The sequence below is a fragment of the Ictalurus furcatus genome, chromosome 16, assembly GCF_023375685.1.
Source record: "Ictalurus furcatus strain D&B chromosome 16, Billie_1.0, whole genome shotgun sequence".
Lineage (NCBI taxonomy): Eukaryota > Metazoa > Chordata > Actinopteri > Siluriformes > Ictaluridae > Ictalurus > Ictalurus furcatus.
In genome coordinates, this window is record NC_071270.1 from 17501 (window position 1) to 222500 (window position 205000).

At 40.4% G+C, this 205000-nt stretch overlaps 14 protein-coding genes across 26 annotated transcripts in view; 6 read left to right on the forward strand and 8 right to left on the reverse strand.

The window, feature by feature from the left end:
• Window positions 1-7505: 7505 nt before the first annotated feature.
• Window positions 7506-17770, reverse strand: LOC128620587 (poly(ADP-ribose) glycohydrolase). 3 transcript variants are annotated; one of them, XM_053645763.1, is made up of 17 exons: window positions 17210-17769; window positions 16857-16965; window positions 15433-15714; window positions 15164-15250; window positions 14977-15066; window positions 14824-14895; window positions 13407-13493; window positions 13124-13284; window positions 11977-12056; window positions 11705-11777; window positions 11551-11626; window positions 11222-11369; window positions 9063-9141; window positions 8674-8782; window positions 8484-8589; window positions 8263-8391; window positions 7506-8099 (listed from the first exon to the last, which is right to left on the reverse strand). In XM_053645763.1, exons 3-17 carry the CDS (start codon window positions 15712-15714, stop codon window positions 7972-7974), a joined length of 1707 nt encoding a protein of 568 aa, XP_053501738.1. In that variant the 5' UTR covers window positions 16857-16965; window positions 17210-17769; the 3' UTR covers window positions 7506-7971. The 3 variants fall into 3 exon arrangements, with proteins under 3 accessions (XP_053501738.1, XP_053501735.1, XP_053501737.1); XM_053645760.1 differs by lacking the exon at window positions 16857-16965 and having other exon boundaries at window positions 17210-17770; XM_053645762.1 differs by lacking the exons at window positions 16857-16965; window positions 17210-17769 and adding an exon at window positions 17020-17172.
• Window positions 17771-28366: 10596 nt separating this feature from the next.
• On the forward strand, window positions 28367-69979 carry zmiz2 (zinc finger, MIZ-type containing 2). 2 transcript variants are annotated; one of them, XM_053644842.1, is made up of 20 exons: window positions 28367-29338; window positions 33466-33510; window positions 53350-53455; window positions 55482-55596; window positions 56648-56841; window positions 57326-57509; window positions 58154-58378; window positions 58893-59087; window positions 59599-59700; window positions 60085-60253; window positions 61285-61426; window positions 62427-62637; window positions 63082-63187; window positions 63290-63447; window positions 63782-63849; window positions 65597-65665; window positions 65758-66002; window positions 66522-66691; window positions 67164-67403; window positions 67507-69979. In XM_053644842.1, exons 3-20 carry the CDS (start codon window positions 53406-53408, stop codon window positions 67612-67614), a joined length of 2751 nt encoding a protein of 916 aa, XP_053500817.1. In that variant the 5' UTR covers window positions 28367-29338; window positions 33466-33510; window positions 53350-53405; the 3' UTR covers window positions 67615-69979. The 2 variants fall into 2 exon arrangements, with proteins under 2 accessions (XP_053500817.1, XP_053500816.1); XM_053644841.1 differs by lacking the exon at window positions 33466-33510 and having other exon boundaries at window positions 28603-29338.
• A 2781-nt stretch (window positions 69980-72760) lies between these two features.
• Window positions 72761-76709, forward strand: ppiab (peptidylprolyl isomerase Ab (cyclophilin A)). Its single transcript, XM_053645545.1, has 5 exons — window positions 72761-72920; window positions 74996-75026; window positions 75126-75214; window positions 75325-75497; window positions 76046-76709. Exons 1-5 carry the CDS (start codon window positions 72852-72854, stop codon window positions 76176-76178), a joined length of 495 nt encoding a protein of 164 aa, XP_053501520.1. The 5' UTR covers window positions 72761-72851; the 3' UTR covers window positions 76179-76709.
• Window positions 76710-76781: 72 nt separating this feature from the next.
• LOC128620494 (RING finger protein 122-like) lies at window positions 76782-82830 on the reverse strand. Its single transcript, XM_053645546.1, has 6 exons — window positions 82520-82830; window positions 81494-81644; window positions 78902-78947; window positions 78772-78813; window positions 78582-78664; window positions 76782-77098 (listed from the first exon to the last, which is right to left on the reverse strand). The coding sequence occupies exons 2-6, from the start codon at window positions 81622-81624 to the stop codon at window positions 76990-76992; spliced, it is 411 nt and encodes a 136-aa protein (XP_053501521.1). The 5' UTR covers window positions 81625-81644; window positions 82520-82830; the 3' UTR covers window positions 76782-76989.
• Window positions 82831-83834: 1004 nt separating this feature from the next.
• Window positions 83835-100977, reverse strand: ccar2 (cell cycle and apoptosis regulator 2). Of its 3 annotated transcripts, XM_053645116.1 has the most exons (20): window positions 100889-100977; window positions 93419-93538; window positions 93130-93251; window positions 92507-92592; window positions 92308-92422; window positions 92077-92212; window positions 91852-91963; window positions 91110-91256; window positions 90813-91029; window positions 89888-89998; window positions 88631-88791; window positions 88341-88467; window positions 88110-88232; window positions 87294-87440; window positions 86972-87190; window positions 85912-86034; window positions 85692-85800; window positions 85403-85600; window positions 84682-84839; window positions 83835-84597 (listed from the first exon to the last, which is right to left on the reverse strand). In XM_053645116.1, the coding sequence occupies exons 4-20, from the start codon at window positions 92590-92592 to the stop codon at window positions 84556-84558; spliced, it is 2331 nt and encodes a 776-aa protein (XP_053501091.1). In that variant the 5' UTR covers window positions 93130-93251; window positions 93419-93538; window positions 100889-100977; the 3' UTR covers window positions 83835-84555. The 3 variants fall into 3 exon arrangements, with proteins under 3 accessions (XP_053501091.1, XP_053501093.1, XP_053501090.1); XM_053645118.1 differs by lacking the exon at window positions 100889-100977 and having other exon boundaries at window positions 93419-93614; XM_053645115.1 differs by lacking the exons at window positions 93130-93251; window positions 93419-93538; window positions 100889-100977 and having other exon boundaries at window positions 92507-92604.
• On the forward strand, window positions 94963-109539 carry ddx56 (DEAD (Asp-Glu-Ala-Asp) box helicase 56). The gene is made up of 14 exons (XM_053645119.1): window positions 94963-95071; window positions 97595-97756; window positions 98776-98930; window positions 102210-102377; window positions 102517-102607; window positions 103551-103792; window positions 104989-105138; window positions 105776-105889; window positions 105978-106072; window positions 107705-107778; window positions 107905-107994; window positions 108073-108178; window positions 108299-108399; window positions 109403-109539. The coding sequence occupies exons 1-14, from the start codon at window positions 95015-95017 to the stop codon at window positions 109478-109480; spliced, it is 1683 nt and encodes a 560-aa protein (XP_053501094.1). The 5' UTR covers window positions 94963-95014; the 3' UTR covers window positions 109481-109539.
• A 604-nt stretch (window positions 109540-110143) lies between these two features.
• Window positions 110144-118801, reverse strand: ykt6 (YKT6 v-SNARE homolog (S. cerevisiae)). Of its 3 annotated transcripts, none has more exons than XM_053645120.1 (8): window positions 118478-118801; window positions 117659-117775; window positions 116378-116460; window positions 115289-115389; window positions 114480-114584; window positions 113441-113506; window positions 112833-112934; window positions 110144-111918 (listed from the first exon to the last, which is right to left on the reverse strand). In XM_053645120.1, exons 2-8 carry the CDS (start codon window positions 117760-117762, stop codon window positions 111883-111885), a joined length of 597 nt encoding a protein of 198 aa, XP_053501095.1. In that variant the 5' UTR covers window positions 117763-117775; window positions 118478-118801; the 3' UTR covers window positions 110144-111882. The 3 variants fall into 3 exon arrangements, with proteins under 3 accessions (XP_053501095.1, XP_053501097.1, XP_053501096.1); XM_053645122.1 differs by having other exon boundaries at window positions 118725-118798; XM_053645121.1 differs by lacking the exon at window positions 118478-118801 and adding an exon at window positions 117999-118410.
• Window positions 118802-119938: 1137 nt separating this feature from the next.
• On the reverse strand, window positions 119939-132875 carry aebp1a (AE binding protein 1a). The gene is made up of 19 exons (XM_053645921.1): window positions 131892-132875; window positions 129854-130168; window positions 128889-128975; window positions 128697-128783; window positions 128369-128428; window positions 128173-128232; window positions 127820-127897; window positions 127086-127195; window positions 125575-125714; window positions 124276-124360; window positions 123989-124133; window positions 123829-123908; window positions 123540-123663; window positions 122814-123010; window positions 122550-122723; window positions 121334-121700; window positions 121048-121187; window positions 120846-120945; window positions 119939-120652 (listed from the first exon to the last, which is right to left on the reverse strand). Exons 1-19 carry the CDS (start codon window positions 132154-132156, stop codon window positions 120066-120068), a joined length of 3201 nt encoding a protein of 1066 aa, XP_053501896.1. The 5' UTR covers window positions 132157-132875; the 3' UTR covers window positions 119939-120065.
• Window positions 132876-135040: 2165 nt separating this feature from the next.
• pnx (posterior neuron-specific homeobox) lies at window positions 135041-140372 on the reverse strand. The gene is made up of 2 exons (XM_053646266.1): window positions 139756-140372; window positions 135041-136872 (listed from the first exon to the last, which is right to left on the reverse strand). Exons 1-2 carry the CDS (start codon window positions 139892-139894, stop codon window positions 136427-136429), a joined length of 585 nt encoding a protein of 194 aa, XP_053502241.1. The 5' UTR covers window positions 139895-140372; the 3' UTR covers window positions 135041-136426.
• Window positions 140373-147560: 7188 nt separating this feature from the next.
• ash2l (ash2 like, histone lysine methyltransferase complex subunit) lies at window positions 147561-158098 on the forward strand. 2 transcript variants are annotated; one of them, XM_053645483.1, is made up of 17 exons: window positions 147561-147624; window positions 148055-148121; window positions 148365-148504; window positions 150252-150340; window positions 150443-150537; window positions 150775-150870; window positions 150994-151089; window positions 151766-151841; window positions 152026-152043; window positions 153568-153670; window positions 153759-153976; window positions 154167-154334; window positions 154988-155181; window positions 155303-155395; window positions 155485-155583; window positions 156672-156731; window positions 156839-158098. In XM_053645483.1, exons 1-17 carry the CDS (start codon window positions 147566-147568, stop codon window positions 156944-156946), a joined length of 1779 nt encoding a protein of 592 aa, XP_053501458.1. In that variant the 5' UTR covers window positions 147561-147565; the 3' UTR covers window positions 156947-158098. The 2 variants fall into 2 exon arrangements, with proteins under 2 accessions (XP_053501458.1, XP_053501459.1); XM_053645484.1 differs by lacking the exon at window positions 152026-152043.
• An 82-nt stretch (window positions 158099-158180) lies between these two features.
• On the reverse strand, window positions 158181-173428 carry grk5 (G protein-coupled receptor kinase 5). Of its 2 annotated transcripts, none has more exons than XM_053645482.1 (16): window positions 173158-173428; window positions 169752-169847; window positions 169529-169641; window positions 168334-168411; window positions 166834-166916; window positions 166645-166737; window positions 166457-166520; window positions 166151-166291; window positions 165869-166059; window positions 165742-165779; window positions 164591-164680; window positions 163214-163422; window positions 160486-160623; window positions 160046-160183; window positions 159774-159950; window positions 158181-158531 (listed from the first exon to the last, which is right to left on the reverse strand). In XM_053645482.1, exons 1-16 carry the CDS (start codon window positions 173207-173209, stop codon window positions 158433-158435), a joined length of 1800 nt encoding a protein of 599 aa, XP_053501457.1. In that variant the 5' UTR covers window positions 173210-173428; the 3' UTR covers window positions 158181-158432. The 2 variants fall into 2 exon arrangements, with proteins under 2 accessions (XP_053501457.1, XP_053501456.1); XM_053645481.1 differs by having other exon boundaries at window positions 166834-166934.
• Window positions 173429-175719: 2291 nt separating this feature from the next.
• On the forward strand, window positions 175720-188585 carry mier3a (mesoderm induction early response 1, family member 3 a). 2 transcript variants are annotated; one of them, XM_053645358.1, is made up of 13 exons: window positions 175720-176164; window positions 178734-178758; window positions 179475-179620; window positions 179708-179842; window positions 180596-180716; window positions 183166-183239; window positions 183589-183658; window positions 183899-184041; window positions 184217-184298; window positions 184381-184475; window positions 185631-185758; window positions 186512-186657; window positions 187289-188585. In XM_053645358.1, exons 3-13 carry the CDS (start codon window positions 179522-179524, stop codon window positions 187684-187686), a joined length of 1491 nt encoding a protein of 496 aa, XP_053501333.1. In that variant the 5' UTR covers window positions 175720-176164; window positions 178734-178758; window positions 179475-179521; the 3' UTR covers window positions 187687-188585. The 2 variants fall into 2 exon arrangements, with proteins under 2 accessions (XP_053501333.1, XP_053501332.1); XM_053645357.1 differs by lacking the exon at window positions 175720-176164 and adding an exon at window positions 177780-177802.
• A 2926-nt stretch (window positions 188586-191511) lies between these two features.
• On the reverse strand, window positions 191512-195199 carry setd9 (SET domain containing 9). 3 transcript variants are annotated; one of them, XM_053645360.1, is made up of 6 exons: window positions 194836-195197; window positions 194345-194679; window positions 194019-194142; window positions 193771-193886; window positions 192809-192914; window positions 191512-192694 (listed from the first exon to the last, which is right to left on the reverse strand). In XM_053645360.1, the coding sequence occupies exons 1-6, from the start codon at window positions 194931-194933 to the stop codon at window positions 192601-192603; spliced, it is 873 nt and encodes a 290-aa protein (XP_053501335.1). In that variant the 5' UTR covers window positions 194934-195197; the 3' UTR covers window positions 191512-192600. The 3 variants fall into 3 exon arrangements, with proteins under 3 accessions (XP_053501335.1, XP_053501336.1, XP_053501337.1); XM_053645361.1 differs by having other exon boundaries at window positions 192550-192694; window positions 192790-192914; window positions 194836-195199; XM_053645362.1 differs by having other exon boundaries at window positions 192550-192694; window positions 192852-192914; window positions 194836-195198.
• A 1819-nt stretch (window positions 195200-197018) lies between these two features.
• Window positions 197019-205000, forward strand: part of pdxp (pyridoxal (pyridoxine, vitamin B6) phosphatase) — an 8647-nt gene continuing 665 nt past the window's right edge. The window contains exons 1-2 of the mRNA XM_053645359.1: window positions 197019-197940; window positions 200554-205000. The exon at window positions 200554-205000 is cut by the window's right edge and continues 665 nt beyond it. Coding sequence (XP_053501334.1) covers window positions 197340-197940; window positions 200554-200879 — 927 coding nt within the window. The 5' untranslated portion in view covers window positions 197019-197339 and the 3' untranslated portion in view covers window positions 200880-205000. The remainder of the gene's footprint in view (window positions 197941-200553) is intronic.

Genomic DNA, 205000 nt, shown 5'->3' on the forward strand with positions numbered 1-205000 from the left:
AGCACAAGCCTTTCAGCGTATCACCTCCAATGTCTGTGTACACTTTGAAGCCAGTGCACATTCTACCACACAAGTAGATCACTTCACTAACTTACAAGCACCACAGACAGGAATGCAAACACAACTCTCAGACCTTGCTTTATCAGCTCTCGCAAATGAACGATATAATGGACTCTCTAATGTCGAAGGTCAAAATTAGCTACATTCTCTCAAACACTCATGTCATTCTTAAAGTATCATTCACAAGGAAAGCATATGCATTTCGACAGTTGTGCAAGAGAAACTAACATACCAACCATCACACACAAGTAGCAAAACAAAATCAGCCTTCTCACAGTCAAGACACTTCGCATTGTCTAATCACTGGCCTTCTTGTTTCCGATTTCCATTTTCACCATCTGTGTTAGTCAATGTACGCACTGTGTTTTAACCAAAATGTCATGCATCAGCCAAAACTGCACCTCCAGAATGATAGCTGAGCTAAAGGATTGGCAAAACATGTTGTAGCATTTGCACTCATAAACTAAACTATGAGCAATTAAGTAGTGCCAATGAGATAGTTACAGCGATGTGTAATGTCCAATAAGCTCAAAAAGAGTCGGATTCCTCACACACTTTATTGCACTTGGCCAATCAAACACAATTATGAACTGGGATTCTGATAGTTGTGCACCTTTAACTCATTATGTAGAAAAATGAGGTCAGTTATATAGACAACACCTTTCATTACGTGTTTAATTACTTCGAATTGAAGTCATTATTAGTATTATTATTAGTAGTAGTAGTATTAGTAGTAGTAAAAAACCTACAACCCAGCTTTTGATTTAGGCGGCGTTGTGTGTTGTGCTGCATGGAACATGACTGCCCTCGTGTGGCCAAACTCGGGAACGGCAATTTCCCAGAAGCTGTATTCTGTTATTAAACTTTTAAGGGCAATGTTTAGAACTCTGTATTTGTAGTAGTTAGCCAAGAGTGGGGTAAGAACTATTGCTATGAAAATTCGTCTCTCTCTCTCTCTGTCTCACATCTCTCAACCCATATAGACTTATATGTGACCTCTTTAATTCAGCTGCTAAACTAATAATTATGCACAGATGTAAAGTCTGCAAAAAATGCTAAACACATTCTCTATTTGTGTGTGTATTTGTACTGTATATGTATTTCATATAGAAAGAGACGGTGTACGTCTCATTACATTAACATTCTATCTTGAACATAGCAGTATATTCATCAACATAATCAAGTACACACATTCTTTTCTAATATAATATTAACATTGTAATCTTCACTATTTCTGGATATTCTCGACTGAAATAGATGAGGCCACCTACGGAACGCATTAAGTAACATAGGAGCAGCAATGAGAATATAAATGTATTTCTAATGTTATTTGAAATTTCAAAGATAAAGGTAATGTACCAGACGTTATTACATTACAACAATAATTATCATGAACGGGTTAAAAAAGGAGAGGGAGATTAATAGTAATATGTCATATTTCTTACCCACAATACTGCTACTGGGAAATTGCCGTTCCCAAGGGTGGACACATGAGGGCAGTCAAGCTCCATCCAGCACAACACCGCCTGAAACAGAAGGTACACTGTAAAAAAAAAAAAATCCCGTAAAATTTTCGGTACAAAAATGGCAGCTGTGGTTGCCAGAAAAAAAGTACTTCTGTCAAATAAATTTTGTAAATATAACAAGAACACCCAGAACTGGTATGAAAAGCAAATGCACTTTTTATTTAAATTCCACAAACATAGTAAATATATACTTTGGACAACCATATTCATCTCCTTAAAACAGCAGTACAAGAATGTACTCCATGTTGGCTTCAACTTCAACAAATATTTTGAATAATTACAATCTTTACCAGAAAGCAACACATTCAATAACCTGAACAAGACAGCACACCATTCTATTAACAGAATGGATTACTCATCAACCAAATGCTTGGAAAGCATAAACATACAGCTTTTTACAATATCAGATGCTCAAAACAAAACTTCCTTGCTATTGCATGCTTGCTCTGTTGTTTATGTCTTTGTGTTCAGAGTAGTATGTTGCTTTCAGAGGTTGCTACCTGGCTCTCTTTAGTCTCATTGAGCAGGTAATAATGCTTTGGCTTTAGATTCACTTCTGGAAAGGCTGTTTTTCTAGACTCCAAGTATTCTTGGATAAGAACATCCAAATAAGCAACCTGTGACACTGAAATTTTCTGAGCACAAATCAGTTCAACGATGTCCTTTAGCAGGAGAGTTAATTGCCAAACCTCATCTGCAGGATCCAGCACTCTATCACCAATTATAACAGGTAGAAACCGTAAAAATTCCAATTCTGAATGGTCTGACCTGCCAGCTTAGGTCCACGTGTATGTGAACTGACCTCACAAGGTTTACTGAAGGCATCAGCGCCATTATATTTGAACTGCCTGATTCGACGGTTAAAAATTGGGTAAGTGAACCACTTCTTCTTAACAAAGTACTTGATGTAAAGAGCAACATCACAACACAACACACCTTCAAAAATATCGTGACCAAGGCAAGGTGGCAAGCCAGTCAAAGTTATTGCATTTTTATTATTTTTATCTTTTGCAAAATAAAAAATCATAAAAATTTAGTTTTTTTTAACTAAAATTTAGTTGTGTAACTCCTATAAGCAATGTTATTGCATTTTAATTATTTTTTTCTTTTTTAAACAAAAAACCCTTGATTATTTTCAAAATAGAGTCGTCATTGATAAGAAGAATGGAGTATAATATAGTGTGAATGATAATTTAATTTCTATTTCTATTTATTTACAGAAATTCTTTAAGCAATAAAAACAGCATTTTGCTGTAGATGCTAAGACTAACCCTGGGTTTTATGGCACAATACGTTTGTGTGTGTAATAAAAAATGTATATCATTAATAATATATATGCTATATAAAAAAAAAGCAAATACTTTATCCATACTGTATCCTAACACTGCAATAAGTTAGATATCCTGTGAAGTAGACGACTATACACTTAGTAGAATCTTATACAGATGCCCAGGTCATGCACTTTTTAGACGGTCCCTTACTGACTCTATTACCATAAAGCGCTGATGACCTGCGTTTCCCAAAGATTGGCTTCCGCGGGCTTTAACGGGAGAAAATTAAAAAATATATTCAGTTGTATTGGTTCTATGTCCACTCAATACACATTATTAAGACTATACACGTTATGTCCTTTTTGTGTGTTTATTTCTTGAGAAATAGAAGAGAGAAACTTGAATGTGCAGCGAATGTCCATTATAAACCCAATTTTAACGCGGTGCGCGCAGTTTACAAAACTGGGGGCACTGATTACGAATCTGAGAGCACGGATTACACACATGGCTGTTCTTTTTTTCTTTCTTTCTTACCTGACACTAGGGGGACTCCGTTTAGGGCTGTTATGGCGCAGATATAAATGGCTCTTAAATGCTGCGTATTTGGAAAAATACTGTTTGCAATCAACTGCAACACATTTGAAAATGGTTCGTTGCGATGCAGTCTGCAGTACAGCACATGTTCCCTCAGACTTTGCACTGTTAAACTACAAAAGCAGCAAGTGTACATTTTAATGCATATTCAAAACTTTACTCACACTGAACGCAACCAATAACCAATACGAGATAACGTTTAAACAAGAAGTTCTCCTCGCCTCGCTACATCACGACACACTGCTAAACTGTAGCCTTACAAACGTTTAAAAAAAAAAATTTAAAAAAAAAGTCAAAGCGAATTCGTTAATTTCCAATGCGTAAGGTTATTTATTAAAAGGATAAAACGTTTTCTCTAGACAGCCAACAGGATGTAATGTGAGTTACTATGATATTAACATAAATGTTATACTATGAAAATAAAAATAAATGGTTTACAACACAAAACCTGTATTCAAATAAGTAAAACAATTAGTGAACTTTAACTTTACAGAATGTGTTTATTTGTGCTCACCAGACAGATTTCGTGTGAAATGTTGTTGTTTTTTTTACTCAGCTCGGCGTGGTCTGTGCATTGTTTGTTTGTTTGTTTGTTCCAGAAAAGTTGCCAGATCAAGCGTAATGCGCCAGCTGCACGTGAGGCAACGTCTTGAGCGCTGATTGGACAACACAAAAGGCAATAACTTTAAAACATAAAATGCTCGTTAAAAATATGCTTTCTTTATATTATGCAGCATCGTGGCACATATTGGACAACTGAAAAGCCATTAAAAAATAAAATAAACACTGAGCATCAAAACATAAATTTATGCTTTTTAACATATTATTTTATTAATATGATGCAATGCCATTTACATGCAACACGATGCATATGGCCAATAAAATAAAGACTGGACTTTAAAACATGTCACACATTGCATTTTATATCAATTTAATAATAATTCCATAACACTGCATTAGTTTTTATTTGTAAAGACATTGGAGTCATCACTTATAATAACAAATCATTACTTATAATCATGAACACTCTTCAAGTTAAGTCCTCTCTGACTCTAAAGGAATCATTGAAATCCAAATGATCATGTAATTAATAGGAGAGACCAGGGCAGGCCTAAAATGGTTTATTTTCATAGAGGTACACACGTATTCTTGTTGACCATATCATTGTGATTTATTGTTTAAAAAACACAAGGAGAAAATAACAGTTCAAAGAGCATGCATCTGTAGTAAACACAGTGATTTACTGTTTAGTGTACTTTACTGTTGTTTTAAGGGTTTTTATGGTAAAATAATGCAGTTTTTACAAAGAAATAATGCAAAAAGTATCAAATTTTCTTGTATTTACATTAACAGTATTTAACTGATAAATAAATGGTAATTTCATATTTTTTAATTTACAGTTTTTACCTTCGCTATTTTACAGTCTTTCAGTGTTAAAACTACAGACATTTTTACAGTGTAATTCTTAAAGAACATACCCTCATCTCATGACATGGGATGAACTTTTTTAAGTTTACATTGAAATAATATATCCAGATATCTGTACAGCTGCTTTGTGACAATGTCCATTCTTAGACACGATAGATAAACAAACAAAATGAAAAGGTTGGATACACCACTGATTAAATTCAACTCTGTTCAAATGAATACAGAGGCATGCTCAGAAACAGCAACATTTAAAAACTTGAGATTTGCGGCATCATCCAGGGAACAACCATCAATCATATCATCAGGATAGTTCTAGAACTCTGAACCCCTAACCCTGCTTTCATCTCTTCTTCTTTTCCCGACACTGACCTCATCACTGACCTCGTCACAAAAATCGTCCGAAACACTCCGAAACCCTAAAAAACTTTTTTTTAAAAACCCAAACCCTCCGAAAATCTCCGAAACACTCCAAAACCCATCCAAAACCCTAAAAAAAAACCTCAGAAACTCTCCCAAACACTCCAAAAACCATCCGAAACCTTCTGAAACCCTAAAAAAACCCTCCGAAACTCAACGAAACACTCCAAAAACCCTCTGAAACCCTAAAAAACTCTAAAACCCTCCGAAAATCTCAGAAACCCTCCAAAAACCATCGGAACCCTCCGAAACCTTAAAAAACTCTTAAAAACTCAAAAACCCTCTGAAAATCTCCAAAACACTCCAAAAATCCTCTGAAACCTTCCGAAACCATAAAAAACACTTTTAAAAACCCTCAAAAACCCTAAAACCCTCTGAAAATCTCAGAAACACTCCAAAAAACAACTGAAACCCTAAAAAACTATTTAAAAAAAAAACAAACTCCAAAGCCCTCCAAAAATCTTCAAAACACTCCAAAAACCATCCAAAACCCTCTGAAACCTTAAAAAACTCTTTAAAAAAAACCTTTTTTAAAATAAATAAATAAATAAATAAATAAAACCTCAAAAACCCTCGAAACTTTTCTTGCACAGAACAACCTCCTGGACACCAAGCAGTCTGGCTTCAAGAGCAATCACTCCATGGAGACTGCTCTGCTTTCCATCACTGAAGCCTTACAACTAGCAAGAGCAACCTCTAGATCATCCCTCCTCATCCTACTCGACCTCTCTGCTGCTTTCGACACTGTGAACCATCAGATCCTCCTGTCAACTCTTCCCAATCTAGACATCACCGGAAAGGTTCTGCGCTCTGGAATCCTATCTCTCAGACAGATCCTTCAAGTTATCGTGGAGGGGAGGTATTTCTGAAACTCAGCAACTCACAACTGGCGTTCCGCAGGGGTCAGTTCTGGTCCACTGCTCTTTTCTATCTACACTACATCTCTGGGGCAGGTGATTGAGTCTCATGGCTTCTCATACCACTGCTATGCTGATGACACCCAGCTCTATTTGTCCTTCCAGCCTGATGATCCATCCGTCTCTGCACAAATCTCTGCTTGCCTGTCTGACATCTCCGACTGGATGAGGGAACACTACCTTAAGCTCAACCTGGCAAAATCTGAGCTTCTCGTAATCCCAGCCTGTCCCTCAATCAACCACAACCTCACTGGACACCTTGGCTCAACCACACTGAAGCCAACCAGGACAGCCAGAAACTTTGGGGTGATTCTCGATGACAGCTTGACTTTTACAGACCACATCTCAACAACTGCACGGCCCTGTAGTTTCATCCTGTACAACATCAAGAAAATCCGACCCTACCTCACCGAACAGGCTACACAGATACTAGTCCAGGCTCTCGTTATTTCAAAACTGGACTACTGCAACTCACTACTCTCGGGCCTCCCAGCCAGCTCCATCAAACCCCTTCAGATGATTCAGAATGCAGCAGCACGCCTCATCTTAAACCTCATTGATGCTCACCTACAAGACTTGTCTGGAAGAGCACCCTCCTACCTCAACTCTCTCCTGAAGGCTTACGTTCCCTCACGCAATCTGCGATCAATCAACAACGACACTTAGTAGTACCTACTCAGCGTGGCTCAAGGTCCCTTTCAAGAACCTTCAAACTAACTGTTGCTCAGTGGTGAAATGAACTTCCAACCTCAATCCGGACCACAAAACCTATCACCATCTTCAAGAAACAGCTAAAGATCCACCTCTTCCGTGAACACCTAACCAACCCCTCAAAAAACAACAACAAACAAACAAACAAACAAACAAAAAAAAACACCTTACTCTGGCACTTACACCTCTACTCTTCACACTTTGCTTCTTCTGGAACTCAATTAATGGATCTTGTACAGTAGCACTACTTGTATTGTTCTCTGCTTGATATCGCTTTGCTTGTATTTCTCATTTGTAAGTCGCTTTGGATAAAAGCGTCTGCTAAATGAATAAATGCAAATGTAAGTAAAATTGGATTGATAAAATTGATGGTTTGTTCAGGTCATGGTCTGTGAAATAACATCTGTTGTTATAAACTCGGAACTTCATTCATTCTCTTAAACCACTTTCACCTCTGCTCTCAGGGAAAGCAGAGTATATACCTCTTCTGTTATTTATTTATCCTTCTCAATCCTTCTCTTTGTTATTTATATCCTTCTTAAGCATTTTCTTCTCTGGGGTAAAACATAACACTCAGGGAGAAAAATGAAATATCCTTTTTATTGTCAAACAATAAAAACAAGTGAAAGTGAATTTTATTTATTTTCTTAATATTGGATATTATTTTGGTCTCTTGACATACCTTGTTCAATAAAAGCATCTTGGTTTCAGTGAGATTTTTCTTTCGTTCTTTTCTTAAACTACAACATTGCAATTAAAAGGATTTTCATTTCAATTTCCAAAAAACAAAAACAAAAAACACTGACACTTATTAATTACTTATTAAAAGAAATACCTACCCTGCATTTTTATTTTTTTTGGTAATGAAAAGCCCATTGAAACTTTTCTAAAGTGCGTCACACCAAAGACACCATTTTCATTTACTGTAAGTGTTCTGCTGCGATTAAATATAAACCCTGAAACCAAAATTGAACACAATTTACAGTTTCTTCACGAAGAGAATTATAATATTGATTTATTGTATTGCTTCAAATGAACAGCAGGTTTTCACAGCTGACTGGAGCGAATAGCCAGCTTCTCCCTGATGTAGTCAAACACATTCTTCACTTGATGAGGATGATGATGATGATGACTGTAATGCTTACAGTAGTCCTGCACCAGATTGTATAACTTGCCTGTGGAAGGACAGAGACTTTTATTAAGACTTTTATGGGATTACTGTAATAAAATACTGAACACCATTAACACTATGTTATAACAGTATGTTAATGTGGGATAAATGTCCTATAGTCCTGTTTGACTATAGTGCTACTCATGTGCTCCTCATGTGTTACTCACCCACAGTCATGTTGTGACTCTTGAGTAACTTGTGCATTTTCTGCAGGTGCTCTGCCTGATGCTCATTGTCAAAGGTGAAGTAGGCCAAGTCTCGCTGAGCCACAGCTGCAGCCATCATCTGAATAAGAGCTTTTACAGACCAGTGAAAGATTAGGTTTTGAAATATTCTAACATACAGCATACAGCATAGCAGGACGTGTGAAGCAGGTGCTGCTGATTACCTTTGAGCATTGGATCACCTTTAAAAGCTCCGCATCCCCAGTTGCCAGTAGCAATAGCAGAAGTGTATTCAGTAGGAACGTTATCCCTCTTGAAGCCGACGTACGCCTTTTAAAAACAAGGACAGAGAATAAAATTCAGCCCTCTCAATATAAGGTACAAAGTTGTTCATATTTCAGAGAGACTTCGGACCTTGAGTAGCTCTCGTTTGATGCTTTTCTCAGTGAACTGCTGTCTTGGGTCGTCAAATCTCAAAGCGTCGATGGCAACAATCTGACAGTAAAGCCGTTTCCATTCATCCCTATAACAAAGCCACTGGGTTAAAACCTACTCTTACTTGCTTCATTACTGAAACTGCTAAAACTTTTAGCGCACAGTAACTAAGGCATAAAAGACAGCTGAGCTGGATAATATATCAGCTGCTAATTATATAATTATTACAGTATCAAACTAAATGTATTTACAAATAAAGTATTCATCTGCAACGTTAATCATGTAAAATGTAAAATTGAATGTTCACTTCCCAAATCTCCAGTTTACTCGAGATGAGCTCATTTACATTTTCTTGTTTAGGTCTTTACCTTTTGGTTTGGTCTGTATGGGGGCTGTGCCACTCAAAGGTATCGCTGTAGCCACGGGTATTGCTGTACATCTGGACGCCTGAAGAAACAGTGGTCATTATTTTTTTTTAAAAAGACTTTTAAGTTTTAGTGCATTTCTATTACATAGTTTTTCTTAGCACTGGGAACAAATTTAAAAGTTGTGGAATTTCTTTTGTCAACTTTTTTGTCTAATTATCTCTCTCTCTCTCATATATATATATATGAGAAACAAACACACATTGTACATAATGTCCATCATGACAATGTCCTTAACATGCTGTGTTGCCTTAAACTTTCGAAGTGAGAGTAATTAATTTATTCTGACAGCATGTGAGGGCTCGGATTTGGGTTCGAGAGTCGCAGTTTTTGGAAAACTCTCGTATTGGGTTATCCTTGTACACTTCTTTCACTACCAACTAATAAACTAGTGCTTCCTCTGATGCATTTTCTATATTTTTTACTTTTATTTTTACACGTTCAGCACACTGCTGTGTGAAGTGTGCTACTCTAAACCCTTGTGTTGCTGCAAACATTAAGACTACCTCTATCTTTGAGTTCCTCATACTCCTCGAGTTATACATTCTTCACTTGATTCAGGCTAGGGATGTCACGAGAGCTGATACTTCGGTACCAAGTTGGTACCAACATTCTTAAAATGTGACGGTGCTTGTTTTTCTGCAGTAGCGCAAGTACACTTGGTAATGAAAGTACCGGGTTGCAATTCTTCCGGAACTGAAGGGGGCAGCAAATACGTGTTAGTGTTTTAGTCGGTCCACAAGTGGTAAAGAAGAAGAAGAATGCCTACAAGCACATGGGAAAAACTACAGAAGATGGTGACAAGTTTAGCTCCGCCCTGACTCGTTAAGAGGAAATGTGGTAGGAGTTAAATATGGAAATACTTCGCATTCGAGGCGGATGACAAAATATAATTGATGCTGTGAAACCGGTGTGCAACCGATGCTATCGTTCATTTCAGACAAAGCGAGGAAACACCTGGAATTTGGCAAAGCCCCTGAAAGACGGTCCCTATATTATGTTTGTTTGAGGCAGCTGCATTGTAGCCGTGAAACCAGCTAACGTTATGCTCCATGTAATGTTAGCGATAGCCAGTTATTTGTTAAAGACGCTAACACATTGCAGTGTTATAAACTACCTCCTAATGGGCCACCATGCATCGCCATTCAGCCCGTGTCCTGTCAGCTAAATGTAGCATAATGTCACTAATAATTATTCAAATGTTCATGCTTCTAATAAATCTTTTTGACCTGCTACCATATCAGTGAATTTAAACTAATGCTTGCATTCAGAGTATAAGGGGTGTGTGTGTGTGTGTGTGTGCGCGTGCATAGGAGTACACCTTAGCATTTGTAGCCTCCATTGTTTTATTAGTCATTGTCAGACAGTGTTTGATAACTAAAATATCTCTCTCTCTCTCTCTCTCTCTCTCTCTCTCTCTTTGCCAGTATCAGCCAGAGGAGGATGTCCTCCAGGAGAGTTTTAAATTTTATTTTTATACCAAACCGTGGTATCAACTTTGCTATGCAGTATCGTGTAATTTTGGTGGTATTGGTACCGACTACTAGATTTTTGATATCGTGACATCCCTAATTTAGGCTCAGCTTACTGTTTTTAACTGAAACATGTTATTTGCGTTTTGGTTAAACAGAATTCCTTTTGTTTGTCTAAATATTCCTATATGGCATTTGCTTGCTTGCCAGGTGATGTATGTAATAAATCCAATTAGAATTCATAATAAAATGTTATGCAGATGAGCATAATTATTTCTGTGCTTAATGCTATTTTTCCCTAAGTACACGTGTGTTGTGGGAACTAACAATGTCATCTGCTAAAACACACGCACACGTTACTTTACTTCCTGAACAAGTGCGGACCCGAGTACAAGTTGCATTCACATTCACAGGAATCGTGGGTCAGTTCCAGTGCAATCGAACTCAGACCACCTCCTACAGGTAGTCTCAGGTTCGGGTCACCGTGGTGCACTTCCTGGTCTGCACGACAGCTTTCACATTAACAATTTTTCATGCTCAGTTTCTGATTAAACCGCCAGTGTGAAAGCCCTTTAAGATGTCCAAACCATCTCGGAAAACCTCCACTAGCTTACTAGACTTGGTCCCTACCTGTGATCTTCAGACATTCGTTGTCAGCCAGTTTTTCTGTGAAGAGCCTGGCCACAATCAGTTCAGGGCACTGAATGAAGCGAATCTCTTCCTGCACCAGTCCTCGCCCGAGCACTCCTCCACCTACCATCTTGGCAGCAAAATCCACCTTTCCAGAGTGAGGGAGAAAAGGATTGTGGTGATGTTTCGCTGGTTACTATGGTAACTGGTTAAATTCAAATGAACGCATCTCAGTCCACTTACTGTACTTCTTCATTATAATATAATTATCCCTAAAATAGCCAGTAACCAGGAAAATCTAACTTGGGAGTTGAGTTTGAAAGACTAACCTGCAGCATGCCTTTACCTTCCATCTCGATGCAGCCTTTCGAGTACACCTGGAGGTTGGTCAAATTTTCCTTCTGCCTAGAAGTCGAACTGAATTAGTCAGAACTCACTCTGTATGATTGCATTTACTTCACAAACAGACTGAAGGTAACTTACTTATTCCATTGAGGGCACTCAGATGGTTTAATGCTAATTCTTTCAAAAGTGACCAGTCCATCAGGTTTGGAGTCTATTCCACAAAACAGAACAACATAAATGCACGGTAAGCATTACAATTTCATGTGACATGAAAGACGTGTTCGAATGAAGTGAGGAGCTCCAGTGAATGACAGTGAGTGCGAGTCTTAAAGCTACTCATCTGTTCATGACTCTAGACAGTTAAAGCAACTTACTATTTTAATAACAATATGCTGATATGCCTTCATTACCTTCTTTGGTTACAGTGTTGAAGTAGTGAAAAAGGGCTCTCAGCTTCTGAAACTTCCGTGGAGACCTTTCAGCGAACAGGCTGTGCAAAGAACAAAAGTAGAATGCATGATTTAGGTTTATAGAAGTGAACATATGACACTCAAGATCAAACCGGGGACCATGGATTTGTGAGGCAGCAACACTGTCCACTGTGTCACTATGCAGCCAATAAGAACTTGTATATTTCACTGACTAGTGGCTATTTGAGTCATTGCCGTGGTCTGGGTTTGATTCCCGGTGAGGTAACCTACCCCAGACACTGGAGGGGTGCACGAGCCAGTGCACTCTGAGTGCTGGTCCCAAGCCCGGAAATGAGGAGGGTTGCATCTGGCGTAAAACTTAAGTTTGTGACAGATTCAAAATGGGTGATCTGCTGTGGCAACCCCAAACGTGGGCAGTCGAAATAGGGAAATATGAGTAGATATTTATCAAAGTAGTTGTACAAGCTAGGAGTCTGGTGAAACTTAAGAATAATCTAATTAAACATTGTTTATAACTATTAGTAGTAAAAGAGGGAGACTTTTATTTATTTTTATTCTATTTATTGAGTTAGGGAAGTTTATACGAGTTAGTTAGTTATGTCAGTTTGTTCCATAAAAGGCAGCATGGTGGCCCAGTGGGTGGCATTACTGCCTCCCAGGTCCAACAAGTTCTTGTTCTCCTCAAGTCAATGTGAAAGGGATGGCATAACTCTCTCTCCCCTCTCAATTACAGTGACACTAGCCAATCATGGGCATCTGTGAGCTCAGGTATGTGGAACAGGGCAGATCGCACTGCAGTTTGAAAAAATTTGGTTGGCTTTACATGTATCAGAGGAAGTACATACTAGTCTTCACCCTCCCTGGTTAGTCATGTAATAGCTAGCAAGTGGGTGGGAACTGGCAATTGACCAAAATGAGAGGGGGTGGGGGACACCAATAAAAAGAAAAGTTGCAGTGCACTTCAGCATCAAATCTATAGTTTGTAAAAAAAAAAAGTTCTGAAAGAGAGAGAGAGGGGGGGGGGAGAGAGAGAGTACTTTATTGAGAAGCACCTTTGCAAATAAAGTGCTTCTACACAAAAAAACACATACTATATAAGGAAGTGAAGTAGAATGAACTGTGACACCTGCTGAAGTTGATGGTGGGGAAATTGCCGTATTCACTGTTGGGATGAGTTGCATTTCTGTGGGGAAAGGTGCAGAAGAACGCATTGGCCAGCAGGCAGGAGATCTGCTCCTGGGACATCGTTATGGCATGGTTGCAGTTCTGCCTCAGCAAAGGGATGGGCTACGCACATGCACAACATACAAATAAACTAACAGCCGAAAATAATGAAATGACAAAAATGTATTTGCCAGGAAAATGAGTAATCTTTACATTAGTGAATAGAATTCAAAAGAGGTACTTACATGTTGGATGAGCTCAGGCAACTTCAGTGCAAGTTTGGCCATTTTTGAGATCACATTGGGAAAATTGTTCTCCAGCTTTGGCACTTCCTGGTGAATGAATTCATAAATAATGAATCACTGTTCTTTATAATACATCAGTTGGTTGCTTTGTAGGTATAGTGTAGCCCAACTGGTGCTTTTCACAATTGGTCAGTCCCTCTCTATTCCATTTATCAACAGCCAGGGACCACTGCAGGACCACAGCTGAGCAGGTGATACCTGGCTAGTGGACCATTTTCATACAGCAGTGACACTGATACGGTAGTGTGAATCAGGCAGAGCGGTATTACTGGGGTGCTCATTTATTGGTCACTGGATTAGACAAGGCTACCTTGTTGTTCCTTCTTGTAGGTGTACAGTAGACCAGGCTTATACTTGGTGTGAATATGGCACCTAGATTCGTCCCATTGTTCACAAACTTGTCTGCATACTTTTCGTACCTTTGGACTTTTTTGGAATTTTAGCCAGCACTGGGATACCTTCTTTGACCACTTCCACTGCACAGCTACACAGTAAAGAATGCTGGAGTTGATGAGGTTATTATAACATGTATCTCAAGTATGGAAATACACCCTGGATGTAGATAGTACAGTAAAGGGTACAATTAAACCAATCTTGTTGTGACAACGGAGTCTATTTCTTTCATTATAATGATGCCACAGTGTTCAGTGCATTGCTTCACTGTCCTGCCTTCACCATTTACATTGCTATTCCACTACATGTGCATGTTACGTTAATTTTTTTTTTTTGGCTGTGCACAACCGCTGTGTGCACTGGCGGTGCAGCATGCAGTGTTGCCACCTCACAGCTCCATGGTCCTTGGCTCAATCCTGAGTTTCACAAGATTTCGTTATGTCCATGTGGGTTTCCTCCCACCTCCAAAGTAGGTCAACTGGCTACTCTAAATTACCCCAGGTGTGAATCAGTGTATGTATGATAGATACCCTGCAATGAACTGGCGTTCCATCCAGGGTGTATGCCCACTTCGTGTTGCTGGGATAAACTCCAGGTCAACGGTGACCTTGGCGACGATAAAGCGGCTACTAAAGGATGAATGAACGAACAATCAATGTGCCAAATGAACACAGGATACACACCATTAACATCAAGTATAAACCAGCCTTAGAAACTAAAGGTTATCTTTAACCATGCATTGTGCTGGTCTCTAGCCTTCATTGGTGTCCGTTTCTGAAAACAGGACTGCTGTTGGCTGGTTAGTTTTGATTTGTAGATCACTAGGAACTCAAATGGGACAATCCAACACCCAAATCATATCTGGTCGGCTGTGGCCCTCTGCTCATCTTTGTCCATTGAGGGGGCTGTCAAATTGTCCACAGCAACCATTGGGCTACAACTAGTAGCTTATCAAGTCACTGACCGCAACATATGAGGAAAGGGCATCGAAATTCCAGTCCCTCTTATGGGAGTGATTGTAAGTTTTAATGGCCCTCTGAAATAACAGAACACACTTAGGTGTTAACACTGCACTATAAATCTTTTGTATATTTATGTTGTACATACATTACAATACCTCTACATCTCCTACTGAAACACCCTTATCTGTAAGGTTTTTCAGAGCTTTCTCTATGGCTGCCCAGCGAGACCCCATGGTATTCAGTGGCTATAAAAAAAAAAAAAACACATCATTAATATATTTTCAGTGATGGAAACTCCCTTTACATATTTAGTCCTAAAAGTGTTTGAAACAATACACTTACATAACATTGGGGTAATTTCACATGGAGGTGGTCCCAACGATGCTTTCCCTTATATGGAACTATTCTGCCAGCATTAAATTCGTTTATCTGTTGAGACAAAATGACTTGCATGAACATTGTTATATTTTTGTCCCTGTCGCTTTATCAAGTCGCTAAACTACTACTGTCCTGTATAAAAATGAAAAACCACAAGTTACTATTCTAATGCTTAACAAATACAGCTTGGTCTGTGGCTTTTTATGATTTGATATTAATGTTAAGGCTCTTACATCTATAAGCACTGTGTGATTCCTGTCTGCAGACAGTTTGTCAAGCTGCATGTGGCACTCAGGTTCTTTCTTCAGCTTTCCCTCACACTGTGTATCTCCGGCCTGTGCCTCAGTGCCTGGTTTTTGCCTTGGGTCGGTGACTTCAGTACTGAAAGACTCTCTGTGCTTTCGTTTCGATGAAGAGCCATCCGTTGTGTCTTGGCTCGATCCTGGTTTGCTTTCCCCGGCCATGACGGAGTGTGTGAGGCATTCCTTCACTTGAGAACTGTTGTTATTAGCCATCTGATGGGAAAGAGAGTGCGAGTGGATTTATTTCTGAAGAAGTAAATATTTAGAAAATAACTCTGTAACTATTAATCCTGATAAGAATATCAAACGAAAGTACAAATGTATGGAATTTATGGTGCAAATGCTTCAAGTGTTCCAGGGTTCCAGGGGTATGCTCCAAAACCACAGAGAATCTGAAGATGAATGAATGAATTTGTGCTGAATAAGTACAAAACATTTTCAGGTTGTAATGGCATTCACACCATGTACATGCATCAAGTTCAAACATATACACACAAATACACACAAATACACACACACACACACATGTATATATATTATATATTTTATATATATATATATATATATATATATATATATATATATATATATATATATATATATATATATATATTTTGTGCAACTGCAAATGGTATTAAGATTTTAAGACCTGGCATCCCATAAAAGTCTTACAGCAGTGAGTTTTGGTGTCATTTAAAAGATAGTATTTACTATTAGGCAATAGTTGGTTGACTTTTCTAGCATCAAGATACACCAGGTGACCTGCGTCTTCTGTGTGAGCATACATGTGTTTGTGTCATTTCTTGTAAATATTTTCAATATCATAAGAAATAAATACGGCAACAGAATAGCCCAAAAGCCTAAAATATAAGACCATGCAATTTCATATTTTCCCTACATTTTTCTCCCCAACTTGGTCACAGGCATGTTCCCACCCACCAGCTAGCTCACTCTATCATACAACAGCTACCATCCAGCTAATCCTCTTAATCTAATCATCTTTTCAAACTGCGGCGCATGTTGCATCACAGGGCAGTGTAAGTACTTGCATGCATCAAGTTCAAAATAAACATTTGTCTTAAAAAAACCCAACTATGCAGTTGATTAGGTAAAACATGAAATACCTTGTCTAAGTACATTTACAAACCACCCCTCTTTGTTTTTATGAGCAATATCCATACTGTCACAACTTTTTCAGAATTGGGGCTGTAGATAGATAGATAGATAGATAGATAGATAGATAGATTTATGCGTGGTTGACTCTTTTCAATGCTTTGGCAAATAAATTAAATGTACTAAACCTCACTGTCTGTGTGTGTGTGTGTGTGTGTGTGTGTGTGTGTGTCATGCAGTACCAATGTGTCAACGTTGAGCTTTCGATTACGTTGAAACTGTTTTAACTGGTTTTACTTCGACTTCAGATAACTTATAACTGGTGTGTTAGGATCACTGCAAACATTAAATCTGTTGAGAATCACATGTATAAAGTGAACATTGCTCTGTAGGTTATTTACTCACGGTTTGTTGGTCAGCTCTGTATACACGTATACGTACGTACGTACACACACACACACAGCTGCTGAGAAACCGAATGTGAAAGTGTAGACTACAGAGTTACAGTTTTTACTCTCTCTCTCTCTCTCTCTCTCTCTCTCTCTCACACACACACACACACACACACACACACACACACACACACAGGGTTTACCTTAGAGTGACATCTTGCTTGACCGTGATTGGTACAAAAAGCTACAAATCCCATGATAAATTTCTTCATGTTAGTCTTCTAAACTTCTCGACAGGAAATACAAGACTCTTTTTTTTTTTTTTTTTTACCTCCTATTGGACCTCACGCTACCGAAGACTGTCGTTTTACACACCATTTACTTTTTCAATTCTTTTGAAATTCTTTTGTACAACGTGAAAACTAAGCGATATTCAATTTTAAAATACAATAAAAAAAATGTCAGAGGAACATTAAGGAATTACCAACGCAAAACAAAAGACTCTTATCCTAGCTTGGTCACGCGACAAGAAGCGTCCAAATACAAATACCGTAAATCATTTCAGTTCAGAATGTTCTTGTTGGAACAAACGTAAACAAATGTGCTAAGTTTTGCATCATCAAACAGCGCGACTCCACCAACGGCAGCTCGGTGTATCAGTGCAACATACCAAGGAAATGTTGCCGTGAAAAACATTGCCGGAAGAACAACATTGCATTGTAGACGCGGTAGATAGAATTATGTGTGCGCGTGTATACCGGGTTTTACGGTTAAAAAAAACACCAACAATGAAATTGTGCTGCTTTGTCTGTTTGCTAAACTTTACATGTACACTTTATTACTAATCACTCTCGCGACATCTTTTATTTACTTTTCCTAAAATAGAAACTTTTTGCATAAACGTTTTGTTTAGTTTTTTTTTGTGGTTTGTTTTTAACAATTTATTTTTAATGTACATATACAAAATCTCAGTTCTGTAATTCACAATCATTAGATCAATCAGTCTAATTATAATTGCAAAAAGCTCTTGTTGTATTGTATCTATTTAATATGAAGCTTATTGTGAGTTTACCTCCAGAAGTGATTTTTCAAACGAAAGCAGGCATCTGTGGCTGGCAGAAGAAATGCTTTTCAGAACATTTCCTAAACTGAAATTCAGGTGGCTTTGGCCATGAGAGTACAATGATCCAACTCTTTTTTTCAAGAATGCCTTTATAGGTATGTTGAAACTTCCGCCTTGACTCTTATCAGTGGGCGTGGCCCTCAAATAACACTGGCTGTGTTTAAAATTTCACACTGTGTAATATTCTTACACTGTAGTCCATCTGTTCCCATACAGTTTATCAGATCTCTCTACCCTGTCCATCAGTGTTGCTCTGCTATAAGTGTATCAGATGCAGGGTTTGAACACTGTATATTCTCTTACTGGACACTTTATCTGACAAACATATGCTTGTTGGTCACTTTGCAATTGTACAAGCACTTTATCATTGCCCAGTTTCAGTTTCTACTATAACCTGCGTAGCAGTATTGAGGCTGCACTTGATACACTTGTGGCTGAGAAACATTTATATGTTATTAAAGAAAGTAACCTATTAACGGTTAAAAAAAACCAACAAAAACTAATGGAGTCTGTCTTGTATTGCACAAATAGAAGGAAATGACAGTGAACATCTCTATAAGAAATAAAGCAGGTTCTTCGAAATGGTTGCACAACATACCATCCAAAAAAGCATGACTGTATCTGAGAGATCTGATGCAACTAATACAATATTTAAAGCATCCCAAATATTAATGTGGTTTAATGTTTTATACAGCTGAGGTCATAAGCTTGTATACGCCTTGCAGAATCAGCAAAATGTAAATAATTGTTTTTAAATAAAAAAGAGGGATGATAAAAATGTTATTTTGGGTTTTGTTTATTCAGTACTGCCCTGAAGAAGCTATTTCACATAACAGATGTTTACATATAGTCCACAAGACACGATAATAACTGAATTTACACAAATGAACCAGTTCAAAAGTTTACATACGCTCGATTATTAATACTGTGTGTCTGGAGAGCAGTTTGTTCAGTGACCTCCTACTGACTCAAACCTCTCCAGGTTTTGTCCAATGATAGTTTTGGCCTTGCAAATGAGTTTATTTATTCTGCTGGCATCTCTGACACTGATGCTGCTCCCCGTAACCCCACAGTATAACAGATGGCGCTCCCGACCACAGACTGGTAGTAGATCTCCAGCATCTTGGTGCATACATTGAAAGATCTGAGCTTCCTCAGATTCTTTGGTTTTCCAGCATCTTCTACATATTTCAGCCCTTTCCAACAGCGGCTATATGATTTCGAGGTCCATCTTTTCATACTGAGGACAACTGAGGGACTCATACACAACTTTTAGAAAAGGTGCAAACATTCACTGATGCTCAAGAAGGTAACACGATACATTAAGATCCAGGGGGGTGTAACATTTTGAACAGGATGATTGGTGTAAATTTTGTCTTCAGGCAAACATGTAAATATCTTCTGCAGCTTCTGAAGTCTCAGTAGGATCTGAAATTGGACACGTTCATAAATACTAAGATTTAAGGATTTCATGGAACACTTACAATTTTTTTTTAAAGAATTCTTTAAAGAATTAAAGAAATCTATATGTTCAAACCTTTCGAGTGGCATGTATTGCAACCATAATAAAGTCTAAATATTAATACTTAATAAACCAAAACCCTTTTTATTCATGCACACAGTTACAGATTTGTTGTGTCAAATGTAGACATAAAAAATAATTACTGAAGACTTTTTTTTAAACTCGAGTAATACCCATATGTGCTTACTGAACATCCCGTTCCAGATTTAGTTCCCTTTTGTTGTTATAATAAACTCCACTCTTCTGGAAAAGCCTTCCACTAGATTTTAGAGGGTGGCTGTGGAAATTTTGGTGCGATGAACAAGTTTGCACAAAAGTTTGGCTATATATTGTAGCTAGCAAGATCTTCTGATGTTTTACAGTATGAAAGGTAACATGTTATTTTGAAGTTTGGTAGCAAGTGCCAGTTGTGTTAAATATATCTAAGTGCTGCTACAGCCTATAGGCAACACTGGGTTTTCCATCATTGCTAGATAGATACCTATGTAGCTTGAAACATAGTACAATTAACATGAGCTGTTTAGCTAGCTTTGTATTGCTCAACTGTTTCACCATCTCTTAGGGCACAAAAAAGGCATGCATCAAGACTCTACTCTGTTCTGACACCTAGGTGGTGGAATGAACTTCCCCAAATGTCTGAATAGCTGAGTCACCGGGAGAATTCAAACTATGACTAAAGACATATATTGTCTTGAAGTACTTAAATTAGCACTTTATTTTAAAAAAATAAAGAAATCTTGTGTTGTCTGTGCACTTTTCTTACTATATTACCTCCGCAACAGAGTTTTTTTTAGACTGATGGTATTCAAAGCGCTTCTGTAAGTCCCTCTAGATAAGGGTGTCTGCAAAATGCCATAACTGTAAATGTAGAAGTAATTTTAAAACTAAAGTAATTACTTATGAATTACTTAATGATTAATTACTTATTCAGTACTTTATAATGTACTTACCAGTAGTTTTAGACTTTACTTGAGTCCTTCTTTGGTCACTGTTTTTTACTTTTACTCAAGTGAATTATTACTTCGGTGTGTTGTGTACTGTTTCCACCATCGATGGTTAGTGTCAGAGTTTGTCATTAAGTTTCAAAGTTTAATTGCACTAAATGACATCACACTACTTTCAGAACTGTCTTCAGTTTATCTGGGTGTAAATCAGGCTAATTTGATCGATTATATGTCAGTCAGGCTAGTTTGATAGATCCTACAACCTCCTTATAGTGTTGGCTGACCATTTCTAAACACCTTCCCATAATGCAGTACAAAGTGTAAAAAAAAAAATTTAAAAAAAGGAAGGAGAGAGAGACAGAGAGAGAGAGAGAGAGAGAGAGAGAGAGAGAGAGAGCGATCAAACCTGGAAATGGTTTTAGAACAAGGAAAAGGCTAAGGTGTACAGGGCAGGGGGTACAACAGAACCATCTGCTTTAAGTGTGATTCTACCAACAGATGGCGCTACCACTCGAGTCAATACTAAAAAAATACTGCTGCACGCTCAGTTTCAAACGTTGTGTAACTATTAACTATTAGTTAAAAACAGTGACATCTCTGTTTTTAACCAAAAAAACCCCCAAACAACCTCAGCTAATCATGACCACAACTAATAATATGCTTCAGGTACCAACAGTACCTGATAGCCAATGGTTAATCTCTGCGGCACTGCATGTTTTTTTTTTTTAAGTTTGATTTTATAATCTTTTTTCCCCTTTTAGGTACAGTCCAACATTGCCAATGTTATAAACTCTCACTGACAATGCAGATCTGTCCTCGCTGACTCATCGACCGAAGTCCTCTGACCCCCTCTGCAGGACACCATTCATAGAGAATCACCTCTGGCAACCAGAACAACAGACCACTTTAAATGTGAAAAGCTCTCCCTGTTTGATTCAGATGCTTCTACCCTGAGGGTATGTGTGGTTTTTTGTCTTCTCCCCCCTCACTTTCTTCTACACTATCACATGATTGGACTCTTATCTTAAGCCTGTGTCTTATCCATGCTGCTCGAGCCAAAAGTAATGATTAAATTAGACTACAGATCACCTCTGTTTACTGTTTTATTATAGTTCCTGTTGTTATTAATTTAGGTTTCTGTTACTCTTAAGTGTCTGAGTCGGTGTTGCCTGTTAACAGTGAACATCTTTCACCCCGACAGTGTTTACTACACCAGCACGCGGCCAACAGGAATCACAACACTTCCTATTTCAATGAGAGAGGTGACATACTTTCTCTGGAGCCTTGGCTCTTTTCATCCTAATTAGGAGTGCCATGGTGTGATTGAGTGGGACAGAATGCCTGCTTCAGTCGCTGTTACTCCGAATGATGTGGCTGTTAACGTCCTTCTGAGTTACGCCACTGTTATCCGCAGGCTTGCACAACAAGCTCTTCCCACCCCTGCTAGGTGACTTCTTATACGTCTAGTATGAACACAGCTGTCTGAAATGATGAACCAGGCTCATATGTGCACTGCTAGGCTTTGAAAGGAGATCATTTGTCATATAAATTGTTTTTGTCTACATGATTTTGTGCATTTTATTGCACAAGCCCTGTTTTCAGTGCTACAGTGTTGTTGTGGCACTGGCTCAGAGAAGGTGGGAGAGAACAACTCTCTCTTCCTGATCCAGCCATCCAAAGCCCACCTTCCGGCCCCAACGCCACCCCTCCCCTTTTTTTTCATTGCTGTTAGCCACTTCCCGGGAATGTTCCTCTCCAGGCCAGGGAGAAGTCACTACAATGGAATGCAGAGCACGGCCCCTCCAAAAAGCACTGTTGACTCTAAAAGGCCAGAAAATGAAATCAAATACTCCAGTTCCTGTTCTTCATGAGCTTGCTCCATGTGTTCTAAGAACCATGCTTCATTTTTGGGCATCAGGTTGAGAAATGTGGTCTAAACAGCAGATAAATCTCCTCCATTAGAAAATAAAAATACAGCTGCACTATCAACAAATTCATCCATCACTCCGGTGCAGATCATGCATGTGTATTTGACAGCTGTACACTGCTGGAATAGGAAAAAAGGCAGGAATGTGCTTCTTTTCTCTCATATTCGTCTTTGTCTATATCCTTTCGCTTTAACCTACTAGAATGGCCTGGGCCAGGGGTGAGAGCAGTGGATGCAGCAGTGGATGAAATCCCCCAGCACTTTTTGCAAGCAATAGCTGGATGCTGCTTGACCCTGATATGGCGGGCTTTCCATTCGGGGGGGGATTGGTGGCGGGGGTGGGGGGGGGTTGTTCTGTCCTGTGACATTGTTAAATGACTGCAGTAGATGGGAATGGGGAAGGAGAAGGGGGGGATGCGGCAGGTCGTGGGGGAAGGGAGGCTGTGGGAGGTGGCACTGACATCGATAGCGAGGAGAAAAAGATGGGGAAAAAAGGCAAAGAATCTCAGCACCTGTTTCCAGGGCAACAGGGAGCTGCTGAGCATAAGTCTGACTTATTCCCCCCCATCCCTCCTGCCTTTGCTGCACTGGCCTCACACAGTCATGCAGGCACTTTTAAGTGACTGATCTTACACACAAAGCATAATACAATGGTAATGTTTTCAATGGTTGCTTTTTATTCTGTAGCTCTCAGTCTCCCTTGTCTCGCTGACCTGTGGAACATGCATCAAACTCGATTTGTTTCCCTTAATGTTAGGTGAGGTCTAGTCTAATAATCTAATTAACTAATTGAATGGATGAAAAATCGATATTGCTTGTGAGGATGTTATGATTTGACGGGCTCTAATTTGTTCTCTCATTACTTGGCCAGCTGACTCCTTTTGTTCCCTGCACCTCTGACAAAGAGCTCACTCCCTACAGCACTTGTCTGGTTCCAAACCTCTAGAGTCGCATTCAGTCACGCTGATCAAGACTGCAGATCTATTGTTCTTTTCTCAGCAGCTTCAGTCTAGCCTCTCTCTCTATTCCTCTCTCTCTCTCTCTCTCCCTCCCTCTCTTTCTCCCTCTATCTCTCCCTCCCTCCCTCCTGCTGTCTCTCACTGCTGGATAATTCCCATGATATGTTCTTGCCACCGGCATGGAGCATACCATTCCCAAACAGGGGGACGACAAAAGGAAACAACAACATTCTAGCTCATTCCTTCTATAACCACAGCTCCTTTCTGCCTCATATGCACCCCATCATTTAAAACAAAATCGCTCAAATGTAATACGTATGTTGCTATAAATTATTCCGTATTATCCAGATTATCCATCCATCTTACACCTCTCCTCCCAGCTCTGAGATGCAGTGGTGTAATCCATTCCCTCTTGGCATGGTAAAGTGTCTGTTTTATTGACTCAGTGTCTTAAGGGCAGTTCTTTTCCTCTTTTTCTGCAGATATGGCATTGCCCTGTGAGATCTTAACAAGATAGAACAAGGAAGGAATATCAATTACACTTCAGCAAAAGAGTGAGGGATTGACAAACAAAGGAACATGAAGACATAATTGACTTAAAGAGGTGTGCCTGATGTTGTTTAACGGCTGAATAAGTATTTTTAGAAGATCAGGGGCGTATAACATGCATAAACATATACTGAGAGGCGAATTCAAGCAATGGGCTCATTTGAAATACTCTAAAATGAGAAATAAAATAAACTAAAATGAGCCATGAAGAGATAGAAATGAGTTAAGAATTGTAATGAATTAAAAACTGCCCCACTCCTAGCTCTAATTAGCCACATGACAAAATGATTGGCAGTAATTCATATCCTACAATACTATGTGGGATATATAAATATGCTGAGGACCTCAACTTTCAACCAAGATAGCAAGAGGAAAAGATCTAAGTGACTTTGAAAAAGAGTTCATTATTTGGGGGAGATAGCAAGAGCTTCAGTCACAAAGATGGCTGTGTTTCAATAAGAACAGTGACTAACGTGACATTGGCTTAAATGTATATGGGAAAGGCATGTTTTGGGAGGTAGGACGAAACTGGAGAATCCGGAGGAAACCTACACAGACACAGGGAAAACGTTCGTAAGCGAGCTCAAGATCAAACCAGGGACCCTGAAGCTTGTTTCACAGATCCATACCCTTAACAATTTCTTAAGGTTTCATTGACTAGCATAATTACTGCATTTGTAAACAATAACAAGCCATTAACTTCAGCATTAATAAACGAGAAGGAATGTTAGCATACAAAGTTCCATGTATTAACTGACCTGAATTGACTACTGTTTAATCAATTTGTGATTAAATACAAATTCACATAAATTAGCAAAAATTAAATTAGAGCATGTTCCTAAATATGGAGGAACAGCTTGTAGCTGAACCTGAGCTCAGGTTACTGTCTATGCACTGTTTCACATGTTGTTCTCTGGTTTTCCTCTGGGTTCTCAGGTTTCCTCCCACTTCCTCCCAAAAACTATTGTGTGAATTATTGTGTGAAAGTTTGTGCACGGTACCATGCAATATATAAATATTCCAGCCAAGATGTATTCTCACCTCACACCCAGTGTATGTTCCCAGGATAGACTCCAGATCCAACAATGAATGCTTCTAAATGCTCCTAACGTCATGAACTCTGATATAATTATTGGTTTTCACCGTCAGTTCTAAATTATTAATGGTATAAACATTGGTTAATGAAGATGGTGACTATATGGCAGCATATTTGCCTTGCACCTCCAGGGTTAGCGGTTCGAATCCTGCCTCCGCTCTGTGTGTGTGGACTTTGCATGTTCTCCCCGTGCTTGGAGAGTTTCCTCGGGGTATTCCACTTTCCTCCCCCAGTCCAAAGACATGCGTTGTAGGCTGATTGGCATTTCCAAATTGTCTGCAGTGTGTGAGTGTGTGCGCGATTGTGCCCTGAGATGGTTGGCACCCCATCCAGGATGCAACAAGTTCCCTGGGATAGGCTGCAGGCTCCCCCACGACCCTGTGTAGGATAATCTGTATGGAAAATGGATGGATGGATGGACTATTTGGCTGTTTTAGCTTATCATTAAAAAAAAAAAGAAGAAGTAACAATTAATACAAGTGTAAGTTGCTTTGTCAATATTACTTAGAGTGTATTAATGAATTACATGGTTTGTTCACGTCAGTTAATGTGTTATATGTGTTAACATTACTTTTTAATGGGATCTGCTATGTAAAGCTTTACCATTAATACTAGTACCGAGGAGTCCTTTATTTATAGACTAATAAATCACTCATTTAGAGACCTATTAGATCTGAGAATGGCCAGTAATTAAGACTCCAAATACACGTAGGTCTTTTCTATATTTCATTGACATGTCTTTTTTATTTTGTCTAAGGACAAAAAGCTTTACGCTTTAATAGAACATATTTCAAAACATCTGACTGACAGTATCTGTGTATTTTATAATATCAGATTTTTTGGACTAGCATCTGTGATGTCCTCATAAGCAAAATTTTAATGTCTCCCAAAAATACTTCTTTTAGTCTTTTAACTTGACGCTGCCAGTAGCAGACAGTGCTGCTGGCTACTCCTAAACTGAGCAACATCTGTTCACACAGTTTCCAAGAGCTCCCAAACTCCTTTCTGTTTATCTAGAAAGAACACATTCGTGAGAACTAATGAACTCTTGTTTCATTATGCAGACACTTTAAATTAAAGCTAGATCAACTCCAGAAGACTCATAGCCATGTCATTAAGTACATACTATATAACACAATATGGTAAGATGATGTAATAACATCAATAATAAAATAGGGTTGTAAATAATTTATATGGACAGATACAGCAATTCATTTTAATTAATGCAATGACCTATGTATTCTTATAAATAATGACTAATATTAAAGAGCAAATTCATGTGCATACATGGGAACCTAAAAAAAACACCAGGGGTTTTTGTTATACAGTGTAAACCTTAGGTTGTAATTAATCAGGTTGGTTCATGTAGGCAAGTAATTAATGTAAATTCCATTACAAGGAATTTAACCTAATCCTTATATTGTTTGGAAGAGCTGACCTTTGACCTCTGCATTTGTGGATTGCATGGCCCAGACCACTTCTATCTCTTGCCAAATTCAAATTAGAATCCATTGATTTGCTTCATACAAAATTTCCATCTAGGCTATGACCTATAGAGTTTGATGTAATTATTGAAATGAATGGATTATTGTCCTCCCCATCACAATAATGTTACTTGGATAACACCACTTTAGTAAGGTCAATCAATTACACAGATTATTATAGGTACTAACTATCAGTTGTATATTAATTATACAAATTGAATTATAACTCAGTTGCCAGTTGAATTGCACAACTATTGACTGAAGTTATTATGTTGCTTGTAGCCCCACCACTAACACATTTATCATAGGAAATGACTGCCATAAGACCACCACTGACCAGATATTATGTGACTGTGGATTATTCGTAGCACAGTAGTAACAAGTATATTTTTAGCCACATTCTATCTTAATCATCCTCTAACCCCTTGTTTCTGACCACAGCATCACTGCTGGCATTATAGCTGTTTTTTTGTTTTGTTTTGTTTTGTTTGTGGCTGATTTCTTCCTAGCAGTGATTCTGCTGCACCTAATGCACTTATATTGCTTGTCTGAAAACCTGGACATGTTACTGTCTCCATAATGAAGCTACCTATTAAAACTGTCCAAAGAGCATATATATAAAATCAACTGGCAGTGGGTGAATTTTGTACTTGATCTATGTTGTGTAAACATACAATTTTTTGGTATTTTGCTCTGCAAAAAAATGGACCATTTGCTAGATGCAGATTGGGACGGCAGCTCAAATCATACCATGTTACTCTAAAGAGTATATTTAGGCTAACTCTAAAAGCACATTTTATTGTACTAATGTAAATTGCATAGTATCTTACTAAATACAATGTCAAAATAATATGCCACATACACTCATGGGCCACTTTATCAGGTTCACCTAACATATAGATGCACTTTGTAGCCGTACAAAAATGTCATAAAACATTATATAAATCATGTTAAATAAAAAACAGGTACCTTATACCTAATTATCATAATATAAAATTATCCATTTTGTGCAACAACAATGGCCATTTTTAACCTAAACTTGTTAGGTTCCATAAAATATACTGTACATACAGTACCACCTGTGGTCTAATTCTATAATGTTGATTATAGTGCACGCAAAAAGGAAAGAATCAAGCGTCATTAAAAAATTCTGCAAAAAATAATAAAAAATGCCAGGCTAAAAAATTATTTTATAAAATAAAACATTTGAATAGTGTTCATATAAATTTGACATTTTAGAGCAGAGCATGTCTAGAGACTGTAGTTTATTTGTTTCACCACTGTATATTTGTAAAGCTTGAAAATATTGATGTGGATTTCTATTTACTAGGGGAATCCCAGAATTATTGGATCTCTTAACAAACTGCAGATATTTCCATTAATAACAAACAACAACAACAACAACAATAATTATTATTGTTGTTGTTTTTTGTTATTAATGGAAATATCTGCAATTTGTTAAGAGATCCAATAAAAATAATTATTACATAATATAATAATAATTATTATTATCAACAACAACAACAATAATAATCAACAACAATAATAATAATATTAGTAGTATAAATAGTAGTTTCATATTTAAATATGTGCTGTATTGCCTAAAATCCCATAAACATTTTGATTTAAATTAAAATTTTAACTTTTTCACTGAATTATTATGAAATTGTTTAAATAATATTCAAATGTACTAAATGTTTACATATATTCAGTTTTATTTCTCCAAAGATGTGCCATATGGAGTTATTACATATAAATTACTGGTGATATGTAAATAAAAACAAACAAACAAAAGCAAAAGAAGAAGAAAAACAAAAAAGCACGCATACCACTGTACTAAACACTTAGGCCACATGTCAAATTGCGTTTACGGTATTTAATAGTATACGGGTTACATCCAAAACCGCATACTACTGAAATAAATAGTGCACTTAATCTTAGGTACCAACATGTGCTCGCTTACTAAACAGTCAGTGTTGGTTGCGCGTCTTTGACAGACTCTTTAGTGTCTTAGCGCGCGGTTTGGGACGGAGCCCACGTCACCGAGCGATAGTCAAACTGCGCGATTGTCACTCGCTCGATGTGCTGATCTGTTAATCTGGCCTGAAGAGCAGCGTAGGGGAAGTTCAGCCCGGGGAGGGCGGTGATGAAGATGATGAGGGGGTGAGTGACAAAAAAAACTGCTTCTCTTTTCTTCTGACAGAGAGAGAGAAAAACCTCCATCCCCATGAGCTCATGAATAAATTATAGCGGCTCATTGTGCAATAGAGGGAGGAATGCGGTTGAGCCTGGCAAAATACGGACGAGTGTGTAACGTTACGGACTATACACAGTCTCTCTCTCTCTCTCTCTCTCTCTCACACACACACACACACACCGCTCCGGAGCTCAAGTGCTCGCCTGCTTCAGTACAGCCGCCGCTGGTTATGCTGCGGTCTCACCGCTGGACTCCGGGGAGCTCCACAGCCGGGGGGTCTTCACTGCTAACCCCAGATCTTAGCTCTTAGCCTCGTTTCCCCGCTTGTAGATGGATTACAGGCAGAAGTAGGACGACAAGTCACGGTGTCGCGTCTTAACTCCGAGTTAAGTCGATTCAGGAAAAAAGTGGACATCTTTAAAAATCTAGCGCCTTGTATGTAGCAGGCGGAGGAGCGGTTAGGTTTCAGTGTCTTTCCGAGTCCTACACGGTTCAACAAGCCGAGCAACCACGGGCAGCTGGAGTCTCAAGGTAAGAGCCAATAATGCTACAGCTAATTAGCTAAGGCTATCCAATACTGCTATATTTTATTATGATTATGATTATTATTATTATTATTATTAAACATTTAACAAAGCTAAATAATTTCCAAGCATTGCCCACGTTGTCTTTGCCGACTGCTCTGTCCCTTTAACAGTGCTTTTAAGGTATTTTTAAATTCATGCTAACAGCTGGTTAGCTAGCTCAGCTATGCTAATGCATTAGCATTGCTACTACGTATGAGCAGTACGGTTAGCAAGACTGCTAAGTCGAATTAGCTTTTCAAGCTAAGGTACGATGTACGAACCGGGATCTCGTGTGTCTTAAAGCCTTTAAAAATATCAAGGCAAGCGAAACGGGTGTGACAAATGATTTGTAGCACGTGGGGAATTTATTTATTTATTTGTCACAATATTTTATACAGTAATTAGAAGTACAGTAACTTGAATGCAGCAAGTGGAATAGAGGTTTATTTGAATCCTAAACTGACTTTAGTCTGAGACTTGATGATGACTGAGATGCCAGATTTGGTCCACAGTTTGATCCACAGTTTCACTTTGTCTTCAGCATCACTAACATGTTATCGCAGAGATGCTCACCTGAAATGCAGTAAGCGAGGTTTTATGTGTTTTTTTATATTTACTACTTTTTTTTTTCTTTTTTTTTTTTTACACATTTCCATTCAAAACACTCCGATTTGAGACAAAGCTTTAATTTCTCAGCCATTTACATGTTTTTATACCATTATTTACCTTTACGTACCCTTATTTACTGCTACACCACGGAACAGTGTCCATGTCTTTTTTATTTACTGTGTCTTGTATATTTATTGTCTTGCACTCGTCTCATACTGTACGTAGTCTTGTGTACTGTTATGTGTTGCACCGTGATCTTAGAGAAATGACATTTCATTCATACATTATACACGCTATACAGAGGAACGACACTCAAAACCCACTTGACTTAAATTCATTCATCTGGCAGGCGCTGTTATCCAATACCACGGATCCGGATATGAACTCACGACCCTCCTGTCCAGAACCTTAACCGCTGAGCCCAGCGCTGCTCTTACTGTTTTGACACAGCGTCAGCTGTAGTACAGTTTCTTACTGTCTTTTACACTCGATTCGTGCTGCAGGGTTGCCTTGTGCAGGTGTGATGAAACCCCAGTGTAATTGTGTTTCCTGCTTCACCTTCCTTCACATTAGGGGAACGTCTGAGAGAGCTAGATAAGTGTAGGTCGTTTGAGCCATTAGTAATGGGTCTGAGAAAAGGACGCCAGGATCCCGTGTTTTGCCTTTTTTTGGTAGTTTTTCGGAAATATCGGGATGTAGGCTTCCGATTGATTTAGATTTTCAAGTGTAGAAAATTTCGAGCTGGATTTTCTACACTTCTGCGAATTCTATCCAGAGCAGTTTGCAGTTGAAGGCTGACGTACTTTGTCAGATTGTCCTATCTGATTATGGATATTTTATGGATTTATATTAATTGTGTGTTACACAATTAATATAAATCCATGAAATATCTTTTGACGGTTTGCATAGGTTGTCGAGAGTAGGCTCGGTTACCGTGGCGATGTTGGTCGATACGGAGAGATCCGATGGCACTGTTGGATCACAAAGGGAAAAGTGTGATCGGCGCATCTCTACAGAAACACAGAGTTTCAAATGTTCTTAGTCTGAGCTACGAACACGTGAACATCGACATCATAATGCCTTTGTACTGGATATCTCCGCTCATGTGTTTTACGTCATAGCAGGTTATGATGATGTGCAACATTCAAGTGTTTAACGTGCTGCTTCTTGCTCGTGGTTGTCTGCTTTCTGTGCATGCAGACTGTGGCCCAGGTCAGAAAAGATGTTGATGGGGACAGATGGTGAGGTACTTGTGATGAGCCAGGATCCATGATACAGGCTTTGTGTTTGTGCGTCAGAGAACAGGTAGGCTACAGATGCCTTTTCCAAGGGTCAAGTCATGGCCACCTGGCTCCTTTTTATCAGACGTCTTTAACATTGATTTAACATCCCACCGCTCTTTGTAGCACCACGACCCGACAAACGTCTTCTAAAATAAATGCTGGCGATGCACTTTTTCTCTGTGGTGTAATAACACAGTTATAGGTGCAATACAATAACCTGGATATGTAGAACATGATGATAAAAAAACAGCAACAGCAATGGATTAAGCTGTGGTCTTTGCAAAAGTGTATAAAGTCGCTGAGAAAGCTCATTTGGAAAACTGACTTTTCGGTCCAGAGCTCTTGTTTGTGTTCAGATGCTGTCAGTCAAACACTCTACAGGCCACCGAAGATCCTGGGGCGGAGCTTCGTGAAACATGGGCGGGAATCGTTCAAATGCCGTACCCACCAAAATGTTACAGACTTAATATTGAAAGGAAAAAGAAGACGTATCTTAAGAAAGTGCACATATGAAATATGTTTTATAAGCAGTATGTGAGGTTACTTATGTAATGATCAGCGTTTTTTTAAAAATTATTTTCTAATGCAATAGAGTCCGGACTCCTGAAAAACTTTTCCACTATGCCGCAAAGTTGCACAAAGGGAGGGAAAAAAAATAGTAGAAGCAATTGTGGCATTTTCTTAAAATGCCATAATGTCATGGAAATTCCTGGATCTTATTATCTAAAATAGTCAGTTTGTAGTATAAGTGACTTCCTTCAACATCCCAGCTGCTTCGCTTTGCCTAAAACAGTTCTGGTAATAAACTCCCTGGCATACTTTCTCTCTTTAGATGAGGTTTCAGTAATTCTCTAATTACCCAAGATCGATCGATCTATCTATCTATCTATCTATCTATCTATCTATCTATCTATTTATTTCAATTAAAATTCCTTACACTTCCACAGAAAATGTTGGTTGCATACGCACATCGGCCATTTTAATAGGAACAGATGTACACTACTACGTTGTAGTGCAATTTTCCAATCAGCTAGTTTAGGTGAGTCTGTGCCCGTATCCATTGTTGCCTGAGATTCCCGTTCTTAGCTGACAGGAGTGAAATCCCATGTGATCACCTGCTGTTGTAGCCCATCTGCCTCAGTGTTTTGTGTCTTGAGATGGTTTTCCGCTTGCCACCGTTGTAAAGAGTCATTATCTGAGTTACCGGAGTGTTCCTGTCAGTTCGACTCACCTTGGTCATACTCCTCTCCTCATCAACAAGGTGATTACCTGCAGAACTGCTGCTCACTGGATTCCCCATTCAAGAGACTGTTGTGCATGAAAATGGCTGATCTCCTATGATTTAAAATTATTTATTTAAAATCATAGGCGATCAGCCTGAAAGTACGCAAACCACCCCATCCAGGCCATGGTCACAGCTTCTGACTTCCCCCATGTGAACATTAACTTAAGAATCTTGACCTGTTGCATACATTGCACTGCTGCTGCAACGTGATTGGCTGACTAGATAGTTTCATGAATGAGTAGGTGTACCGGTGTTCCTAATAAAGTGGACAGCGCATGTACTTTTATTTCAGACAGGCCTCAGGTAATGTTTACACGAAGCAGTTCTTGTCGTACGGGTTTAGTAAATTACTGATAAGTGGACGGCTTCTGGCTTTAAGTCAGATCGCTGTGTTCTGAAAGCGAGCGCTGTACCTTAACACTCTGCTCACTCATGCGAGAAGGAGTCATCCACGCTGTTTTTATACGTACTAGTGAGCTTCATGTGATATTAGTCAGAGCATCCCACTCATTTCCGTTCACTTCTTTTCTCCTGACGCAAGGAGGTGGGTCATTAATAAACGGCTCATTTAGATGTTTTGATTCACGCTTCCATAAAAGAGCCTCTTTTTTTTGGCATCTCCGTTCACCACCGTATAATCATACACACACACCCCCCTACACACGCATACGCAGTGCGAAGAGGAGAAGCTTTATAATCTCTTAATCATATTTTAATTGAGTCCACTACCTTCTGTTCGAACATATTAATAAGCCCCATCAATTAACATGTCCTGGGCATGAGCCAGGTTTAAAATAGTGCCAGTACACCCTTAAATTTATCATGATGATGTTTTTTTAACCTTGGGTTGTGAAAACACGCTGAGATTGGGCCAGAGCTTCAATGTGAAGACAGCTTCTTCTTTTTTCTGTTCAGGACGTGTCAACAGGAGCTCCAGAGGCGAAACAAAAGAACAAGCAGGTAATTTAATTTAGATCTTGCTCACAGAGACAATGGATGATTTAGGAGGATTGGCTCCCTCACACCTCAAGTCATGCCTTGAAAACAAATGGTTGACATACTTATTGAATAAACGGTTTAATTGGTATTTACTGTGTGCTCGTGAATAATTTGTCATTTGGACAGTAAGGATTAATAGGGAAAGGGGGTCTGTTTTGTTTAAAAAATATAATATTATCTAATCTTTATAATTAACATGTGCTCTTTAGTGGGGTCCCAGATTTTTAGTGTTTGAATCTGAACTTCTTTCCTTGACATGTTGCGTTGACCATTTCCTACACAATCCCATTCAACTTCCTGCTGATAATGGTGCGGCGGGATTCGGCCCTTGCTTCGTGTCTACCCAAAGACAGCGATGCAGCGGCGCTTTAGTCCTTTATTCTGTCCATCCTCATCTTTACACTCTGCTCAAACAAATCTGCTTCCAAAACTTCAACTTTCATGCTAATACCACAATCACACTCATCACCTTGAAGATCACTAACTCTAGGTTTTTTGTTTTTGTTTGTTTGTTCGTTTTATTTGTGCCCTCGGAAGAGGTAGGTCGTCCATCATCAGTTGAGGTCGGCTGTTCAGACAGTCAGCGAACGTTTATTCCACCACTTGGATACCAGGACAGTGAACCTCTTGATGCAGACATTGACATCATCATGTCTTCAGTTTTTGATACACTGACCCTGATTCTTTTTTAGGCTGCTTTCCTCATAGTTGTGGTTAAGGATTACAGACTTGTAAAGCACCATAATACATGAAGCGATGAGTAAACGGCTCAAAGGAAATGACCTTGACTGAGGATTTAGGTTCATTATGAATAAGCAGCAGTTACTACTCGAAAACTGTGAGGAATTTCTGAAACAGCCACACCTCCTGTATTTTTAAGCAGTTATAAATATTCTTTTGGGTTGTGTAAGCTTTGTCACCATTTGACATTGACAGTGAACATTTCTATGTTGCTCGCTATCTCAGTCCTTGTCCTCCATTCTCTTGTCTGCCTGTCTGCTGTCGCCCAGTGTTAAACAAGCTGGCTTTTTACAACCACATACTGAGCCGTGCCAGCCGTGTTGAAATAATCAGCGCTGCCTGCTCGGATCGACTCATTGTGGCTGCGCTGAAGGATCGCTCTGAGGCTCACATTATGTCAGGTTCCGCTCTACAGTTCTGGTTTGCGGTCATCGTAGTTAATAGAATAGGATTGAGTTTCCAAGGAATGCCCCTCTCGTTAACACAGAAATGGGCCGCCCTGAGACGGGACCCCCTGCTCAGGGGAGAGATGTGCTTTAAACAGGTTTAATCGGATCACATAACAAGGCGGGGTGGGCTTGTCCACCATTAAATATTAAGATGTTGAAAATCAATCTGGTCAATAATGGAGATGGAAGTGTGACCAGAACGAGATGCAACCCTTTCATCTATGCTGAATATTATATACCGGGAGGTGTTCTGCTGGTTGCATATCTGATCTTGACTCCTTGGTTAAAAATGTCTAAGCCTTAATGTCTGTACAGTCATCACTCCCAGGCTGCTGCTCATTCGGATGATTGGTTCGGCATTGAGTAATTTACTGCGACACACTAGGTTACATGCACATTAACACCTCAGGTTGCCACTTGCAAGCAAAGCCTTAAATCATCAAATGGATCTATTTCAAAACAGCATAGTTACTTAAATAAGATCCTGCATGTTGTAAAGCTTGAACAATATTGACACGTGACATCCTATACACTGCATCGCGTAGATCTTCTCTCCAGTGTTAAATATTCTTAAGTGCATGAGGTTGCGCTCCAAATACGTGATTTGGTTGCATACAAAATCAGAAACCATGCAAATGGGGATCTGTTATCAAGTAGGGGTGTTTACAATTAGCAGTTTAGTTTACTTAATTAAAAAATATCAAGGTTACTCTGTATTAATGAACTATTTAAAAATCACACATGCTGGTGGGGAATATTTATTACGATTATTTAGTACAAACAGCTCTTTGCGCATCCTTGCGTGTGCCTAAATATAGGATAAGATTTCAAGACGTACATCTGTTAGTAATATTGCTGGTTCACGTCTTTTCTGATTGATTAGTGATTATTGTGTAAATCACAGAGATGGGAGTGTTGGCCATGTTGTGTATTGTGCTTGGTTATTAGTAGGTCACATGACAACAACATGTAGTTATACCAGGAACGTTATACGTTACCGAAAGTCCCACAGAAGCGTTGCTTCTCTGACAAGTCCTTTTAAACATACCCTATATTTTATTGTTCTGTGTTTTAAAGGGTACTCACCCGATACTTGGTTTCATTTTGTTTTCATCGGGGAGTATAGAAAAGACCTCCTGGAGTGTCTGTATTTGAAGAAAAAGCACGGAAACTTTTTTCTTCTTTTTTTTTTTTTCCTTTTCTTTTCGGATGTGACAGAATTTATACCGAAAGATTTTTCTGATAATTAAATTTCTATAAAATCCCTTCAATTGTCAGTATTTATCATTTTGTCCTCATAAGATGAAAGAAAGTGTTGCTGCGAGGAGAAGTGGCACAAAAAAGATATCCTTCTAAGCTAACCATCCAGTCGGACACTGTGACTTACCGTAAACCCAAGACACCGTAACAACCCTGTCATCAAGCCTTGTTAGCTTAAACACAATCAACAATCCCATGTTCATTATTAGCATAAGCCCAGGATGTTCATCTAGCGGTAATCCTGCGCAGCGCAGTCCCTAGCATCAGAGAGCAGATCATGCACACAGATGTTACTCAGACCGCAACACGAGTGTTAACAGAAGGTTGACAGTACGACTGAACAGCCTGGAGATCATCAGATAGCTCTGCCTGTGTAATCTGTCTATGCCCTGCTTGCCTCCCCCGCCCCTCCACTCTAGCAGTGCATTTTCAGACAGATGGAGAAAGAGATGGCTGACCTCCTATTGACTGGCTTAGCGCACAGTAAAGATCTTTAGTAGCTGACTGCTTCATTACGCACCCTCCGCACACATCTCCCTAATCAACAGCAGAGGCCGGCGGTCATCAACTTGGATCATAAATGGCCAATCATGACCATCATAATCATGGCCAAACAGCACTGCTGCATGGAACAAGGTGGTGTTGTTTTTTCTCATTGAAGACAAGACTGCATGTTCTGCATAGTCTCTCCTGAAACCATTAAGCCAGAATTTAGGCTGCCATTTTTTTTGTTAGTTAAGCCACAGGCGAAGGGCTTGCCAAAGTGTTGAGACGTGCTCAAGCTGATTGTGGCCATCTCCGCGTGATTCCAAACTCTGGCCTGGCTCGCTAACGAATTCTCCTGTGCCCAGTCTAACCTGGAAAACCCAGACTCGACTGTACGTGCCCGAGACCGCATCACAAATACTTTATTGCAGGCAAGACCGAGACTCTGGAGTGTCCTCTCACCTTCTTGTGAGATCTTCTAAATTTCAGTCTAACAGGAAAGAAAATGAATTGATGTCGCTGTCCTTAATGTTGAACACATGGCCTTGTTAGATCTTTTTGTTATGGTGGTGTAATGGCTGTTAAAATGACTAAAGGCTACACTCTTGGGATTGGGGGAAGGGTTGGTCTGTGCAGCGCGGTGGGGGCAGGTACCTCTCCCTTTTCAGAACAGCTGCCGTTTGCTGTGAAAACTGATGTTCCTTCGCTCCCCCCAGTGTGTTTGGCTACACAGGAACAGCTTTGATCTCTGTAGGACACGAGGCTTTTTTGGACCACTCGCTCAAATTGCTCCTGTAGGCACCGTGGCCAGGGGACTGTTGATTCTTCTGAAAGATGAGGAGAAAAAAGACACTTTGTCTTGGATATAAATGTGCAACGGTCACTGAGGTCAGTCCAGAGTACCTTTTTACCAGATGCTGGGAATCTTGAGAATGTGAGTGTGTTCAGATGAATGACTAGCTACTAATTGATTCCTCTTTTATTCTGCTCTTTACAAAATATGCTAAGTTATGCTTGAGAATGTGTCAGGCTTTTATTTCGTCTATGTGCCCTACTGTAGTGTTGTTATATACGCGTATATATTACAATACTAATTGATTTTTAAGAGCAGTCGACGCTCTGAAGTGGCATAGTGAGATGTTTGAACCGCAGACTAATAATAGTTGAGAAGAAGCTGTTGAGAACTTTACAACCTTCTGATTCTGTAGTCCAGAGGCTTAACCTCAGTTTCTCGTGATACTGTTTTGGTACATAGCCTCTTGAGAAACTCTGTAGACACTGCGATGGTTCAAGTGCTTTGCCTCAGCGCCCTTAAGGCAGGTTTATGCTCTCGAAGATTGGAAAATTCATTTAAAGTGGAGCAGCAAGGCAGTTGAGAAGCATAAACCTCTGAACATGAACAGCGTGTGACGTATGAAGGGGTGGAAATTGATGGGAACTTTGATTACTCGATCTGAAGTCGTGTTGTTGTGAAGAATCGTCACTACAAGTAATGGAGTGATTAGTTGGTGGTGTTCATTTTTAAGTCAAGTAAGGAATACCACCCCCCCAGGAAGGATACATTTCCAATATCCCCCCTCCCCCCACCCGGCTACCAAGTTTTAATTATTTTTTTAATTAAAGAATGAGTATACTTTTTGATCCATCTATAGTCACATTTAATGTTGTGGAACGTATGGGGAAATAACTTACCACTTGTGATCTAGCAAATATAAATAGTTGTTCCTTCCCCAGCCTCTTTTTTCCCATCTCTCTTTTGATGTAATAACTCAAAAGAAGAATTTCTTGTGGTGGAAAACGTTACTTCTGACTGTTACAAAGTGCTGACACTGGAGACTCCTTCCAAATACTAAATGACCGTGTCCTTACTGACTTTACAACTTCACCATATCAGCAGTTATACATGTTTTTTTAATTAATACTGCCACACAAGCCCCAGTGAAGTAGTTGTTACTATAGAAACAATGTATTAGAATGAGCACATTTATATAAACCTGTGCTTTCTCTTACAGGCAGAACTACTGTCAGAGCTTTAAAAAAATATATTTTTCAGACTGCTAGAAAAGTCAAACTGAAACTAAACTTACTCATAATTGCACATCCAGTATCCAAATGCACTGAAAAAGCCGCGGTAAATCCATCACGAATGAGCGTGTTCTGTTCGTAGGGTAAGCTGCATGAAAAATTGTACTCCCTCGATTTAAATTCCGTTGGGTCGAATGTGCAGTGAACAGTGTTGGGTAAGTTACTCAGAACAAGTAATCCACTACAGATTACTAGTTACTACTTTAAAACTGTAATCTGATTACTGCATGTAAAAAGGAATCAGATTACTCATTGCTTTACTTTCAAGTTACTTTTAAAACCTCTCAAACCTACAAAAATACACTACAAAGTGAAACTCAGTTCTTTCAGTAATTGTAGGAATAGCAGACTGATAAAATATAAAACTTCTCTGACTAGGCTAGTTTGGAGTCGCTAAGCAAGAGGGGGAACAGCTAAGCCGCAGTTCCGGCCTGTATGGGTTTAGCTGCTACAGAGTCATGTGGAGTTCATTATCTTTCCTTCCGCTCGTATCGTGTTCACGTAAACTAGAACTCATACAGACATTTACACGCCTAGTTTTCCTGCTCAGCATCAGAGGATGTTAGCGTAATCTCTTTACTGGTTTAAATAAAATAAAACCGGCGTATATCCATTTTTCCTCACACTGACTGTAAGTTAGCATTTATCAGAATGGAGAGACCGTCAGCCAATAAGACGCGAGTATTTCCCTGTAACCCCTGTCTGATTGGTCTCACCTCCGTTCACTGAAGATATAAAATTACATCACTGCCGTCTTCTTTTACTGACGTTCAGTTACGTCGTGACGAACCACTCCGAGTGGAGAATTATTCCAGCTAAAGAAAAAAATCTTCAGCAAAAACCTGATTTATTTTAAAAATGAATTTGACTTCATATTGTTTTCGTAACAGTAAATTTGTAACGCAAGTAACGTCATTTTATTGACATCAGTAACTGTAATCAAATTACATCCATTTAAAATGTAACGCGTTACATTACTGTGTTATCAGAAAAAGTAATTAGATTACACCCAACTCTGGCAGCGAACATTTAATATGAAACCAATATTGCCGCTGTTAATAGGATGTGATTATTTTCTGAAACTTTTGGATCATTTTTAAACTATTCATGCATAATCTTGATGAACTGTCTCATTATTAAAACCCAGTGAATGGTGAAATTGTGTCTGGAAAACGGCGTGCGCAAATTTAGTACATGCGCTTCTGACGTATGGGTTTGCGCACTTATTCAGCTTATAATGACAACGTGATCAATCCTGACAGCGTAATAGATTCATGGAAAAATCATTCTCAAAAATGAAGAAAAAGTAGTGGGTTTCAGCTTTTTTTTTTTTTTTTTTGGTTTGTTTCATAGCAGGAATCGTAGCTAAAACCCTCCTTTAAATTTTCACCACAGGCTTGTGTGTTTTGAAATGGTTGCTCAATACTGTGATACCACCAATGAGACTCTGTGACATGTTCAGACCATAGCGTGAAAAAAAAAATATATATATATATATATATATATATATATATATAGCGTGAAAGTTTCAAACCGTGAACACCCTTAGTTGCGAATTTTTCCAGTGTTTTATCTGTCCATCTAAAGATTTGTTCACACGGATTTTTTGATGCAATTGAAGAATATTGTCGGTAAAACCGCTACAAAGTTCTGCATTTGTTTCAATAAATATTTTCTAGTCTGTAAATCTGGATAGACACGTGGCATCTCTTGAAAACAAGCACAAAGCCACCATTAAACAAATATCCTGTTTTAAATACGAGGCTAGACAAATGGCGAGAGACAATGCCATTATATTGTCCTGCTTCATACACTGGATGATGATGTACCATTCGGTTGGAGTGACTCCTTTCCTGTGGTTTTCATCCGTGAAGTTGGCCTCTGTCTAATCTTCCCATCAGCGCTGTGTCTGGCTCTGATGCAGTTTTGCCGCCACTCTGCCCTGCCACGTGGCTACTCCCTAAATAAGCCTGTTTCCCTTTAATCTGGCCACCAGAGGAAAACAGCACCATGTCATCGCTTACACTCTCCATATGGTGTGCCTTCCTATGTGAGTAAGTACAGGTACAGTACAATTTTATCATTATATGGACAAAAGGACGGCGAAGAAGTGAGGGGCTCCGAGCTGTGTGTACTGTGTGATGAAACTTTTACTCATTTGCTTGCATTAGGGTAACATTTGAACATTTAGTTCAGAACATGACCTGCTTTGCATTGGAAGAATTGCCGACTGTGTTAGTTTGTTTAAAACAGCATTAGGCCTGCCCTGTACAAATAATTACATTTGTTAGTTCAGCATAAATCCTACTATTAGCATCACAGTGAGGCATTTCTATACTCATCAAAGAGCTTTCAGATTAATAAGTGGAAGAGTCTGCTACTATAAAGACTGAAAGGCTGTGAGAGCTTTGTGTGAGGAGAAGCATTTGCTTATTGTTCCACGAGTTTGATTTGGATTGGAAATGAAATTCAAATCACTATTAAGTACTCCATATGAAATGCCCAGCACAAGTCGACTCTCGATTCCTTTTTCCGTTTATGTCCTCCATCCTCCTCCAGAAGAGACGTGAGTTGATCTGGTGTACAGAGCCGCAGCTGGCTGGCTTGAAGAGGTTCTTTCTCAGGTTCTTCCTCAGGCAGAGCTGAGCGGCAGCCATGCGAGGTCACTCGGGTTAATGGATTCTATGTACTCCGTGACGAGGACATCGTGGACCCTGACTGATGCCTCATTAGCGTCACATCACGCCACGATCCTACGGACGCCCTAAGCGGCTTGTTTTCTCATGATCACAACTCAAATGTTCTGTGTACTCGGCATCCATCATTCCGAAATCAATGGGTTTTTTGAATGGACTTTGAGTTAAATACCTGAGATAAGGTCTGTGGTGAATACAATCTCAGGATATGTTCACGTTTTATGCTACGACATACAGAGTGTCTCAGTAATACCCCACTCGTGATTTTGTTTAGCTTTTACGTGTCTTGAAATAGATGGTTGCTAACAAGTGACTAAATGGGACTATAGAGGTTGTCATGGATGTTAAACGTCATCAGAAATTTCTGCTAGTAAGAACAATCTGATGGCTGTTAAGAAAAATAGCACATTATTACTAACAATGCAAAAGGCTGAATCTTTGGGATATCTTGAGATGATGAGTCACGTAGCAAAAAAAACTTTACTGTAGTGGGTCTTTTTAAATAGCTTTTGATTACTAAGCGTGATCCAATCAGTCTAGGGACCAATGTCTGATTTGAGCAGCATACCCTTTAATGATTACTGAGGTTTAAACACAAGCAGAAAGTTCACCAAACAGAGACTGGATGTCCTGGGCTTTTCTCTCAGAATCTACTGTGTGTAGAGATATGAGGTGCCATAAAATAGTTGATCTAGACACGTCTGCTATAGCACTAAGAAGCCATCGGGACAATAACGCTGTTCTTATCTTGAACCTTTCCTACCTCACACGGTGTGGTGGAGGAGGCGGAGTGGTCACTAAATGACACCAAGAAGAACCTCGCATGCTTGGACCGCGCTACAAGATTTATAATCCTAAATGATCCCGAAAATGTGTCGTCCTGGATTATCCTTCAGTTATCAAACCCCCCCATGCTAACAGGATGGCCCGGAATTAAACGGCACACACTTTCAGATTATTCCAGAGGCTTAGCCATAGCATTCCCTTATTTTTTTCTTTTTTTCTTTCTTCATCGAATGGGAAAGGAGATGGGAACGTATAAGGCGCTTATTTGTTTATGGTATTGGTGGCTACTTTCGCTTTGCACAGAGAGGTGACATTCTACCAGTGAACTTGCGAAACTTGGATTTGAGAACCAACAGAAAATGAGATGGCAGGCCTCTTGGGTCCGTAAAAACGCAGGGTCGAATGTGCCGTATCTAGCATGGAACTGTTGTGTTCACTGACACGAATTACTCATGAACGACCATGACTTCAGATCAACACATACATAGACCGTTCACCTAACCTGTCACTGGTTACCACTAGGCATGAGATTTCACAGTGCTGTGAAAAATTTGCCCCCTTCATGATTTCTTCTGTTTTTGTGTCTATCTCATATTAACTTGTTCCAGAAATTAAAACCAAAGGCAACCTGAGTAAACACAAAATACAGTTTTTAAATAATAATAATAATAATAAGTTATTTATTGAAGCAAAGAAGTTATCCAATACCAACTGGGCCTGTGTGAAAATGTATTTGCCCCCATAGTTACTAATTCCTAAAATCTGTGAAACTGCATTGATAATGGGGTTCAGCTGGACGAGACACAACCAGGCCTGATTACTGCAAACCCTGTTCAATCACATCGACACTTAAATAGAACTTTCTCAACAGCATGAAGTCGGTTAAAAGATCTTACCCAGTAACACACTGTGCCAAACTGAAAGAAATTCCAGAAATGATGATGAAGAAGGTGATTGAAGTACATCAGTCTGGGAAGGGTTACAAAGCTATTTCAAAGGCTCTGGGACTCCAGAGAACCACAGCGAGAGCCGTTATCTCCAAATGGAAAAACTCTGCACCGTAGTGAACCTTCCTAGAGGTGTCCGACCTTCCAAAATTCCTCCAAGAGCACAGCGACGACTCATCCAGGAAGTCACAAAAGAGCCAAGGACAACATCGAAGGACCTACAGGCCTCTCTTACATCAATAAAGGTCACTGTTCATGACTCCACTATCAGAAACACACTGGGAAAAAATGGCTCCATGGAAGAGTTGTGAGGTGAAAACCACTGCTTACCCAGAAGAACATTAAGACTCGTCTGAATTTTGCCAAAACACACCTTGATGATCCTCAGACCTTTTGGGAGAATGTTCTGTGGACTGATGAGTTGAAAGGGTCCCGTTACATCTGGCATAAACCAAACACTGAATTCCACAAAAAGAACATCATACCTATGGTCAGGCATGGTGGAGGAGGTATGATGATGTGGGGATGCTTTGCTGGGCAACTTACAGTAATTGAGGGAAACATGAATTCTGCTCTCTACCAAAAAATCCTAAAGGAGAATGTCCTGTCTTCAGTCTGTCAGGTGAAACTCGAGCCCATCTGGATTATGCAGCAAAGCAACGATCCAAAGCGTATGAGTAAATCCTAGTCCTGGAAGTAAGTGAAAGACTGATCTCCAGTTATCGGAAGCATTTGGTTGCAGTTATTGCTGCTAAAGGTGGCACAACTACATTTTAAGTGTAAGGGGGCAAATAGTTTTTCACATGGGTGATGGGTGTTGGATCACTTTTTTTGCTTCAGTAAAATAAATAAAAACTGTACTGTGTTTTTACTCAGGTTGACCTTTTGTTTTATCTTGTAATTTGTTTGAAGATCTAAAACTATTATTATGAGATATATTTATATATATATATACACACACACACACACACACACACACACACACACACACTCATGGAAGAAATTAATTTTTTACAGCACTGTATGCCATGATACGAGACATATCCTGACACAAGCTTTATGAGACAATATTGACATAAATAAAATATCAGATTTTACTAAATTTCTGTTGTCATAAATGTGTTTCATGGCAAAATTGTTAATATGAAAAGATGAATACATTTTAAAGCTTGTTTGACGGTAGAATATGGCTAAAATGATTAGGCTGAATAATAAATTTGTGTCATCTGCTGTGTGGCATCCATCTTAAATGCCTGAGCACATCACCAATTTACCAATCGTATTGTACAGATGAGGAAAAACAGTCCAGATTTTATTTTGTATTTTTCCTCATCCCAACCAAATTCATTTTTGTCTATGTCACTTCCAGAACAACACACAACATGCTTCTGAGTCGTTTGTAGATGTGAGTGTGACTTACATCAAACGCAGCACAAAAGATTTGATTTCAACCGTGCCATTTCAAACCACGGCCATGCCAGCCACGATAGAAACCCGAGTGCTAGTATATGTGGCGGTTTGCAGTAACTTTCTTCAGATGGCTATGCTACGGATTGGCTGTGAATTCTGGATCCTGTGAAAATGTTGAGTGGTAGTGTATTATGGGCTGTTTCGATATGATTTTTTTTGCCAGTTCATGTGGACCAAATGAAAAGAGGCTGGGGGGCTTTGTGTTTGACACGTGCCATAATGCTTTCTTTCGATTGGCTTAACATTTTGGACTATTAAGAAAACCTGCTTCGGGACAGTTAGGCTGTGCTCTGTATCCTACTACATCTGCTGCTGCCACCTGTGTAAGATGATTTAAAGCTCATAATGAACATTGAACAGACATATAACAATACACACCAGAAAAGCAAAATTTGTCTTGCCGGTATTTTGTATCTCGTTATTCGAGACAAGGAAATTCCATCTCGTGCCTTGTCAGGACTGGATTGTCAGTAGATCTAAAGTATTAAGATTTGTATTTTATCTGGGAAGGCAAGCATTTAAGAACTGTCTAAAATCTAGACGTTTAGAGGCCATCCTGTAGTGTGGCTCAGACATGAGGGGATAGTGGAGGACCAACAACAGTGCTAACTCTGTATTTCTGAATTGGGAGGGACTATAAAAGGCACGTTTTAAAAGGAAACACTGGGCAAAATGAAAAAAGAATTTGTAGATGTTCCTGCTCATCTCTTACAGTGGTGACATAGTAGTGTATAGAGGAATATTCTCTGATTTAAACACAGAGGAAAACCCCTTTCTGTTTTCTCCTCTTGAAGGTGGAAGTAAATTTTAAGGATTTGATATTGCTTTGCGACGTTCATATCACCTTTTATAATTGAGAGCACGAGTTCCTCCGGTGACTGATACACTGACTTCAGGAGTTTCGCATTTGACGCAACTGGCCAATGAGAAGAACAAGAGGACGCAAGGAGAGCTGACAGTTCAAACCATCAAGCATCATAAGGTGCAGGGCCATTTTATGCAGTTCAAAAATAAACTGAAGAAATAAACAGAGCTAAATAAAATGTTCCATGAGACCATTATTGCTTTATATTCTGGATAGGTTACTCATTTCAGTATTGGCCTCTACTTTTTTAGTTTTGGAGAAAAAAAAGGGTAGTTATTAGCCAGTGCAGCAGTCAGGACCAGTTGATCACAGTAGAGATTCCTAATGGTTCTATGACACATTTGCGTAATGCCTGATGCATAAAAGTGAGTTCATCAGTTACCCAAAATTGCAAAAAGGCTAAAATAGACACTGTTGAGAATCAGAATGCTACATATTAAAAGCTGGGTCAGAAGAAACCGTCTGCCTAGTGTAGAAATAATTTTTCTTTTGACTCTGATTCTCTGCATGCCTTCTATCTGTGAAAAGGCTCCAGGGCTCTGGCTTCTGCTCTCTAATCTAGCAGCTTCTAACGCCATGTTTGTTAAGGACTTGCAAATATGCCTGGTACTAGATCAATGTACATTTGCATGGTTGTGTGTGAGTGTAAGCTAGGAAGCGCTTGCAGTGTGTGTGTGTGTGTGTGTGTGTCGGCTTGGAATGAGTCAGCGTGGGGTGCAGGGGGTGGAACTCCCATGTCTGACGGATGCTGTGACACTGCGTAGCGCCCCCGCAACTGTGACACGGTCGGGCCGAGCTTTCTGACATCTCCACACCAAACGCCTCGTCACTGTCTTGTTTTGCTCTTTCCGAGGCTTACGTAGCAGCTCTGACCACAGCCTACGCCCACTCACTGGAAACGCAGCCGTTGTTCTGTCAGTCCACATCGTTGATTTGGAGCATGCTCGCATTGTGTGTGTGTGTGTGTGTGTGTGTGTGTGTGAGGTTTTATTTCCTGAAAAGCCAGCTGCATTTCTTGAACGTCTTCAGATCTTTTAGTAGTTCTTACTCAGTAATCAGGTTAACCCGAATTAACCATGTGCAAAGGCCACATGTGTGCAGCTGGTCACATTTCTTCTTGCTCTTATCCGTAGCTACTGTTTATTCACCACAACAGCCTATATAAATCTGAGATGAGACCTCAAGTGTCGGCATGGGACAGAACGGCGATTCTTGGCTGCTCATTCACGTGCAGTTTTGAAGCGGATTTAATGCCCTGTACGGATTGTGGTCCGCCGCGTTCCACCAGCGCTTCTCTCACCATCTGCAAGCTGTGCACTAGCGATGGATCCTCATGGCTCTATTTTAAGCCTGAAGGCCACGCATGTGAATGGTGTCCCGAGCTCACCTCGAGAGCTCACTAGATAAATAACAGAGTAGAAATGTCCTGCGTAAACATTTCCCTCGTGAAATGTTTAGTCTGATCTCCATCTTGAACGGTGACACGCACCATCGCTTTGAGGCGCTCACAGTGAGACTGGTTTAAGGCTCTGAATATCAACTAGGTGTAAAATCTCATTCTGAAGAGGAGTTTACCCTAACAGGCTGAGCTGGGCCTATTAGCCTGAGGGCAGTGTTCATTATTCAAAGCTCACTGGTTAACTCGGTGCAGAGTATGGACAAGGGGAACCAAAGAGGTTTTGAAAAGGTGTGAGTATTAAGAATAAAAGTGACACAGAAAAGTAGAATTCTAAATAAATCTTTATTATTCTAAAACTGTACGTGTGTTGAAAGGACGTTCAGTGCGATTGTGTTGTGGACGAGTCCTGGAATGAGCACAGCATCGGTTCTTGGGAAGATGAACGCTGAGGATAATTTTGCACCCGGATAACCGAGCGAGGCTCTCTCGCTGCCCTGCAGTAGCTCCTCGGCATGCCTTTCTTGCCCAATATCAGAAGAATAATGTGGCTTTTGTCGGTGAGGCAGGGCAGCATCAAGCTGTCTGTGCACTAGTCTCCATCGGGTGCTTGTGTCACCATTAATCAGGTGAACCATCAGTCAGTCAACCTGTTTTCTCCCCTCTACACCACCGAAAGAGAGAAAGCCATCACTGTGTGCAGAGTGAGTCGGGGGGGGACTGAGTGTTGAAGTCAGACAAGTTTATCAAGCAGAGGCCCTTGAACGAACCAGCCGACGCTGCTTTTATAAAGGACAGTCAGCGGCGTAACAAAGTCGTTAAAGAGGAATCAATACAATATGGCTCCATTTGCATTCGCGGCTGCTCGATTCAAAGCGGCTCATGCAGGGAAAATGAGTTTTGTCGCGCCGGGAGTTCCTGCTCTACACCACGAGCAGTATTCTGTAAAGGAAATCTGAGAAATGTTAGGGTTGTGAATGAGTTTTTAATCTGCTTCTGTACGTGCAGAACATTTTGGTAGCCTAATGCAAGTATTTTCATTGTAAATATTATTACCACTTTAATCCTAACTACTGTTTATACAGTATCGCAGGTAGATGAACTGCACATGAGCTCATAGTTTTATTGTCAAGATTAGAGGTAGACGTTTTTTAGTTGTGTTGTGCGACAAACTACCAGCAAGACAAGATCTTGGCTCTTAATCAGTTTTGATTGGTTGACCCTTTTTTGGTACATCAGTGTTGGTAAATTATGCTTGATTTTACTCATCATTCTAAACAGTATTTGATCCTATTTGGTATTGCTAATCACCCGAGCTTCATTAACCCTGTTTACTTTCTTTTCCTGTCTAAACAAGATAAGCCATTATTTGCTAAATACTAAAGCGTTTTACAGCAAGGTGAACTTTTTTCTCCCCCCCCACCCCCCATTTTAAATTAGTGTTGGGCAAGCCTAGTCCACTCCCACGCGAGTGAGAGAAAGCAAAGGCATGCGGGATATTCTGAATGTTTACTGGCCTCAGTCTTGTCTTTAAGGTGACGAGGGTGGAGCCTGAGTATTCCTCGGAAACTTTGGACTTGTGAATCGCGAAAGAGAACACGACGAAAAAGGGTGGAACACTTGACCTAGAGAAAACTCTCACTGCACCATTAATCGTGCTGAGTAGAGATAGTCTTGTTCCACTCTGCTGCTGCTGCAGCTACTCAGCCTTGGCTCGCTGCCTCTCGGCTAGACACAAACAAACTTACAAACCACGTACAGATGTCTCATGAAACATGGATGCTTGGGACGTGCCATGCTGGGAGAGTCATATCTGAATGGTTTGCTTTGACGTTAAGGCAAGCTACTTGAAGACGGGCGGCTCGTCACATCGTCACATCTTGATTTGAGGTATTATAATGGCAGCATGCCAGCCTGGGTTTTAAACCTTGTCCAGTGCTACCGGGTGACGTCTGATCAGTTTATTCAATGGGTTAATGCTGCATGAGGGCACAAGGCCTGTAGGTATGACAGAGGCAAACGGGCTTCACGCACAGGACTAACTACAATGCAAACACAGCTGACCTGGGAGACGATACTTCTGTAGTCGCCCCCCGTTGTTGCACACACGCACAGAGGAAAGGATCTAACGCGTGCTCAGAAAAGTTGCTAGAGGTCACCAGATGGAGAAGTCACCAACACAGACTAATTTGCATATTCTTTGAATCATTGTTAGATGAAAACGGAAGATTTTGATCAGAATAGAAAGTAATAGATAATAAGCTTGTGTGTGTGTGTGTGTAATATCATCCTGCCATGCCTTCTAATTATTGTACTTTGACAATAGTTTTGGAGGTGTGTGTGGTTGGTCTTTGGGAACAACAGTGATCAGTGGTTGGTTGATCGACTCACGCAAGCGAAACTCAGTCTGGTTTTCACACCACTGGTGGGTCGAGTGAACCTGCTCACTCTGAACTTGTATAACCAGCCCAGGTGATGTGAGCTGGAAATCCGTATCAAGTACAGGACGGTCGCTAATGTCTGCTTGACCAAAGAAAAGTGTCTGTCTCAGAAGCTCCGCCTGTAAACTCTTATGGATGGCTGCAAAAATCTCACTCTCAGTTGCTTCCTGCACATTTGTTATTTGTTCACCTGTTTTCATCACTCTCTTAGGGCAACAAAAACTTGTGCACTGTGACAACACGTGGACCGTGCTATATAGATAAGTTTGAGGTTCATGCCATCTATGTTTTTTTAAAGCCTGTTTACTCGCTAAATTTGGATTTTCATTTCACTCATTCCCAGTTCCCCAACCTATAATATGCGAATCCAACCAGCACATTTTTTTACAAACCGCTGCCTTCTCTCACCCAGAGCGCACAACCAGACACTGACGGCTAGGACGTTGTCAGGATTCCAATTCACAATCATCTCCTTTCAAAAGCTCAAATACACGGCACACGGTTCCTCGCCGTGCTCCGAGGAACAAAAGCTACCAGACCCTAGCAATAGCAAGAAGCTTGCAGGTTTTCGCTGGTAAACAATGAGGAAGGAAATCCGTTTCTGTTGGTCCTTATTGACGCTCAGGCGTTCATGTCCTCCAGGCAAACGCGTTGTTGGTAGCTGTCTGCTTAAAATGGACCCAGCACTCAGGTGTGAATTGCTAACATTTTGAAGAGTAATCGTCGTGATAAACGAGGCGCTTCAAGACCCCTGCGCTGGTGGTATTCCGCTTTTGCAATTAAAAATACTTTTGAGTGTTAAAATTCCTCCGATTCTCTCAGTGTAGGACTGATCTCGGGAGATGGCATCCATCGCAAATTGTTTGGTTTGCTTATTTTCTCTTATTATCAATTTGTGTGTGTGCAGGAATGTGTTATCAGACCCAGTCTTCCTGTGGCTCCTAATCCCCTTCCCCCTGGCTACCCTCCCCCATGTGTCTCTGCTCTTAAGTGTGCGTGCGTGTGTGTGTGCGTGTGCATGTGTGTGTGCGTGTGTGTGTGTGTGTGCATGTGTGCGCGTGTGTGTGTGTGTGTGTGTGTTGGAGGCCTCTAAACTTCACTTCTCCAGCCTGGGGCCACAAAGGGGGAGGGGCTGCTTCTTGATCACATGACTAGAGTTGCTCTCGGGCTTGGCATGCGAACAAATGGCAGATTTTGGATGGCAGTCTCAAGTGGGTCATTTTGTCTTTAGTGACGCTCCATTTTGCATTATTGACTTGTGATTGAGTAGACATTACAAAAAAATATCCATTTGATGAAGTAGAGACAGACTTCTGTTGTTTTAGCTTGATCCTATTAAACAGTAGCCCTACAGGTCAAACATGGAGATCCACCCTGGACTTGCTTTTCACCAGCAGTGGTGTTGTTGTTTTAAATCCCTGTTTACTGGTATAGGATCTTCAGTCCAATTCAGTTTTATGTGTATAGTGCTTTTACCAGGGGACATTGTCCCAAAGCAGCGTTACAGACATGTATAAATTCAGGATATAGATTTTAAACGTATTAATTTAAAATGGCAAAGAACAACTCCCTGAGACGCTACGAGGAAGAAACCTTGAGAGGACCCAGACTCAAAAGGGAACCCGTCCTCATCTGGATCTCTCCTCTCTTTCCTACCGGGTCTCTGTTCTGCTCCGCTACGTGGTTGTGCACTTGAAACACTCCGTCCCCTCAGAGAGCTGAATCTGCACTTCGGGTTTTACACACACAGCCGTTTCTACGGTCTATCAGAAATAAAAAGGCCTGCAGGCTTCCAGCTCGAAAAGAGGAGGCATTTTAGTAAATGCTCAGTGCACATGCTTGTTTAATTGAACTGTGCTGTAATAGATGACATATTAGACTTTTATACTGATTTATTTTTTATTGTCTACATTGCTGGCTCGAGTGTCTCTGCTCAAATCTTCCTGTTGTGCGAGCGGAGGACACGACCTGCGACACTAACAGAAAAAAACCAGAGTGGAAGGGCAGCGTAAGGAGGGTGGACACTGAGGTTTCACAAGAAGGAGGGGATGGTTGTAAGCATGTGTGCTCTGGTGATGGAAGGAAAGGGGGGTGTGTTACACAGCAGCAGGATCTGGGCACTGCGGGCAGGGGGAGGAATGAGAGATGGATAAAATCCACCTTGGAAAGAGTGAAAGAAAGAACAGCGTGTTCTGTTCCTCGCGGAGTAAAGAACAGTTTGTGCCGTTATCCATCACACAAACATAGAAAGAGAACGAGGAGAGACTGAGATCAGGATGCTGAAGTGTGTGTTACCTAGGCGCTCGTGAATAAGATCAAGTGGTTTGAGTGTGCGCGTGCGCGCATGCGTGCTGTCTGCATGGTGCCGAGCTCTGTGTGTGTGTGTGGTTGCCGCCATGACACATAGCTTATGCTTTCTGCACTTCAGACTGCTCATTCAGAAGGCAGTGTGCATGGTTTATGAGGGATTGAGAGAGAGAGCGAGCGAGAGAACGCTGCAGTGTCGCGAGTTTAGCCACGCCAGCAGATGCGTTACTGTAATCTGTAGTACCAGCTTGGATGGCTGCTCTTTCGCTGAAGGGGCTCTCGAATGCACTGCGCTAATAATCACAGAGGTTGGCTTTTCAAGTGCAGGCCTAATTAAGCACAGACCGTTCAGTCCATCAGCCGCTTGGCGGACATTAATTAAATGGAGACGTTATAAAGCACGGTGAGGGCGTTCAGGCATCGTTAGGAGGCACACAAATGCACAAAAGCATCCACGCACTTGTGAAGTGTTGGAAGAGTGTGGGAAGACAAAGCTTGAACAAACCGTGTGTTGGCACGGGGCTGAAAAAGAGGCCAGTGCGAGCATGTTAATATTATTATTATTATTATTATTATTATTATTATTATTAAGCCTGCTTCAATCAAGTGGTTATCAAAACATGACTTTGGAGGAGCTCATCCATGTAACCTCCCCACTCCTCTCTTTCTGTTACTAATCACGCACTCGTATATATGCACACATCATGTCTCTCCCTCTCTTCTTCTCCTCATTATCCCTGTAGGTGACCCTCTCGCGGATAAACTCCGTCTCTCCCCTCCTCCCCGCTCAGCCTCTTCTTCATCCCTCTTTTTCAAGCTGTAGGGCGTCTGACCTAAATCTGTACGGAAAGAAGGGGGTGGAGGAGGAGAAGGGGGGGGTGGCAGGCACTGATGTTGGCAGCAAATTAGCATGTCTGTTAATGGTGCTTACCCTCTAGATAGGAGAAAGACACGGAAGATTTGAACAAGAGAAAGGGATAGGATAATGCTCTGATGAAAGGATGTGTGCATGTGTGTGTGTGTGTGTGTTTGGAGGTGGGGGTGTTGTCATTACTTAACGACTGCAATCCTCACACACGTACGTCCAAATAAAGCCCAACAAGAACCAGCAAAGCCACCTCTTCTTCAAACGAGCTCCCCCGGTCACTCTGAATTATTGATGGGGGGTTGAAGGCATTATCTTCAAGGAGGGCTCGAATCGCACACAGACCGCCACGAGATCCTGAGCTGCTTTTTCCACACTGCATTTTTCTCTTCCTTTTGAAATCAAAGCGCTATAAATAGCTCCATCGTCTCCCTCCCTCCCTCCTGCTCTCTCTCTCTCTCTCTCTCTCTCTCCCTCTCTCGCGATGGAGAGGAGGAATCTACAGCCAGCCAGTGGTGTTTGGAGCAGGGCGTACTCGCTTGTCCACAAATGCAGCTAAAATCTATCGGCCCGATCCCTCTAGTAACACACACACACGCGCACAATCACAGTCTTTTGTTTCTTCTTTTGTCTTCTTGAGCTTTCCAGCCTGAAACGAGTCCTCTCTCATCCCCGGCACTGAGGGGAATCTGAGAGTGATTGTGGTGATGTGTGCTTTCTGGGAAAGCGGATTCTTTGTGTCCTTTCATTTTAGTGCTGCGATCGGCGAAGCAGTCGAGCAATGCATGCGAAATGTGTGTTATTGAAACGTGGGGGTGAGTGGAGATGGGTCCCAGTGCGCTGTGCTTGGTGATTAACCCGTTCTGCCAAAGGGGCTGAACTGCAGCTATCGAAGTGAAGCTGCACAACGCAACTGCATTCACATGCCCTCAGTGACTCATAACGAGAAAAAAAACAACCACCTTTTGTTTCAGTCAATCTGACATTTTGTCTTTCTCTCTATCAGACTGCCTGCCAGGTTGAGGTGATTCGGGGTTCTCAGCTGACCCCCACGTTCCTCCGATGAACCCCATCAACTCCATGAAACCTGCCCTGCCTCCAACGCCACACAGGTGCGTGCAATGTGTGTGTGTGTGTGTGTGCATGAACAAACTGTCTGCTCTGCTTTTTTCATGTATCAGTTCATTTTGTGTGTGTATACATATATATATATGTATGTGTGTATGTGTGTGTGTGTGTGTGTGTGTGTGTTTGTTTCTCTCGCTCTCTCTTCCACACGTCACCCACACACACTTCCTCCTTTAAGATGGCGTACTTGAGCCCCTGAATTTCTTGATCTGTCACTTGTTTCCTCGCATTCCCAGAACACTCAAAAGCCACATGCTCGAGATGTGAAGCCCTTCTGGCTACTTCTCGGTATCGCTGATGTAGCACACAGACGTACATTTAGTATTTACGATGTAGTAATTAATATCTGAGATTTATTTATATTAACTGTAGCGTAGAGTTCTGTCAATAGATCTGATTCCTGTACAAGTGCTCTTTGTGCCCAGGATTTAGTACGTAAGTGAGGGAACATAATTAAGCAAATACGAAAAGTGAATATTGGCTGTAGAAAAGAACCGCAGTGGCGACGGCTTCACTACTCCTCAACAGCATTCCGAATACTCGCCTGTCATTCGCCCAGCCTCAGATGTGCCTCACCGTCGATTTGAATTCTGATTGGCTGTGCTGTCAGCTTTGTGTTGATTGGGCGCCTTTGGGTTTGGCTCCGGAACAGCGGTTTCCTGTTTCATTGCGGGTGGGTTGATGTGAGGCTGTTGGGAGGGGAGGGGAGGGGGGAGGTATGATAGAAGAGCATCTGGTGGTTTTTTGGGGGGTTTTTTTTTCTTTCTTTCTTTTCAGAAAAAAAAAAATCATCAGTCTCCCATGGAATGCTTTGTGCCACTGATGGCAAACTGGTCTGCTCATTCGACTCCACTAATCCAGCGACGACCACCAACCGCTGGAGGCCATCACTCAGAGCCACTGTACAGCCCCAATATCCTGTGGGTCGCAGGCCAGCGATAAATGACCGCTGGTTGAGCTGGAAAAACGTTCATCAGGGCTCTGGGGCTTCCACTGCGGTGCTGTTAATATCGAGTGTGAAAGGGTGCTCAAGGTTAACCGTTAAGATAAATAAATTAAAAAAACACTTTTATTGTCAACTCAGTTCTTTCAGAAAGTATGCTCGAGTATGATTTCAGCTACATAGTCCTTCAGCTCCTGATATTCTCTGTGCCATTTTTGCTATTATGACAAATAATCTCAATATCAAGCACAAGTATTTTTCTGATGAAGACCCTGGTGCAAGTAAAAGCACTAAGCTCTGTGGTGTACACAGGAAATCTTTTGGTCTTTGTCTTTAGGATGCTTACACGCTAACAGAATTAATCATTCAGTTTCATTTCAAAGCAAAAATGAGATGTGTGTATTCACACTCTGATATTTTCTACCAGCTGTATTTTTTCCACTTTCCATCTGCTGCACCGCCTAATGTAGTTTGGCTAATTTTGGAAAGATTAAATGAGAGCAATCTGGTTTGATCCAGTTATACAGAAAACAGTAGGTACTCTAACACACATACACACATCCGTGAACGTTAACACACACACTCTCTCTTTCTCTCTCTCTCTCTCTCTCTCTCTCTCTCTCTCTCTCACATACACATACACACACACCCCTCCCTTGGCATCGCTACTCTTTCCTGTCTCTAAGTGACTGTAGTCGCCATGGAAACATTGCGCCGAGCACCTCTAGAGCATGTGGCTGTAGCACATTCAAGTCACACAAAGACTTCCAGACTCACACGTACACACATGCTTTCTCTCTCGATCTCCTTCACACACTGACTCTGTTAACACCATATATGTCAGTATCGCATGAAGACATGAGCGTAAAACTCCATTATGCCATTTCAACCCTGTCGATTCGGCAATCAGATCAGCCTACAGTAGGTAAATCAAACATTCACCACCTGCCCAGTCACATGGTCAAAAGGGAGCAGCGTGAACACAAAGAAGGAAAAAGAGGGAAAGGCTAGCATTTCTGTCTCTTCCGCTAATCCTTACCTTGGCGTCATTGCCTGCCCTCCCACAGTGACGGCTCGTACCCCTATGACCCAGCGTCCTGGCAGCAAGGCACCAACCAGCCCCCCGGCTCCCTGTCTGTGGTAACCACAGTGTGGGGGGTTACCAGTCCTTCACCCAGCCAGGTAAGCCTGGCCTCATCAGCATCTAGAGAGATTTCATTTCAAATAGATTTGTACCACAGCGTTGTTGAATTGGCCAGAAGTTGATTAAATTTCTGTAACAGCAGTAATTCTGACTGTAATTCATATTACAGGTTTATATTAATGTTCTTTTCAAATACATTATAGTTTCCATAGTAACAGCTCATTTGCATGTGGGGTGCATGATCTAAATAATCCAATGTTAATTAAAAAAATTAAAAAACAGATTAAAAATTGTTGGTAAGAAAAATGTCTTCTGTAAGGAGACTTTTATTTAACATTTATGAAAGGAGTCTCCAGTGCCAGTAATGTAACGTCCACGAGACAGCGCTTTCTAACAGACAGGAAGTGTTCCTCCACGGGAAAGCGGGTATTCAGAAGATGACTTTGCTCTTCTCCGTAACGTGACAAGCTGCATTTTTTTTGTCTCATAACTTTAAGAGAGAAAAAAAAGAGACTGATGAGGGAACGACAGAATGACACAAACTGTCTCATGGACGTTACATTAAACGTAACTATAAACAGTTAAAAATGCGTAGTGTGTCATTTATGAATAGTTACAAATTTTAATCGTTGGCAAAGTGTCGCGTTGTACGAGGAATAAAACACTTTGGATAGGATGCACTTTTATTAGAAAATAACTCTTGTGTGTCAGGCCGCATCACGCCACTCTGTTTGTTGATTAGTTTCCTATAACCGCACACCCCGAAGTACTTCCAGTGCAATGGAAAATGCCATTGTTGTAGGTGCAGGATTTTTTCAGTTGGTCTGTAATATTCAGTTGAACTCTATAAAGGTTTTCTGTTCTCCTGGTCATTTTGAATCGTTGTGGATATCGGGCTTTGGGGTACGACCAACAATAAAACTGCTAAAGCTTTTCATGACGATGTATTCTGGATGGTATTTCTGGTCCAGTCACCTTGGTGTAATAGTGTTCTACTTTTCATTTTTTTTAACTGTCGAGTTTAGTCTAGAAATTGCTAATCGCAGAGAAGCAAATAAATGAACAATGTACTCTTTCTCTCTTTATTAGGTATTTGGTGCTCCTATGGGACCGGGTGGCAATTCAGCTGGTGGTCACATGATGCCTGGCAATAGCCCTGGCATGAACTCTCCCCAGTTCATGGGGCAGCAGGGCTACCCGGAGCCCAACAAGGGCTATATGCAGCAGGGGATGTATGGCCGGCCTAGCGGGGGCTACCCGACCGGACCTGCGTATGGCGGCAGGTAAGAGGAGCCCACGGTTCTGGTGTTAATTCACACTCACAGAGGCTATGATTAGGCCTTGAGTGGTGAGGGAGTAGGACGACATCAGTGTTTTGCTTCAGCGTCACTACTGCGGGGGCTGAGCATGCCCTCGCCTTGGTGTGTGTCAGAGAGGAGTCCCGCCCCTGCACTGACTCACCTACCCAGTCACACACACACTCTCACACATTGTTTTGGGTTTTTTTTCCCCTCCCGATAGTGTTTTGCATAGCAATATATCTTTGGGCTCTGATCATTTGCTTTTGCTCTACGGAACACTTCAACGATGAGGCTTTCTACTTTGCATAGCAACACGCATAATCAGCTACGCTCACACACCACGTTCCAAAATATGAAACATCTGTTTTTCAACACGACCAGTAATGGTCTCCTGTTGTGTTGAATGGGAGATGATGTGAGCCATCATGAATGACAGCTTGTTTGTGTTTGCGCCCTGTGTTTTTAGTTACCCCAATAATGGTGGAGGCTCCCTCGGGATGCCTCCTCACGGCGTTCGCCCTCCCACCGACTTCACCCAGGCCGCCGCCGCTGCTGCCGTCGCCGCTGCCGCTGCCACAGCAACCGCCACCGCCACGGCGACTGTTGCTGCAATACAGGAAAAGCAGAACCAGGAGATGAACTACGGGCCTGTAAGGAGCATCTCCTGTTTGTCTTTGTATGCTTAGCTGCTATCAGGTTGCCTTGCTCACATTTGACCACAGCGGATGTTTTATTGCAGAAAAAGGAATGTCACTTGACCAAAGCCAGATGACTTTTATTTTGACACTTGCTTCATTTTAGAAAACAGGAAGGAGAACAAAGAGCATATCATCTGTTATGTGCTTGTTGATGGAGGTGTACATATTTCAGCTCAAATGTCTTTTTCACATTGAGCACTTTGTGTTCGAAACCTCGCATGCCATTGTGTGGTACACGCTTATGGTTGCACTCAATATGCCCCCTGCTGGTGGAGCATCAGATCACACTATCAATCCAAGAATATGGCTTTAATTAGTCTAAAAGGAGACGTTTCCCCTGCCCCCTTCTCATTATAAAAACAGACTTTACAAACTGGCAGGCCAGCAGTAGACATCACATCATAACCGCGGTGTTGAGTGTGGATTTGATTGACCATGATGGTGACCTAGTTGCTGTTTTCCTATCTGTGCCCAGTGCATGTCAGTGGCAGGCAAATCTCCAGCCATTGTTTCAAGCCTGCTAGGTCTGATGGGCGTAGGGGCTTTTTTGTTGTTTTACTCCTTTTTTTTCTTTTTCTTTTTTTTTGGCCTTGCAGATGGGTGGTGCTTCCTCTTACAACACTCAGTTCATGCCCCACCCTGGACCCCGTGGCCCGCCAGGCATGGCCTCCTCTGGGATGGTGGGATCCAGACCCCCCTCTATGGGAGGCATGTACAGTTCGCAGGGACAGCGTATGCCCCAACACTCCGGTTACCCCGGAGGGCAGCAGGGACCTCCGCCACGACACCAGCAGGGGCTGAAGCGCCCTTACAACTCTGAGGTTAGTGAGAGGAGGTACTTCTTTTGCCTCAGTTCCAATTTAGCTGTTGGCTGCAATTTAGTATGGCCGCAGTCTTTGGAATTGAGTGAAAAGTTTTGAGCGTAATAAAATACTATAAGCGTACTCTTCTCGTATTTATAATAAACCCATACAGGTTTGTTTCTACAATGATTGTGTTTTGTGCAAGATCTTCCATCACATTCTCATTCTAGGATGATCCTCCTAGTCATCAAAACTATTTGGTAACTTCTCAGTAATACCTTAAGGAAAGGTTCCTCTCAATCAAAGATATTGTTAACGCTTGTAACACTGACCAAGTCTACTGTTTTATTATATTTATTATATGTATATATGTATATGTATATATGTATATGTATATATGTATGTATGTATGTATATATCTCAGTAAAAGCCGCTTTTTCACAGCATTGTTATTTCCACTCTGGTCTCTCTGTCTTCAAGTAGCATGATCTATTTCATCTATTCTCAGTCATGGGACTGTTTCCTCTCACAGGGATTCCCAGGGCAGCAGTATGGCTCCGGGATGGGAGCAGCGGGTCCTTATCCCAGCCAGGCCATGCAGTACCATGGCCCCGGCCCACAGCGATCAGCACCTTCGCCTTCCTACACGGGCCACAGGATGCCGATTCAGCAGTCCAACATGGGCCAGTATCCTGCAGGACCAGGAAACCCAGGACAATATTACAAGGTAAAACAGCCATGGATTACTTGCGATCACAGCCGAAGACATTTTGAAAGATTTTGGTAACTCTTGCGTTGTCTCTTTGCAAGCAGCTTGTGTCACTCTGTAGCAAGCTAGCAGTATCAGATTTCGTGGCGAGGCGGTTCCTGCTTCTGTATTTTGTGGTAGACAAACTGCTGCTTTGTGAGCGTGAAAACGCCGGAATCTGATATGTGCTACTGCCTGAGTGAACATGAAAAGATTTTGTAAATGTCGCACACAGCAAAAGACCATTCGGCTCTGTGGTTTACAGGATCCACAAATACGAATGTTGCCTTAAAACCAGTGTTTTTTGGTTGGTAAATACACTTTAATAATAGTTTCAGTATTATTTGTAAACACTAATATTGAACGTGTGTTTCTGTAATAGCAAAAGGGCGATCAGGTGAGCTGATCAAGCAGTACTGAATACAATACATGCTGACATAACTTATTATGTTTTGATCTACTGACATTAAGAGAATTATTTGTTTCTCAGGCAGATCAGTTCAACGGGCAAGCTAACAACCATGGGAGTCTGGCCACAGGAGTGGGTGGAGGTGGAGGGTACAACACGTTTAACCAAGGGGCTGTGAACGGGGTCAGTGACCCTTCTCTCTCTCTCTCTCTCTCTCTCTCTCTCTCCTCACTTTCCTTTTGTATTTCTGTCTATGTTGATACATTCTTGTAAATAGGTATGCAGGTCACATCCGGTTAATATTTAACAATTTCAGAACCACCCTGATTGGACTTTGTCACTGGATGCTCTGGCTCAAAGGAGCACTTCCTCCAAAAATGCTAATGTGCTCACTGAAGCAATGGATTCACATAACGTAATTTGCAAATGACTAATCTAGCTTTTATTAGCAATGTTATTAGAATATTTTTTTGTGTGAAGTTAACAGTTCATTGTTGGTAGTTGTACTATTTGAGTTTTGTGTATGTGTGTAATCAAAAATGTTTAGGTTTTTTTTCTTCTCCCCAGCCTGGGCGGGCAATGCCTGGCTACCCCAGCTCACCCCTGCCTGGAAACCCTACTCCTCCCATGACTCCTGGCAGCTCAATGCCACCCTATATGTCGCCTGGCCAGGATGTGAAGTCTCCCTTCCTCCCTGACGTCAAGCCCAATATCAACACAATGCAGCCCCCTACAGGTACCAGAGCTAATACCTTCTCAATATATTCTTTCACAATACTGCCTTACATGTCAATTACAGCACTCATTACAGCAGTTCGCAACATGCAGATATATTACTAAACATAATTACACTGACTAGAAAACAGCACCGTACACAGTTTTTACTAAATTTTAAACATTTACCAGATCACTATATTTGACTTGGGTTGCCATCAGCTGCTTCTTTTTCTTGGAAATGTGAAACATCTGCTACTTTGACAACTGAGTGCATTTATAATAAAGTGATTGCTTTAAAACAATCCTTATTGGCATAACGAGGACTAAAATCACAGTTGCCATATTAACTCTTGAGAAAGCTGTTCTTGTGCAGTTTTTTTTAAAAACATATCAGTTATTTTATACTTTCCCCAAAGGTTTTGTTGTATCTCTGACTGATCACACCTATATATCCATACAAGTTCTCCGCTCTGTCAGGTAGTCCTACCTCTGAAAGGATGAATTATACAGATTTTTACAGATTTTATGATTAACTGAGAAATGTATGAAAACGTTCTGTAGGAATACATCAGCAGCTGCCTTTAGATTTCCTTTATAAGAAATTGTAGTAATCAGATTTTTTTTCTCTTTTCTCTCTCTGTCCGTGGTAACTGTATATGTGCTACAAATACAGGTTTAAAAAAAAAAGGCTGGAGTAATTTTTCATGCACCTACATTGGGTGAAATAAGTGTTGAATACGTCAACATTTTTTTCAGTAAATATATTTCCAGTCATCACAAACAAAGGCTTCTCCACTAAGTATTATATCAATTTCAGTTATCTTCTTCAATACTTCTTTCCTGTGCCATTCCACTTTATTACACATAACTTTATTTATGGACTTTAATTTTGTGAATTCTTTATATTTCTGGATTTCTTGAGTTAATACCAAAGTCTGGTGAAAATTTCATGTGGATAACCTCATTGGAAATATATTTACTGAAAAAAATGTTTATGCGTATATCCCCCGCTGTATAGTGCTCGGTCTAACTCTGTCCTCTGTCTACAAGGGAACCCAAGCGATGACCTGCGCCTGACTTTCCCTGTTCGGGACGGGGTGGTGCTGGAACCCTTCCGGCTGGAGCACAACCTGGCTGTCAGCAACCACGTCTTCCAGCTGCGCGACTCCGTCTACAAGACACTTATGATGAGGTCAGACACACTGTTCACACTAACTACACACCGGGGTCTAAGCCCATGATCTAATCCCAAGCTTCTGGGACTTTCTCACTCTGTCCTTGCAATTTTGAGCGATGGTTTGTCTCTTAAGTATTCTCCATGAGCAAGTACTGTACAAATTTGCTCTTTCTGTACATCTATCATATATTTGGTACTTGGAATACTTGTAACATTTGGTGTCTTGCATCTTTGCATAAATATATCTCCCAATTCTGACAGTCTGGCTTAAACTCACGTTCGTGTACATTTATTGCTTCTAGTCATTTAAACGCATAGTGATTACTGTGTTTAAATCCTACATACAAGTATATATTAGGGATGGTAAGTGGGAAAACTTTGATCTAGGTTGAAGGTAGCACTAGCTAACAGTGGCCTTTAAAATGCACAGTAATGTGGAAACAGTGTCATATAACTACACTACTGATATAACACATCATCTCCTAACATTTAAACATATCAAAGAGAAACAAAGTCATCAGGTGCCGACATCACAGTTTAGCTATAGCATTGACAGTTTTCAACTCCTTGCTGAGGCGATATAAAGGAGACACCTGATAACTAACTACTATTTTCTGCCTTTTGAGCAACGATCAGACCAAATGAGAATACAGTTCTCAGAAGGGGAAAGGACACAGGATGTGAGACACGTTTGTTTTGGGTAGGGGGTTAGTTTTGATTCGCACCAACTTTATCTAGAACTCTGGCCTATGATTTCACAGGCCTTGGTCTTGTGAGCCAGTAGAGAACAAGTGGTCAGGACTGTCGTGTCTGGTCGTTAAAACGGAGGAGTTGCTTATTATTAATAGTGCTCAGGTTTTGCCTTGCTGTTTACTTCCACGTTTGAAAAATATAGCTGTCTTCCCCTCCAACAGATGCTTGCTTTTTTGTGTCAAAAATTGTTTGTATACAGACACATACTTATACATTCGTATACATACGCTGTATGTACTGACGAGTCTTTCTTTTCACTTAGGCCGGACCTGGAGTTGCAGTTTAAATGCTACCATCATGAGGACCGGCAGATGAACACCAACTGGCCGGCCTCGGTGCAGGTGAGCGTGAATGCCACGCCCCTCACCATCGAGCGAGGCGACAACAAAACCTCCCACAAGCCCCTCTACCTGAAACAAGTGTGCCAGCCAGGTCGGAACACCATCCAGATTACCGTCACCGCCTGCTGCTGTGTAAGTGTTTGTGTTTATGTGCTTTTTGACACCTCTTCAGTTTGTGTTTACAGTGAAATTGAAAGCCAAGATTATAATCAAACTGTTACATCCCTGCTAAGATAGGGCTCTGGCCTAGAGTTCGAAATATGAGCTTGGATATAGGAGCTATAAAGTTGGGTAGGTGAAGAAAGAAGAGAAATGAAAACTGTTAGTTTTGTTTTTTTATTAAGAAACACCTTCAAAACTATACATAGAGTAAACCTTGTATTTTAACGCGAGTTGAACAGAACGAAATGAAGCAATACGGTCTTAAGAAAAGAAGAATGTAATCTTCTGGATCCTGATGTATTGGGAAACTGGACATTTGCCTTTATTATATCGTAGCTTACTATACTGCCTGTGATAACTATGATAGAAAGTATACTATGTTAAGTTTGAAATATATTTTCTCCTCCTCTCCAGTCTCATCTGTTCGTGCTGCAGCTGGTCCACCGGCCCTCAGTGCGCTCTGTGCTGCAGGGTCTTATGAAGAAGAGGCTCCTGCCTGCCGAGCACTGTGTCACCAAAAGTATGCCGCAGTCGTGCCAGTTCGCTCTCTGTTTATATTGTGTAAAAAGCATGACATTTTTCATTTTTCCCCCGTCATTCATCTTCACTTTTCTGCTTCCAGTCAAGAGGAACTTCAGCAGCGGAACCATACCGGGAACTCCTGGGCTAAACGGCGAGGATGGCGTGGAGCAGACAGCCATCAAGGTCTCCCTCAAGTGTCCGATCACTTTCCGACGCATCCAGCTTCCAGCTCGGGGCCACGACTGCAGGCACATACAGGTGAGAGGATGAGGGGATTGACTCCCGATTTCTATGTTTGTGCACTGAATACCATTTGAAATTGAGAGTTATCGCAAACCTTATAGTCCAGTTCAGCCATTGTTTGGTTGGGATTAGGACCAAGCTGAAAAAGGTATGTTAAGCATGTTTTTTGAACTTCAAAATATTTTTTTGGATATTTGCTCCTCAGAGCTCTGCCTATAATTTTTTTTTTTTTTAAGGCGAGTAAACTAGTAACCTGCTCACTAGTTGCTCTAATTACTGGTGTTTTTACCTCTAGCATGATGTCATGCTGTATAGGTTTGTAAAAGTGCCTGTGTTTTCCCCCCCACAGTGTTTTGACCTGGAGTCGTACCTGCAGCTTAACTGTGAGAGAGGGACTTGGCGCTGTCCTGTGTGCAAGTACGAGTTCTTTTCTGTTGGGTCGGGACATTTTTAGGTGCACCACATTTAACCTCGTGAACAGAATTAGAGGACGTACGACCTCGCAAAAAAAATTTAATAGTTAATTCACTCCCTTAGGTACATTTGGTCATAAAAGCATGGATTGCGCATTTGATAAGTGAGCTTATAAAGCAGAAATGACACAGTTAACACCCTGTATAACCTTTTAATGTGCACAACCACTTGATCCAGATGGACAGTTTAATGCAAATGTTGGCCTTACTGTGAAAAAGTAAATCTCACACACAGGGGGTGGAATAAAATCCACTTTTAAATTACATTGTGTTATATTAGAATAGTTGTTGGAGGAAGATAACAATCATAAAACTTTAACTTGACTAGCAAACTAGCTGGTCACATGTTATTACATTACATTAGCTGCTACTACAGTTTCCAGCCAACCAAAAACATGGGACTGGGCAGCATCATATTTGAGTTGTACTTGCCAGTGGGTGAGCTAATGAATTAATCCACAAACATTTAAATATAAAGATTTGAATAATGCTTGTGCACAAATTGTCACTCAATCTGCAGTGTACAGTATGCTCCTACAACCATGCAGCTGTAATCTCTAGTCTGTGAATGACTTTTTCAGACAAGTCATCAATAACACAAATATTGTAGTGTTACATCAATAACAATACATTTTGTGTAATGCATATAATATTCCAAAGTGGATGTTTTTTAAACTAGACATTCTCTACTCATTCAAGTCTATTTACTATTATTTACACTACGTTTTTATTTTATTTTAGAATAATAATAATAAAGTCATCAAAACTCTAGAGTAACAAAAATGGAATTATGAGAATGATGTTGTGATAAAAAATCCAAAATAAATCAAAATAATTTAATATTTTAGCATCTTCAAAGTAGACACGCTTTTTACCTAGAATTTCCAGAAATATATCCTTGGCGTTTTTTCACCCGGAATTTCCCTGAGATGCTTTTTAAACAGTATTAAAGGAGTTCCCACCGACGCTGGACACTTATCTCCTGCTTTTCAGAATTTTCCCCTCAGAGTCGTCCGTTTAAATAAATATTGTTTTGTAAATAAAATGTTACTTTTCTAATAAAAGAAATTAATATGTTGGCGCAATTATATTTTTGTCTACAACACCGATTTCAAACATTTAATCACACACCTTCAGATCAAAAGATTTTTAAGATCATGAGAAACGTTTCAGTCGCATGTCCACAAACTTTTGACTGGTGGTCTATGCATAATGCTTTCTGCAAAAATCCGGTGTTTGCTGAAAGTGTGTAGGGTCCTGAAGAATACCTGCATCACCACTGAAAGGTCACAGAACAAAATATGCAAAGCGTCTCACTGATACTAAACTTGTGTAGGAAGTGAAACACGCTGCGATTAGAACTAGGTTCAAATGTCAAATGAGTAACATGGAAATTGTCCAGATTAACTATTAGCTAAGCAATTCAACAGTGGAATAGTTTGACTTAGCTCTCCAGCCTTTCATGTATTATTCTCTTCACTTTCTTATTTATTAATCCCTGGAAGCAAAACACATGGTTTCCCTTTCAAAACAAGGGAAAAGTGATTTAATAAAATGTGCCAGCAGCCACTTTAATTCCAACCCTACTGTTAAAACCAGAACTACCATCACAAGTTATGAAAAAGGACTGGTTTCAATGAACTCCTGTAGAAATGCTCAAATGCTCAAGTTTCTCACGCTGGTCTTTGCAGTAAGACAGCTCTTCTGGAGGGACTAGAAGTGGATCAGTATATGCTGGGCATTCTCATCTATATTCAGAAGTAAGTCACTGTACACCATTGTGGCTTTAGTTCAATAAAATGTAAATTAATTTCAAGTGCCCTTTAACCTGAATCTGAATGTGTTTTTATAGTTCGGACTATGAGGAGATCACTATCGATCCAGTGTGTAGTTGGAAGCCAGTCCCTGTGAAGCCTGACCTGCATATTAAAGAGGATCCGGATGGTCCAGCGCTGAAACGATGTCGCACCCTCAGCCCCAGTCACATGATCCTGCCCAGTGTTATGGAGATGATCGCTGCGTTGGGCCCGGCCTCGTCACCCTACCAATCCTTACCACAAGGCGGCAGCAGTAGCACGCCCGATTACCCCAGCCAAGGTTATTAATTTTATAATATTTATATTTAAATATAATATTTTGCTACATTTGTCTTGTCCAGTAATGTTTAGAAGCACTGTGAGTGGCTCAACTGTCTAAGGAGCTCATGAGTTCAAATCCCAGAGAGTATAACAGACCCCGGACAGCACAGTAGGGTCTGTTAGGGAATCCACACTGACAAATTTCGGATATGCATCATTGCAATCATGCATATTGAAGACGCGTTAGAGCTCTCCTCCGTGCTCATTGATCTGCCCCATGGTACTGGTGGCTGTCTTCATGCGTTTTAGAGGAAGAACTCCTTCGATCAAATCAGATCGATAGCTGGCGTGAGATAGAAGAGAACTAGCAAGTGGGTGGGAAAATATTAAATAGAATATTAATAGATATAGCTGTATAGACAGATGAGCAATACCTGACTATCTTGAAGTTCAGGATTTTAAGTTGAAGTTTTTAGCCTGAGAACTGACTCTCTCTGAGTATGCTGATAGTATACCTTTAATTTCCCTTGTCTCTTAGCTGGTTCGGGATATTCCAATCAGCCAGGCTTCTCAGACTTTCCCAACGCCCCCAGCACTCCAACCTTGGGCGAGTTTTCCTCGGGGCCTCCGCCCCTCTCCTACCAGGCTGACCTTCCCAGTGGCCTACTGACCCCTGAGAAACCCGTGGGGCACCCCATGTCCAGCCAGGTAGCACATCTACACCATTTACGCCTAAAACAAGTATTTTTGCATGATATTTGTAGGTTGTTGGGGGTTTTTTTTTTCAGGATTTCACAAAAAAAAAACATTTTAATATCCACACATGCAACTCTGGGCTTAAGTAACTTGATTTGAACCCTAAGTTACCGGGACATGCCTCATACCATTAACATGCATTAGTTGCATTAATAGCATCCAGTGAAAGAAGATGATGGCTTTACGGTCCTGTGTTCTGCATGTGAGAGTAAGAGCTCCTTGACTGGTTCTGGAGGCGACAGCATGACCTGCTGCACCCTCAGCCATGTCACTGACAGCTGCTCCTCTAAACCACAGATTTCACACATGTAAAGCTTTTGCTTTTCGGCACACGTTCCGTTTCTCTGTATGCACTTACAGTTTCATAATAATCACTTATATCGTTCTTTGATCTTCCCTTTTCTTTGTTTTGTTTTTTTTGTAGATTCCCCATTCTAGTCGCATGGACCCATCCCATAACCCCCTTCAGCAGCAGCAGCAACAGCCCCAGCCGCAGCAGCAGCAGCAACAGCAGCATCAACCTCTCCATGGTAATTCCAATCTGGGTGGCCCAGGAGGACCCATGCATTCACGCAACTCCAACCAGAATCCCCGGCTGCACACAGATAGCTTTGGCCTTGGCGGCCCCGGGGGGCCAGGCGACGTAACGGAGCCTGGTCTTGATGTGAGTCAGCATTGAGTCGTTTTGTTTACCACAATTCCTAATGACAGAAAATTGTGTCAGATCACCAAAACCTAATACTGTCTTTCCTCTTCTGCTTCTCTAGCTGCTCCCAGAGCTAACAAACCCAGACGAGCTGCTGACCTACCTGGGGCCTCCTGACCTCCCTAACAACAGCAACGATGACCTGCTCTCGCTATTTGAGAGCAACTGAGTTCACACACAGCTTGTACACCCCCACCTCCAGCTTAGCCACACCATCCTTAAAAAAAAACCCCATCTCCCAGCAGTACATACTCTTAGCACGCTACGAGGAGGTTTGGGGGATCAAGGCGTGGAATCCTCGCAAACATTTGAGTCTAACTATTGGCCTGCCCTGTTCCTTTGAGACTGGAATGCAGAAATGCTCGTAGCAAGGAAGGTGCAGAAGATTTAATCCGACTTTGACGTTCCTGTTAGTCTGCCTCTGAAAAATGTCATGGTTTTATTGTTATTTTTTGTTTGTTTTTTTTCTGATTTGAAGAGTCCCTTTTATATTTCCAGCTCCTGCAAAATCCATTTGTAGAAACGCACCCCATCTGATGTCTAACTTGTGCTTGGTGTAAATTACATCGCATTTGCAGTTCATGGGATTTGCCCATTGTCATTTATTCTTGATCATGTTTTAATCAAGTGTGAAGTACTGACATTCTTTAAAATCCAGAATTTGTCGATAACAAGAAGAACCGAATTTTGATAATGCTACGGGCTCTTTAAGAATGACATCAGAAACAACGCCAAAATATGTCTGGCCTCTGTTGTAACCTGAATGCATGTGTAAAAGCTGGGAATGCCAATGGACCCTGCAAACACAAGACACAGACATGCCTTACCTCAACAGGTTTTAAAAAAATAATAATAAATAAAAAAATAAATAAAAAATCTCCACCAGTAAGCTAGCATGCCATTATATATTGCCCACACCATTAATTGATCTCACGAATTTGTACTTGAAGACCAGGAGTTAGCTTATACTTTGTGTTAGGAGCCTCTTTACAGCCTGCATGCCCTTGTCCTTCGCCTTGTTTAGAGATGCAATCACAAAGCATATCTCACCGTAGCATCAAAGAAACGTACTGTACTCATTTGCCGAACTTAAAAGAAAAATAAAAATGTAAAAATTTAAATCAGGCTGTTTCTGGAGGGGGAGAGGGTTTGAATCCTACGCTATCAGGAAGCCACTGTAGATATGAGAAAAACATTCAATCCGTGGGAGTGTGTTTACGCAAGATGAAATACAAGAAGCACACGTTAACGCACAGACATACCACAAACTATACCAAGTGTGTTTATGGCACACATTCCTCTACTCGCAGTTTTTTTGCCTCCTTGCTCTTTTTTTTTCTTCTCCCCCCTCCTTCTACTTAAACAATAGTGTCTTCCTGCGCTGTTGGCACAAAGTCCTGTGCTGATTGTGAATCTGTCCTACACAAGAGAAGGAACAAAGTCGCAACCCTGATCATTCTCTATTCACGCAGCCTTTACCTTCTAGGCATCGTGTTATTTTAGTTGCCTTTAGATATGCAATGTCCCATCGTTCAGCAGGACTCGGCGGAAAGAAGAGGTCTCGCAGAGCACAAACAACCCAATCACATACGTCAGACAGGGTATATCTCTCACAAATGCACACTCAAGCTCACAAAATGCAACTCTTAAAATAAGAGTGCGTTCAGGTCCTAAATTTTCCACAATTTCACATTTTGTCTCTGACATCCGGGTGTTTCATTTTTGCAGTATGATGGCCACTTGATAGTCTGGTCTAATGGCAGTACCCATTACTTGTTACTGATGAGGAACAATTAGAGAGCTGTGTTGAAAATATGTACAGATATAGGATTATTATTGTTACAGATGTATACATTCTCTGTACCCCATGATAAAACTCACATACACTTTAAACACTATGACAAACATTCATTTTTGTCCAAAAAGCTCTTGTTCTTTTTCAGTTTGATTGCAAGAGAGACTCGATGGAGAGAGGAGGACAGTCTGCTTCCCTGTATCCTGTCTTGTCTTACTTTTATTATTTATGATTGCTCTCTGGACACTGTCGGCTATGTGCAGTTTGTATCCTAAACAATACAGGGAGGGTCAGGAGTTCTTGGATGTGCAATTGTTTTTTGGAGACATTTGTGTATCATACAATTTTATCTTTTGATTATATAATTATTGTTATTATAATAATTATAAAGATAATTGGTGGACCTGTATGCATCTCTCTTATGTGTGTTATCTAGCAAAGTTTATGAATTTGTTCAAAAAGAGGAATTTTTTTTCATTTACACCATCATGAAAGGTGTGAACATGAAGGGTTTCAATAAGAGAGCGAAGAAGCGTCTTTGAGACCAGCAGCAAGTCACACTTACTGTTTGTCCAACTGTTAAGAAAAAAGAAAAAAAAAAAGTTTGACCGTCATGTGTAGGTGAATCTTTCACGTTTTAACGATTTAATTAAACTTGTAAAATCTTAATCATTTTTTTTGTTTTTCTAAAGATGTGAAATATTTCCATTATGTTTTTTAAGTAAAGACTTAATCCCCATCTTGTTGCATTTGAGTTATTTGTGATCGTGTGACAAGACCATCCCTGCTGCGGGGGCGGACGGGGACTTCCTAATGGGAAGTGGACTAACTACCTACATCCAGGATGTGACAGTTTTTCTAAGATTTACATTGATCAGCCATAACCATAACAAAACCACCTGCCTAGTATTGTGTAGTTCCCCTTGTACCACCAGAACAGCTCTGGCCTGTCAAGATATGGACTCCACAAGACCTGAAGGTGGTGTGCATTGTAGCTACTTTCGGCTGTGGACAGGGGTCCGCATGGGTACTCTGATTGTTCTGGGGCTACACAGCCCCATACGCAGCAAGCTGTGATGCATTGTGTGTTCTAACACCTTTCTATCAGAGCCAGCATTAACTTTTCAGCAATTTATGCTATAGTAGCTCTTCTGTGGGATCGGACCAGACGGGCTATTCTTCGCTCCCCACGTGCACCAATGAGCCTTGGGTGCCCATGACCCTGTCGCAGGTTCACCGGTTGTCCTTCCTTGGATCACTTTTGGTAGGTACTAACCACTGCATACCAGGAACACCCTACAACACCTGCTGGTTTGGAGATGCTCTGACCCAGACGTCCAGACATCACAATCCGGCCCTAGTCAAAGTCTCTCAGATCCTTACACTTGCCAAACTTTGAGAACTGACTGTTCAATTACTGCCTACTATATCCCACCTACTGACAGGTGCCACTGTAACAAGATAATCAATGTTATTCACTTCACCTGTCAGTGGTTTTATTGTTATGGCTGATGGGTGTATATTGTCGGTTAGAAATCCAGATTATATTTAGTGTGTAATTTATTGAATTGATGATTAAACCATCTAATGACTATACATACTCAATAAGAAACATAGCTTTGATAATCTTGGGTTCCACCACTGTAACAAAATTTGATTATCACCATGTACTCCTGGCTGTGCTACACATACAGGCACATTTCTAAAAATTAGAATATCGTAAGAAAAGTTTGGGGTTTTTTTTCGTAATTTCATTCAAAAAGCAGAACTTTCATATATTTCTAGATTCATTACACAAAGTGAAATATTCCAAGCCTTTTTTTTGTTTTGTTTTATTCTTGATGATTACAGCTTACAGCTCATGGAAATCAAAAATCCAGTATCTCAAAATATTAGAATAAAGAATTTATAATACAGAAATGTCGACCTGAGAAGACTCTAATCCGCTAATTAACTCAAAACACCTGCAAAGGTTTCCTGAGGCTTTAATCTCTCAGTCTGGTTCAGTACACAACCACAATCACGGGGAAGATGAAAGTAAATTTTGCATTTCATTTGTAAATCAAGGTCCCAGAGTCTGGAGGAAGAGTGGAGAGGAACAGAATCCAAGCTGCTTGAATTCCAGTGTGAAGTTTCCACAGTCAGTGATGATTTGGGTTGCCATGTCATCTGCTGGTGTTGGTCCAGTGTGTTTTCTCAAGTGGAGTGTCGAGAACTTCATGCTTCCATCTGCTGACGAGCTTTATGGAGATGCTGGTTTCCTTTTCCAGCAGGACTCGGCACCTGCCCACAGTGCCAAAACTACTAGTAACTGGTTTGCTGACCATGGTATTACTGTGCTTGATTGGCCAGCTGACCCAAACCCCATAGAGAATCTACGAGAGACGACAGACCCAACAATACAGACGAGCTGAAGACCGCTATCAAAGCAACCTGGGCTTCCAGAACACCTCAGCAGTGCCACAGGCTGATTGTCTCCATGACACGCAGCATCAATGCAGTAATTCATGTAAAAGGATTAAAGCCCTGACCGAGTATCAGCGCATAAATTATCATGTTTCATCAGGTCGACATTTCTGTATTATAAATTCTTTATTCTGATATTTTGAGATACTGGATTTTTTATTTCCGTGAGCCATAATTATGGAGATTCAAAAAAAAAAATGGCTTGAAATATTTCACTTTATGTGTAATGAATCTAGAATATATGAAAGTTCTACTTTTTGAATTAAATTATGGGGAAAAAGTCAACTTTTCCATGATATTTTTGAGATGCACCTGTGTCTGTATCTCACAAACCTGTACTCCTGACACTTAACCTCAAATGCAGATAATTACACACTACAGTGAATATCACAGAAGTCCTTTAGTTCCATTAATTTTCCATTATAACACTATGTTTGCACGCAATATTAATAACCAGACGCCTGTAGGACCATCGGGTCCCTTTACACTGTAAATATCAAAACCATGAAAAGTACAAAATACCATCACTAAGCATTACACAACCTCCAGGGAATAAAAACCTCTAATGGTTTCCATGTGTTTTTTTTTTTTTCTCCAAGCAGGAAATACTTCCCTGTTCTTACTTTAATCTGCACTCTGTATTTATACTGATACAATAAAGAAGTGAATCAGAGACACTTCAGTTAAAACTTTTCATGGGTTATGAACACCCTCGCCTCTTCATACTAGCTTCTTACAACATACATCTGCTGCCATAATGGCGAATTTAATCCCCGGCCGACGCCCTCGCGCCATGACATACATCACTAACCGCGCGAATATGGACACACACTTACACCGTTTTCTCAATGCGTATTGGATACAATTCAGTGTCGTCATTGATGCTAAGCGTAATGGCCCAATCAGAAGAAGGCTCGTGATAACAGGAACTGTGCGGTAATACTATGCGGCAGCTCAGCCTCTGATTGGCTGGCTTTCCTGTCAATCAACGGTATCCCGTCTACATATGTTCCAATAGGAAACGGTTTCCGTGCTGCTTCTATATATTCAAGTTTTCGCTAACATTCGGTCCGCTGCCACATCCTGTTCACGGTTCGCCTGAGTCTACTTTTGATGTTAGTGAGTAGAGCACGTCTGTAGCCGACATGAGCAATCCTAAAGTGTTTTTTGACATCGCCATCGATGGGCGAAGTGCAGGAAGGATTGTGATTGAGGTGAGAAGATGAAAATGAACTGTAGCGGAATTGCTTGATTTGCTTAAATATGACTAACTGGAGCAGAGGAGTGGCTGTAGTTCCAGATACAAGCGTAGCGACTCTTGGTTACTCCTAGTGTTCCTAGTACTGAGGCAAAAATGAAAAATTAACTTAATTTCAAACTATTTAGGAAGCATTTAACTGTATAAGTGTATATGTAAGTGGCTGGTGCAGCATTAGGCTGTAATAATGCTGGTAATGTAGGCGACCTCGTGTCGTTTTTAGTCTTTTGCCCGGTTTCGGTTGCATTCGCAGTTTTTCTGAAAGCTTCATTTTTCGGTTAAGTGTTTTCTGAGGAGAAAACAAACGGTGCTATTTTCTAGTTGCCACCCAGCATCGAAACAGTCACGTGTTCCGTTTTAGACCAAGTTGAAAGACGAGTAAAGTATCCTCACAAACCTCTCTGCTACACGTTTTTAAGAAATTACCGACGCCATCTTCATTTCTATCGGAGCGTAAAGCTGCCATTTTGAATCGCCATTAAGCTACATATATGGGCATATTTGGCTAAAAGTGATGTTATGTTTGCTTTATCGCTGTCTTTGTGACGTTAAACTGTGTAAACGTCTTCATTGATTAATTAAAAAAGCACCTCCCCCTTTATCTTTATTTTTTTGAACGCTCAATTTATCTGCGCGTGTAACTCTCATGACGCATGCGCGCACGACTTTTTGTCTTCATTAAATCTGTTAATAATATAATGGTTAAAATGGCGGTCAAGCTGTCAAGTCACTTTTGATTTAAGTATAAAAAGCTTCTAATGTCTATTTGGGGGGGCTTATTCAGCAGTAGTAGAGACTAAATTAGCGGGATTTCTTCTTAACTCAATATTCATGTCCTCACGTGCCCGAAAACGAGGCTTCAAAAGAGTCGAATGGAGACTGATTCAGCTTTGTTGGCAGCAAACGCACCCGTACAAAAACTGTTCATTCGATTGATTTGTCTAGCAGTAGATATGTTCTCTTCAAAAACGTGTCATTAAAATATATAATTTTTAAAGCTCAAATGGTACTAAAGTCCGTGTACTGAATACTGAAGTGTCGTTCACGCACGAGTCGACTCTTTCCGGTGAGCCATCTGGGACTCTCAGGATAGAGCTCGTGCGTATCTAGGCTCACATTTTAATGCCACTTGGAAATGAATCTAGTAAGACTTGAATGAATCATTCTAATAATATAGAGATCTAGTCAGTCTCGCGCTCTGTCATTTAATGGAAGCTAAACACGGATACAGCAGGCACATGAACGCAAGTGTTCCTATAACAAATGTAAGGAAAGAGTCGTTTGGGAGGTTAAAGTGTCGGTTCTTATCGGTAAGTGGTAAGAGATCCGTCTCTCTGAGAACAGAACATTACTCCTGTGGCCGACAGAGGGCGCGCTACTGCAGCCGCCGCTCTAGGGAGAAATCGGTGTCTCCCGCGCACTTGATTTTGCCCAAATTGTGTGATTACACAACAGGAAAGCACCCTCACGTTTACCCATGAAACTCTAGACTGGAAATGTAAATAAGTTGCTCTTACAGGGCCATAATATTTCCCAAGTTAAGAGGGAGCTTACTGTGTGGACCTTGACATAAACCAATATAATTATATTCGTAATGTATTGAAACTGTTCTGTTATGATTGTTGTCCTACAGGTTCTCTGGCTTTTATTGGCAAAACGTTTTGTGACTTGGACCCATCACTGATGTCTGTGTGTGTAAATAATTGGGTTGAAGTGTGGCTTTGCCTGTGCCACTCATCTGTTTCACTGCAATACTGAATGGTGGTACAGAGGGCCTGCTCTTGGACTGGTTTGTTAACAATTATGTTCAGGTCGCTGTGGTTTTAATGTGTGGTGTAGTCACAGTGGGTGGGTCCAGTCACAGAATATTATACAAAGCTTGGAGAAATATTAAAGAACCCAAGTTACTATGACGTGTTTAAAATATCTAATATAATTCTTTTTTCCCCACTTAATTTGTGCACTAATGGTATTGAATTAGTTCACAGACCCAGTGGATCCTGTTAATTCTTCCTTTTTGTTTCTCCTCAGTTGAGAGCTGATGTGGTCCCCAAGACTGCTGGTGAGTTTAATTTTCTTTCTGGGGTTTATTTCTCCTGTGAAGTAACTTAAACATTGCTTTTAACAACAAATGTTTCTTGCTCTGACATCTTCTATGCAGAGAACTTCAGAGTCCTGTGCACCGGAGACAAGGGTTTTGGCTACAAGGGTTCTGGCTTCCACCGTGTCATCCCAGGTTTCATGTGCCAGGTCAGTCCTGTTCCTTCTGCAACTCAAGCTTATCTGGATTGTTTTTAATACCGGTGCATTAAACCATTCAGTTTGTTTATTAGAGCTGAATCGCTGTTGTGACTCTCTAGGGTGGCGATTTCACGAATCACAACGGAACCGGTGGAAAGTCCATCTACGGCAACAAGTTTGCAGATGAGAACTTCACTCTGAAGCACACGGGACCTGGCATTATGTCTATGGCTAATGCAGGACCCAACACCAATGGCTCACAGTTCTTCATCTGCACTGAGAAAACCAGCTGGTGAGGCCTCCTTCAATATTATTACTCGCATGTCGCATGCAATGTGACTTCTTACAAATGCTGTTAATATGCAGTGTTTGGTGTGTTTTTGTACTACAGCCATTTGTGAACTCCCCCCCTGCCCCCCCCCCCCCCCCCTTAAGGAACATGTATTTTAAGCTTCCACCACTAGGTGTTTTCAGTTGTCCTGTGTACCTGTATGTCTGAGGCTTTTGTTGGTGCAATGTCTCAAGAACAAGTGGGTTAATGTTTGTAGGCTTTATATTGAATTATGACTGCAGCCAGCAGATGAACTGGTTTGATTTTGGGATTGGAGCCAATGATTCAAGGTCACTTGATGATGATGATTGAAGCATCCCCATCCACACTGCTGGCATTGAGTTGCACTTGTTTCCCATTTATAGTTGTAGTAAAAACACCTTGATCTGTGTTGGGATGATTGAATAATCGAACGAATATGTGTTCCCAACTGAGTGGATGGTCAGTTTATGTAAGAAAAGAGAACCCAGTTTATTCCAGTTTTTGTGCTCCCTCTTCTGTGTGAACAGGCTGGATGGCAAGCATGTCGTGTTCGGGAGTGTCGTTGAAGGCATGGGCGTCGTCAGGGAAGTCGAAAAAAAAGGAAGCAGCAGCGGCAAGTGCTCTGCCAAGATAGTCATCGCTGACTGCGGCCAACTTTAAATACCGCTTCCACTCAACACCTAGCCTCAGTCTTGTGCATTCCTATCCCTTCATTGAATTTCCTTATTCTTATTGAAACACTTGTTACACAAAACATGGCAATGCTAGATGAATCATAAATAGAACATTTTGTTTAACAAAATATTAAAGGTGGAACAAAGAACCCTTTTGATCTGTTTGTTTTATGATTGCCTCTGACATGGAGGCTCGTTTGTTTGTTTGGTTGGTTGGTTTGTTTATCAAGTATCAAGCTCTTCAAACCACAGTATCATTCTTTAGAAATTTCTAGGACCAAAGTGGTTATTAAATTGTATTTGATTTTGGAAATGGTGCTCCAACAGGCAGTGTAACAGCACTAGAATTAAAAAAAAAAATCATCCATATTTGTAGTGGGAAGTTTTAAACAAAACTACATTTTGGAAGCTTAGAGTTAGGGGTTGAAGGAACTAAAAGCTGTAATTAAGGGAAAAGGAAATCAAAGTATGTTCACTGTATTCCCTTTGAGAGGAAAATAAAAAAAACTATTCAGAATGTTTGTTTCCATGGAGAGACTTTTTTTTTTTTTTTTCCCTAATTTAAACACACTTTTAGTGCCATAATCAGTAACTGAAAGTAATGAGGTTTTCTTTCTTTCTTTGCTTAACTAGAATAAAAATTAACACTTGTCTCAACTGGGAAATGTTTTAATACTACCATTGCCAGGCTCATACTTGCATTTTTTTTTACTTTCTGGTTGTGTACAAATCTAGACGTTCTGTTGTAGAATGGGTTCTGGAGTGTTTGTGTGGGAGCACTTGCTTGTGCCAGTTATTTACACCAGTTCATCCAGTATGCTGCTGCTGATGTGCTTGTTAGGAGCACCGATAGGTTTGTTACACATGGGACACACACAGCGCACCTCCAGCCACTTTAACAGACACCTGCAGCAGAGGCACAAAACATCTCCATCAGAAGTGCTATGTTCTGGTAGGAATATACTCAAAACAATGACTAAAAATGAGTTACTGTAACTGAGCTGACAACTTGGTTAAGCCGCTACACATGTGACGACAACAGTATTGAGGCTTTAATGATTGTCTTCCTATAATCTGATGCCTCATATCATGATAGTTTTAGGTACAGGGGTCAGCATGGGTATTCTGACTGGTCTGCAGCTACGCAGCTCCATACACAGCAAGCTCTGATGCACTATGTGTCCTGAGACCTTTTTATCATAACCAGCATTAACTTTTTCAGCAATTGGTGTTACAGTAGCTCTTCTGTGGGATTGAAACAAAAGGGTTAGCCTTTATTCCCCACATGCATGAAGGAGCCTTGGGTGCCCATGACCCTGTCGCAGGTTCACCGGTTGTCCTTCCTTGGACCACTTTGGTAGGTACTAACCACTGTATACTGGGAACACCCCACAACACCTGCTGTTTTGGAGATGCTCTGACCCAGTCGTCTAACCATCACAGTTTGGCCCTTGTCAAAGTCGCTCAGATCTGTACACTTGCCCATTTTACCTCCTTCCAACATGTCAACTTTGAGAACTGAATGTTCACTTGCTGCCAAATATATCCCACCTCTTGACAGGTACCATTGTAACAAGATGTTCAATGTTCTACATGTCACCTGTATTACAGCTGATCGGTGTACAAGACTGCCTTCACTGAGAAGCATATGCAGAATTCTGAATATTTGTCCAAAATGAGGGAAAGCCATCTTTATGTTGCTTTAATTTATGAGTGTAAACAATGTTAAGCTTACCTAGGCACTCTCCCGCTAGGTGAACACAGACAAACAGAATTCCTCCTTCACCACCAAGTGGCAGAGGCATACAGGAGGCTGGTGAGGGGAACGACTGTTTATAGCTGCTATAATACAAATGATAACAGGAACCAATGTGTTTCTTTAATAAATAATACACCTCCAAGAAGCCTAGTACTTCTTGTTACTAAATTGTATCTTCAATCAAGAAGGAAGCTATTGAGGAAAAACTATTTCAGAGATCTCGGACAGATGCACAGACAAGCCGAAAACGTAATGCTGCTACCACCTAGTGGCAGAGGCATGAAATTTGTTAGTCTTGGCAAATTACTGTGCAGTAACCTATACTTTGGTGAGGTAACAGCAACTCCAATTCGTGCCGGGCTCAATCACTCTGTCAACTCTTCATTCATCATTTTTTCGATAACAGCACGCCCCATCTTGTTTCATTGTTGCATGCCTAGTGGCCTTGGATGAGTGACAAAATATTTTCAGGATTAAATCTGATGCTGTCAGTTTTAGGAAAGCAGACCCAGAAGAATCACCTGTGACTTTTTTAGGACTTATGCCAGCGGGCTTCTATGTATTTTCCATCTATAATAATCCCAACATAATGAAGACCCTCTGCACCTCTTCAGCATCACTGCAGGTTACCTTTTGTGAAAGCCGTGTTGGCATGGCAACATCGCAAGTTCGTCTTTTACTCTGAAGTCCTCTAAGCACACAGCGCACGTTTGCTAATGGACAGAAGAATACCAGGCAGCCTGGTTACTAAGCACATCTAAACTTCAGTTTATTCATTAATTATTTTTTTATATTAATTTTTTTTTTTTTAAACACTTACCCCGTGAATATTCAAGTGCTTTGTTTCATCTCTCAGTACAACCTGCAACAAATAACAAAGGCACTTAAGCATGTTCATGCAGATCTTTATCCAGCAGGTTGTTCTGTTTTGTCTGCTCATTCATATTTACCAGCTTGTAAGCCAATCTCTCAGACTGGGCTTGATGTCGCAATTTACTGGAAAGACACAGGAGCACAATGAGTCAGAAAGACAGGAATGGAGAGAATGGGTTTATAATTAGACGAATGCTGGGCAATTTCAGCCATGCCACAGAACTGTGTTTTGATTAACTAACATATGCTGTGGCTCCTTTCTCCTGTAGACCAGCTGGAATAGACTTTTTTGTATACATATACATACCTGGTATTCCTTAGCAATTATGAAGTCTTTAGGATTATTACAAATTCCCTTTTTTGTGTCAGAAAAGAATGCATTCTCTTCAGAAATGCATGTGCATGCATAAAATACATAATTTGGAAGTGTAATTCTCTTAAGAGTATCTGGCTATATAAAAGAGACTCCGTGCCAGTTTATTAAGAACATCTCCTGTGTAGGTCAGTATGTGGCCATTTTATCAGTTACACCTACTAGTTGTTGGTATATAATTAAGGTAGTGTGGAGATTATTTAATTGTTGTGTGCTGTCTAATCAAATGAGTACTCAGTGGATTTAATATACTTGTTTACCTTTGGCAATGCCATTTAATGGTTTAATAATGCTTTCTTTCCAGCAACTTGCAAGTTAGATTTTATGATATTGTCAATACAATATTCTGACAGTTGCAACAGCATCATTTATCACATAGGCTACTTATCATGGACATGTGCTGACCTACAGGTCTGTTTGTGACTTTACTGTACTGCAAAATTTGTTCCTGCAGTGGAAATTAGCCTAAAAGCTACTAAACTGGCAGTAGATCCCACTGTGGTTGTCTGTCTGTCAGTCAGTCAATCAGTGAGTGAGTGAACCATTCAGACATTCAATCAATCAGTGAGTGAGTCAGTGACTACGTTTACATGGACAGCAGTAATCTAATTATTGACCTTACTCTGAGTAAGATAATAATGTGATTAAGGTGTTTACATGAGTCGCTTTTAGAATACTCGTGTCATGTTCCCGTTTTACATGTTATAGAACATAATTAGATTAACAGCCCGCGTCATTACGTCACCGCGCCACGCCGTCCGACGTCCCTCCAGAATTTCACGTATCAACATACAGTTCGTCTTCGTTATGGTACCGTATACAGTTTTGGGTGTTTTTATTAAATTTTTTTACGAACGCTTTAAGTGCAGTTAATTATTTGTAATGCTATACGTGCTAATAGACAACTGCTTGAAGCCGTGGGCTGCATCTCAAACCGCGTACTTACCGTCTATATAGTAGCCGAGATACATGTATTTTTCCCCACTACACAGCCGAACTCTCTTGTTCGTCGTAAAACTGCCGTGTGTGATCATGTCCTGTCGCAAAATGCGGTGAAAACTCTCACACGACGTTCATAATGTGATTAAGGTGTTTACATGTCTGTAATACTCGTCCATAATGCGACTAAAACAGGAATACTCCACCTGTCTTAATTCGATTAGAGCTTAATTCAAGTATGACCTTAATTAGATTAAGGTAAGTAAAAATTGCTGTTTACATGGTAGTTTCTTAATCAAAGTATAGTCTTAATCGGGTTAAGAGTGGATTATTGTTGTCCGTGAAACGCAGCTAGTGAGTGAGTGAGGCATTCCGTCAGTGAGTAGGTGAGTCAGTGAGTGAGCAAGTCAATGAGTGAGGCAGTCAATCACTTAGTTAGTCCATGAGACAGTGAGTGAGGCAGTCAGTCAGTTGGATGAGTTTCTGAGTGAGTGGAGGAGTGAGGGAGTCAGTCGGTCAGTGGATAAGAATCTGAATGAATGAGTGGAGTCAGTGAGTTCCTGGGTGTGTATGAGTGACTGAGTGATTCAGTCAGTCAGTCAACCAGCACCACAAACACTACCACCACTGTGAGTGCTGTGACAAGAATACCCTATCATCCAAATAATATCTGGCCAGTGGCATTGCTGTTTTGCTCTCTTTCCATCTACATAGTGCACCTACAGTGTATAATAGGTTTGCCTTACATTAAATGAGTGTAGCTAGGTGTCACAGTTCACTTTCCTATTTGTAATTATTCCACTTGTGAACAAACAAACAAAAAAACTGTGAGTTGAGTACAGAACAACTTCATACATGGACTATTACATTGCTAACCTATACACCTTTTCCTTCACGTGGATTTGTTAAACAATGGTAAGAAGGCTGAGTGCCAAAAATAGCAACAGGAAAAAAAGATAGGATGATATCTGCTGCTGAATTGTTTGAGCCAGGAAGTATCTTAGGCTGGAGGAGGTCCCTTGGAGCTGTTGTCTATCATATACATTAGTAAAAATGACAGTATTCTAATAAGAGTGTGCACAAATGCAGTCTAGTGTTTCACAAACTCTAAATGTTTTTATTTCCAATCCCAGCACCCAGCCCACTTGTACCAGGTCAGCAGCTACATCCCAAACCACATACTACCATAATAAATATTGTGTCCAAAACAAAAAAGCACTTGGCTCAGGGATTTAGAGAGCAGGAACATAGGAAAAGCACTGAGCAGATCCAGGGCATATCATGTTGTTCAACAGCTGATGACCAAGAGCTTACTGCTGGCTGTGTACAAATGACAGGCAACCATTTGGACATTTACCTTATAAAGCAGCAGCAAAATATCAGGCTCAAGATGAAGACGAATATCCCAGTGCCAAAGATGACTATGTAAATATTCAATACTAGGTCTTGAAAGGCAACAGCAGGCATAGTGCTCTCGAAGTGGATCATCCCCTGTAATCTGAGGTGCCCTAAGAGAGACAAGGTAAAGGTACAAGACTGATGCTTGTAGGTATAAAACGATTGCAGTCATGGTGCTGATACAAAAACGGCAAACCTGTGAATGTTAGTCGTGATACGTGTTACTCATGCTTCTACACTGAAATCTGAAAATACACTGGGTAATGTCCAAAGGTCAGAGACCACCATTTTGTTTCCAATCAAATAGCCACTTACTTCTGTACTTGCTGTCAATTATTTGGTGGCAAACAATAATGATGGGAAAATGTACAGTACATTAATTCTCAGTCCATTTTCAGTCAAACAGTACTATTTATGCAAATAAAATACAAATAAACCATATTTACAGATTGCATACTGATTCTACAGCTGAGTGATGTTCATTACTGTCACTGTTCATGAATCACACAAAATGTCTTTAAGCAGTATTATATCTGTAAATATTGTTTATCTTTTTGTATTTCATTTGCATAAATAAGTACTGTATGGCTGTTAGTCTGAAAACAGAATGAATGTACTGTACATTTTCCCATCATTACTGTTTGCCACCAAATAATTAACAATAAATACTGAATGGTCTTTTGGTTGAAAACAAAATGGTGGACTCTGATTTCTGAGTGAAATGTAAATTACTTCATACATATATGAGGTAAAATCATGTAGCTAATAAAACTTAACAGTGACCCAGTCTACTCTATTCACATCATATTTCTAAAGGTCTTAACTTTTAGTTTTTAAAGAAATGACAGACTATGAAAAGCTACAACATAAATATACTTAAGAAATCATGTAATGTAACATTTTGTTTTGGGGTTTGTGTGTGTGTGTGTGTGTGTGTAATACTAGCATTTTTGCGCGCGCGTTGCTAACGGTCTTTAAAGCTCACCATTCTGAAAGGTTCCGTCGAAGATTTGGATGAAGATGGTGTCTCTATTTTCAAATATTTCAGTCGGTATCTTTGAAAACGAGGCATTCTCTAAGCGAAAAGACTCCAGTGTTTGTTAGCCAGGCTCCATGTGTAATAACAGAGGGGCGGAGAACGCTGGTCACGACACAGCTAGTGATGCTACTGTTTATGTTGCTGCCATGATGGCGGTGTGTTCATGCAGGAGAAAGGGAAGGTTACACTTGGGTTATTATGCAATAGACTCAAATAAACCCTTACAGAATAATCACATTCCCTTCACGTCTGATCATAAGGGTAGCTTTTTACACGTGATTATGTGACTCATATGTGATCACATGTGGAAAACACGTGAAAGTGCAGCCCTGAGACCTCAAGTAAACACATACGTGACATGTGAAACAGTATGTGATCATATGTGTGTTATACATGTGAGAAAATCACATCTGACCACATGAACCCACACGTGATAAATAAATCAACCATGTTATAAAGATGAAGTGAAAAAAAAAACAACCCACACACACATGCACTACATGTGAAAGGTCCAGTACATCTCCAGGTCCAGAAAACAATATATGAAACGTCAGAAAAACACGTGTAAATTTCATAGGTGAAGTCCCACGTGAGCTTTCTGTAAGGGTAAAGCATGTCAAGATTTGTTGGGTTATCTAAAATAGTTTCTGAGAGACTTCAATGTTTCATAAATCTATATAAGCATACAACCAAGTGTCAACTAGATTCTGGGGGGGGGGGGGGGGGCTGTAAATGAAAATATAATATAAATGAAGAATACATAAATGAATAAATACATTAGGGTAGCACAGTGGCACCTTGGGTAGTGTTGCCACATCACTGCTCTAGGATCCCTGTTCAATCCTGAGCTCTGGTTACTGCCTGTTCTCCCTGTGGCTGCCCGGTTTCCTCCAACCTCCCAAAAACATACAGCAGAATGTGTGTGCATGGTATCCTGCAATGCACTGGTGTTCCACCCACGATATTCCTGCCTCACAGCCAGCATTCCCAGGATACACTCCAGATCCATGACCAGAATAAAGTGATTACTGAAGATAACTACTACTACTACTACTACTACTACTACTACTAATAATAATAATATTTTCATATGCAATATTTTGTTTGTGGCACTTGTGATTTTGTTTCTTACACTTCCCTGAGTGCACCTTTCTCTATATGACGGATTTAAATGCCGTGGCACTTTAACATTTATATTTTCTAACCAGGTGTACGAGTCGACTCTTTGTATAGTGAAATAATAGAGCGCATTCATTTGAAACAGGTTTTTAATCATGATGGCATTTTTTATTGTTGGATCATAGGAGTGCAAACAAGAACTGAAAACGTGACAGACAATAGTTGAATTGAGTGACTCATAAATTAAGGGGAAAAAAAAGTCAAGCCACGTTATAGCCACCCCAGGCAAGTGGCAAATCAGGGTCAGGATTATTACTTTTTCTTTAGATTTCTGTTATTGCAGCAGTCTGAGCAATTCCTGACAACAACAGTGATCCCTTATTGGGAGCATTAGTTTAAACTGTCTGAAAACAGAGAACAAAAAAATTTAATAAATCTGCAACAAGGGACCCTTACACTGATTGGCAAATATACATACAGCAATTCAGTGGACCAGAACTTGAAAAAAAAAAAAACCAAAAGTCAACATTTTTAATATAATTCTCCTACTTATGGGATTAGACAAAATAAAGCAAACAATAATACAGTAAATATAAAGGCATTAACTTTGCCAGATTAATGCATCTGTGCAGGCTCTAAGATGCTACTCAAACATGATTTCAGTTTGTTTTTCTTTTTAAAACAAAATCAGACTTTTGCCACGTGTGCCACTTTAATGCCAAGCTGAGCATTTTGAGGTTTTGAAAATAAAAATGTACAACTCAGTTCATATCCCAAACGAGGTTTAAAAGAGGTGAAAAATAAATTGGTTTCGAGGTTTTTAAAATGCCCCTGTTGACTTTGCCATTTGTAGAAACTTACTCTTAGTCTCCTTTCACGTCCTTTGTCCTTGTAAGGCTTGTCGTCTGGAAAAAGCAAAAACCTGAAGTAAGGATCTCCGTTTCAAAAATGTGACACGAATGGAAGGAAGCTAAATTTCCGGTCTTTACCTGATCCACCATTTTCTGCATCTTCTCGATGACGGTGAGCATGTGGCCGGCGTTCTCTTTTAGATTCTTCTCGTAGGTTTTGTTGAGTGCTTCGACTTTCTCTAACCTGCTCTTCATCTGCTCCTGTTCATCGGAGACCGGCTTCGCCTTGGCTGCCTCTGAAATACACAAACATGCACAAACTGAAATCCATGATTCCTTACCACTTAATTCATCTAAACATGGAAATCCTACAAACCTTTTTTTGCTTTTCTCTTCTGTCGTATTACAACAAAAGGTGTTGTACTATTAGCAAATAATTCATTTAAAAACATGGACAAAAACAATTGTGCAGAATGATAAACATTTGTTATTAGTTATTAACTCTGATGAAAGTTTAAAATGTGGCATTTGGCTACACAGTAGGGGTGTAAATATTGTAAAACAACAAAAAAAAGCAAATGTATGGCACACACTAGGTGGTGGTATACGCACACAACGCTTAGACCAGGAATCCATCAGGAAGTTTAGTAAGGAACTTAGTTTCCATGTTTTTCCTCACCGGTATTCCCTACTGCACTGGCGGATTGTTTAAAATGAGTTTTCACAATTTTCACTTTTACAAATATATTGAGAAATGAAGTGCTAAGGGTTTCCCCCCCCCCCCCCCTCACATACACCACCGCATCAACTCTAGCACTGAACCGTGTGGAGAAGGAGTGACCTCGTTTCCCTGCCGTACCGAGCGTTGCCTGCAGGTCAGCGAGCCGTTTCTCCATCTCGTGCTGTGCTGCTCTGCTGCTCTCGAGACGCTGCAGCAGGTTGGGGATGTTCAGAACGGTGCCTTTGTAGTTTACCACATCTGGGTTAGCGTTGCTGGATGAGCGGCGGGAAGAGCCCTTCTCCTTACGAGGCACACCCGGCAACAGGGATTTATTTCCTGACAACAGAAATGGCGATGCAAAACACGATGAAGAATGTATTCTCAAAAGCACTGCGCTTGGGTGGAGTTGTAGGTCATTTCGTCATACCCTCGGCACTGAGGTCACAAGCCACCTCGTCTGCGTCGGTCCAGCGAGAACACAGCTTACGGTACATGCACTTCCCGTCCACTGACATCTTTCTGGCCAGATCCTGTGCCTGAGAAATACATTTATAAAAAAAAAAAAAAGCTGAATAGTTTTTTTTTTTTGTTTGTTTACAAATAACAATTCAAATCCTTCCTTTCCATCATTTTTAACTGAAAGATACCTGAGCAGTAGTGAGGTAGAGCCCGAGGGAGAGCAGGATGTTCTGAACGTCCTCTTCTCTCAGGGAGCCAGAGAGCTGCCTGTCGAAAAACACCCAGGACAAAAGGACCCTACGGGGAAGCTCCTTTAGAGAGAGTCAATTCAAAAAGAGAAACACTGAATCATTTACTACTGCAAAGGAAATCGAGTTTATGTAATAATAAGGGGTTGGAAACAATTGTCAAAAGGGTCCTATGGGCAGAAATATAGCTTAAATTGAAAAATGTAAGCAAAGTGCATTATTCAGTTCGTACAGGATTTAAGGGAGTTTTTTTTATTTTTATTTAAATGACTGTTCCGGACAGAAATGCTCGATTTTGCAGCAGTTTTGTGTGCTCTTTTGCAGAAACTACTTGAATTGGCAAAATTGCAATTCAGCCAAATTGTTTTGCACGGTCCTTCACAGGACCTTTTAGCTGTACTCATGTTCGACGCACGTGAATCGAAGGGGGCTTTGGCTGAACGTGTCTCGGCCCAAACCTGCAGGAAAAAAATTCTTCAGAATTTTCAAAAAAATCGCAAACTCCTGCAAATATTGTGGCTTTCCTTCCATTTTGCGCTCATTTCTGCAATCACATTTTTGGAAGGAGTCTCCAGTGTCAGTGCTTTGTAACAGTTAATGGGTCTTCTGTCTTACTAACCTCAAGCAGGTGGGAAAAAAAAGATGCTGGTGAGAACTGTTTATAGCTGTTTTGGGAATATTCCACAACATTCCATATAGCCATAAATGGATAAAAGTACTTTAATTAGTAAAAGTTGGCAAATTTCTGTGATGTCAGAGGAATAAAACACCTTAGGACATGCAGTACAAGAACAATAATCAACTGTGGGGATGGTAACAGTAACTCTGCTTCACAACACCCTGTCGTTGATTAATTTCAGCACACCTGGTCAAGTTTTACTCCTTTGTTTAAACATGACATACTATATTTCTACTCCTAAGATGTAACTGATCACTGATAAGGTTCCATTTCAGGAAAAATAACAAAAATGTAATATCATGTAAGTATATTTGCTCTTACTATGTCTTTGAGTGACTGACTGTCATCAACAGTCACTGCTTCTTCAACCTCTGTGTGGCTATCAGCCTCTTCCTGATTCTCTGCCTGGTGTTCACTCGGTTCCTGATCATCCTCCATTTTGGTCTCTTCCTCTTCCTCCCCTTCTTTGTTTGTTGTTTTCTTGGCATCACTTGCTCCTTTCTTTCTCATGTCCTTACTCATCCTTTTTGCCTCATCATCCTGATGGAGAGAATTAAAGGGGGGGGGGTATGAAAATTGCAACGTATTACCATTTGAAATACAAAGCATATTATTTAAACCAGTTCAGACCAGATGTGGTTACCAGAGAAGCGCTGCTGTCTGCCGCCTGGATTTCAGAGTCAGGAAGAGTCGCAGTCGGAGTCTGAGGCAGGCTGCAGAGGGAGTGGTACAGCTGCAGACCAAAATCCCTCTGGAGCATCTCGCTGAAGAGCTCGCTCACCAAACCCACCTAATACCACACAGACATACACACGCACAAACACACACACTCAGCTGTAAAAAAAACAAAACAAAAAAAAACAAAAAAAAAACACTTTAAACACTTTAATTAAGCAAATGTCCTGGATCGTAAGTCAACAACAGGAACTGTACAGGGTTTACATAAACCACACAACATAATGTGCAACACCATACACACACACAAACAGACACACAATGAGGAACTCACACACATACAGAGAGATGCACAATGACACACAGATATGGACACACACACACATATATATAGGGAGACAGTCAGACAGACAGACACACACAGAGATAAGCCCACAGACACAGTCTGTTCATTGGTGTTGTTTGTACTGTCAAAAGCAAGGTATGATTTAATTTCCTTTTCTTTGTTGTCACGGTTACCGTTTGTCTCTGAATTTGGTGGAAAATGAACAAGAACCAGATCTCTACATTCCACTGTTTCATGTTTGTGCAAGTTCTTATTTATTTGTTTATTTATTTATTTATTTAAAATGCCCAAAACAGGAAATATAAATTTCCTAGCTTTGATCTGACAGATTATACCGGCATTGTTAAAGAAGTGGAAAAATCATGATGTTGCTGGAGATTTTGCTAAACACGAGCGTGATTGGCTGCGTGTTTTTATGGCTGAGGTATGGATGCAGACCTCAAACGCGTCTCTGCTCTGTGACATCTGTGGCTCTAATAAAGCTGTTAGAGAAACTGCAGACAGTGTGAACCCTGCAGTGGGTTGGACTACGAGCGAGGGCACATCAGGGAGAGGAGACTCCTGGTAAAAAAACAAAAAACAAAAGACAAACAATATTCAATATATGCATAAGAAATTTTGCTGGTGTTTTCAGATGTGATTAACAAGCAGGAATGTGAGTGTCCTAACCCCTCGCTCTTCCTGTAACTTGGCCCATTCTTCTGCTGTCGGCACTAGATTCCACACATCTGGCATCAAGATGACGACCGTTTCCATTTTATCCCCGGAAAGTAATCTCAGCTCTGTCATTTTACGCCTTGAAAAAGGAAGACACGGTTAACAAGATGGATTCTGTGATGAGTATGTATAAATCATACATATAGAACATCATCTTGTCTACTCGGACGCAGAACATGCCCAAACATGCCGGATCATGACGATGGGAAATGGTGTATACAGTACATACTGTATTTACTGACCATTGTGTACACGCTGAAAGGTCCAGAGCCGTCTGCTCAGTCACGTAGCGTACTGCAGTACGTATGATGGTGGTGCTGTCTTTGGATGGATTGGACCCATCCTCTTTGGACCATGAACCTCCAGGGAGCTGCAGCTCTCCTGCTTTGTCCAGTAATAGAAACTAATACAGAATGACAAATGGTGAAACAAAGAGGTCCCAATTACGATTTAGTGCAAAAACGTTCGACAGCATTATTTTGTCTGTGGTGCTGAATGGGGTCCAAGACACCGCGACCTTGCGCAGAATAAAGCACTTACTGATGAAGATGAATGAAGAAATTAAATTAAAAAACAACACCAAACTTTCTGGCAAATAATACAACAGGATATAATACAAGTCCTCAGCTCCCTAGGTCATGACTCGGTATATCGTGTACATAAGTTCGAGTTCTGGTAAGGATCCCGGCTCGCTACATGTGGGGAGACTGATGACTCGATTTCCGGTGACTAACCCTAACCCTCGCGTTGTAAAATGTCACCACTGTAAAAACCCAAACGTACAAAATATTTCAGTTTAATACGTCATCATTGAAATCTGTTAGCTTAATCACACGTTTCTGTCGTGGTACTTCAAGCAGGATCATAGGCAAGCTAGTGGATTAAAAAAAATCATTAAGCTCTTAAAAGTCGTTACGCTCAAACAAACTGTATTTAGAACGTCAAATAATGTTAAAATCAAGATACCAAGCTACTTACATTTGTAGACAAAGTTGGATGAGAGTTCGTTTGTCTGCATTTTTTTCTTTTTTTTCCCCTCACGCTCCCTGGGTTTTGCAATGCATTGTGGGGAATTTCTTCATGGTGCGAACGTTCCATTGCACTCGAGACAACCCTGAAAATGGCCGACTCCTCGATCAGAGCTGACTACTGAACTAGGGAGCCGACTGAGACGCACCCAGGGACACAATGCAGACTTCAGTGCAAAAGTCCAGTCTCAAGGACAGACAGGGTCCAACTGTCCTACCTGCACTCACCTCAATATACATTTTGACAACCTTATGTGCGCTCAGTTATGGCCATCTCTTGTTTACCATATGTGTATTTCTAAAATGTACGCGTTTGCTCGTATGTAAGAATTTCCTCTCTGGCAATAATGTGATTCAAATTATATGACAAGTGATAAAACAATCAAAACTACAATACTGTATATATTTTTTTAAAAATTGAATCAAGGGACCTCACAAGATGAAAAATAAGACAGGACGGAATGTGCTAACCTTGAACAGTGTTGTAGGATGGACCACATCTCCACGTCCATTCCTGTTCTCTGCATAGTTACAACACTGAGCGTAGAAGTCCTCAATGCCAGGCATGGACAGTAACAGCACCTGCAAGGGCAATGGGAACGCATTTACTGTAAATGACTAGGCAAGAATATTTAGCAGTATTTTGGTGACATATTCTTTATCCTGATTATAACCCGTTTTACACTGTGATGGTTTGAGCGGACGCTGAAAAATAGAAATCTCAAACCTGAAATGTTCTGCATGCACACTACACTTACCCAGGAACCCCCTAAAAAATTAAGACCGAGACTCGAACCCTTCTCATTATAAATTGGCCATAAAAGTGAAACTGTGAGCAATCTTTAGCATTACATTTAGACTTAAGTTCTAACTCAAAGGACCAAGAATGTGCTAAATGTATGACCATGTACCTTGTAATGTGCTCTAGAGACGAGTTTTTGTTCCAAGGAGCTAGGTGCATCCTGAGCCGAGATATTGAGGCTTCCGTACACAGCTGTATAACCAAAACTTGTTGTGTGTCATGACACAAAGATGGCCGTCGTAGTTAAAACAAGTAAAATAACATAATTTTTAAAAACTGGGGGTTTTTGCAATGCCAATACATAGAGGCAATCACTCAAAAATATTAGAAACACTGAAAATGGTCAAGCAACCAACTTTCCAATTACTGGACCACTTGAGATGGACTGACCCCATTTTTTGTTGGGAAAAAATGTTTGTAATGGCACTAAGTGACCCAACACTGAACAAGTCACATCATATGTAAGACTGGTCATTTCAACTCACGACCAAAGAGTTCTTATACACTCTTATACAAAAAAACAAACATCCTACAGTGTAAACATCCTGGCTTTAGATGGACAACCTGGAGACCTGTGAATCCTCATTACGTTACCTTAACAGAGAAGCTGGAGTTCTCTGTGGAGTCTGGAGATGGAGCCGCTTCTATCTTAGGTTGTTGTGGGCCTACGTGGAAGTGACATGGCCCTGCGAGAGGAAGTGGCTGGCTAGGTGGGAAGCTCTCAGGCCAGCAAAGCTGCACATGAAAGAGAGACAGGGGTACGTGGAGGTGTGGGTAGCGCCGCTGCAGCTCCAGATTATCACAGGCCTGACTGAAAAAGGGAAACGAAAGGATACTGTGATACCGCGTCCTTTAATCAACCTTGTACTGTTTTGCTGCAAGCAGACCCACCTGTCTCGTGGGAAAAAGGAGAAGAGAGGAGAGCTCGTGCTGGTTTGAGAGGTGCTCTTTTTGGAGGTTTCCTCCTCAGACGGGGCTTTCCATCGCCGTCTCTTCTGGTGCGCATTGTCCCCTCCCCAAGAGCCACCGGCTTCCTCCCTATATCGAGCAATAAACAGTGAGATGAAGAGAACAGTTGTTGTTTTTTTGTCAGGTTTCTGACTGCATGCTGAGAGAACACACAACCTGTCAGTGGTATAAAATATGTGAAAAGATAAAGTATTAGCCTTTAAGGAAATTAGTGTCCTTCAAAAGACAAAAATAGTGTTAACAGTGCAGTGTGTAACGAAGGAGTCCTGGGAAATTCATCAAAATATAACTACAGTAACAGCAATTTCTAATTTGTTACTATTAGAGGTTGACCCATAGTGGATTTTACCGATATTGGTCGTGCGGTACCTTGGTACATCCAAACTGAACCAAAAAATAACACTTCAAATCACTAATAAGAATAGAGATATCCAAAATGAATTTAGACAAACACTTCAAATAACACAACAAAATTTGTCAGCGATAGTTTTTATTTCGCCTCTAGAAGCCGCACTCGTATTAGACAGTAATGCAAGCAAACCCTTCTCAACCAGGAAAAATTATCGGCGTGGATTTCTGCCGATAACCGATCGATTATCAGCATTGATTAATCAGCAGAACAGATCAATCGGTCGATCTCTAGTTACTATTCACCAACACTCACCAGTGTCGGCCTCTCCGACCAGCCACAACCTCGTTGTGCCTCTTCCTGCTTCCCCCACCCCAGGGAGCAGCCCATGGCAGCTTCTGATGGTGGGGTATCTGGAGCATGCCACCTGAGAATAAAATCAGTATGTATATGACGACATGTTTACATAAAAACTGTACACTGCATATAAGAACTGTATATATAACATGGCTGTTTTAGCAGTACGCTGGTGTAGTCAACCTGGATTCGGCTGCATGCCAGGAATCAGCGGTGGTATTTTAGGAGACTTCAGCAGTGGTTGACGCTTGTTTCCCAAAATGCCCGGCGCCAGGTTTGGTGTCGTGGAGTGTAGCAGCGGCGGAGGAGACTTAAACGGCTTATCGGAGAATGCGGGAAAGATTCAATCGAATTGACTTCGTAATCAAGTGGAAAATTGGAAGCAAACGGTACAACGATGCCTTGACGGCTTACCTGGCCATTGAGCACCTGCACTCTTTGTGCTGTCCACTTGACAGACTGCGAAGGATCCTGCACCGCCTTCACCAGCACTTTCTCGCCGACCAAGGGCGCTCTTCCTACTACAGCACTACAGAAACAGAACGTTCAGCGTGAACACGCAACTACATCGCAACGATGCCTTCGATCAGTGCATTTCGAGATTGAGACGGACCTCATCGCAAAGCGTACGTCCCGGTCGACGGTCCCATGGCGGTCCTGCAGCTGCGTCACAACCCCAGTGAAGACTCGCTGCCTCATCTGAGAAGACATACTTTCATTCATTAAAGCTTTTTAGTCACCCAGGCCACATCTTGAATGTCCGGCAGTAGTAAAAGAAGACTGGATGTTTTGTTATACATCTGAGATCAGTAGTGAAAATGTCTTTCAGGATCAATAACGAGACACCTTGACTTAAAAGTACCAACTTTTCCTAACTAACTTGGTTAAAGAGAACCAGTTGTGGTTGTCTATGTAGATAGTAAGGAGGATTAGTATGGGGGAGGGGTGACAGCAAGACTAAACACGAGCCACGACGTTTACAATGCATCAGTTTCACCTGGAATATAAAACATGTACGTGTGCTGCTTATTCTAATGCAGCCTCAGATGATCGCTAATGCTTAGTGTTCATGCTAGCTGCGAGCTGGTTAGCTAGTGCACCGAAAGGGATTTATTAAAGCACTTTACTTTATTTAGCTGACTAGCGACTCAACAGGACCTACATTCGCTGACGTTTACTCATGCTCTTTGTGATAAATGTTATAAAATTACTAATTAATTTAATACAGAAACTCACCTCAATCCTATAAATATATATTTATATTTATAGTAATTTCTCGCTATTGTCGTCTTCTTTTTCTTCTACTTCTTCTTGGCTTGAACTGTGAAGAGTATCACGGTTTAGACGCATCACCACCCCTAGTGGCGACAACAGGATACAACAGTTATGGGCTACTCATTAAAGCGCGCCTATTATGGTTTTGAAACGTGGCTAATTTTACTTTAAAGCTCTCATACAATAGATTTACACGCATCCGAGGTCAAAAAACACTTTAATGTGCTCATAATTTAAACTGCAGCATTACCTTTTTTTCTTCAGTTTCACAAACGACTCTGTGCCCTGCGATGGACTGGCACCCTGTCCAGGGTGTACCACGCCTTGTGCCCAATGCTTCCTGGGATAGGCTCCAGGTTCCCCCGCGACCCTGAAAAGGAGTAAGCGGTTGAAGATGGATGGATGGACAAACGACTCATTTTTTTCAGAGAGCATACTCTGCTCTGATTGGTCAGCTACCCCAGTCTGTTGTGATTGGTCTACCGATGTCAGCGTGTGTTGAAAAGGAAGCGCCCACTTCCGTAGTGAGTTGCAGCTCCGTCTGTTTGTGAGCAGCCGATGACGACCAGAGGCGGAACCTTTTGTTACATACCTACGTAGGTTTGTACAGGAAGTGAGTCTGAATTTTATTAACGACTCGTTTCAGCTGTTCAGGATCGGTTCCATCTTTTGGGAGTCTATAACTCTGTTTGTCGTGAGCTTTGATTTTTGAAACTTTGCAGATGTTTTAACATTCACAAACAGCTCTATTTTCCTCTTCAAAAAAGTGAACTGTGTAATCGGTGTTACAAACATATTCACTCTGTTTGTTGAGTGATCTCAAACTTGTATATACACCGATCACCCACACTAAAACCTGGGCGGCGCAGGTGGTAGAGCGGATTGTTCACTAATCGTAGGGTTGGTGGTTCGATTCCCGGCCCGGATGACTCCACATGCTGAAGTGTCCTTGGGCAAGACACTGAACCCCAAGTTGCTCCCGATGGCAAGTTAGCGCCTTGCATGGCAGCTCTGCTACCATTGGTGTGTGAATGGGTGAATGAGACACAGTGTAAAGAGCTTTGGATAAAAGCGCTATACAAGTGCAGCATTTACCACATGCCTAATATTGTGTAGGTCCCACTTGTGTCGCTAAAACAGCTCAGACCCGTCGAGGTATGGACTCCACAAGATCTCTGAAGGTGTGCTTTGGTATCTGGCTGTGGTATCAAGATATTAGCAGCAGAACCTTTAGGTCCTGTAAGTTGAGAGTTGGGGTCCTCCATGGATCGGACTTATTTATCCAGCACATCCCACAGATGCTCGATGGGGAATTTGGAGGTCAAGTCAATACCTTGAACTCTTTGTCATGTTCAAAAAGGAGCAGCTGCCATTTGGGAATACCAAATGTGGTTCTAATGTGACTACTACCTACATCCAGAACAGCTCTGACCTGTCAAGACATGGACTCCACAAGACCTCTAAATATGTGGTGTGCATTGTAGGTGCTTTCGGTGGTCAGCATGGGTACTGATTGTTCTGTGGTTACGCAGCAAGCTGTGATGCAGTGTGTGTTCTGACACCTTTCTATCATAGCCAGCATTAACTTTTTCAGCAATTTGTGCTCCAGTAGCTCTTCTGTGGGCTCGGACCAGACGGGGTAGCCCGGTTGTCCTTCTTTGGACCACTTTTGGTAGGTACTAATCACGGGACATGCTCTGACCCATTCGTCTAGCACAGGGGTTCCCAAACTTTTCTCCTCATGAGCGCAGCGACGTCTGCGTTTACGGCGTTACGTCAAATCTTCGCGACCGTCCCGCGAGCATCGGTCTGCGCATGCTCCAGTTTTATCACGTTGGGGGGAAACATGGATCCCCGAAGCGTTCAGTTTCACGAGATGGGTTTGGACGACCGTCTTTTAAAGGTACCTTTATCGTAACTAAAACTGTAACAGCCCAAACAACGCCATAAACAAAATAACCAGTCGTTAGAACTGGTTAGCCGTAACGTATTAACGATTTCTCGTTAGCCGTTAGAAATCGTTAATACGTTAATCGGGACTGCTAGCTAGTTGCTAGCTAGCTGCGTGCTCGTTCACACGCCGCCACCTGGTGAGTTCCAGATGTTTCCTTATTACCGAAACAAGTCCTCTAACATGTCTTTAATTCGACTGTGTGTTGAATCACTGATCCTGCTTCAAACTGTGCGACTACTGACATTTCCGATATTTAGAACTATGTGACTGATGTAAAAGTATGATAGAGGGTTTGGTTAATGTGTAAATAAATAAATAAACAAGCGACCTGTGAGCCCTAAGACCCTTTACCAGTAGGGACTCAGTAAATAACATAAAGAGACCAGAGATTAACATATTTATAAAGTTTTGTGATGGTTGCTAAATGCTTGCTGAAAACTGATTGGCTGACGACCGCCACGTTTGTGACGTAACTCAAGCCTCATTACCCTATTACATTTCTGGCATTCGGCATATAGCCCTTATAGCCAGAATGACTTATATTTTTCTCATTTATACAACTGTGCAAGTGAGGGTTACGGGCCTTGCTCGAGGGCCCAGCAGTGCCAGCTTGGTGGTGCTGGGGTTTGAACTCACAACCTTCTGATCAGACGTCCAAGGTCTTAATCTTTCTTTCAAATTTCACCTTGATCAGACCCCAGGGGGGTTTTACACTGGCAGTTCAGTCCGAAACAGAGCACGGTATGCATGAAATATTGGTAATGTGAAAGCTGTCATGCGGACCGCGGTATGGAACCCGAGACGACCTGTAGGACGTGCTCTGAGTTCGGTTGCACTGGAACCGTGGTGCGATTCCTGTGAATGCGAGTGCAACACGTACTCTGGTTCATGTGTTCTCCGTGTGTGTTTGTGACGATGTAAGATGAACGCAAATGCACCGGGGCTTGATAGAATAAAGCGAGTCTGAATCCAGACCAACAACTGTGGTGGGCGCCGGGAACAATCGCTCTCAGGTTCAGACTGTGGTAAACATGCCCAGTGTGAAAACCACTTCAGTCTCGTCGTAAGGTGCAGGTGGGGGAGAACGTCACTGTTTATGTCAACTGTTTACCAAATCTTCGTAAAGTCCTCATTCACAACTCCATACATTTTAAATTCCACTGAAATACTAATTGCCTCTTTTGAGTGATAAGAAAAAATAGTTGCTATTTGAAAGATACAAGATGTTCCATTGATTTTGTCAGCTTTCAGGAAGTGCCAATAGAGGCCCACTGGGCAGGTATTATGCTGCCCCATGCCTGAAGGAGCAGCTGAGGACAGGACAGTTTGGGAGAGAACAGGGGGATTATGGAGTGAATAATGTACATAGATCAGAATGTTGACCTCGTTTCCCATGCAAAGAAAACATGTCTCCCTTTTCCAGTGCCTGGATTTTTTTTGGGACTAATTTCAGGTCTTTTGTGGGGTTTTTGAGATGTATTTGGGCTGGAAATGTTGCTGAAACCTGACAACCCTAGTTAATGATATTAGCTCTTCTGTGTGCATCTCACTCGTTATAGGAAACACACACACACCTGCTGTATCAAAAAGGTACATCTAAGAGCGCTCAGAACGAGCTGCTGGATTGCCTATTACAGAGTTACTCTAAAAATAAATCACTATAATAGCTTATAGCATATTTATTTAAAAATGCAATCTGAAGGTTGTACAAAGTGACGTTAATCTTTAACACAGCTATCGAACTGGATAGCAGGCACAACAACTGCAGTACATCATCCACCAGCTTGTTTGTTTTTGAGATTCTTGAAAAATCTGGTATTTTTTAGTTTTGACATGTTTTTCTGACACGGAATCTGATCCTCACTTTCCCGGTGCGTATTTTGGCGCACTTGATGAATTTGAACTCGGTGAAATTGAGGTGTCCCCCCCCCCCCCACTGAAGCCTCCATGTGCAGCATCAACACAATAAATGATGTGATAGGCTACGCCTCACAACACGCAAGTCAAAAAGACATTACGTGCCAATTTTTAAATAATAATGTTTAAATTGATATTATCACAAGTGGTGATCTCAGCAAAAATATGAATATTTTTGGTCGCAAATCCATTTTAGGCGCGGCCTGGAGCCGTGAAATGCATGTGACTGGTTGCAAGAATCTACAACAGAAGCTGTAGTGTTTTTTTTGTTGTTTTTTTTTGTTGTTTTTTTAAATGTATACATTGATTGGGTTCTTCTACTGCATTTTTTGAGTGCTCAGTTTGATTCTCTGAAATATGTGGGTCCATATTTAGATCTAATTGATGAACTCTGCTGAAGAGGGGTAAAAAACAAACAAACTTATTTTCACGTTAGATCTTGGATAATTTCCAATACACGTATGCTTAAGATTAAAATGTATAGTGCGTCCTTTTAAATATGGCAAATGAATTCAGTTTGTACATTCGTGTTTATGACTCTGTACGCGTTGGCAGGCGGTAGCCGACCTTGGATGGGCCCAGCCGACCCTCATTCAAGAAAAAGCCATTCCGCTGGCTCTCGAAGGGAAGGATATTTTGGCAAGAGCTCGGACCGGTTCGGGGAAGACTGCTGCTTACGCGGTGCCACTGATTCAGCGGATCCTCACCTCTAAGCAGGTAGGGCATCACTTTCATAATCGGTGATCTTGATTACCAGGTACTCCGGCTCATTTTGGTCAAGTTTGAGGACAGATCGTATGTGTTTCGGGCCTCATTTATGAAGTTGGATGCGAACCAATTGATTTGTAAATCATGTGTAGGAGCACTTACGTGTACTTACATTTAGCACTTACATTCATGAAAATCCTGTTAGTTTGGAATAATGTTTGTATTCTACGAGAGCTCTTGAGTTTGTGTCAATTAAAATATATAGAGACTCACTAATGTAAACCTCGATTTAATCAGCTTCATATCAATCGTATAATTGCCAGTGAGCGTTAGAGTTACTCCACTTTTATATTTTAGATGTCGCTGTTAAGTTTAAGTCGCCGATTTATTTCAGTTAGACACACATTTAATGAAAAATAAATAAATGAATAAAAACCCAAACAAAACAGGCTTTTCATATCAACGGCAACACAAATCCAGTTATTCAGTTAAGACAAACGACATGCTGCTGTGTAAAAGTAGGACTCGATGAATTGGCTCCGCTGGCATGTACGCCGGTTCTGTTCGCTAAGGCACCTTCTTTTAATGCTGTGCAACACTTTAGAGCCGTAACTAAGTGATCGATACGTGACTGTCACAACGCACTGTACGATGTATGACGTGCGTATGAAGAAAAGCTATGAAAAGTTGATTTTAGTTTAATCTGTTCAGCGGACATGATGGTGGTTGGAACTAATCAAATAACTGCATTTTAAAAGTCTAATGGTTTTAAGCTGAACTACAGGCATAGTGAGCCATGACCAGTTAAACAAAACATTTGACAGTACAGGTAAAACCAGTAATGTTACATATAGTATTTTGTAAATGATAATGTTTACACTCAGATCCTTACTGTGATCTGTTTATTTGCTACCTAAAGCTCATGGCCATCTGTCCGATTGTAAAACCTTGTTTGTTTAATGTGGAGTAAGAGATGGCAGTGGTCAGAGGGATTTAATGATGATTTATATTGTTTTGTTCTGTGATAGACGCTGCAAGAGCAGGCAGTGCGAGCTTTAGTCCTGGTACCCACAAAAGAGCTGGGACAGCAGGTACAGGCCATGATTCGCCAGCTCACCACCTACTGTGTCCGAGACGTTCGTGTGGCCGACATCTCGGGCAAAACAGAGTTATCAGCCCAGAGGTGAGCGCCGTTTTTTTCTGGAGAATTGATAAATGTATTGTCTTGTGCTGCGTCCCAATTCGCCTACTTATACTATGCATTAAAGTACGTTCTCTTTTTGTACAATAAAAAAAAAAGAAAGGCACATACTTTTGGTATGTAGCAAAAGAGTAAACAAACTGTAAACAAACACCCTCGATGCATTTCATCTTTTCTTCATTATTCCTTGTATAATTTATGCTATATATATTAACGTAATTTAGCATTCCCTTGATTTATTTTCCTACCTTTCATTTCCACCTCTCCAAATGCGTTATACTCGTCCGCCATGTTTGCAAAGCAAACCGTCAGAAAACTCCTCGCTCCCTCCCTCCCTCGCTCGCTCACTCCCTCTCTCGCTTCCTCACTCACTCACTCGCTCGCTTCCTCACTCCCTCCCTCCCTCGCTCACTCCCTCTCTCGCTTCCTCACTCACTCACTCGCTCGCTTCCTCGCTTCCTCACTCACTCATTCACTCGCTCGCTTCCTCACTCGCTCGCTCGCTTCCTCACTCGCTCGTTCGCTCGCTTCCTCACTCGCTCGTTCGCTCGCTTCCTCACTCGCTCGTTCGCTCGCTTCCTCACTCGCTCGCTCGCTCACTTCCTCACTCGCTCGCTCGCTCACTTCCTCACTCACTCACTCACTCGCTCGCTTCCTCACTCACTCGCTCGCTTCCTCACTCACTCGCTTGCTCGCTCGCTTCCTCACTCACTCACTCGCTCACTCGCTTCCTCACTCGCTCGCTCGCTTCCTCACTCGCTCGCTCGCTTCCTCACTCGCTCGCTCGCTTCCTCACTCGCTCGCTCGCTTCCTCACTCACTCGCTCGTTCGCTTCCTCATTCACTCGCTCGCTCGCTTCCTCACTCGCTCGCTCGCTCCCTCACTCACTTCCTCCCTCCCTCGCTCGCTCGCTCCCTCTCTCGCTTCCTCACTCACTCACTTGCTCGCTTCCTCACTCACTTGCTCGCTTCCTCACTCACTTGCTCGCTTCCTCACTCACTCACTCGCTTCCTCACTCACTCGCTCGTTCGCTTCCTCATTCACTCGCTCGCTCGCTTCCTCACTCGCTCCCTCACTCACTCACTCCCTCCCTCACTCACTCACTCACTCACTCGCTCCCTCACTCGCTTCCTCGCTCCCTCACTCGCTCCCTCACTCTCTTCCTCGCTTCCTCACTCACTCGCTCCCGCAAGGAATTCTGGGCAACATTAGCTGAAAAAGTGTCCATGGATCCACACTTTGAAAATCTAAATAGTAAACCATCCGGGTGCCGTTGGGATGCTCATTTCAAAATACTACGATTCGGGACACACTAATTTGAATCCTGGACACTATTTAGGGTGGATAGTAAGTGAATTGGGACGCAGTGTAGTTTTCCAGCACGAAAGAACTGAAAAATAGGAAATTGAATAAAATTTCCTCTAAATGTTACTGTAGATTATAACTGTGGCGTTATCTATCCAGATATTGTCCAGCAAAATCAGTACATCTAAACATTTTTAATTAGTCTCATTGAGAACCCGTTCCAAAGTCTAGGCTTTTCATAAAGGTCTTGAAATCTGACCTTTGGTCATATTTTTACTATGCTTCTGTGTAATCTTTCATTGAGATACCGTTGTTTTGAGTTCTTTATTTAATTAAATTCTTTTAAAAACAAAATCATTGAGTGTTCTCTAATATTTATGCGTCATGTTGCACAAACCATCGGCCAGGCTGGCGCAAAATGGCCGCACGCTTAACCAGAGAACACAAAACCACCCACCTACTAGATTATCTACACTAGTGTAACACTCAGACCTCACCAACACACATACATTACTAAAATCTTGCTCTTCTAGCAGACTCGCAAGTCTATTAAAGCGTCCTATAATGGTATATACATTGTGGCTCCATTATGTACATAACAAAACACCGAACCTTTTAAAAACTCGGTGACTCACCTTTGACTATTCCTCAGAAATGGGATAATACGTGCTGGTTCCCCGTACGCACAATTCACCATTGATCGTTACGTCATGAATACACGGGTCTGAGTACATGAGTACACGGGTCTGTCTCGCATCTTCCCTTCATGTGCCATTCCAATTAACAAAACAAAAGTCCTTATCTGTCTTGCTGTAGATTCCCACAGATATGAACAGCAGGGAATTATGGGTAACCATGTTGATAATCTGGAAATAATTGATCAGTTTATGGTTGTAGCAAAAGTTAAATTGCTGCACAAAAGAAAGAAAGAAAAAAAACACCAGCGAGCAACAGCAAGTTTGACAGGCTGCTTCAGAAGCTGAAACTAGGAACCAAAACCAAAGAGGTTTCTTTGCTCATTATTTACATGAAACCATCACTTTCTCTTTCACTTTGCAATGCTGGCAGTTGCTCCTTTGCCATGGGAAGTGCTGGATTGATTGGGGGGGCCCTGTGTGATCAGTTAGACACCTGGTCAATCTGCAGACATTCATTTATATCAAGCATGCCACAAGCTTGTCTTTCAATTCAGCCAGGCTTGAAATTCCTACTGGGTTTTGAGGCAGTCATTGAACGATGGATGTTTTGGAAATCGTTTCAAATGTTGTTGCTCTAGTTTACTGTTTAAAAAGAGAAGTAAAGAGCTTGAACGATGATACAAATCAGAAATGACAATGAAAGCGACAGCTAGTATTAAGACTCATTTTACAATCCTATATTCCACAATCTCACACCTCCACAGTGTGTGTGCGGAGCTTGCATGTTCTCGTGCTTCTGGCGTTTCCTCCCCAGTCCAAAGACTTGCATTGTAGGCTGATTGCTATAGGGGATGGGTTGTTGGTGATGGGTTGGCATGCTGTCCAGGATGTCCCTTGTCTTGTGTCGGAAGTTACCCTGGGCTAGGCTCCAGGTTCCCCCATGACCCTGTGTAGGATTCACAGTATGGAAAATGGGTGGATGGATGGATTGCTGTTAGTGGAACATGAAACACAGGAAAACAATGCTGCTAGAAACTCAGTCGTATGGATGCAATAGTTTGTCATAAAGGAGACGTTTAATTACAGATGCCACCCTGAGGAACTTTATTTTAGAAGGTTTTCTATATATAAAAGCTTTTTACAATACTACACATTGAAAAATGCTGAGAACATTTCCACGGAATAAGTTACACCTATGGCCCCGCCTCCTGTCAATGTCGATCACCAGCTCTCGTTGCTGCTGACGTGAATCCCTGATTTTACTCGATTGCTGTGGATAAATTTGTATGGTGAGGTCGAAATCTGTGTGTCCTTGTAGGCCGATTCTGATGGAAAAGCCAGATGTTGTGGTGGGAACTCCGTCTCGGGTGCAAGCCCATATCAAAGCCCAGAACTTGGCGCTGAACGCTCTGGATGTGCTCGTCATCGATGAAGCGGACCTTCTTTTCTCTTTTGGCTTCGAGGCTGAGCTTAAGGACCTCATTTGGTGAGTGTTTTTGAAAGCCCTCACACGTATCATGGCTTTGAATATTTGTTCTTATTCTCTGCTCACTGCTCAATGGAAGTCAGGTGAGAGCGGACGGGATGAAGTCTGTAAACACGCCTTTATTGTTTTTCCCCCACAGTCAGTTGCCTAAGATCTATCAGGCTTTCTTAATGTCTGCGACACTCAATGACGATGTTCAGGCCTTGAAGGAGCTCGTTCTACACAACCCTGTAAGTATCGGAGGGATTGTTTTACCAGGGAGCAAAACATTTGCCACATGACTGATTAGAATTAAGCCAAGATTCACCATTTATAAATCAAGCCATAAAAACAAAACTTAAGTCAAAATTATATCAGGATAAAAGCATGATAAACAGGGGTGGACTAAGCTAAATTTTATTAGCTAGCCTACTGGTTAAGTAAAAGCTCTCATGTTTTGGTTGCCTGGAAACTAAAAATGTTAGCTATTTAAGCGCATTAATACAGACGCAAATAAGTCTATAAATTTCTGTGTAGGGACGACTCCTTGTCCCCGCAGCGTAGAGTCGGAGAGTCTGTAGTCGCAACTCGTCGGCTATGAGCTGTGGCGTTTTCTCTTCACGTAGCACGTAAAACACATACACACACACACACACACACACACACACACACATATATATATATATATATATATATATATATATATATATATATATATATATATTATTATTCAAGTATGGCTAGTGTCTTTATTTTCTCTCAGTACGTATATTTAACCGTAAGCGTGTTGTGCTAGCAGGAGTGTTATATGATGACTTTGCGTTAGACTTTATTTGGTTCGGTTTTGTCAGCATTTCACGTGTTTCTGGTTCTGGAAAGATCATCTGCCGTCCCTGCAAGCTGATTTTTGGTTTTTGAACGAGAGAAGAAAAAAATAATGGTGACTGTTAGCTTCCTGAACCTAATTATCCACCAGACAACTATGACTGATTGAACACTCATATGTCCTGTACACAGCCCTGATAACATAGGGTGAAAAATCTAAATGACTATGTATGATTAGTCTTTATTATCTTTAACTCTGGCATGGTTTACTGTTAAATTCTAAACATGGTTCATAACGAATGTTGCTGTAGGATTCAAATGAATATGGCCTGGTTCTTGGCCGGATTAATTCTCACCCTGTGTCTGTAGGTGACGCTGAAGCTACAAGGCTCCCAGCTTCCAGACGGGTCCCAGCTGCAGCAGTACAGTGTGAAATGTGAGGAGGAGGACAAGTTCCTCCTCATCTATACACTTCTCAAACTTGGCCTGGTGCGAGGCAAGACGCTCATATTCGTCGGCAGTCTGGATCGCTGTTACAGGCTCAAGCTTTTCTTGGAGCAGTTCAGCATTCCTTCCTGCGTCCTCAACTCTGAACTCCCTGTGCGCTCGAGGCGAGTCTGCTAGTAACGTGCTAACTAAAAAAGGAGGACAACGTATTTTGTGTTCATACATTTACTGTCCACTTTATTAGGAACACCTGGTCCTGTATCTAATCAGCCAACCATGTTGCAGGCACGCAATACATCAAATCATGCAGAATCATCATATTGTGATCTCAGTGACCTTGACCATGGCATGGTGGTTGGTCTTGGGCTTATTTGAGAATTTCAGAAACTGGGAGTTTACACGGAATGTGGTGAAAAACATAAAACGTTCGGTGAGCGGTAGTTCTGCTGGAGGAAATGCCTTGTCAGTCCCTCCAGGATCTCGCAGTCGCAAAAATGAATGCAAAATCAAGCAAAATCAAGCAAACTCTGCAATATTCGGAGCTCGCAGTTTGTAAAAATCACTGCAGATATTCCGTGGATTTGGGCCAAGACGCATCATGTGACGTCATCACAAGGCGCATTCAGCCAAAGCCGCCATCGAAGTTGGTCACATGCAACGAACATCAGTACACCTAAAAGGTCTCATTTACCAACAAACATCATTGCAAAAGATGGTGCAAAACAATTCAAGTAGTACTTTTCCGCAAACAAGCATAAAAAACTAGTTGCATTGCAAATTTTGCAAAAAAAAAAAATCAAGCGAAATTCTGTAGGAACTGCCTCGTTGATCAGAGCGACCAGAGGGAAATGGCCAGACTGCTGATCGTTCGAGCTGCCGACAGGAAGGCTACAGTAACCCATATAGCTACTCTGTACAGTTGTGGTGATCAGAAAAGCATATCAGAACACACGACACGACACTACACCTTGATGCAGATGGGCTACAACAGCAGAAAGCTCTTGACCTCTGTGTGCATAATTGTATGTACTGAATTGCTGGACCATGATTGGATTGGCTGATTGGATAATTGCGTGAATGATTTAAGTGGAACTGGTGTTCCTATTACTGTGTCCAGCGAATGTAGACTTGGCACATTATTTTCAAAATAACATGGTGGAAATTGTTATGGAAATTCTGGAAGACTTTTCAGATTAAAAAAAAATTTTTTGTCAAAATTTAAACAGTTCGTAAACTGTAATGTAAACAAACAACAACTGTACATGCGCTCGTAATGTGTATGTAGTCAGAGGTGCTGTTTTTATTAATTAACTTTAATAATTGAACATAATTCAACTTCAGTTCTATTCTCGTACTCTAGGTGTCACATCATATCACAGTTTAATCAGGGATTCTACAATTACATCATAGCCACAGACGAGCAAAGCCTTGACAACCCGACTGCTGATTCCAAGAGTGCCGAGAGCAGTGGGAAGAAGAAGAAGAAGAAAAAGAAGTCAAAGAGTAAAACGTATGGTTTTTCTAGATGATCAGTATGTTCACATTGCATATACATACAGTTTTCTGACATTATAGTGTGTGTGTGAACTTCCCTTTACTTTCACACTATCCATTGTCACCCAGATGAGGATGGGTTCCGTTCGGAGTCTGGTTCCTCTCAAGGTTTCTTCCTCATATCATCTTAGGGAGTTTTTTCTCACCACCGGCTCGCTCAATAGGGATAAATTCACACACTTAAAATCTCTATCCTGTGTTTATATATTTCTGTAAAGCTGCTTTGAGACAGTGTCCAGTGTTGAAAGCGCTATACACATAAAATTGAATTGTAAAGTATGGAGGCTGATCATTGATGTTTTGGGACAGACATACTCAAACCTTGTTGGACGACACGTGGCGCTGTTATTTCCAGGACAGGCGTCCCAAACTATTTATCGTTACAGTCGATAATTGCCGATGCCGATCATTTTGAAACCAGTGTTTTCAAACAAAAACCCCAACTTTTTTGTGTTTGTGGGGGGAAAAAAAAACATGTTTTTAAATTATTAATATTTGCTAATTTTATTGAGAGATGCCAATAAGTCAGTAGAAATTAACTCAAGAAATGACATACATGAAAAGAAATAACATTTGGATGATCTTTTTTTCAGAGGCAAAGATAAAGAATATGGTGTGTCCAGAGGTGTGGACTTCCAGAACATCGCAAATGTCATCAACTTTGATTTTCCCACTTCTCTAGAATCCTACATCCACCGAGTTGGCAGGTGAACGTCAACTTTTCAGATACATTTGTGTCCTTTGATTGTACTGATCCGCATTGCTCATATTTTGCTGTTTCGTGGCGTTTTGCAGGACTGCCAGGGCAGACAACAAAGGCACAGCTCTCACGTTCGTCTCCCATTCAGAGCTCTCGTTGCTGGAGGAGGTTGAGAATGCTCTTACAGAAGGTAACTCTCACGACAAAACAATAAACTTGCTCCTTAGGACTCTACAGGGTCAGGAACCAATGAGCGTAAAAGTGCATATACTTAATTTTGTATTTATTATTTATAAAATACAGTACCCACCATTAATATTGGCACCCTTGGTAAATATGAGCAAAGGCAGCTGTGCAAAACTAACATTTTGATCAAAAAGTTCACATAAATACTCTGCTCTCATGGATATCCAACAATTGCAAACAAAACACAAATATAAAAAATATATTTGAAGTATAATCTCGATGATATTTTACTTTTCTTTAGTACACCTGGGTGACTAGGAACAGGAAATTGTTCACCCATGACTTCCTGTTTCATAGGGGTATAAATATGAGGTAACATACAGGCCAAATTCCCTTAATCATTCATACCAAAGACCAAGGAATATAGCTGTGATGTGCGGCAAAAGGTTCTTGAGCTTCACACAATGGGGCGTGGCTATAAGAAAATAGCACAAGCATTGAAAATGCCCATTTCCACCATCAGGGCAATAATTAAGAAGTTCCAGTCCACTGGAAATGTTATGAATCCACCTGGAATTGGACGTGTGTCTATATCGTCTCAACGCACTGAAGAGGACGGTTCGAGTGGATAAAACATCTCCAAGGATCACAGCTGGAGAACTGCAGAAGTTAGTCTTAATTGTCTTGGGGTCAGAAAGTCTCCAAAACTACAATCTGAAGTCACCGACATCACCACAAGCTGTTTGGAAGGGGTTCAAGAAAAAAGCCTCTACTCTCATCCAAAAACAAACTCGAGCGTCTTCAGTCTGCAGACACTACTGGAACTTCAAATGGGATCGGGTTCTATGGTCAGATGAAACCAGAATAGAGCTTTTTGGTAATAAACACCAGAGGTGGTTTTGGAGCACACAGAGAGGTAGCCATATGGAAAAGTACCTCATGCCCACGGTTAAATATGGAGGCGGATCTTTAATGTTTTGGGCTGTTTTTCTGCCAGAGGACCTGGACATTTTGTTAGGATACATGGCATCATGTCCTCCATCAAATATCAACAGATATTAAATGAAAACCTGACTGCCTCTGCCAGAAAGATTCAAATGGACCGTGGTTGGATCTTCCAGCAGGACGATGATCCAAAACATCATCAAAATCAACACAGAAATGGTTTACTGACCACAAAATCAAGGTCCTGCCCTGACCATCCCAGTCCCCTGACCTGAACCCCATAGAAAACCTGTGGGGTGAACTGAAGAGGAGAGTCCACCAGCGTGGACCTCCAAATGTGAAGGATCTGGAGAGGTTCTGTATGGAGGAGCGCTCTCAGATCCCTCGCCATGTATTCTCCAACCTCATCAGGCGTTATAGGAGAAGACTCAGAGCTGTTATCTTGGCAAAGGGAGCTAGCACAAAGTACTGACTAAAAGGGTGCCAATAATTGTTGCACACATATTTAACAAAGATGGCTTTTTTTTTTGATAAACCTGTTTTGTTTGCACTTGTTTGATATCCATGAGAGCAGAGTATTTTGTGAATTTATTTTTTAACAAAAGATCAAAAGGTTAAACGATAAAGACAATTTTTTGCACTTTGAAACATCTGCTTTGTGAAGTTAAATATTTGTGTTCTTCATGTGTAGACAGCAGAAACTGCGCCCTGAAGCCATACGGGTTCAAAATGGATGAAATAGAAGGATTTAGATACAGATGTCGGGTATGGCGGTTACGTATTTAAACTTGTTTTTCTGCCACCAGTTTAACATGTACGAGTCTTCGACTAGGCTTAATATTATTCAATGTGTGTAAGGAACAACATAAATAAGTTATTAACTCCCTGTAGGATGCGATGAGGTCTGTGACCAAGCAAGCAGTGAAGGAAGCCAGAATAAAGGAGATCAAGCAGGAGCTGCTCAACTCTGAGAAGCTTCAGGTTTGTGTAGACAAGTTTCCTCAACAGTTTATCCAAGTTTGCGAAGCCCATCTTTTGAACTGCTTTTTTTTGGTCCAGATGTACTTTGAAGACAACCCGAGAGATCTGCAACTGCTCCGTCATGACAAAGACCTCCATCCTGCCATAATCAAACCCCACCTGAGAAACGTACCAGACTACTTGAGTAAGAAATCATTAATGTTAATAGTTTATAGTTGTATAGTTATTATTGAAACATTAGAGAAGATAAAGATATTTTGTGTTCGATTTAAACACATTTCCCTACACGTAATCCCTATTTCAGTTCCGTCCACGCTGAAAAATCTGGTCAACCCCTTCTCATGCCGGAAGAAGAAGCTCAAGTTCAAGCCCAACCCAAAGGGAGTCATGAAAACTGCCTTCAAGGTGAGACTGAAAATGCCTTATTTCAGGAACTAACTTCTGCAACATTAAATGTAACTATAAATGGATAAATAGTACGACCAGTCCGTACAGGATCTCGCTGAGGTTTTTTGTGATTGTTGCAGCCAAAAATGCTCGATTTTTTCCTGCGTCTTTTTTCAAAACGTGGTTTTCTTGTGGAAAACTACTTGAATTGGCGAAATCGCACTCGCACGAAATAGTTTCGCACAGCCTCTCGCAGGTTTGTTGGTAAATGAGACCTTTTTAGCTGTGCTCGTTCGACGCATGTGAATCGAAGAGGGCTTTGACTGAATGCTCGTTGTGATGATGTCACATGACGCGTCTCGGCCCAAATATGCAGAAATTTAGAAAAATTGCCTCCGAATGTTGCTGAGTTTGCTTCATTTTTTTGGTAATTCCTACGATTGCAAAATTCTGGAGGGACTGCAAGACCTTTCGTTGTTTTAATAAATATTAAAATTTCCTGTAGCAGCATGCACAGTTGTTTATTCCTTATTTGGGGAGGAAATGTTATTTATTTAAAGTACGATTCTAAGTAATATTGGGAGAGCAGCTTGGTGCATGAAGTGGTTGAGGTACAAAAATATTTAGCTTTTTTCTATTGCAATTTAGACAGTACTATATTTATTAACTTTGCGTTTTAAGCAAAAACGTTATGGAATACTTGGGTTATATTGGTGCTACGTTTGACAGTACTTTAATGGCAACAGTCTAACGCAGTGGCCATCAACCTTGTTCTTTGAGATCGACCTTCCTGCAGATTTCATCGCCAACCAAACTCTAACACACCTGTTTGAATCGATCAAGAACCTCTTGAGGCGATGATTAGATGGTCGGGTGGGCATGATTATGGTTGGAGCTAAAGTCTTCAGGAAGGTAGAGCTCCAGGGTTGGTGAAGTGTTGCTTATAGTAAAGACGTTGAACATATTAATAATAACTAACCACAATATACATCATGTCTTTCTCCTTTCCTCATGCTTGCAGAAGAATATCAGAGGGAAGAACCCACTGAAGAGTTTTCGCTATGCTAGGAAAGCCGGGAAGCAGAAGAACAAATCCTAACAGCACAGAATTGAATTTTTCTACAAACCAGTAGACACACTGGGATGGAAAAAGCTCCAATATGACCAGCTGGATGGACATTCTGTGAGGACGCACCTGCATTGAATGCTTGGAAATACAGAAGAGACCGAATTGATTATAAAGAAATTATTACACAGCAGTAACCATTTATCTGAATACTATTCCTGAGGAAAGTGAACACACCCGCTGAGATGGTTTCTGAGGTAGAGCTGACGTTGTGGAGATGGGCGATCATCTCGACTGTTCCTTGATAGGTTCACGTCCTTCGCTCAATTCTTATGTGAAGAACAAGCTCCAAGAAGTTTTTCTTAACATGTAGATCAGTGTCTCAGACTTGTTGGTCATTATAATCATTTAGAACTGAAAGGAAAATCACTTAAAACTAAACTATAGTCGTATCCTGAAGTTTAAAAACATTCAGTGTTGGAATAAACCCAGGACATTTGCTTAGTTTCATTCTGTCCTTCAAGCCTTCTGCTCTCACTTACTAAAACTAAATTCTTTGCTTTATTTGATTGTATTTTTGTAATATTTGATGTTTTCTAGTTTAAAACACAATGATTTCCACTAACCATCATTTCGGTTTTCAATGCTTACTTCACTGTTCTTACTGAATCCCAAAAAATTTCACAACTGCACAGATTCAGCAACGTGATGTTATTTCATTTCCACAGATCGAAAATAACTTTCCCACTCAATACAACTGCAGTGTTAATTATACTTTTATACAATGAGTACATTAAGATGGGAATAAGATTAAAAATAAACTACAGTACAAAGCAGATTAACTGTGCATCTGAACTGAAGAGGGAAAAATGTTACAGCATATAATACCTAATATTACCAAACGTTGCCTATAAACACTTTCAACGTACATGTCATTGGAGTATATTTTGCCAAGTTAGTTTTATACACAACTACACAAGACATGGTGCCGGTCAGCCTTAAATTAAGACTGAATGAGCTGCAGGGATTTGGCAATTACCAAAAAAAGGCACCTCAGAAGGTCCTCCAGAGCAGCTTGTGGTATTCTTGACAAGGAAACACACCTTGATTTATACAATACAACCCTTACATTGCGTAGGGACACACACAAGCCACACCGATTGAGCAACAACGCTGCAGAAAGTAAAACACCATCAGATCACAAAAACATGGTTTTTAGGGTTTTTTTTCCTTCTTACGCCATGGAATCACAAGAATGTTCACAAAATAAACCCAAACATCAACCACACGCACTGCACTCCGGATATTTGATATTAAACCTTTCTCTGATGTACGTAAACACAGAGTGGAGTTTTAGGAACCTTAAAGGTCCTAAATGACACACGTTTCAGGACGTGGCGAATTTAATATACCTGATATGGGGATTAAATAGTTTTATAACTTCAGCTTGTGCCAAAAGTAAAGAAAGGAATCGAAACGTTATAGAGATGGAGTATCTGATGTGATTCTAGACTCAACACTGATTGTAGAATATTTAAAAGTATAGACATTTCACATTTATTAGTTCTGTCCGAATATAAGAGAACAGGACACCGTATATATTGTTATGAAATGTCATTCAAGGGTAAGGGACTGATTTCAGAGGAGACCACACTCGAGGTTTGACTATTAATAAAGAAACAAACACCACTACCTAAAGCGTAATCACTACCTTCAACACTTAAGTGCTTATCCAAATAAAACTGGGAATGTGAAAATATAACTAAATATATATTTTTTATTAAGCGCTTATTAAAATTGTACAAAGAACAACGGATGTAAGCAAAGTAAAAGCCAGTCTGACATAATGCACTCAATTTATTTCACAATTTGAAAATAATGTAAAGTACACAAACTATAAGACATTAACGTTGAAACCTGGTGATCACCCATGATCACTGCACTCTCCAGTATTAAAAGATAAGAAAATGTCAAACTACTTTTTTTTTTTAAATTTTCATTATAACCCATCGTTTGAAATGTTCATTATTAAGGCTAACAGTTTAACTGAACGCACAGCTACTTAAAAGTAAGGCACAATGGAGACTTTATGTCTTAACCTTCTCTTTGCGCTGTGCATTTTCCATCCTAAACCCTGCGGACACCAGGCCCTGAGCGGACGGTCTCAGAACGTGGAAGAAAAAGCCAACCCTCTAACAGTGCAGTTAAGTGTGGTGTAGTCTGGGAAATCAGTCCCTCTAACCCATCTGAGAGGGAAAGAAAACAAACATCAGGGATTCTCTCTCTATCCTCAACACTCATTATAAGGTCTCTGGAACTGCTGTGTCTGCTCTGTGTCTGAGTCCAGGTCGATGGAGAGGGACAGAGAGAATTAAGAGAGAGGACAGTGATAAAGAAAAGGTGGTCCAGGAGTCTGATCCGTCACGACGTGTTCATCACATCACCTCACAGCAAGAGTTCTGTTTCCGTGCCTGACAGAGACACAATACAAACACATACAAGGTTGGTGCACCAAGATTAACTTTCGTTATACCACAGCGCCGTTAAATTCTTAAATCCGATTAGTCAGAAGGTGCTGATTAATTGTCTATAACAACAGCACAGCTCGACCATAGTTCACTATATATGCTCGTTCGAATAAGTTACATTTTACATAGTAATAACTTGCACAGACACTCGTATGGAAGAAGTTTTCCGAATATCTACACAGTGAAGCATGGTGGTGGAGGCATGAAGACAGATTTTGCACTTCTTGCATTTTTATTTAAAAAAAAAAAAAAAATAGAAACGAATAAAAATTATGACGTTCTTTAATAAACAATAAATCGTTAGCAACGCCAGACTGTTGTGCTGTAAAAGCAATAAATGTCAGGATGTGCTGTTCTGGGGAAACCGTACTACAGCTTGGTTGAATTCTCGAATACGATTGGTCAGGAGGCGCAAATTATTTTTGTATTACGAACAGTAAGTTTATATTAAATGTGATCGTTCTAATGCGTTACTGTTACTATGGTAACAGCTCATACACAGGGACTTGTATGGCAGAGGCTCCATATAATCCAATAAAGCTAATAATAAAGGGATTAAATAAAACTTTGTTGACTTTTGTCGGGAGACAGAAGAGGAGAAGCTATTCATCAAGTCTATAACAGAAGCGACAACAGGAACAAACTTGTCTCGTGGATGTTCACCACCATTTGATTTTTTAAATTCCATCTTTGATTATTTTCCTACACGGGCACGCCCTTTCGTTGTCTATTCCTTACTTGTTTGTTCACTTAAAAACATACTGTAATATATAACATGATCGTATAATTCCACACGTTTTAATCGCTACGAAGAAGGAGGACAGCATTTGCCGCCGTACTGTACTCATTATACTAACCGTTTTGTAAAAGGCTTTTGATTGGTTTCCCAGGTGCTCTGATTTCTGTACCAAATCATCCAGCTTTTCTCCTCTTTCCAGAAGTGACTCCATTGTGTTGTGCTGCAGAAAACAGCAGAAAAAACACCAACATCAAATTCCATGTTCGCAATCAGCCAATCTGTAGTTAAAATGTATTACGAACACCAAAAATACTGTGGTGCTAGGGGGAAAAATAAGTCCTAGTATATAACAAACTGTTTATATGATATTTCTTGTAATGTAAGGTCAGAATATAATCGCAAAAATACTCGTGTGAATATAATATCATTAGACAGATTATTTTTCATTCCATTAAACCAGCAAATCTCAGAGCTAACCACAGAAAACAGGGATGTTTTGTTGAAATGATTGAAGAAAAAAAAAAAGATTATCTGATGGTATGGACTATCAGTGCTGAACTAAGGAAGCAGGTGGAAATAATTGGGCGGGGCTTAAAAACTGAAACCATTTCTACAGGAACAAGCATTCTCACGCTCGCTTTACAACACTGATCTGACAATCAATATACAACAAACCTTTTAATCATTATGACTATCGAGTTGCTCATGTGACGACATTTTACTTACCAGAATGATTTTGGTTTCATCCAGTTCAGCTTGCACTTTGGTCATGGCATCGGCTTCACGCGGGTTCTGTGGAAATAACAACAGGTTTACGAACAGTTTGTTCTTCTGAATGACTTGTAAATAAATCAGGCAAAATTCATTCATGTGGAGAAATGAAACGGTTATTTATAAATGATGCAACTTGTCTTCGCATCGTTTATGTTATTTTGGTTACGTTATGTTTTTGGTGTGTGATTATAAACATCCTAAACTCCAGCAGTGGTTTTCAAAGTCTGTGAAGCATAGTCAGGGTCCAGGATTTAGTTTTTGCTACAGTGGTGGAAATCAAAACCTATCATCATTACCAAAGCATATTGGTTTTTTTTTTTTTAGTTATTAGTTTGTTTGGCTAATCACTTGAACTAAATTGGTTTAATTCATGTATGTAATGTGTTCCGTGGAAAGTTCAGGAATAACAGGAATTTTTAAATAATCTCTGTGGCTATAATAAGAGCCAGAAAATAATTGTACGCCTTGAAATTTGCCATATATTTGAATAGGTAGATTATGTTCATTAAATCTAGTCTGTATGGAGAGGCTCAGTGGAACTTGTGGAATTACAGTTAAAGGGATCTCTGCCTGGAAAAAAGTTTGAGAACCCCATCTTTAATGATAAAAACCTGCTGTTGGTTTCCTAACCGTCTTCTTACTTCACACAATCTAAATGTAGGGCTGTGTGTGTGTGATGATCATCACAGAGTCAGTCTGCAGGTAGATGCACACATTAAATCTGTTAGTTTTTTGTACTTAAAAGGTTCACTTTTCTAAACCAAACCTGTTACGGGGAAATATTTTTGCTTGGCTTTGACGCCTGCTCAGTGTTTTCAGATTTGCAGTTTGATTCACTTTTTTTTTTTTAAGTGACTCTTGGTACCAGTAGATAAATAAGATTACAGAAAAATTATTCTCCGTGATGCAACAGCACCACTGTGATCATCTCCACTATACTGAGTTCACTCATATATATATTCTGGCTTTAATGCTTATGAAAGCATCTCACCTGATACTTGGCCAGGTAGCTGTCTAAGGCGGTGTACTGAACAGTAGTCGGTGAGCCTGAGGGCCAGTCTATGCTGTCCACTTGCCGGGAGAATTCCTCCAACACCTGCAACAGAGGCAAACCGAATTTAAAAACAGATGCTGTGAAACAGCCCGAGCTGCTTTACCACACTATACATGGTAAATCCTCACAGCTGACTGGTTTAGGGCTCATTCTGAACAACATTCTGCAGTGTTTTCTGAAAGGGAGGCAGTTCAGACAAGGCTGAGAACAGAAACGTCTTTGTACCTCGTGAAGACGAACCACGCCTACAAAATATGCATATTATGTGTATCCTATCACATAACCGAGCCGCCGCTGGGCTTTCCTTTAAATTGTCAGCAGTCTGTAGATCATTCCGCTGACGTGGTGATGAAGTATACAAAGCATACAATTCCTGCAAGGTGACTTTGAAGGCTGTGAGATTCTTATCCACTGACGCACAACACCATTTGTTTAAACAGGCAACAACGAGAACACTTTTAGCTTTTATTTTCCATTTACTACAGTTTTCAGCGACTGCGTGCCAGTGGGCGGGGCCAATGGTGCAAAGATGTAAAAGTAAGTGTCGATGTCTTGCTGTTGGGGCAGTCATATGCAAACGTATTTGCCCGTGTGACGTCACAAATCCTGCAACGTCCAAACAAGCCGTTTTTGGAGCTTGGTTAAAAGCATGACCCCCTTTAAGAGAAGAAACACTAAACAAAACTGTCTCGACAATTAAAGACTAAGAAAGTTTGGAAATCATTGTTGTAACCATACAAGCGCACCTTATCAAGCAAAGTGAAGCAGACTCTGGAGGGGTACTCGTTGTCTGCGATCACGACTCCACCGAGACAGTCGTTCCGGACGTACACGTGACACAGGTATTCTGTGAAGTAAGAATATCATTTTTACACAATGGCTATAGCACACGTCTTTCTTTCTGCATGGCATTTTTGTTCGTATAAAATAAGCAGTGGAAATAAAGGTGACATTGATTAAGTAAGGACTTAAACATGACGAGGCATGCTGCTTTAGGAAAATAGACAATGGTACAAGAGATGCATTGTCATCAATCAAAAGTTGATTATTCTTCTATACCAGCATGTCCCAAAGTGGTTTATACCTTTTTTTACCACAGCAATTTGCCAAAGCTAGCAAGAATAGTTACGTTTAAAGTTGTGGAATATCTGTGAAACAAGTCATCACCTTAATGTAGTGGTTCTCAACCAGGGGAGAGATCTGAAGGGGGCGCAAATTGTTCAAGAAAAAACCCACAGACAGGGCATCATTTGGGAACTCTGTATTTTATTGCTTTTCATTCATTCATTATTATTTAATCTGTTCTTGTTGTTAGAAATATCTCGTTATTAATTATAAGCCTAATTGACAGCTGGAGTTTATTTCTAAAATCATCTGTGCTGTGGATCAAACTGTACTATGTTGCTGTGCTTAATTCAGTTATACCCAACATCATCCAAATCTCAGTCAAGGCACTTGAAATGCCGGTCACATCAGCATCGACTGAGGAGGAAATCGTGGCCTTAAATCTAAAAGAGGAAACACTTCTGACAGCACATTCTGATTAATCAATATGGGTACAAAAGAAAACTGCATTAGGCAGTAAATCACAGAGAAACCAGTGGACTGAGTGGTAGGCAACGGCAGCTGGACAGATTCGGTCCTTGGCTGAAGATAAACATCAGCTGGCCAATTTGTTGTTCTTATTAATGTGACCCTTCAGCCCAGTCGTTTCCCTTCCAGCTGGAGCGAGCGTAATGACTGGTTTGGAACAGCTTCATCCGCAAAAAAACACAGGCACAAACCAGCGTAACGCTTCATCTTCATCCAGCAAACTCACTACTCACGATACGAACCTTGTTCTTTGACGGACGCGCGGCTTCCTAATCCGGTGCGCTCGACTATCAGGCTGCTGGTGAACGTCATGAACTCTTGTACACTGAAAGATAAGATTTAGGGACATGATTCAAGATACACTACCTGTCAAAAGTTTAGCACACTCATGCTTTATTTTTATTTTAATTCTTTGACCTGATCATAATTACTTCAGCTGAACACCATTAATCATGTTTCCATAGAAATATATGTATGTGGTTTACAAATCATGCATTATTAGCTAGACCACTTTTACACGGGGAGGTGGAGTAATGTCGTCATTACAGGAGCATCTTGGGGACTTTCATCATGGCCGGTCATCTTTTCACAAACTACGCACACGCACGCAGTGAGAGTACGCCACCCCTCACCCTTCCGTCCATCCCTTCCGTCCTTCCGTCCTTCCGTCCATCCCTCCCTCCCTCCCTCCCTCACTCCCTCCCTCACTCCCTCCCTCCCTCACTCCCTCCCTCACTCCATCTGTCCCTCCCTCCCTCCCTCCCTCACTCACTCACTCACAGCCACAGATGTCTGTGGCATCATCGGGATGGGAACTTTCAGTCTCCAGATGATCACACTAACACTTTCCTGTTGCGCAACTCGGGCAATTAGCGGCAATAATTAAAGAACATTTCATTTAAAAAAATGTTTTTAAAAAAGGGAGCGAGCCAACACAAACCCATAAATTAAGACAAACAAAATGAGTCATTTAATTATGACAAAAGAAACGCTGCCGTATAAATGGAGAACGGGCCGGTCGGTCTCCGTACAGCTGTAAAATAACGCCTCAGATGATGGTGAATTTACTGCGAGAATAGCGTTCGCTCTGTGCACTCGACCTTTTATGGAGTTTTGTGGGCGTCGCAACATGAAAATCAGCTGTCTCAAGAGCGCGCTTCGAAGTACACACATGAGCAGAAAGAAAAATCTAAACTGTTCGGTCCGGCTTACGCGTTTAACCTTTTTTAACGCACGGCTTCAATAAAAGATTGATAAATGATTCCCAATACGTATAAAAGGATTATACGTGATACATTACAGTCATGTGATCAAGCACAAAACCGTCTGTATTAAAAAGGTAATGAGGTGTAGGTGTATTATTTGTGGGATTTTTAGAATCATGAAATTGGGGAAGACTCGTCTTATCCCGTCTGAAAAGTCAACACAGAAGAAAATTCAATGGGGAAAAACGGTGGTAGAATGGGCTAAAATGTCCTAACTGAAACCCTGGCCTACGTACAGGCAAGAGATCAGGTACCTACCTGGATCTCTGAAAAAAACTGTACGGAGACAAATCGTAGGCTGCTTTGAGAAGGTTGGCCTTGTTCGAGCCTTTGTACAACACACACAAACTGTAGAGCTTCATGGTTCTTATTCAGCTTGGGTTATCAGCAGACATGGAAAACACACACACACACACACACACACACACACACACAGAGAGAGAGAAAGAGAGAGAGATAAACATCAACATGACACTGACAGAACCTCTCTCATATAAGCACACTGACCACGTGACCCTCACTATAACTGCATAATAATAATAATAATAATATTTATATTACAATCATTTTACTCAATTAGTTAGTTACAGAATTACACCTGTGACCGTGCTGTAGTTTTAAATACTTTCGGTAAAAGACTAATTTCAGGTAGGTTACTGGGTGGCGCTTCCTCAGTAACTCCAGCTAGGTTCCTCAAGAACAGAATTATCTAGCATTATTAGCATAGCCGGGTGTGTTATTTGTCTCCACCCGTATTCAGATAAAATTCCAGGGCTCGGATTGGCTCCTGTTATCCCGCCTCCCTCACTGTGATTGGCTAATAATGCGTCCTCGCGGTCAGGCTCTCACTTGAACAGTGTCAATCCTAATTTCAGCCAATCCGGGCTGAGGAGGCGGGGCGTGTCGTAATACTGGTAGACGTGTCACTTAAATATTTCACAGCGTTAGCAAGTTAGCCAAAAATATATATATATAAAAAATCATAATAAAAAAAATCCAACACAAGGCAACAGATTAACTATTATTTTCACAACAAGAGCAACAGACTACGCGTTATACAGACGTTTAAACTCTTACCCGTTAGGTTTGTTGCTGGGAAAATGAAAGCTAACTTGATTAAGCTAATTCCAAACAGACTGCCAACAACCTGTGAAGCCGCTAGCTCCCGAGGCTAGCCGGGATCCTAACTGTATTAATCCTAGGTTTTAATATATTACAATGACCCCGTCACTGAAAAGTGTGGAAAAGCATAATTTTAAAAATGTATATCTATATAAACACAACTGTAATCGATTCGCAGCGGCGTTACCGATAATAAACGTACTAGATAATCGTTTGTGAAACTTCGCCGCTAACTGGTTGAGAAGTCTCGGTTTAGGAAAGGCTGCGTTACAATTGGCCTTGGTACTTCTTATATTTGCCCACTTCAAAATATAAGAAATAACGACGTCACACCCTATGTAGTGCACTAGATGTGAAATAAGAAGTTATTTGGGAGCCGGCCACTGGAAAAAAAAATACGACAGCGCTGGAGAGCATTACAAAATAAAAGTAGTGAGACAGAATCTGATATAAAAGCTAAGAAATATCTGTAGAGCAGATATTTAAAAATTCCATTATTAGGCGCAAATATTATTCTAATATTGGTTTATTATTTAAATATGTACAATAATATCCTGCTATTTATTTATTTTTAACTATGGCGTTATTATTATTATTATTATTAGTGATGCTTGAAAAGCACTACTATTGTTATTCGGCATACTTATTATTATTATTATTATTATTATTATTATTATTATTATTACACTTTTTTTCGGCGCGTAACTAGTCCCGCACCGTTTGTCTGAAATCGACGGGTGAGGTGTCAAATCGATCGGCTTATTGAGGAGAGGTGTGCTATGACTTTTATAAGCGATCGGAATTCCGGAATTCCGGAATTCCCGCTACGGAAGCTCAAAGTCGGAAATTTCCCATAGACTTGCATTGAGTTTCGAAAGTATTGGCACTCTAAAGAGAAAACTCTAAAAGTTTTGCCTCCGTACACATTCGGCTCTAAAATGTATTGGCACCCGATCTGTTCGGCTCTCAGAAGTATTTTCACCTTATCTGGCCGGCTGTCAAAAGTATTGGCACCCCGCACGGCCAGCTCTCAAAAGTACTGGTGCCCTTGACGGTCGGCTCTAACAAGTATTGGCGCACCACACGGCCAGCTCTAACGATGCTATTATTATTATTATTATTATTATTATTCCTAAACTTTCCACTCACAGAACACATCCAGGGTCCAAGTTGACTTTATGTATCTGCCTATTTGTTTTTGAGTTATTAAAGTTTTGATTCAATTCAATTAATTCAAATAGGCTTATATTTATTTGAACTTAATTATGAATATAACTTTGATGATAGTTTTATTTTTTTTTTAAATATTTTAAAAAATCATTTAAACAGCTCAGTATGCCTTACGATAGTCTTTCTATTTTATTTCTTTCTGAATAACACTGCAGACCATGATGTAATCTGGGTGTTTTTATTATAAAAACATGTGACAATACAAAACACTTTTGTAAGTTGAACACACGGTGATTTATATAGGTTTTGTTCAATCTCATTAGAACAATATCCAAAAGCGTTTACCCAACTCTGTTCCACAGCGTGAATGTGCTCAGTAATCATCTATTCTATACTCAAAGGTGTAGTCTCGTGTTGGTTCTGTCTCCGGGAGCTCAAGCTCGACGGGATCCACTACATCTGTGCTGTCTGTCATAAACCATGAGTCGAACCAAGAGTCAGTGGTCTCTGTTATCAGCTCTGTGGTGGTGGTGGGAAATGGAGTGGTGGTGGTGGTGGTGGTGGTGGTAGTGGTGGTGGTGGTAGTGGTGGTGGGGGTGGGCGCTACATTGGTGGTCATGTTGCCTCTCAGCCTCTGCATCCGCAGCCTACGCAGACGCATCAGACGCAGACGGCGCAGTCGTTCCCTTCCTCCCGCAACAGGGTTGTTTTTATTCGGACCAGCATTGCTTCTGCTTCCAGCCTGGGTCCTGGTGGCCACCTGAACTGGTTTATTCCCACTCTGGGCCATGATCTCTCTAATCCGGGCCCAGTTAGACTTGGTTAATGTGAAGCTGCATCGCGACGCACCTGCCTCGTAGCCTACCATGCACAAGCGAGTCTGAGATGAATAGCCATCGGCTCTCGCAGTTACACGATACTCGCCTGGGTGTAGAAGACGCCAGTAATCACCTGTAGAAGCTTGAGGGCAGGGAAGACAAGAGCTAAAGTTAAAGACAAGATGCGAGACTGAAAATATAACATTTCCAATCCTGGTCCTGCAGTAGCTATCCCCATCCTGCGGGGCAGGGGTACCACGGGACCAAGAACTGGAACTACGTGTATACTCTGATCACGACACAGGCCTCCGTTTCTATACAGCAAATTTCGATACCTGTTTTGACGTCATGCCTGATCCCCTCCACCGATATCGTAGCATTTGCAAGTGCATTCCCGTCAGTGTCCTTTACCACACCTTTGATGCCACGGTTCACCTAGTTGATGACATGAATGATGGCATTACATTTGTGGCCAGCTCATACTTTATTTGCCCTCAGGGCTCTCAACTTCGACACTTAAAAGTTCAAAGTCCTTACCTGCTCCATGAAAGCAAGCAAGGCTTCTCGGTTGTTCTCCCACTCCAAAGGCAGCTCGCTTTCATGCGGAAACTTGTCGCATCCCAGGAAGATGGATATCTCAAAGCAGTTTGTGTGAAGGTAACTGAAATCGTTCATGCCTATGGGAATGCAGAGTGAAAATGTGAAATCTGGTGCATAAAATAACTAAATACGGACAGAAATGGCTTTGGTTTGGTTTTGGTAGCCATACTTTACACTAGTGGGACCCTTACGTTTAAGTGATGACATATTATTTCTCACTCACTGCCTACAACAGGTTTCCAGCTAGCACGATTAATGATGCCCTGGCCGCCTGTGATATCATCGGTGTGACACGAGCCGTGCCGCGTCTCCGTCATGGTGAGGTGGCTGTGAGCGTAGGTCATGGCCAGCCAGCGGAACATGTTCTCGTCCGGAGTCTCGCGCAGCGCACCTTCGTTTTGCCTCTGGATCCGCGCCCACGTCTCTTCATTCATGTTGTAGTTTGGCCGCCCACCTGTGCCGGTGGCCTGGGGTGGCCGCTGCATGTCAAATGGGTATGTCACAATATTCGCACCGCCCTGCAGGTTTGCTCCCAGAACGAAGGGTGTTCGCTGCATCCAGGAGATGATGGCTTTTGTCTCGGCAGCCACCTGCGAATAGGGATACGACGTGATGATGGTAGATGTTTATTAGGATCCAAAATGTTCTCATGATTTGTACCACTGGTCACTAATGCAGTATTCCTCGCAAGTACATTGTTATAAATTATACCACAGCGTTGTCGAATTCTCCAATCTGACTGGAAAGAAGGTGTGGATTCATTTTCTATTATATATGAGTTTATATGAACGCGCTCGTGCTGGGATCGTTTCTACAGTAAGAGCTAATTCACAGAGATTTGTATCGTAACACTCCAAATAATCCAAGCCTAATAATAAACAGATTAAAATGTGCCTTTAATTTATTATATTATTTTAGTTTATTTAACATTCATGGAAGGAGTCTCCAGTGTCAGCAGGTTTTCCCCCGATGAGAAAGTCTTCAGGACAGAAAACTTGTGCTTTCTGGTTTCTCTGTAAAATGACCAGCTGCATGTTTTTTTTTTTGTTTTTTTTTTGTCTTTTTCATTTCAAGTGAGATAAAAAAAAAAGAGAGGCTGGTGCCAGAAAAACTGTTTATAGTTGCTAGAACGTAAGTGGAAAAAAGATGATGGGCGTTCCACAAGATTTAATGTAATAATGCACTGATATAAAAGTATTACTCGTTGTTCTTTAATTAATAAAAAAGGGGGTCAGGAGAAAGGTACCTGTATTAAAAGACTGTAACTGCAGTGCAAGTATTAAATGAATTAACATTAATACAATAATTCTATAATACAGAATTCATAATTACTTATTATCATAGCAAGTAAATTATTGTACCAGTATACTGTCAAACCGGAAATAAAGCCCAAGAAGAAACCTCAAAATATAGTCATGAAGTGCTTTGCTTGTGCTTACCGAGCCATTCAGGAAGTTCTCGGGTATGGGGATGTGGTGGTTTGGCACAACGCGGGGAACCCAGCCCCTTTCTTCTGCACCCCACAAGATGCTATTGAGGTCAGGAAAGTTCTGGAAAATATCGTAACCTTCCTGGGTCCAGTGTCCCAATGCCCAGTTTCCCATTTCTGAGCCCTAATGCAAAACAATAATTATGGAAACAAATGAATTACAGAGGATGTTACCCATGGTAATGTGGGTTAATAAAGTGGGAACCTGCCATACCATTTCATAAGCCAGCTCGTATGCATCTGGATTGAGAGAGGGCACTAAATGGATGCGCACTCCCTCCACCAGGCGTCGCACTCGAGGATTGTCGTCGTTGTACTCCTTGCAGAGGAACTGCATGAGCAGTAGTAGGAGCTCTCTGCCTAGAACTTCATTCCCATGCAGACCTGCAGTGTACCGGAATTCTGGCTCGCCTGAAATATAGACGGGAAGAGCCAAGCATTTACCATACTTCATATTTTGTATATATTTGGGTCAATGTGTGTCGCCCTCTTTAGCACATATAGTGTAATTATATATGAAAGGTGCTACGGAAAGGTGACGAATGAAAGGAAATTAAACAGAACCGTCATTACAAATCAATTCTTCTGACTGATCACCTTTATTCTACGATAAACAGACGAATTCTATCCTGATGGGAGTGGTCTCTAACAGGATGACTCTGCCCCATCGACATGGCACAGGGGCTCACTGAATGGTTTTATGAGTTAAAAATGGTGGAAATCATATGCTATGACCTTATGCTCAACTCAACTAAACACCTGTGTGAGATTTGGTGCCAGACAGCGCTCACCTCTAGCATCAAAACATCAAATCTATGCCAAGGCGTAATGAAGCTGTTCTGGCGCCTCATAGTGGCGTAACTCCTTACTAAGGCACATTCTTTATTTGTTATTTCCTTTAATTTCTCACCCATCTGTGTATAAACAGAATGGATTGGACCTGTCTCATGCTCTCCTGGATTGTCTGAGATCTCCATTGCATACATCTTCAGCCCTTGAGAGCTCTTGCCAACGTTGTAGATTCTAGTGATGTTAGGGCACTCTTCATTTATCACTTTCATCATCTGCATAAAAAAAAGAACAATGGGAAGTTGGATTGCAAACAAGCAAAGAAGCAAAGATCAACAAGAGGCAAAGCAGAGCACTGCACATGTTTAAACAGGAGGACTGCCCTTTAACTTTAACAATCCGGTACTTTGCATTATGAAAATGGGGCACATTGGCCTCACCTGCCTCATCTCCTTGTAGTTGTGATGCCTGTAATCCAAGTCATCGGTGGGCGTGACGTCATTCTCCGTCGGGTAACTATCTGTTCAAAACAAGCTTGTTTATATGCACAGTCCTTAAAGCAAATGAAAAAGTGACTTTCATCCTTAGCTAAGTGCTTACTAGGCAATGGGCAGGCAAGCACCTCCAGCCTCATGCACAGACTGCCGTTCCAGCTCTGGGGTAATATTCGGATATATCGTGCAACCACAGGCTGGGAGAACTCGGTCTTCACTGGAGTGTCTTTGTCAACGTTGCCATAGAAGAGCTAGAGGGTCAAATTCATAATGAATGAATAAAGCCTGGCTTTAGTATCATACCAATGAAACACAAGGCGTTGCTTAATTATTACATAATGTGCATTATCAATCACTTGAGGTTAAAAAAGAAAAGAAAGGAACTCTGATCACCCATTCAGCATAGCCATCGTGAAGCACCGTCCATTCGCGAGTGTCATTACTGAAGGCTACAAAATACGACGAAACGAAGTCGTCACTGCAAGGACAAATGTCATTTGGTTAGAAAGCTGGCTTATTTCTCACTGTATCGTCCTGTAATTCCTAAACAACCTAGAGCTGTAGATATCTGATCAGCCATAACATTAACACCACTGACAGGTGAAGTGAATAACATTGATTATCTTGTTACAATGGCCCCTGTCAAGGGGTTGGATATATTAGGCAGCAGTCAGTTCTCAAAGTTGACGTGTTGGAAGCAGGAAAAATGGGCAAGCGTAAGGATCTGAATGACTTTGACAAGGGCCAAAGTGTGATGGCTAGACGTCTGGGTCAGAGCATCTCCAAAACAGCAGTGGGGTGTTCCCAGTATGCAGTGGTTAGTACCTGGTTAGTAGGTCCAAGGAAGCTAACCGGTGAACCAGCCCATGGCTCAGTGACGCGCATGGGGAGCGAAGGCTACGCCATCTGATCCAATCCCACGAAGAGCTACTGTAGCAAAAATGGCTGAAAAAGTTAATGCTGGCTATAGTAGAATGGTGTCAGGTTGCTGCATATGGGGCTGCATAACTGCAGACCAACCAGAGTGCTCATGCTGACCCCTGTCCACTGCTAAAAGCACCTACAATGGGCACGTGAGCATCAGAACTGAAGAAGAAGGCGGCCTGGTCTGATGAATCATGTTTTCTTGGGAAAAACGCATTATAGGAAGAAGACAAGCTGGCGGAGGGAGTGTGATGCTCTGGGTATTGCTCTGCTGGGAAACTTTGGGTCCTGGTGTTCATGTGGATGTTACTTTGACACGTACCACCTACCTAAACATTGCTGCAGAACAAGTACACTTCTTCATGGTAACGATATTCACTAATGGCAGTGGCCTCTTTCAGCAGAGTTCAAGGTGTTGACTTGGCCTCCAAATTCCGATCCATGGAGGCCCCACCTCGCAGCTTACAGGACTTAAAGGATCTGCTGCTAACATTTTGGTGTTAGATACCACAGCACACCTTCAGAGGTCTTGTGGAGTCCGTGCCTCGACGTGTCAGAGCTGTTTTGGTGGCACAAGGTGGACCTACACAGTATTAGGCAGGTGGTTTGAATGTTTTGGCTGTTATGGTGTATGTTTCAGAACAGCTCTACTAGCAGGATTTAGATGATTGTCAAAATGGCTCAAATATTCTAACACATGTCCATTTGGCTTAACATTCAAAATGGACCTAACGATTAGGAATATTTAAAAACTTTAAAGATCCTTACTGTTTTTCAGAGTCCCTGCCCTGAGTGATGACCCCGGTGTACTCCACGTCTCGCTGTGCGTCCAGCTGAAACCAATGTTCCTTCTCCTCGCTGTCCGCACACCAGGCCCCTCCATAAACATCTTCCTCGTCATCTGAAGCCTGAATAAGCAGACCAAAGTAGATCAAGCTTTATTTTAATCCTGTAAAACATCTGGATCATATTAAGTCATTACTGACATAAACATCACTAATGACATAAATAAAGCAATATAGAGTTTCATTTTTATTAAAAACTGAATGATGAACTCTCAGCCATTCAGTCAAATTACAGTCAATTAGTTTCATGAAATGTATTGGTCCCTTTACTGATTTCCTCTATACATTGCAAAGACCCCAAAAAGGGGTGTTGATATCTACTATAAAATTATAACAATTTATTGTTTTATTTAATTATTCAACACCAGCTGGTCCTGCATGAAAAAGGTTTCTAATTTAATCACCCTAATTAAAAGATTATTAGAGTCAGCTGATTGAACAAAGACACATCCATTCAAACCTGATTTATTGTTTGAATGGGTGTCATTTCAGCACAACTGGTTATTAATTGTAAAAGAACCCAGGAAATATACCGTAAGTAAGGAATAACATAACGGGGCATGCCGTTATAGGACATTAATCAATGATGGATTAGTGATGCTTTTACCGCCTATAGCAGTACAGTGTTCTATTCCTGTTATAACACAAGAAATTACCAATGATTGCATTTGTTTTATTTATGAAAGAAAGACACATTATACTTTCCATTAATTTATAACTACAAGTTAGTTTCTGTTATCCCTTCTGTTATAGCAGCTCTAAACAGTTTCTCCTTCACATTCCCTTGAAGATAAAAAGACAGAAAATGCTGCCAACAAACTACAAAAGCAGTGTCTTCCATCCTTAAATTTTTCTCTGACTGTTACAAAGCGCAGATACTGCAGAATCCTTCCAATTAATGTTAAATAAATAATGTTAAATAAAACCTGTCCTTACAGAAAACTTCCCCATATCTACAATTATATGTTATATACCGTCTATTATTAGATGTATATTATGTGAATCGTCTGCCAAACAAGTCCCTGTGTATGTGTTGTTACTATACAAATTATACCGTATTAGAATGAGCGCATTATTATAAACCTGCAGTTTGGCTTGTGTTTGGAATTACTGTCCGAGCTGCTGTTGATGAATCTACGCCTTATGACCAATCCGATTGGAGAATTCAAGATCACTGTAGTATTTGCCCACTCTGATTTCATCCATCAATCCATTTTCCTTGCACAGGGTCATGGGGAGCCGGGCTCCACGTACCCAGGGTACAGGCAGGATTCGAGCTCCCAACCCCGGAGATGAGAGGCAGGCATGCTAACCACTAAACCACCATGCACACCCACCCCCTTCCCCCACCATCTTATAGTTTGTCTGAAAAATATGTGAGAAATAGAGCCTATACTTTTTCAGAGCACAATACAGCAGGATTGGTGTCAGCACCTGCATATTCAAACGGCCTCTCTGGGCAGCAAATCCATGATGGGACGTCGAGGAGGACAAGATTTGGTCATCCTCTACGCGATGCGACTCCATGCCCATTGGAGGACAGTCTGCGATGAGACAACACTGTTTTCAGTTAAACTTTTTACTGGAATTACGGGACCATTACTGGAATAAAAAGTGTGCATGGTTGTTACTTTAAGCAATGTCATGCATTTTCAGGCTTGTGCCTGCACATTTGAATGAGTAACACAAGTCCACCCTTGACTAACCCCACTTAAACATCTAAGGCATACTTTTTGCTCATGGTCATAAAAGCCCTGTCACTGTTTGTGTAGGATGAGAAATGACTGATCGCTCTGACTAACTGATTCCACCACAGAATGAGAGAGGCCTTTTGGGACGAGAAGCTCATTTGAACTGAGAACAGGATGGAGCGTGAGCCAACAGAAACGCTGGCTCGTTCTTAAAACACCCAACACTGGGACTCACTCAGGGCCTGCAGGCCTCGCTCCAGCTGGACATGAAACAGACTGCGGGGGAAGTCAAGCTAAGAACCGACATTTATTGCAGTTTGCACAAGTACTATAACTAAGACCATTTAAAAACAAATGCATATGTGACTAGTGTGTTTGCAGACATGTAAATTCTGCATCATATACAGTTTTGATTTATTAGTGGCACTGTCCGGTCTAGACATTATTACATAAACAGTGTGTTCTGGAAAGACTTACTTTTTGGTTCGACATAAACAGGAGTTTGCTTTCTTCTCTCTTCCTCCTCCTCCTCCCATTTTTTCCTGAGTTTTTCAGCTGTTTTGGGAGGATTATTGGAGTTTAATATTTAATGTAAGCTTCATATGTGCATATATTCAAATCAAACAAACAGGCATAAGTTAAATAAAAGTCAGAGGTTAAATAAGTACTTGCTATTTGTGTTAAAAACACCATTAATCACAGGGAGCCACATGATTAAAACTATTGCACTCCGTTGCATAATTCTTACATCACAACACACAGACCACCAATAAGCCAAATGAAATGTTATTACAAAAGAGATAAATAAATAAATAAATAACTATTTAGACCCTTTTCCTCCTTCTCTTTCCGCTTTTTTTCCATCTCCTCCTCCAGCTTCTTTGCTGCCACTGATTACAGAGAGAGAGAGAGAGAGAGAGAGAAAGCAAGACTGAACCAAACATACTGCATACAATGATGCTTTAAATATTTAAATGTAAATATTCTAACCATACAAAAGAACTGAAGTAAATGGTGTAAACGTACAGTCAGAATAATCGTATTCTTCATACCACGCAGGTACAAATGGTGTGGATGTGGTCTCCTCTACACACACAAACACACGCACACACACACACACACACACACACACACACACACACACAGAACCACACAAATTGACAAAAATTACACACAGCTCATAAATTGATTCTGTTTTGACTCTAATTGTCTGATCACATAAGTTTCTAATTACAGCATGCAACCGTAATTGTAATTATGTCTCAAACTTTTTTGAAGGTTTGGGGGTTTTCCTACACGAGGTATCTCAGCCCACACCATGCCACTTAGCATACAGTAATTATCTTTGGATTACCCGGAATGGGTAAATATATGCTGGGATCCTCAGTGATGGGGTTAGCCTCCTTGACTTTAGGCGGGAGATCAGGCTCTGTAACTTCATCTATCAGGAAAATAAAAGATATAAAAAGTTTAACTGTGCTCCTAGTCCTCGTTTAATTAATACTGGTTTACACCCACACATAAATACACACACACAAAAACATACATCTGGCATCCCAGTAATCGGGGTCATGCTCTTTCGGGATTTTGGTAATAGAAGTCGGCTTTGGATATTCTTTCTTGGGGGGAAGATCTGTGAGCGAAAATTAAGAAAAGGACAAAAGAAAATCCATTATTAGTCAAATATCATGTCAGGAACATCTTGACATGAACAACATGTACCAAGGCATTGGACAAGCTTACTTATTTGCATATATGTCTTCTTTTGAGGACATTTGAATTTTGGTAAATTTTATAATACAACAAAAGATTTCAACTGAATGTTTAAATGCAGCCGTGTGTAAGAATGTATTAAAGTCTGAAACCAACAGGTAGAAGAAGCAAAAAGACATCAGGAGACGATTTTTGACATGCACATCAGATTATCTGCTGATGTCTAAAGGTGCAACATTTTGAACTTTTGTGGAGCCAAGTGCAACAGCAACAACAATACATGTAACTGTATGAAGAAGCGAGGCTGGGGCTGATGTCTTTCTAGCCCACATTGGGACCCCCCCCCCCCCCCAAAAAAAAAAAGCACACATAGACATCAAAGTACAAATTACACAAAAGGACAGGTGACAGAACTGTCCATTTCGTGGCTTTTGGTTTGAATGAAAGGGTTAGAACTTTTCCATTTATGGTGTTTGGTATTCAGAGGAAGCCAGTAGAGCTTTACAGATCAGAAATCACAAAGGCCCACATCATACTTACTACTGATGATAGTAAGTTTAGATAGAGATAGATCTTGTGATATAACGCTTTTCTCAATAATAGTTTTAGTTTATTGATAGATATTTGATTTTTCCCATCTAATATCAACACCAGCCAACCCTGGTTAGAAAATATACTGCAGAGAATATAAACATGTGAACATGACCATATTATTATTTCATAACCCCAAGTTTAGGAAGTGTGAAAATGACATGACATGTGAACAGAATGACATCATGCATTTTGGCCAATACGTACATTTGTCCAATCCAAATTCTGTGTGAATTTTCTTCTCATCCTCCAGGGTTGGTTTCTTGGACGAAGAGCTGGCCTTCTCATTTTCTTCATACTTTGGGGTGGCCTTCACTACCTTGGGCTTCTTGGTAGGTTTTGGGGGTTTGGGTTTCTTGGTAGGTTTTGGTGGTTTGGGCTTTTTGGTTGGCTTTGGTGGTTTGGGTTTTTTGGTTGGTTTAGGCTTCTTTGTTGGTTTCGGAGGCTTGGGCGCCTTGGTGGGCTTGGGGGCTTTTGGCTTCTTTGCTTTGGCCTCCTTCTCTGCTGCTTTCTTCGCCTTATCTTGTGCAGAAGAAAGGGAAAATATGAAATAGTGGGCACCAAATCAAAAACAATAGAGACAGGACATAAATTACAGAGAAATTCAAAGGCCCCTTTTCAGTTCCCTGTCTGTGGAAAACTATACAAAAGCTATATTTTTCTTGACATCCAACCTATAAAGAAATTTAATCGCATACCATATAAAACTTTCACAGTCTTAAAGTAATAGTTTAGCCATACATGTATAGGTCAAACTGGAATTATATTATCATCTAAATCACTTACAATTTTCCCTTCAAACCTCGGGCTGCAGCTTTTTGTCCATTTTTATAGATAACACTGTCATACAGTGTTCTGCATGGTTTCATGTAGTGTTCATGATGCTAAATGAGTAGCTTTAAGCTTCCTTAACTTGTTAGCTACATTATCCTTCTAGTCCCAGTGTAGAGCTAAAGAAACAACCAAGCATGTCTTGACTGCATACACACTTGCCGGAACACCTGCTCATTCACACAATTATTTAATCAGCCAATCATGTGACAGCAAGTCAATGCATAAAATCATGCAAATACAGGTCAAGAGCTTCAGTTAATGCTTACATCAAACATCAGAATGGGGAAAAAGTGTGAGCTCAGTGTCTTTAACTGTGGCATGGTTATTCCTGACAGATGGGCTGGTTTGAGGGTTTTAGAAACTGCTGATCTCCTGGAACTTTCACACACAGTCTCTAGAGCTTACACAGAATGGTACCTAACAACATCCATGAGTGGCAGTTTTGAGAAAACAGAAGAAAATGGTTAGGCTGGTTTGAACCAGCCTGTGTAATGTACAGGAAGGCTACTGTAACTCAAATAACCACACTTTACAATCAAGATGAACTGAAAAGTAACCTCAGAATGAAAAACACTTCGAACCGTGAGGCTACAACAGCAGAAGACCACATTGCTTTCCACTCCTGTCAGCCAAGAACAGGAATCTGAGGCTACATTGGGCACAGACTTAGCAGACATTTTCCAATCTTCAACTGGCCAGTTTCTACTGGCTAGAGTACAGGTGTTCCCAATTAAGTGGTTGAAGTTTTGCCATTCAGATAGAATTTAAGAGTCTTACAGCTAATAAACAGCTGTCAGACAATGATAGCAGCAAATGAATTGAAATGGTCTTAAATTGAATCCAGACCACAGACATAAATCTCATGCTTGTCTGCACATAATCGAGTAAGCATTTCCCCCCCCTTTTATATTTTTTTTGACTGTTCTTCAATTTTCAGTCCTTTTTAGCCTAAAAGATTCACACATGAGAAATTTAAGACAGATAGTTGTGACCTTAATCCAAACCAAACGTTAGGCTTGTTTCTCTTCCTGCCTATGTAGCTAAAAACAAACCCTGCACATCATTCTTTTATTAGCAAAATGGAGTAAAGGAGGTGTGCTTGGATGGGGAGAATTATCTCCATGTTTCACTTGGCTATGCCGCCATCTGTGATTACCATTTACTCCTTCACTACTGCCTAACTGTAATCTTTTTTCCCTTCACTACCCGCACAGCACTGTCTTTCTGGGAAATATGTATTGTGCCAGTAAACTGAATGGTTTTATTTTGCTGACGAATGTGTGCCAGATCTGTCACTGTGACAAAACACAGTGAAATTAATCGTATCATCATTTGACAAGGAAATCCTCCTACAAGCTTAAACGTGCACACATGCTTTACCACTGAATAATCTGATGCTGATGTTATTTACCTGCTAGGACCTCTTCAGGTGTCTTTTTACTGCCCGGCTTGTCATTTTTACCCTCTACATCTGCACTCGGTTCGTCCAACTGAGTGTCTTCTGACTGTAATTCTTTTCTCTGCTGCTCAGCAGTGGCTGCTTGTCTTCTGAGACCTTTGGTGGTCTTCCCGGGCCTGATGATGCCATCTGCGTCCACGTTGTCAAAGCATGTTAAAGTCCAGCAGAGTGCAAACAAGGTGAGACAGATTGTAACCTTCGACCTCTGCATCTTCATTCAAGATTCTAATTGTGCAGCGGAATGGAGAATAATGGATGGTGGAGATCCAGACTTGCTGTCACAGAAGAATGCGCCAAGGCACCAAAGTGGAGAATGTTTTACCCAAGGAGTGTGTTGGTTTTCCTTAAACAAGCAGGATGGTCTTTGAAAATGGTCCTCCAAATCATAAGACAACACACTAATCCAAACCAGAGGAAGAATCAATGAGACCGACAGTGAAATCAGATGTAGAGCTGGAGTCTTGTCGTTCTTGCTTTCTCGCACTGAACTATTCCTCCAGCTGAATTCTTCCGACAGCCCCCTCTGAGTGTGTGTGGGAAGTCTTGAGGAAAAAAGAATTGCTGTCTGAGGAGGGTACTGGAAGGAGGGCTTGAGGAAGGGGGAGGGTGTGTGGCTGCAAAAAAACAAAACAAAAAAAAAAAACGTCTTCAGAGTAAAGACAAATGATTACAAACGTCTTGAGTTAAATGGATTTAATAAAACCCAGAAGTGTTTCAGCTGCTACTTCAACCCCAATGACACACGTACTTTCTCTTAGTCAAGTCTTCTCTACTGTGTTGGTAAACAAGAAATTGTTCATTTTTATTAAGTGAGAATTAGTCGCTTGTTTCCATGCTGGATGTTTTTTTTCCACCATCCACCCCCACTGACCATAGTGTCTTAAATTCCAAGCACTCTTTCTGCTCACAGAAAACCTCAAGCAGTTAAAATTCCCACATAACACAACAGAGAGAAATAGGCCCATTTATTTGCAATAGAGTACAGAGAACTAGAAAGTGGACTTTAATTTTTCAGATGAGGTTAAAGCAGTGACAACTGGTCACGATATCGAAAGGACCTTTCGATATTGAAAGGTCACTTCTCAGTAACTTGGGGTTGAGCCACGGCATGTAGGCAAAAACCTAGTATGCATAAACAAAGGAACACAATCATGCCATGTCTCTTCTGAAAAGTAAGCATGGTAAACTGAGGAACTGCCTTTGCCACTAGCTCTTCCTTTTAAGCCACACAAATGTTCTTCTGTTTTTCCACTCAACTATTTTCCATGCCACTTATCCTACACAGGGTTGTGGGGGAGCCTGGAACTTATCTTGGGGCACAAGGCGAGGGACACCCTGGATGGGGTGCCAACCCATCACAGGACACAATCGCACACACATTCACACAGTACAGACAATTCGGAAATGCCTACATCAGCCTACCATGCATGTCTTTGGACTGGGGGAGGAAACTGGAGTACCTGGAGGAAACCCCAGAAGCATGGGGAGAACAAGCAAGCTCTGTGCACACAAGGTGGAGGCGGGATTCGAAGCCCCAACCCCAGAGGTGCTTATAGTTTACTATAGTTACTTATATATTACTTATAGTTGCTTATAGCGAGTTAGTTTTTTCCTTCAAAGGCATTTTGAAAAATCAGTGATTGAGAAAGTTATCCAACCCGTAGACTGAAAATGATCAACTGGGTGAATCTACAGTCTGGACTAGAAAGAAATCAGCCCCATACTTGATTACATACTTTTTTAAAATTATGACTGTTGGTGGTGGTGGTGTTGTTTGTCTTGGTTTCACAAAACTAATGAATAACCCACATTAAGCCATTATTTTTATGTAACGTCAAGGAAAGGAAGCGCTTAGCCCTACTAGCCCCTTTCTACCAGCCGGCCCTGGACTGCTGCGTACTACATGCATACTACAGCAGTCACTGCACAACAGAACATTACACTCTAGTTGAATCATTCCAGACACTTGAGATGCTCATCTGGTTTGGTTAAGAAGAGCGCACAGTCATCCAGTTCCTAATAAAAAGCTGCTTTAAAACATTACGTGACATGCCAGTCACATGTATAGCAGATGTTAGAATCCGACCAGGTTCTTTTGAGATACGGGTCCAGGTTTTAACGGTATTATTAATCCTTCCGTGGTCCTTTAAACATAGTGGTTCCCAGCAGACAACGCAGATAGCGTGTGTTAGTGTTTTTATATTCAGAGAAGTTAGTTGGCCAAATCTATTATGTAATTCAAGACGGAGCCAGTCATCCTGTCTGCTGAGATAACCATTTCTGTGCTCCTCTGCTGCCTTCAATTTAGTCGGGGCAAGTGTTCCGTCTTACTGGTGGAAGATAGACTGGCGCCGAATGAGCAGATGACCACTGATCTGCACCATATACAGGAAATACTGTATATTTGACTCTGTATTTAGTGGGAAGTAACTGTGTTCAGATACACCTCTTAACTAAACAGAATGTCCAGCAAATTAATCTGATTTAATATGAATTAGATCCTACTGTAATAGACAAAATGCACTTTCTTGACATAAGTTAACCTACATTATACGGTCAAATGTTTGTGGACACCTGACCATCACACGCATATGTGGGTCATCCTTGGACACACATAACTGTTCTGATGCCTTTGTATGCTGTAGCATTAGCATTTCCCTTTACTGAAAGTAAGAGGCCCAAACTTGTTCCAGCCTAACAATGTCCCTGTGCACCATGAAGACATGGTTTGCTAAAGTTGGACTGGAAGAACTCGAGTGGCCTGCACAGAACCTTGACCTCAACGCCACTAAACACCTTTTGGATGAACTGGAACGCCGACTGCACCACAGGCCCCCTCGCCTGAGATCACTAATGCTCCTGAGGCTGAATGAGCACAAATCGCCTCAGCCACGCTCCAAAATCTAGTAGAATGCTTTCCCAGAATAGTACAGGTTATTCTAACAGCAAAAGGGAGACTAAATCTGGAATGAGATGTTCAGTAAGCACATGGTCAGGTGTTCGCAAACTTTTGGCCATAGTAGTGTATATTATATAACCCACTTGTGGATTGTTTGCACAACCATGGAAACGTATTGAAGTTATCAATGTTGCTTACAAGACATCTGCAGTTAATAAAAAAAAAATGCATGTTAGATTGCAGACAGATGTGCTCCCTCTGTTTACATCTGGAATCATTTCAAATATTTTTTGTCTTAATTTTGTGTGCTGGAATGATTTGACTCATTGATATCCTGTCTGTCTTGACGAGCTGCTCTCCATATGTTCATGTCTCTCTCTCTCTCTCTCTCTCTCTCTCTCTCTTCTCACAAATGGTTACATTATTAAATATCAGAACTAAATAGGTACGTAGGCTAAAGTGTTTTATTATTTTATTAAATTGTATTCACCGGTTATGTACACTAAGAAACACATGCAGTGATGTTAATCATGTCATTTAAAAGTAGCTTGGATGGCAAATGAGAAATAAACATCTGAATGCAAAAATATACATTTTAATGGGTTTTTTTTAAACAAAGAAATAAAATGCATAAACTCCCTTGCAAAATATTTAAAACAGAATTAAAAATGTGACATAAATATGCAGATTAAACACATAAATATTACATGACATTTAAATACACACAGATTACGATATTAACTTTCTGTAAAAACAATGACCTCAAGCATCTTTCCTTGCTCAGGCTGGTCAATTTGTATTACCCCGTTCAGTAAACTACCCATGGCGTTACGACTTATTTACTGATTTGTTTCTAAGGAAATCAAACTATGCAAATGTTCAATTTACCAACACAGAGCATCATCCAAACTTCAGGTTCCACAGATCTTCACAGGTTCACAGATCTGGTTATGTCACGTACTATCTGCCAACAGCCATGTTTGTAGTTGAATTGTTGCCATAACACTTTGTTTTAATGAAACATTTGATAGATTAAATATTTGAAATTCACAGCAAAATAAAATGTCACAGCAAAATGCTTTAGTGAAAAACAGGGCTATGTTATCTTAAGTTTGAGGGGTTATGGGGCTGTTTTATTTCAGTGAGGCCTAAAATGAATTGTAAAATATTATTATAGTTCTTCTAGTCTATAGTCTCCAAGAACATTTACCCAAAAAAAAAAAGTGTCCCACATTCACCATATTGTATCTACTTTGACTACTGCGGTACTCTGATGTTATAACTAGCTATTTTCTTTGCTAAGTGGAAACTCCCATTTGTGTAATATAAGGTAGCCTAGCTAAGACTATTTTGAATGCTAACTGCTATTAATACACACCATGTAAACCAATGTTTTTGCCTGTTAGCCTAGAAAATGGCAAACAATGAAATACATAATCAGAATAAAACTAAAAGGAGCAAATAAATTGCCAAAATGTCCGATTTGAATCACTTCAGTCTCTCAAGAATAAAAAAGGAGAAAAAAAAGAAGAATCAATTCAAAGGCTTGTTGAAAATTAACCTAGTTGTTCACGAGTCAAATCTGGCCTCAGAGCAACCTAAGTGCGGGATAAGTGGTCAGAAGGTTCCTCGCCGAGTAGAAATGCACCGGACTCGACCTGTTGCAGGAGGCAGCACTGAGTGGCAGCGTGGTCGGTACAACCACCGGCGCAATCGTGGCGCACTGGTATAGCTCCTCCAGCTCTCGTCCCTCTTGCTCCTTCTTCCACTTGGTGCGCCTGTTCTGAAACCAGATCTTAACCTGCGTCTCGGACAGCTCCAGAGCCTTGGCGATGACGTGGCGCTCAAACACCGACAGATAGTGGCTGCTCTGGAAGCTGCGCTCGAGCACGTGCAGCTGGTCCATAGTGAATGCCGTGCGCATGCGCCGCCCCTTGATTTTAACTTTACCGCCAATATGAGGGCCTTCTTTCACTTCTGAAGCTGCTGAAACGTCATCTGACCCCTCAGCACTTTCATCACCCGATAATTCATCTGAAATGGAGAAAACATGACACGCAAATAAATGAGAATATATGTTTCAACTTTCAAAATGGTTTTGAGAAAGTAGAGAACTTCATCAGCATAAAAACCGCCAACTGTAGGAGTGAAAATGTACCTGTCGTTGTATTGACATCCTACATATCTAGCGTTTTAAAGCTTTGGAGATGAATGCATTATTAGATACTTATTAACCAACAATTATTTTACCCTTGTAAGGGTTTGTAAACAAGTGAGAAATGCAGGTATCAGAAGTTAAGAAGACAAAAATGGGTTTATATAAACAGAACCCAGACAGGCTATAGAGGATTCATTCTATTTTGAATCAATGATTTACGGCAAAGAAGCTATCATCATTGGCACAGGCTGGCACGCGATCAGCGCTGACTCAGGCCCTTTGTCCCTAATGGTGCTCTAAATCCTGTGATTTGCAAAGTAAAAAAGCCTCGTGCATCAAGTCCTCTCAAGTCCTTGAGAGCGCATCACTCAAAAATGGGCAGTTCCAGACACTCATATTAGTAAATACAGGTATCAGTCCTTAACATTGACATGAATGGTACTGTGATGAATATGGCTACCAAACTAGCTACCAGGCTGCAACATGAGTATTAGTATTTCTTTTTTTTCTTTCTCCAGACTAAACCTACAGTTTGCAGTAGCTCCCAGCTGAAAGTGTTTTGCATTCTCACATGTTTTAGCTTTGTCAGTCACAAACAGCCACTAGGGAAATGAAGCTGCGCCTTCTGCCATAGAAGAGTCTGTTTCCCCATTTGTCGTCTGTGTGTAACAATGAAAATAAATCAATCAAAAATGTCGGACGATACAATCGCCAATTCTAATAGGTTATATATTATTAAATTTGCCTGTATGAATTCTATAATACAACTTTTTTTTTTTTTTTTTTTTTTAAAAGACCAAATTTATCAACCAACAGCAACCAGCAACCCTCACACACCTTTACCACTCTCGGAAATACAGGAATCAAACCGTAATTTTCTTTGCTGCCATGGCGGCACCATCAAGGGTACATGCTCTGGACCTTTTCTTTGTGCATCACTTAGCTAAAAAGGTGATCGTGGTGCATCCTTAAGGCGCATCAGTGTTCCTTAAGGTCAAATTATTTAGAAAGGTACACTATATTTGATTTTTTCAGGTAAATGATACATACTAAAAGTACAGAGCATGGTGGTGGTTTCAGAGGATTTCATCCACTGGCTTTAACGTCTATAAAAACTCCTGTGGATACCCCAGAACCATACGAGAACCACAGGCATACACGCTCAGAAATAATGGCACCAAACTATTATTTTCCTTGCTGTTTCATACTTATAGTAGGTTATGATATATATATTATATATATATATATATATATATATATATATATATATACACACACACACACACACACACACACACACGGTCAAAAGTTTAGAGACACTTGACTGAAATGTTTCTCATGATCTTAAAAATCGTGTTGTATTCAAAAATATAATTGTGCCAACATATTCATTTCTTTCATTAGAAAACTAACATTTTTTTTTAAACGGACGACTCTGAGGGGAAAATTCTGAAAAGCAGGAGATAAGTGTGCATTGTCAGTGTGAACTCATTTAATACTGTTTAAAAATCATCTCAGGGAAATTCCTCAAGAAATCGGGTGAGAAAATACCAAGAATACATTTCTGGAAATTCTAGGTAAAAAAGCATGTCTATTTTGAAGGTGATGAAATACTAAATTATCTTGATTTATTCTGGATTTTTTATCACAACATCATTCCCATAGTTCCATTTGTGTTACTCCAGAGATTTCATGACTTTATTATTATTATTATTCTAAAATGTGGGGGAAAAAATAAAAATGAAGAATGAGTGTGTCTAAACTTTTGACCAGTAGTATATATATATATATATATATATATATATATACACACACACACACACACACATGCACACACACACACACACACCTGGCAAGGTGCATATGGTGCAAGCTAGTTAGTTAAATTCAAATTGTGTATCTTAAATAACACAAAAGACGGTACTTTCCCAGCAGTACAGTTTGGTTTTACTTCCGAAAGTGTTTCTACTTATAAATATACTTGTTCTACTTATAAATATGAGTTGTTACAGTCGTACGGGTTGACTGATTACTGGGATTTGAAAGGGTTCCCTGCTGAACCCCCCCCATAGTAACCATCACAGACGTTCTAATGGTTTCCACTACAAAATATCATTACAAACCATCAGCTATCCATTACAAGCATTATTGGTCCTTAATGGTATCCACTAGACATAATATCAAACCAACAGCAGGCAACAAATGACCAGTAGAGACCCATAGGGACATTACAGTGTCCATTAAAACCAATACAATTCCCATTATCACCATTAAAACCATTACAAATTCTATGAGTGTTTCTATTAAAGCTCCCCCCCCCCCCCAGCAGATTTTATTTATTTATTATAATTTTTTTTAATGAATAAATCGTTTAACAGGTGTTTTGTGTTAAAGAAAAAAAAAGTTCAATAGGCCTATATAATTTCTGTAAATAAATACCATGGTAGGTGTATATTTATTACACTCATAAAAACACATCTGTGCTCTGGTCATGTGGAGGTCTGGGATTTGTTTGTATGTTTGTATCCTCTTTGTAAAAAGTCCATTCATAAACAGAACCATTTTAAAACAAAAATAAATAAATAACTAAATAAATAAATAATGTTTTTTAAAAAGTGTGTGTGCCCAAACGTGACCTCTTGTGGACGTTATCTTAAAGTAAAAACACTAATGAAAAATACGCGAGGTTGTACCTGAACCTCTCAAAAACAACAATAAAAACAACAACAACAACAACAACAACAACCACCTCAACTCACCGCAGCTTCTCTTGTTGTTGTAGTCGGAAAGTTTGTCGCTTTGTGCATCCCGACTCCTTCCTGTGAATTTTGAGGGATCTAGGATGTCGGCGATGGAAAAAGAAGAAATCCGCGGAGGTTTTCTGGTTTCTTGTTGCATATTCACGCACACTCGCAGTCACTGTCTGGAGAAGTGAGACCTGAAGGTGTAGTGAGTGACTGAAGGTGTAGAGAGTGACTGAAGGTGTAGAGAGTGACTGAAGGTGTAGAGAGTGAGGAGTGACAGGGAAAGCCGTGCCCTTTTTAAACTTGACCAACCCTCGCGCTTTTATATCCTGGCGGAACACACGAGTCTCGCGCGTGTATAAAATTAACACTTTAAAAGACTAGACTTGAACAAAACACAAACCCCGAGCTTCCCGAATGCATAAACCCTCCTGTCATTATTATAAACACTCCTCCCCCCCTCTCAACACACACACACACACACACACACACACACTCACACACACCCCTCTATACTACTTTAAAATGCAAATGCTCACTTCTCAGCGGGTTACACCGCCTCAGCCATTTATTACCCCGCATCTGGTTAAAATGTGCCCCCTTTTCTTAAAGAGCGTGTAGTTTATTTTTGTTTTTTTTGTTACGACCCTTGTCATTATTTGCAATTGACTGATTTTTACGACAGTACGGCGCGCGAGTGATGGTTGTCATGGTAATTAATCGACTTGCTAGAACTTGTCAACAAGTGAGTGAGCCTTGTGGTGTGTTCTACTCATTTTTGGAGCAGCCTTTAAATACCATCCATCCATCCATTTTCTGTACCGCTCATCCTACAGGGTCACGGGGAACCTGGAGCGTATCCCAGGGAGCATGGGGCAGAAGGCGGGGTACACCCTGGACGGGGTACCAATCCATCACAAGGCACACTCACATACACATACACACACCCATTCATACACTATGGACACTTTTGGACACCCCGTAGATATGAGATGGGGAGGAAAATCTCCCTGGCCCTATTGAAGAAGAAGAAGAAGAAGCCTTTATTTGTCACATATACACTACAGCACAGTGAAATTCTTTTCTTCGCATATCCCAGTTTGTTAGGAAGTTGGTGTCAGAGCGCAGGGTCAGCCATGGTACGGAACATGAACCCCCAACCTTCTGATCAGTAACCTTAACCGTTGAGCTACCACTGCCCTAATGGTGTCATTTATTGGTATGTCAAACAAAGCAGAGCTGTGAAAAAAACATACATAAATAAATAATAATAATTCATTCTGTATTATTAGACACAAGCCAAATTTATCTCATCTGTGAAAATCAGCTGGTCCATTGCATCTCCATCCAACAAATGAATGACTGTATCAACCTTGGGGGCAGTGTTCAGGTCAAGCTAGTGTTGTAAATAATCCCCAACGCCTCCAGAGGTGGTCTTGTGTGGCAGATGCCAGAGTCCACCCAGGTGTCAACACCAACTAAAGCACTGGTATTCAGGGAGTGAGGCTTTAGCCGGCCCACCAGGACAATTAGCAGATGTCACGAGTTCTTCTGACCCTCGCTGACCTCCCTCTTTGTCTAGCGAGATGAGGGTTAGGAGTTTTGTCAGCAAGGGGCCAGCAAGGAGGAGTGTGCCTGAAGATCCTGGGTTTTAAAGCCCAATTGCATTCTCCACAGGAGATGTGGGCTTGTAGAGTTAAACCACAAAAATAAATTAACCTTATTAACCTTATCATGTGGGTAACTGAGCTCATTCTGAGCTGAATATGCCATTATCATGTGCTTATTAAGTGTAGGAGTAAAAGAACGTGGTGGGTCTGAGCTAATCATGGAAAGCTTCATATATGAAACACCGATTCAGTCCTCTTTCATTATTGTAATACACAGTATTTGGACAGTGACACAATGTTTTTTTGTCATTTTGCCTCTGTACACCAACCCAATGGATTTGAAATGAAGCAATCAAGATGTGATTGAAGTGTAGACGTTCAGCTTGAATTCAAAGGTTTTAACAAAAATGTGGCATTAACTGCATCTATTTTTTAAAATGGAATTCCTTCATTTTCACAGGCTCAAAAGTAATTGGACAATCATCTGAGAAGCAGTTTCATGACCAAGTGTGGCCTGTTTCCTTGTTATTACATGACAAATGAATAAGATAAAAGGTCTGGAGTTGATTCCAAGCTTTGAATTTGCACTTGGTAACTGTTCATGGGAACTCTCAATATGCAGTCCAAAGATGTGACGATGCAAGTGAAGGAGACCATCATTGGGCTGAAAAAAACCCAAAACAGACCTATCAGAAAAATAGCAGAAACTTTAGGAGTGGCCAAATCAACAATTTGGTACATTCTTAAAAAGAAGGAACGCACTGGCGAGCTCAGGAACAATAAAAGGCCTGGAAGACCACGGAAGACTAAAATGGATGATCGCAGAATCCTTTACTTGGTGAAGAAAAACATCTAGCCGAGTCAAGAACACTCTCAAGGAGGTAGGCGTATCAATGTCAAAGTCTACAATCAAGAGACACCTTCATGTATGTAAATAAAGCGGGTTTACATCAAGATGCAAACCACTGGTAGCACTCAAGAACAGAAAGGCCAGATTAGACTTTACTAGAAAACACCGGAAAAAAAAAAACTGCCCAGTTCTGGAACAAGATTCTTTGGACATATGAAACGAAGATGATGGGAAGATAATAGTATGGAGAAGGAATGGAAGAAGAGCTCATGATCCAAAGCATTCCACATCAGCTGTCAATCATGTGGAGGCAGTGTTATGGCATGGGCATGTATGGCTGCCAATGGAACTGGGTCACTAGTGTTTATTGATGATGTGACCGCTGACAGAAATAGCAGGATGATTTCAGTAGTGTATAGAACTATACTTTCTGCTCAGATTAACTCAAATGCTGCAAAACTGATAGGAAGGTGCTTCACAGTACAGATGGATAAAGACTCAAAACATTACCACGAATGCAACCCAAGAGATTATTAAGGCAAAAAAATCGAATGTTCTTAAATGTCTGAGTCAGTCCCCTGACCTCAACTCAATTGAGCATGTTTTTCACTTACTGAAGACAACACTGAATGCAGAAAGACCCACAAACAAGCAGCAAATGAAGGCAGCTGCAGTAAAACAAATTAACAAAAACAAACTGTCAACATTTGATGATGTCCACGGGTTCCAGGCTTCATGCAGTCATTGACTGCAAAGGATTTGCATTCAAGTATGAAAAATAATCCTTATATTTATAATTGAGTTTGTTTGTCCAATTACTTTTGAGCCTGTGAAAATGTAGGGACTCTGTAAAAAAATAGGTGTGATTCCTAAATGGTTAACGCAGTGTTTTTGTTAAACCCCTCGAGTTAAAGTTAAAAGTCACATGTTCAATCACATGTTGATTGCTTCATTTCACATCCATTGTGGTGATGCACACAGGCAAAATTCCGAAAATTGTGTCACTCTCCAAATAATTATGGACCAGACTGTATGTCTGATATGTGCAAATTCATGATGGTTATTTTAGATTTCTACAGAGAACCACTAAAAGAAGTGGGGGGGGGGGGGGGTTTAAGGTGTACTAACAGATATTTTATAAAAGTTTCTCTAACCAAATAATTTAACTGCTCTGGTGTGCACAATAACCCCCACCAGTGAAAAACAGGAAGGTGAATGAATGAAGGTGTTACGACACTAATATCATGTCATGTCACTGTCAAAAATGTGTCAATGTTGTATCAGTGTAGAAGAGGATACTGTGATGTACTGTACACTCCTAGAAAAATTTAAAACCCCTAAGGGTACTTTGGTTGTCTCTCTGGGCAAACACTTCAACAGTACTGTTTCCATATTACAAATGGTTCCAAGTAGAACCTTTTTGGATGATAAGAACTATTAAGTTTCTAATATACCATTAAAGAACGCTTTTTGAAAGAGTTGATCAAAAATGTGAAGCACAGTTTTAATATATTGCTGTTCCCTATGTGGAATCTTGCAATTGATTTTTGTATTACTGTGGATATAGTCTGTGGTTTAATCACTGCCATGCCATTACTAAGTTATAAAAAGAGCAAAACTTTTCCATTTTCGAAAGCATATATTTAGTTATTTTCATATAATTGTACCTTGCGATTCTTCTGTAACCAAACATGCAACACCAGTGCTAATCTAAAGTATCACTATGAGCTCTTCTTTAACTTGCACAATCTGTGTTTCAGATTTGGTGGCTAGCCTAATCTAGCTCATCAGAGCATGCTTTCTGTCCCAAATAAATGACCAGGGCAATGATTCACTGTAAGGCTATGATAATGTTTCTTGCATAAATTGGAAGTAAAACCACACAACTGTGTCATGCTGAGAGGTTAAACAGTGCCTTTTGAAGTCTTCATTCAGAAATAAAGTATGTAGAGGGGCATTTCATTACAGACTATAACAGTGCATCCCCCGGCATTGTCCGCAAATCACAGATGGCCAACAATAGATCACAGTGGAAGACATGCAAACAATCATGTATTCCAGCAATTGTCCTGTATTCATCTGGCCACATTTTACATTCCACAAAGAGGGTAATTACCTCGTTGGTCGTCTGGCTGCCACGTTTAACAACAGCCTTAGTAATTATTGCCTTGTACATTTTAAGAGAAGAATGGCACTCGTAGTAGTAATAGATGTTTCAAGCACGTTCAACGGGTTTATGGGACGTTTGAGGGCCGTGACATTTGGAGCCATAATTCCTAAAGGGGATTGAGAAATAATATGAAAATAGTCCTGGAATTGCTTCACATGTGAGTTTTCTTTTTCTTTTTATATTTCTCAAGTAATATGAATTCCCTCCTAGGATATGATAGGAACTAGATTATTATTAATTCCATTTTATTTGTTATATTTAACAATGTCAACATTGTCCCAAAGCAGCTTTACAGAAATACATATATGTATATATATGAGAACATGCAAACTCTGCATACACAGGGCAGCGACAAGAATCGATCCGCCAACCCTGGAGGTGTGAGGCGAACGTGTTAACCACTAAGCCACCGTGCACCCTTTTTAAGTATAAAATAAGACGTATTTGGGTAGAGAAATCCTGCTGCATTTTAAGTGACTGGCTTTATTACTGGAGGAAAACTGTGAAGGGCAGAATGGTACATCACTGGGCTCCTATTTAAATAAATAAATAAATAAATATTATATATATATATATAGACATTTAGTATTATATTATTTTTCTGGGTTTTCACTCTAGTGTATGTTGCTCCTTTCCACCTTCAATGTAAGCTTTAATTTTACTCTAGCCAATGACTTTCTGACAGGAGGCAATCACGTGACTCTTGGCCACACCTTACATACTGGCCTTGTTGGAACTCCACAATAGTGATGGAAATTTTCTTTCTCGGTTCATTGAGTCAGATCATTTGTTCAGTCGACTCGTCAATAAGACTCGACTCTTTCGGCTCCTAAACGGCTCACTGGCAACCCCCCCCCCCCCCCCCCCCGCCACACACACACACACACACACACACACACACCAACATTTTTTTTTCTTTGCCTGTCCATTGCTTCAATTGTTTATTGAATGTCATTATGTAATGAAATAAATAATTGTTCAATGCATTATAGTTTGCATTGCATTTGCTATATATAAAAACTATTTAAATATATGTAAAAACAACTAGGTGCAGCATGTTAAAGGTGACAAATAGCCTACAGTGAGAATTATGATCAATTTATTCTACTGTCTGCAACTTAACTTTTATTTTAAGTGTTTTAACACGTCTTAACTTGATCTGGCTCTGAAAGGTTATGCTGTGCCAAACAACTCAGATTCACTAGATTCTTATTGTTTACGGTGGTACAGTGTGTGATTAACAGCGTTACACAGTTATAAACATAGACTAGTGATGTATTCTCAGCGTGAGCATCACAAGAACTATTTGTCTTGTCTTATTTCCAAAAAACACGACTCTTTAAAAATGCAAGTCACCTAAAAGAGCCTGTAGAATGTAGAATGTGACTGTGTATGTAATAGCCCAGTTTAAATAAAGGCTTTTTATATTTGTAAAAACTTGTATCTTATTTTATAAAAAAAATAATAAAATAAAAAAATCTAAAAATCTAAATAGTAGGTGAAGTTGGATGTTTTGTATATACAGTACTGTGCAAACGTCTTAGGCACCTGATTTTGTTTCAGTACAAACTATGTTATAGATTTTTATTTTATGACTTCTACATTTTTGACTCAGTACAAAAACATTTCAGATTTCCTATCACTGGTTTTCTAGCACAAAATTAAACGTTACAAAAAAATGTTTGTGTGTAAAGAAAGCAGCGTATTACATAAGAGACCATTTTTCCAGACAGAAACACAATAAAAGCTGCTGGATTTCGCTGCACAAATAAGAAGCAAGCGACAGTCAAAGTCTCCAGAAGAACCGTGGCTGGTTCTGAAAGATGCTCAATAACACTTACAGCTCAGTTCCTTATACCTGAGACTACAATTTTTTTTAAGTAAAGGGTCATCATACCAGATATTGACTTTGTTTCATTTATTACTGTTTATTGCTCTTTATAGTTATTTTTTTAAATTATGGAAAGATTTAATTTCATTATTTCAAAGGCATTTTTGCCCTACAGCATTTCTTTTGTATGTCCCTAAGACTTTTGCACAGTACCGTATATATATATATATATATATATATATATATATATATATATATATATATATATATATATATATATATATATATATATATATCAAAGTTGATGTGTTGGAAGCAGGGAAAATGGGCAAGCGAGGGGCGGCTGTGGCTCAGGGTTCGCAGGGTTGGTGGTTCGATTCCCAGCCCACATGACTCCACATGCCAAAGTGTCCTTGAGCAAGACACTGAACCCCAAGTAGCTCCCGATGGCAAGTTAGCGCCTTGCATGGCAGCTCTGCTACCATTGGTGTGTGAGTGTGTGTGTGAATGGGTGAATGAGACGCAGTGTAAAGCGCTTTGGATAAAAGCGCTATATAAGTGCAGACCATTTACCATATTACACATGCACCTGAAGACATAAACAGTTTACAGGTGGAAGATGATTAAGGTCTCAGTTACAATAATTTAGGACACTAAAGAGACACTAAAGACACCTTTCTACTGACTGTGAAAAACACCAGGAGAAAGATGTCTAGGGTTCCTGCTCACCTGCGTGAACATGCCATAGACCTGCTGCAGGAAGGCATGAGGACTGCAGATGTGTTCAGAGCAATAAACTGCAATGTGTGTAATGTAAGACACAGAAGACAGTGCTACAGGGAGACAGGAAGGACAGCTGATCGTATATATATATATATATATATATATATATATATATATATATATATACATATATATATATAGATAGATATAGATTCCAGATCATCTCAAAGGTGTTTAGTGGCCTTGAAGTCACCATGTGAGTTCTTCCCCTCCAAACTTCCAAACTTTACAAACCGTGTTTTCATGTGGCATTGTCATGCTGAAAGATGTTTGGACTATGCCTTTTTGTTTCAATGAGCTTCAATAAAGCTTAATGCTATATCATCCAAGACATTTTAGAAGACATTTAAAGACATTTTTTAGAGCGTTCTAGACAACAGTTTGGGGAAGACCTGCATACTCTCCGGGTGTGATGGTCTGGTGTCCACATACTTTTTTTTGCCTATAGAGTGTAACAATCTGTGGAACGCAGTAGTACCTACAGATGGCAGTACGAAGCTGATCTAACGGCGCAGCGAACAGCGAAGAAGACTCGAGTTCTCGCGAGATCTTTTTTTTATTCCGTGAATTGGTTTTCAAACATGGCTTCCGAAGCAGAGGCGGGCGCCGCAGCTGTTGTTGAGGGAGACTCAGCGGAAAGGCGAGTTTCAATGAAAATGCCGTTTAATTTACTTGCTATATATCTTAATGATTTGAAAAAGTATTAATACACGGATATAGCTAACTGACTTTTGCTCTGAGTGTTTAATTTTTAAAGCTTCACACGGAGTTTTAAACAGTATAGAGTTCCACTGTAACGAGTCTTTATGCTAGTTAGCAGTATTTACAGCACAGTCTTGTGTGTCACTGCAGACTAAACAAAGCAGGAATTCAGCTCTATAAGTCAACTTTTCTGAGTGATTAAAGATATGTAAATATAACCACGTGTGTATATATATATATATATATATATATATATATATATATATATATATATATATATATATATATATAAATAATAGTGAACTCGCTTGTTGACTTGCCCTGTAGAATTGAACGGTTTCTGTGAATGTGTGTGCGCACCATTGTAGAGATGCTTCATCAGGAGACTTAACAGCAAGCATGGAGTCTGAGTCCTCCAGTGGAAAAGAGCCTGTGGTAGGTTTATAAACACAGTGAAAGACCCAGTAACATGAATACATGCAGTTTAAAAAACAAAAACTGATTTATTCATTTGTGATCATCTAGGCTTATATGAGGGGTTCGCAAACTTTTTGAGCGAATGACAACAAATGGACCTTTTATATGAATTTCTCTGAGATCATGATTGTAAAATTGTGATCCCATTTCATCCCACTTCTGGCTTCTATATAGACTACAGGTGTGTTTCTGTTTTGTCAGGTGGGTGAAGGCACTGAGGGTGCAGACCTGCACACGGGTTCAGGAGATGAGGAGAACGGACGACAGCTGGGTGAAATAGAGTTACAGTGCGCGCTGTGCATGAAGTGGTTCACAGCGGACACGTTCGGCATCGACACTGCGTAAGAATGCAGGCGCTCATTTACAGTCCCCTCCGAAAGGAGAGTTCATTTGTTTGTGCTGTAAACCTGAGACTTTTGGGTTTGAGATCAAAAGATGTAGATGAGACGTGAGTTTAGGATTTCAGCTTTTGTTTCCTGGTTTTTACATTCAGCTGTGTTCAACAACATAAAACCTAGTACCTTTTTGTATCAGACCACCTGATTTTTAGGTGAGCAAAAGTATAGGAGCAGACCAGGCTTGAGTAAATTAAAGTAAATAACACTTAATATTCGGTTGCAATAACTGCATCCAGCCTGTGACTCACTGACACCAAATTGTTGATTTCTGCTTTTGTGATGCTTTAACAGGCGTTTACCACAGCTTCTTTCAGTTGTTTGGGGTTTTTTTTTGGGGTGTGTGGGGGGGTTTCTCCCTTCAGTCCCCTCTTCAGTTGGGTTAAGGTCTGGTGAATGATTGTCCAGTCTAAAACCTTCCACTTTTGCCCCAGAAGAAGTCCTGTGTTGAGGTGGAAGTGTGTTGTAGACTGTTGTCTTGCTGCGTGATGAAGTTCCTCCTGATTCATTTAGATGCATTTCTCTGTAAATATACAGAAAAAATGTTCCTGTAAACTTCTGAATTAATTCTGCTGCTACCATCATGAGTTCATCATCAATAAAGATTAGTGAGAATGTTCCAGAAGCAGCCATGCAAGCCCAAGCCATGACGCTACCTCCACCATGTTTCACAGATCAGCTCGTATGTTCTGGATCATGAGCAGATCCTTTCTTTCCCCACACTTTGACCTTTCCATCATTTTGGTAGAGGTTCATCTTGGTTCCAGAACTTTTGTGGATCATTTCTGTATTTCTTTTTGTGAATTCCAGTCTGGATTTCTGATTCTTACTGCTGATGAGTGGTTTACATCTTGTGGTATGGCCTCTATTTTTCTGCTCTTGACGTCTTCATTGAACAGTGGATTGCGATACCTTCACCCTGCCCTGTGAAGATTGTTAGTGATGTCACTGACTGTTGGTTTTGGGTTTTTCTTCACAGCGTTTGTCATCAGCTGTTGTTTTCTTCGCCAACCCATTCGGTGTTTGTTGCTCAGTAGACCAGCAGTGTATTTCTTTTTCAGGACATTCCAAATTGTTGTATTGGCTATGCCCGTTGTTTGTGCAATGCCTCGGATTGATTTTCCCTCTTTTCTCAGCTTAAAAATGGCCTGCTTTTCTCCTATAGACAGCTCTCTAGTCTTCATGTTGGTTTCCTTTTTAACAACAAATGCCGTCTTTACAGGTGAAACTGAAGGCTCAAACCAAGAGTAGCTCTTCAGAGCTATTTATTGTTTAACCAGTTGATCTAACAGCCCACATCTGGGTAACAAGGAACACCTGTCAGTCACATGCTCCCATGTTTTTGCTCGCCTACAAATTGGGTGGTCTGATATATAGAACATACAAAATGTGCTGTTGTTTAACACACCTACAGTACATATAAATACCAGGAAATGAAAGTTGAAATTCTGAAATCTCTTCTCGTATTCATCTTTTGATCTCAAACCCAAATGTCTTCCGTCTACAGCAACAAAAAAAGGAGTTTTGGAGTGGACTGAAGGCGCTTCTCGCTGTGATCAAATTGGAAACTCTGATGATCATGCATGTCATTGCGTCTGTGCAAGAGAGGTGTATGAAGTGTAAAACGTTTATAAAGCAGATGTGTAAAGTTGTATGTATGTATTTATTTATTTATTTTTCATTTTCCCCACAGAAACTGCCTTCCATTCATGACCAATTATGTGTTCCACTGCAACGTGTGTCATCACAGCGGAAATACCTACTTCTTGAGAAAGCAAGCGAGTGAGTGTTGTGTGTGTGTGTGTAGTCTCTGTACAGTTTCCATTTTAATTGTGAAGAACATTGATTTAGACTTCTGTTCCTGCTTGTGACGATGGTCCTCAGACCTGAAGGAGATGTGCCTCACAGCCTTGGCTAACCTGACATGGAGGTCACGGACTCGGGAAGAGCATCCGAAGACCATGTTTTCCAAAGATAAGGTAATATATGGAGAGCTGACTTGCAGAGCATGACTATATATTAGGGTGGGGGAAAATATTCTTGGACGTGTTGCGATTCTCATGAAAGAGCCTGTGTTTAAGTATTGCATCAATCCTTTGAAAGTTTGTGTATATTATATAGCCTACAATTTTTTTTAATACTGTTACAGATTAAAAGCAGATACCAGCCTGTAGGATTGATCTTGATCGAGATAAATCTGTCGCTCTATTTTCCAGGATATTATTCCCTTCATTGATAAGTACTGGGAGTGTATGACAACTCGTCAGAGACCAGGAAAGCTGACATGGCCGAATAATATAGTAAAGACCATGGTAAGTAGATTTAATCCTTATTTTCTCATAGTTTTTTTTTTCTAGCTCGCTGGATCATGTTTTCAGCTCATGCGAGTTTTCTTTTTTGTAAATTTTTCATTTTATTTATTTATTTTTATATAGAGTAAAGAGCGTGATGTGTTCCTTGTGAAGGAACATCCGGACCCTGGCAGTAAAGATCCTGAAGAAGACTATCCCAAGTTTGGCCTGCTTGATCAGGTATTGTTTGTAATGCCTTGTTTTTGCCTTTACAGTGCGTTCAGAACGTATTTAGACCCCTTCACTTTTTCTTAATTGTACAATACAGCTTTAATGTGTACGTATATACAATAGATAAATAAACAAAAAAATCTTGCATTTGTATTCATGTTGTTTGGTGAGCCTTGAGATGTTTCTGTATCTCGAGTAATGTTCACTTGTTCTCCGAACGCTATGAGGTCAAATAAATTGTCCATGGACCTCTGCGTCATTCTCATCATGGAAGAATTTTGGAGGCAGCAAGATTGAACTCGGGCGCTGTGTTTTAAGTTATAACACATCTAGATGTAAAAATATGAGGAAATGAAAGCTGAAATTCTGCTCTATAGTCTCATGTTCATCTTTTGATCTCAGACCCAGGTTCCTCAGATGTCGATGTGCCAAGCTTGTAGCATCTAACCCAACACTATAATTGCTACCAACAAGGGTTACGGTGTGAACCAAGTATTCAGAGTACTGAAAACTGGCATGCATGTGAAGTTTCTGTTTGTAGTGCTTCATTATGGAGCCTGTTGTGCTGTAAAATGTGTAGCCTAACAAACAGAGGAGACATGAAAGGGGTCTTAATACTTTTTAAACGCACTGTAGCCTTGAACAAGTGCATTTGCTAAACTGCAGTGTTTATTGTCTGTTTAAGGACTTGGCCAACATCGGACCATCGTACGACAACCAAAAGCAAACCACCGCTGTCACGACGGGTGGCAGTCTAAATGGTAAGGCTCCTGTCGCGTGACTCTAATGTGACTTTAAAAGAATGGTTTCCAAGCAAATCAAATATGCACAGTACTATCAGGTCGGTGTTCTGATGTTTGATGTTTGCGTCTTTACTTTTTGTACGTAATGGAAGTGCTGAATCTGTTCCATAATTAGCTTTAACGCTTCTACATTATATTCTAGGTGGATCGTCATTTTCAGGTGAATATGTAACCTAACGTCTGTGGCATTTGGAGCTCAGTACTGCTTTCTGTGCTCCTTTTCAATCCTTTTGCTCCTTGACTTTGTTTTCCTTATCTAAAGCTTTGCGTGTTGTTTTGGTTTTTAAGCTTGTTGTTTGCCTTCCTCCTTTTCGGATGTACTGTCCTCAACCTTCATCCTGACGTGTCCACTAATTCCTGCTTATTTGTGCTTGCGCTTGTCCTCTTTGCCACAAACAAATCAAATGGAAATTTATGTGCCACGGCCTTTGGTGTGAGGGCTTACCAAAATTCTGTCTGCACTGCTTTGAATAGAGATTTGTGTCCAATCCTGTGGCTATTAGATAACAGCCAAGCCCTGATCAGACCTCTGTCCTTGGCGGTAGTCAATGAATGCCAAAGTGTACGTCTGAGTGTATCTTTCATTTTCATGTGTTTTGCTTTTCTTACTTTTTTTTTCTTTTCTTTTCTTTTCTTTTTTCCCTCCAAGTGTAAATGTAGGTGGATAATTGTAGGACTTTGGAGATTGCTTCCTGGGTTTGGTTTCCCAAAAACAAGCATCACAGCACATCACAAGCTGACCAATCTAGTCTTTGAATGTTTATGGCGATATTTGTATAGCTGGAGGATCTTAAAACTGAGTTGTTTTTGGGAAACCGAATCTTGGGTTCGTAAGCACAGATTGCTGCAGCTTCTTCATTCTTCTTGTTCAGTTTAAGAGTCTTTTGTGTGTGTATTGTTCTTTTCAAGTGATACAGTAACCGATTGGTACACTGCTTCTTACAGGCTTAGGGTGTTTTCATACAAAATCTGTCCGTTTGCCGAGTCCGAGTCCGAGCGCGATCGGTTCTTTTTGTTTACAAATTTTTTTTGTCTTGGTCTCAAACTGCACATAATTAAATAAAGCAGCAAAAAAACAGTTTTATCTGAGGGGTGTGTAAATCTAAAAGCGCACTTGTAAATGTGTTTGTTTCTCTGGTCAGAAATAAAGCAACAGGAAATGTAAACGAAGTGAAAAGTCATCTAAGCTCGGAGAACATAGAGCCAGTGATAAATAAATAAATAAACGTCTTTTTAACTAGTTTAGAATATTTTGTGTATCACATCCAGCATGTATTTTATTTTACTTTTCTTTTTACTGCTTGTTGGTCTAAATATCCATATACAACACGTTATATTTCTGTAGCACTACAGCTCTGTCCTTTGGTCCGGTTCATGTCTTGTGATTCAGTTTGTGTTTGCGTCTCACCACTCGCTCTCGGGCTGCTTTGATTCTCACCTGCACACACCAACCGCAGCGAGGGGGCGACGACACACCAGGGTTCAATTCAAACGGATTAAATACCAAATATGTGAAAGCACCCTAAGTCAGTTCGTACAGTCTTATTTGGATTATGGTATTAGATCATCTAGCAAGAAAAACCTGTCCCAATCCCTAAACCGGACAGGATTGTGGTTGGTGATTGCTGTTGAAATTAATCGTGTGTATTGAGATGTGCATTCTTAAGCTGCTGTTTCCGTCAAGGTGGCCTTCCTCCACCCGGTACGGGCAAAGGCAGAGGCGCCAAACGCAAGCAGCAACAGCAGCAGGATGGAGCCACTGCAGGAACGGCTAAGAGGACACGCAGGTACAAGTTATTTAAGTTAATGTGTGTATGCGCACTCTTTTTAGTTGTACCGTTGCTTTGCTCTAATTGGTGTTTTCTTGGTCCCCAGTGACCCTCTGTTTGCAGCACAGCGCCTGCCTCCTCACGGCTATCCTCTTGAGCACCCGTTTAACAAAGACGGCTATCGCTACATCCTGGCCGAGCCAGACCCACACGCACCCGACCCAGAGAAGCTGGAGCTGGACTGCTGGGCGGGAAAGCCCATCCCCGGAGACCTGTACCGAGCGTGTCTCTATGAGAGAGTGCTGCTCGCCCTGCACGATCGAGGTACAGTCGCGACTTCACGCGCAGTCACTTGGTCTCCGAGTTATTAGTATTGCTGGACCATTTCAAATGCTTTTATTGAATAATTATACACATTTGTAGTATGAATAAGGAAAACGATTGGGAACAAAATGTAGCCTCTTCATCCTTCATATTAATAAATGGATTTCTACTTCCCGTTATGATTTCTAAGCTCCCCAGCTAAAGATCTCCGATGATCGCCTGACTGTGACTGGAGAAAAAGGGTACTCAATGGTGCGAGCGTCTCATGGGGTACGAAAGGGGGCCTGGTACTTTGAGGTGACCGTAGATGAGATGCCCACCGACACTGCTGCCCGCCTCGGCTGGTCCCAACCTTTAGGTTAGTATTATTTCACCCAAAAATGATAATAACAGGAAGTACTAATAAGCACTAGGTTGTATTTATGAAAATGAGCTCATGGCAGTGGGTTTTGCTGCAGTGGCTTTTATAGGCATCTTTGTTTGTATATACAGTTGCAATCAAAATTACTCAACCGCCATTGAAAATCAGGTTTATTGGCAAAATTTACAGCCTTTCAGCTTTTTGCAATGAAACACATCAAACAAAAGCAATTGAAATAGTTCAACACAACAAAGTGGTTTCCGAAAATTTAACTGAACATGCAACTTACAGCTTGTTGACAATAAACCTGATTTGCACCCGATTCCCACCCATATTCACAAAGCTCCGCCCCCAGGATATACAGTGGCCCATCAAGTTGAGTGTCTATGAAATGAATGATTGGAGGCATTGCAGCTTTAATTACTAAGCTGGGCAATGTTTGGATCTGTATTTTAAAATCAGTGATTGGTAGAGCCTTACAAATGTGTTCCAGATATTTGGTGCATTAAAAGCAAAGGTGTTATTACACCCCCCTGTCAATACCTGAAAATATGAATGCTGAAACTGCAAATGTCGTCTGTAACCAACAATATCGTTTTTGGTGTTCTTGTCAAATGAAGGCCTCAGAATTTGTTGCTGCTGTGTTGTAGGCAATCTTCAGGCTCCGCTGGGCTACGATAAGTTCAGCTATTCGTGGCGCAGTAAAAAGGGCACACGCTTCCATCAGTCCATCGGGAAACATTATTCCGATGGTTATGGACAGGGAGACGTCCTGGGCTTCTTCATCGAGCTACCAGACAATACCGAGACTGCAAGGACACTCCCAGACACGTACAAAGACAAAGTATGAGCAAAGCAGTTATCACAATGTCCTCTCTAGAATTGTTCTCTAAATAAAAATGATGTGCCAAATTATAAATACTAGTTTTACTGAGTGATTTGATGGATATTCTTCATTCTTGCAGGCACTGATTAAATTTAAAAGCTACCTCTACTTTGAGGAGAAGGATTACGTGGACAAGGCGGAGAAGAGCTTAAAGGCAATAAATAAAAGTCGAGTGAGTAGTAAATCCTGCTCGAAATTTGCGCGCTTCTTCTCTTGGAAATTGTGTTCACAAATGCTTTGTGTCTGAATAAATCTTTCTAGATGATTTTTTACAAGAACGGCGTGAATCAGGGGATGGCTTTTGAGAACCTGTTTGAGGGCATGTATTTCCCTGCAATATCGCTCTACAAAAATTGTCAGGTACGACACTTTCCACTCTACTACAGTTGAGTCCGTAAATATTTGGACAGTGCCGTCATTTTGCCTCTGTACGTCACCATAATGGATTTGAAATGAAGCAATCAAGATGTGATTAAAGTGTATACTTTCAGCTTTAATTCAAGGGGTTTAACAAAAATATATTGCTTTAAGCATTGAGGAATTAGAGACATTTGCAAATCCTTTGTAGTCAATGACTGCATGAAGTCAGGAACCCATGTACATCATCAAATGCTGAGTTTCTTCCCTTGAGATGCTTGGTCATGTCTTTACTGCAGACGCCTTCAGTTGCTGCTCGTCTGTGGCTCTTTCTTCCTTCAGTTTTGTCTTCAGTAAGTGAAAAACATGCTCAATTGGGTTGCGGTCATCATACGTTTAAGAACATTCCATTTCTTTGCCTTAAGAAGCTCTTGGGTTGCTTTCACGGTATGTTTTGCGTATTGAGAGTTCCCATGAACAGCCAAATGCATAAAAAATGCAAATTCAACATTTGGCATGACATATCGAGGAAACGGGCCACACCTGGCCATGAAACTGCTTATCAGGCAATTCTCCAATGACTTTTGAGCTCGTGATACTGGAGGAACTCTCTAAAGAGGAAAAAAAGGCTGTGATTTCCTCACAGTTGATGCAATGTGTTTGTTAAACCCCTTGCATTAAAGCGGAAAGTCTAACCTTCAATCACATCTTGATAGCTTCAGTTCAGATCCGTTGTATAGAGGCAAAATTATGAAAATTATCACTATCCAAATCTTTATGGACCAGACTGTATTTATTCTTTAAACAAGTTGCAGCTTTACATAATAGGGATGGACAAATGTTAATGTTGAACACAACATGGTGCAAGGTGGACAAAACACTACCACAGGCGCCTGGGACAGGATTACTGTACATGTTTGGGCTATTAGATTTTTGTCGATAGTTGTCACTCGGTGACTGTTTAAACACGAAGCTTTAGGTTTTTTTGCTAGAACATGCCTTATTTTTCCAGATTTAGTTGCAATTCAGCATAAGGAACTCTAGGTGGCGACACTGGCAGTGTATCCAACTGTTTGCCTCTTCTCCTGCAGGTATCAGTTAATTTTGGACCACAGTTCAAACATCCGCCAAAAGATGTCAAGTTCCAGCCTGTGAGTACAGTATATATATTCATGCATGGTAGTTTGTAGCTTATTATGATTATTATGATGATTATCTGAGTTGAGTGTTCTGAGCCTGTGTTTTGTTGTGTGCTCAGATGAGTGATATGGGCTGGGGTGCAGTGATCGAACATTCTCTCGCAGACATCCTTTACCACGTGGAGACGGAGGTTGACGGCCGGCGCAGCCCTCCATGGGAAGGTTAACTGCTGCTTTCTTGAGCCACACGCGTTAAAGCAAGCGCTTTTTAAAACACGATGTCTGTGTACTGGATCTGTAGCATGTGGGCGATTTTACTACGGGCAATTCTGACATGTTTTCTCGTACTAAGAAAAGAACGGAAACGAGTTATTAAAATACGCAACTTTTATAATGCAACTTGCAGAGTTAAGGAAATAATCAACTTTGTAATCAATACTGCAGTGATGCAGTAAAGCGCAATTCCAGTTACTGGTGCTTTTTCTGTTATCCATAATAAACACAAGTGCTTTTCTTTTGATGAGTCCTGTAGAGGGTGAGTTGTATGAATGTACAGCTTGTATTACAAGCAACTTTAAAGAAATAAGCAACGTATTCTACGTAAATATTATTTTATTGACACCCCCCCCCCCCCCCCATTACAATTTTTGAAGTTAATAGGTTTTGTTACTTTTCTTAGTACAATGAAACATGTCACTTCCTGTCCATTGTTATTGCACGTGCATTACAGATGCATTAGATAGAAATTTGGTTGGAAAAAAAAAAAATACCCCGCTAGAACATTCCTTTAATGTCAAGCCCAACATCTTACCAGTGGAGTTAATACGATTCTAAACACCCAAATCACAACTTTACATCGCGTCTTTTCCATTTTCACTCGATTGTGGATCGAGAAATTTAAGGCTCAGAGAAATTTCTAGCGATCGAGGCATATTTGGTCATTTATTACGTTGGTAAACCGTGATACTGAATCTGTATTGTTGATTGTCGAGCCTGTGTGAGTTAGAATACTGCTTATGTGTATTATTCAGTGTGTATTATCAAACATGAGGAGAAATTGTATAACATCAATATTGAGAGTTGCAGTAAACTACAGAATGTTTTCTGTGCCATTGTTTTTTTACTCATCGTACATAAAACTGTGATATGGATGGCGTCCAGTTGGCTTTATACGTGTCGAACACCAACACAGTCTCTGTTACATATCTGACACCAGAAGTAACATGCCATACATTTAGTCCTGGTCTTTTCTTTGAAACCTTCCTTAACATTTGTTCACCTAGGTGTAAAATATGATTTATTTTTATTGATGTTTCCATATCCCTAAACCTTGTTTTATACTGAAGCTTGTTTTAATAAAGTTAAATATTCTAAAAGTCCACTGATTTCCGTTCTCGCTGATGGCAATGCCAGTGTGTTTCAGCTTACTGAATAACAGACAGAAGGACAAAACGTACAAAATGATTTCACTGATTTTCAGTTGTGTATTTAGATAAGACGTAACAGTATAAAACACATGGAAAATGTCAAATTAATCATAAAGTAAGGCACATATTCACTCCTTCACACTGTGACAACGATCTGTAAAACGCAGCATCAATCCTGCTAGTTTAAATCCTAGTTAAAAAGTTAAGCACTAGGCACAAGTCCTTACAGCTACACGAACCTTTAGTACATCTCCGTCGAAACGGTATCTATTTATAGACGCTGTATTTACAAGTCATCCGATATAGAGTCTAATAAGTTCGTTTGAAGCTCATCAGAACTCTTCCTCGATGGTCTGCTCTTCTGCTCTGTGGCCTCGTCACAGGTCTGGAAAACAGAATCCGGTGTAAACGGATACATCAGCTGGCATGGACGTACTAGGAAAACGCAGTATACGTTCACGTTCATTTTTGACCTGAACATTCCTGCGGTTATCCAGTCAGCCCACGGTGTGACAGTAGCAGCAGAGCAATGCATAAAATCCTGCAGATACAGGTCAGGAACTTAATGTATACATCAGAATGGGGAAAATCGTGATCTCAGAGACTTTGACCATGGTGTGATTGTTGCAGGCAGACAGACAGGCTGCTTCGAGGAGATCAGAAACTGCTACTCTCCTGAGATGTTCTCTAGAGCAGTGGTCACCAACCCTCTTCCTTGAGATCGACCTTCCTGCAGGTTTCACCTCCAAACTAAATCTAACACACCCGTTTTCGTTGATCGAGAACTTAATGAGGCGATGATTAGGTGCTCGGGTGGGCACGATAATGGTTGGAGCTAAAGTCTTCAGGAAGGCAGATCTCCAGAACAGGGTTAATGATAATGATGATAGAGTCTTTACTGATCACATATACACTACGGCACATTGAAATTATTTTCTTCACCTACCCCACTGCGATAGAGACCACAGAAACAAGCAAACAAAAAACATCTAAAGTTACGAAAACACCTTGAAGACACGAGAGGAGATCAGAGGAGAATGGCTGGACTTGTTTAAGCTGACAGGAAGTCTGTGGTAGCTGAAATAACCACTCTTCACAACTCTGCCGAGCAGAAAAGCATCCCGATTCCCAACGTGTTGAACCTTGAAGGACCGCAACAGCAGACGATCACATCGGGTTCCACTCTTGCCAAACAAGAACAGGAATCTGAGGCTACAACGGGCACGGGTTCACGGAACCTGCACTGTTTAAAAAAAGGAAAGACGTCATCTGGTCTTTTTTCCAATCTGAGGAGCTTTTCTGATCACCACGGTTGTACGATTGGCTATTTGAGTTCCTGTCCGATTGAAACCGTGTGGTCATTCTCCTCTGACCTCTCTCATCAACAAGGTGTTTGTTGGATGTTTGTTTTTTGCACCAAATCCTAGATAAGCAACGTCCATGCCACTGTCAAAGTCACCGAGATCACATTTTTTTTCCAATTTTTATGTTTCATTTGAACATAAACTGAAGCTCTTGACTTGTAGCGCTGCTGCCACATGATTGGGTGATTGGATAAATTCATGAATGTACAGTTCCTTGCAAAGTGGTCAGTGTTTGTGGAGTGTTTAATAAAATATTCCCTTACATGTCTTTTAAAGATTTTATCAATCAGCCTGCGTCGGGAGCTTGTCTTTGGTTGGTGCGTGCTCTTGTGGTGAGAACTGGGGCTCTGGCCAACCGGAATTGTACGATCAAGATCTGGCGTCCTCGTGCCTTTGGGGCCGAATACGTTCAGATCTTTAAAGCACTCCGCCTCAATCATCTGCACAAAGCAGAAGAGAGAATGTAGCAGAGTTTTTGATGTAAGGAAAAGGTGTTTAATTGTATTATCTTATGTACTTGTATTTGTTTCAATACCTCATTTTGCCATGGGATGGTCATGCTGCCCGTGCAGAACTTGGTGTAAAAGTCTTCATCTGTCACATCAAGGTTGACTCCCTTCACTGTGGAGAATTGGTCGATATCCACAACGTCATGGCAGTACACGGCTTTTGGCTGTGGCAACGAAGAACGTAAGTCATCATGAGCTTTGAAAATGGAGGACTCATTTTGCACTTTAAAAATAATCTTTGGTGGAGAAACGAAACCTCATCATGGTCCAGAATACACACTATTTAAGCAAACTTGTAATGTTTCCTGTCTTTTACTGTTTACTAGCAAATTAGTTCATTAACAAATGACTGTTTTCCTCTAACAGCATGTTCACTTTTTGCACTTTGACAGGTTTGTACACTCAAATGATTTTTGACACTGCAGTGTGTCTGCTTAAACCATGATGAAAAATTTATCTTACTTACATTTGGCACAAAAGGTGGCTCCAGCATTCCAGCCTCTAACCGCCTGAAGTTGATGTCCTTGAAGAACACGTTATTTTTTATGTCGTTCGCACCACCAATGCCGCATCCCAGTCTTTCCTCTGGATTTTTGGCCAAGAGCTGAGAGAAACAGTCTGATTCAATTCAACAGTTTAACACCATATTACTTGATGAGCTGCATATTTAACTAAATGTTTGTAATGGTAACGTAAGTCCACTGACATGTAAGCTACACCTGATGTTTGTTCATTGAGTTACAGTAACTTTAAAAAAAAAAATCATCATTTTCTGATTGAGATTTCAGTTTTCCTGTACACAGAGCCACAGATATCAGATTGGACATGGATGTCTGATCACGAAGAAATGGAAGCCACTGGTGAACTTTCACTTTTAGTAAATGTAGAATTTGGCTTAAATACTACTCGACTCAATATTATTCAAATAATACTTAAAATAATTTTTAAAAAGTAAATTACGATATATATATTTTACTTACATTCTAGTAACAATATTTTGATTAGTTTCACTGTAGTTACTGAATCATTTATAGTGAATATGCTCTAAATATTAAGCTGAGACAGTAAGGGGTTAATTCATATCTAAATACAAGTTTACATGTGACACACTGGTACTGGCTTTTATTATTCTGTACAGTTACACCTACTTAAATATAGTAAGTATCAAAGCCATTTGTAATTGAGTTGCTCAGACTTTTAAAGGTTTAAAGTGGTTTATTAGCTTTACTGAAGTCACAACGCGCTAAATGTGGTACAGTTCAAAGTACTTTACTGGAGTTGAGTCTTCAGAAGTGGAATAGTAAAAGTTCAACTCCACAAATGCATTATGAAATGACTGAAGATTGTGAGAATGGCCACACCTCATGCTCCACCTTCTTAGATAATTAATCCTATAAATTCTTTTTCTCAGTGACGAAGTTTCCATACCCACAGCCTCCTCCCTAGTATTTAGTCAGTAGTGTTGTTCCTGGCTGTCTACTGCAAAGCAGAAACCACACATAATTCCAGCCCAATGACTCTTCGTTGTGGGTGGAGCTACGGGTGAAACATGGCCACCAGAATAAGACATGATCAATACACTCACTAAGCCCTTTATTAGGAACATCTGTACACCTATGCATTCATACAATTATCTAATCAGCCAATCGGGTGGCTGCAAAGCATAAAATCCATGCAGGTACGGGCCAGCAGCTTCGGGTAATGTTTATATTAAGCATCAGGATGGAGAAAAAATGTGATCTCAGTGATTTTGACTGTGGCATGACTGGTTGGTTTGCATATTTCTATAACAGCTGATCTCCTGGGATTTTCACACACAACACTCTCTAGAGTTTACTCAGAATGGTGCAATAAAGAAAAAAGCATCCAGTGAGCAGCAGTTCTGCGGACAGAAATGCCTCGTTGTGGAGAGAGGTCTGATTATTTCGAGCTGACCGAAAGGCTACAGTAACTCGGATAACCACTCTGTACAGTTGTGGTGAGCAGAAAAGAATCACAACACGTCAAAACTTGAGGAGGCTGGGCTACAACATCAGAAGACCACATCAGGATCCACTTTTGTCAGCCAAGAACAGAAAGCTGATGCTGCAGTGGGCACAGGTTCACCAAAACTGGACAGTTGAAGGCTGGAATGTAGCCTAGTCTGATGAATCTTGATTTCTGCAGAGGGACACAGATGGTAAGAATTTGCTACCATCCGCATGAATCCATGGACCCACCCTGCCTTTGTCAACTGTCCAGGCTGGTGGAGGTGGTGTAATGGTGTGGGGAATGTTTTCTTGGCATACGTTGAGCCCGTTAATACCAATTAATTATCGCTCGAATACCACAGCCTGTTTGAGAATTATTACTGACCGTGTGCATCCCTTCATGGCCACAATTTACCCATCTTCTAATCTTCTACCCATCTTCTTCAGGCATGATAATGCACCATGTCACAAAGCAAAAGTCATTTCAAACTGGTTTCATGACAATAAGTTCAGTGTTCTTCAGTGGCTTTCCCAGTTACCAGATCTGAATCCAGTAGATCACCTTTGGGGTGTGGTAGAACAGGAGATTTGCAGCATGAAAGTGCACCTGAAAAATCTGCAGGAATTGCATGATGCGGTCATGTCAACATGGACCAGAATCTCACAGGAATGTTTCCAACATCTTATAGAATCCATGCCATGAAGAAGTGAGGCTGTGTTGAGAGCAAAGGGAGGCCCCACCCAGTATTAATATACTAATACTAGTGTTCCTAATAAAGTAATAAGTATACAAAACTGAAGGACTTGGTCAATCTTCCTGTGATAGGCTAGTTCATATGAAACATGCCCTCCACTACCCTTTAAATGTTCATTTAATCTTTGTCTAAAGGCAAGGGTTGTCAACAAGTGTAATGTCGTGCAGAAACAAGTAAGTTTATTTGCTTTACTTCAAACAAATGTTGCTTAGGTGTCTGTCTTTTATGTCTGATGGACATATTCTACTCAGATCATACACTTTGTCATGTTCTGTGGATGTGGATTAATATTCTGTCCCACTCTAGATTGCCATCTCAATAAAGTCACTGGGTCTAACAGGCCACCCCATAGTGAAAGGTCCCTGTTCTTCATGTCATTTAGTTGAGGGCGTGGTCTGTACTCGCAAAATGGTAGTCGTACTTTCTTACTCTACGCTTGTCTACAACAGGTTTAGTGAGGTGTTCATACCGCTTGGCAGATGTCTTTCGTGTCCCATGTGAACCGGACCCCGTAGTCCTCTCTGGTCTCGAGCACTCTTTTCTCAAGCTCTTTCCGGTGCAGCCGCTCGTGGCGCTCGCGGAACGGAAGAGACGCCGCGGTCATCTCGTAGATGAGACAGCCGAGTCCCCACCAGTCGACACTGACACCGTAGTGCTTGTCACTAATGACCTCTGGAGCTGCGTGCACAAACAGTCGGATATATAAAATTAACTCTACTGTACATATGTAAAGGCTGGAAATAGCAATGGACTGATAGTAAAGGGCTGATTTGGCTGTAGAAGATGAAATCATTTACTAATCCTAAAAGTTTTAAAGCGTTACAAAGCTTTAGTGTGTTAACCGTGCAGAAGGTGATTATTTACCTATAACAGCTCATTCCAAAGTACACTATATGGCTAAAAGTATATGGAGACCTCAGTATTGAACATCCTGTATTGTTCCTCAATGACCTCCACTCTTCTGAGAAGGCTTTCCACTAGATTTTGGAGCAATGCTGTGGGGGATTTGTGCTCATTCAGCCACAAGAGCGCATGAGGTCAGGCGCTGATATTGGGTGAGGAGGCCTGGTGCACAGCCATCATTCCAGTTCGTCCTAAAGGTGTTTGGTGGTGTTTGAGGTCAGGGTTCTGTACAGACCACTCGAGTTCCGCTCCAAGTCTGGTAAACCATGTCTTCATGGAGCTCGCTTTGTGCACAGGGCCGTTGTCGTGCTGGAACAGGTTTGGTCCTCTTAGTTTCAGTGAAGGGAAGTTTGGGGAAGAAACACATATGGGTGTGATGGTCAGGTGTCCACATACTTTTGGCCATGGGGTGTATTTTATTCCTCTTGTTACCACAGCAATTTGCCAACAATAATTCTAATATTTTGAGATACTGGATTTTTGATTTCCGTGAGCTGTAAGCCGTAATCATTCACTTAAATGAAATAGTTCATAGTAGAAATAGAAATAGAAATAGAAATAGTTCACTTCATGTGTGATTTATGAATCTACAATATATGAAAGTTCCACTTTTTGAATTAAATTATGGAAAAAAATGAACTTTTCCATGATATCCAAATTTTTTGAGATGCACCTGTACAGATATATATATTTGAACTCCGTAGTCAACACCACCACCAAAAAGAAAAGTATTGCGCAGTCATGTTATGAAAGTTTTAAAGTTAGGTTAATATTATATTGATGCAAGATGTAAAAGTAGGATATTTATCATATTTTGCCTGCACGTTAAAAACTTGTGTACAAGTTATATATGAACTGTAAGATAAGAACTGGCCTATCGTTTAACCCGTCGGAGTGTTAAGCTGCGTGTGTCCTGTGGTTTACTGATGACATCATGACATACCCATGTATCCAGACGTTCCCACTTTGCCACGAATGTGCTTTCCTTCTTTAACGATTACGGACAAGCCCAGGTCAGATATGCGTATGTGGCCTATAAAAAACAAAACCACCAGCATCATAAATGCATGAAATGCTAATTTACACATGTAAAACAAATACACCTTTGGGGAATGCTCTACATATTTATAAATAACAATGTGCACGCACTTTTCTGTGGTTGATTAATGAATAAAACATGACAGGATTTTTTGTTAAATGAAAATCATCAACATTGGGATGGTGCGATGAAGCCGAGTTACTCTTACCACCCTGAAGTTGATTACTCCGAGGAAACAGCACGCGCTGTAGTGTTTGTCCTGAGGTTCTAACTGTTACAAAGCATTGACACTGGAGACTCCTTCCAGAAATGTTAAATAAACTTCTTCACCATATCAACGATTAACGATATTTGTTGAATAACAACATGTTTTTATCTTCTGTCTGTAGCATATTATCTTCATCAAAAATGAAGACAATGAGTAATTTAAGTGCCTTCTTATTACATTGCTGGTTCTTTTGGTTAAATTATTTTATTAGTTTGTATTTATGTTGTATTTAATCCCAATTAGGTTACGTGACACCGTAGATGTGGGCCTCCATGCCTATATCTTATACCGTATACGATCTGGGTGGAGGAAGGTGGGGGCCCAGAACTCCCTAACTACAGCCCTGGTATTATATATTATTTATATATCTCTCATGAAGACCTCTCAGGAAGTGTCCTTGTATGGACGTTTCTTGGAAATTTTAATGACCAATTGCAGAAGTGCAGTGGCGAATCAGTGTGGCTCGGATTTCATGCAGAAAATGAATTCAGAGCATTGTTCCTGAAGCTTAAAATAGAAAGTAAACAGATAAGACCTGCACACATCATGGCCTGTGCATTCCTGAATTATTTCCTCATTTGACCGGATAAGGCATGCTCTGAGTAAGACAGCAAACGGAGGCTAAAAATAGAAACCAAATGATGTTTTGTGTAATAAACGTCAGTTGTTTACGTTGCACGCAAAGCTATTATAGGCCGCGGAAGATGAATTCTGCCGTACAACATACAGCGGTTGAACCATATGTAATGTGTTGAGTGTGTGTTCCTGCATAGATGGATGCACTAACCGTTATCATCCAAGAGGATGTTTTCAGGCTTTAAATCCCTGAAATGAAATTGAAGTTGATTATACTTCCAGAGATTGAACTAAGTATATTCAAAGTACATTTAGGTAAGCTTGTTGAAGCAGCATACCGGTAAATAACATTGTTTTGGTGAAGATGATCCAGGCCACAAAGGACCTGAGCTGCATAAAACTGCACCCTGTCCTTGCTAAATCCTGTAATGCCCATCTTGTATATGTGAAACGTCAGATCTCCTCCATTCATCAGCGTCAGCACCAGGCAGAGAGCTTCCTTGGTCTCATACGCGTAAGCTAAACTGACCTATTGCACAGAAACAGAACAACATTCTTAAATAAGAAAAGAAACAGACAGTTTTGCTGATACTGTTGAAAATATGCTAAAAACTTCTCACCACAAATCTGCTGTTGACTTTCTCCAGGATTTGCTTCTCATTGAGTGCCAAAATTTCTGCCTTCTGCTTCTTGATGCGCTTCTTTTCCAGCTTCTTACAGGCGTACATTTTGCCGGATGCCCGAACTTGGCACGCACAGACCTGAGGTGTGAAGTGTAAGGTGAATAGCACATACTTGCATTTTGTTATTTTAGTAATGACACGTTGCGTAATGACACCCGTTTAAATACTTCAAAGTTTCATCACTTATTCAATACGTGAACATTCTTCTACAACTGTTGCTGTTTTAAATGACGGTATCCTTACCTCCCCAAAGCCGCCCTTTCCTAAAACCCGGTACTCTCGAAACATGTTCCTCGTGACTGGTTTTCTGTGGGCAGAAACGTGTGTTTAGCTTGTTTTCCTGAATGGACGGATACACTGTATCATCTTAGGCTGTATGTCTCACATCATTTTGCAAAAAGGGCACAGATTTGTAGGATCAAATCGCTCACCTTTCAACCATCTTCCACTGCAGGAAACGGTCAAAATACATGCTCTTCTGATAATCTTTGAAAGGCGCTCCGCTTAAATAGTCATGTAGCGCCCTGGAGCAAGAAAACCCCAAAATTTCGGTCATTATAGATATTACTGTCAGCGCACTTACAAAGCGAAACCCTTTCTTTCTGCAGAAGGAAACTCACTTTCTGCAGTCGCTGAAGGGACTGTAAGAACTGTTGAGCTCCAGGTTCTTCTTGCATATCTCCCGATGGTTATCTGGTATCTCCTGCACAAGTTGAGGAGACTGAACATATACATAAGCTAATATAAACAAAAATAAAAACTAGGACATTGTACATATAAATGGACATTGGACAGTATTTGCATGTGCTGTGATCCAGTCTAGCCTACGTAGGTTAAACATACTGACAACATTTTCCATTTGAAATAAATATAACATCAAGGCATTGGTATTACCAGGAGTTGCATAAGGTTTTACTCTTTACTTCTTCCACGAGTACCAGCCATGTGAGAAGAGTGCCACTCGACGTATAAGTTATTATATGGAGTTAACATCGATATCAAAGACATGAGGCTCCCGATAGGTACGACCGTTTGCTTTATTATTATAAGATTGAGCATAACTGGCCTTTCTCTTTGGGTGAGAAGGATGGTGTTAATCTCTCCCCTGTCAATCAGAGTGATACTAACCAATCACGGGAGTTTGTGAGGCTGTGGTCAAGTCTGTCATTGGCAAGTCCAAGATAATTCCAGGACCAGGATTATGCAAGAACGAGTCAAGACCATAAGTCAAGTCTTAAGGTAGTCAAGTCCAAATGAAAGCGAGACAAGATCGAGACCGAAAACCACCAAATCCTTTTCAAGGTTACGCCTTAATCTCAGCTAGTTTGCTTCACTCATGCACTGCGCCAGCGAGATGGCTGTTTTCTAGTTAATGAATTTTTAAAAATGTGCACGCGAAAATAAAACATTCATTTTAGAAACTCTTGGTCAGGAACAGGGGGGCACGGTGGCTTAGTGGTTAGCACGTTTGCCTCGCACCTCCGGGACTGGGAGTTTGAATCCCATCTCTGCCCTGTGTGCGTGCATCTTGTATGTTCTCCTCATGCTTCGGGGATTTCCTCCGGGTACTCCGGCTTCCTCCCCAGTCTGAAGACATATGTTGTAGGCTGTTTGGCATTTCCAAATTGTCTGTAGTGTGTGAATGGGTGTATGATCGTGCCCTGCGATGGGTCGGCACCCCAGGGTGTTCCCCGCCTTGTGCACCGAGCTCCCTGGGATAGGCTCCAGGCTCCACTGCGACCTTGTGTAGGATAAGTGGTATGGAAAATGGATCTATAGATAGATGGTCAAGGACAAGACCATATCTAGTAAGACCAATGCACTCGACCAAGACAGCCAATAAGTTCAAGAAAAGTCAAAGTCAGTACCTTAAATGTCTCGAAACTGGACCAACTACAATTGGGTGGCCATTATCTCTATTACCTATTATTTACAATTTAATCAAATTATATATTACCAAAGCTTCCTGTTTACCTAAGCTAAACATGAAGGAGCTCTCCAGATCCAGGTTAACTCCTGGGTATTAATAGTTCAGGAATATTGTGTCCAGTGTTGGAAGAAAAATAAAAAAAAATAAATAAATACATTCAGTGCAGTGTTGCTTATTTAGATTTGTTTACCTCTGTGTTGAGATACTTTGAAATAATTTCATTCCCATAGCTCTTCCATTTCTCGGCTGGTATGACCTCATGCTCTTCCTGATTAAAACAAACAGAGAAAAAGACCTCAACAGCTAGCTAAATGCAGAAACCTTCGTCACGTTAATAATATTGCTTTATCAGTGTTGTTGAATGACCAATTCTGATTGGTAAGAAGGTGTTGATTAATTGTTTCTAACGGCAGCTCAGACAGTAATCATAGGTTTATGTTATTATACGCTGTAAATAGTTTCTATGGTAACAACACAGGGACTTGTATGATGGACGCTCTACATAAATGGGTTTAAATGACATGCAGTTGTTAATACGGTCAAGTTTTCTTTCAGGAGATGTTTATTTAGCATTTATGGCTCTCAAAAAATTTTCAGACATGGGGAAGTCTTTGCAATTTCTTCATAACAGGCCAAGCTGCATTTTTTTTTGTCATGTCTACTTGGAAAAAAAAGAGTCTGGTGGGGGAAACAATCGTTTGTAGCTATTATGATGTACAAGAGGAAGTGTCACAGAGTATTGACTGAAAAGGTGCTAATAATTGTTGGACACCTATATTTAACAAAGATATATTTTTTGATAAACCTGTGTTGTGTTTGCAATTGTTTCATATCCACGAGAGCAGAGTATTTTTGTGAATTTTTTAACTAAATCTTCAAAGGTTCAACAATACAGACAATTTTTCACAGCATTCTTTGCTCATATTTACCAAGCGTGCCAATATTAATGGAGGGCAGTGTAAGTGATGACAGGAACTAACTTGTTTTGCGGATACTTTGGTATCAGAGGAAAAAAACAAATTGGGATATGCTCTTATTGACTGTTGTTCTGATTGTTGATTATTATTTTATTCCTTACTTATACACTATATTTCCAAAAGTTTGTGGACACCTGAGCATAACACTCGTGTGCTTGCTGAACATCCCGTTCCAGATTTAGTCTCCCTTTGCTGTTATAATAACACTAGATATATAATATAATATAATATATATAATACTAGATTTCGGAGCGTGGCTGTGCGGATTTGTGGGGATTTATTCAGATTTTCACAGGAGCATTAGTGAGGTCAAGTACTGATGTGGGGCGAGGAGGCCTGGGGTGAAGTCGACATTCCAATTCATCCCAAAAGTGTTGAGTGGGAATGAGATCGGGGCTCTGTGCATACCGTCGCATCCAGGAAGTCCATGCAGCATTTCAGCTCTGGTTTTGTCTCACAGTAGAGTTGGAATAATGCCTTCCCTATAGGCTGTTCCACACACAGGCTATAGTAGTCTCGTTCTGTAACACACAAACACACACACACACACACACAGAATCATTGCATTACCCCAGGCGCTTTCTCATTTCAGAAACTGAACTGTTTTATTCTTTTGCATTCAGCATCTCACCGATAGTGCGTTCCAGCTCAGCACACTCGTTAATGTGAGGAAATCGCAGCAGCTCTTTCCATCTCCTGCTTCTTCCTTTGTGTTTGCCACGACCACCTTCAGTGACATGACAGAGATGATCATTACAAAAATGCTTATTAGGGAAAGCTGTCCACATCAGCAAGGGAGAACACGGAATTACGGACAACGTGAGTCCTGAATCTTATCCTGGATGCTGCAAGGTTGAGTTGTAAGCTCTGTCTGGATTTAAAACGCAGAAAAACATTTGCTCTTTTGGTGTTATAAGAGCTGAAGGGTCTTAAAATGGCAACACATGTGGGTATATTCCTAATGAGCAGTGATACTTGGCTTGAGATACTGTGTGTTATTGAAGAATAATGTAATCTTGCTCAAGAATAATTACTTGGATAAATGCAATTAGTTCCCTGATACAAGTTAAAATAAAAAATGGACATAGTGGACAAAATGGCACCTCTTCTGGACATGTGGCACACAGAAAACTCATTTCTGGGGTTTGTTATTGAACTAGTTATGCATTTAATGACTTTTTCCATTTAAATGTCTACACAAATAAAATAAGATAATGGCATAATTTGTGACATAGCAATATGTTAATATGTTCTGTATAATTGGTCTAAATCTCTTTTAAAACCCAAACAAAATGTCTGACAATACTCATGAAGCACAAAGAAAATAATCGTGACGTAATAAAGATAAACGTCATAACGCAGAATAATGTCAATCCTTGTATGAACCATCCATCCATCCATCCATCCATCCATCCATCTTCTATACCGCGTATCCTCCTTGTATGAACCATAAGACAGAATTATAAATGTACAAATTCTTGTCTCGGTTTATATTTCACAGAAAAAGGTAACACGTGTACGGTCCTAACGCACAGTGTTGAAACATTAACATTTAAAACATTGAATATGTGTTGTGTGTCATCAACGCTGCTTTTAATACATTCAAACCTTCCATTATTAAATGACGTTCCTTCACTCCCTGTATTTTCTTTCACGGGTAGCACAACACTGAGCAGAGACGTGTTTATGAGACATTTCTTTTGGAAAGAGTCTCCAGTCTCAGTGCTTTGTAACAGTCAGGTAAGTTTTCCACCATGGAAAATCTTCAGCATGGAGATTTGGAGCTCAGTTATATGACAAGCTACATTTATTACCTTAATAATTGTTTAAAGCTGCTATGATGTATGTGCTAACAGGAACTAACATCATTAAACCTAACGACAAAAAACTTCACGGTTTAGTAACAACATCCCTTGCATTTCTGTTAAACGAGAGCTATATATAATCTAGATCGCTATCAAAAGACCAGTTCATGCTAAACCTGAAATTCAGTCTTTGTTTTGTACGTGTAACTGACAGAAAAGTCAGGAAAAAAAATATAAAATTTCTCTGTACAGCCACACCGATCATATCACCTTTCACTGCTACAAGGTAGTAGCTGTACCTGGCAATGAACTTTCACACGTACCTGGTTCTTCTGGTTAATCTACTGTAGATACCTGGAATTGTTGCCTTGGTTACAGAGAGGTGTGGTAGTATCTTTATATGTACATATGTTTGACTCCATTAATGGGTTTTACTGTAGAGAAGGGTGGATGCTACTGAGAAGGAAATTAATCAAGCCATTTTGCAGCATGCAGAAAATGAGTTCTCATTAAGGTATTATAATCATAGTTTTAATAGTTCTAACTTCTTACAGTGTACACTTGAAGGTTCATTTCAATGGATTTGTCTTGCTTTTGTGCTGTTACAAACACTGCATTGCGCTTTAAGCATTACATTAGTTCCTCTCAATTCCTGCTGTTATTACTGGTTTCTCTAGACCACTAGTAAACAAAACGATGCCCAGTTTGGCATTCTTTTTCAATTTAACACAAATAATCATATTATTAGCAACAACCTGAGTGAAAAGTAGAACCTTAGAAATATTTCTTAAAATATGATTATAGGGAGGAGGGAGTTTGCAAGCATTGAGTTAAAAATAGTTGCAGGAAGTAAGTTGGAGACGGGATGTGTACTGTATGAACACCACACCTGAATTCTGCTCGCACTCCGGAAACCCGAGTGGTCTGAAATGAGATATTCTCGACTCATGGACTCCTTTCAGAATCCTTTTTTCTTTTTTTTTTTCTTACTCTTAACACCTGAGTAACTCTAGTACACATTTTTGAACATCTCACAAATAGAAATAAAAGTTTTAAGATCAGCAAAAACAGAAGAAGAGTAAAAAAAACAAACTTATAAATAAATAAATAATAAATAAATAAATATGTTTAAATAAATAAATATAGATAAATAAAATTCTGCTCCTCAAATCTGGAACACATAACCTCACGTAATAATAAAAAATGAATATTTTCCTTTTTGGGTGTACGTATTCTCATTATGCATATTTACTTAATTATTCTTCTTGTTTGTAGTGTCGAAATATTGCATATTTGCTTAAGAACATGGTCGTGTTTGTCCAGACTTTGCATCTGATTTCCTGTTTTAACAGACGAATTTGACACCTGCTGCACCAACTTGCGCAACCTTTTATTATTCAAAATTGTTATTATGATTATATTTGAGTGCTGGAAAAGCTGTTCTGAATATTACATTAGGTTATGCAGCTATTTGTAGTTACCTATACACCTATACACAAAACAAATTGGAAGACATTTTCACAGAGTTCAAATAAACTGGACGTCCTTCCTGCTTTCTGACTCAACCGACAGGTTCTTAATTTATCTTTCTAATTTTAGCTCTCGCACAAACACACGTGGATTGCAACTGTGAGAAAAGGGGTCAAACCTGTTTGGGACCTTAGGGCATCAGATTTGTACTTGTTTCCTGAATACTGTGACGTCCTTTATACGAGCTGAGAGAGAGAGAGATATGTGGAAGGGGCTGTTTCCTATCGAACCTTGCGATTCAAGAAAACCTTGAAGAAAACCTATGCATCTCCGAGTGTGCGTCCACAGAACGAAAAAAACATTTTGAAAGAAAGAAATAGAAATGGTAGGATTTTAAATATTACAGAGTAAGGATTTTTACGGTCAAATCTATTCGTATACATTCACAAGCAAGAGTACTAGTTTAGTACACAACACGTGCTGGATTTCAGTCATCCGGGTCATTTTGAATAATTTGTAATAGTACGTAAAGGTGCCTGGAGTTTTACTGTAATCTTGCAAACTGAGTCGCATACTGTACATGTCTGCAAGAACACACAACGAAAACAGAACTTTAAAATAAGACACGCACAAGCGTATCAGTTTCTTGAAGCATGATAAAATCTTTCAACTTTGCATACATGTCCGATGCAAGCCATGAACATAATTTACGTCACGTTTCAACGCTTTGTCTGGGATACAATCAGATAAAAGCTGTCTTACCTTCTCTAGCCTTGATCAGTGCAGTGTTCGCTGCCATAGACTCGATCTCCATCGCTCCACTCTGTCAGATATCAGCACACACAATAAATCTGGAATATTTTGTCTCGAGTTACGTTTATGCCTCTAAAGTGAGATTCTAAAGGAAAGATAATTTCACGTTCCTTAAAAGTATTCAGTTTGTCCTATCCATGTTGTCAAGCTTATCAAGTGTGTCTCATACTGCAAATGGACTCTAGTAAGAACTACCAAGTCTGTTAGCTCTGCATTCAGCATTTAAATAGGTGAGGAGGATCAAAAATGTGACCGCGTCACTCTACCAGCTGGTCATGCTTGCTGCATTTGACGTAGCAGGGTTTTACCCTGAAGGCAAAAGGAGGTAGTAACGACTCTGGTTTGTCTGAAATATAAAAGCAGACGGGCGTAGGCCTGGAGCCAATGGAAATATTGTCATGATATTGTGAATGTGTGTTAGTTTGAGCAATCATACAACATAACTAACACCTACAGCTCCGAATTAACTCTTAGTTCATATGTGTTCAGCTGGACTCTATAGACATTAAATCGTGACACTGAGATAAGATCCACAAATAAGCAGGATATTAATTATTAACTAATGTTTTCTTAATGATGAATTCATCCTTAGTGCGTCAGGAAATAATGAAGCGTATCGATTAACAGCCTCTGTGTCGACTGAAAGAAAAAAAAAGACATCTAAACATCTTGAATACAGTCAAATTTATCTGGTATTTCCTAGATTTCCTATTTTTAGTAATTGTAAGCATTTATTTTTAGAAAGAAGCTAAATGTTCTGCCTAGAAAATAAGAACATTTAAAGCTTTGTAAAGTTTTGTGAAAGAGTAGGGGTATAACCCCGGTGTCCTGGTCAAATTCCCCCATTGGCCCTTCTCTATCATGGCCCCGAATTAGCTTCATCACTCTCTCCTCTCCACTAATATCTGGTGTGTGGTGGGAGTTCTGGAGCACTATAGCTGCCGTCACATCATCCAGGTGGAGGATACACACTAGTGATGGTTAAGGAGATCCTTCCAGCATACCCCCCCCCCCCCCTTATTCCATGTAAAACACTTTCAGTGTCTAGAAAAGTGCTATATACATGCAACTGTAACTCACTATATGAATAGCTATTCATAATAGTAATAGTTAATAACTCATCCTGTGAATTAATCTCATGACTTATGCAGTATTAATAAAGATCATTTACATCATTAAAAGTCTGTGGCATGAAACAGTCAGTACACTGTTCTAAAATCACGTCGATACACAACTCTAAATTTAGCCTTCGTGACTACTATTATTAGCATTCCACAGTCATTAACAGACCAGCAAGATGATCGTCATACCTATTTTTAGAAGAACACACTGATAATCTAGTTTGATTTGAATCCTGGGATGTCAGTGCAGCTTGTGTACTTGTTACTTCAACAGTCTGAAGTTTCAATTAACCTACATTGTGTACAAAAGGACAACGTATGCGACGTACAGTAAGTCGGGATAATTAACAGAATGAGTTAACAAGATGTTAATGCATAACTATATACATAACTATTACCATTATTATTTGCTATTCATATACAGTATGACATTATTTGGCCTGATCTGCTAAGGATTATTTTATCGTTACAAAAGCATTACAAACATGATAATTAATATTTTGCTTATCTGTGGACCTTATAGTAAATTCTTACAATGTTAATTGATCACCAATTTTCCCTAATTTTATAAACTAAATCAGTGTATTCATTGCTATTTTTCATACTGTAGCTGCTTGTGTAAAACAAAAGTTTGTACTCAAAGAAAGATTTTCTGGATCATGGTGGATGGGGCTTTGGAGAGAGGTTTTGGGTGGAAGACATAGGACTGAACTCCTTCATGAGCTCAGTCTGGTTGAGGTTATCCACATACGGTGGCCTTAAAGGTATAGTCAGCAATTTGGTCAACTTTCCCTGCTTTTTTGAAACCCAAGATTGAAACAAATAACCCCCCTTCACCCCTGTTTAGCCCTTGTGGTCACATGATCCAAACATGGCTATTTACGTACGTTTCGTAGAATAAACTGGTTCGTTCAAAGCTCATTAAGCAAATTGACTCATCACCTCATGCGACTGTATGTTTTGTTGTTAATTGGTTCTGGTCATAAACTTCACTGAGTGGACCTTTAAAAATTGCTGATCACGTTGACTACAAAATTGACATGAATTGCCTTCCTTATCAGTGTATTTGACCTCTGCCACTATGGGGTCCTGGGTAATCAGTCAGTCTCACTACTCCTGCCACTCTGGCATTCTGTAATAAACCTAATAACTGCTGAAATTGTCAAAATAAGTCTGATATTCCACTGATTTTCTCACCTCTCTTGATAGTGCACAAACACAGGCAGTTATTATTGCACCTAGTGGAAAAAAAATGGGAACTGCAACAACACTAATAAGGACCCATTGGGACAGGAATCACGCTGTCCGGTGCTCAGAGGAGCAGACGACAGGACAGTTAATGACATGGCTGTCAGGACTAGTTTAAAAAGTAAGATATATAGTAAAGATTGGGAGAGGGAAAGGGTGATTATGGAGTGGATAACATCCATACATCAGAAATGTGTGTGCACCATGGTGTCCTTGATTCCCATACAAAAGCTGATAAAAAAGAAAAATCACGCCCCTGCGTCACAGGGATGATTGGGTAAACATGTTTCTGTTGCACCGCTCAGGAGTCCATTAATGTCTGGATTAATGTACATCTTGCATCACATAACATTGATTATTTTCCTATATCAGCAAGGCCTGTAGTGTTTTATTCTTTCCCTATTGACAGGAAGCTGTTTGCTGCATTTGATTTGATCATTCCTAGACTCCAACCAGGAAAATCCAAGGAAAACACCTCCTCAACTTGAAATTCCTACTTGTCAACTTGGGACAGTCTTCTCAACTACGAGTTCCTTCACAATTTATGGAGTGATGGCAAATCAGCATGGCATTGTACAGTATCATAAGTAAACAAAGTATAAATTGTATATATCCCAGCGCTGCCACAGCTGGGCCCTTGAGCAAGGCCCTTAACCCCTTTTGGTCAGCTGTATAATGAGATAAATGTAAGTTGCTCTTGATAAGGGTGTCTGCCAAATTTAAATGTGAATGTAGTTGTATTTCCAACCGATTTCGTTTGACTGAAGACAAATTGAATAACTAACTTACTCTCAGTTAATGAATTATTGTGATTAAATTTACCACTTAAGTAATTAAATGCTTAAGTTATTCAGCTAGTGAATCCTGGATGCACAGGTAAATAAAAGGTATATTTGTACTGAATCCTGGATGCACAGGTAAATAAAAGGTATATTTGTACTGAATCCTGGATGCACAGGTAAATAAAAGGTACGGTTGTACTGAATCCTGGATGCACAGGTAAATAAAAGGTACGGTTGTACTGAATCCTGGATGCACAGGTAAATAAAAGGTATATTTGTACTGAATCCTGGATGCACAGGTAAATAAAAGGTACGGTTGTACTGAATCCTGGATGCACAGGTAATTAAAAGGTACGGTTGTACTGAATCCTGGATGCACAGGTAAATAAAAGGTATATTTGTACTGAATCCTGGATGCACAGGTAAATAAAAGGTACGGTTGTACTGAATCCTGGATGCACAGGTAAATAAAAGGTACGGTTGTACTGAATCCTGGATGCACAGGTAATTAAAAGGTACGGTTGTACTGAATCCTGGATGCACAGGTAAATAAAAGGTATATTTGTACTGAATCCTGGATGCACAGGTAAATAAAAGGTACGTTTGTACTGAATCCTGGATGCACAGGTAAATAAAAGGTACGGTTGTACTGAATCCTGGATGCACAGGTAAATAAAAGGTATATTTGTACTGAATCCTGGATGCACAGGTAAATAAAAGGTACGTTTGTACTGAATCCTGGATGCACAGGTAAATAAAAGGTACGGTTGTACTGAATCCTGGATGCACAGGTAAATAAAAGGTACGGTTGTACTGAATCCTGGATGCACAGGTAAATAAAAGGTACGTTTGTACTGAATCCTGGATGCACAGGTAAATAAAAGGTACGTTTGTACTGAATCCTGGATGCACAGGTAAATAAAAGGTACGTTTGTACTGAATCCTGGATGCACAGGTAAATAAAAGGTACGTTTGTACTGAATCCTGGATGCACAGGTAAATAAAAGGTACGGTTGTACTGAATCCTGGATGCACAGGTAAATAAAAGGTACGTTTGTACTGAATCCTGGATGCACAGGTAAATAAAAGGTATGTTTGTACTGAATCCTGGATGCACAGGTAAATAAAAGGTACGTTTGTACTGAATCCTGGATGCACAGGTAAATAAAAGGTACGTTTGTACTGAATCCTGGATGCACAGGTAAATAAAAGGTACGTTTGTACTGAATCCTGGATGCACAGGTAAATAAAAGGTACGGTTGTACTGAATCCTGTTGGCGGCGTCGAACGTTGCAACAAACCGTGAACCGCCCGTGCGTTTAAAAGCTTTCAACCAATCAGCAGCGAGCACGAGAATACGTTCATTCTATTGGTGCACTGCGGCAATCCGGGTTCCAGCGTAAAAATCCCGTTTAGTATCCGAAAGGTACCAATATGGCGGAGGTAAGACTGCAAAAAAAGATGGGCTAGGCTACGTTTGTTTAACGTTAATTTCTCGTCTCGTTGACCGGTATTATCGACCATTTTCTACTTCATTATTACAATCAACGTCTTGTCTTTACGAAATGCTGGTTTTGTTTGAAAAAGAACGGGTTTCGACGCTATACAGACGGCCGAACGCTGTTCGGGGTTTTAGGCCGGGCGTCGGTGTTCGGCGTCAGCTTTGCTAGCGAGCTGTTCAGCGGCTAGCTGGTTGCTAACTAAGCTATAAGCTAGGGATGCTTCTGCGTCTGTTAAATGGTTAGCCGTTTTCGGTTCTGTAGATAGCCGTAGTTGCTTCATCAATTATTTTTATTTTATACTGCTGTGTGTTTTACGCGGTGAGACGGTGTTAGTCGAACAGCTGAATTTTTTTCTGTAAACTCACTGCTTGAAAAGGTTATTTGGAAATTGTTTTATTTGGTAAATATTGTAGTGTTTTTATCGAGCGCTAGCCTGCTAGCTGGATCGCCTCAGCGAAGTGACGACATCTGATGGCAAAATCGTTCATGTAAATTATGTAATAGTAAGTCGATTCTAAATTGGTTTCGGTATGTATAATACGGTTTCGGACCTCGATACAAGCGCGCTGAATATCCCCAAGTTGTAAAATAAATTTAAAAAACGACTGTAAATAAGTTAATAGCTAGTTTTAAAGCGAGGAGTCATCAGATGTAACTTGTATAAATGTATAAATGACCGCCATCCATTCGTAAGAGCTCGGTTCACTTCTGACCTCAGGGGTTCATTTGAGTGTGAAATCATTCTCATACGTATTTAAAAACAAAACCTATTAGAACTAATTTCACCTGTGTTTAGGAACATACCTGCCACATATCTGGTCGTTTAAATGATATGATGTGATCTAACACTCTTCCTTGTTTTGTTTTTCCAGGCTTCCTTGGGAAGTACAAGCCCAGGTAAACTTTCTGTTTTAAACCTTCAGCTGAATTATTTGCTTTCAGTCATCTGTTGATGTAAAACGAGTAATCCTACAAGCACAATACAGTGACGCTGGATTGATTTTTAACCAAGCTCATTTAAAATCCCATGCAGTATATGAAAAGTACCAATAATGCAAAAGTGTATCGTGTGAGGGGGAAAATACAAATTCCCGGCTTGGTTTCAGTAACATCAGTTTGTTGGAAGATTTTTGATGTGATTTATTACAGCGGACATCTTCTGTGTTCAGCACCATAAATACGTCCCTCCAGGATGTTGTGATTTTTGCTGTCGCAGAATTTATATAAATTTTTTTTTTCAACTTTGCGGTTCATTTTCTGCAGATTTGGGCCAAGAAGCATCTTGCAAAGTGCGTTCAGTAAAAGCCCTCCTTCGATTCGTGCACATCGAACACGGGTACAGCTAAACGGTCTCATTTACCAACAGATATCACTGTGAAAGCCCGTGCGAAACGATTTCGACAATTCAAGTAGTTTTCAACAGCCAAAAAAAATTCAAGCAGCACCACAAGTTTTGAAAATGGCAAAATCGAATATTTTTTGCTGCAACAATTGCAGATAAAAAAACAAACAAACAAAACTGTGAAATCCTGTACGGACGGATTTAAGACCGCTGAATGCGGAACAGGGTTTTACTTTTTTAATAACTAAGCAGCATTGTCTTGTTTTGGCAGTTGGCTCTTTATCATCGGAAGATCACGATTTCGACCCGACAGCGGACATGTTGGTCCACGATTATGACGACGAGCACACTTTAGAGGAAGAGGAGATGCGAGAAGGGGCATCAAACGGGAGTTCTGAGATAGCAGATCTGGAGAAGGTCGAGCTTATTTGTTTATTTTCTCCATTACCGTGTATGTTGTGACCTCAATTAAACAAAACTTTATTTATATAAAATATGTAACAGGAGGGGAACATGCCATTGGAAGAGCTGCTTGCCTTGTATAGGTATGAACCATCAGTCAGCGCTGTTGGAGGTTCGAGTGCAGACAGCTCTTCAGTCGAACTGACAGACGAGTTACCTGACATGACATTAGACAAGGTGTGTTAAATGTTCTCTGATATGCTGAAATGTGCCAGTCTTTGCTTTTAGTTTGTTTTTACCATTTAAATTGCCTGAATAACGTCAAGTGTCTGTGTTGGGTTTATATTTAAGTTGCATGTTTGTTTTTTTTTGGGGGGGAGGGGGGGGTTCAGCCGTTGTAAATAGGATAGCACAATATATTGGGCATCATTTATCAATATTTTTAGCACAGTTTTGCAAACTGAACAAAAATTCTGCACACACACTTAATACACATTAAAATAAATTTTTCAGAAACACTTTGTGTGCACATGTTGATCAATATCACCCATAAATTACCAGACACGTTCATTAAATTTGTGTTTACCAAACAATGTTTCTACTTGACAGCATAATTGGAGTATAAAAGTGAAATGGCTTGTCGTGATTCATGATGTGAAGCTGATTGATAGTTTTACGTTGGTTACTCCTTTTATATGCACATTTACACACTGGAGCAAAATTACTGGATTTTCATGAGTACCAAATTTCTTGTGTAAATGCGTGTTCAGACAATTTACAGATAAATCTGCTTACCCAGCTTGATATATGAGGCCCATTGTTTGGTGATTATTATAATATTGGTCTTTGCATTGGAACAAGCTACAGTTTTGGGTTGTCTTCTGTGCGTGCTTATTAGTGAATCAATAAATCAGTCAGATTAAGTGTCGAGTCCATATTGTACAGCTTTAGTTGTAAGGGCATTCTGCAATTTCCATTTTCCTTGAACAGGAGGAGATTGCTAAAGATCTGCTGTCTGGGGATGATGAAGAAACCCAGTCTTCTGCTGATGACCTCACACCATCGGTGACTTCGCACGAAACAACCGATTTCTTCCCCAGAACTCTTCGCTGTAAGTCTAGTCTTAGGTTAATTTTAATAAACGGAATTTTTTTACAGCAGTTTCCACAGACACGTCCACACCGAATAATTGCTTAACAACTCGGCTCAGTACAGACGATCATGCCCAGGTATAGGTATGTAAACACCGTTCGTTTTCGGTAGTTGGAGTGCTGTGTGTTAAGAACGGGTGATGTGCTGGCTAAGCTCCGATCCCTCAGACGTCACGGTCTAAATAAACGGTCATGAGTCTGTAATGGAGATCCTGACATGGGCTCTGGAATACTTCGGTAAACCTTTCAGTCGACACCATTCACTGCTGCGTCCACAGATGCAAGTTAAGGCTTTACTATGCAGAGCAGAAGCCGTACATCAACACTGTCCAGAAGCTCCGCCCACTTCTCTGGGCTAGGTCTCATCTGAGATGGACAGTAGCACGGTGGAATCCTGTTTTGTGGTCCTGCAGCCAAAATAAGGCGACGAAGGCCCTGTACAGTTACGCAGATGAAGACATGTATAATGGATGAATGGGGGGAAAATTCTACTGGCTAAACTTAACCAAGTGGCGTCTTCACTCAGCGTCCAAACGCTTAATACGTGTTATTAAAAGAAATGGTGATGTTACACGGCGGTAAACAGTCGACTGTCCCAACTTTTATGGATTGTGGTGTTGTAATCAGATTTGAAATGAGTGTATATTTAAAAAAATAATTCACAAAGTAAAACATCAAATAATGTTTTTCACTATAGTTCAGGATTAATTGAATTGCAAAATGTTACTTTTATTTTTTGCATTTTCCATAGTTATTTACTGGGTTTTAAAAAACCTTTTAATGTAGCATTCAAATCTAAGAAAAGAAATCTGTATCGTCTGGATATGTTCGGTTAGTGGTTACTTCTAAATGTAAGGTCATAGGTTTTTGAAATGTGATTTGAGACGCAGCCCATGATGACAATGGCGTTTTAGAGAGACCTAACCAAGCTTGTCCGTCTGTCCATCTCCACGCTGCTGCTGCGTGACGGATGTTTTTAGACACGTGCTGGACAGGGGCGATTATCACTTGTACAAAAGGTGCCCAGACTTGTACGTGAACCTTGCTGATGTCGCATGTTGAGTATAAACCTGGTCTAATGGGTAATAGCAAAGTACACATTTTCAGGCTATTGTGATGGTATAATTGCCCGCAGATGCAGAAACAAAAATTGTTAATGCATTTGTTATAGTAGTGCTGATCATGGAACATGTCTTTCTTATCTTGTCTACGTTATGTCTCATAAGACCTTCAGTAATTATTTGGTGCCAGCATGATTTACTATTCAATAGGTTTTTGGTGTTGGGAGTAAAATAGGCTACACCTGTGTTGATGGGGAGGCAGTCTGTGACATAGGAGCCCTGGTTTATATAACATTTCCTGTTTTTAACCAAATTAGGCAAACTTTAATATTCAAAATCCTGCCCTAACTGCCAACACCATTTGTGTTGGGTTCATTGTAGCTACGCTGCATGCAAACATTAGCTGTAGTCCAGTTTTCTTCTGTATGGCTGTCTTGTGAATATTCCTAATCCTAAATTTATCCATACTGGGAGTTAGGATATGTTAGAAGCCATAATCCTGACCAGTTGAGGCGGTTTCATGTGAACAGCAAGCAGAGCTGAGATCTGTGATGGTGTGATAAATCCATTTTTGCATGCTTATGGCCACGATTCCTCAGCAGCTGTGTGTCTATCTGGTTATTAAAGCAGACTGAGGTCGTTCTTCCAGGCTTTACTGTATCATGTTACTTTTGATGCCAAAACTGACAGACAGGTAATAATGAAAATGTAAGGTCTGACAACCTCGTTGTAGTTTGTTAAATTGTTCGCTTACGATAGAAACAGATTGGCCTTACATTTCCCTTAATCTTGAGAAAACATAAAACATATTGAAAAGTACTTTTCCGTTGTTGTTGTTGTTGTTACCCGTGAAAGAACAATCTGTAACTCCTTACTCTGTATTTAATCCCTGGTCCTGGTCTCCAGGGAAGTGTAGCATGGCTGGATGTAAAGCCAGTTAAATTGTAGGTCCACTTGTGGATGGAAGGTTCAGCATATGCGGGAGTTTGCTTAACAGTAGTTGAATGTGCTGATTTGAAGTTATGCGTCTGGATTCCACATTTTGGAACACAAATGGATGGTTGGGCCACGTTTACATTTCCATCCGACAAGGAAAGATGGGTTTCTGTTGTATACAAAAATGTCATGGGCAACGACTTGCATTATTATAATGAATGTCTCCTTTATTCACACTTATAAAAGTAGAAGGGTTTGTGTGTGAGATATATATTTTTTATATATATATTTTATAGAGAGGAATGGCAATACTATCTAATTGTGAAATTGTCCAAATCAGTAAGGATTTCTTGTTAAGCAGTCTAGTAATAATAATTATTACTTCACTAAATTTCTTCTTCTGCATCTGCAGCCAACACTATTTATGATGGAGACAAAGAGTCTGAAGGTGAGGAGGACGGTCTGAACACTGAGGATTCTCGAAAGGTGAGCCCTGGATTTCTCAGGAGGCTATCTAATGTAATTACTGATTAAAAATCCTGGCTGAAATCCAAAAGGCAACAGTTGGCATTCTTTCCAACGCAAAACTACTCCAGGCTTATCAAAGCTTTTAGATTTCACTACAGAACCATTATTTTCATTATAGATAAAATAGACATCACCGCTGTACAATGTTCACATGCATGTGGTATAGATTGGATGAAAACTTGGATATTACTGTGATATTAAGTAATTGTTTGTTTCTAAACAGAATTAAATGTCATGATAGTAACAAGTATGGCTGTTTTGTATTGGTAAATAGTGTGTTGAATTTTTTTCTCTCTCCTTTTAACAGGAAATAATGGTTGGATCTCAGTATCAAGCTGAAATTCCCTCCCTTACCTCTTATAATGAACACGAGAAGGGTAAGTTGACAAATTTAATGAAAATCCTCAATCGTGAACGGTTTGAGAGATTCATAGGGTGTCAGTAGGGGTGTCATAAGGTTGTGCTACAAAAGGTGGAACGGTACATAAAACCAGAATTTCGGTTAAAAACGAGCGACCCTTGTGGAACCGTCATGCGGCTTACGATTTAAAAATACCAAGTTCATGCGATATTGAGTTTTCCTGACGCACTTAACACGATTTTTGTTAAATCTCCAGTTTACGAGAATGATGATCAGTTACTGTGGCGGCCCGACGGACTACCGGAGTCCAAAGTGAAAGACTTTTTGCACGAAGCCACCTTTTCGTGTGCTGGTGCCGCTATACGGGATAGAAAAGGTCTCGTTAAAGACAACGAACAGGTAAGCTTTACAGTTTTACTTTAGAGGTTGAACATGCATCAAGTTGTTCATCCAAGGAATCAACCCGACTGAGCTTCTCTGATGAAAAACAGTAGACGTCTTTACTTCGTTTAAAAGGATGTTTTTGAGCTGGTGAAAACTTTTAAAAAAATAAATCATTCCTTATTTCCTGCAGGCTTTGTATGAGCTTTTAAGATGCAACTACAATGTCCATGAAGCTCTTGAAAGGTATCGCAGCAAAGAAAAGTCCTCAAAGGGTATGTTGGCTTGCGTACTGTTAAACATCACCGTGTGTGTGGTACAGGGGCAAATACAGAACTAACGCACATGTGCTTTCAGATGAAACACTCCCGTGGACTGAAGAAGAATGCAGAAACTTTGAACACGCGCTGCTTTTGTATGAGAAGAATTTCCACCTCATTCAGAAACACAAAGTAAGACGAAGACCTTCGCCACTGGGGTTTTGAACAATGGGCTTCATTTACCAAGCTCTATACAAACTTATTTATTTCCACAAGAACTGTGGTGTATATTTCGTAAAATCCAGTGAGTAGTTAAATACCTCGAGAGCTCCTGATTTTGTGTAAAAGGAGACTCGCTAACATGAACCTTATACGTAGATTACATTCTCGAGTTTAAATAACAAACATGTCACTTGCTCACATGAAATTGATTCACAATATCGTGAAGTCTAGTCATTCAGTGGTAATGACGTGAAAGAAAGCAGTCCATAACAAATCCATGATAAATTAAGTCGAAGAGCATTGGTAGCTGAATTGCTGTAATTACTGGGAGATTTTAGTCATTTTCTTGCCTGTTGTCATTTTGACATTTTCAGCTTTGTCTGGAATTTTCTGGAGTTTTGTGGGATGCATTAAATGCAGTTCCTCTGCTGTGAACAAGTATGGTCATTTACGGGTGACTTAACAGGCCATTTATCAACTGAAATGTAATTTGGTTGGAAATTGTAGTTCAGTTTGGCCTATGAAAACATTTGCACACGATCATGCTCAGTAGAGTTGATGCAAGCACACGCTTGGGGCAATTCCATAAAATGTAAACGTTACTCAGGAGGAATTGCGTTGTAAGCATAGGAGACACGGGGCTTTTAAAATCGTTCATCTGTGTCTATATTAACTACTCTGGGGGTATTAATATCAAGGTATTAGTATCAGTTATCTATGAAAATACAACGGTCAGTCCTACAGAGTGCTCTAACCAGCCGCACTGCATCACTGTGATGTTTGTGTTCGATCGGTCTAGTGCTGGAAACTGCAGTGATTTTATCAAACGAAGTGTTTGAAGATGAATTCTTTGCTACTGTATGACAGTTACTACACTGTTGGAGTTCTCCCTAAAAACCTGTCCCTCTGTCAGATCCATAGCTGGTACATTGCTACACGTGTAGATGAACGCCTGTCTCAGGTTTTGAATACTTGACTGTACGTTTTTGGAGTGTTTGTATAAATGCAAAGATTTATTGACGTTAAATTTGGGCAGGCAAGGAGTCCTGTTCAATCCAATACGAGTGCACAAGTCCCCAACACTGGAACTGCTCTTTACTGGTATTTTTAATTGGTTTTGTCAAGGTACACACGAGGACTGTGGCAGAATGTGTTGCGTTTTACTACATGTGGAAAAAGTCCGAACGCTTCGACTTCTTCGTCCAACAAAACCGGTTTGGAAAAAAGAAGTTCAGCAGCTATCCTGGTGTAACGTGAGTCTCTCATGTTCATTCTGACTTGAAACCAAGGAAGAAAATTTTATACACACACGCAACCAGTCAAAAGTTTAAAAACACTCATTCTTTATTTACATTTTTTCCCCCACATTTTTAGAAGAACAATAATAAAGTCATGAACTCTGGAGTAACACAAACGGAACTATGGGAGTTATGTTGTGATACTAAATTATTTTGGATTTTTTTATTTTATCATCAAAGTAGACACACTTTTTACCTAGAATTTCCAGAAATGTATTCTTGGTATTTTCTCACCCGATTTCTTGAGGAATTTCCCTGAGATGATTTTTAACAGTATTGAAGGAGTTCCCACCGACGCTGCACACTCATCTCCTGCTTTTCGGAATACTTCACTCCGAGTCGTCCGTTTACAAAAATGAAATTTTTTTGTAAATGAAATGTTAGTTTTCTTATGAAAGAAATGAATGTTGGCACAATTATATTTTTGTCAACAACACATTTAATCCTACACCTTCAGATCAGAAGATTTTTAAGATCATGAGAAACATTTCAGTCGAGTGTCCACAAACTTTTGACCGGTAGTGTACATGTCTGTATATAGTTACGTTTAATGTTGTAGAAAAACTGCGAAACATTGTCTCCAAGTGTGTGTGTGTGTGTGTGTGTGTGTGTGTAGAGGGCTTGGTAGAGACTTCTGGACATTTTTCTTGCATCGTCTTGTGGTGTGTTAAAATTCATGCCGATGTGTTCTGACTCCTGGTCCTGCAGGGATCTGATGGACCGGCTGGTGGATGAAGCCGAGGGTCTGGTGGACAGCTCGGGCTCTGTCTGCTCCAGCAGCAGCGGCAGGATAGAGGCCTCAGCTGACCAGCAGCTCAATCTCCTCAACTCCATCACCGCCAGCGACCTCTCTGGTGAGTTCATGCCACCACTGAGTCACAGACCAGGTGCTGCATGTGTACCCCGACCCCGTTCCATCACAAACCAGAGTTTGCACACTGCTTATAAACCTAAACCTTTTAAATTAAGTCGGTTAATATTGAGATCGTAATTATTCGTCCAATTTAGGAACCATATTGTTTTAATACTCTTTATCGTTTTATTGTTGAAAAGCAACACACAAGCTTTCCTTTCACGTTGTCCGTTATGAGTAGATACTAAATCAACTTAATAAACTCGTAACGTGCGCACCCTTTCATTTTTCAAACTTTCATTTGCTGTTAGTTTTTGCTACGCTTCCAGATCTCTTTAGCCAAAAGGAAGCCTGAACTACATCGATTTGAATTGTACACACACACGTTCTTTAGACAAGAGTGTATATATAATGTAACTAATTTGAAAAATAAAAAGCGTTAATTTTCTAACATTTTAATTCGGTATCCCGTCGCCACAATAAGTATCCTTTTAACAAACGTAAAAAAATTTTTGAATGTCTGATTGTAAGTCAAGGTGGGCTTTAAGGTGTAATTAATCATCCGATTGGTTAACTTCCCATGAGAGAGATTGAGACTTGACCTAGATCATCTGATCATCTCTATCCTACAGCGTTAACCAGCAGCGTGGCGTCAGTGTGCAACCCGAGCGACGTGGGCTGCCTGGACTCGTATAGCTTCTCTCCACTCGATGGCCTCCACCGCGCTTCCCTGAGCCACAGCGAGCCGCTCGGCTTCTCCGGCAGCGGAGATGGAGACTGCCTCAACCTCCTGGACGCTGGCTTCTACCATTCGGAGCTGGGGCAGCTGAACGTGTGTGGTGAGGATTGCGAGAGGCCTCCAGCTAAGAGGCTCAAGATGGGCCTGTCCGAGCCATTCCTCAACGAGCGCAGCATGGCCGTGGACTTCACCAGCACCAAAATGGCCGTGTCCGTTACTGACTTCAGCGATTCAGGCAGCTACCTAGCGAGCCACGCGCTACATCAGCACACGGCGCTGCAGTCTGAGTGAAAACAAAACGCCTCACACAACTGCACACTCGGACCATGTACATAGCCGCTCACTGGAAATTCTATTCCTTTTGGTTTTTTTTACTTTTTTTTTTTTTGTGTGTGTGTGTGTGTGTGTGTGTGTGTGTGTGTGTGTGTACAGAATCCTTTTTTACTATGACATCAGTGATGTCTTATTGTACAGACCTTAATCTTGAGTTCTCAAGAGTTAATAACAGCCATTTATTTTCAGTCCATAATATTTTGGAACGTGTCCCGTGTCCTGTCCGAATACTGTGGTGGGGTGAAAAGGTCAACGTTCTTCATGATCAGTAGAGTTCCCACAGGAAAATGCAGAAACCTTTTTTTCGTCTCACGTGTCCTGCAACTTAACAGCGATCTCTGCTGTGGCGCATCTTAGTACCGGAGATCTGCCGAGCGGTACCCACACCCTGCATCACGTAGCGTTTACGTGCGGACTCCGAAACGTTTTGAAATGGGTTTTATTTGGCGCAAAAATATTTTCTTTTGGGGGGGGGGGGTTGTGGAGCCACTGTGCCTCTTGAAGGAGCACTTCTCTGGGCTGCAGCTACCTGCGAATGTTCATCTTTATTATCCATGTGCATTCCGGTGGCCCTGCGATTAATGCTTCAGACTCTGTTTTGAGAAATCCATATTACAGTTCCTTCAACTGCTCCTCTTTATTTTATATCCAGTCACTTGATTTATTATAACTAATATTTATACATTTTTATCAGTGATCAGTAATTATCGTTTTCTCCCATCATATTGGAGTACTTTTATTTTTTTGAGATCTTTTCATCAGACAATAGGAAAAGTGCTCTACAGTTTGATACATTTTTCTTTTAATGTTTGTTTTGTGTTCTTGTTTGTAGTGGTTGATCACTTTTGGGGGGGGGGGGGGGGTCGAGGGGTATTTATTAGCTCTAAACACCATCGGACTGCACATTGTTCACTAAACCTGACGGCAAAGTTTAGCTGTACTCTTTTTAAATTTGTGAAATTCGCTGGCACATGTCCTTTTTCTGTGTTTCCACGTGTTCTGTCCCGTTCTGTTGCCTTGAGTGACTGCGTATTTTGAAGTAGAATTGTTTGCATGGGAATCTTTAGCAAGCTTGTGCTAAGTAGTTGCAGGCGTTATTTGGGATGTTTGTTGTTTTTTTGTTTGTTTGGATTAGCTCATCCCTGTACTCAATTATGTATATATTTATATTACTGTGTGTGTGTGTGTGTGTGTGTGTGTGTGTGTGTGTGTGTGTGTGTGTGGGGCCCCGGGTTCTCATGGTCACTGCCAGGATGTTCCCCCTCTATAAAGAAGTGGAAGGTCGTACTGCTATGCTAGATACCTAAACGATCTACAGAGCGATCGCACTAAATTGATCTATGCATTTATTCGTCATTTCAACTCGCACATGGTTGTAGATTATTTGACCAAACCGATAGTTTTAAATATTAACTTTCAACCCACATATCGTTAGACCATCTTCCCTCATACAGTGAGCTTGTTTTAAGCTCGGCCCTTCACCTCCTGTACTGACATGATCATGTGTGTTTACCTCAATCTTTTTTTCTTTTCCCTTTCCTCTCTCTCCACGAATTCCTGCGTACTCTCACACGGCAATAATTTGTAAATATGTACAGATGCGGACGTAAAAAAAAAAACCTTCCCACATTCTCTTCCTCGGCAAACAGACTTCAACTTGAAAAAAATATAATAATTCTGTGCTTTTTTTTTTTTTTTTTTTTTTTGAGTCTGTAACTTGAGTATTCCACAGAAATGCCTTTACTTGCTTTACCGTTTAGCCGATTATATATATATAAATATATCTATATATTTTTTTTTCTGTCGGATTTGCTTTACAAGAGATTTGCTTAAGAAAAAAAGAAGTTATTTATTTATTTATTCACTTACACTGCAAGTAGGTGTAGTGTGTTTTTTGAGGATCAGTACACGGCGTGTGCGAAGATCTTGGACCTCAGCGATTCAGCGCCGTGGTCCACGTGCAGGCGGCAGATGACGTGTGCGCTGTCTTCACACCGGAATTAGTGAAGTAGTTGAATGTACAGTATTACTACGTCTTAAGGGTTTACTGAACTCGTCTGAAGAGAGAGAATGTTTTGCTGGTTAAGGCACGGCCCTAGTTTGCAGTTTTGCCTTAACGTTCATTACTCGTTCAGAAACCTTGCATGTTCAATCTACCTGGGGAAAAAACACCTGCAGAAACAACGGCCTCTCCAAGTGATGGATGTTTTCTAGATTGAAAGCGTTCACTGAAGATTTTTCACGAATTGAGAGAGCGATTGGAGTGGTTTTTAATATTCATTTCCTGTACTTGAGGCCAGAATTCTCCATTTTGTTTGTTTTTCGTTAGATACTTGAAGGATGTGCATCGATGCCATTATTTAATACACTTAAAAGGAAAAAAAAAACAATACTCGAGTCCTGTAGGTTGTGCAATTCATTTCTCCTGTCCCTCCAAGGATTAAGCAGAGCTTTAGGAAGTTGTGTTGAAGTAATTTATTCCTGTCCAAAGTTTGTATGAAAGTACTAGCTTTTTTCTTTGGTAAATGTAGTGATGGTTGATTTACTTCCAGAGGCATACAGATTTATTGTAAATGTAGAGACCCTCCTTATCAGAATATTATGTTTAGTAAATGTTAATTTTTCATACATTGACTGCTGGGGGAAAACAATAAGCATTACAGTAAAATAAATTATTTAACACTTATTTTGGTGTAAAAGAATTCTAGTGTTAAATAGACAATCAAACAGCAATTATTCAAAAAGGAAATTTTATCATTCATAATGTTTGTACATAGACATTGTTTCTGTTGGTTATTATTTTGTATTTTATGTTATACTTAAATAACTGGCAAAACAGTTCCAGGAATAAAGTTCTGGAAATATTATGACTAGCTCTTGGCCTTTTATTCAACGTGATGTCCGTGTCATTATTTGGTAGGATTGTACGCTCGTACTCTGCTGGTTAAATGTTGGGCAAAATACAGAAATAATAATGCTGACCCTATTTACATTGAGTTGGTAAACACGTTCTTAAAGGCGTCTGATTCTGGCAGGCATGGAGTCAAACACTTGACTTTCCCAGTTCAAGCACAAACCTATCGAACATACTGTAAAAACTGAAATGGGCCGCTTTCACACTGTAGAGTTTCAGCAATTTCACATTTTCAGGAAAGTGATGCGACTGCAAACACTTCTTATCTCTAGACCAATTCAGTCACAAGTTGGAGGTCAAGCGAGCCTAGAAAAGTTCTGTTCAATAATAATTGAATAAATAAATAAATGATCCTGTTTGTGAACAAAGACAAGTAGATTTATATGTAACTAAAACAAACCAGAACAGCAGTGGTCTCTGAACACTGTTCCTGGAGATCTACCATCCATCCATCTTCTATACCGCTTGTCCTCTTCGGGGTCACAGGGGACCTGGAGCCTATCCCAGGGAGCATGGGGCACAAGGCGGGGTACACCCTGGACAGGGTGCCAATCCATTGCAGGGCATGGAGATCTACCTTCCTGAAGATTTGATCTCCAACCGAGCATCTAATCATTGCCTTAAGGGGTTCTAGATCGACTAAAACAGGTGTGTGAGATTTTGGTTGGAGATGAAACCTGCAGGAAGGTCGATCTGAAAGGAGAAGGTCGGTGATCACTACTCTCCGGGGTTTCCCAGAAGTCTCCATACATACGGGACGATGTACACAGCGCCAAGTCGGTTCTGCCTTCGTCAGTGGACGTTGGTGGACGTCTGCTTCTTGGTTGGTCTCCAGCACTTCCAGTCTTTTTGAATTTGTTAATAGGTTTGACAACAGTGGCAACCTTGGGACAGCTTCCCGATCTAGTCACGAGACTGATTTCAATGTTTTTCTTTCGTCAAAGGCTATCTTTTTTTGTTTTAATCTTGATGATTATGGCTTACAGCTCATGAAAATAAAACATCCAGCATCTCAAAATATTACAACAAAAAATTAATACTACAGAAATGTCGATCTTCTGAAATGCATGTTAATTTATGCACTAAATACTTGGTCGGGGCTCCTTTTGCAGGAATTACTGCTTGGATGCGCTGTGGTATGGAGGCGATCAGCCTGTGGCACTGCTGTGTTCTGGAAGCCCAGGTTGCTTTGATAGCGGCCTTCAGCTCGTCTGTATTGTCGGGTCTGTCGTCTCTTCCTGTCTCCCTGTAGCACGTCTCAGGCGTCTTACATTACACACATCGCAGTTTATTGCTCTGAACACATCTGCAGTCCTCATGTCTCCTGCAGCAGGTCTATGGCATGTTCACGCAGGTGAGCAGGAACCCTAGACATCTTTCTCCTGGTGTTTTTCACAGTCAGTAGAAAGGTGTCTTTAGTGTCTCTTTAGTGTCCTAAATTATTGTAACTGTGACCTTAATCACCTTCCACCTGTAAACTGTTCATGTCTTAAGGACTGTTCCACAGCTGCATGTGCAATAATTGTTTATGGTTTATTCAACAAGCATGAAAAACATCATTTAAATCCTTTCCAATAAATATCTGTAAAGATGATTTGGATTTTACAAAATGATCTTTAAAATACAGTCTCCTGAAAAAGGAGAAAAAAAATAAGTAAAAAAAAAAAAAGTGTGAAAGCAGCCATATTTGGCAATTAAACAGATGTCCTCAATAAACTAGTTCATAACTCTTGGTTGTTTGTGTAAAAGATGAGAAACTAAATCTGATATACAGTTAAATACCAGTGTATTTGGGTGTGTGTGTAGGGACATGGACATCCTGGTGAGTGTTTAAACTTTAGGTGCTTCTCTTGCCTAATGACATTTTATGTATAATAAGAAAAAACAGCACATCAAATGAATTAATAAGATGGAAAAAGCTTTACTGTCATTAAAACAAGTTGTGCGTGATTATCACATCAAGAATCGTGTACAACAGTGTAGTAATTGGAGAAAAGTTCTTCACCCCTGTTAATCTCTCTTAATGACACAAGGACGACACAGCGCAGCCCTCTGAAAGAGAAACCAGGTCATAATCAGTGGTGATGAATAGATGGCTGTTTCACAAGTATTGAATTAAGAAGCCTTTCATCAAAACAGCTACAAACCAATTGAAACAGGTCTTGCCTTTGTATATTAACTCTGTAATTAACATTAGGAAGATACTGACGAAGTTCTATGGGAAAGTCCTCGGGCACATCAAGTTCCTGATAGCACACGTTGGCAGCCTTCTCTGGGGATCAAAATGAGAACAGGATGGTTTGAATAAAGCGTCTCCAGTGTCTGTTAGTGAGAAAGACGTGACAGTAAAAATACAGGTGATCTCCTTCAGCTCACTTAAGCAACCAGGACGTGTCTTATTACACATCATACTATTAAGACAGCTGAAATCATCACATAGTTTAAATCCAGCTAAAACAACTTGCATTTTTATCTTTTCGCGAGCGATGCAGCGGCGCTTTAATCTTTTTTTCTGCCAAGCTCTTTCAACTTCTCATCTGTACACTCTGCTCAAACAGATCAGCTTCCGAAGCGTCAACGTTCATGCTAGTACCATCAACGTCATCATGCTCCTCATCTCGTAGATCGCTAACTAGCTAAGCCGGGGTCTCTGCCCTAACCTCAACTGCATCGCATAGTTGCTACATACTTCTGCACTTAGGGTTCGGGTGAGATCGTTATCTAGAGATTGTTATCTCTTATGACTGGTGAAACTACTTGTCCTATTTAAAGCAACTCTAACTGTGCTAGTAACCTTCTCATGGCAATAAGGAAAATACAGCACCGACCAACAAATTAACATCAGAATCGCTAAACAGATCAGAAATATTGCAGTATGAACATATTTATTGTTTATCAGAGTAGAGTTTAATTTTTATGCAATACCGCTAAAATGAATGACATCACAAAAATATTATCCTGATAGGTGGATCCCAAAAACAACAAATACAATGCAGATTACATTCACCTTCAAAATTCATGCTACAATGACAGGAAACAAACTTTTTAAATAAATTGAACATAAAACTGCTTCCTGTCCAGCTTCATTGCATGTTCTTATTTCACTGAACATTCCTGAAGTCACTTGCCATTGGAACAGTTGTTGACATACTGCCCTACCGCCAGAGGGTTTTCTGGACAGGGCGTCAACCACGAGCTGTCACTCAAACGAAACGGGCCGAGCCGGTCCCGCCCACTGCATGACCTACAGTACCAAAAGACTGCCATAGACTCACAATGGTAGAAGTTCAACATTCATAAGACTGCAATGGTTAAACAATTTATTTCAACTTCTGTATTTTATTATCTATGCCATGAAAATGGAGTTCAGACTTACTGAAACACTAGCTTGGAGAGTCCTTTATCATTGCCATCAATCAAAACGCTGTCAATGCATCGAAATACAAATGGGTTTCGAATGGACTGGAAGAGAATTGGCTCGTCGGCCTGATAGATGGTCCCTGTGGAAACGGAGACAAATATTCTTAACATTAGACTGCAACGTTCTCTGCTGTCTAATACTGTAGGGATTAAATCAAAATTACATTGAGCTAGATATGAACTCTAAATGAAAAACCCCTCAGAAATGCGATGAAGGTCAGACTTGGTGTGGAGTTTTGGTTGGCAGTGTTTGTGTTTTACTTGACATAACGTCTGAGGTACCTGGATACATGGCTACAGGTACACCTTTGGGCACCTGTCCCCGGGTAATGAACACCCCAATGCCTGCATCCTGCAACGAGCTGGGCATTTTCTCCACACAGAACCCCACTGTGTGCAGCATAATGTCGTGAGGCGCCACTTCCGGTCTGTGCACTGCGGCATTGTGGGTAATGTAGTAATCGCGGCGAGAGGACGCTGGTAGCAGGCGAAGCTGTTCGGTTTGATTGCTTGCGTCATTTCTAAGCAACTCGGTAAAAAGGCTCACGAGGGACGCGAGGACCTGACCGTCGTCCAACCGCTTGTCTTCGGACCGGTGTTTGACTTGGCGGAGAGTCCTACACAACACAAGACAATAAACAGCGAGGAAGCAGACACGTTAGGAAAGTACTACACAGGTTACATCTCAAACCCAACAGCAAATCAAATCACTGTTCAGTTCATTTGTCAGTACAGAAGTTAAATAATAAAAAATAACTCGAATGAAATAATACCGCTCATTTTTCCTAAGATTTAAAGCAATCCAGGGAACGAATCTGTGTCTGTAAGATTTCCAGCTCTCCTCTAGAACTTTTAGTAAATTCTTCCTCATTCTACGCCATTGAGAGTCGCGGCTCTGTGAAGCCGCTATCGCCACCTAGCGGCGGGGAGAGCGCCTCCCTGTTTGCACTTGCACGTACGCGCTTCTTCTTCATTTTTACAGGCGGACTACAAATCAACCGTAGAGGTGCATGCCGCCACCTACTGTACCGGAGTGTGGAACAATGACTATGAAAAAGTTATATTCTAGATATTAAACCTGTCTCGTTTAAAGTATTTAAATGAAGCCCTTTGGACATGTAGTTGTTTGTCTCCTGCCTCTAACAGACTTTTGATGCTTCACTCCCTTCCCCACACACACGTTTACTGAGAAATCTGATTATACCAAAACTATTGTTTAATCAATGGGGAGGTGGTGGCTCAGTGGTTAAAGGCTCTGGGCTACTGTTCAAGAGTTCAAGCCTCAGCATTGCCAAGCAAGCCCACAGTTGTATAAATGAGATAAATGTAAGTCACTCTGGATAAGGGCATCTGCCAAATGCCATAAATGTAAATCTTGCAAATCACACCAGGTTACAATACAGGTTCCTAACCCTGGTCATTTGCATATTCTCCCTGTGCTTTGGGGGTTTCTTCTGAGTACTCCAGTTTCCTCCCCAGTCCAAAGTTCATTTGGCATCTCCAAATTGTCCAGAATGTGTGTGCGATTGTGCCATGTGATGTGCTGGTATCCCCCACCTTGTACCATGAGTTATCTGGGATAGGATCCAGGCTTCCCCGTGACCCTGTGTAGGATAAATGTTACAGAAAATGGATGGATCTGTAAAATATTCTCTTAAACTATAGTAATAAAAATATCAGTGTTCATTTCAGTTGTAGCTTCCACTCACACTGCGGTTCACTGCATTATCTGAAACTCATGCATTCTAAGATGGTTTTCTGCTCACCATAGATGTAAAAAGTGGTCATTTGAGTTACACATCAGCTCGAACCAGCGTGGCCGTTCTCCTCTGACCTCCCTCACCAACAAGGTGTTTCCATCCACAGAACTGCCAATCACTGGGTGTTTTTTTGTTTTTTTTTGCACCATTCTGTGTAAGCTCTAGAGACCGTTGTGTGTGAAAATCCCAGGAGGTCAGCAGTTTCTAAAATACTCAAAGCAACCCATCTGCCACAGCATAGTCACTGAGATTTCCCCGCTCATTCTGACATTTGATGTGAACATTACCTGAAGCTCCTGACCTGTATGTGCATGATTTGATGCATTGTGCTTCTGCCATATGACTGGCTGATTAAATAACTGCATGAATGCAGTTGGACAAGTGTTCCTAATCTTTATTACTATGGAACAGTGTATAGTATCCCCTCCAACCCTTTCTATATAAAAGTCTTACTCTTGAGACTGTCTTGACAGAAAAATATAAATGTTTAATCCTAAAAACACCAAAAGACTACATTTTTGGGTTTTTACCAAATATGCATATAAATCTCTGCATATTTACTTAGACAAACACATAAATAAATGACAATTTTGTAAATGTAAAAACTCCAACACAAAAATACATATAAAAACATTTTTTTAAACCTGCCCAGGATTGTGGTATCTATTGTTTTTTGGTTTTTGTTAATTACCTGTAGTATTTAGCCTTAGAATTTTTGTTCTCCAATGTATAAAAGACCTTATAATTATGAATTTTCATAAAATCTCAGGTAAGACTGTAAAACTGTAGCATATTCAGTGTAATGATACTGACACTGTATAAAGGGGCGTGGCAAAAGGTAGCGCGAATCTGATTGGTTCTGTCGTGACGCCACACCCCCAGGGTGAGACTCTGTTAATTAAGCATGGTAATTAAGCATGTTTTAATGTAGTTAAGCTAACGAGTTTACCTTTACCTCAGGATGGAAGCTAGTAGTTTAATTAAAATACTGAGGGATAAATTTGACTTTTCAACAACCTCATATATATATATATATATATATATATATATATATATCTCAATCTAAATCATATATCAAAATCATTCTTTTTATACGCATATCTTGTTGTATTTAGATTATTGACGTTAAAAAGATGTTTTTACAAAAAAAAACCCAAAACCAAAAAAAACTACAGGTATGGGTCAGGCTTCCGTCATCAAGGTTGGCCTACAAAAACACGTCATGCCCGCAGCACTGCAGTCTAACTAACTGCCCGCGCTCTCGGCCAATGAAAATAGCCTTTGGACACGCCCATTCCCGACCTGCAGAGAGCGCTGTCTCAGAGACATGGAGATGAGGTTTGATAAATCTGTGAATCTCGGTGCTATTTAGGATCCAGGGTACAGGGTTCGGTTTGTCCCCCCCATACAGTCTCGTGCAGCTTGTAACGGCGACGGTTTTCCGACGAGTGACGTAATCGATTTGGCCCGCAAATATAGGGTTGCACGCGAGCTCATTACCGCAAGCATCGATCAGGATGGCCGGAGCGAGAGCGAGCGGAGGCTGTCAGAAAATCCGCGGCGCTCAGCTGCTCGAACTTCTCGAGTCCAAGCACGACGTGCTGTTCGACTGCGACGGTGTGATCTGGAACGGAGAGACGGCGGTGGCGGGAGCTCCCGAGGCGGTGCGCGCGCTGAAGCAGCGCGGGAAGCGGGTGTTCTTCGTCACTAACAACTGCACCAGGCCGAGGCAGAGCTACGTGCAGAAGTTCGAGCGGCTCGGATTCGCCGACGTGAACGAGCAGGAGATCTTCAGCTCGGCATACTGCTCGGCTGCGTACCTGCGCGACGTGGCCACTCTCACCGGCAAGGTGTTTGCCATCGGCTGCCCCGGCGTGCACACCGAGCTGCGGGATGCCGGTATCGCCGTGGTCGAGGAGGAAGAGGACGGACCGGACGTCAACATTTCCAACTGCGCACTGGACCCGGACGTGCGCGCCGTGCTCGTGGGCTACGACGAGAAATTCAGCTTTATGAAGTTGGCCAAAGCCTGCTGCTACTTGCGGGACTCCGAGTGTTTGTTTCTGGCCACTGATCCCGACCCCTGGCACCCGCTGCGTGGAGGAAGAATCACACCAGGTAACAAGTGTTCATGATGGAACCCGTTATCAGGTGCACCTGCTACAGAACCAGAACCAGTCCTGACATTTACTCCATTAAAAGCCCATAAAAATGTAAAGCGGTTCAGTAGTAAAAGTCTGTGCATTTCTCATGAACATTTTAACCCTTATTTACGGAAGTCTTAAGCGGCCAGGCATTATTGTGTTTTTCTTGTTTTCTCGTGATCTCGACTGAATTTTTGTGTACTCGAACTCAATGAGGTTTTTAAAATGGATTTTTGGTTAAATGTCTGAAATAAGGTCTGTGGTTAACACAAGCTCTGGATATGTTCACGTTTTATTCCACGACATAAAATACATCAGTAATATTCCACTCGTGATTTTATTAAGCTTTTACGGGTCCTGAAAAAGACGGATGCTAACAAGTGGCTAAATGGTACTACAGAGGTTGTCGCGGACATTAAACGTCATCAGAACAGGAAAACTCCTCTACGACAGCCTCGGTGTGTTTATACTCTCACTCTTGCAGACTATTCCAACTCAAACTTACCAATTTGATAGATTTACCAATTTGTAGTATTTTCCAATTGTAGGTTTTTTTTAAAATAAAGATTGAAAGAGTTGTCGGAAGCGTAGTGGTGGTGACGTTTAAGTCTTGCGACCGTGTTGTAGTTCGTTTATAGCCTTAATATTACCTTTTTACTTCTTGCGATTGTATATAGGCTTCAAAATTCATAAAAGTTGTGTTTATTATATACTGGAGTTTTAATTATTATTATTTTTTAGAAACACGACACATTTGATGTAAAAGTCGACAGTTGAAATAGTGATTCATGATCATTTTAAACGACTCTGAATCAGAGTCGATTCGCAAGCACCAACCATCGAACACAAAAATTATATTATAACAAATTGTAAAAATTATTTCCCGCGTATTAATAGGCCGTGCATATACATATTTTTGTCTCATAATCCTTCCAATATCTCACGTTTTGTTTAAATATAAAAAGATTTTTTTTTTGCCTGTGTTTGTTTTTCTATTTCAGTTACTCAGTTAGCTTCCAGTCTTACAACTGTTACCTGAGTGTTACACTTTTAATCAGGAAATGATTAAGAAAACCCTTGTACATTACTGGGATTTGACCATCTACAGACTTTTCCCCACGTAGTAAACACTCATCTTGTATACTGCTTTAAATAATTCTTAAACACTTTTTCTCACAAGTTTGTTTTCCTGTCAGGAAAGTGGTGTGTGGAAACCTGCTAAAACCCCCCAAAACAATAGAAACCATCACAGAAGTTCTAATGGTTTCTACTAAAAAAAAAATTACAACCCATTAGCTAACCATTAAAATTAAATCACCATCAATTGTCCTTAATCAGTCTGTATAGGAGTTGTGACTTTTTTGTTTGTTTATTTGTTTGGGGTTTTTTTGGTGAAAAACTACTCTAATTGGCAAAATTGCAATTGCATGGTCTTTCACAGTGATGTTTGTTGGTGAATGAGACCCTTTAGCTGTACTCATGTTCGACGGAACTGAGTCGAAAGGGCTTTCACTGAATTAGTGCTGTGATGACGGCAAATGATGCGTGTTGGCCAAAATCTGAGGTAATTTAGAAAAATTGTAAGCTCCTCCGAACACTGGAGTTTGCTTGATTTGGCGTTAATTTCTGAGATTGAAAAGTCCTGGAGAGACTGATTTATGATGTCCTACCTAGACATAACATGCCGCCAATAGAAGGCAACAAATTACCCATAGAGACCCATAAGGACCATTACAGTTTCCTTTAAAACCAATACAATTCCCATTAAAACCATTACAAATTCTATGAGGGTTTCTATAGTTTTTTTTCCAGCAGGGAGATATGTATGGATTGAATGAAACTTTAGAGTGGCTCGCAAATATAAATACCAACAGCAGCAAAATGTAACACAGTGAAAATAAATGCAGTTAATTAGAAAGCTCAGAATTAAACGAGGAATTTGTATGAAAAAAAAAAATTGACAATCTTTCCCCTTTAACTAATCTGACCCAATGTAGTGCTTACTATAGTTGTTAATTCTAACATATTTTGAATGGTTTATCCCTGTTTGGCCTTGCTACAAAAATGTCTCATGATTAGTATATTATATTTGATTACTTTTTAGAAACATTATAAACTGTACCTTTTCATTATATACCTTTTTTGTATTCTACATGCTGTGTTGATTTGTCAGTAGCGTACAAATCATCTATTTTGTACATTGTGCTGTTTATCTTTAGCGGACGTTTGAGCTGAACTGAAAGCCGTAGCTTATGGATAGTTCATGAATGAAAGAGCAAAGCCCAAAGAAAACAAAACCGTCATTATCCGTGCATGAATTCAGCCAAGTGATGATCATTCACATTTGTAAACTTGGTGTTTATTCTCACGTGCAGTGTGTATTGAATAAGTCCCTGTTGTGCATTATGTTACATCCATATGCACTAGCACTATCTACAGTTATGGTGTGTATTGTTGTGATGAATATCGGCTCTGGAAGGCAGTTAGGACACCCAACAGCAGCAAACGGGCTCTTTGAATAAATGTCATTCTGTAGTTGAGGCACTTTAATGAAAACACTGACTGACTCTGTTTCTAACCTCTACAGGTTCTGGGAGTCTCACTGCAGCTTTGGAAACAGCCAGCAGCAGGAAGGCCACGGTGATCGGCAAACCGAGTCGTTTCATGTTCGAGTGTATCGCCAGCCAGTTCGATTTAGACCCAGAGAGCTCTTTGATGGTAGGCGACCGCTTAGAGACTGATATCGTCTTTGGCGTTAACTGTGGCCTTTCTACAGTGCTCACACTAACGGGCGTCTCGACCTTCGAGCAAGCGCAGGTATACAAGGACAGTGACGAGGCAGAGAAGAAGGACTTTGTGCCCGATTATGTGGTGGAGAGCATCGCAGATTTCATGGAGGCTTTGGAGGAGTAGGGAAATAAAGGACAGGGCAGTTATGAACACTGTAATAAACCCCAGAGCGCACAGCTTTTGCCTGGTACCCAAAACAGTCATTACTGTATGTCCAATGCTGTTGTTCATGGTGTACAGTTATACGCACGTGTCCTCATGGTTGGAGTTCTGTTTATCATTACTGCATCTGATGACACGGACGTATCATGTGTTTAAAGTACTTGAATGAATAATGAGCAGATTTTGAAAGGAGTAGCTTAGCCAAACAAAAAGGTGCCATTTTTCCTTACCCCAGATGTTGTCGATCATGTTTAATGTACCTGAGTTTGCTTCTTTATTTTGTGAGGGGTAAATTTAACTAACAAGTAAGGGAAGCTTAGCCGTAGCTGGGGCTTGTATTTCCAGCTGCTTATACAGGGCTGCTTGAATGTAGAATTTTCTACATTTCTGCATAAATATGACTTACAACATAATCAAATTTTCATTTCCTAAAATTAGACAGAGAGATCCCAATTTAAAAATATTATACTTAATATTTTCTTGATCCAATATTACATATCTGTGAGTGGCAAAAGTATGTGCACCTGTGCTGTCATTCTCTGGTGTGATCCCCTTGTGCAGCAATAACTGCAGATAAATGTTTGGGGTAACTGTTGATCTGGGATGTTGGTGGGTTTCCTTACATGAACTGTTTGCTTCAGGTTCTTCCACAACATTCCTATTAGATTAAGGTCAGGACTTTGACTTGGCCATTCCAAAACATTAACTTTATTCTTCTTTAACCGTTCTTTTGTAGAATGATTTGTGTGTTTAGGCTCGTTGTCTTGCTGCATGACCCACTTTCTCTTGAGATTTACATCACGGACAGATGTCTTGACATTTTCCTTTAGAGTTCGCTGATATCATTCAGAACTCATTGTTCTGTAAATGATTGTATGCCTCCCTGGCCCATATGCAGCAAAATGGGCTCAAACCATGATACTACCACCACCATGTCCTCAGAGATCTCCTTTGTTCCTGCCATGATACACTTCCACCTGTGAAGATCAGACTTTGGTAGATCCCTGTTCTTTAAATATAACCGGGCACTCACTCGTACCTGATTGTCATCCCACTGATTGAAAACACCTGACTCTTAATTTCTCCTTCAAATTAACTGTTAATCCTAGACATTCACATAATTTTGCCTCTCACAGATATGTAATAATGGATAATTTCTCAATACATAAATTACCAAGTGTAATATTTTTGTCTCATTTGTTTAACTGGGTTCTTCTTGTCTACTTCTTTAGTACTTATGTGAAAATCTGATGTTTTAGGTCATATTTATGCAGGAATATAGCAAATTCTAAAGGGTTCACAAACCTTCAGGCACCACTGTATCCCTATAGATGTTTTCAATTCTATGCGTATTCAAGTAAAGGAACTGGTTATGTAGAAATGAGGGGTGTCGGATTGGACTGGAAGACCCAAACCAATCATGGCTTAAACCTCATCAGCTGACTACACAACTTCACGAAATTACATTCAAATGGAATTATATCAAATCAAATATGAATATAAAAAGCAAAAGGTTGTTTCAGACCTGCCTGAAGATTAATAATGAGAAGATTAAAAGCAAGGGCAAAAAGATTCCTAACGTGAGAGAGTTGAAAGGGGGCGGAGCTTCCAGTGGGTGACGGTTAATATTGGCGAGTTCAAAACGACTAAACAACTGAATATGAATCATTCCAGATTGACTCATCTTCTGTGTTCACTGGGCAGGAAAAAGACGTTGAAGATTGCCAGGTCTGTTATTTGTTTCTGGATCAATGAGCATAAAAATGCTTCAACTTTTGAGACGTGATCTGGCAACCTTTTGTTTGATGTACACACACTTTTTTTAATTATGATGCAGTGGAGTGGTGAGTGTTGCAGTGCAATGAAAAAGCAAAACCAACACTACAGTGTCTGTGGACTGTGTTAAAAGGGTAAATTTACGAGTTTCACCACTGTACTGCACTTCCATTAGTTCTTTACATGAGTAGGAAACCAGCTACCTCACATGACTTGTCCTGCTGTATGTTTTCACTCTGCAAAGCACCCAGCATTGCTTATTTAGCATCGTGCGACTTTCTTGTAAGGAATATTGAGCCAAACGATGGCTTAGTAAAATTGTATGTGCATACAGTGTTATAAACTAATCAGAAGTCCACATAAAAAAAATAAAAAAAAATACAAATCAACAGGGACCATACCTGAGACAAACTTTGTGATTAGATAGAAAGTGATTCTGCTGCTGATTTTGTCGAATTTTTTATTTTTATTTTATTTTTTTAAGACAAGCAGGCTGATCGGCTTCATCTGGGTGTGTGGAAAAGTTTTACTTTCATCTAAACTATTCCTTTCAGTGTTTTAGGGACATTCTGCAGGTGGTCATGCAACACCGCATCATCCCAGCTGTAATTATTAGAAAGCATGGCAAACGTAATCCCATTAACGAAGAAACTCTTTGTGGCGATGAAGAAACGGCATGCCATACACGCACAAAGAAAACGAAATATATCTGTCAATAAATTATTGTGTATGTTACAACATTTAGAACTGGAATTTTCCGGTAAAACCTCCTGCCCAGCAACAGATGCTCTTTTGAAAATGTTATTTAATTGTATAATAAAACCTACTGAAGTGTAACTTCTAGAGAATGTACTGTAGTCAGACTGTGCTTTTATTTGTTTGTTTGTTTGTTTGTTTGTTTGTTGATTTCTGCACGTGTGTAGTGAATTAATTTATACCACAGCACCATGAAAGTCTCCGTTCTGATCGGTCAGAAGGTGTCGATTCATATAATTTTCTATAAGGACGGCTCTGAAAGTAGTTCCAGCTGCGAGGTTAATATTAATGTGTGATTGTTTCTATAGTAACAACTTATCCAGTCATTTGTATGATGGATGCAACGTATAATTGATTTTTACAATTGTTCATCTGGTGACGTTTTCTGTAGGGAGATGTTTGGTTTAGCATTTTTGTAAGGAGTCTCCAGTGTCAGTGCTTTTGTAATGAGAAGTTAAGCTGTAATTTTAAGTTTTCTGACATGGGAAAGGACTTTGCAGTTTGTCAGTCCGTACAGGATTTCGTTGAGGGTTTTTTTTTTTTTGGTGATTTGTTGCGGCCAAAAACGCTCGATTTTGCTGCGGCTTTTTTCAAAACGTTTGACGCAATTTGTGGAGTTTTTTGTGCTTTCTTGCAGAAAACTACTTGAATTGGCGAAATTGCAATTGCACAACATTGTTTTGTCTTTCACAGTGATGTTTGTCGGTAAATGAGAACTTTTGACTGAAAGTGCGTTGTGATGGTCACATGATGCGTCTTGACCTAAATCTGCGGTTCATTCTGAAAAATTGCAAGCTCCTCAGAATATTGCGGCGTTTGCTTAGTTTTTGCATTAATTTCTGTGATCGCAAAATCATGAAATCCTGGAGGGACTGATTCATAGTCTGCTATTAACATGAGAACCTGCGTTGTATTTTTGTTTTTGTTTTTTTTTGGGGGGGGGGCAGTTGGGTCTTCTTAACTGCACGAGATCCTGTTGACAGAACGACAGTTGTTTATAGCTGCTATAGTGTAAGTAATGACAGGAACACCTAATTTGTTTTGATAAGTGCATAAAAAGTATGATGTGTTGTTGACTAATACATAAAAATTGTATGATTGGTAAATTACTGTGGTGAAATGGGAAGAAAACACTTCAGGATGTGCTTTTATTGCAAAATAATCAGCTTCAGGATGGTGGTCACGTCGTCCTGCAGTGTTTTGTTCCTTACATAACATTGTGCAGCGTCTCCCTAGCTTTAGTTGCTCACATAAAATTGAGAATAATTCTTTCTTATACATTTTACTTAAGTGACAATCAGTTTAATTTCTAACTCAACTGGTTAAGTTGCATCCCAGGTTATATCTAGCGCTCAGTACATGTTCTGTTGTCTATGTGGGTTCTGCAATGGTAGCAGCTGTGTATTTGTGTTGCCATATTGCTCCAGTTTAATGAACATGAAGTCAATGCGGTCTGTGACATGTAGCTGAAGTTTATATTGTAATCTCTTTTCTAGCAGCTCTTCCTGTATGGTGCAGTACGTGTCATCCCAAATGACGTTAGCTCTAAA

Excerpts from the sequence above, each read along its gene's own strand:
- ddx56 (XM_053645119.1), top strand. The coding sequence starts at position 95,015 with ATGGATCCCCGAAGCGTTCAGTTTCACGAGATGGGTTTGGACGACCGT. Across the intron at positions 105,139-105,775 it reads AAGAAGTCAAAGAGTAAAAC|AGGCAAAGATAAAGAATATG; the intron begins GTATGGTTTTTC and ends TCTTTTTTTCAG. Across the intron at positions 106,073-107,704 it reads TGAGAATGCTCTTACAGAAG|ACAGCAGAAACTGCGCCCTG; the intron begins GTAACTCTCACG and ends CTTCATGTGTAG.
- zmiz2 (XM_053644842.1), top strand. The coding sequence starts at position 53,406 with ATGAACCCCATCAACTCCATGAAACCTGCCCTGCCTCCAACGCCACAC. Across the intron at positions 59,088-59,598 it reads ACCCAGGACAATATTACAAG|GCAGATCAGTTCAACGGGCA; the intron begins GTAAAACAGCCA and ends TTTGTTTCTCAG. Across the intron at positions 62,638-63,081 it reads CCGTCACCGCCTGCTGCTGT|TCTCATCTGTTCGTGCTGCA; the intron begins GTAAGTGTTTGT and ends CCTCCTCTCCAG.
- LOC128620494 (XM_053645546.1), bottom strand. The coding sequence starts at position 81,624 with ATGATCCACTTCGAGAGCACTATGCCTGCTGTTGCCTTTCAAGACCTA. Across the intron at positions 78,814-78,901 it reads AGAGATTGGCTTACAAGCTG|GTTGTACTGAGAGATGAAAC; the intron begins GTAAATATGAAT and ends TATTTGTTGCAG. Across the intron at positions 78,665-78,771 it reads AGCACTTGAATATTCACGGG|CAAACGTGCGCTGTGTGCTT; the intron begins GTAAGTGTTTAA and ends TCTGTCCATTAG.
- pnx (XM_053646266.1), bottom strand. The coding sequence starts at position 139,894 with ATGCAACAAGAAACCAGAAAACCTCCGCGGATTTCTTCTTTTTCCATC. Across the intron at positions 136,873-139,755 it reads CAACAACAAGAGAAGCTGCG|ATGAATTATCGGGTGATGAA; the intron begins GTGAGTTGAGGT and ends TCTCCATTTCAG.
- ccar2 (XM_053645115.1), bottom strand. The coding sequence starts at position 92,604 with ATGTCTTCTCAGATGAGGCAGCGAGTCTTCACTGGGGTTGTGACGCAG. Across the intron at positions 88,468-88,630 it reads CTTTCAGCGTGTACACAATG|GCGTAAAATGACAGAGCTGA; the intron begins GTCAGTAAATAC and ends TCCTTTTTCAAG. Across the intron at positions 88,233-88,340 it reads AGTTACAGGAAGAGCGAGGG|GAGTCTCCTCTCCCTGATGT; the intron begins GTTAGGACACTC and ends TTTTTTTACCAG.
- setd9 (XM_053645360.1), bottom strand. The coding sequence starts at position 194,933 with ATGAGGAAGAATTTACTAAAAGTTCTAGAGGAGAGCTGGAAATCTTAC. Across the intron at positions 194,680-194,835 it reads AATCTTAGGAAAAATGAGCG|GACTCTCCGCCAAGTCAAAC; the intron begins GTATTATTTCAT and ends TGTGTTGTGTAG. Across the intron at positions 194,143-194,344 it reads ACCTGTAGCCATGTATCCAG|GGACCATCTATCAGGCCGAC; the intron begins GTACCTCAGACG and ends CCGTTTCCACAG.
- ykt6 (XM_053645120.1), bottom strand. The coding sequence starts at position 117,762 with ATGAAGCTCTACAGTTTGTGTGTGTTGTACAAAGGCTCGAACAAGGCC. Across the intron at positions 112,935-113,440 it reads ATGAAACCAAAATCATTCTG|CACAACACAATGGAGTCACT; the intron begins GTAAGTAAAATG and ends TGTTTTCTGCAG. Across the intron at positions 111,919-112,832 it reads CAAAAGCCTTTTACAAAACG|GCACGGAAACAGAACTCTTG; the intron begins GTTAGTATAATG and ends TGTCTCTGTCAG.
- LOC128620587 (XM_053645760.1), bottom strand. The coding sequence starts at position 17,278 with ATGAAGAAATTTATCATGGGATTTGTAGCTTTTTGTACCAATCACGGT. Across the intron at positions 12,057-13,123 it reads CCCACCATCAACTTCAGCAG|CCTGTTCGCTGAAAGGTCTC; the intron begins GTGTCACAGTTC and ends TTCTTTGCACAG. Across the intron at positions 11,627-11,704 it reads GAGTGCCCTCAATGGAATAA|GCAGAAGGAAAATTTGACCA; the intron begins GTAAGTTACCTT and ends TTCGACTTCTAG.
- mier3a (XM_053645357.1), top strand. Across the intron at positions 184,042-184,216 it reads TCGTTAAAGACAACGAACAG|GCTTTGTATGAGCTTTTAAG; the intron begins GTAAGCTTTACA and ends TATTTCCTGCAG. Across the intron at positions 186,658-187,288 it reads CACCGCCAGCGACCTCTCTG|CGTTAACCAGCAGCGTGGCG; the intron begins GTGAGTTCATGC and ends TCTATCCTACAG.
- aebp1a (XM_053645921.1), bottom strand. The coding sequence starts at position 132,156 with ATGAAGATGCAGAGGTCGAAGGTTACAATCTGTCTCACCTTGTTTGCA. Across the intron at positions 123,909-123,988 it reads GCTTGCCTGCCCATTGCCTA|ATAGTTACCCGACGGAGAAT; the intron begins GTAAGCACTTAG and ends TGTTTTGAACAG. Across the intron at positions 120,946-121,047 it reads TGCTTGCTTTCATGGAGCAG|GTGAACCGTGGCATCAAAGG; the intron begins GTAAGGACTTTG and ends GTCATCAACTAG.
- ppiab (XM_053645545.1), top strand. The coding sequence starts at position 72,852 with ATGAGCAATCCTAAAGTGTTTTTTGACATCGCCATCGATGGGCGAAGT. Across the intron at positions 75,215-75,324 it reads TCCCAGGTTTCATGTGCCAG|GGTGGCGATTTCACGAATCA; the intron begins GTCAGTCCTGTT and ends GTGACTCTCTAG. Across the intron at positions 75,498-76,045 it reads TGCACTGAGAAAACCAGCTG|GCTGGATGGCAAGCATGTCG; the intron begins GTGAGGCCTCCT and ends CTGTGTGAACAG.
- grk5 (XM_053645481.1), bottom strand. The coding sequence starts at position 173,209 with ATGGAGATCGAGTCTATGGCAGCGAACACTGCACTGATCAAGGCTAGA. Across the intron at positions 166,521-166,644 it reads CAGTGGAAGATGGTTGAAAG|AAAACCAGTCACGAGGAACA; the intron begins GTGAGCGATTTG and ends TTCTGCCCACAG. Across the intron at positions 166,292-166,456 it reads GAAAGGGCGGCTTTGGGGAG|GTCTGTGCGTGCCAAGTTCG; the intron begins GTAAGGATACCG and ends TTCACACCTCAG.
- ash2l (XM_053645483.1), top strand. The coding sequence starts at position 147,566 with ATGGCTTCCGAAGCAGAGGCGGGCGCCGCAGCTGTTGTTGAGGGAGAC. Across the intron at positions 147,625-148,054 it reads GAGGGAGACTCAGCGGAAAG|AGATGCTTCATCAGGAGACT; the intron begins GCGAGTTTCAAT and ends GCACCATTGTAG. Across the intron at positions 150,538-150,774 it reads CCATGTTTTCCAAAGATAAG|GATATTATTCCCTTCATTGA; the intron begins GTAATATATGGA and ends TCTATTTTCCAG.